This window comes from Vipera berus, assembly GCF_964194415.1.
Source record: "Vipera berus genome assembly, chromosome: 2".
Classification (NCBI taxonomy): domain Eukaryota; kingdom Metazoa; phylum Chordata; class Lepidosauria; order Squamata; family Viperidae; genus Vipera; species Vipera berus.
The window spans coordinates 257,218,673-257,507,030 of record NC_138203.1 but is presented as its reverse complement, the minus strand read 5'-3'; the positions used below and the strand labels follow the sequence as shown (position 1 = coordinate 257,507,030).

The 288,358-nt window shown below is 41.3% G+C and overlaps 1 protein-coding gene across 1 annotated transcript; it reads left to right on the top strand.

Annotated features, from left to right (window-relative positions):
- Window positions 1–89,588: 89,588 nt before the first annotated feature.
- Window positions 89,589–274,875, top strand: SYNPR (synaptoporin; the record flags this gene model as incomplete). Its single annotated transcript, XM_081319077.1, has 8 exons — window positions 89,589–89,697; window positions 90,638–90,855; window positions 91,012–91,077; window positions 250,728–250,852; window positions 267,908–268,103; window positions 272,650–272,841; window positions 273,596–273,761; window positions 274,848–274,875. The coding sequence occupies 8 exons, from the start codon at window positions 89,589–89,591 to the stop codon at window positions 274,862–274,864; spliced, it is 1,089 nt and encodes a 362-aa protein (XP_081175203.1). The 3' UTR covers window positions 274,865–274,875.
- Window positions 274,876–288,358: the final 13,483 nt, after the last annotated feature.

Below are 288,358 nucleotides of genomic sequence, written 5' to 3'. Positions count from 1 at the left end.
GAATAATAACAATAACAATAACAACAACAATAACAATAATAATAATAATAATAATAATAATAATAATAATAATAATAATAATAATAATAATAATAGACCTTGGAAGGGACATTGGAGGTCATCTAGTCCAACCCCCTGCTCAAGCAGGAGACCCTATTCCATTTCAGACAAATGCCTGTTCAGTCTCTTCTTAAAAACCTCCAGTGTTGGAGCATTTACCACCTCTGGAGGCAGGTTGTTCCACTGGTTACTTGTTCTAACTGTCAGGAAGTTTCTCCTTAGTTCTAGGTTGCTTCTCTCCTTGATTAGTTTCCATCTGTTGCTTCTTGTCCTGCCTTCAGGCGCTTTGGAGAATAGCTTGACTCCCTGTTCTTTATGGCAGCCCCTGAGATATTGGAGCACTGCTATCATGTCACCCCTCCTCATAGGGGAAAGTATACCTGCGCATTTGATTTTTATTGCCTAAATGTAGACAGCACAGTCACTGTGTGATGCTTAAAAGATAATAGTGAGGATGTCAGCATGAGAAATGAGTTCCAGAGACAACTGCCCATAATTATTCCTTTCTAACCTCTGCAGTGAGGACATACAAGGAAGTTCAGATATGAAAGGTGGAAAAACCATGTAGCTGAATGACTCCATAAATGTGTATGTCCACACCATCAATGGCCCTTGTGATCCTTGTAAGAGCACAGGGCTATTTTTCTCTCGACACCATTCAGAGTAAAAGGGCCCATTTGCTAGGTTTACCAAAGATCCTTCCTATGTTCCATTATCCTTACAGGTAGTCCATGATTTATAACCACAGTTGGGTCCAGAATCTCCACTGCTAAGCAAGGCTGTTAAATGAGTTGTGCACAATTTTACAACGTTTTTCGCCATGGGTTTTTAAGCAAATCTGACTTCCCCCATTGACTTTTTTGTTGGAAGCCAGTTGAGAAGATTGCAAATGGTGATCACATGACTCCAGCAGGATGCTTCAATTGTCATAAATATATGCTAAGCAACTAAATTTTAATTATGTGACCTTGGGGATGCTGGCAAGTCACCTTTCTTTGGTTAAAATTTGTTTTTTTGCTTTGTTAATCTTAAATCCAGCTTTGGTGCCAAAAAAATCTTTTTTTTCATTAGTAGTACTGTCCGTTTCAATGGGCTTTTTTCAGTACTGTTGTCTCTTGGGTTGTTTGCTAAATGAATGGATGTAAATTGAAGCCTCTTGTACTTGATAAGGGCCTTATTTGAGCCATTCATTTCCTTATTTTCTGAAACCTATTGATAATATATTAAAAATATATGTGAATGGTTAAGATACACAGCATAATATGCATGCATAGTTGAACAAAACTTTGAAATGTTTCTTAGGCATCAGGAAGTTTACATAGTAATTCCATAGTAGGTAATTCCAGGACACAAGCACTATTTTAGCCAAACATCCATTTCAAAAATTAAAGATATCTCCCTATGCGGTCACTATAGGTTTATTAAGATTTGATGGTGCATAATCAGAGAATTAGTGTATAGAGAGAATTCAACAACATTTTGCTAACTGGTAAGTTTCACAAATTCTTTTTGTGACACAGTGGTCACAGTGAGTAAAATTAAGATGCAAATAAGGTAAAGGCACTAATCTCAGGGTGAGGCTAAAATGTCCCCTTTTTTGTAGATTTTTATGGACACTGGGATTTTTATTTGGTTTTTTTAAAAAAAAAATGCATTAAGCCTGTTTTGGCACTTCCATGATAGTTTCTGGCTATTTTCTACTTCAAAATATTGGCAAACTGATATTTAGTCAGGGAAATCTCTAGATTACAAAAAGGAAGCTAGGGAGCTGTCTGAGATAATAGGGCTTAGATTGCTCAATTTTTATAAATAAGGTGACTTCCTTCCTGTGTTGATCTGCCATTTTATCAAAGTGCAATGTCGATCAGAGTAGTCATTCACTCAGTGGAAGGCAATTTCCTTTCCAGAAGTAAATATAAAGATCACACCTCATAAAAAGAAAAAAGAAATTTCAGCAGCCTTTTGCATAATAGAGAAATTATGCTGTTTCCATTCTTCCAAAAAAAAGAAGAAGGAGGAGGTAGGCAGGCAGGCACGGCATCTAAAATGCTACTTTTGCTCTTTCTGATTTAATAGGTGTTTTGTTCAAGCATACAGCAATTCAGCCAGACTGACTCTTCTCTGAGTGCAATGAAAAATATGAAGCCTTGTAGCTTTTTTAAAACAAGTGCATCTTTCTTTCTTCTCCCCATTTTTTTTTGTTCTTCAATTGGTTGTGGTGTTTATTAAATTGAAACAATCTGAGATTACCTCGACTTCATTTTTCAAGAACTCATTTTGCTGGAGTCTTAGGGAAATGCCAAGCTATTCAAAATAGGTAGCAGTGAAATAAGATAAGATAGATAAGATAACCTTTATTGCCATTTTTACTGTGGTACACATTAAAAATGAAATTCTGTTGCCTACTCTCAAAAGAAAATATATATCTACTCATACACGTACACAACACACATATACACATGTTATATACATACATATATATATATATATATCTACACATATATATGTAGATATATATACTGTATCTACAAATGTGTGTGTGTGTATATATCTACGAAAACATATATATATATATATATATATATATATATATATATATATATATATATATATATATATATATATACTGTATATATCACTGTCCATTTGAATACATAGAATACACATTGAATGCAACAGTGTTTAGATAAGTGGGTGTGAGAAGTCAGCCCCCCCAGAGAAGGAAATATTTTGAAGGATATTTAAAAAAGCAAATATATTTCTCCAAAGGAATAATAGAGAAAATCATAAGATAGGATTTAGAATTTAGAATGTACAGTCTCTTGGTTTCCAGTCTGGTACCTTAACCAATATTCAGTGCCAAACTGGTTCTCCATTTCAGTATAAAAAATACTGGATTGGCAAATGCTATACAGTAAATAGTTTTTCCTTCTGAAAACACTTGCTGTGTTGGCTAATTTGAACTTAAAACACCTTCCTATTATCAAGACTATATAGGAAGCCCTAATCATTATTCCATTCATTTCATTTCATTCATATCAAATTGGTTTATTGATAACAAATATCTATAAAAACTAATAGAGTTTTTTAAATTTTAAAGGAATTCACAAGTTGTTCTAGTGTCTCAGATGCTGAAAAGCAGCTGCTGATACAAACAACATTGGATCCAACAATGTTGTGACTATAAATATTGCTAATGGGTTACATCTGGTAGATGAAATTTGTTTCTTAACACAGAGTATGTTAAAAATTCATCTTCATCATGACAAATAATTTTTAAAACAAAAAGAAAAATAAACAAATTAGCAGAGCATGATGTCTTTTCACAGCTGTAAATTAAATACCACTTGAAAAGGAATTTTTTTTCCTGGCTGCCAATCTTCTCCCATAGCACTTGAAAAAACAAACTTTAGAAAAAAGTTCAAAGAAATTCTTTTTTATTTTTAAATGAATCTGCCCCATTCAGTGACTGGCAATGTCCAGCTGGAATCTGGGACATATTTTCTACCGACTCTTTCAAAAGTCAGATTAAAAGCGATGCATAGGAAGCTTGTGAATGCCATGGTTGTGTAGCCTTGCAAAAGCCCGCATAATGGGCTCACGCACTGAGGAAATAATTTAGGGTTTGGCTCCTGCTACAGTTCTAAAATACATTCATTGGAAGGTGAAGTGCATTTTTCTTCTTTCATGTTGGGCCTGGACCACCATGCAGATAGCTAATTTCAACAGTGGTATTATTTTATTAAAACATGCTGGGGGAAAGTGTGACATCTATTGCTAATAGAAGCCACCAGCTTAAATCCCTCTGAAATGTGTTAAGGAGTTATTCCACTGTGCAGACCCAAACAAGTCTGGGGTCAGCTTTTCCTATCTTTGCATGAGAGCAACCTTAGAGGTGATGCAGCAAACACACAAGGACCTCCTGGCGGTTGGTTTCTATCCCTTTCCTACATAAATATGCTAAATAAATAAAAATGTGCTCTTGCTTATATAATTGCAGTGCAATTTGCTTAACAATAAATTAACTTCCGTAGACTGTACCTGTGCCTGAAGATTGAAAGATTGCTGTTATTGTTCCTTTATACAATAAGGTAAAGGTAAAGGTTCCCCCGCACATGCATGCTAGTCGTTTCCAACTCTAGGGGCCGGTGCTCATCTCCGTTTCAAAGCCGAAGAGCCAGCGCTTGTCCGAGGACGACTCCCATGGTCATGTGGCTGGCATGACTAGACGCCAAAGGCGCATGGAATGCTGTTACCTTCCCACCTTAGTGGTCCCTATTTTTCTACTTGCATTTTTATTTCGAACTGCTAGGTTGGCAGAAGCTGGGACGAGTAACAGTCACTCACTCTGTTACGCGGCACTCAGGATTCGACCCGCCAAACTACTGACCTTCTGATCGACAAGCTCAGCATCCTAACCCACTGAGCCACCACGTCCCTTCTTTATACAATAGGCAGTAGCAAGAATAAATGAGGGTAAAACTACACCTTTATTACCTTGATAAACATGTCTGACTTGGTGTTGGAAGGATTCTGATAGAAAGGGTTGGAGAGACGGCACTGAGCATATAATCTTGGAAGTTCAGACAGCTTTATGCTGGCAAGGTTATGCCGATCACGCTCTAGCTCTTCATCAAGTCACCAAGAAATATATGCATGTGAGAAAGAAGGTTGATTTTATGCTTGTTGATTTAGTGAAAGTGTATGCTAGTGAATAGCCTTGACGTAATGATTTTTTTTCTTGTCAAATATAGAGTTGAAGGTTGGTTGCTGAATGGGAGAAAAGTGGTATAGGATGGAGGGTGAAGCATGAGTGAGAATAAATGAAACATTTAATGAATGTGTCAGGGAGAGGAAAGAATCAGGCAATCTCCTTGGTCATTCTACACATTGGTGGGCAAATGTTCTAGTTTAGTTACCTAGAGAGAACCAATGAAAACTAATTCCCAAAACTGTCCAAAAGAGAGTGAATAGGTGCAGAGGATGGAGAAGAAAGAAAATCATGTTTGTAATTTGCTGATGGGACCTCCAGAAAGAGATTGGTTAAAAAACTGAAAGAAAAAAAAGGTAACATAAGACAGAGTAGAAGCCATGATGGCTTGCTAAGCTAGAGTGGCATGGATAGGCATAATAAATAATGATGGGATCAGTTATTAGCTCTACAGGTAGTCCTTACAACAGTATGTTTAGTGACTGTTCAAAGTTCAAAGAGTGACTTATCACCAGTTTCCACACTTACGAATGTTGTAGCATCTCCATGGTCATGTGTTCAAAATTCAGACATCTGGCAACTGATTCATATTTACAGTAGTGGCCAAAATTGTGGAAACCTTTTGGGAAAAGTGTATTTTTGAGGTTTGATGGCTAATAACACCACTTTTTTGTGTGGAGTAGTAGCATAAAATTATATAACAACGGAAAGATAATTTAATCAAGAATGTAATACAACATAGTTTGTTCAATTATCTGTACTGTACTCTGTGAAAAGTTATAGCCAAATAACCAGAAAAAGGAAGCACAACTTGCTTAGATTGATACCAGGTAGCTGTCCTTCATCTGATTGTAGCCAATGAGCATGAGTGTTTAGAGAGCCAATCAGGTGTCAGATTGTTTTGGCAATGAGCCAATCAGATCACAGTAGGATTCAGTTATTGATGACATGTATTGAAGCTGAGGGGAGGACATTTGTCAGTGTGTTATGTGATCGCTATCAAGTTGGTTAGGTTTTTTTTGTGCTCTTTCATTTAGTGAGCTTGTAAAACATAATAAAATTAAAGTAATCGTGCAAAGAGTTGACTGATTGCCCAGAAAGCGATGTAAAACAATATTATTAAAGTGAACAAGGCTACAATTATAAAGAAATTAGAAGAAAAATTGGTGGAAACTTAACCAAAGGTGGCATTTCTACTGCACACTTTTCCCAAAAGGTTTCCACAATTTTGGCCACTACTGGTTGCAGTGTCCTGGGGTCACGTGGTCTCCTTTTGCAACCTTCTGACAAGCAAAGTCAATGGGGAAGCCAGATTCACTTGATAGCAATTTGACTAATTTAACAGCTACAGGGATTCACTTAACAGCCATGGCAAGAAAGGTTGCAAAATGGGGCAAACTCACTTAACAAGTGTTTCACTTAGCAGCAGAAATCTTGGGCTCAGTTGTGGTCGTAAGTCAAGGACTACCTGTATTTTGTTTTCTTTCCTACTCAGCCCAGATGAAGGATGCTGGAATCTGTAGCCTATAGGATAGCCACCCCGTTTTTTGAAAAAAATATACTTTCTAAATGGTGCTTCAGTGGCTAAACTGTCCAACTAACTATTGCAATTTTGCAGCATTGGATGCTCCTACCACTTCTTTTGACTTCTTTTCAACTCTTGTTTTATGCATATGTTATGTGCACACAAACACACACAACATATAGGGAACGGTTGCTGGAATTGGGTATGTGTAGTTTAACGAAGAGAAGGGTGAGGGGTGACATGATAGCAGTGTTCCACTATCTCAGGGGCTGCCACAAAGAAGAGGGAGTCAAGCTATTCTCCAAAGCACCTGAAGTCAGGACAAGAAGCAATGGATGGAAACTAGTCAAGGAGAGAAGCAACCTAGAACTAAGGAGAAACTTAACCAGCGGAACAACCTGCCTCCAAAAGCTGTGAATGCTCCAACACTGGAAGTTATTAAGAAAAGACTGGACAGTCCTTTGTCTGAAATGGTATAGGGTTTCCTGCGTGAGCAGGGGGTTGGACTAGATGACCTCCAAGGTCCCTTCCAACTTTTTTTTATTATTATTATTATTATTATTATTATTATTATTATTATTATTATTATTATTATTATTATTATTATTATTACACATAGATTGTTATATCTTTTAACTTTTCCTAATTATGTTAGAATCTGATATATCCTGTGCTTTTTAATTGGGTCCACCTCACCCTCCTGTTGGGGCTTGGGATTTTAGACAGAATTCTTTGGCTTAGACCAAGTGGCAACTGCATCCAGTCTTGGTCACCACGATGTAAAAAAGATGTTGAGACTCTAGAAAGAGTACAGAGAAGAGCAACAAATTGCTAGAATTGGGTATGTCTAGTTTAATGAAGAGAAGGGTGAGGGGGGACATGATAGCAGTGTTCCAATATCTCAGGGGCTGCCACAAAGAAGAGGGAGTCAAGCTATTCTCCAAAGCACCTGAAGGCAGGACAAGAAGCAACAGATGGAAACTAATCGAGGAGAGAAGCAACCTAGAACTAAGGAGAAACTTCCTGACAATTAGAAAAATTAATCAATAGAACAACCTGCCTCCAGAAGTTGTGAATGCTCCAACACAGGAAGTTTTTAAGAAGAGACTAGTCAGCCATTTGTCTGAATTGGTATAGGGCACAGGTCTGCAACCCGCGGCTCTGGAACCACATGCGGCTCTTTCAGCCGTCTCCTGTGGCTCCCAGTCCTCTGCCATGTGCAGAACAAAAAAAAAATGTGGGACTAAAAAAGTTCAACCAATCAATTCAAATATGCAGGGTAGGTGCATATCTTGCCTTGGCTCCACTCTTCAGTCAAACCCTGTTCTGCACATGCGCGCATGTACACACATGCGCACACATTTTTTACGGCTCCCAGTTTTTCCTTTTGTGAGGGAACCGGTTCCGAGTGGCTCTTTCACTGTTTCAGGTTGCTGACCCCTGGTATAGGGTTTCCTGCCTGAAAGGGGGGGGTTGGACTAGATGACCTCCAAGGTCCCTTTCAACATTATTATTATTATTATTATTATTATTATTATTATTATTATTATTATTATTATTATTATTATTATTATTATTTAACAACCAAGTACAAAGGGATGGGGAGTGTTCAAGCAAATATAGCCATGTCAGTTCCTAAGAAAGCTTCCAAAATCCATCACAAATCACAAATTCTATTGACCCAATCATAATATTATGCAGAAAAAAATCCGATTGATGATGAAGTCATTAGTCTCAATTCTAAACTGGAACAGGGAAAGAGTTACCAGATTATTAAATTAACTTTTATTTGCTACTGGTAATGCTTCAGGTCAGAAATGTAAAATATATATTGATTCCCCCGTTCTTTTAATATCAGACCCAGCTGTTAGCCAGATCAGTCTCCTTCCTTGGGCAAAAACACGCTAGCTCCTTAATAGAGGAAAAGCAAAAGGAAAGCAAACAAATCTCCCATTTCATACATCAAGCGGGAGGTTAACTTCCAACCATGTGCTAGATTTTAAAACAGTCAGTGGAAGATAAATTGGTTAGTATTTAGAGCAGGGGTGTCAAACTCAATTTCATTGAGGGCCGCATCAGCATTGCGCTTGCCCTCAGGGGGCCGGGTGGGTGTGGCCAGGGTGGGCGTGGCCTACTGGGTGGGTGTGGCTAGAGTGCCTATGGCCTACTGGGTGGGCGTGGCCAGCTCTACATCGTTGGCATCAAGGGTGCCTATGGGGGCCTGGGCAGGAGTGGGACAGATCTGAGGGTCTCTGGAAGGAGGAGGGTCTCTGGGCCAGGGCCAAGGCAGTGGGGGCCGTTCCCTCACTGTTTCCAGGATGGCTTCGCGGGCCACATGAAACCACTTCGCGGGCCACATCTGGCCCCCGGGCCTTGTGTTTGACATGTCTGATTTAGAGGAAATTCACCTTAGGAGACTCATCAAGAATATTATGCTGGGACTGATTATATGCTGAAGTAGGAAATAATCTTATAAAGCCTACACACAAATGCACACAAACATACGGATCATCTTTTAATATATTAATTTAATTCAACTTTAAGTAAAAGCCATCTGGCAACCTCTGTCCAAGGCTGTGCTGTTCAAATTAAAAAAAAAAGACTATAATGGCTTGTAATGAGCAGACAGGTGGTTGAGCAGGAAAAAAATACATATTCACTTAGGACTTATGATCTTTTTTTTAAAAAAATGTTTACTTTTCAGCAAGGGGTGATGTTACTGTAGATGTCCCTGTAAACATGCAGGTGCATCCATCCTCATTGGTTATTTCATCCTGAGTTCCCTGGAGCCCAAATTATGTGTTAATCACTGAAATACAGAATGTGGCATGTGGCATTGATAACATCATCCCATTATTTATAGAACGTTTCAGCTCTTATGGGTTTTAGAGTAGCTACAAAACATATCCCAAGTCTTGTCTTTAAGCTTTGCATTGCCAAGTGGGTAAACCCATATATTTAGTAATTCTACAGAGGTAAAATCCAGTTTTAGAATTTGCACATGGATATGAAAAATGGTGATTGCTTTGGATTCATTGGTGAAGTCCAAGAATTGAAAAAGCTGGATGATACAGTATATGATCACAGCCAGTTTGATGTATTGATTGAAGCACTAGGCCAGTGATGGCGAACCTTTTAGAGACCGAGTGCCCAAACTGCAACCCAAAACCCATTTATGTATTGTGAGGTGCTGGATGGGTGTGGCCCATTGGGTGGGTGTGGCCAATTGAGTAGGCGTGGCCCATTGGGTGGGCATGGCTGCAGTGGTAACGGCAGACTGGGTGGGACTAAAAAGTTCAATCAATCAATTCCAACATTGTGAGATCTGTTTTTTTCCCATAAGAGGTTGAAATTGATTGATTGAACCTTTTTTTTTTTTTTGCATATGGAGGCAGAGGCCTAAGTGAAAAGGTTTTATAAAGCCCATCTGAAGGCCTAGGATGGGGCAACAGCACGTGTGCTGTTCTCTTCTGTTGGCAATCACTCTCTCTCAGCCATTAAAAAAAAGAAGGCAAGGGCAAACCACTTCCTAAAATTATTGTATTTAAATATATATCTATATGTATATTTTTAGGGTTTTATTGTTTTAATTTTATAAGTTGCCCAGAGTCTTCTCATGGGGATGGGAAGCAATAAATTTTTAAAAAAACAAAGCAAAGTATAATACAATATACAATATACAATATACAATATACAATATACAATATACAATATACAATATACAATATACAATATACAATATACCATATACCATATACCATATACCATATACCATATACCATATACCATATACCATATACCATACACTACACTACACTACACTCCAATACACTCCAATACACTACACTACACTACACTACACTACACTACACTACACTACACTACACTACACTACACTACACTACACTACACAATACAATATAATACAACAATCTTACCAGGAAACCTGGAAGGATTTCTTCAGGGATTACCAGGAGTCAACATTAACTTGAAGTTACCCCCCCTGCCCCCCCCAAAAGATATGATAAAGGTAAAGGTAAAGGTTTCCCCGCACATGTGTGCTAGTCGTTTCCAACTCTAGGGGCCGGTGCTCATCCCCGTTTCAAAGCCGAAGAGCCAGCCTGGTCCGAGGACGTCTCTGTGGTCATGTGGCCGGCATGACTAGACGCCAAAGGCGCACGGAATGCTGTTACCTTCCCACTGTAGTGGTCCCTATTTTTCTACTTGCATTTTTACGTGCTTTCGAACTGCTAGGTTGGCAGAAGCTGGGACGAGTAACAGGTGCTCACTCTGCTACGTGGCACTTGGGTTCGACCTGCCAAACTGCCGACCTTCTGACTGACAAGGTCAGCATCCTAACCCACTGAGCCACTGCGTCCCTTAAAGATATGATAGTATCAGTCAAACAATCTGCCCTTTGGGTACTTTGTGACTGACCACATTCCCACAGAAGCAATTTTGTGAGTTTGCTCCTACCTTTGTCTCAAAATTCCAAATGGGCTTAGAAGCCCTAAATGCTTATGAATCTTGCATTATAGAATATCACCACCAGGCATGTTCCAGTTTTGGATGGGAAAGATGCACCGAGTAAATAATAATAAAATCTGTCCATCTGCATTTTGGATAATTGAGAGGACACCTTTTCTGCTGACTAGTCCATGTAGCTTTTTTATCACAGCCCAACAGGAAGAAAAGAAGTTGGCTTCAAGTTTTAATAATTCTATCTTAATGTCAGAGGTTATTCAGACAAGAAGAAGGACTTCAGAATGTAATATTATTTTCTTTTATAAAATTAAGCAATCTTTTTTTGTCTTGCTGAAACTGTGACTTATGAACACTTTTCATTTTTAATCAGGTTTTGTTTATAGTATCTCAACCCTTTGGGCAGATTGAATAATTAATTAGGGCTGAATAAAGATAACCTATGCAGTACAGTGCTCCAAATTAAAATTTCTTTGTCCATCTCTTGTAACACAGTCACAATTGCTGCTTGGAGCTATACTGGTATCTCAGTAGCAATAATTTTGATCGTTTGAACATAGATTCTGCCAAACAAAAGTATACAAGCTCCATTTTAAAGTAATCCAGATTTTACATGACATACAGTAGTTTAGTGTGTTGGCAAGTTAAGCAAAAATATCATGCCACAAAACCAGAGATGTGTTCTAACCTCCTGGCTCTCAAAATATTTTTTTTCAAACCCTTAATGATAAATTGACTTGTTGTGAACCAAATCCACATCATGTAACATATAAGGAAATCCAGTTTGGTCTAGTGATTAAGGCACCAGGCTAGAAACTGAGAGGCCATGAGTTCAAGTCCTGTCTTAACCATGAAAGCCAACTGGATGGCCTTGGGCCTGTTACTCTCTCTCTCAGCCCAACCTACCTCACAAGGTTGTTGTTGTGGAGAAAATAAGAGGAAGGCATTTTGGATATTTTCACCACCTTGAGTTATTTGTAAAAATAATACAGGGATAAATAATAAACAAATAAAAATAGATAAACTTTGAAGCCCACAAAGGCTTCAAAGTACTTTGAGAGAATGAAAATGTTGGATGGCTGTAGTCCATTGTGCTGTTCACTTTCCCACAACAAAAGACAAAGACATTTTATGATTGGCCATGCCTACTATGGCAGCCATTCAGTAACTAGCCAAGTATCTTTTATGTAGCTTTTTATGAACAGCTAAGTAGGCTAAGACTCCCATTTGTATGAACCTCCATGATTTTTCCCCCCTCAACATTCCAAATGTATTTTCAGACTTGGAGCAAAAATAGAGATTATAGGTGGTCCTCAATTTACAACTGGTTGCTTAGTGTCTGTTCAAAGTTCCAACAGGCTGACCTGGGGATACTTATGACCCAGATTGAACTTCCAATGGTTGACCCATCCCCATTTATGTCTGAAGTGTCTCACAGTAGGTGACCATGTTTTATGATGGTTTTGCTGAAAGCCAGAATTTATTTCCATTTTTTAGCAAAGCCACCTCCATAGAGAACCATGAGTTCACTTAATGACTGCAGCATTCACTTAACAATGCTGGCATTCAACTGTGCTTAACGACCACCACAAACAAGGCCATAAAATTGGGTTGGTCACATGTCTAACTTGCTTTATGACTGTCTTGAGTCATGAACGTAATAGGCAGGCTTCATTAAGGTTGTAACTCAAGGACCACCTGGTTAAGTAAAGCAGAAAAGGTTTTCTTTCTCAGAGAAAAAGTCCCCAAAGGCTATTCTTATTTGCAAATGGTGTCTGTTAATGTGTATTAATTTTCTAGAAATCATTTCCAGATAAAGAAAGCCTTTTCGGGACTTTTTTTATTTTGTGGAATGAATTCTTTATTTTGCTTATTACCAGCTTTATTGCTGGAGTAATGTGGACAAGATGCCGTCATGGTTCCACCTCTTTTAAATGCACATCAACATTATACAGGTCGTCCTCGACACATAACAGTTTGTTTAGTAAACATTTGAAGTTACAAAAACATTGGGGGGGAAAATGATTCGTATAACTGTGGAGAGAAAGGCCATAAAATAGGGCAAAACTCACTTAACAAATATCTCATTTAGCAACAGAAATGTTGGGCTCAGTGTGATCAAACAAATATACAAAATGAACAGGACTCACCTGTGACGCCATGTCTCCCCCCCACCTTTTTTTTTGAGCCTTCTCCCCTGAAGCTTCTTCAGAATATTTCCTGTTCCTAAACAAAATAACCAATTTTCAAATGAGCGGTTTATTCAAATCGGCTTCAAACTTGAAATTGCATAATTATTTATCTTTCAAACTGTTGCCCTACTATTTCTGGGTGTTTAAATGACAAAAGTATGTTGATGTGATTTTGCATTTTGGCTGAAATGAGAATGCAATATTAGTTGCTGATTTATTTACTTTTTTGAGACTATTTAAAATCAGGATGAATTTCTTACAAGTACTTTCAGAGTACATTTGCTCGTTTCCTTTTTGGCAAAGATTTTAACTCTTCTCTTCACATTATGTATCCTAGCAATAACGGGCAGCTTCAAATTGTCTACTATTATTATTGCCTTACAAAATATATTTAAGAAGTTATGTAAGAAGTAAACCTGATTGCATTTCACATGGTCAGATACCCTCAATTATGAAATGCTAATTAAAATCTACTGTGGCTTAATGCTTTTCATTAAATTTTCGTTACTGCTGCACAGAGTCAATCTGATTTAATAATCTACTTAAATATCATGTTAGAAGGGGTTTGAAACCCACTGCCTCATTTTCTCAATCTAGTTCAAGAATCGCCAGACTGATGCCTTCCAGATTACATAGAAGAACCTTCATCAGCCTCAAACAGCATGGATGGGATTATGAAAGAATGTTCCAATATATGTGGAGTGCACCAGGTACCTATCCTATTGTTTCTATCCATATGGAATCCTGCATTCATTACCGCCTGATGTTTCTGATGTCTGATTTGTAATGCCATTTGTGACAGCACTCTTTGAAGATTCATAAATTAAAGACTAGGCAGTGCACTTTTAACTGATAGGTTAAAATACACACACATACATATACATACATACATACATACATACATACATACATGCATACATACACAGTATCTGTAAACTGCTTAGCTGGGGCTGTAAAGCACTATGAAGTGATATATAAGTCTAAGTCTATATATATAATAAGTCTATATATATAATGGGACGCTGTGGCTCAGTGGGTTAGGACACTGAGCTAGTCGATCAGAAGGTTGGCAGTTTGGCGGGTTGAATCCCAAGTGCCGCGTAACAGAGTGAGCATCTGTTACTCGTCCCAGCTTCTGCCAACCTAGCAGTTTGAAAGCACGTAAAAATGCAAGTAGAAAAATAGGGACCACTACGGTGGGAAGGTAACAGCATTTCGTGCGCCTTTGGCATCTAGTCATGCTGGCCACATGACCACAGAGATGTCCTCGGACAAGCGCTGGCTCTTCGGCTTTGAAACGGAGATGAGCACTGGCCCCTAGAGTTGGAAACGAGAACCTTTACCTTATATATATATATATCTATATCTATGTAATTTTTTTGGATATATATATATATATATTAATGTCTTAAAAATATAAATCTATATTTTGAATATATTCATATTCAAAATCAAAAACACAGATCACCAAGACTAAAATTTATTTAAAACTTAGATTTCATCAGCATCTGCTGACATCATCAGAATTTAAGCCAGGATTAAGGAGCACTTTCTTATAGTCTCTGCAAAGCCAATCATTTAGCTAATGAGCCTCTTATGGGTCTGTTCGGCTACCTCCCATAATCAATTGCCCCATTCTTGTATTCGTCGGGCTTGTTGACAGCTGTTTGAATTTTGACGCTCTGCTTCTCTCCTCTTACCCCACCAATGTGGAATGTGCGTTTTGCCATGCATAATCATCTCGCTCCTTGTCTGACAGTTCTATATGTGATGCTGCCATTTTGGTTGTTTGTTTTTCCTTCTGTCATCGTCACTAGCCACATTGGTCACAAATCCTTCCTTGTTGCCCATTGGTGCGATTTGAAGATATTTTTTCATTAGTTTATATTTTTTTGTTTTTCTGTTAGATTCTTTGTTAGCACTTTAGTCTTTTCTCTGTTTATTGTCAACCCTGCCACTTCTCCGTTTTTTTCTATTTCTCCATAAATTTAGTACTTGTTTCCAGTGGGTCTTCCAATATGAAAACCAAATCATCTTCTAATGCTTGTAGTTTATATTTTTCATCTTTTATCTCCACACCTTTAATTTCTATTTTTTTTTATTCAGTACTTCCAATGTTAGTATAAATAGTAATGGAGATAGTGGGCATCCCTGTCTTGTGCCCTTTTTAATACTGAAGTTTTCTGTAAGGTCTCCATTTACAATTATTTTGGCTGCTTGTTTACAATAAATTGTTTTGATTACATTTATAAAGTTTTTCCCAAAGTCCATTTCTGCAAATTGCTGGAACATAAATTGCCCCGTTTACATTGTCAAACACTTTCTGTGCATCAAGGAATAGTAAAGCCATCTGTTTCCCTGAATGAATTTCATAGTACTCTAACACATCAAGAATCGTTCTTAAATTATTATTTTTTTGTCTTTTAGGTAGGAAACCATTTTGGTCTGTATGTATAAATTCGATGAAAAATTTGTTTAGTCTTGCTGCCATTATTGAGGTGAAGATTTTATAATTTACATTTAATAGTGATATTGGCCTATATTTTTTTATTTGTGTTAAATCAGTCTTCTTTGGGTATTAAAGTAATGTTGGCTTCAGTCCATGTATTTGGTATTTTAGCCTGCAGGAGTATTTCATTGCACAGTTTTTTCAGGATTGGACTTCATACATCTTATAATGATTTATAGAACTCTGCAGGTAATCCATCTGGGCCAGGAGTCTTATCCTTTTTTGCCTTTTTATAGCCTCTATAATCTCCATCATTGATATTTTTCCATTTAATATGTTTCGAATATTCTCTGTAATTTTGGGTAAGTCTCCTTTTTTTAAAATACTGCTGTATTTTTTCTTTTGGAATTTCCTCTGCCTTATAAAGTATCTCATAATAATCTTTAATAATTTTATTTATTGTATCATTTTGAAATTGTAATTCACCTTTTGGATCTTGCAGCTTGTTTATCAATTTTTTCTCTTTTTCTTTTTTCAGTCTACAGTATATGCTAACCATCTCCCCGGCTTCAAAGAAGTTCTGTTTAGCCTTCTTAATCTGTTGGGCCATTATTTCCATCTCAGCTAAATTTAATTTATGTTTTATTATCTCCATTTGTTTCTTAAGTATTTTCTTTTGTGGATCTATTTGTAATTCTGATTCTAACTTTCTGAATTCTTCCTTCAACTTTAACTGTTGTTCCTTTTCTTTATTCTCTTTAGCGATATGAGTTATAGCCAACCCACTGAAATATGCTTTAGCTGTATCCCACACATTTGAAGTGATGTTTCTTCTTTCTTGTTTATTTTGAAGAAAAAATCCATATCCTTTGTCATACCCTTTTCCAATCCACAGGTACTTCCCCGGTGCTCCAGAATTTATGAAAGATGTGGTGCAATGGTTCTGAGGTAACATCTGCCAGATCTTTCAGAACTCTGGGATGTAATCTGCCAAGTCCCAGTGATTTATATTCGTCAAGGTCGGATAGGTGTGCTCTTACCATTTTCTTGCTTATTTTAATTTTTGTTTCTAGTATGTCTTTTGCAGTGGTTTTTTTGGTATGTTGGGCTATAGTTTCTTTTTGTGTGAAGACTGATGCAAAGTATGAGTTAAGTAGCTCTGCTTTCTCCCTGTTTCCTGTTATTTCCTTGCCATCTTCTCTCTTTAGTGGGCCCACAGTTTCCTTGACTTGTTGTTCAGTAAAACAAACCATTAAATAAAATAATGTGCAGGATAGCCAGGATAATTAAAGAAATTATTTTCATGATGCTGCAAATGTATCAATGATATTTCCAAGCATGTTTTTCAAAGTCTATGTTTTTCAATAGACTAGACCAGACGATTATTATTTTTTTTAGTGAAGATTAGGCCATATGTATTGCTTTTGCTTGTATGGTTATTATTTGTGGAAACAAATGTAAATTGTAAACACTGAAATCAAATTAAGAAGTTGGCATCTAAAAATGTAATTAAAAGATGGCTAAGGAGACTAGCAGCTTCCAGGAAAGGCTGTTACTTGTGAAGAAGTGGGGGGGATGACATTGAATTTTGACATTGATAAGCCACTTTTAATAACTCCTTCCATAGTAATAATTTTGGTCAACCTCACTCATGCAGTGCAGAAACTGATTAGTGCAGACTTAGAACATAGAATAAGGAGGTTGGAAGGGACCTTAGAGGTTTATACCCTATACCATTCCAGACAAATGCTTGTCCAATCTCTTCTTAAAAACCTCCAGTGTTGGAGGACCCACAACTTCTTGGTGCAAGTTGTTCCACTGGTTAACTGTTCACACTGTCGTAAAATTTTGAAGACAGACAAAATTAGGGGTCTTCAAACATGGCCCTTTTATGACTTGTGGACTTCAACTCCCAGAATTCCTCAGCCAGGCATGCTGGCTGAGGAATTCTGGGAGTTGAAGTCTACAAGTCATTTAAGGACCAAGTTTGAAGACCCCTGGGCAAAAGTGATCCAATTCAGAGTTAGACTGAACTTTCTATCCAAATTTTTTATGCAACTTTCATGCACTTTTGCATCTTCACTTGGACCAGTCTTCTATTCTGACTAGGTGACCAATTCTAGCCCTATTGTCTTTGGCTGTTCAGATAATTAACTGGGCACAATTGAAACAGAACTCTTGTCAGGTGTGACAAAAGAAGGTGAAGCAATAGCTAGTTACATATATCAGGGAAGAAATTTGCTAGCCTTTCCTCCTCTTTGTGATCATCTCTTTATTGAATGCATCCATCTTACTCAAAAAGTTATCTTAGCAGAAAAGGTCTCCTGAACACAGTATTTTTCCCCAGTACTGGAATATATTGGGAATTTCCACACAGATAATACTTCCAACAATATAACAAAGGTTTAAAAAATATCTAAGGTAAAGGTAAAGGTTCCCCCGCACATGCGTGCTAGTCGTTTCCAACTCTAGGGGTCGGTGTTCATCTCTGTTTCAAAGCCAAAGAGCCAGCACTTGTCCGAGGACGTCTCTGTGGTCATGTGGCTGGCATGACTAGACGCCAAAGGCGCACGGAACGCTGTTACCTTCCCACCATAGTGGTCCCTATTTTTCTACTTGCATTTTTACGTGCTTTCAAACTGCTAGGTTGGCAGAATCTGGGACGAGTAACAGGCGCTCACTCTGTTACATGGCACTCGGGATTCAACCCGCCAAACTGCCGACCTTCTGATCGATAAGCTCAGCATCCTAACCCACTGAGCCACTGCGTCCCAATAATTAAAAAGTGAAAAGATGGCCATCCCACTTCCAAACAGTTGCATTATATGAAGAAAGAGTGTTGTGAGTGAAAACAAATTACTCAGCTCTTGTAGCTTCAGCCTGATCCCTCAAGAGATACACCTATTTCCTTGAGGCATGGGCATATAACACCAGGTACACCATACCTGGACAGCTAGATAGCCCAGATAATCATCACAGAGTCATTCAGAAAACTGCAACTCATTGTTGGCATCTAGGGACTGATGAAATATTTTCAGCCTAAATAAGAATCAGCCAACTGGAAGAATCCATGGTGAGATTCCTGATACTTGCTGCTCTTTGGGGCCGGAATGCATTCACTCAGCAAAAAAAAGAGTTTATGATCACCATCATTCCAAATTGTTTCACATCTTCCAAACAACGTTGTCAGATAAATAAAATTGGCAGTGCAGAATCATACCATAAGAAAGGTTATATGATCTTTGTTTCTCTTGAATTCTCTATGTCATTAATCACATGGACATGATTGAGGGAAATATTGTATCAAGGAAATAATGTGAGTATCAGTTTAGTCTAGTGTGAGGCTGTCCAACCTTGGCAACTTTAAGATTTGTGGACTTCAACTCCCAGAATTCCCCTGTCAGCCATGGTTGAACACCTCTGGTGAAGTCGTTAAAGCACCAGGTTAAAAACTGGGACTTCTAGTCCTGCCTTAGCCATGAAATCTGGCTGGGTGACTTCGGGTCACCAACTCTCTCTCAGTCCAACTCATTTCACAGGTTGTGTCCTGGGGAAAATAGAAGAAGGAAAGAGTAGAAAGGAAAGCATAGTAGTATTTTTGCTACCTTGGATTATTTATTAAAATAATAAAGATGGAGTAAATAAGTAAATAAATAAATACACACATACATATATATTCATAATAAAAAACAATGGCATTCATCAAAGCTTTTTAAAAGCTAAATATTTTGCCTCCTATCACTTTTTTAAAAATGCTATTTTGGAAACCTATCTCAAAAGTCCCTTGTCTTAACAAATAAATTTACTGAAATATACAATAATGCCCCAATTCTGCAAATATACATAATTGTTCAGAGCACATAATAATTTATGCTTTCTATAGTTTCCTTAGAATGAATTTGTGATGCAAAGAGCATTGTGTTAAACCCTTGCCTAGCAAAGGACAAAAATAATCTAAATGTTGCTATTTTTAATTCTTTTTGTTGCTTGATGACTCATTTAATAAAAGGTCTCCAATGTTAAATAATCTATTATTAGTGTTAATATTCTTTTGAAACTCTTTTCTTGAAAGAAATATAGAAACAAACTGGTAAAGCTATATTTGACAGAATTCAGAATGAATTCTTTTGTGTTAAGGGTTCAATGCTACTTGATTGTGTTAAGGGTTCAGTGCTACCTTCATTCCTCATCAAGTAGGAGACAAATTGCTAATCACTTCCTTACAGGGAACAAATATTTGAAATCTGATCAATTCTATTATAATACTTTCTGAAAATGAACCATTTCTGTCTCTGCAGCAGATCAATCTACCTCTCTCTTTTTTTTCTCTTCTTTATAGCACTACAGATTGATGATGTTCAAGTTGTCTCCATTGAGTAAAAGGTTCTACAGGTAGAGAACTAACATAATTGCTCAGACCAGACCTTGTGGGGACAATAAGCAGTTTTCACTTTCTTCCCAGATGAGAGTTGTAAGAAGAAACATTGGTAAAAGGAGTTGACGTTTCATATGCTTTAAGAAAGGATGAGGCAGGATGAATTTGATTGGACATGCAGGACAAATCCCAATGGATGGAACAAAAAAGTCTTTACCTTAGCTCTTATACATGCTTTTGTTTATTTCCCTTTAGAGCCAAATTTCAGACAAAGCACATAGACCTGATTTTTACCTTACAGTCTCCCATGTTTCTGTTTCAATATCTTCAACCTTGATAGATCAAGTGACAATGATGGGAAGCAATTGCTGAGATAGGGCTGAAAGGGACCTTAGAGGTTCTCTAGTCCAGTCCCCTGCTCAGTACAAGAGCTTTATACCATCCCAGTCCAATAGTTGTCCAGTCTACTTTTTAAACCTACAGCAATGAAGCACCCACAATCCTAGGAGGGAAACTATTCTATTGATTAAGTTACTTCCAGGTTGGTTCTCTCTTTAACAAGCCTCTACCCATTACTTCTCATCCTGCCCTCTGGTGCTTTAGAGAATAAGTCAATCCCCTCTTCTTTGTTAGAGCCCCTCAAGTACTAGAAGACAGTTGTCATGTCCCCACAATCCTTCTCTTTGGTAGGCTAGACATACTTAGCTCCCACAACTATTGGTCATACAATTTAGCCTCCAGATCCTTTATTATCTTTTTTGCTGTTCTCTGCACAATTTCCAGGGTCATGACATCATATTCGACCAGAACTGGATGCAGTATTCATGTGTGGTCTCACCAGTGTGGGGTAAAGCTGTACTACCACTTCTTGTTGTCTAGACACTATCCCTCTGTTGATGCACCCTAGGACTGGGGGGTGGGGAGATCTGGATTTTGTTTTTTTCTGAAAAAGGCATGAAATACCAGAGCTGGGAGATTTTTCCATGGATCTTTTAATATTGCATTTGATATACAGTTTGATCAAATGTGATGCTAACCCTATCCCTAATCCTAAACCAGCTATGGTCAATTTGCTCTGAACTAGAAAAAGCCTCTGCTACCCAGATTTTGTCACCATAAGGACCTCCTTATTCTAGGATAGTGTTTCCCATCCTTGACAACTTTAAGATGTGAGGACTTCATGCTGGATGGGGAATTCTGGGAGTCAGTCCACAGATCTTAAAGTTGTCAAGGATGAGAAATGCTGATCTAAGTTGTTGACCTGACAACAGTTTATAGGAATATTGGAATATTCTTTATTGGCCAAGTATGATTGGACACACAAGGAATTTGTCTCCAGTGCATAAGGTATCACTGTATGGACAAACAACAAAGTGATAATCATAGATCATAAATAATAAGATACAATGGGATATGATGAGGTACAATCATAAGATACAATCATAAAGATACATTCATGTTGATTCTGTGTTGAATCGCCTCTCTTTCCTGTTGTACTAACAGCTACCAGTAGTTCAGTTCTGAAGTCTTTGTAATGATATGTCAGTAAAGTTACGCACTATGATTATAGACCACAAAGATGCTGTTACATGCTGATGGACAGCATTGTTAAACATAGATATTAGCACTGACTCAACTATGCTCATTGCAACATGCTCAGAAGCTCATATGCATTTTGGTAATAGTCCCTTTCAACTTGATGGAAATGAAGTTCCTTTTAAAGATTATTCTCAAGAAAGAAGAACATTCAGTTACATTCCTAAGAGTGGAGTATCAATTCTGGCACTTATTTTGAGAATGCTGGGGGATAAGTGAGAATGTTTTTGTTTGATTCAATCTGTCCTTGGCTTTTCGAGTGTCAGCTGAAACTAAGAAAAGACACCAGGAGTATTTAATATTTTATAAGGTTAATCTGTTTTTTTTACACGTATAATTGTTTTGGTATTTCAATGTTTTATTATATTGTAAGCAGCAGCAGCAGTAGCCTAGAGATGAAGAACCTCATTTCCCACTCGGAAAGTTGAGAGTTCAATCCAAGGCAGCAACAGATGTCTCTAAGCAGTCCAGAGTCACCAAAAAAACATGAGATGGGCAGCATATAAATTTAAAAATACTAAATAAATAATAGTAGTAATAATAATAATAATAAATTCCTCCCTTTGGGCTTCTTCAGGTTAGGCAACCTGAGGGATCCAAGATGGTAAGAAAGGGTGTAATCAGAACCAACACAAGTACATTCTCTGCCACCTTCCAACAGTAGCATACATTCAAGAACAGTATTAAAGGGATTTGAGAACTTGAAAATACTGTAAGATGAAGAGAAGAAGAAGAAGAAGAAGAAGAAGAAGAAGAAGAAGAAGAAGAAGAAGAAGAAGAAGAAGAAGAAGAAGAAGAAGAAGAAAGAAGAAAGAAGAAAGAAGAAGAAAGAAGAAGCCACTTTCACAGAAAAATGGAACTCTTGGAAGATAAATATCAGCACAGTATCAGGTTGAAATTTTAAAGAAGAGGTGGAGGGTTGGAGGAATAATATTGCAGCTGGCAAATAAAAAAAAGCAAAATTAATGGATGAGCAGACTTTCCTGCAATTAAATTATTCAAGAATAAGCTCTTGGAGAAACAGAGCAAACATTATTTTGGGAGAATTAAGTGCTGGTGCATTTCCTGGCTAAGAAGATGTTCTTGGACTTATTCACAACGTAGGGAAGAATTGTCCAACAAGGCACTCATTTAAAAATGTTGAGTGAATTACAAATACTGTTAGATGAAAAGTGGTCTCTGCTTCCCAGCGGTATCTTCACCCCACCCCACCCCCAACAAAGAGGCACCTGATAGAATCACTGATGTGATAAATTCACAGCTTTCCACTGAAGTCTTTAAAGGCTTAGTAAGCATTTCCATCGATCACCAAGAAGTCATTATAGCTTCTCTCTAAAGGCAGATGGAAAGGACAGGCTTTCAAGGATTGAAGTTTGAGGCAGAACTAATTTGGGCAGAGAAAAAGAGAAGTTCCTATGGGAAATACCCTGTTTCTAAGATTAGGGAGTAGGCCTCAAGCACGGTACAAAGAGTCCTCAACTTATAACTGCAGCAGGGAGGGGAAAATTTGTTGTAAAGCAGTGTGGGCATTAAATGAGATATGACACGACTGTGCTGATTTTATAACCTTTTTTGCCATGGTTATTAAGCACATCACCCACAGTCATTAAGTGAGACATCACCATGTGACCATGATTTATGAGCTCCTGTTGGCTTCCCCATTGACTTTGCTTGTCGGAGGCCAGCTGGGACGGTCTCAAATTGTGATTGCGTGTCTGCAGGATGCTGCAACCCTTGTAACTGTGCAATGGTTGCTAAGCTGCCGAATCACGATCGTCTGGATGCAGGGATACAGCAAGAGTTGCAAGTCAAAGTCTGGTTGTAACTCACTTTTTCAATGCCATTGTAACTTCAAATGGTTGCTAAACAAATGGTTGGAAGTACAGGATATCTTTCAAAGCCCTTTTTCTGAGAGGAATAGTGAAATGGATGGCCTCGGATAGCCTTTTGCCACAAAAGCTAATTTTCTGCATGAGGAGTGGAACTAGACTTGAGCCTTACTCAGTGGAGCATTTTTTTTTAAAAGTCTGTTTTATTTCCGAGAGAAAATACCAAAAGACAAAAGTAGAGCAGTTTTGAAGAATTGCTGTTAAATGCCAGGGTCCAATAAAGGTCAAAATTCAGTCCATGGAAGAATAAGATTTTTACCCCTTCTCCCTTCAAAGCTAAGCTTCCTTATAATGATATGGCTTAAACAAAAAGGAGAGATTGGAAAGATTTTATGGAGGTCATTAACTAGCATCAAGGGAGTGATGGGTATTTCTACCTGCATTTCTCCCCATCTTCTCTGATTTGGAAAACAGACCAATTTATTAAATTGGATTGTCTTTCCTTTGCGATGGGTTCAAACGATTCCCTGTGTATCGACCAGGGCCACTCAGATTTCTCCTTTCACAGGTTATTATTATGTATTGGATATTGTTACTCCATCTACTGCAGGCCTGGAAAGATTTTTCAATTACTAGCTGTCATTATGTGATTTTATGAATGGCGCAAGAGGTTGCTAAGGGGTTTGACATAAGCAATCTCAAAGCCATGAAATGTTGTGCTATCTCACACAAGACTGTCATTTGTCCTGCAAGAATATAGATAATTGGTGAGTTTGGGGAATTGTCCCTTTAAATCTCATCTCACAAGAACACCCAAGCTTGCAATGACTTGATAATCTCATGATTGCATTAATTGAGTATGTATGTATGTATGTGTGTATGTATGTATGTATGTATGTATGTATGTATGTATGTATGTAAAAACCCAACTGGCTTTGTAAGGCAGGACTGAAACTCACAATCTATTGCATTCTAGCCTAATGCCTTAAGCACCACACCAAACTGCTCTCATTTATGCTTTATTTTTTCTTATACTCAGTTCCTTAATCCTTATCCTTATTCCTTAATTTGATCTTAGAATCGTTGGCTGTTTTATTAAGCAATAAAAGGTATCTGGGTATAAAAGTGATAGAGCTGAGCCCAAAACATTTATTTGTTTAATTGCATAAATCAAACGAGGGTGGAACCCATCTAGCTTAAGAGGAAAGAATATTCCATAAGGTAGGTGCCACAGCAGAGAAGACACGTCTCCTGGGACCCACCAAATGTAGCTCCCTAGGTGATGATACTTTCAGCATGACTCATTTGATAAACTACCACATTATTCAATAAATTGGATTGTGTACTGGGGTGGGTGTGTGATGACTCAGCGGTTAAAGACACTGAGCTTGTCAGCTGGAGAGCTGACAGGCCTGATTTGAGACCTGAGCTGCACACAACGGGGTGAGCTCCCATTACTTGTCCCAGCTCCTGCCCACCTATCAGTTTGAAAGCATGCAAATGAAACTAGATCAATAGGTACCACTTCAGTGGGAAGGTAACAGAGTTCTGTTCACCTTCAGTGTATAGCCATGCTGGCCACATGACCATGGAAATTGTCTTCGGACAATGCTGGTTCCCTGTGCCAAGTAACAAGATCAATGGAAATTAGTAAAAATTGAGGTTTTATTTCCTATCTGACAGCCCCAAAATGTAGATCAGACCAAGAAACCAACTTCATATTAAGATTAAAACTATTTTTATTCAGATGGACTATGGTCATATAATTTTACAACTCTAATCATGCTTTACCTACTCCTTTCTTACACTCATGTGGATAAGGGGGTTTGTGTCTGAAACATTTGTCCATACCTTTTTCATTGTTTTGGGTTTAAGCAATGTTTCCCTTCTCGTTGCTTTGGTAACAGATCTCTCTTCTCTCCATCAAAGCCTTCCTCTTTATTGCAATTTTATTTTCATTATCTTGGTATCATTATTCTGAGAAAAAAATATATATAACTGTAAAGACATTTGGAAGAAGTTGGGAGAGAAATATAATTTTGACACCTATTCTCGTGATAAATTTATTTTGTGAGATATTGCTTGTTTGAAAATTATACATAATTATTTTTAGTTCATTGGCAAATAAAGGTATTAGCACTTAGATCCACTTACCATTAACCAATCAAGATTTAAATAGTTGAGATATGGCCAGAAGAATCTGGATTATTATCTAAAACTGTAGAATAGTGAGTGCTTGTTTCAAATAAAGCACACCGGTACTTTGATTGTGATGGCAAAGTTAAAGTGTAGATGAGCCTCTGTTATCTAGATCTTCCAAACCTAATTTACCAATGTGCCTAAAACAACCACATTATTGGAGCATGTTATTGACACAGAGAATGCCAAAACAAACAAGAGTTTTTCAGAGCAAATTTCACTATGTTTCCGACAGACTGCAGGGCATAACAGAAAGAAATATGGATGGGAAGAACAAAATTCATAAATACTTTCAAAACCACCATGTAAGAAATGCATTGTTTTTGACATGGGAAGAGATAAAATCGAGAATTTACATGAAAATACCAGGGTGGATATTGACAATGGAGGCGTTCGTACACCCAAATTTAATTAATTATGAGAAACTTGTGACTTATAAAGATATTTTGAATATTGATGGGAAATTACAAACTAAACAAGAATTGGAAGAACAGGGCATTGAGCAATCATGGTGGCCTCATTTGCAAATGCAAATGAGATACGAGAAAGATGCAAAAATATATGGTTTTCACAAAGATCAGACAGCGTATGACCAGATACTATTGTCATCAGATGACAAATGAATTAAAAAGTTGTACAGTTTTCTGTTAAATATAAAGATGGAAGATGAACAAGTTAAAGAAACAATGATAACTTGGGCAAAACATTTTGGGCACAATGTAGAATTAGAAAAATGGCAAAACGTATGGGAAAGAAACTATAAAATAACAAGGGCAGCTACTTGCAAAGAAAATTTATATAACAATTTCTATAGATGGCACTTACCACCTGAAAGAATAGCAAAAATGTTTTAAAATATGTCTAGCAATTGTAGGAAATGTAGACAAAATCCAGGTACGTATTACCATTTTTGGTGGATATGCCCTAAAGCAAAGAACTTTTGGTCAAAAATACATAGGTGGTTAGAGAAGATGATAGGAGCACATGTAGACTACAAATGGAACTATTTCTTTTAGGTATCATTTCAGAAAATTATGATAAAGAATGTGTATACTTAATATTACATATATTAACAGCAGTGAGAATTACATTTGCTCAGTATTGGAAAAACGAGGAAATACCATCTGAACAAGATATAATTAAGAAAATCTTGGACTGTGCAGAAATGGATAGGCTCACATTGAAAATGAAAGGGAAACAAGATTCAGAATACTTCCAAACATGGGAAAATTTTTATAAATGGTTAGAAAAATGGAATAAGGGGCAGGAATGGAAATTACATTACTATTAATGTTAGATATGCAAACCCAGACGTTGCTTACTAAATACTAAGGACTGTTATTGTAAAAAAAAAACTAATAAAATATTTTTTTTCTAAAAAAGAAATATGGATAAAAACATTGACATTGGGAGTGATTGAACCATCTCCAGTGGTACTACTAGCACATGGTGTGAATCCAGTTTTGTGGATATCACCATTTGACAGCTGTCCAATGCTCTTACAGGTAGTCCTTGACTTACCATTTTTACAGACATTTTAAAGTTGCAATAGCATTGAAAAAAGCACCACTTATGATCATATTTCACATTGATGACCATTGCAGCATCCCCCAGGGTCACATGATCAAAATTCAGATGCTTGGCAACTGGGATGCATTTATGATGGTTGCAGTGCCCCGGGGGTCATGTGATCATCTTTGGCTGAATTCTGACAAGCAAAGTCAATGGGGAAGCTAGATTCACTTAAAAACTATGTTAACTTAAGTACTGCTAACTTAACAACTGCAATGATTCACTTAACAACTGTGCCAGGAAAGGTCGTAAAATGGGGCAAAACTCATTTAACAACTGCCTTGCTTAGCAATGGTAATTTTGGGCTCAGTTATGGCCGTGAGACATGGACTAGTTTAGATTAGATTAGATTAGATAACCTTTATTGTCATTTTTTCCTGTGGGCACAATGGCACACATTAAAAATGAAATTTAGTTGCTTCCTCTCAAAGTGTACACATACATAACACGCATTTAAAACATACTATATACAACATATGTATAGACCTACACCCTTACTTATAAGTACCATATAAATATTAATCACTGTCCATCTTGAATACATAGCAGAAGGAGGAAGCTTTAGAGTTCACTAAGTTAATACTGTCTGGAACAAAACTGTGACTGAATCTGGTTGTTCTGCTTCAGATACCAGAAGGTAACAAGGAAAACAGGTTGTGAAGAGGATGAGTAGTGTCCCAGACAATCTTGTGGACTCTGCTCAAGCAATATTTCCGTGCTACGTCCTGGATGGGAGGAACTGCCAATGATCTTTTCAGCCATCCTCACCACTCTCTGCACCGCTTTCTTGTCTGAAGCAGTGATGCTTCCAAACCAGACTGTGATGCTGTATGACAGGATGTTCTCCATCGTCCCTGGGTAGAAAGTGGTAAGGACAGGGGAAGGAAGATGTGCTTTTCTCATGCGACGCAGAAAATGCAGGCGCTGCTGTGCCCGCTTCACCAGTTTCTCACTGTTCAGCAACCAAGCCAGCCTACTCGTTAGCTTCACCAGTGTTTCGCTGTTGAGTGACCAAGCCAGCCTACTTGTTAACTGCACACCCAGGAATTTGATGCTGGTAACCATCTCCACAGGTGGACTACCTGTATAATCAACCTTAAACGTACCTTGAATAAGGTCCAATACCTCTCTAAGGTTATTGACAAATACCATCAGAGAAGAAGTCAAGGATAAAACAATCACAACAGCATTTATCACATTCCAAACGATATAGCGCTTCTTGGAGTGTACATATTGCCACTCTTCAGAGGCTTAGGGACAAGATACAGGTCGGGCGCACCAGACATGTGGAACCGCTTGCCGGTTGAGCTCCGGATGGCCCCCGACCTTCGCTCCTTCCGGCGCGATCTAAAAACGTATTTATTTGAGCAATCTGACCTGGTCTGATGGGTTAGGGTTGGGGTTTTAATATGTTTTTAATTATTGTTTTAAATTTTAAATTTGGGCATTATATTTATTTTTATTTATTTTTATTTTAATTCCATTTATATCCCGCCCTTCTCCGAAGACTCAGGGCGGCTTTACAAACTTAGCAGTAGCCTTCATTCTATGTATATGCCTGCTTATTAGGGCTTTCACACACCCCAAGCGGCATTATTACAAAGTCAGCTTATTGCCCCCAACAATCTGGGTCGTTTTTTAACTTTTGTATTCTGTTTTTTATATTTATTGCCCTGTACACCGCCCTGTCAGTATTCCAGCTGAGCTATTCAAAATCTTAAAAGACGATGCAGTAAAAGTGCTACACTCAATTTGCCAGCAAATTTGGAAAACTCAACAGTGGCCACAGGATTGGAAAAGATCAGTTTACATTCCAATTCCAAAGAAAGGCAGTGCCAAAGAATGTTCAAACTATCGCACCATTGCACTCATTTCTCATGCTAGTAAAGTTATGCTTAAAATTCTACAAGCTAGACTCCAGCAGTATGTGGAACGAGAACTACCAGAAGTACAGGCAGGATTTCGAAGAGGCAGAGGAACTAGAGATCAAATTGCTAACATACGCTGGATCATGGAGAAAACTAGAGAGTTCCAGAAAAACATCTACTTCTGCTTCATTGACTATGCTAAAGCCTTTGATTGTGTGGATCATAACAAACTCTGGCAAGTCCTTAAAGAGATGGGCATACCAGACCATCTTATTTGTCTCTTGAGAAATCTATATGCGGGCCAAGAAGCAACAGTGAGAACTGGACACGGAACCACTGATTGGTTCAAAATTGGGAAAGGAGTCCGGCAAGGCTGTATACTGTCGCCTTGCCTATTTAACTTATATGCAGAGCACATCATGAGAAAGGCAGGGCTAGATGAATCAAAAGTTGAAATTAAGATTGCCGGAAGAAACATCAACAACCTAAGATATGCAGATGATACCACTCTAATGGCAGAAAGTGAAGAAGAACTAAAGAGCCTCTTGTTGCGGGTGAAGAAGGAGAGTGCAAAACTTGGGTTGAAACTAAACATTAAGAAAACCAAGATCATGGCATCTGGCTCTCTCAATTCCTGGCAAATAGATGGGGAAGAAATGGAGGTAGTGACAGATTTTATTTTCCTGGGCTCCAAGATCACTGCAGATGGGGACTGTAGCCAAGAAATTAAAAGACGCTTGCTCCTTGGGAGGAAAGCCATGACAAATCTAGACAGCACACTAAAAAGCAGAGACATCACCCTGTCAACAAAAGTGCGTATAGTCAAGGCTATGGTCTTCCCAGTTGCAATGTATGGCAGTGAAAGCTGGACCATAAGAAAGGCTGAGCGCCAAAGAATTGAAGCCTTTGAACTATGGTGCTGGAGAAGACTCCTGCGAGTTCCTTGGACTGCAAGGCGATCAAACCGGTCAGTCCTAGAGGAGATCAACCCTGACTGCTCTTTAGAAGGCCAGATCCTGAAGCTAAAACTCAAATACTTTGGCCACCTAATGAGAAGGAAGGACTCACTGGAGAAGAGCCTAATGCTGGGAAAGATTGAGGGCAATAGAAGAAGGGGATGACAGAGAATGAGGTGGCTGGATGGAGTCATTGAAGCAGTAGGCGTGAGCTTAGATGGACTCCAGAAGATGGCAGAGGACAGGAAGGCCTGGAGGAACATTGTCCATAGGGTCGCAATGGGTCGGACACGACTTCGCAACTAACAACAACAACACCGCCCTGAGTCCTTCGGGAGAAGGGCGGTATAAAAATATAATAAATAAATAAATAAATAAATAAATAAATAAATAAATAAATAAATAAATAAATAAATAAATACTACCTGGAAAAGAAAACTGAGTTAAGCTTGCTCAGATTGGGAAGATCATTTGAGATATTTAGGAAAAACTTCCAAAGTCCAGCTATCACATTAGTATCAAATGAAAAGCTTACCAAGATATGGGGCTGTTTCAGGAATTTGGAGAATAAGAGACGGGGGGAAAAAACTGTCCTAGAATGAAGAAGTGGGAAGCAATGGTCCTTTTACAGCAACAGCAATAAACAGCACTTTGACATCCAGCTGTCAGGACCAAAAGCCACAGTGGGAAACCACAAATTGGTTTGATCCCTGCCTGCAGTTCAGCTTGACACCTGGCAGCAACCCTAACCTTCAACTCTGCTTGAAGCTTGTCAGCAATCCTGTGACTAAATTATTCCAACTTGTATAATACATGGTTTATCACACAGTCAGCCCGATGTTTTGACTGGATTTGGCATTTTTGTCTGCCTATATCGAGTCCTTTCCTAAAACCTGGGATAGGCATATGTGGATGTTGGATGGTGTTACCAGTGCTTTTTTTTGTAAAAAAAAAAGGGGGGGGCAGAACTCACACACATCATACTTGCCTTGCCTACCCTACAAGGTTCCATCCAAAAAAGGTGCCAGAACTCCGTTCTGGGTGTTCTATGAGGAAATAGCCCTGGGTGTTACTGATATTGTCATAGGGTGTAAGCTGCTCCAAGTAAAGCTGACTTTTGCCATTGATTGATAGGGAATTTTTCAGTGCCGATGCTGTTCAAAACAGTGCTCCAATTGTTTTGGGATTGCACCCAAGGCACCTATTACTATATTACTGAATCAGTCATTAGGAATTTTTAAAACATTAAGTTCCTTGCTATCTAAAGATAAGACTAATCAGACAATAGATTTTCTTTCATATCTGTTGGACACCTCAGATAATGTTTAGAGCAGGGGTGTCAAACTCAATTTCATTGAGGGCCGCATCAGCATTGTGGTTGCTCTCAGGGGGCCGGGTGGGTATGGCCTGGGTGGGCATGGCCTACTGGGTGGGCGTGGCTAGAGTGCGTATGGCCTACTGGGTGGGCGTGGCCAGCTCTACATCGTTCGCATCAAGGGTGCCTATGGGGGCCTGGGCAGGAGTGGGACAGATCTGAGGGTCTCTGGAAGGAGGAGGGTCTCTGGGCCAGGGCCAAGGCAGTGGGGGCCGTTCCCTCACTGTTTCCAGGATGGCTTCGCGGGCCACATGAAACCACTTTGTGGGCCGGATCCGGCCCCCGGGCCTTGTGTTTGACATGTCTGGTTTAGAGAATGCTGGTTATAACCTTCATTATTCTATAAACAGAAAATGATAGAAAAGATCCTTTCACGTAGTCTGTGATATGGTTTTGTTTTCCCAATGCCCATTTTGGTTTAATGTTCACATGTATGCTAATTTGTATTTTAGGAAAGAAATAAGGCGTGAAGACTTTAATGTGATGTCAAATTATTTTACAAAATTTCAAAAAATCTGGAATTCATCAATAAACAGATAGTCCTTGACTTAATGACCACATTGGAGCCTAGAATTTTGATAACAAATTGTTGCAGTTGCAATTCGAGGCACGACATAATTGAACTCAATTTTAAAAAAAATTAGAATGGTCATAAAGTGAATCAATGCAATTATATAAAGTGAATCATATGGATGTTAAGCAAATCACCTGATCGTTAAGTGTATCCATTCTTTGAAACTGGTGTTTTTTTGCTGGTGCCCTGAAACTGGTCATAAATACAAGTTGGTTGCCAAGCAACAAAAATACAATTAGATGACTATAGGGGACATGGGATGACAGTCATAATTCTGTGAACAGGTCACCAGGTTACAGGTCATAAATCAAGCACTACCTGTATAAGGACTTTGGATTTATTAAGTATAGGATTTAGCAAAGTCTATTTTATTATGGAAGAAATATAATATACCCTGATGACATATGTTTGCTCTTTCCTTATGAATTGGCTCTCTACTGATTTAATAAAAAAAATCCTCATCCAATTGATCATTTAACGCTTTATTTAAAGAGGAGGCTAATGTTTGCATTTACTGATACAATGTCTTTGTATATTTTTCTCTATTTTAATGTGTTTGTAATTTTTTCTTCTCTTTTTTGTATCTTACAACAATAATATATCTTTTTAAAAAATTGTATTTTGACTGAGTTAAGGTTTCTTTGCTGGGTTGAAATGATGATAAAATAGGGTAATCTAAATTCAGAGATGTCAGATGTACTGAATAAGCAGAACAACAGAGTTGGAAGGGACCTTAGAGGCCTTCTAGTCCAACCTTCTGCTCAAGCAGGAGACCCTATTCCATTTCAGACAAACAGCTATCCAGTCTCTTCTTTAAAAACTCCAGTTTTTTTTTAATACCCTCCACAACTTCTGGAGGCAAGCTGTTCCACTGGTTGATTGTCCTCACTGTTTGGAAGTCTCTCCTTAATTCCAGGTTGATTCTCTCCTTGATTAGTTTCCATCCATTGTTCTTTGTCTGGCCTTCAGGTGCTTACTTTAGAACAGGGGTGTCAAATTGCCAGCCCACAGGCCGGATGTGTCATCTGGAAGCCATGCCCACCCCATTGCCGGCAATGGCAAAACAGTCCCAATACATCTCGCGATGTCACGTGACGTCACGAGTTTGACATGCCTGGTTTAGAAAATAGGTTGTCCCTTCCTCTCTGTGACAGCCTGTCAAATATTGGAACACTGCTGTCATGTCACCCTCTGGTTCCTTCTCTTCACTAGACTAGCTAGCTATTCCTGCAACCATTCTTGATACGTTTTAGCCTCCAGACCCTTAATCATCTTTATTGCTCTTCTCTGCACTCTTCCCAGAATCCCAATATCTTTTTTTTATAGCCTGCTGATAAAAACTTAAAATACCAATTTGGTAAAAACAACAACAACAACAATACACCACTCAGTGTACTACTTACACAGCCACAGGTCATGTTTTGCTTAAATCTCAAAATGTCCTGTTAAAATGTAGGAGATAGAGTTATAAGATCGAGGGAAATTTGAACATCACCAGCCAATCCTCGGATATTCAGATTACAGCTTCCAGAATTTGTAGTCTGGAAAGTCAACAGCCATTGTTAGGACACTTGGATTTATACATATCCTGGGTTATTTGGCACATGGCAATAAAACTGACAATATACATATGTCACTAAAGGCAAGAAAACCATGAACAGCATGAAAGCTCCTGCTAAATATGTCTGATTAAATATTCCTCTGCTTCCAGAATGTTTATTGCATAATCCTATCTACCGTCTATGTAAAATTAAATCTTACTCCCAGGACATGCATTTTGGATGTCAGCTTTTTTGAAAGATAGGCCTGTGGGTAGCAGCGTACAACTGCTAAGCCAGAACCAAGTAAACCACATTGTGATTTAATGTGTGGTATGAACTCAGCTTCAGTGATTTGTTAACCATGATTGATGGCTTATTGCATTGTACAAATCTAATCAGTTGTGGATTAGTCAATAACTCACGGTTAAGCAAACTGCTTCAAAAGCACTATGTGTGAATCGAGTCCATCCATGTGTGAGTGCATGTGTGAAATCACAACATGTTTTAAATTATGAATTGTCTGGAGCAAATGCAGAGGGTTTTTTCCCCTCAGTTCCATTGATGAAAATTATCAGAATTCATTATCTAATGAAATTGACTGCTACTGACTACAGGTAGTCCTTGACTTATAACAGTTCATGCAGTGACTGTTTTGAAGCTACAACAGCATTGAAAAAAGTGAGTTGTGATCGTTTTTCACACTTAGGACCGTTGCGGCATCCCCATGGTTAGGTGATCAAAATTCGGATGCTTGGCAACTGGCTCGTATTTATGACGGTTGCAGTGTCACAGGGTCACGTGATTCCCTTTTGCTATCTTCTGAGAAGCAAAGTTAATGGGGAAATCAGATTCACTTAACAACCAGGTTACTAACTTAACAGCTGCACTGATTCACTCAACAACTGTGGAAAGAAAAGTCGTAAAATGGGGCAAAACTCACTTAAGAAATGTTTCCCTTAGCATCAGAAATTTTGGGCTCAATTGTGGTTGTAACTCAAGGACTACCTTAAGACTAGCCAAAAGACTATTTCTGTAGAACTCATGAGCGCTCCATATTTTCTAGCAACTCTTGCATCAAAACATCTCTATGCTCCCGAACTTCTCTTATTTTAAGAGCAAAAGCTGCTGGATAACACTTCAGCTCCCCTTCATGGGAACTGCTGAGACTTTTTCCATAATAACCTCAAGGAGACTATTATATAAGGCAGGGGTGTCAAACTGCTGGCCCGCAGGCCAGACGCGTCACACGGAAGCTGCGCCCACCCCATTGCCGGCAATGGCAAAAAGTCCCGATACCTTGCGCGACATCACATGATGTTGCGAGTTTGACATGCCTGATATAAGGGGTCCTTGGTGCTTTCTGAGCTTGGTTGTTTCCTTGCAGATGTTTAATAAAAATAGTAAAGTTGGAAGGGACCCTGCAGGTCATCTAGTCCAACCCCCTGCTCAGGCAGGAAACCCTATACCATTTCATACAAATGGTTGGCCAGTCTCTTCTTAAAAACTTCCAGTATTGGAGCATTCACAGCTTCTGGAGGCAAGTTGTTCCACGAATTAATTATTCTCACTGTCAGGAAATTTCTCCTTAGTTCTATCTAGGTTGCTTCTCTCTTTGGTTAGTTTCCATCCATTGCTTCGTGTCCTGCCTTCAGGTGCTTTGGAGAAGACCTTGACTCCCTCTTCTTTGTGGCAACCCCTGAGATATTGGAACACTGCTATCATGTCACCCCTCACCCTTCTCTTCATTAGAGTAGACATACCCAATTCCAGCAATTGTTCCTTATATGTTTTAGCTTCCAGTCCCCTAATCATCATTGTTGCTCTTCTCTGTATTCTTTTTAGAGTCTCAACATCTTTTTTACATCGTGGTGACCAAAACTGGATGCAGTATTCCAAGTGTGGCCTTACCAAGACATTGTAAAGTGGCATTAGTACTTCACGTGATCTTGATTCTATCCCTCTGTTAATGCAGCCTAGCACTGTGTTGGCTTTTTTGGCAGCTGCAGCACAGTGCTGGCTCATATTTAAGTGATTGTCCACTAGGACTCCGAGATCCCTCTCATAGTTGCTACTATTGAGCAAAGTACCACCTATACTAGGAGTGTCAAACTCGCAACGTTAAGTGACGTGTTGCAACGTATTGTGACTTTTTTGCCATTGATGGCAATGGGGTGGGTGCAGTTTCGCTATGATGCATCCAGCCCACAGGCCGGCAGTTTGACACCCCTGACCTATACTATACCAGTGCATTTGGTTTTTCTTGCCTAAATGTAGAACCTTTCTTTTTCACCATTGAATTTCATTTTGTTAGGTAGCGCCCAATGTTTAAGTCTGTCAAGATCTTTCTGCATCTTAAGCCTAATGTTTCATTACCTAAACTGGGTAACATCATCATTGCAAGTAATGAATGGGGTTTGCTTGCAATTTATATTCTAGTGGCCTGTCCGATCAGTGCTGGTCTTAGAGTTTCTTTGGTTGGGCAGTTTACTGTTAGCTTGTTTGATTGGGGTATTGTGTTAAGGTTTCAACAGATGAAACTCTTCAAAGAACTTCGAGGCATTGTTTACCTTAAAGAATCTTTATTTGAGTAGCATAGCATCGGCACTAACATAGTAGAAGCCAGAAACCTAATTCCCCTCCCCTAAGCACATAGTATCAAAGCACAATTCCCTCCTCCAATTAACAGTCATAAATCACATTCTCCAATTAGTTTAAAATGCAGGCTTCCCCTCCAGTTCTCCAGCCCACCAATTCTTATCATCTCTTATTTCAATAAACTTGGTTCTCACACTAGGTTCAGTATTGTTATGTCTAGCTAAACTCTCATGCACATTCCTCCCCCCAGCATCATCTAACTCTAACTCTAAGAGTAAAACATAAGAAGAAAATGATTGCATCTCCATCTGTTGTCAGAGCAAAAACATCTGATGTTAGCAGCGTTGACATATTGCTTACTTCTTGATTGTTGGTCTGGGTGTTAACCTTGATGTTAATCTATGCTCATATGGGTGTTGACTGCTGGTGGGGAGGTGTTTTGGTCTTTTTGTTCCCTTTTATGGGAACAAATAACCATTATAAAAACGGAGATATAAACCTAGGCAAAGAAGGAATAAAAGCAGCCAGCACAGCTGATAGTAGGTGCAACATGATTTCTCTGGTGCCAGTTCGCACCACTTCGGCAGAACTGGTAGCTATTTTTTTGTTGCCCAGGCCCAGAATGGACTTCTGGAAGTGGCATCCACACAGAGAGCCGGTTGTTCACATATTTGAATCCCACCACTGGGCAGAACTAATGGAATGGGCTGATGTAACTGGGGATAGGTTCCAGATCAGTGTCCTATACATTTCTGTGCATCATCCTTTAAGAACAATTCAGTGACGTTTTGAACAGTTTTAGAGCAGGATGATAAAGATGATTAACAGGTAAAGGTAAAGGTTCCCCCGCACATGCGTGCTAGTCGTTTCCAACTCTAGGGGCCGGTGCTCATCTCCGTTTCAAAGCCGAAGAGTCAGCGCTTGTCCAAGGACAACTCTGTGGTCATGTGTCCGGCATGACTAGACACCAAAGGCACACGGAATGCTGTTACCTTCCCACCATAGTGGTCCCTATTTTTCTACTTGCATTTTTACGTGCTTTCGAACTGCTAGGTTGGCAGAAGCTGGGATGAGTAACAGGCGCTCACTCTGCTATGCGGCACTCGGGATTCGCCCCGCCAAACTGCTGATCTTCTGATCGACAAGCTCAGTGTCCTAACCCACTGAGATGATTAGGGAACTAGAAATGAAGCCTTGTGACGGAAAGCTGAAGGATCTGAGTGTGTTTAGCAAAAAAATAATTGAGAAGGGGATATTCAGTTCTCTCATAGTGACTGGCCACCTATCAACCATTTGAAATTATGGTGGACTCAAAAGATGTTATTCGCAACCTATCTTTGAAGTTACAACTGCCACGTATTCACACCCCTGTGGTCAAGTGATCACATTTCAGGTATTGGACAACAAGCTGGCATTTGCTACCAGTGGCAGCATCCCGGAGACTATGATTTGTGACTGGCAAAAAAACACCCCTTCAAGAGAATGGATTCACTTAATGACCATATGGTTTGCTTAACAACTGTGATGGCTTGCTTTACAACCATCATAAAAATGGTCATAAATCGAGTCAGGTGATATGGTGACACCCCCCCCTTAAAGACCACAATGACTTACAACCAAAATTCTTTGTCCAATTTTAGTCATTAAGTGATGACTTTCCTGTAATAGAGCTATTCAAATAAGAGAAAGGGCGTAGAAGCTCATTCCAGAATACAGAACATGGAATAATGGATTTAAGTTACCGGAAGGCAGCTTCCAATTGAAAACAATATTTGGAAAACAGTTCCAATAATGAAGTAGTTTAACAATAAAACTAGTTATCCAGAGAGGTGATGATATACGGTATATATTACAGGCAAGTGGATTTAGTGGCTTCTGTAGAACCTCCAGACATTTGATTCTAGGATTCTGATTTTCTTTCTCATTACAGAAATTGTGCTTAGATGCCCAAATCTTATTTATAGCAATCTGTTGTCACTGTGTAACCTCAGTGAACTTTGAAGATGAACAAGTGTGTTAAACAGTGTTGTCACCTGTAGCATGTCATTTTAAAATAGAAGGCTTCCTGCATGTCTTTGCTAGGCTGTTTGGGATTAAATTGTAGCTTGATTGTGTGGGAGAGATAGAGGAAAGAAACATTCCACTGGGAAAAAGTCTGCTTTTGTCATTGTTTTGTGTGTAAAGACTTGGTTAAACAGCAGTTTCCTTCCTTTTCTGCGACATTCTGCCCAAGTATTTTATTATTCCTAGGGCTCCCCCTCCTGCCCTTTTAATATAATACTTCTAGAATCTATGGAAATTCTCAATCATCCAAATCATGGTTGTCCCAAAGGTGCTTTTTTTCCAAAAGGCAACTCAATTTCTTGTTTCGTTTTTGTTTTTATTTCAAACATTTTGCTTCTCATCCAAGAGAATTCTTTTAGAGGATTTTTCAAAACACCATCAGAACATCAGACTAATAGAGTTGGATGAGACCTTGGTGGGTCTTCAAGTCGAACTCCCTGCTCAAGCAGAAGGCTCTCTATCACAGGGGTCTTCAGACTTGGCCCTTTTATGACTTGTGGACTTCAACTCCCTCGCCCATATCAGTAAAGATGGGCGAGGAGGGAGAAGAATGCTGTTTCTTACTATCTATAAGGTACTTTATTTTTAATAGACTGTTGATAATCTATATCGCAAGTGTTACAATAGAAGGACAGTTTCTCTCATTAGCGGATGATGAAACACTGAAGAAAGAAGCAAGCTAAGACAATATGACAGATGTGCTTTTCTCTGGAGAATGTTACTAATGATTTAAGCACGGAAAAGTGAGGCTTACATAAAAACAAAACTGTAGAGGACACAACAATCGCTGCTTGCTAAAGGCAACCTAAGGAAGGATATTAAATCCTAGTTAGATTAACTGCCAAACCTTTTCTATTTCCTGAATATTTAAAAAGAAAAAATGGTCTCTTAGTTTCAGCAAAATCCCAAGATTTAATCAGTTTAGGTAACATGATCAGCAGTTGTATTGTGTAGTGCTCACAATCCAGAAGTGGGACAGAGAAAAATATGCCTCATCGTTACTTTGAAAGTAAGTGGAGATGTTATCCATTTCTGGTGTCCAGAAGAAGCCACCTGGCCTTTTTGGCGATGGGCCAGCAGGGCAGATAAGTCTAAGGAAATTGGTTAGCCAGGCATAAGCTCTCAAAGAAATCTCAAGGATTCCAAATGTGTAATTATGGTCATCGTCAGTCATTCAGTCATGCCTGACCCTTGGCTACTCTATGAATCAACACTCTCCATGCCCCTCTGTCTTGCGCCATCTCCTTCAGTTCCACCATGGTCAACCTGGTGTCATCCTTTATAGCAACCTTTCCGGCTTTGTGGACTGGCGGGCGGAGGGGGGGGAGAGGGGATGGTTCCACATGAATGAAGATGTGTGTGTGTATGCATGCTTGCCTGCAGCTTCCCTAGCCCAGTTCTGAATGGGCTTTGGCCCAGTAGTGGGTTACAGCCTGAGGGATGGGAACCCCGGCTTTATAGTGTCTAGCCAATGGGTACTACAGTGATCCCTTCTCCTTTTCCCGTTGATCACTCCCAGAATGATTGATTTTTCAATTGAGTCAGCTTGCACAACATGGCCAAAATATGATAAACTTTGTTTGGCGATCTTGGCTTCAAGTGATATTTTCGGTAAGGTTCAGTCTAGGCCAAGGGTGTGGAACCTTGGCTCTTTTATGACTTGTGGACTTCAACTCCCAGAATTCCTGAGCCAGCATGCCTGGTTCAGGAATTCTGGGAGTTGAACTCCACAAGTCATAAAAGAGCCAAGGTTCTCCACCCCTGGCCTAGGAATTCCTTGTTTGTTATTTTTGCATAATAGTATCTCCAGCACCACCATTCAAAAGGTGTCCACCCTTCTCTTATCTGCCATTTTCAGAATCCAAGTTTCACAGCCATAAGTAGCAACTGGAAAAATGATTGCGTTAACTAATCTGCATTTGGTTGGGAAATGCGCTGACCAAATAATTTTGCTCTGAATTAAACAACAGAGAATTTTATTTTATTTTATTTTATTCAAAGTTTTACATCAAAAGCTACTGCTCAAACTTTGCAAACCAAAGCATTCTTCTAAGGGGTTTATTTTTAAACTTGTCATATATGTCTGACAGTTATTGCTGCTTGTTTTTATATTTTAAAAACTTAGAAAAATGCTCCTGATGTAGTAAACAAGTATATCTAACTGTATCTAGCAGACAGAAAACCAACAGCTTGGGATATCTCTAAAGCAACACGGAGAAACAGCGACATCAATAATCCAAGAAAATATTGTGTCCATCAATTTTGACGGCAATTAGTATGCCTCATTCTATATTAGACCATAGCCAGAGATTCTATCCACAGACATAGTCACAGCCCGGAGTGTCTACAGACAGCTGTAGTGGGCACTAAACTGACAGTTATGACACTGAAGTTCTCAATAAGCTCTTCATTTCAGTTACAGTACGTCAGATAAAGTTATATTGCCTTTGGAACTGCGAAATATCCAATGAAGACACTTGAGTTCATTACCACAAATTTCAAGAATTACTTTTCAATATGAAACTAACCAACAGTTTGATCCAAACTGAAAACAGCACATCACAGCATATCACAGGAGGAATTTGTGCCAGTTCTTAATTAGCAAAATATCAGTTACAAAGAGCTGCATCAAAGCTGATGGCGGATTAGGGTGGGGTGGGGTGGAGGAGCTCGATAATCAGTAAGTGTGCTCTACAACAGGGGTCTTCAAACTTGGCCCTTTTATGACTTGTGGGCTTCAGCTCCCAGAATTCCTCAGCCAGCTTGCCTGGCTGAGGAATTCTGGGAGTTGAAGTCCACAAGTCATAAAAGGGCCAAGTTTGAAGACCCCTGCTCTGCAAGATGTATGCCGATTTGTTATGATCCCACCCTTCACCAATGAAATTGGAACTTCCATTCACACCAGAAAAATCTTTGGATTCAAAATTTGGATTCAAGTGAAACTAGACAAAGGATACACAGACACACACACACACATACTATTCTTGTTGATGGGTTGAAGGAAGTATAAAATACAAAGTGGAGTTAACAAGGGTTACTTGCCAGGATATAATACAGTAGCAACAGAACATTTTTAAAAGCCTCTCTAAGAAAACAAAACATAGGAAATGGTCATTGTTGTTAGTTGTGAAGTCATGTCCGACCTATCGCAACCCCATGGACAACGTTCCTCCAGGCCTTCCTGTCCTCTACCATCTTCTGGAGTCCATTTAAGCTCACGCCTACTGCGTGACTCCATCCAGACACCTCATTCTCTGTCGTCCCCTTCTTCTCTTGCCCTCAATCTTTCCCAGCATTAGGCTCTTCTCCAGTGAGTCCTTCCTTCTCATTAGGTGGCCAAAGTATTTGAGTTTCAGCTTCAGGATCTGGCCTTCTAAAGAGCAGTCAGGGTTGATCTCCTCTAGGACTGACCGTTTTAATCGCCTTGCAGTCCAAGGGACTCGCAGGAGTGTTCTCCAGGACCACAGTTCAAAGGCCTCAATTCTTTGGTGCTCAGCCTTTCTTATGGTCCAACTTTCACAGCCATACATTGCAACTGGGAAAACCATGGCCTTGACTATACACACTTTTGTTGGCAGGGTGATTTCTCTGCTTTTAGGAAATGGTAACTACTATGTAAATTAATACATTCTGGAGATAAAGAGTAGAAATAAGAGTTTGTCCCACTCATCATAACAGACTTTATGAAATTGATTGGGAGGCGATTGATAGGAGACATTATGCAAAATCAAGGTTGACTCAGTATTTCATCCTTCTGAGGTTGGTGAAATGAGGACCCAGATTGTTGGGGGCAATAGGTTGACTCTGTCAACTGCTTAGAGGGAGCTGTAAAGCACTGTGAATCAGTATATAAGCCTAAGTGCTGTTGCTATTGCGATCATTTCCTGAAGTTGTGAAGCTTTGAGTATTGTGGAGAGAAAGAGATATCTGGGCAGCTAGAGTTTTAGAAATTTTTCAATTTGGAGCTGTGTTCCAGGTTGCTTTTCAGGTTAGACTGTGCTTCTAAACAATAACAACAAAAACAATTCAAATTGATCATAAGGAATTCATAAATGATGTCTCTATAGTGGAGTTACTGTAATAACCAAAGAAAGGAATTGTGAAGTTAATAACAAATGTCAGCCCAATTAGTCATCTAAAATACACTGACTTTATAAAGGGCATTTGAGAATAGAAGTATTATCTGCAGAATTATTAATAAAGTCTAGCAGCATCTGAATGATTTTTCCTCCTTTTTTGACCATTTTTCTTATGCTTGTTGGAAAGTAGGCAGGACATCAATTAAAATAACAACAACAATAAAAACATGTAAGAGGAAGGGCAAAGAATTAAAAATTTGGTTCCTTGTTTTTCTCTCTGATTTTCTTTGTTTCATATGGCAGGCAATCAAAATTCATATGCTCACACAGTACAGAAATCATGGGAAAGTTTTCCATTGTAAGAGATCAGCTTTGCCTGATTTTATTTTATTTTTTGTTCTAGCCTTTTCTTTATTGTCATTGCCTGTCTGTTTGTTTATTGATTTAATTCAGCTTAGGCACTGTCCAATTCCAGACCAAATCTGGGCAGCCCACAATATAATACAAACATAATACAGAACAAAACTAGATGGGATCCTCTTCTCTATAAAAAAAAAACCATAGATTCAAACACATTTATTGTAGGGCTTTTCAGAATGCCAACAGGGTGGCATTCTGCCTCATGGATTTTGGGAAGAATCTTGTACTAAAGAGTAGGCCACCACAGCAGAGAAGGCGTGCTTCCTGGTTCCCTCATATTCATTAAAAAAGCAGGTTCATACTATCTCGCTTACCTTATCTAGACCAATTTATTACCAGTTTTTGGAATCAGTCAAGCTTCCTTCAGGCAAGCAAATCAAGATAAGGGCTGAAAATATTTGCAATGCCTGATTTGTAGTACTGGCTTGTTATCAGCAAAGTTCAGTCTTTATGACAAGGTGAATATTTACTATACAAGGAATGGAATGGGTTCCCCCCCTTGTGATGACATGGTATCTTCGAAGGCAAATGTGCTTTCAGCATCAAGCTTATCCAAACGAGGTGAGGTGAGAAGGCTTTTTTCTTCCATTTATGGAAGTCCTTTCCTGAAAAAGATAGGCTGGCACCCAGTTTCGCACCATTTTGGCAATGATGAAGATTTTTTTCCCCATTTTCCTATACTTTTTAAATGGTCTTCTATTTGTATTTTAATTCATAATGTTTTAGTCTTGAGGCTCCCTAATTCATTTTATTTTGCATTTTATTTGCATTTTATTTGCTTTTATTGTTTTTACTCAAAACTGTATTTTTTGTACTTTATTGTTAACTGCTCAGGGAGATTTTGCTATTGAGTGGTAGATTCCTTGCTACTCAACGTTATAGTGGTTTTCTGCACAACTGTCAGGTCAGCAGTCTTCCCCATGATTGAGATTCCTACTGAACCAGACTGAGAGACCATTTAAAGGCTCAGGAACCCTTTGCAGGTGTTATGGCTTAATTAGCTGATTAGAGTGGGACACTTTGAGCCTAGAATATTGCACCTTTTCACAATATTCTAATTTTCTGATATTGTGGATTTGGGGTTTTCATGAGCTATATGCCATAATCATCACAATTATGACAATTCACGGCTTGAACCATCTTGCTTTGCATGTAATGAGTCTATCTCATATATTAGTTTCCCCTTTTAAGTTGTAAGTGTTCATCACAACTTCCTCCACTGCTTCTCAATTTTGAACCACTTTTGATCTTTAGCAGGGCTTTTTTTGTCATAGAATGCCCAGAACGGAGTTCCGGCACCTTTTTGGATGCAACCTTGTAGGGTAGGCAAGGTGGGTTGTATGACATGTGTGAGTTCTGGCACCTTTTTATTTTACAAAAAAGCACCGATCTTTAGTATCCCCATTACCTTGTGTTGTTTTGTCCCTATGCTTCCTCTGCCTTCTTAATTATTATACTTAAGAATTCACTTCTTGTTTCTGTACATATATTGCAAGGAAAGCTATATGATTTGTACATGTTGTTCTTGTTGTTAGGACTGACGAGTTTGATTGCCTTGCAGTCCAAGGGACTCACAGGAGTCTTCTCCAACACCATAGTTCAAAGGCCTCAATTCTTGGCACTCAGCCTTTCTTATGGTCCAACTTTCACAGCCATACATTGCAACTGGGAAGACTGTAGCCTTGACTATACGCACTTTTGTTGGCAGGGTGATGTCTGTGCTTTTTAATGTGCTGTCTAGATTTGCCATGGCTTTCCTCCCCAGAAGCAATCGTCTTTTAATTTCTTGGCTGCAGTCCCTGTCTGCGGTGATCTTCGAGCCCAGGAAAATAAAATCTGTCACTACCTCCATTTCTTCCCCATCTATTTGCCAGGAATTGAGAGGACCAGATGCCATTATCTTGGTTTTCTTAATGTTGAGTTTCAACCCACTTTTGCACTCTCCACCTTCACCCGCATCAAGAGGCTGTTTAGTTCCTCTTCACTTTCTGTCATTAGAGTGGTATCATCTGCATATCTTAGGTGGTTGATATTTTTCCCGGCAATCTTAATTCCAACTTTTGATTCATCTAGCCCTGCCTTTCTCATGATATGCTCTGCATATAAGTTAAATAGGCAGGGCAACAGTATATAGCCTTGCCGGACTCCTTCCCCAATTTTGAACCAATTGGTGGTTCCGTGTCCAGTTCTCACTGTTGCTTCTTGACCCACGTATAGAGTTCTTTCTCAAGGGAAGAATTAAAAACTCTTATTACATGCAGAACCTTGACATAGGTCTCTTAGTCAAAAGAGAAAATCCATGAACAGCATCAAAGCATTTATTTAAATTCCTAATCAGCTTTCACTAAACTTCCATAATGACTTACGGTTTTACAAGAACACCCAGATTCTCAAACATGGTGGAATAAATTGTACCTTGCTTGCTAAACACTACAGAAATGAAACAGCAGGGCATAATGGGTTGATCAAAAACTAGGGGTGATATGATAATTATATTCCAGTACTTGAGGGGCTATCACAGAGAAGAGAGGGTCAACCGATTGTCTAAAACACCTGAGGGCAGGACAAGAAGTATAATGCATGGAAGATAATTAAAAAGAGAAATTCAATTAGAACTAAGGAGAAATTTCGTGACAGTGAAAACAATTAATTAGTGGAAAGAGTTGCCTCCAGAAGTTGTGGGTGCTCAATCACTGGAGGTCTTCAAGAATAGATTGGACAGTGAGAAAGCCTTTAGAGAAGGAGTGTGGGCTGGCAGAAAGTTTTGCCTCCTTTAAGCCAGAAACCAGAGTAGAAGGCCCAGGCTAGTAGTGAGTTGTCCCCACGACAAGTTGGTTGGGGCAAGGTGTCCCACAGCAAGGTGGAAGCAGCAAGATGGTCACAGACAGTTGTCCTAGATCCTCATGAAAACAAGTCTATGCAGTTGCAGCCCCCATTTTGTGTAATAGCTTGCCCCTGGATACCTTATAAGCCTTTCATCTCCTGGCTTTTAGAAAATCTGTTAAAATTTGGCTGTTCCACTATTTTGTTGAATAAGGAAATGGCCTTTAAGGAGCTTCTGGCACCAGGTTGCATGCGGATTTCATATTTAACTTCATAAATAAGAATATTTGACTCACATCTCTAGCTTAATCTTATGTATCTTCTCTCTGAACCTATTGTTTCATTCCAATATAAATGTATTCACGTATCCCAAGTGAGTTGCTTTACAATACAATTTTTGAAATAGGATGCCCTATCTTCCCTGTTTTTTGACCTGCAAAGATTTTTCCTTTTAGCTTTAAAGTAAAACATTTTGATTTTTGTTAGCCATGTCATTAAAGTTTCATCTGAAATCTCAACTGCTTAGACTTGGACTATGAAACAATGAAAGAAGTTAAAGAGTCTTTGAGCATATCCAATGTAAGATAAAAAATTCAGAGCAGTCTGATTATTTACTGATCCTGAAAGTTTGGATGTGATTTCTTTTTCTCCAACTATTGCAAATTTCTCATTCCGTTTAAGTCAGAGTGGACTTACCACCTTATTTCATTTGCCTAGGAATATTGTAATTCAAAAACCTCTGATAATTTCCTTTCTGGCTAGTGAATCTCAGTTTGGAAGGATTTTGAGTTTACTCCAGAACTTAGCCACGTATCTGTTGTGTAGTGAGTTCATTGCACAGGAATGAAGACGAGGCAAGTGAGTTCAGCAATGGTCATGTTTATTTGCTTGCAGGATCTGAACTGAGGAACTGAGCTGCAGCCTGCAGCAATTTATAGCCTGGCCCCTAGGTGGCAGCCAATAGGTTTAAAGCAACCCATTGCTGCCTAGGGGCAGCCAATAGCAGCACTGGAGACAGGGTGTCTGAGTTGCTGGGAGCCGTTAGCTAGCTCCAGCTTACCAAGTGGTGTTACAATTAAGCCCAATACATTACACCCCTCCCCTCTTAGAATGAACAAACATAGCAACAATAAGCGTGAAAATAACAAATTACAAGATTTAACAATAGTATGAATAGGTTTCCATTAACAATACAATAAGACAGTTAACAAAATTATAGCTCCATCATTGTTTTAGTACAGTCTCATAGTCAACAATTATCACAAGTACATACAACATTATAGTTCCTTTATTTTACTATATAATCTGCTAAATAAGCAGGATTGCGTGCCCTTGTGGAACATCTCAGGGGTTCAGTCACTTTCTGGTCTACCAACTTACCCACTGGGCCGGGCAAACCAGTGTCCTTTGATGCACTTGAGCCAGAAGAATTTGGTGCTCTCTGGCTGGTCTCTCCAGGTTGGCCCACCCCAGAGTCAGACTGTTCAGCAGTGTCACTGCACGTTTTTTTTGTTCGTCAGAAAGTTCATTTCTAACTGTACATTTTCCCCTGCTCTCTGCACCTGTTGTGATAACTTATCTGGTAACCATAGTGAATCCCATATGACCAGTTATGTTATGGTTTCAGTCTGTTTAGTGCGCATGTCTAGAAGAAGTTCACAGTGTTTATCTTTATTGTTCTACTTACTTTGCTGTTACTGACTGTTACGTTAGGATGTAGTGAGCTAGCTCTGTATAATATATATTTAGTAAAAGGTATTTAGTAAGATTATGCGTCGTGTTTTTCTTGCCTTCCTGCATGCACATCATGCATTCTCTGAAGCACGGTCCGTCGCCCTCTACAAAGGTGATTTTTACCTTGACAAGCAGAGTTGGCACAGCAGTTGTGAAAGTCAGGTTGGCTTGCTCCATCAGGGGATCCATGTTGCACTTCCGGACTCCCCTCCTCTACGGCCAACTCCTCATTGCTTGTGCTGTGAGAGTCTTCAGAGTCTATGCATGGGCTGGCTTGGTTGCCAGTTTGGGGACCTTGGGAGGGACTTATGACACAGTCCTCGCTTAGTGGCCATTCTGGAAACCGCTTTCTGAGTTGGTCAATGTGGCGTATGACAACTGGCCCTCCCTCCAGCCCCACTTCATAAGAGAGGGGACCAGGTGATTTAGTGATTTTTCCAGGAACCCACAGATTCCTATGCCCATAGTTTCTAGCCCACACCCCATCACCCACTTGCAGCCCCCTTGGGGTTTTTGGTCGAGAGGCTTCTTCTGCCACTCTATCTGGATGCAACCTGTCCAGTTTCGTGATCAGGCATCTCCCCCAACGTAGTTCTGCTGGGCTTTTCCCAGTAGCAGTGTAGGGCGTGGAATACTGGCAGAGTAAAAAATCTGCCAATCTGTGATGCCAGTCCCCAGTTACTATGCCTTTTAGTGACTCCTTTGTGGTCCTTACCATGCATTCAGCTTGACCATTAGAGGATGGGTGAAAAGGGGCAGACGTTGCATGTCTGATGAGATTTGCTCTCAGGAAAGCCTGAAATTCAGCAGCAGTGAATTGGGCCCCATTGTCTGATACTAAGACATCTGGCAACCCATGTGTGGCAAAGAGTTTTCTCAGCACCTGGATGGTCCTAGCAGTAGTCATGTTTGCACCCGGGATTACTTCAAGCCATTTAGAATGGCTGTCTACCACTATGAGGAAGAGCTGTCCATGAAAGGGCCCAGCGAAGTCTATGTGAATTCTAGACCAGGGAGTGTGCATTTCCTCCCACCTGTGAACTGGAGTGTGTGGCATTTCAGGCCTTGATTGCTGGCATGTATAACATCCATGCACCTGTGCCTTGATGGCCTTGTCTAGGCCTGGCCACCATAGGTAGCTTCTTGCTAAAGCTTTCATATGGACAATGCCTGGATGGCCTTCATGTCATGACTGTAAAATTCTATCTCTCAGTGAAGTGGGAACTATGACCCTGTTTCCCCATAGGATACAACCCTTGTTTGTTGATAGCTCATGTCTTCTAACAAAATAACTCTGGAATTCAGAGCCTGGGCTTTTATCTAACCACCCTGTGTGCACCCATGAAAGCACTCTATTAAGTGTTTTATCAGTAACTGTTTCTGCAGCTATGTCCCCTGTGTGGAGGGAAAATTCTGGCAAATCCTGAATGGACAGGATTCTGGCCACTGGGGCCAGATCTGGTTCAATTAGTGGCAGTGAGAGTCTGCTCAGGCCATCAGCATGGCCCATTTCTTTGCCAGGTTTGTGAACCAGTTTAAATGTGTAGGCTGATAGAAAAATAGACCATCTCAACATTCTTGGGGAAAGAATGTGGGGTGTTTGTCTGTTGTAAAGAGTCCCAGTAGTTGTTTGTGGTCTGTGAAGACCATGAAGTCCCTGCCATATAAATAGTCATGGAATTTTTAATTCCTGCTACAATGGCTAAGGCCTCTTTGTCAATCTGAGCATAGTTACGCTCAGCAGAGGACAGTGTCCTTGAATAAAATGCAATAGGAACTTGTGTTCCATTCTTCTCTAAATGGCTCAAGACTGCCCCCACCCCATAAGGGGATGCATCACATGCTAAACAGACTGTTTTAAACTCCAAAAAATGAGTGACAGTAGATTTAACTGACAAAAGTGCCTTTAGGTCTTGGAAACTTTTCTCATGAATGCTGGTCCATTTCCATGAAGCTTTTTTATCTAAGAGCCTGTGAAGTGGCTCTGCCAATGCAGTCTTGTTAGGCAGAAATGCATGGTAGAAGTTGAGGAGGCCCAAAAATGCTTGTAGCTCTCCTTTTGATTTAGGGCTAGGTGCCATTTGAGTGGCCTTCACTTTGGACTCAGCTGGGTGAATGTCGTTAGCATCAATGTGAAATCCTAAAAATTCAGTTGAAGAAACCCCAATACTGCATTTACTGTTTTTTTAATTTGAGGCCTGCTTCACGCAGCCTCTGTAGGATGGCTCTGAGCTTGCTGGCTAACACCTCTATGGATTCCCCTGCAATAAGCACATCATCAAAATAAGGGCAAACACCCTGAATGCCTTTAAGCGTGCGTTCCATGATTCCTTGAAAAATGCCTGGTGCAACACTAACCCCAAATTGTAAATGCTTCACTTTAAAAGCCCCCCTGTGAGTCACGATTGTCTGAGCAGCGGCTGTGGCCTCATCAACTGGCAGTTGCTGATAGGCCTGTGCCAAATCTAACTTTGTGAAAATGATACCCCCTTGCAAAGATGTGGTTCACCACTGGGACAGGGTATGTGTGCTGCTTAAGGGCTTTGTTAATTGTGCATTTGTAGTCTGCACATATTCTAATTTCTTTGTTGGCCTTAAGTGGTGTTACTATAGGAGTTTTCCACTCCCCACCATCAACTGGTTGCAAAATGCCCTGTTCTACAAGCTTATCTATTTCTGTGTCAATTTTATGTTTGAGGGCAAAGAGAACTGTTCGAGGCTTAATCCTAATGGGGACCACATTGGGGTGTAAGTTGAATGATATAGGCGGGCCTGTGTATGTTCCTAGGGTTGAATCAAATATATCTGCAAAGTCCTTGCAAACGGATGTTAGATTCGCGGCTTGTGTCCGGTTGATACCGGTTACTTGGATGCCTAATGCATCAAACCAATCGAGTCCAATTAGACTTGTTTTCTGGCCCCCTACTACTACGACATCCAGGTGCCCAAAAAATCCCTTAAATTTAACAGCCAAGATAGCTTCACCCTTGACTGTGACCTTAGCATTTTGAAAATCTGTTAAAATTATGTCAGACGGCCTTAGCTTGGCCCATTTTCTACTGTGACTGCACACAAAATTAAATGTGTCCAGAGAAATGATGGAAACGGCTGAGCCTGTGTCCAACTCCATTTTACAGGGGACGCCTTGTAGCTCCACCTGAATTTTAAATTTGGGTCTGAGAGGGTGTCTGGCTCCGGTACGACAGACACTCCTGCGGCTTACACAAAACCCCACACTGAACGGGCTGTTCTTCTTCCAATTGTCGCTTCGAAGGCCGGTCCTTCTGGTGAGCTCTGCACACTGCTGCGATGTGGCCGGTTTTGCCACAGGCCTGGCACGTGGCTGACCGGAACCTGCAGTCCGTGCATTGGTGGCAGTTGCCACACCCTTTACATCTAGGTAAGACATCTGCCTTGTAAGGAGTCTCTTGTTGCTTGCTGTTGCGGTCCTGTGTGTTGGACTGTCTGTGCAGTTTGTCAACTTCGGCATCTTCTTCATCTTCTGATTCCTTTGTGCATTCGGCGTCCTCGTAGTGGACTGTTTCTTCACATTGCATTGTTTTGGCGGTCCGGATTGTTCAGACAGCTCCACCAGCGGCTTCGTTTGCCATTACTTCATCCTGGGTTTCAGTGAATGACAGATTGGGTCTAGCAAAAAGTTTTTGCTACAGCTTTCGATTTCATAGGCCACAGATGAGCCGGTCTCAAAGTCGCTCTTCGGCGTCAGAAAATTTACACAGGCGTGCGGCCTGCCTCAAGGCCGTGATGTACTCTGATGCAGTCTCACCGGGCTGCTGTATTCATTGTTCGAAGGCGTAGTGGCAGGCAATCACCGACATCTTCGGTTGGAAATGTTCTCCGAGGTTCTTTAGATCAGCATAGGAGACTGATTCCAGCGGCATTGGCACAAACAGGTTTTCAGCCAGATTGAATATTGCTGGGTCTCACACACAGAGCAGCGTGGCAGCCTTCAGTCTATCTACTGCAACCTGGTTCACCCGGAGGTAGTTTTAGATCTGGGACAGGTATTATGGCCATCCTTCTGGTCGCTTGATTTCGAACTCTTGCAGCCTGCTGACCTGGGGCATTCTTCTGGTCTCTGCAGCTGGTTCCTGCACCTTCTGATCCTGCTTCTCTGATGTCCAGGGACTGATCCACTGAGTGCATGGTCGGTAGGGTGTCTGGTTAGCCAACCATAGGGCAGGGGGAAAATGCTTTTCCCGCCAGGCGTGCACTGCCTCTTCCCTAGTGACTTTCAGCTCTTTCGAAGAAGCAGGATCCCACCTTCATCGCCAGTGTTGTGTAGTGAGTTCGTTGCGCAGGAATGAAAACGAGGCGAGTGAGTTCAGCAATGGTCATGTTTATTTGCTTGCAGGATATGAACTGAGGAACTGAGGAACTGAGCTGCAGCCTGCAGCAATTTATAGCCTGCCGCCTAGGTGGCAGCCAACCCATTGCCACCTAGGGGCAGCCAATAGCAGCACTGGAGATGGGGTGTCTGAGTTGCTGGGAGCCGTTAGCTAGCTCCAGTTTACCACGTGGTGTTACAATTAAGCCCAATACATAACAGTATCCATGGAGCTTTCTTTTCTAGATTGGATCAGGTTATGATCACACATATTTATGGTGCTTCATTGGATTTCTATAAGGGATGCGGTGGCTCAGTGGGTTAGGACGCTGAGCTTGTCGATCAGAAGATTGGCAGTTTGGCGGGTCGAATCCCGAGTGCCGCATAACAGAGTGAGCGCCTGGTACTCATCCCAGCTTCTGCCAACCTAGCAGTTCGAAAGCACGTAAAAATGCAAGTAGAAAAATAGGGACCACTACGGTGGGAAGGTAAAAGCATTCCGTGTGCCTTTGGCATCTAGTCATGCTGGCCACATGACCACAGAGACGTCCTTGGACAAGCGCTGGCTCTTCGGCTTTGAAACGGAGATGAGCACCAGCCCCTAGAGTCAGAAACTACTAGCACGCATGTGCGGGGGAACCTTTACCTTTACCTTTATTGGATTTCTAAAGCTTTTCCTTCTAGACATGCCAGTTGCAGTAGTTCTCAGTTGCTGCTACTACAAAGAGGTTTTCATTCATTTGTCTTGAAATTTGGCGATGTCTCAGTTTCTTTTATAAAACATAACATAATATTCATCAGCACCTAGATTGTGGGAAATGAATGATTTAAATCTGTAGGCAAGTTATTTACAGTTAGTTCTTAGCACCAAAAGCATTTTGGGAGAAGAGAGCTTCAGACAGTAGATGAGTAGAAAGAGAAGACAAGGAAGAATACCACTATTTCATTTTTTACTCCAAGGTTGACAAGCTATGATCATTTCATTTTTAGAGTATAAAACAAGAATTACTTGTTCTGAAGGTTTTCCCCTGTCCAGTCGTGTCCAACTTTAAGGGGTGGTGCTCATCTCCATTTCCTAGTGGATGGAACCAGCATTTTAGAAGACGCTTCTATGGTCATGTGGTGGCAAGGCTATAAGCCAAAGCACACCTTCCCACCAAATTGGTATCTGTTTACCTACTTGCATTTGTATGCTTTGAACTACTAGGTTGGCAGGAGCTGAGGCAAGAATGAAAGCTCACCCCATTGCATACCCTCCTAGTGATATCTCTCCTCTAGTCTCCCCTTCCCTCCCTCCCTCCCTATCAGATAGCATCCTAGTTGTAAAGTCATGAGCTCTTTGGTGCAGGAAGGAAGACACGAGGCTGAGTACAAGATAACTCATTCTTTATTCTTGCTAGAACTGTACTGAAGCTTGGGCTGCAACCAGCCACAATATATAGTCTAGCCCCTAGGCAGCAGCCAATAGGTTTGAACCCACTCTTGTCGCCTGGGGCTAGCCAATTATAGGACAGGAGACAGCTAGTCTGGGTTACTGGGGAGCCGTTAGCCACTCCAGCAACGCACGTGGTGTAACACCACAAGCCCAGTACATAACACTAGTAATTCCTCTCATCTCCTTGGCTCTCCTCTCCTTTCCTCTCCTCTCCTCTCCTCTCCTCTCTTTTCCTCCCCTCTCCTCTCCTTTCCAAGACAGAAGTGCAATCTGACCATATTTAGCTACATTAGCTAAAAGGAATCCGGTAAATACATCTGGTTTAAGGGACTTTCATCACTATACATTCCTGAACAATCGTGTCAGCAAAAATCTTCAAAGCATTCATCCTGCTACACTGGGCTTAGAAAAACAAAAGAGCAAGATCAGCAAGACTAAAAGGTTTTTTTCAATTCCTAGAGGTCTCTGAAGAGGAGAAAATAAGAAGACCGTTAATCCTTGCTTTTCAAAAAGAAGACCTTTGTCCACTGATCAAAACCCAGAAATAGTTGAAATTCAATGAACATAGCATAGCTCTGGCACTTTTGTCAGTTGCCGATAAGGGCATCTTTATTCTGGTGGCATACTGGAGGGTTAGAAGCACTGCTTCCTATGTTACCAAGTCTCCACTGATATCCATAAGGAGAACAGGGAGGAGGTGGACAAGTGTCACAACATTGCAATGCAAAACATAGGGCATATACTTGTTTCTGATATCAGGCCAAGTTTGTTATGCAATGTGAGAACAGATGTGTCATCATTTTACCTAATATCTAGGTAAATCTCATGACGTCATTCTTCAATGATGTCAACCCCAATCAATCCAAAGAAGGAAACGTGAGCAACCATCTTTTGGGAAGAGTCCATATTTGGCTTCATGTGGACTACACTTTGAAATGGCAATGTGAATATAACATGTGAAGCCAGCTTGTATACAGGTGGTCCTTGGATTATGATAGTAATTGAGCTTGCAATTCTCAAGTTATGCCATTCTTAAGAGTCCTAAGTCATAATGGTAGCAAAGTGGCTCATCACCTGACCATGCCCCATGTCAAAGGTCATTGAGCAAATGCAGCAATTGTAAAGTAAATGTGATGATCATTGAGCAGAAGCCATGGTCATTAAGCAAAACCATTGTTTGCCCTGGGGCATGGTTTGCTTAAAAAAATGAAGTAAACACTGGTTTCTGGAAAAAGATATTGTAAACTGCAGTCACATGACCACAGGACACTGCAAATGGCTGTAAGTGTGGGCTGGTTGCCAAGTGCCCAAAAGGCAGTCACGTGACCCTGGAGGGTGGGGACCCAGATATAGGAACTTCAAATCTGGGTTGTAAGTTCCCTTTTGGGGGGGGGTCTGTCATAACTTCAAACTGATGCTAAGCAACTGGTTGTAAGTTGGGGATTACCTTTAGTCACTTTATGGTTCAATATATCATGCAAAGCCATAAAATTGTACTGGGAAACCCATGGTCTATTTACCCATTAAGTAGCACACTGTGTGAACAAAGCTTTGGTTAGCAATCTGCTCAATAAACCCAAATAAAAAAACTTATTTTTAGCCCATCTAAGGGCTGATAAAAAGATTCCTTAAAGCATGAAGGATTCTTTTTCTTTTGGCACCTCTCTGATCTAAATTGAAACCTACCCACCCAACCGCCCCACTTATTTAAAACTGTTTTCCACTACCCTAATTCCATAAATTGAAATGCTTTATGTTTTTCAATGCATATTTTCATTTTTATGCTGCTATGTATTATATGGGATTGTTTTACTAATTCACCTGAAAGATAAGACAGATTTCCAAAACAAATGAACATAGATAGATGTATATCAGCAAGCTGGCTGGGGAATTCTGGAGGATGAAGTCCACGGTATCTTAAAAGTTGGCAAGTTTGAGAAATTTTGACCTAAAGGGATCTTGGTTTTTATTTTATTAACTGATAATTTCAGTTATTTTATGTTGTGTTTAGTTTGTTTTTGGAATGTATGGTTTATATTTATATTTGGTTTATAGTTCTCTGCTTGGCTCAAAATATATAGTCCTGTGTTTTGGCATAAAACTAAATGCAGTTTTCCTTTACCAGTCTAAGAATAAGCCATTTAGCCCCACCACGTGGTCACGGCACAGAATGCAACAAAGAAGGAGATAGAGTAATAAGAATAAGACAGGTAGAAAATGAAAGTGGGTAGCTGGAGCAAAGCTTTTGACTGTTTAATGCTTTTGTAGAGTCAGTGAGAAGACAAAACTATTCAGTGGCATTATAAAATCACTGTTGTGGACCAAGATATTGCGCGACCGCACATTTTTGAGACAACAGGAAAGACACTTAATATATTCTAAATGTCATTCAGTTTCTTCATAATTCATCCTAGAAGACAGTTTTAAAAATTCTGTTAAAATAAATAAAAACAAATATGTGCATCTTCCCTTCTGCCTTCCTTATTCCAATATGCATAGGTGTTAGACTGGTAACATTTGTTCGTTTATTTGTTTACTTATCTTCTCATATTTCTGAACTATTCCATCTCCCTCTACCTAGTTATGTAATTTAAGTCCACCAATTAGATCCCAAGGACAAACAAGCGGAGAATGAAGCTAGCTTTAAGGATATGCTGACCTCAGGAATGGCTTTTTCAGTAGCAGAACTCATAATTAAACATTTTCACATGCAAAACAACTATTCCTCTTCCTTCTTTCCCATCCCATCCCAAACTATCAGTTGATTTCAGCAGCTTAACTTGGGAGAAGAATCCACTGTCAGAACTAGCGGTGGACTGACCTATTGGAAATCACTTGGAAATCTAATCATTACATGTTAGAGGTACAGTATATTTATTAGTTTTATTCGCTGAATACCTTTTGTCCCTATAACAGTAGCCTTTCTATTTCTTTTCGTGAAGGCTATGTGGGATCACACCAAATAATATCTAATTTAGTGTTCATTGTGTACTGCTGTCAGACAAACGTCAGTGGAAGCCTACAGCAAGATGTCAGCACAGGATCATTTCTATGGCAATGACATTTAGGAATGACCTTGGGTGGGGAGGGGAAGACGCTGCTTCGGAATAGCCAGAGAAGAGAGGCCATATCCCACAGCTACATAGTGGGTGGAGAAAGAAACTCAGAAGGAACCAGCCCCCCCCCCACTGCTGCCTCTTAAATTCTCAGGCTATAAGGAGATGGCAGGAGATTTGTATTTTCAGACCTGCAAGAGTCTGTTAATGTAGTCTTAAAATAAAGCAGAAGATGGTTATGTAGATCAGGGGCCCCCGACTTATAGATGGGGCCCCTACTGGTACATGGCCTAGTTGCAACTGGGCTGTGTAAATGGCTGGCTGGTGTGCATGCACATGCACAGCCCCACTCACATGAGTGTTGCATGCACTCAAGGCCCCACTCCCACTCACATGAGCATTGTGTGCAGTCAGGGCCTCAGTCTCATGAGGATCATGGGTGCTTGGAGGCTCGCTCTCACAACAGTTGCAGGCACTCGCGGTCCCACTCATGCTTGCATTGTGAGCACATGGCCCCACTGTCATGAGCACTTGGGGCCTCACTCGCATACGTGTTACCAGTGCTGTTGGCCACACGAGCAACAGGTGCTTGTGCCTATGCATACATGTACAGATGTACCTGCCCCTCCCACAAAACCATCCCCTCTTTCCCCCCTCCCTCCCTCCCTCTGGGCCACCAACCTGGAAAGGAACCTGGTCCCATAGAATGTAGGACTTTAAAGTCATAACAACACCTTGAATTGGACCCCAAAGCAAACCAAGACTTTCATATTCTCCAAGTGTTGGTCCTAAAAGGTCCATTGCTCTGTGATCAGAAGTAATAATATCCATCACGACTAATGACTAATATTGTGCTGGCACAAATACACACCCCAGTATAGCTATTTGGTGATCTGCAGCATAGTGCATGCTTTTTCAGAATATTATCCATGGAGATGGATATTGAATGATTAAAGAGTCCTCTGATATGGTGTCCAGATTCCATTATTAACTTGGGTCTTCTCTGCAACTATTTAGAAACAGAAATTTCTAGAAATTTGAACCTTGAACTTTTGTTCTACAGTACTTCACCAGAGAGTAACATCCCAACAGAAAGATTGCTACACATTTTAAAAATGGATTAATTTAGCAAACTTTGACCTGGCTAAGGCCTTGTCAGATGTTTGTAACTGATTCATGGTAACCCTGGGATCATAACAACAAAACATAGTTTTATAGATGGAAAGAATATTTATTTAGTCAATTTCTACAGCACTTTATCTCAATCAATGGCTCTGGGAGGCTTACAATTAAAAAAATATACCACAATTAAAACAATAACAGCATTTTAAAACATTAAAAAACAATTTAAAATATACAAATATAAAATATACAAATCCTAACAATAAAAAACAATTTAAAAATATGTATACAAATCCTAACAAACATATATTTTTCATCTAGACCTTCAAGCCATTTTTTTAAAAAAAATCTATGTAATTATTAATAATGTGATAAAAATGCTTACAGCTATTTTTGCTGCCATGGACCTGAGAATAGTTTACCCTTTGTGGCACCTCTCTAATGATTAGAATAAGTAAATTAGCTTCTCTCTGATGTACTCTTTGTTATGTACCTGTAAGAAAAAAATCTACCCCAAAATAGATGCTGCTATTTCAAGCAAATGTAGCAGCCCATTTGAAATGTGATTAGCTGCCACCCTGCTGATTGCATCTTCCACATAATTTTGGAGTGGGAGGAATGGTGTTGCTTAGGGGAAAAAAAAGTTATGAAACTGGACAACAAAGAAGAATTCTGAAACCTGTAGGTTTTAAAATGAGATTGGTAAATCAGAGATGAGCAGAAAGTCCCCAACATATACCTGACATAAGAAACCTGGTATCCTAAATCACTTGTTAGGCCTTGATTTGAACTCAGCACTACAGTCAAGGGTCAGCTTAAACAGAAAAAGACAACTGGTTGAAGGACATTCCAGATGGATTCCACCACAAACATAAAACATGCTTGAGGTCTTCCGTGAAATTTAACAACTTCCTTTTTCGTTTCTTAATTTTTTCGCAGACTGGTTATTCTATTTCGAATGAAACATTTCCTCTTTTCTTGAGGAAGCCTAAAAGACCTTGGATCCAGTGTTTCCACAAAACAACTAAATCTGTGAAGTGCTATTTTAACTTCCTGCAGTGTATTGGTATTACACCGGGCAGTTTGAAATGCCCCCAGGGGAAAATGCCCCCAGGGGGAGAGCATTCTCTGTGGGCGCGCCTGCCCTCTGGAATCAGCTCCCTGTTGAGCTCCGGATGGCTCCTGACCTTCGCTCTTTCCGCCGCGACCTGAAGACTTGGCTATTCGAACTTGCCGCCCTGGACTGAGGGACTGGGATTTTAGATTTAATATTTAATATTTTAAATTTTAGAATGTGTTTTATTGTTCAGGGCTACTTGTTTAATTTATTTTAATTTTTATATATTATGTGTTGTATATAGTGTTTTAATTGCCCTGTACACCGCCCCGAGTCCTTCGGGAGAGGGGCGGTATACAAATCCAAATAATAAATAAATAAATAAATAATAAATATTGTCTAAGGAAATTAAAATGACAGTTAAGCTAAACTACGTACCACATAGATGCTATGGGGATCGCAGAGTAACTCTATTGTTTTACTTTTCTCTATTTAAGGTGTTTCTCTTTTAAATCCAGTTTAGACAAATGTATGAAGGACTTGGCTATCGATGGCTAAGGGTCTTGGGTGTGTGTGTGTGTTTGTGAAATATTCAAAGTTTATCTTTTTTTCTGGATATGGAAGACAGTGAATTTGTGTATTAGAACAGTAGGTCCTAAAGACAGAATCTAACTGACAACCTAGGGCAGTAATGAAGAACTGGTTGAGCTCAGTCTGTCAAAAAAAATTAGAAAAAGCTTAATTTGACTCTGCTGGTATGTCACTCACATAGACACACACAAACACACACATACACACACACACACACACACACACACACACACACAATGAAAGGGAAAGAGTTCTCTGCCCCCATACACACACATATAGACTACCCTGAAAAGCAGCACTTCATGGTAGCCCTGAAGCTGGGCCTTCAACTTCAACCTACCACCACTGTTCCACTGCAAAAGGCCACCTCATGCTACTCTTCAAGGCATGCAAGCCTTGAACGGTGTGATTACATCACAGTCCAGCCCTCCCCAGGATCTATTTTCCTTCAGGTGGTGTTCTCTTTCTGTTGACAGGCCCCTGAAGCCTATCAGAGTCTGTTCCGGATCGCCTGAGGCCTGTGCTCTTGAAGAAGCTTCAGAGAATGCTCTTCTCTGCAGCTTCTGAAAAACCACAAAAGAGCACGGGCCCTTCCTCCATGATTTTCAGAGGCTCCGGGGGGGCATCCAAGAGCATGGTCCTCTCACACGAGTTTTGGAGGCCACATGAGAGCACACCCCCATTCTTGTTCAACCTCTGAAAATCGTGCAAGTGAAAGAACAGACGTGTTTTCAAGAATAGTTGATTTCAGGTATTAGTAAATGCTGGCATGTCACCCAACATGTCAGGGTGTGTCATCTTTGACATGGGTGTCATGGGCTTGCCATCACTGACCTAGAGTCTCACTTTCTGGAGATGGGCAGCTATAGAAATTGAATGACTGAATGATAAATAGCAATAGCACTTAGACTTATATACTGCTTCATAGTGCTTTACAGCCCTCTCTGAGCGGTTTCCCCTTCATGGATTACTGCCTTGTCGTGGCAAAGGGGCTTGCGTAATTCAATGAAGCTATGAGCTATGCCATGCAGGGCCACCCAAGACAGACAGATCATAGCAGAGAGTTCTGACAAAATGTGATCCACTGGAGAAGGAAATGGCAACCCATTCCAGTATCTTTGCCATGAAAACCCTATGGACAGTACCAAAAGGCAAAATGATATGACGCTGGAAGATGAGGCCCTCAGGTGGGAAGGCGTCCAATATGCTACTGGGGAAGAGCAGAGGGCTAATACTAGTAGTGCCAGAAAGAATGAAGCAACTGGGCCAAAGCCGAAAGGACGCTCCATTGTGGATGTGTCTGGTACTAAAAGGAAAGTCTGATGCTGTAAAGATTTTTTCTCCATAGGAACCTGAAATGTAAGATCCATGAATCAAGGCAAGCTGGACGTGGTCAAACAAGAGATGACAAGACTGAACATCAACATGTTAGGAATCAGCAAACTAAAATGGACAGGAATGGGTGAATTTAATTCAGATGACCATCAGGTATACTACTGCGGGTAAGAATCCCTCAAAAGAAATGGAGTAGCCTTCATAGTCAATAAAAGAGTAGGAAAAACAATACTGGGATACAATCCCCAAAATGACAGAATGATCTCAGTTCGAATCCAAGGCAAACCCTTCAATATCACAGTAGTTCAAGTTCAAGCCCCAATCACCAATTGACTGGTTCTATGAAGCCCTACAGCATCTTATAGAACTAACACCAAAACATGATGTCCTTATCATCATGGGGGATTGGAATGCTAAAGTAGGAAGCCAAAAGATAGCCAGAATAACAGGCAAGTTTGGCCTTGGAGTACAAAATGAAGCAGGGCACAGGCTGACAGAATTTTGTCAAGAGAATACATTGGTCATAGCAAACACTCTTTTTCAACAACCCAATAGACGGCTCTACACATGGACATCACCAGACGGTAAACACAGAAAACAGATTGACTATGTGCTCTGCAGCCAAAGATGGAGAAGCTCTATACAGTCAGTAAAAACAAGAGCAGGAGCTGACTGTGGCTCAGACCATGAGCTTCACGTTGCAAAAATTAGGCTTAAACTGAAGAAAGTAGGGAAAAGCACTAGGCCACTCAGGTATGAATTAAATCATATCCCTATTGAATATACAGTAGAGGTGACAAATAGATTTAAGGAATTAGATCTGATAGACCGAGTGCCTGAAGAACTATGGACAGAGGTTCGCAACATTGTACAAGAGGTAGCAACTAAAACCTTCACAAAGAAAAAGAAATGCAAGAAAGCAAAATGGCTGTATGAGAAAACTTTGCAAAGAGCTGAGGAAAGGAGGGAAGTGAAAGACAAGGGAGAAAAAGAAAGATACACCCAATTGAATGCAGAATTCCAGAGAATAGCTAGAAGAGATAAGAATACTTTCTTAAATGAACAGTGCAAAGAAATGGAAGAAAACAGTAGAATAGGGAGGACCAGAGATCTCTTCAAGAAAATTGGAGACATGAAGGGAACGTTTCATGCAAAAATGGGCATGATAAAGGACCAAAATGGCAGGGACCTAACAGAGGCAGAAGAGATTAAGAAGAGGTGGCAAAATTACACAGAAGAACTATACAAGAATGAGCTTAACGTCCCTGATAACCATGATGAGGTGGTCACTGACCTCGAGCCAGACATCCTAGAATGTGAAGTGAAGTGGGCCTTAGAAAAACTGAGCAACAACAAAGCTAGTGGAGGTGACAGTATTCCAGCTGAACTGTTCAAAATCTTAAAAGATGATGCAGTAAAAGTGCTACACTCAAATTTGGAAAACTCAACAGTGGCCACAGGATTGGAAAAGATCAGTTTACATTCCAATTCCAAAGAAAGGCAGTGCCAAAGAATGTTCAAACTATCGCACCATTGCACTCATTTCACATGCTAGTAAAGTTATGCTTAAAATCCTACAAGCTAGACTCCAGCAGTATGTGGATCGAGAACTACCAGAAGTACAGGCAGGATTTCAAAGAGGCAGAGGAACTAGAGATCAAATTGCCAACATACGCTGGATCATAGAGAAAGCTAGGGAGTTCCAGAAAAACATCTACTTCTGCTTCATTGAGTATGCTAAAGCCTTTGATTGTGTGGATCACAACAAACTGTGGCAAGTTCTTAAAGAGATGGGAGTACCAGACCATCTTATTTGTCTCTTGAGAAACCTATATGCGGGTCAACAAGCAACAGTGAGAACTGGAGAGGGAACCACTTATTAGTTCAAAATTGGGAAAGAAGTCCGGGAAGGCTGTATACTGTTGCCCTGCCTATTTAACTTATTTACAGAGCACATCATGAGAAAGGCAGGGCTAGATGAATCAAAAGTTGGAATTAAGATTGCCGAAAGAAATATTAATGACCTAAGTTATGCAGATCATACCACTCTGATGGCAGAAAGTGAAGAAGAACTAAAGAGCCTCTTGTTGCAGGTGAAGAAGGAGAGTGCAAAAGTTGGGTTGAAACCTAACATTAAGAAAACCAAGATCATGGCATCCAGCCCTCTCAATTCCTGGCAAATAGTTGGGGAAGAAATGGAGGTAGTGACAGATTTTATTTTCCTGGGCTCCAAGATCACTGCAGATGGGGACTGTAGCCAAGAAATTAAAAGACACTTGCTCCTGGGGAGGAAAGGAATGGCAAACCTAGACAGCACACTTAAAAGCAGAGACATCACCCTGTCAACAAAAGTGCGTATAGTCAAGGCTATGGTCTTCCAAGTTGCAATGTATGGCAGTGAAAGTTAGACCATAAAAAAGGCTGAGAGCCAAAGAATTGAGGCCTTTGAACTATGGTGCTGGAGAAGACTCCTGCGAGTCCCTTGGACTGCAAGGCGATCAAACCGGTCAGTCCTAGAGAAGATCAACCCTGACTGCTTTTTAGAAGGCCAGATCCTGAAGCTAAAACTCAAATACTTTGGCCACCTAATGAGAAGGAAGGACTCACTGGAGAAGAGCCTAATGCTGGGAAAGATTGAGGGCAATAGAAGAAGGGGACGACAGAGAATGAGGTGGCTGGATGGAGTCACTGAAGCAGTAGGTGTGAGCTTAAATGGACTCCAGAAGATGGTAGAGGACAGGAAGGCCTGGAGGAATGTTGTCCATAGGGTCGCAATGGGTTGGACACGACTTCGCAGCTAACAACAACTGAGTGGTTTACAGAGTCAGCATATTGCTCCCCAACGATCTGGATCATCATTTTATCGACCTTGGAAGGATGAAAGGCTGTGTCAACCTTGAGCCTGACAGGATTAAACTCCTGGCAGTGGACAGAGTTTGTCTTCTAACCACTGTGCCACCTGGCTCATTATAAATAAACCTGCCATTTCTTATACCTGATTTGTAATAAATAAAACAGTAAAATTGCTGGAGGGGAATACAGTTTGAATACATACAGTTCTTCTTGCTTCCCTCAGCTTCATTATTTTATTACTTCATCCACCTTCTTGAGGAGTTTCATCAAAATCTCTGAACCAGTCAAATAAATAGAGCATAAAAATTAAGTTTGGGCTTGAATTTTATCCATGACATTGATTCTGCTTCTTTTTCTCTCTTCTCTTACAGGGAAAAAAATGTCATTATAAAGAAAAAAATCACTGCTATTAATTGGGTTAAAATTTCCACTATCCACGACTTGCTTGAACATTTCTATCAGGTTGTGTTGGTCAACGTGGAAATAAATTAATGTATTTGAGACTGAAAAGAGTAACCCATCAAAATCTCATCAGCCAATTAGTAGCATCAACAGTTCACTTCTTTGTGTGCCATGACTAAATGACAGGATAGACAAAACCAGAACATTCTTAACCTTTGCAGATTTATTTATTTATTTATTTAACTTCTCTGCCACCCACCTCACCAAGGTGGCTCTAGGTAGCTTACAGTCATTCAATAAAAAAAACCTTGTAAAACAATAACATAATAAATAAAGACCATTGTCCAAGACGGAGACGAAGGGAGCAAAGTGGACATGGGGAAAAGGAGGGGCCTACCTAATTAATCACCTCCAGGATGTCAATCCCCCATTGGGGTCCCAGGCCAGTTGGCAAAGCAAGGTCTTCAAGCCATTTAGGAAGGTCAAAAGGGTGGAAGCAGATCTCACCTTGGGTGACACAATATTCTAGAGGACAGGCACCAGGGCAGAAATGGCTCTTTTCCTGGACCCCACCAGCTGAAAGTCCTTGACCAAAAAGGTCCACAACATGCTCCTTCTGTTGCCACATGTGGACCAGACTAATCCCATTGGGATAAGACAGTCCAGATAGTCTAGACCCATGCCATGAAGGGCTTTAAAGGTGATAACCACCTTGAATTGGACCCAGGAGCAAACTGGCTCATAGAACAACAATATAACACTCCGGGCCCCCAAGAATTGCCCACATGGCTGCATTCTGTACCAGCTGAAGCATCCAGATATTCTTCATGAATAGCTCCATGTAGAACACATTGCCATAGTCTAACTGTTAGATGACCAGGACTTGAGTGACTGAGTGCAGGGACTCCCAACCCAGGAAAGGATGCAACTGTTACACAACACAAAGTTGTACAAAGGCTCTTCTTTTCATGATTGCCAGCTGCTCATTGAGTCCTGAGTCCCTGAGAACCTCTGAGTTGCACATTGGCTCTGTCTGGGGTACTGCAATCCCATCTAGAACTAAATATGTTAAACTTCCAGAATCCAGAGGTCCCTGCACTCAAAGCCACTCAGTCTTACCAGAGTTCACTTGAAGTCTGTTGCCCCCCTCAAGCCCCCACACCTCAAGAGGGCAGTGACAGCATCACTTGAGTCACCCAGGAAGGAGATGTAAACTTGGGTATTATCAGCATACAGATGGTATATGGTCCCATGATGGAGGATGAGCTCACCCTGTGGCTTCATGTCGCTTTTAAAAAGGAGTGGAGAAAGTACCAAGCCTTGGTACTGGGCCCTCACTTCTATCAACACTGACTGTGCTGCCACCATGTGGTTGTTGGGAACTGCAACATATTATGATAATCTGTTATGTTAATCTGTTATGTTAATCTGTTCAGTCAATCCCTCCCATTTTGTGACGTAATTCCTCCTCCTTCTTAACCTTGAGTACTCTATCACTTCCTGGACACCATTACATGTGGTCTGCTCTCATGGTAGGACCATTACTGTCTTTGACCTTGAAATACCATCCATTTCATCATCTGCCACATCTTGTTGTCTGCTGTAAAGTCTCCTGCATGCAATAAAGATCCTCGTGGATGACAAAAAGGTATTTTATGAGTTCAGCTATCTGATACAGACTGTCAGCAGTGATTATATCTACTTATACAGGCCAGGCACAGGAGTCTCAGCAAGGGGATATATCACTATACACCAGTTGGAGTCAGAATACTGATCTTGGAGAAAAGAGCCAAACCAGCACAAAACTGTGTCACCCAACCCCAAATCCCACAGATGGCCCATATGGATACCATGGTAAATGGTACTGATGACCACTGAGAGGCCAAGGACAGCAAGGATGGGTGTAGTATGCAATCCCACTCTTGCCAAAGTTCACCAGGTGCAACTAATGCTGTTTCTGTTTCTGCGACACTCTGCAAAGACAATAAGGATGCAGAAATAATGATGTTTTGCTGATTTTACCATCACAAGGCAATAACAGCTCTAAGTCATGGCCAGTCGTTTTCCTCCAGTGGTGCACTAGGCACCTCTTAGCTCTTTTCAGAACCTGCAGCTCCTCTGTGAATCATGGGGAGTGTTGGGAGCAATGGGTCATAAGAGGCTGCAAAGGCACAATCCTTGTCCAAAGCCTCCCCCTGCCCTTAGGGTCCAGGATGTAAGCAGAGCTTCAGCGGGATCGTTCAGCAAGGCCCCTGGAATATCCCCTAGTTCTGTCTGAGACTCATTCAGGTCTATCAGTTGCTGGGGCAGGCTGCTTGAATGGGTGCAGCCACCTTGCAGAGGAGGGCAGCTGTTCTGTTCCCCCTCCCTTAAAGTACAAACAGCTGGACAAGCAGGTACAAAACAAAAGGGTTAATTCTTTATACTATAATATAATTGCTGTCCGATAAAGTCTTGGCAGCAAGCTACCCACAGTCAGCCAAAATAAGCTAGTTATCTCAAATGTTCGCTGACATAACTGCCAACAAGTAATTCCAAGAAAGTCCAGACAAACAAACCCAAAAGCAGAGATGAAGAAGCGTAGTCATGAAATCCAGACCAGGGTTCACACAGGTAGAGAAATCTGACAGACATGACCAGAAGCTGTGGTGAATTAATTGTTCGTCACAAAGTTCTGAGAGCAGCCACACCCCCTTTTGTACCTTGTGGGGTGTGGCTCAATGACTCAGCTACTCCCTGGCCCTCCTACTCATCCTATGTTGCTGCAAATGCTTGGCCCTGTGTCTTTCTTGAGGGTCTAGCCATGAGTCATCTTCACTAGACTGTATTTGCTGCAGCTGCTCGAGCTCCGTCCCAGCCTGGCTCCCAGCCTGGCTACTCCCAGGCTGCTCCTCTCAGCCTTCAGATGGAGATGGAGGCCTTGCCAGAGAGGAGGGTCCCGGAGAGGGAGGCCTTGCCAGTTCCTCCCCATCATCCTCAGAGTCCTCTTCCTCGGTTAGGACAGGTGCAAGGGTCGGGGCCACAACAGCGGCATAAGAGAATCTCAAGGACACCAGGATCTGACCATGAGAGAGGGGATAATTACAGATTCCCCACCAGATCACATGAAATGCATGTGAAACAGGCATGTGTAAATATATCTAGGTTGATGTAAATTTAGGATGATCTTTATATTAAACCAATATTCATAATAACTCAATGCAATCTGGGCAGCTTCACAATCCTTGTTCTTGTTTTTCTCTTGTCCTGTAGCTTTAAATCAAAAGATTTATTCTCTCAAATAATGTACTCTTCTTTTATTTGAAGAATATATCATCAACAGCAAATGGGTTAACAAATAATTTAATTTAATTTAATTTTAATTTAATAATATTTATATACCGCCCTTCTCCCTGAGGACTCAGGGCGGTTCACAGGGCAGAATAAAATACTAAATACAAACGTTAAAACAAGATTAAATAATTGCCCATATTAAAACAGTTGGAATCAAGTTCTAAAACACCAAGTTAAAATTAAAACACAAGACTAAAAACCCCACCAATCCCCATCAGGCTAGGCCGGCTTGAACAAACAGAAACGTCTTGAGATCGCGACGAAAGGAGCGAAGATCGGGCGCCATCCGGAGCTCTACCGGTAGCTGATTCCACAGCTCCGGAGCGCCCACAGAGAAGGATCTCCCCCTGGGGACCACCAATCGACATTCTCTGATCGGTGGCACCCTGAGGAGGCCCTCTCTGTGGGAACGCACAGGGCGCAGGGAGCTTGATGCCGGCAGCAGATGTTCCCTAAGGTACTCCGGCCCCATGCCATGAAGGGCTTTAAACACTGTTACCAGTACCTTGAATCTCACCCGGAAGACAACTGGCAACCAATGCAGCTCACGGAGCAACAGTGTAACGTGGGAGTATCGGGAGACTCCCAACACAACTCTCGCGGCTGCATTCTGTACCAGTTGGAGCTTCCGGGTGGTCCTCAAGGGCAGCCCCATGTAGAGAGCGTTGCAGTAGTCTAGACGAGAGGACACGAGCGCATGAGTGACCGTGCACAAATCATCCCGGCTAAGATAGGGCCGCAACTGGCGCACCAGGCGAACCTGGGCGAAGGCCCCCCTAGTCACAGCTCCTATATGGTCTTCCAGGGTGAGCCGTGAATCTAGGAGGACTCCCAAGTTGCGAGCCCTATCTACGGGGGGTAATAGTTCACCCCCCATAGCCAAAGGTGGAACATCCGAATAAACCCGGGATGAAGGTATGCAGAGCCACTCAGTCTTGTCGGGGTTGAGCTGGAGTCTGTTCCTCCCCATCCAGACCCGAACCGCCTCCAGGCAACGGGACATCACGTTGAGGGCATCACTGGGGTGGTTTGGGGTCGAAAGGAAAAGTTGGGTATCATCAGCGTACTGATGATACCCAACTCCAAAGCCACGAATGATCTCACCCAGCGGTTTCATGTAGATGTTGAACAGGAGAGGCGAGAGGACCGACCCCTGAGGAACTCCACAAATGAGAGACCTCGCGGTCGACCTCTGCCCTCCTGCCAACACCGACTGCGAACGTCCCCGGAGATAGGAGGAGAACCACTGTAAAACTGTGCCTCCCACTCCCAATCCCCTGAGACGCCGCAGCAAGATACCATGGTCGATGGTATCGAAAGCCGCCGAGAGGTCTAATAGGACTAGAACAGAGGAATATCCCCTGTCCCGAGCCCTCCAGAGATCATTCACCAGCGCGACCAATGCCGTCTCCGTGCTGTGCCCGGGCCTGAAACCCGATTGGTACGGGTCTAGATAATCCGCTTCATCCAGGACCAGAGGGAGCTGATGCGCCACCACACTCTCAACAACCTTCGCAAGAAAGCGAAGGTTGGAGACAGGACGAAAGTTGTTTAATACAGCTGGGTCCAAGGCAGGCTTCTTGAGGAGAGGCCTCACCACCGCCTCTTTCAAGACGGCGGGGAAGCAACCCTCACTCAGAGAAGCCGATATAACTGCCTGGAACCAGCTGCGTGTCCTCTCCCGGGCTGCATAGACCAGCCAGGAAGGGCACGGGTCCAATAAACACGTGGTGGTGCTCAGCCTCCCCATGATCCTGTCCACTTCCTCCGGAGTCACAGAATCAAACTCCTCCCAGATGATATCGACAAGACCGCCAGTGTCCTGATCGTCAGACTCTGCCCAGTCAGAGTCCAGACCGGTCCGAATCCGAGCGATTTTGTCCGACAGATGTTGGTTAAACTCCTCGGCACGACCCTGCAAGGGATCCTCCCTCACCTCCTGATTTAGGAGGGAGCGAGTCACCCTAAACAGGGCGGCCGGGCGATTATCTGCGGACGCGATAAGGGTGGCGAAGTGGTTAGACCTCGCCTCCCTTATCGCAGCGAGATAAGACCTAATGTAGGCTCTTAGTCGCAATCGGTCGGATTCGGATCGGCTGGACCTCCAACCGCTCTCTAGGCCCCGTCTCCGACGCTTCATCTCCCGAAGCTCCACAGAGAACCATGGAGCTCGACGGGATCTGCACCGGGTCAGGGGCCGCAAGGGTACAACTCGGTCAAGAGCCTCAGTGGCCATCCTTTCCCAGGCTTCCACTAAGGCATCTGCCGAGCTGTGAGCAAGGGAGGCAGGTGGGGACCCCAGCGCTGCCTGGAACCTCTGGGGATCCATTAAGCGTCTGGGGCGGTACCATTTAATTGGTTCCAAGCACCCACGGCGGGGGGTGGCAAAACGGAAGACCAGCCGCAGGAGATGATGATCGGTCCATGACAGGGGCATAATAATTGGGGAGCCCCCACCAAGATCATCTAACCACCGTCCAGATAAAAAAACTAGGTCAAGGGTGTGGCCTCCCTCATGAGTCGGTCCCGAAATTACTTGCGTCAGGTCCATGGCCGTCATGGAAGCCATGAACTCCCGAGCCAACTCAGATGATCCTCCCAGCGATGGTAGATTGAAGTCCCCCAAAACTATAAGTTTCGGGAACTCAACCACCAACCCAGAGAGGACATCGAGCAGCTCAGGCAGGGCTGCTGCTGCGTGACTAGGCGAAAGGTACACCAGCAGCAAGCCCAACTGCGCACCAGGGCCGCATCTCAAAAAGAGAGACTCACACCCGACTATCTGAGGAACAGTGGCCTCCCGCGGACACAAGGTCTCCCTCATAACAACAGCCACACCCCCACCCCTACCCTGAGCCCGAGGCCGGTGCAGCACCCGGAAATCTGGTGGGCAAAGGTCAACCAGAGGAATCCCTCCCTCTGGGCCCAACCAAGTCTCCGTGATGCAAGCCAGGTCCGCCTGCTCACCCTCGACCAGATCACGAACGAGAGGAGCCTTATTAGAGACAGACCTGGCATTCAAATACACCAGCCGGAGCTCAGGGGGCTGCACACCCTCACTCCCGGGACCTTGGGGTAGAGCCAGAGGGTCGGAGTGCCTCACCGCTTGTAAGCAGCGGAGAGGCCTTCCCTGAGATCGATACGGCCCTCTGCTCCTACATCTGCTGCCATTCCCTGATGTCGTGGGAATAGGTAGCCCCACGACCAGCCCTGGAGCCCCGGAGGTGACCGACCCCCGCTCCTCCCCCCTGCGATCTCCATCGGCCCTAGCCAGAACAGCGGTAGTTGGATAGCCCCCCTTATCCAAACAACCAAAAGAACCCTCCCGCCTCCCTAACCCCCTAAAAAATTTTGAAAGAAAAATAATCAGGGGCCTCTTATTAGGTCTACGTCGAAGGCCCCTACCCGTGCCCAGCCAACTCTCAGGGTCCCAATAAATGGGCCCTTCCTCGAGGTTATAATCGGCTGGCAAGGCGGGTCGCACCCAGGAGAGGGGAGCACCCCTGAGGGCGCACAAGTCCGTGGAAGAATATTTAAAGGAAGGCATAAATAGCAGTCCGGATCGCAGGCAGTCCATAGATAATAGTCCATAAGGAGGATCTATTCAGAGAGGGAGTCCCAGGCCTCCGTCCAGCCGCTGCCACTCAGCTGGATAAACCCCCCGGGCAGGCCTGCCACCGTCCTCTCACTACGGCCACAGAGCCAGTTCTCGGGGGGGATGGAAGTCTGGAGCAACCGCACTGGGTATGGCCTGCCCCATAGAGCTCTCACCTCTAGGGGCAGCAGATGTAAATTCGGCCATCCTCTCACAATGGCTAATACCCAGAGTTCTCTGTCCTTTGGGGTATAAGGGGCAATGCGCAATCGATTGTAAAAACAAAAACAGGCCATCATAGTCAATTCTGGTAAAAGCCAAGTCCCCCGTTGTCCCGTCATTCCTAGAGGTTGTAACTGACCACCAGTCCATAGGCCCTCAGTTCCATAATTATTGGGGCCTTCCAGACTGTGGTCAACAAAGATTGGCTCCCCCAGGTCCATTAAATTCCCCGCCGGTCTTCCAAAGTCCTTCAAAATGGCCCAAGTCCACAAGGCTCCACTGGGCTCCACCGGAATCCACCGGCTAGTCCAGGAACCTTCAGGGCCACCAGAAGCAGTGGGGGTGCCAACCCATCTGGGATATGCAGAACCAACCGGGGGGCCGGCAAACCGGCCATAACGCCATCGCTGAATCATCGAAGCCGCCGCCGCCATCCCCGTAGCCACCGTAGCCACCGGAACGCCACCAAGGCCGGGAACAATCCGGGGAAAGCCACCGCCTCCGCCGATGAAAAACGGGCCAAAAAGGCCCAGGGGGCAGCGGGGCAAACGGTTCGGTGAAAGCAGGCCAGACCACAATAGTCGATGGTAAAGTGGCCCGCAAACGGCCCGGGAACAACGCCGTCGCCGCCGCCGCCGCCGCCGCCATTAGGATATCCCAGAGCGTCGTTGATGCAAGCAAAAAGCAGGCAGAAGGCAGAGGCAGACCAATTAAAAGGAAAACGATAGAAAAGGCGGGCCACGCAGCTCGCAAACAGCTCCGTCGCCGCCGCAGCACCGCCGCCGCCAGCCGCCGGGAACTCCAAACGCTGCCGAAGAAGCCAAGACCGCCCGACATAGCCGGAAACTCCCGACGACCAGCTGAGCAGCTGAGCAGCTGAGCAGATAACAAAACCGGCAGCCCTGCGAAACGCTGGTAAAAAAAAAAAAAACCTAGACAATTGCAAAGTTCATCGCTGCCACCCTTCCCCCAACCCAGGGCATAAAGGAAAAAGCCCTGAGGGGCTCCTAAGGCGCCTATCTTCTCGGACCTGCAGAGCTCAACCTCACACGGCCGCCCGCACGTCCGCCATTTTCATTAATAATTGGACTAATGGATAACAAACAGTAAAAGGACCCAGATTGTTGGGGGCAATAAGCTGACTTTGTAATAATGCCACTTGGGGGGGTGGTGAAAGCCCTAATAAGCAGGCATATACATAGAATGAAGGCTATTGCTAAGCACATTGGTTTGTGCTTAAATTGTAAGCCGCCCTGAGTCTTCGGAGAAGGGCGGGATATAAATGGGATTGAAATAAAAAAATAAAAAAATAAAAAGGAGTACTAAAGGGAGAAATAAAAGATATTGCTCAGAAATATAGCTCTTGTATTTACCTCAGAAAATGGAGCTGTTAAGAGTAAAATTGCATACAACCCACAAAATCTCTTTAAAGTTTACCAACAAATTGGAATGGGTTTATGTGACAAAAGGGGAAAGCTATTAAATGCATGAAATGTTAGTGTACTATTTTGCTTAATTAAATTTTAATCATGTTTCCATTTAAGTTGAATTAAATCAAATTGCATTTTTCTGGTCTGTTACACTTCTCTGTCTTAGTCCTGCCATCTTTTGTAGAATGATCCTGTGGCATGTTATTCAAAGGTCCTTGGCTTACAAAAACCTCATATCTACTATACCTTTCTGATAATTTTAAAACTAAAAAGTCACAGGCTCCGAATGACACCAAGTTTTTCTATGTAAGAACTCAGATGTGAAATTGGTAATCTTCCAGAACTATCTGTAATATGTCTTTATTGACTCTGTACCAGAGATCTGGAAAGTTATCAGTAGTTATCCCAATACTTCAAAGCATATTCAGCTGAGGAAAAGTATTCAACAAAATTGTCCATTATTTTATTAATGCAAAATGGATGATACTAATTGAAGGATCTAAGCATTAGATATTTAAAAAGGACAAGGCAGTCAAAGAAATACAAGTAAATTTCCCACAATCCTGTTAATTCAAGTCACATGATAACCTGGAGTTATTATTAAATTGAAATAAAATAAACTCAATTTAAAATAAAGTAAATTCAACTAAAACAAAGATAATTGGGAAGTGAAGAAAAATATCTTACGAATATCCTGCTCCCCTTACTGCAGGGAAATACAATATAATTTAATAATCATTGCAACAGCCAAATCTATGCCTTTCCATGGCATCTGTATTTCATATTCACCTCCCTCCAATTCTAGAGAAATTCCTGAATATAATAATACGGTACAGAAAGTTTTGACATTTGATTAAATGCCAAATGTTCCTAAAAGGCCAGAAAGCAATTGCGGGATCATATTTCTACTGTATGAGACACCTGCCAGTTTTAACTCAAAGGCAACATTGATATTTCAAGAAAACTGCTTCATGTGGAAATATTTAACTTTTTCTTTACAAAGTTTTTTTTATCTCTAAAATAGGATACCCTGTACTGAAATCATTCTTGAGGTTTTCCTTGAACATGTGAAATAAAATTTCACAAGCATTTCTATTTGTCCTAATGTATAGATGAACAAATAACAGATACAGCTCAAAACACAGTTAGTATGCAATAAATATATTAGCATTCATTTCTGACTAAACAAATTAGGATGATGCTGATTTACCTTTTTCCTAATATTTAAGCTTTTGGCTCCTTTCAGATGTTTATGCATTCCTGAGTAGTTACTCCTAACAAAATGTCGATCTAGATTCTCAGTCATCCAGGCATAGGTGTTTTGAAGGTTGAATCACGTCAACTTTTTTTTGTTAGTTTGAGATGTTTCGTTGCTCATTCAAGCAGCTTCATCAGTCAGAGCAAGCTAGTTAAGCAGAGAAGGTACCAACTCCTGCCACACCAACCTCAGGGGTTTTCTCCCTAAAATGTGTTGCAATATGTCAATGTAAATAGATCTTCAAACATCTTCAAAGATGTTTGAAGGTTGAATCATGGCAACTGGACTAATTTTTGTTGTTAGTTTGAGATGCTTTGCTGCAAAGGCAAAAACATTTATTCCTAGTGAAGTCCAGTTTCTTGGGCCCTAAACTACAACCAGTTCCAGGTTCAGGTTATACACTTGTCAGTGCAAGTATATGCACAGGTAACACCCACTCACAATTCCTCCATATAATTTCCTGTAAAATCTACACAACTTCCCTGTATGTACATTCATACATCTTCCTTATACTTCCACAGCCACACATATGGACACTAACATGGTAGGAATTACTTAGATCTCTGTTTTATTTGTAGACAAGTTATGGACACAAAATGCCTCTCTTTGAAGTACTGAGGCAGTCATGGCCCCTAGAAAGTGTAGCAGAAATCATTTTTCTTGAAAGCCCATGTTGCAAAATATTTGCCGGCCTGACACTGTGATATTAAAGCTACTCCTAAAATTATTTCCCAACGTGCCAGTGCTACAGCATTAGAATATTTAGATAACAGTCCCTGGTATGTGCTTCATGTTAAATATTGTCCTGAAATCAACCATAATGCTATGTAATTGTTGATGAAAATAAGACTGGCCAAAATTCTCCCTCTTTTTGAACAGCTTAACACTACCGATATTAACATGCATCTCTGGTTTGGATTGTCCAAGTTATTACCTTTAAGGGAGAAATGATGTGCGTTATGATGCAAATTACACAGATTTGCTTAAATGCAAGAAAACATCCCACTAGTTGGAAGTAGAAGGCATTAAGAGCATTGAATGTTGCCAGGAGAGATACTCCCTTCTCTTCAACATCTTTTCAATTTCTGTATTGGTTGGGATTTTGTCCCTTCTAGTTTCTCAGTCAAGTAAACAACCAGCCTGAGGCCGAACTAGTTATAGACACATATCGTTTCCATACATGTCCTTGTTTCGTTGGAATTAGCAGCCTTTTTTTGAAGACAAGAACTCCATTTTGGGAGGGGGAGGAGGTGTTTTGCAGAATACAGATGTAGTCCATTTGAAGGCATGTTGCCTGCAAGCCAGCACTGGAATATTAAAAATAGCCCTTGCTGTCAGCATGGCTTTCTCTTATTTGTATTCCAAAGATCATTGTTTTGGCAGGCATAGGAAGCTGCTCCTGTGTTTGTATTTTGTTTCGCCTGTGGAAAATTTACAGTTCAAATAACTTTGCCAGGCTTCATCAAGCTAATCAGATAACAAATTGCTTGAACTACATTGAAGAGACTTCAAACAAGAGAGAAACGTGGCAAGATTGAGGATATTCAATTCAAAGCCCTATTCTAAGTCAGAATTTGTAAAAAAGAAAAATATTCATTATCATTGCTGCTTTCATATCATGCTTATGTATATTAAAAAAAATCTGTTGGTTCCCCCCCCCACATACACACACACTGTTAAAGTAATTGAGCTGTTAACACTGCAACACAACCACTTTCCTGGCTGTAACACAGAATGGAGCAGTTTCATCTGAGGGGTGGAAGAGAGACTTTTTTTTTTAATATTTCCCCAAATCAAAATTTTAAAAACGAAGAACATTCTACTGCTTGCATAATGCATTCTTCCACTATCCTATAAAGGTTTAATTTATCCTGCGTTCATCTGACTTTCAAAATTTGGAGCAATTATTTTCAAGATCAACATTTTTCATTAGGGTTATAAAGCTCTTTTTGAACATGCTTTGCAATTAAAGCAACCAGGTTCCTTGTCATAAGTGCTGACCTTGCCTTGAGTGATATTGAATTAAGGCCCTAGAGATATAGTGCATCAATTCTGCACACTGGAATTTATTGCTGAGAAATGTGTTCTGACTCAAACAATAATTTCAGATGCCTATATAAATGTTGACTTTAATTTCCATATATGTCTATTTTCCCCATATCGTGAGAAACACTGATTGAGTTACTGAATTAGGTTAGAGGCAAATCTGTGGCTCCATCTTTTGGGTAGCCCTTTATATAATAAAGAAGATGGGGGAGCAGCAGCAGGCATCTACAGAAAACATATTTCCTTCTCATTCCTTAACACTTTATTGCAACCTTGAATATTCATTAAATGTGTGCCTCTGATTATAGTGCCAATAATAATTTAATTATGCAATTCCATTTTGGAAACACCGATAAGAGCTACAGTCAAAACACTTGATTGCTAAATCATGTCTTGAAGGTAGCAGTTTGTTCGGAAATACATTTACTCGATATTTTTTTCAACAAGAAACTCTTCTACGTTCCACATTGTGCTGTATAATCTTTAATCCCAGGAGACACTTCTCATAAACCCCTTGAATATTTCATCTGAATGTTTTAATAGTTATTTAAATAAAGTTATTTAACACTCAGTATTTTTAACAAGAAAGCATAATTAGAAATAAAGATCTCGGTGACCTATCAAGGTCATAGCTGGATTGATTGATTGATTGATTGATTTTAGCTTTTAGCATGTTGTCCTTTCCTTTTTGGAATTATTCTTCTACCAGGCCATTAAGATGAATCTCTTGATCTGTAATGAAAGCTTTGGATAATCTCAAATTGGATTTTTTTTTCAATATCCTTACCTGTACAATAGTCACTTTTGAGGCACTTTAGATCAATTTAAATATTATCCTAAATAGGTTGTTAGCAATTTGGTTAACAGACTTAAAACAATTTAATATTACCTAGAGAGATTTAATTTTCCTCAGGATTGCTATGAGCAAAACAGGACTATGACCAGCCTAATAGTAAACAGAGGCAATCAGTCAATCAATCAATCAATCAATATTATCTGGCTTTGATATTTTAGGTAAGCAATTCCTCTCACTTCTCTCCTAGTTACAAGACTGGGACAGGGAGAAAAATTATAATTATTCTCTTTCCAGCTGATATTCTCATTAAAACAAACCTTGAAAAAGGCTACTGACATCAGAGGAGGTTCAATTTTTGTCGCACTTATAGCCATGAATGGGAGAATTAAATGTTTCCTCTCTATCAACTGCAGTTCCAAAAACCCTATAGAGAGAAGTATTATAAGGTAAAGGTAAAGTAAAGTTTCCCTCGCACATGCGTGCTAGTCGTTTCCGACTCTAGGGGCCGGTGCTTATCTCCGTTTCAAAGCCGAAGAGCCAGCGCTTGTCCGAGGACGTCTCCGTGGTCATGTGGCTGGCATGACTAGACGCCAAAGGCGCACGGAAACGATATGTGTCTATGGAAACGATATGTGTCTATAACTAGTTCGGCCTCAGGCTGGTTGTTTACTTGACTGAGAAACTAGAAGGGACAAAATCCCAACCAATACAGAAATTGAAAAGATGTTGAAGAAGTATTATAGCTACTTTTAAATATAAATTTGCCCCTCAGTATAACTGCCAATAACACATTTACTCCAACATTTATTTTTCTGTCAAATGATATGTAATACTAGATACCGAAGAGATAGTGAAGAGGCCAGCAATTTCCTCATTTTTGAAAAACACTGGGTTGTTTATTTATTGCATTTGTTATACATTTTTCATCTAAGAATTCACAGAAATATTTATAACAGTTCCTTTCTAACTTAACCCCCAACACATTTCAGTTATGAGGGTCTGAAAAATTGGCCCAGTGAAGTTCAAAGCTATGTGGTAACTTGAACTCATTTTTTTTTCTCCAGTCATCATCCAGAACTCAAACAACTCTTCCTAAGACTTTGGGAAGGACTTGATAGGTGGATAAAAAAGGTAAAGGTTTCCCCTGTTCAGTTGTGTTTGAACAGCTATGTCAGGATGCTTTTTGGTGATTATAGCTCGGCTTTCAACACTATTTTGCCAAGCACTCTCATCGAGAAGCTGACTGACTTGAAATTTTCCCCCTCCATCTGTGATTGGATTCACGACTTTCTTAGGGACTGGTTACAAACAGTGAGGGTCGGGTCTGCTTTGTCCACCCCCTTGAAGCTTTGCACCGGCTCACCACGGGGCTGCCTGCTTAGCCCTTACCTGTACTCTTTGTACACATATGACTGTGTATCATCTGACCCATCTACTGCAATAATTAAGTTCACAGATGATACGACTGTGGTGGGTCTTATTACAGGTAGGAATGAGACAGCATACAGGGTGGAGGTCCAAAAACTATCCATATGGTGTTGTAACAACAACTTGCACCTGAACATCGGCAAGACGAAAGAGTTGGTGCTAGACTTCTGGAGGAAAAAGGAGGAACCTGCCCCACTTTACATCGGAGAGGACTGTGTGGAGAGAGTTTCCTCCTTTAAATTTCTGGTAGTCTACCTCTGCAAAGATCAGACCTGGAAAGTTAATACAACCCAGGTGGCCAGAAAGGCCCAACAGAGACTTCACTTTCTCAGGGTCTTGCGGAAGAATAGGGTAGAACAACGGCTTATGACCCTCTTTCACCAGTCTACTATAGAGAGCGTCCTCTCATATGGTATTGTGGTTTGGTAGGCTGGTCTGACAGCCGCAGATAGGAAAGTATTACAGAGGGTGGTGAGCACAGCACAAGACATCGTGGGCTGTCCCCTGACACCACTGGATGACATCGCCAGGGCTCGCTGCCTTGGAAGAGTGAGGAAGATTCTCAGGGATGACTCACACCCTGGACGGTAACTCTTTACTCTCCTACCATCGGGTAGGAGATATAGGAGTATAGCCAGCTGTACCAATAGGCTGAAGAATAGCTTTTATCCATGGGCTGTTAGGCTTTTGAATGGGAAATAATTTTATAAACTTTATGCATAATTGACTTGCGAGGCTGGTGTGTTCTGCAATTAGCTCACATGGTGTATAAGATGGAGGGTTTGTTGTCACTGTAAGTTGAGGGTGGGGGCACGAAGGGAGGCTCAGCCAATCTCAATGTATACATGGTTGTACTTTGACAATAAAGGTTCATTCATTCATTCTGGGGGGCAGTGTTTATCTCCGTTTCTTGGCCAAGGGAGCTAGGGTCTTCTGAAAACATTTCTTTGGTCATGTGGCCAGCATGACTATATGCCGAGGTGCACAGAATACTGATATTTTCATCCCAAAGTGGTACCTATTTATCTACTCGCATTTTCATGCCCTCAGGTTTTAAACCCAGACTGTCAGCTTTCCAGCTGACAAGCTCAGCATCTTTAACCTCTGTCTGTCTGTCTGTCTCTGTCTGTCTGTCTGTCTGTCTAAAATGTGAAAAACTAGACAATAAAAACAACAAGAAACAAAAGAGTAGTCATAGCAGAATCACACACCAGGTGGAAACAAAAGAAAACTGCCTACACATAGAGAGATTATACAGAAAACTGGGCTGAAAGGCCATTAATGCAGTTTGAAGACAAACTGGGGAAAAATTAAGGATGAGTAAAAAAAAATTCAGCAGAAAAAAAAGTGAGCTTTGGAAGTCAAAAGAACTTGGGAAAGGGAGGGAGACATCTTCTGCATGGTAGTTTTATAACCTCTATATTCATAGTCAATTTACAGCTTTATTGCTGATTCTGGAGTAATTTCAGCAAGGGTATGTTCAAATTAATTTCTGTAAAATTAGATCGCAGCCAATATATCTTACTCCTCCCCTAGTCCATTTTAGGAATTAATAATTCCACAGTACTGCAATTATCGCACTCTTTAGAATTTTAAAGATTTAGGTAAGCAGGCCAATTATCTCTGTTAGTTTTATGAAAAGTTAATTTGACAACTGCTTACCAGTATCTGATGAGACTGCATTAGTTGCTTGTTTATTCCAATGCTTGTAAAAGCAACAAGAGAAAAATACCATCATGTAATATTAGAAAATGTACTGCTTCATAACAAATTAATTTCATACAAGTTGTTGTTGTTGTTAGCTGCGAAGTCATGTCCGACCCATCGCGACCCCATGGACAACGTTCCTCCAGGCCTTCCTGTCCTCTACCATCTTCTGGAGTCCATTTAAGATCACACCTATGATGCGGTTGCCTTGACGTGGGTTAGTGATTGGCTTAATTTAACTAATAAGAGAATACTTCATCTTGAGGGTTGGGATTTGGTATATGGATGGCATGCATACTTGCTTTACGATAAGAAGGTGGACAGGGCTTTTAAATCCCATATTCTTAGAAGTGCTTTATTGCGTGTCTGGAAAAAGTATTATTATAAGTTAAATTATAAAATACCGATTTGGGGAATTCCTGGACACGCGATAGAGGGCATATCTATGGGAGTGAGTTTGGATATGGTTTCTTATAAGGAACTACTTAGATTGCAAGGGAATGATTGGCAACTTAAATCATTAGATGAGTTAAGACAAGAAAACATAAGTTACTCTTGGTTTCAATATACCCAATTGAAAGCTAGGTGGAAGTTAGACCAAAAGGTTGGCATCACAATTACAGATCAAAATTTAGTAAAACAAATTAGAGATTTAAATTGTGCACATATAAAGAGGATATATAATGCTTTAATTGAATTGGATTCGGAAACGGAATTAGTTAAAGATTGTATGATAAAGTGGGCACAAAATATTCAGGAACCAATTTCGTTGGACACTTGGGAGATAATTTGGGTCAGAAATGTTAAATTTACTCAGGCTCAAAACTTAAGAGAAAATTTTTATAAAATGTTTTATAGATGGCATCTGGATCCCAAGAAGTTGTCTAACATGTATCCTAATTTACATTCTAAATGTTGGAGATGTGGTAGTTTAGAAGCCACCTATTTTCATATGTGGTGGACTTGTAGAAATATAAAAGCTTTTTGGATTAAAATTTGGTGGAATATTCAAAAGATTTTTAAGAGAAAGATAAAGTTTTCTCCGCAATTGTTTTTATTGGGTATTGTTGTAGATTGTGATGTTAAAGAAACTAATTTGATGTTGAATATGATAACAGCAGCACGGTTACTGGTGGGACAATATTGGAAGAAGGATAGTTTGCCAACTATAGAAGACTGGGTGTTTAAAGTTTTGAATCTTGCAGAAATGTCTAAGATTTCTGCTTACTTGAAAGATCATTCACAGGAAAGATATATTTCAGTTTGGAGGAGATGGATAGATTATATTCAGAACAAATATGGGACTAAAAAGTTCCATTTAGCTTATGAGTAGATTTTAGTGGGATATTGTTATTGGTACTTTGTATGTAGTTATGTTAAAGGGGAGTTAAAGCACATTATGAATTTGGTTAATTGTATATTATGCATAATTTTTATTTAGAATATGATTATTATAACTATAATCCTGTATTTAGCTCTGGGAAGTGGGGGGGGAAGTGGGCGGGTTTGGGGTGGGGGGGATTTGGGGATATATTGTAAAATTTTGTTTTTGTAAAACTCTTTAATAAAAAAATAAAAGATCACACCTACTGCTTCAGTGACTCCATCCAGCCACCTCATTCTCTGTCGTCCCCTTCTTCTATTGTACTCAATCTTTCCAAGCATTAGGCTCTTCTCCAGTGAGTCCTTCCTTCTCATTAGGTGGCCAAAGTATTTGAGTTTCAATTTCAGGATCTGGCCTTCTAAAGAGCAGTCAGGGTTGATCTCCTCTAGGACTGACCGGTTTGATCGCCTTGCAGTCCAAGGAACTCGCAGGAGTCTTCTCCAGCACCATAGTTCAAAGGCCTCAATTCTTTGGCACTCAGCCTTTTTTATGGTCCAACTACAAGTAACAAAGTGCAATTTGATGTTTATTAGATTTCCAATGAAACTGTCCTAGTATAAGAGATAAACATGACCTAATTCTTAAGTTCCCCAGTGTTGCTTTTTTGTGAATATGGTATATTCTGAACCCACTTGTCACATGCACTGTCTTGAGCTCCTGGAGAAAGAATGGGATACAAATAAAATCAAATTTCTTTAGGTTATTCATATCTGAAACTAATTAGACTCTAATATTTTATGTAACTTTAAAGATTTCCTAGAGTTGATCTTAACTCTTGATATATCATGTTTCTGTTTTATTTCCCACTCTAATTTATAAACCTGAACTTTTGGATGGTTTCTAATACAGACTGACCACACTTAACTTTTTCAAAATCACCAAAGTCAGCTGTGTGCCACCATCTACTTTGACTCAACCTCTTTATCAGGATCATTGCCTGTAGGGTGTGTGGATAGGTGGATGAACCAACAGGTTAAAAAAATGGTTGATCAAACCTTTTTTATTTGTTTGCGTGATGCATATGATAAATGCCAATAGGAGGGCAGGGATTTCTCTGCCCAATTTTGATTTAATTTTAACATTATTGCCAACTCCTGGATACTAAGAACCCCCTTTTTTAATGTACTGCTTGGAAAACAGCCATTGTGTTGCAGCCTTAATCTCAGTGAAAATGTATACAGCCAATAGAATAAAATCAAGAGAGAAAAAGAGAAAGAAAGAAAGAAAGAAAGAAAGAAAGAAAGAAAGAAAGGAAGGAAGGAAGGAAGGAAGGAAGGAAGGAAGGAAGGAAGGAAGGAAGGAAGGAAGGAAGGAGATGACTCTGCATTGGATAGTCAGCTAAACCACAAATTCAATTAATCTGCTTTGGTCAGGTTTAAGTGATGCCTGAATCAAAGTGATGTTCCTCTAAAGTAATCTGAATCTGAAGCGCCATTAACATGGTGTAAGTGATGCACAGAGAAACAATCAAGAAGACTCTTGAATTGTCACAATGGTTGTCAAGCTCTGTCACTCAAAGTTGGCAGCCTATTGTCCAACTACATTGCCTTGACTAAGTAAGCTGAACTTTTTCAAGACTGTTAAGAGTTTTCAATGCCCTTTGTCAGGTTTCTCTCTGGAACAGGAAAAGAAAAAAAAAATGGTGGGGCACTTGGTGAAGAAAATTGTACTTACATTAGATACTTAATAATTTAATAATTTAATCTATCGTATTACAATGCTAAAGTTTTTAAATGGTTTCTTTTTTACTGAATTGTTCATATTTTTTCATAATAATAATTCAGCAAGTGATAATATACCAATGAAATCCACTTTCACTTAAAACTTAAATTTAGCTTATATCTTGTTCTACTTTTCTGAACTTGCAACCTGCATAGGAATGAAATGGAAATGTTTTGTACATGTAAATAGAGAACTGTCTATGGTGCTGAATATGGTTATTTCATAAGAAAGGTTTATTCTAAGAATCTCAAAACAGCTAGTCTGCCTGTGGTTTGCCTGTCATGAGAATCAGTGTGAAAATGAAATCAAATATTTCTACCAATTGATACATAATCAGTAACAGACACCAAGAAAGGCTTTATAAAGAGAGAGATTGATTTTTCAATCAATTTCATGATATCCATCCATTTCCTATATTTGCTAGATCGGTTTATCTAAAGATCTCTCAGATTAGCAACATATGAATGCATGAGGCTGTATATGAGTTCACATGGATCATCTGCCTTTAAGACATCCACAATCATGAATTAGAAAAGAAGATTTATATAGATGTGGTTATTTGTAGAAATACTAGAAAAATGTCTATATTCAATTGTTATCTACTAAAATTACTAAGAAATGTACTAATTTAAGGTTGATAAAAGAGAATATTATTGGAAGAAGAGAAAATCAAGGAAAGCTACTATGTGGAGTATGGAATTATAGAAATTGTTATTGTTTGTAAATCTAAACCCAGACAACACGTAAAGGTAAAGGTAAAGGTTCCCCCGCACATGCGTGCTAGTCGTTTCCAACTCTAGGGGCCGGTGCTCATCTCCGTTTCAAAGCTGAAGAGCCAGCGCTTGTCTGAGGACGTCTCCGTGGTCATGTGGCCGGCATGACTAGATGCCAAAGGCGCATGGAACACTGTTACCTTCCCACCGTAGCGGTCCCTATTTTTCTACTTGCATTTTTACGTGCTTTCGAACTGCTAGGTTGGCAGAAGCTGGGACGAGTAACAGGTGCTCACTCTGTTACGCGGCACTCGGGATTTGACCCGCCAAACTGCTGACCTTCTGATCGACAAGCTCAGCATCCTAACCCACTGAGCCACCGCGTCCCTCCAGACAACACAGTTTACCAAATATTGATGATTATGTTACAAAAATTAATAAAATATATTACAAAAAAAGACATCCACACTCAATGCATATCTATTATAATAACTATTAGCTTACTTTTGTTGTTTTTGTCTGTGAGTTTTTGTTTTGTTTTGGTGCCCCGTTCAGAAAAAAAAAACATTTTATGGCATTATTCAGTCCATTTTTCTACTTGGAGAAAACCAGTATACTTGGAATTATAGTCTAAACTTCAAGACAAGGGAAAGTGGAAAAAGTGGGAAGCGCTGTAGAGGAAAGGAAGAAAATAGTGGAGAAATATAAGAGGATATTTCTAGTATCCTTTTGAGGTCACGGTCCTTCCAATAAGAGGTGGCTTCAGCTATCTGTCATATTTACCTACCAAAATTAATTAGGGCAGTAACAGTGGAGAATGATTGGAATATAATATAATGAAATAATATAATATTTTATCCAAAGTAAAAGAAAGCAAATTGTAGTTATCAACAAGTTTGTTATTACAACAGTGTCAGAGTTTTGACAAATGTGTTTATTTGAGCAGGAAGGAATATTCAAGCAGAGTGTGATATTTTTAAATCTTTGAAATCTGTTTTTTCAAACTGACAGATCAGTTTAAACCTAGATACTTTAAATGCTATAGAATGAATGATAGCTAAATTACTAGGGCCAAAACAATTCATCCCATAAGACTCCCAGAGACTTTGGCGTTGATCTTGCCTTTCTTTAATTTGAAGTGGAGGGCCATCTCCAATCCTTGTCACAACTCACAAAAGATCTGACAATACCTAGGAGTCCCCAGGGCCTTCTTTTGATCTTGGACAAAAACAGATTAACGAGGTTTCTCAAAATCAACATAAAATTTGTGCCTAGAACTGCAACAAAAATATCATCATGTTGGATTCAAATCAGATTTCCAATGTTTGACTGAAGTTGGGCCAAGTCATATATCATTATGAAAAAGACAAAGGAGTGCAGTAGTGCAAGAAGTAGTGCAGTAGTGCAAGAAGCACCTTGGACTGAGTCAATAAATGTCATTTTATTGATACATGGATGCATGCTTGAGGGAAATTTATATGCTACTGAATTGTTGAGATGTTTATCTATATTAATGCTCTGCTAGTATACTAATGGGACACGGTGGCTCAGTGGGTTAGGACGCTGAGCTTGTCGATCAGAAGGTCGGCAGTTTGGCGGGTCAAATCCCGAGTGCCGCGTAACAGAGTGAGTGCCTGTTACTTGTCCCAGCTTCTGCCAACCTAGCAGTTCGAAAGCACGTAAAAAATGCAAGTAGAAAAATAGGGACCACGACGGTGGGAAGGTAACAGCGTTCCGTGCGCCTTTGGCGTCTAGTCATGCCGGCCACATGACCACGGAGACGTCCTCGGACAAGCGCTGGCTCTTCAGCTTTGAAAAGGAGATGAGCACCGGCCCCTAGAGTCGGAAACGACTAGCACGCATGTACGGGGGAACCTTTACCTTTACCTTAGTATACTAATAAATACACCTACTTTTCATTTGATCCTATACCACTCATTAACTAAGAGGTGCACATTATTTCATTCTAGTTGGTGAAAATAAAATTCATCTAGTAACAACTACAGTGTATAACTGCTTTACTTTGGCAGCACATCCAAACACAAGGTAGTACAGGTAGTCGACTTACAACAGTTCATTTAGTGACCATTCAAAGTTACAACGGCACTGAAAACTGTGAATTATGAGAGTTTTTCATAGATGCGACCTTTGCAGCATCCCCATGGTCATGTGATCAAAAAATATATGCTTGGCAACTGGTTCATATTTATGACCTTTGCTATGTCCCAGGTTCAAGTGATCCCCTTTTGCGACCTTCTGGCAAGCAAAGTCAATGGGGAAGCCAGATTCACTTAACAATCAGGTTACTAATCTATCAATTGCAGTGATTCAATTAACTACTGTGGCAAGAAAGGTTGTAAAGTAGGGGAAAACTTAACAAATGCCTCAGTTAACAACAGAAATTTTGCGATCAATTGTGTTTATACATTGAGCACTACCTGTATATCTCACATATGGCTCCTACTTCCAATACACCCTATCCACCCACTTACCTAACTGTTGATATTTAGGTGGAGGCAGAAAAAAGTCTCTTTCCTTCTTCTTCTTATACCGAGCACATGGTGTTGACATGCTTATAGGCATATTGCCTGAAAATAAACCAATTCAAGCTGGTTTAAGATAACCAAATGGCTTTATTAAATTTGGTATAAGTTTGAGCCACTATGGAAGAGCCACAAATAAGGTTTTCTGTCATTCATTATAATGGGCACCATACTACTTCTTGCATATAAAATGAGAGGAAAAATGGAAATAAAAGTGAAAAATAATAGGAAAAACTGTCAAGACAGAACTAGATCTTCTGTTCTGGTGGTTCTGCTTACATTGTTGAAAATAAGAGAATTAGATACCATTGATTAACTTTCTTTATGTATATTTGTAGCTAATAGTGAGGCAGCTTCTGGTGTGTTTAATGATCACAGAGTAAAAATTCAAGAAGCTTGGGAAATAAATAGCAATTATTTTCAGTTGATTTTCGCCACACATTATTCCAGTATTAGTTATTGCTGATATATAACTTGAATGTGATATATATTATATATGTGGCAAGAAAATACAATTTCAATCTGTTTCTTCTAATAGTATTGTGACTCAGATATTTAATATATAGTGAATTTCAGATGCTATTTCTATCTTTGCCATGAGTTTTTAATTTTAAAAAATATTTTCAATATTTCTTTCTCTTCACTGAACATTTCTTCCAAGCATTACATTCTTTAAACTACACTTCAATTTAATATTGAAGGACCCAGATTGTTGGGGGCAATAAGCTGACTTTGTAATAATGCCGCTTGGGGGGTGTGTGTGTGAAAGCCCTAATAAGCAGGCATATACATAGGATGAAGGCTACTGCTAAGCACATTGGTTTGTGCTTAAATTGTAAGCCGCCCTGAGTCTTCGGAGAAGGGCGGGATATAAATGGGATTAAAATAAAAATAAAAATAAATAAAAATGAGGACCCAGATTGTTAGGGGCAATTAAGCTGACTTTGTAATAATGCCGCTTGGGGGTGTGTGAAAGCCCTAATAAGCAGGCATATACATAGAATGAAGGCTACTGCTAAGCTTGTAAGCCGCCCTGAGTCTTCGGAGAAGGGCAGGATATAAATGGAATTAAATATATATATATATACTTTGAAAGCTGCTGTATATGCCATCGGAAAAAATCAGGTGGTTTATATGAAGTACCATTTAATTCCCCAAAAGGTTAACCCAAATTAAAGAACTGTGCTCTGGAAAATATTTCTTTCTGCTTGCTTTTCTTTCTCTTTAATAATTTCATGTGGTATAAAGATCCATACTATCAGCAACCAAATCTGGCCTACAAAAATGACTTTTTTCAATTTCCCCAATGATTGACAAGAGTTATGACAGCTTGGAAGGCACATTGTGTTTTCAACTCCGTTATTACACACACATTTATAACAAGGCATACTATGAAAAATGGATGTAGAGCCATTTTTCCAGTTTTCTTCTACACATTAAGCCCTTATATTAGATTATGGTTTACGTTCTCAAACAGAATTAAATTTCACTAAGGATACAATAAAGTAGGAAGGAACAAGGCAGGGAAATAATGTAAGAAATCAGTTGATCAGCTCTGAATAATTCTTCAATACAGGTGCCTTTTTCATCTAAAGCATAAGAATTGATGACTATTTACCCTCGCTGAGACTCTTGAAAAACTTTTGCTTTGCAATTTAATGCATGCATTTTACTTGGTTTTATGAAAAGAGTTTAAAGTAGGGTTTCTGCAAGTGAGAAAGTCAATTTTGGAGCATTCTTTTCCTAAGCCAAATTCTCACTGTCCTTCTGTGGTTATCTCCATACATTTTTATTATAATCAACATTTGTTTTATTTCCATTGTATTTGTGCTGCTACATCACTTTGACCTGGTAGTAATTCTGTCCCATAATTGACTCTCCTGTATGCCAAATTATGGCCCAAAGCAAAACCTGAGAGACAAATCAATGTTCATCAGTTAACGCAAATTCAGTAGCTAACATTTGCAACTCTGGGTTTGGTGTCATCTCTTTCTGATGCTGAAGATGTGGCATTGTGTTTGATTCATACTTGGCATGATTTGTGCATTCCTAATCAAGGGGTATATAGAAATGATAAAGGAAGAAATTCTGATGTAGCTGATTAAACTCTCAGTGGCCTACTTTATGCATCAACGCTGGAAAAGAATGAAAGTGAGAGAAGGGGGAGGAAGAGATGTTAGGACCTAAGTGAATAAAAATGGGATCCTCTTATAATTTTCAAGATTGTGGGGGCAATATGCTGATTCTGTAAATTGCTTAGGTACAGCATTATGAAGCAGTATATAAGTCTAAGTGCTATTGCCAAACTAGTGTTTAGTTTGTTCCACAAGTTGAACTATTACTGAAATATATTGATAACTTGTGTCCTGTGCTGTATAATTCCATATCATCAATTTAGCAAAAGTACTATATATAAACCATTTTTAGGCGTGAATCTTTTGTTCTTGGTTGTTCCTTGATTATTAAGATTTCAATATCTTCTTGCTTAGACAAATTACTTTCACTTGACCATACAGGTCCCTAAGCTAACCTATAGTTACAATCTATAGATAATAGTTAGCTATGACTCAGGCTGAGTATGTATCAGTTTCTTTTATAAGTATAGATATTAATGTATTGAGGACCAATCTACCTTGTGAATGTAAGAAAGTTAGCATATTAGGCCACCTACAATATGGATGGAAGACAAAATGGTATTTTCTATCATATGTATATCTTTATATTTGGTTTTGTTACACTGTGGTTAATTGTATGGCATTACATTGATTTTGACTTTCAGCAACCATAGATAGATTTTCTCCATCACGAGCTATCCCTAACTTTGAGCTTTCCAGACCTCCAGTGATGCACCCATTGTAACTGGGTCCATCCACCTTTCTGCTGGTTGTGCTCTTCTCTGTCTTTTCATACTTCCTTCTCTCGAGACTAGGTCAATGCGTAATATGTCCCAAGTAGATAATTTGAGCTTGATCATTTGTACTTTACTAGACAATGGTAGACTAGTGGTAGCGTAATGGTTAGAATGCAGTATGGAGGCAAATTCTGCCTGCAGCCACGAGTTCAATCCTGACTGGCTCAAGGTTAACTCAGCCTTCCATCCTTCCGAAGTTGGTAAAATGAACACCCAGATTGTTTTGGGCAATATGCTTGCATTTGTAAACCACTCAAGGTGTGCTGTAAAGCACTATAGAGCAGTATACAAGTCTAAGGGCTATTGCTATTGCTAACTCTAGTTTGATTTGTTCGATGGTCTATTTGTTTTACTCTTCTTTTATATCCACTCTGCCTTTCCATGCTTGAGATATAGAGCAACAAAATTAACTCTTGTGCTTCTCCAGTGCCCACTCTATAGCTTATCTTACATTACAGTTAAAGTATAGAAGCGTACCAGCCAAACAGAAAAATTGATTTGAAAAGAAAATAGTGTATTTCCAAATTGTTTTATAATAACTCTTCAGTAAGTGCTTTCTGAAGGTTAAGGTAATTTGGTGCTGAGGATATCTAAATAATGGATGACCAGGTGTGACTGGATGGATATATAGACTGGAATGTGGAAGACTCTCAGTCTCACCAACAGTCTCATTAACTGGTGGAAATTATGTTGGATTTCAAACACAAAAGCAGAAGCAAAAACATGTTGGTCTAACTCAGGGGTGTCAAACTTGCAACATCACGTGATGTATCATGACATATCATGATTTTTCCCCGATTACTGGGAAAAATGGGGTGGGTGTGGTTTTGCCATGACGCATCCGGCCCACAGGCTGGCAGTTTGACATCCCTGGTCTAACTCATGGTGCTTAGCTTGCCTTAGCTGGCCATTTGTCACCTCTGGAAATATTATCCACTCAAGCCTGTCTCAGGTTTTGTAACCCCTGATAAGCCTGTCTGAATATTCTGTGCTTGCTTAAATTAAAGTCCATCCTCAAAGCTATGGAATCTAAGATATTCCTAGAAATCTCTAGAGAGCTTTCCAGGTGCAATAGCTAGCAATTCTATTAAGCTACTGTACAATGCTGCTGGAGAATTGTAAAGTAATAAGGGCTGTTGACACTGTCTCTCCAGCTGCCGAGCACATTCACCCTAGTTACAAAGAGCCCTGAACATTCCTTGCTTGACTAAGCAATTGTAGATGGCATAGCAAATCAGTAAAGATACAAATCCGATGTGAATTTGAACCAGCAGAAATCAGAATGGCTGGTTGTGTTCCAATGAACAGCAAAAAGTCTGATTTCTCCACCGTCATTCCATTCTTGCTGTACTACCCAACAGAAGGGGTGTTTGTTGTTTTTGTCTGTGCCTGTAAAAAGGTAAAGGTAAAGGTTCCCCCGCACATGTGTGCTAGTCGTTTTCGACTCTAGGGGCTGGTACTCATCTCCGTTTCAAAGCCGAAGAGCCAGCGCTTGTCCGAGGACGTCTCCGTGGTCATGTGGCTGGCATGACTAGACGCCAAAGGCGCACGGAACGCTGTTACCTTCCCACCGTAGTGGTCCCTATTTTTCTACTTGCATTTTGACGTGCTTTCGAACTGCTAGGTTGGCAGAAGCTGGGACGAGTAACAGGTGCTCACTCTGCTACTCGGCACTCGGGATTCGACCCGCCAAACTGCCGACCTTCTGATCGACAAGCTCAGCGTCCTAACCCACTGAGCCACCACGTCCCTGTATGTGCCTGTATGTGAGGGCTATTCAAGCCTCCCCCCCCCCAGACAGACAATGGAACAGATTGGCCTTCAGAAGTTGTGGGAGCTTCATCACTGGAAGCTTCCAAGAAGAGACTGGACTGCCCTCTGTCAGAAGTGGTGCACGGTCTCCTGCTTAAGCGCGGGGGGGGGGGGGTTGGGCTAGATGACCTCCCAGATCCCTTCCAACTCTTGTTATCCTGTTACCCTAAACGCTAGGCTTCTTAAAAGTTCACGAGGAAACTGAGCGTCAATTTTGAAAATTGCATTCAACAGGGGCAGCGCCAGGCCTGCCACCAGCTGGTGCTACCATAGGCAGGGGCGTTGCGCGGGAATAGTTATGGCGTGGTCGTGGCCAGGACCGCCTTGCTTTCTTTCTCGGTTTCTGCCTCCTCAAACCTCGGAGAAGCTGAGGGAAGGCGCTGGGATTGGCCGGGGCAGAAGCCGTCTAAAAGCCCGCCGTTACCTGCGCCTGTCCTCAGCTCGACCGAACCCCCCTCACGGCTGACAAGGCGCGAAGGCGGGCAAGACCGCCCCTCTCCTCTCTTTCTCTCCGCCCAGCGCGCTCGGCTCGGCTCGGCTCGGCTCGGGCGTGGATATTTCTCCGGCAACTCTGCTCGCCAACCAGCCGGGGCTTTTCGCCTCAGGCGACGAGCCTACCCTTCTTCTCCCGGACGCTCTTCGCAACTGGGCGCCGCAGCCACAGTCGCCCGTGCCTGGAGCGCAGCCGAAGTTTTGCGCGCCGAGAAAGCTGGGCAGGCATGGAAACCGTCGACGAGGTAAAGGAGCCCGAGGAGGAGGCGCGCGGGAAGGCTTAGCCACAGGCGCGCGAAGGTTGGGATCCCTTCCCCTCCCCTTCCCCTCCCCTCCCCGCTCCGGGCAGCCTCTGACTTTGCCCTGTTGTTGTTGTGTTTTGTTTTTTTTCTTCCTCCCAGCTGGCCTCCAAGGGCAGTTTCCGAGCGGTGAAGGAGCCCCTGGCTTTCCTCAGGCTGCTGGAGTGGGTAAGTCGGACAGCCTGGCCATAGGTGGACGAGTCAAGAGAGGCGAGGTGTGTGTGTGTGTGTGTGTGTGTGTGTGAGAGAGAGAGAGGGAGGGAGCGTTTGGGGGAGATGGCGCGGCGTGGATCCCTCTTTTCCGGCGACTCCGAGAGAAAAGGCTGAGAAGAGTAAACCACTGGTCGCCCTTCAGTGGTTTTGCGTTGGTTCTGTCCCCCCCCCGCCCGCCCCGTACTGAGAAAGGGTCATTTGTGAAGCCAGACCGTCGGCTGTGAGGCGATTGTGGGTGCGTTGCTTCGCTGGCGGAACACCTGCCTGAGCACCTGGCTCTCGGCTAAAAACCGGTCTTAAAGGAGCGCAGGTAGTCCTCGACTTACGACCACAACGGAGCCCAGGCATTTCTGTCGCTAAGCGAGAACCGCTGTGAAGTGAACCTTGGCCCGTGTTGTGACCCGTCTTGCCCCAGTTGTTTGAGCGAATCGTGGCAGTTAGTTATTAAGTAAACGCGTAACCCTGGGGACACTTGCAACCGTGGTAAACGTGGGTCAGTTGCCAAGGGTCCGGATTTTGATCAGATGACCACAGAGAGGCTGCGGCGGTCGTTAAGTGTGAAAAAAAAATGGTCACGAGTCACTGTTTTCAGCGCTCTTGTAACTCTGAATGGACATCAAACGGACTGTTGTAAATCGAGGACTACCTGTATAGAACGAGGTTGTTTTGCTGAGAGACAGAAAGTGGAGGAAAGCAAAGTGGTAATGCTTTTTTCCCCCCTCTTTCCTCTAAGATAAGAATTTGGAGGGGGTGGTGGGTGAGTGAGTTTTCTAAAGTATAAACACCTGACAGGGCACATGATCATCTTAGCAACTGGCTTTCAAAAGGAGGAGGAACAGGGCAAAACAATAACCGAGCAAAACAGGTTCAGGCATCCTGTTATGTCCCTATAATTTACCACAATTATCCCTTCCGAGAGACCTATTTACCACTCTGAATTGGTTTAATGTCTTCCCCTGGCAGCCTATAAAACAAACGGGGAAGAGCCGATCTGCTGTGAATTCCTCATTTGCCTCAACCAGCTGAATAGCATTTTATATCCTTGTTTCTGCGTGTTGATTTGATATATTTTCTCACTTCATCAAGGGAATGCAGCAGTTCAAATGCAAACAGAGATATTTCCCTGTGATGTTCCTCTTCACTATCCTCTTCTATTTAGCAAAGTAGTCTCTGGGCTTCAAGTGTAAATTAAGGTGGATAATTAGTACAATAATGTCAGTGCTTTCAGGAAGGTATCTGCAGGTCAAATGACATCAGTTGCAGCAAATTTGAAGGAGGAGGAAGAACTACGTATCTGCACGGAAAGTTCAGAGCATGTCAGGAAGGATTAATCACATTCCTTTTCACATTGAGCTAGGGAATTATGTAATATACACAGAGTATGTATGTTGACTGATTCACTAGGAACTTACGAGGCTAGTGATCTTTAAAGAGAAAAGTTTTTTTTTATTCCTACCTTTAAATATATTGGAAAAAGTATATTGGGACCGATTTTCCCAAGGCTTCTAAAATCAAAGAAAATATGTTGATGACCATCTTGACATTACTTTTTCTACTGCTTTGATCCCCTCCAAAAGAATTGTACTTTTTGTTTAAAGATTTGTGGTGGTGGATTTCATTAAAATGGTATTTGCGTAAGTTGTTTCTTCTAATGAAGGGTTCCATGATAGCAATTTGCCACTTGCTGGGAACGTCTTGAGGTCCAACAAAATACCCTTTGAAGGACATATAACATTGATGCTTCAAGATGAATTAATCTAAACACTGGCATTTGACACAGTAATTATCTCTGTTTCAAAGATACCACTAAGTCTGAGAGGTTGTTGGCATGTTTCCACTCAAAATAAAAAAGAGTACAGAGAAGGTTCAGCTGGAAGACTAAGTAAAATAAGTAGAAAAATGGGCTAGAAGGTCTTTCACAAATAATGATGCAATTGTTTTCGAAGTCTTGATTAATCCAGAAAACCCAGTTTTTTCTACCATTGTGTTAGATCTAATACACATGCTCTGGGTCCCATCTATTATAGCAGGGCTTCCTGATCCTTGGGCCATGGACCGGCACAAGGAACTGGTCGTGCAAGCAAGCGAAGCCCCATCCATGTACATGCAGGATCCAGGCAGTGTGTAAAACTACACTCTCTGGGTTTTGAAAACAACCGCCCTCCACGGAACCGATCACTTCTGCCCAAAAGTTTGGGGGCTGTTGTATTACAGGGTCTCATCATGACACCCACTCTCTAAAGCAGTGTTCCCCAACCTGTGGGCCGCAGCCCACTGCTGGACCATGGACTGCTGGCTACTGGGGCATGGGACAGGCTGGCCAGTGCATGCACACACATGTATGCACTCACCCCCACTCGTGCTAGTGCTATTAAAACAGGGTGCCGCACAGCAAAAACGGTGCACCGCACGGTGAAAATGGGGTAGCTCTAGCGCCCGCAGGGCAAAAATAGGGCGGTGCTAGCGAGTGTCATGAGGGCACTAGCACCGCCCTGTTTGTGTCACACATGCTCATGGTCCCATTTGTGTGTGCGCGCGTGCGCATGTGTGTAAGATGCTTCCCCCTTCCTTTCCCACCAACTGAGAAAGGTTGGAGACCACTGTTCTAAAGCATCATTTCCCTCAGAGATCAAACTTTCCCTGACCTCCTGGGTTTCCATAAGGCCTTGAAGACTGGTTTTGTTACCAAGTTTGGGGCCCTATTATGTGGTTGAACATGTATCTGTCAAGCACAGGAAATCAGGTATTTCAAACGAATACAGGTTGATTGCATGCTAACATTCTCTCTACAACAACCTGAATTAGTAATGGTCAGAGCAAATTGGCAGTAGATAAGAGCCCACAGAATTCAAGGTGGGCTGGACTTAGATCTCTTGTGGGTTGTGAAGGGACTCGAGACTGATGATGTGTTTGACCCCTCCCTCGGGCTTAGCCTTGGCATTTCCTACATCATCATGATTGTGCTTATTCTTGATTTATTTTAGCTGTTTTTATTCCTTGCATATGAGATGGGCAGCAATATATATCACATAAATAAATGTCTGCATAGCATGGTTCCAAACAGTATTTCAATATAAATTTTGGTAGAAATTTTGGTAGTGATGTTTCCTAGATTTTGTAGCACATTTAAGCTGGTTTTTAAATGTGATGCCCATTGTGCTCTCTCTCTCTCTCTCTCTCTCTCTCTCTCTCTCTCTCTCTCTGTGTGTGTGTGTGTGTGTGTGTGTGTGTTGAAGATTAGCGTGCCTATCCCCCCAATGGCCATGTTGCCTGAAGAATTCTGTGAATAGCTAAACTTTCTCCAGAATGACCTATTCTCAACCTGGTCTTTCAACAGTTATACCCATCACCCAAGTCTGAAACAGCAGAGAGATCAAATCCCAAGGCAGATCTGGCTTGTAAAAGTATATTACATTTCATAGAGTACATCCCTCACTGTTGTACTTGAAAGTAATCCTGAACACTGAGTTTTCCAAAAGATCCTCCCCCAACTGCTATTTACACCCATATAGTTATTTGTTTCTACTTCTCTGTGTGCCTCAAAGGGTACTTGTTCAATATGCGTTTACTAATGTCCTAAGTGCAGTGTTATTCAGTGTTCCTTCTGTTTCTATCCCAGATACAACAAATATTTAATTCTTGAGTCAAAATAGTCAACATCTGACTCCTAAGTTGCTGCTTGGCTAATATTTTAATGGTGAACAGTTTTAAAATATTTTAGTGAAAGAAATAAAGCAAAATGTGTTAGAATTTGGGCAGCTTTTTTAATTCTTGAAATTATTATAGCCATGTATAACCACCAGAACTATTGGTTCTTTTGGGAACATGCTTGCTAAAAATGATTAAAATCAATTATGTTTAACTTAAGAAATTTTGATATGGATTTATTCTTGGCCTTGAGCAAGGCAAAAAATTCTGAGTTGAGTAGTGGCACACTATGGCATGGAGACAGGTTACCTACATGAGGCTGGTTAGTGCCCTTAAGGCCCTTCCCCTGCTTTTTAATTAATTTTTAATGTTGAATTTTAATTATCCTTGATTCCATTTTAAAATTTTATATTTTATTTTCAGTTTTTATGTTTTTAACAATTTATTCGTACACAGCACAGAGTCCCTTTGTGAAGGAGGTAGGAGGTTTCTAAACGTAGATAATTTGGGACAAGATTTTTTCCCATAGTTGTGTTTATGCAAGTGCTTATCAAAGTCATCCATATGATAATTCAACCAGGAATGTCATGGTGCGCCCGTGGTCTCTAATCACATGAATGATATATGAATGAATAAGAATAATATAAATAGATATCACTCCAGTGGGACAGCTAGGGTGTTCTGAGTGAAGCGGTAACTGGTGCCACACCTACTTGTTAGCCGGCTGGTGCAAAGCTAGTTCGCCCCCTTTGGGACACTGTGAATAGCAATCTTAGGCTGCCAGAACTAATTTTTGGTAAAAAAAAAAAAGTATTGTAGACTTCCCTAGTTATGTATGCCATAAGCTATATGCCTTGTCGATCAGAAGGTCGGCAGTTTGGCGGGTTGAATCCCGAGTGCCGCGTAACAGAGTGAGCGCCTGTTACTCGTCCCAGCTTCTGCCAACCTAGCAGTTTGAAAGCACGTAAAAATGCAAGTAGAAAAATAGGGACCACTACGGTGGGAAGGTAACTGTTCCGTGCGCCTTTGGCGTCTAGTCATGCCGGCCACATGACCACGGAGACGTCCTCGGACAAGCGCTGGCTCTTTGGCTTTGAAACGGAGATGAGCACCGGCCCCTAGAGTTGGAAACGACTAGCACACATGTGCAAGGGAACCTTTACCTTTACCTTTACCTTTATATATATATATATATATATATATATATATATATATATATATATATATATATATATATATATATATATATCTCAAAAAAATAAAGGGAACACAAGATAAGACATCCTACTATTAAATACAGTACATTGTGTTGTTTAAGTGTTCCCTTTATTTTTTTGAGCAATATATATACATACACACACCGTATATACTTGAGTATAAGCCGACTCGAGTATAAGCCGAGACCCCTAATTTTACCCCCCAAAACTGGAAAAAGTTATTGACTCAAGTATAAGCCGAGGCTGGGATCCGCCGTTCTGCAAGCCTCCGCCGCCGGCAGAGGCTCAATCCGCCGTTCTGCAAGCCTCCGCTGCCCCATTCTCTCAATGGGAGGCTTGCTTCGGCTGCTTTTCTTTTGGCAGAGCCATCCACACTGGAGGTGGATGGGGGCAGGGCTGGTGCACGTTTTGCCTCTCTCGCCCGGTGGAGAAAAGGGGGCAGCGGGAGCCTCTGGGTGCCCAAGCCACGTCGGAGGGTCTCCAACCTGTGTGTGTGTGTGTGTGGTGGGGGGGAAAAATCAAATTGGATCTTTTTATTGTTGTATCGTACTTTTATTCGGTATTAGGTTTTTATGGATCAATTATGAACACCCGGGGTCCCTCTGCGACTTACGGGCGGAATATCTAACTTCAGAGCCGTCCTCTCCGGCTGCGGTGGCCTGGGGGAGGGCAGCGCGGGGCTCTAGGAGGTACTCAAGATAGTTGGGGGGGATCCAACCTGCCGCGGGGGGTGGGAGTGGGACTTTAGTCACGGACGGCGAGAGGAACCTTCGGAAGGGGAAGCAGGAACGAAGAGAAGATGAGGGTGGAGCGATCGGGGAGCCGGTAACTCAAGTTCCCCGAGTGGCTTTCAGCACTGGAGAAAATGCAAAATCGCTCGAGACCAAACTCGAAGGAATCAGCTGCCGGTGGGAGCGAGGCGATCCGTGCGGTCCCGTGACAGCCAGTTGGGCAAGCAACGCGAACAGCGGCAGGGCTTTATTTTTGCACCGTGGAGCTCCCCCTCCCCCTCCTCCCAAACTCCCCCTCTCTCCCCCTTCCCCCCACTTCCCAGAGCTGAATACAGGGTATTAACCGGCGGCGGAGGCTTGCAGAACAGCGGATCGAGCCTCTGCCGGCGGCAGAGGCTGGATCCGCGCTCCGCAAGCCTCTGCCGCCGGCGGAGGCTGGATCCGCGCTCCGCAAGCCTCTGCCGCCGGCTGGATCCGCGCTCCGCAAGCCTCTGCCGCCGGCGGAGGCTGGATCTGCGCTCCGCAAGCCTCTGCCGCCGGCGGAGGCTGAATCCGCGCTCCGCAAGCCTCTGCCGCCAGCTGGATCCGCGCTCCGCAAGCCTCTGCCGCTGGCGGAGGCTGGATCCGCGCTCCGCAAGCCTCTGCCTCCTCTTCTCCAAAAAGGCCTGTTGGAAAACTGCACAGAGCAGAAGCGGCAGCCAGGAGCCCACCATCTCTCCTCTGCCGCTCGCTCTCGCCGCTCCAGCCCTGGCGAGCCAAAGAGACGAAAGGCCCCGAGCGATAGGAAGGGGATCTCTGCCCTAGAGCGGGAGGGGGGAGGGAAAGGGGGGGAGGAAAGGCCCGATCGCTTTGTGTTGAGCTGGTTCAGCTCAGCCGGACTAGGCGGGGCTGCGGCTCCCAGCTGAGGCCGCTGCCGCCATCCAAGTCCGGCCGGCAAGAACTTTTTTTCTCCCCCCCCCGCAGCGACGAGTAAAGCGCGACTTACTTCCTCCTCCGTGCCCACGTCGCCTTCTCGCCCAACAATCCCAAGTAAGGGGCGGCCTCGGAAAGGGGCTCTAACTTTCCCCTACCGCTCGAACTTATCTTGGAGAGGAAGGCAAAATCGGGAGAGGGAAGAAGAGCGAGGACTGGAGCAGCGCTTGCCCGGCTTCTCTCCCCTGCAGGGAGCGGCGGGGTCGGTTCCGCCTCCGCCATGTTCTCTCTCGAGAGCCTTGTCCCACCCGCAAAGCGCCAGCGCCGCCGCCGCCGCCCCCTTCCTAGCCAGCCCTCAGCCGCTTCACAAGCACCCGTTGCCGGCCCAGTTCTATCAGACCCGCACGGCGCCACATGTACTCCGTTTACACGGCCCCCGTACTTCCCCCACACGTCCCTTCTCCCGCCTCCTTCCCATAACGGCCTCTACCTACCGGACGGCGCCTCAGCTCCTCGCGTCCGCCGCCGCCCCCTTCCTAGCCAGCCCTCAGCCGCTTCACAAGCACCCGTTGCCGGCCCAGTTCTATCAGACCCGCGCGGCGCCGCACGTACTCCGTTTACACGGCCCCCGTACTTCCCCCACACGTCCATCGTAGGGCAGCCAGGCAGCGGAAAGAAGCAGGCAGGCAGGGCGTGGAGGTCCGGAGACCTGCCGACGTTTGGGGAGGTTTGGGGAGGTGCGCGTGCACCTCCCCAAACCTCCCCAAACTTCGGCAGGTCTCCGGACGGCAGCAGCTTGGGAGAGGTGCGCGCGATCCCGGAAGCACCGAAGCCTCGGCCGCGCGCAAGTCCTTGGTAAGTTCTTTTTTTTTGTTCACTGGAGTATAAGCCGAAGTGGATTTTTTCAGCCCAAAAAGTGGGCTGAAAAATTCGGCTTATACTCAAGTATATACGGTAGTATATATATATATATATATATATATATATATATATATATATATATATATATATATATATATATATATATATATATATATATATATATATATATATATATATATATATATATATATATATATATATATATATATATATATATATATATATATATATATATATATATATATATATAATGAATCTCTGAAAAGCAATTGAAGAAGCAAACTAAAAATAGAAAAACTATTAGAGGTGCCAGTTAGGCAAAGGACTTTAATCACAGGAGAAGCATTTGGAATTACAATGATAGTCAACACTGCACTGATTATCTTGGGGCTCATCTGTAACTTTATATTCATCTTCCCCAACCTGGTGCTTTTGGGCTGTGCTGGAACTGCAACTCTAATTTCCCCACTGTTGCTGCCCCAGTGCTCTACTGTTGTAACTGTCCATAGAAACGTAGAATCACAAAGGGTGGAAAGGATGATTTAGTCCAAACTATTCCTGTTCAGCATCAGAATCTAAGTAAAAACACATTCGGGGCTGTCCAGTCTCTTCTTGACCAGTTACAGCAAAGGAAAATTCACTTTTTTCCAGTATTTGCTTTTACATTGAGCTATTGTTAATGTATGGGAAGTTTTCCCTAACGCTTGACAGAAATCTGTCTTGTAATTTTTAAATCAGTGGTGGGATTCAGCTGGTTCGCACCACTTCGGCAGAACTGGTAGCCAATTTTTTGTTGCCCAAGCCCAGAATGGATTTCCAGAAGTGGCATCAACACAGAGAACCGGTTGTTCACATATTTGAATCCCACCACTGACTTAAATCGATTTTCTTTATCATATACTTTGGAATGTACCTTCTGTTTTAAAGCCATTCAGGTATTTGAAAGGGACCATCATGTTCTTCCTATCACTTTTTTCCCCAATTCTAAACATACTCAGGGCAAAGGATGAGAATTTGGGCAAACTTTCCCAGTGGAGGACAGGGAAGCCTGGTGTGCTATGGTCCATGGGTTCACGAAGAGTTGGACATGATGTAGTGACTGAACAACAACAACACTATCTAAGGGGCTGCTGCAAAGAAGAGGGGGTCAACCTATTTTCTAAAGCAGGACAGGAAACAATGGATGGAAACTAATCAAGGAGAGATCAAACCTAGAACTAAGGAGAAATTTCCTGACAGAACAATTAATCACTGGAATTTCTTGCCTTCAGACGTTTTGGGTGTTTTTTAAGAAGAGATTGGACAACCATTTATTTGAAATGGTATATAGATTATAGAGTTTCCTGCTGGAGCAGGGGGTTGGACTAGATGACCTCCAAGGTCCCTTCCAACTCTGTTATTCTGTTATTCAGTTCCTCAATCTCCCTTCCTAAAATTTAATATCCAGTCTTCTAGCCATCCCTGTTCTCCTTTCTTGCAGTTTCTCTGCATTAGTCTTAAAATGGGTACTTAGAAATGGGTGTAGTACTTGAGATAGGATCTGACCACCATTGAATAGAGTGAAATAATAATTTCCTATAATTTCAGCTTGTATTTCTACTAATACAACCTCAAATTGCCTGGATTTTTTATTATCTGATGGTATACTGTTGACTCATATTGAGGTTGTGATAAACTTTAACTATAGGATCCTTTTCATAGCACTGTTATGAAGATGGACATTCTTCAGCATAGAGCTGTATGTTTCTAAGTGAAGAAATTTGCACTCTGTTGCATTCTGCCAATTTCAGTTCACTTCTCCAGATAATTTTGAATTCCTGTTTTCTGAGACTGAGGTCTCAAAAATGGGTGAATGAAAGAAGCACACAAAATGATCCACTGGAACACCAGGAAGAAGACATTAGAATATCTGTATTTACTTTTTGTCTAAAAAATAAGAAAGAAATTAAACTATACTGATGCTGAACATTATATGTATGCATATGTAGTGTATTCTAATGAAAATATGTTCATTCTGCAATAATAATAATAATAATAATAATAATAATAATAATAATAATAATAATAATAATAATAATAATAATAATATGATGATGATGATGATGATGATGATGATGATGATGATACTTTTAACACCATCAAACAACAACATCTGCCTATCCCAGGTTCTTGAGAAGGGCTTGACAGGTGTATAAAAATGGCAAATCCAGACTAAACTTCTGGCTGACTCTGTGACCAACCATAACAATAAATGATGCTGGGTGGTTAAGGTGCTGGCCTAGAAACCAGGAGACAGTGAGTTCTAGTCCTATCTTAGGCATGAAAGCTGGCTGGGGGACATTGGCCCAGTCACTCTGTCTCAGTGCAACCCACCTTACAGGGTTGTTGTGGGGAAAATAGGAGGAGGAAGGTTTATTAGGCACGTTTGCCACCTTAAGTTACTTAAAAGGTAAGTATCTGTTTTTAACTTTTGTATCTTTGTTTTTAATCACCCTGTAAACCGCCCTGAGTCCTTCGGGAAAGGGTGGTATATAAATGTAATAAAATAAATAAAATAAAAGGTAAAGGTTCCCCCGCACATGCGTGCTAGTCATTTCCGACTCTAGGGGCCGGTGCTCATCTCCGTTTCAAAGCCGAAGAGCCAGCGCTTGTCCGAGGACGTCTCTGTGGTCATGTGGCCGGCATGACTAGACGCCAAAGACGCATGGAACGCTATTACCTTCCCACCGTAGTGGTCCCCATTTTTCTACTTGCATTTTTATGTGCTTTCGAACTGCTAGGTTGGCAGAAGCTGAGACGAGTAACAGGCGCTCACTCTGTTACACGGCACTCGGGATTCAACCCGCCAAACTGCCGACCTTCTGATCGACAAGCTCAGCGTCCTAACCCACTGAGCCACCGCGTCCCTTGAGTTACTTATAAAGTAATAAAAGCAGAATAAAAAAATAATATATAAATAAATATTTTAAAATTTCATTTTGTTTATAGGCCTGTGTACCAAAAAAACTGTGGGCAGCTTCTAATTAAAAAAAAATCAACCTATTAAATGAAAATGCAATATAACAGAAGAGCAAAGTGCAAAGACGCAACAGCAGAACAATATGAGCATTAAGGCAACAATGTCTCCAAGTAACAGACATGCCTTCCAGCCCATTAAACCTGGCTACTACTTGCAGCCTGTTTATCAGAAAATAAGACACAATGTTTTCAATCAAGTTCAATTCTCCAAAAGTGTCCAAGTGTAGAATTTGTTCCTTTATTATTATTTCACAGTGACCCTTAAAAATCCAGTTTTCCTAATTTTTGAATGCTTTTTGATGATTTGAACAAAGCCTGACAGATGTGTAACTTCAGATTTCAGTAGCTGTCTTTGAAAAAAAAAAGATTAAGTAAAATGACAAAAGACACTAAGCCACACAGTACCTTGATTTCCTTAGTCTAGCTGAAAGATCTTTTTTTTAAAATAATAATAATAATAATAATAATAATAATAATAATAATAATAATAATAATAATAATAATAATAATAATAATCCCCTTCATGGATTACTGCCTTGTCGTGGTGAAGGGGCTTGTGTAATTCAATGAAGCTATGAGCTATGCCGTGCAGGGCCACCCAAGACGGAAAGGTCATAGCAGAGAGTTCTGACAAAACGTGATCCACTGGAGAAGGAAATGGCAACCCACTCCAGTATCTTTGCCATGAAAACCCTATGGACAGTACCAAAAGGCAAAACGATATGACGCTGGAAGATGAGCCCCTCAGGTCGGAAGGCGTCCAATATGCTACTGGGGAAGAGCAGAGGGCTAGTACTAGTAGCGCCAGAAAGAATGAAGCGACTGGGCCAAAGCCGAAAGGACGCTCAGCTGTGGATATGTCTGGTGATCCATGAATCAAGGCAAGCTGGACGTGGTCAAACAAGAGATGACAAGACTGAACATCGACATCTTAGGTATCAGCGAACTAAAATGGACAGGAATGGGTGAATTTAATTCAGATGACCATCAGGTATACTACTGCGGGCAAGAATCCCTCAGAAGAAATGGAGTAGCCTTCATAGTCAATAAAAGAGTAGGAAAAGCAATACTGGGATACAATCCTCAAAATGACAGAATGATCTCAGTTCGAATCCAAGGCAAACCATTCAATATCACAGTAGTCCAAGTCTATGCCCCAACCACCGGTGCTGAAGAGGATGAAATTGACCGGTTCTATGAAGCCCTACAGCACCTTATAGAACTAACACCAAAAAATGATGTCCTTATCATCATGGGGGATTGGAATGCTAAAGTAGGAAGCCAAAAGATAACCAGAATAACAGGCAAGTTTGGCCTTGGAGTACAAAATGAAGCAGGGCACAGGCTGATAGAATTTTGTCAAGAGAATACGATGGTCATAGCAAACACTCTTTTCCAACAACCCAAGAGACGGCTCTATACATGGACATCACCAGACGGTCAACATAGAAATCAGATTGACTATATGCTCTGCAGCCAAAGATGGAGAAGCTCTATACAGTCAGTAAAAACAAGACCAGGAGCTGACTGTGGCTCAGACCATGAGCTTCTTGTTGCAAAGTTTAGGCTTAAACTGAAGAAAGTAGGGAAAAGCACCAGGCCAGTCAGGTATGAATTAAATCATATCCCCGTTGAATATACAGTAGAGGTGACAAATAGATTTAAGGAATTAGATCTGATAGACAGAGTGCCTGAAGAACTATGGACAGAGGTTCGCAACATTGTACAAGAGGTAGCAACCAAAACCATCCCAAAGAAAAAGAAATGCAAGAAAGCAAAATGGCTGTCTGAGGAAGCTTTGCAAATAGCTGAGGAAAGGAGGGAAGCAAAAGGCAAGGGAGAAAAAGAAAGATATGCCCAATTGAATGCAGAATTCCAGAGAATAGCTAGAAGAGATAAGAATGCCTTCTTAAATGAACAGTGCAAAGAAATAGAAGAAAACAATAGAATAGGGAGGACCAGAGATCTTTTCAAGAAAATTGGAGAGATGAAGGGAACGTTCAATGCAAAAATGGGCATGATAAAGGACCAAAATGGCAGGGACCTAACAGAGGCAGAAGAGATTAAGAAGAGGTGGCAAAATTACACAGAAGAACTATACAAGAATGAGCTTAACGTCCCTGATAATCACAATGAGGTGGTCACTGACCTCGAGCCAGACATCCTAGAATGTGAAGTGAAGTGGGCCTTAGAAAAGCTGAGCAACAACAAAGCTAGTGGAGGTGACAGTATTCCAGCTGAGCTATTCAAAATCTTAAAAGACGATGCAGTAAAAGTGCTACACTCAATTTGCCAGCAAATTTGGAAAACTCAACAGTGGCCACAGGATTGGAAAAGATCAGTTTACATTCCAATTCCAAAGAAAGGCAGTGCCAAAGAATGTTCAAACTATCGCACCATTGCACTCATTTCTCATGCTAGTAAAGTTATGCTTAAAATCCTACAAGCTAGACTCCAGCAGTATGTGGATCGAGAACTACCAGAAGTACAGGCAGGATTTCGAAGAGGCAGAGGAACTAGAGATCAAATAGCCAACATACGCTGGATCATGGAGAAAGCTAGAGAGTTCCAGAAAAACATCTACTTCTGCTTCATTGACTATGCTAAAGCCTTTGATTGTGTGGATCATAACAAACTGTGGCAAGTTCTTAAAGAGATGGGAGTACCAGAACATCTTATTTGTCTCTTGAGAAACCTATATGCGGGCCAAGAAGCAACAGTGAGAACTGGACACGGAACCAGTGATTGGTTCCAAATTGGGAAAGGAGTCCGGCAAGGCTGTATACTGTCGCCTTGCCTATTTAACTTATATGCAGAGCACATCATGAGAAAGGCAGGGCTAGATGAATCAAAAGTTGGAATTAAGATTGCTGGAAGAAATATCAACAACCTAAGATATGCAGATGATACCACTCTAATGGCAGAAAGTGAAGAGGAACTGAAGAGTCTCTTGTTGCGAGTGAAGGAGAGTGCAAAAGTTGGGTTGAAACTAAACATTAAGAAAACCAAGATCATGGCATCCGGCCCTCTCAATTCCTGGCAAATAGATGGGGAAGAAATGGAAGTAGTGACAGATTTTATTTTCCTGGGCTCCAAGATCACTGCAGATGGGGACTGTAGTCAAGAAATTAAAAGACGCTTGCTCCTCGGGAGGAAAGCCATGGCAAATCTAGACAGCACACTAAAAAGCAGAGACATCACCCTGTCAACAAAAGTGCGTATAGTCAAGGCTATGGTCTTCCCAGTTGCAATGTATGGCAGTGAAAGTTGGACCATAAGAAAGGCTGAGCGCAAAAGAATTGAGGCCTTTGAACTCTGGTGCTGGAGAAGACTCCTGCGAGTCCCTTGGACTGCAAGGCGATCAAACCGGTCAGTCCTAGAGGAGATCAACCCTGACTGCTCTTTAGAAGGCCAGATCCTGAAGCTAAAACTCAAATACTTTGGCCACCTAATGAGGAGGAAGGACTCACTGGAGAAGAGCCTAATGCTGGGAAAGATTGAGGGCAATAGAAGAAGGGGACGACAGAGAATGAGGTGGCTGGATGGAGTCACTGAAGCAGTAGGCGTGAGCTTAAATGGACTCCAGAAGTTGGCAGAGGACAGGAAAGCCTGGAGGAACATTGTCCATAGGGTCGCGATGGGTCGGACACGACTTCGCAACTAACAACAACAAATAATAATAATAATAATAATAATAATAATAATAATAATAATAATAATAATAATCTGCTCTTTTCTGTCCTTTTAATTTTTATTTATTTTAATATGAATTTCCATTTATCCCAAGGCAGAAACCAAAAACTCTTTAATATACAGATAAGGTTAGCATACTGTATTTATCTTTCCATCTATAGATGAAACTTTGCATCACATTACGGCAATTATCAGATGATCAAACCTAACAGGCAACAACTGTCAGCATACATCAGAAAAAGTGATGGGAGTATTTGATTAAAATTGTACTGAAAAAACCCAAATATCCCAGTTCAATGAACTTTGTTGAAAGTAGACACTCTAGTTTAGACAAAAAATTGTTACTGCAAGGCAATCATTTAGTTCAGTTATGAGAGCCAGCTTGGTTTAGCAATTAAGCAGCAGTCTAAAAATCAGGAGACTTTGAGTTCTAGTTCTACCTTAGACATGAAAACCGGCTGCTGACTTTGGGCCAGTCAATCTCTCTCTCAGCCCACAACATACAGCTTGGGCAACAAGCTGATCAGTTGTTTCCTGCTGCAAACAATGGATCAATACTCAGTTGAATTGGGGGGGGGGAAGCAGACACTGCACTTGCAGCGCACTGCACTAGGAAGAAAAAAAATCATTTTGTGTAGTTTTACAAAGACATTTTCTTAATGATGATGATGATGATGATGATGATGGAAGGAACCTTGGAGATCATCTAGTCCAACCCCCTGCTCAGGCAGGAAACCCTATACTATTTCAGACAAATGACTGTCCAGACTTTTCTTAAAAACTTTCAGTGTTGGAGCATTCACCACTTCTGGAGGCAGGTTGTTCCACTGGTTAATTGTTCTAACTGTCAGGAAGTTTCTCCTTAGTTCTAGGTTGCTTCTCTCTTTGGTTAGTTTCCATCCATTGTTTTTGTCCTGCCTTCAGGTGCTTTGGAGAATAGCTTGACTCCCTCTTCCTTGTGGCAGCCTCTGAGAGATTGGAAATGACTGGACACTGATCAAAATGGAAAGGTATTCAGAAGCTACAGTTGGCTCAAAAGATGTCTGCTAGATTTTTAACCTCAGCAGATAAAACATAGCATCTATTTTAATCCCATTTCATTTTCATTGGCTGATTAGTTGCACTCACAATAAATTCAGTATAGTAGTTTAATATAGTCTTAAGTTTAAAAAACATGGAAACTTGTCTGCCTATAAATACTCTGCTGTATTACTCTGCTTAAAATCAGTGATCTGATTTTAAGCAGAGTAATACAGCAGAGTATTTATAGGCACACAAGTGACAAGCTCTTCTTAGTGGTACATGCTTATTTTGGGAATGTCCTTCAAAGAAAATATAAATGCTTTTCTTTTTCCACATAGTAGAAATGTGGCTTTTAAACCACATTAGGAAGTGTTTGGTGACAATCTCTTCTGTAAACTGATATGGTTTACTGCTGCTTCAATACTGTGATATATATATATATGTTTAAGTATTTGTCAAGGCTTTTTGAATGGACCTTGCTAATTAACTCTTTCATTCCTGTTTTGGCCCGGCTCAGGGCTTATCCACAGGAACTAGTCAACTTATGACAGCTCATTATTTGTGCAAATTATTCAAATTGCTAATAAAGAATTTGGGAGGCTAAGATGATCATTTCGAACTCATTTATGTTCTCATCAGTTAGTCATACCCTTTATCTGAGATTCGAACCCGGGCTGATTGTATATCAGGCAGTGTTTTAACCTCCTGAGCCACGGGGTTCTTTCTCTCTTATATTAGCTGGAAGGCAAGGCAAATGTATGTTTAAGTATTTGTCAAGGCTTTTTGAATGGACCTTGCTAATTAACTCTTTCATTCCTGTTTTGGCCCGGCTCAGGGCTTATCCACAGGAACTAGTCAACTTATGACAGCTCATTATTTGTGCAAATTATTCAAATTGCTAATAAAGAATTTGGGAGGCTAAGATGATCATTTCGAACTCATTTATGTTCTCATCAGTTAGTCATACCCTTTATCTGAGATTCGAACCCGGGCTGATTGTATATCAGGCAGTGTTTTAACCTCCTGAGCCACGGGGTTCTTTCTCTCTTATATTAGCTGGAAGGCAAGGCAAATGTATGTTTAAGTATTTGTCAAGGCTTTTTGAATGGACCTTGCTAATTAACTCTTTCATTCCTGTTTTGGCCCGGCTCAAACCCGGGCTGATTGTATATCAGGCAGTGTTTTAACCTCCTGAGCCACAGGGTTCTTTCTCTCTTATATTAGCTGGAAGGCAAGGCAAATGTATGTTTAAGTATTTGTCAAGGCTTTTTGAAAGAGTTAATTAGCAAGGTCCATTCAAAAAGCCTTGACAAATACTTAAACATACATTTGCCTTGCCTTCCAGCTAATATAAGAGAGAAAGAACCCCGTGGCTCAGGAGGTTAAAACACTGCCTGATATACAATCAGCCCGGGTTCGAATCTCAGATAAAGGGTATGACTAACTGATGAGAACATAAATGAGTTCGAAATGATCATCTTAGCCTCCCAAATTCTTTATTAGCAATTTGAATAATTTGCACAAATAATGAGCTGTCATAAGTTGACTAGTTCCTGTGGATAAGCCCTGAGCCGGGCCAAAACAGGAATGAAAGAGTTAATTAGCAAGGTCCATTCAAAAAGCCTTGACAAATACTTAAACATACATTTGCCTTGCCTTCCAGCTAATATAAGAGAGAAAGAACCCCGTGGCTCAGGAGGTTAAAACACTGCCTGATATACAATCAGCCCGGGTTCGAATCTCAGATAAAGGGTATGACTAACTGATGAGAACATAAATGAGTTCGAAATGATCATCTTAGCCTCCCAAATTCTTTATTAGCAATTTGAATAATTTGCATATATATATATATATATATATATATATATATATATATATATATATATATATATATATATATATATATATATATATATATATATATTAATTTATTATTTTATATAGGTTTTAATTCAGCACCATTAGCTAAATTGACTTGTAAAGGAAGAAAATGATTAGATAATTTACATAATAACTTTTAACAAATGGGATCAAAATTTAAATTTTCTTCTTACTGGTCTTTGCTGAATTAAATATTATATACATATCTGTTTTAGTTGACAAATTTACAGCATTGTACACTTAACAGCATCCACACTTGATCTATTAATAAAGCTCCTTATTTCAGACAGAGTATATCTCAAGTTTCCCATCCCATTCTGAATAAGTTAGATTAAACTCCTACAATTCTTAATAGATTTTGGGCCATGTGGGTTCTGAATTTTGAGGAATGCAATTCATTACATCTAGAAAGCACCAACTTAGAGAAATGCCTTATATAATCCATGGTGTAAACCAGGGGTCTTCAAACTTGGCCCTTTTATGACTTGTGGACTTCAACTCCCAGAATTCCTCAGCCAGCATGCCTGGGAGTTGTAGTCTACAAGTCATAAAAGGGCCAAGTTTGAAGACCCCTGGTGTAAACGATAAAATAAACACCACCATCACCACCATCCCGCAATCTTATTATTTAGTTTTAGTCTTCCAAGTGTATGAGTGGTGTGATGACCTAGAGGTGAAGTCACTTGCCTCACAATCGAAAGGTTGAGAATTCAAAACCTGGCAATGATAGATGTTTCTCTATCAGGAGACAAAGATGAAATATCTCCTGCGAACTCTGCAAAGGTGTCAGGAAGGGCATCCAGTCAGTAAATGGTCAGCTCCATTCAGTCACCCCAACTCCATCTTGAAGTAAGGGATTACAGGGTCATAAAAAGAAAAATAATCTTCCAATTGGATATTAATGAAAGTGGGAGAATACAGCCATTCCCATCCTTGCCACACGTCTCAGCTGAGGGCAATGAAACAAGTCAGGAGAAATCTAAAGTGCAAATTTAGGAAAAATCTCCTTGATTCCGACTGAACAGAAGTGAAGAATTATTTATTTACCAACTTATTTATTTCCACCATTATTATTTTTTATAAATAACTCAAAGTGACAAACATACCTAATACTCCTTCCTCCTCCTATTTTGCCCATAACAGCAAATTTGTTTATTGAAGACTTATCACTGGATTTTTGTTGAGAATTGTACATAAAGAACTTTTTCCCAGGAGGTGCTTTATTATGTAACAAATGTCATGACAAAATGAATCTTTTAGTGCTCTTATTATGAATTATAATGGATATTTTATCCCTTATTTCCCTCATTAAGAGATTAATCATTTCCAAAATTTTAATGGGGTCTGAGAAGAATGTTTCTTACTTCCATTTCAGCATTCTTCATACATGTTAAGTTATTAAACCAGACAGAAAGTAACTTAACCGGCTTTTGTGATGATGCCCTGCTTCAGCTAAACTTTATGAGGTTAATGTTTGTACTTTTAAGATTTTTTTTTGTTCCATCCTGTGAGAATAATACTGATTCAGCTAGCCACTAAATACCAAATTGTACCTCAGACAAATCATGTTACTAGTATTAGAAGATTTTGAGTCTTTTATACATAAAATCTCTATTATTTAAACATTTATCATTTTCAGCCAGTGCACAGATATTATGTATTTGATCAGTGGGCTTAAAGATTAATTAAATTATTAAAATAAGAGACATTTAAACATCCGTGTCTCAATATTGTACTGGCAATCATTTGATTTGAAGGAAAAAAAATGAATAAAAGGGGTTATTAGTTAGGGTAGGCTACCAAGAACAGATTAGTGGAAAATGTAGATAAAAAGTTAAAGTAGAGATTAAAGTAACGACCCCTGAATAGAACTAAAACCACTACCTATATTCATAAAATCAATGTGGTTGGAAGTAAGTAATGTCTAAATGTTGTAAGCTTGGCAAGATTCCCAAGGTGAGAGAGCAGAAGAATAAGCAGAGGAGAAATAATTGTGACCTACATAACATTCCTGGGAGGAAGAAATCTGTGCTACCAAGAATCCTAAATGAATTTGACCTTCACAGAACATATGTATGTGAATGAAACCCAAGATTTCATGTAAGTAAATAAACCTGGAGAGAGCCTGATCTATAACGTAATGTGGCTTTTGGTATATTACTGACTCTAATTTCATTAAGAACTAGCAACTGTAGAACTGTTGACCTGTATTTTTAAGTAGGGATTGATACTCTTCATACCAATGTTTTCCATCTCTTATAATCCCACGTAGAATATTTGCAAAGTAATTAAACAAGATTTTGCTTTTTAGAATAATTATGATTTTTTTTGTTTTCCTGAAAGAGATATGATGCTATCAGTGAATACTAGATTTTGTTTTAGTTCCAAAATCTGAGGCTGGAGTCCCTTAGTGCCAGTTACTGAGAAACAACAGTGAAAAAAGATTGTTGCTTTTATATCTTGTGTGAAAACTGTGAAGCCAACTAACACTGTGGAAACTGGATACTGACCAGATATATCTGTGATTGTGTTTCTAAGATATAGTGTCTTGGGGAATAGCAAAATAACTTAGTTTTACCGGTTGCTTCAATTGCTTTGTTTCAGGGTGAGAAATTGTGTAATCATCTTTTCTGAGTTGTATTAAATACCTTACCTAGTATAGCTTCTGATTTATTTTACGAATTTATTTTATGAAGAATGGCATATTCATGGACTGTATAACTGTCCCATCATCTATGAAAATCAGTTTTATTTAGGAATATATATCAATAGTTCTTCTCTTTACAAAAAATGTAGACTACTTCTCTGAAATTTGGCAGTTTCCTTTCAATGAAAGGGATTACTACGTGTTGCTACAAAATAGGGAACCCTACTGATAACCCATACAAGGATTTCAATATCAATTTTACATTACAATAACAATTCTCACCTGGAGCAGCCTGGTTCAGTGCTTCCTCTCTTATCACATCCTCAGACAATGGGTCAGGTTATAAGTGACCCATTGTCAAAATGGCTAAATTGACTTAGTTGATCTGAAAGAAGACAATATCTACATTTATTGCTTTCTGGATACCCTTTATGTATTTTATTTTTTGCATAAAACAGAAAAATGAATTTATGATTTATGGTTTTGATGATTAGACAGAATAGATGGAAAGAAGGGAGTAAGAGGTAAATTTATAATCGTACTTATAACTATTGTAAATAATATTGAAATCTACTTCTTTGTATTTTTTTCTATTCTATTTTTCTATTACTTTTTTTCTCCTTCCTTGCACATTTAGCTTTCTCTTTGATTTCTTTCTTTTTCTTACTTTATATTAATTTGTATTCATTTTTAATCTTCCTTTTTAAAATTATTAAATAATTATATTAAATAGGGGAAAAGTGCAGAGGAATATCTATAGGGCTGGTATGTGTAATATTCTAGGTATCTCACAGAGATGGGATGGATTCTCTTGGAATTATGTTCTGATTGGGAAGGTCCAATCAAGATGTCTGAAACATGGTCTTGCTGTGCTATATGGAAAGTGTTACATCTTGTTTTTCCTGAGGAAGTAGATAAAGTTCTTGCAACTACTAACTGGGTCTCTTAACTATTTATTGATCCATGTCCTGCCTTGTGGGTTATGGCCTCTTAAAGGCTGACATATGGTTGAGTCCTTACAGCGGCAAATTTCTCCTTGAATGAAGAGATGATTCTATCTACCTTGAGGAAAATAGCGTCAGGCATGAAAGACAAGAACTACACATGAAGTTCCAATTTAAACTGATTTATTATTACTTATGCCTAGGCATAGGAATTACTCAACTAACCATTAGCATTATTTTGGCGCTGGATGAAATTCAAGAGGTCTTGGTGGTCTTAGTCCATTTGTAACTACATAGAGACTCTACACTGATTCCTCTTTTGACCTTGCCCCCAAATTCTCCTTCTCTTACAGTAGTAGTAGTATCCTTCTCAAGAAACAATTTCTGAACCCATTAGGGGAATAATATTTATATAGTCTCCGACTTTTCCTTTTTGGGAAAGATTGTTGAGAAAGTAGTCAGATATCATCAGTATGCAGATGATATTCAGTAATAATATTGGGTTTTCATTGACCAAGAGGTTCTGGTAAGGTGTTGTTCCAGTGTATGGAGGTTATTGAGATATACTGGGACAAAGTGGCTTAAATTCAATCTTGACAAGACAGAGGGATTCTGGTTTCATGGTTTTTCTGGTGCTGAGGATTTTCCATCTTTACTTCTAAATGAGGCTTCCCTTCTGCAGACAGAACTGTTGTTCAACTGGTGTTTTTCTTCCAATAGCAAGTGGCAGCTATATCCAGGAAAACAGTTGCCCAAATGTGAATGGTACACCAATTATGCCTTTCCTATTGGAAGTTCTTGCAATGTATGGCAGTGAAAGTTGGACCATAAAAAAGGCTGAGCGCCAAAGAATTCAGGCCTTTGAACTGTGGTGCTGGAGAAGACTCTTGCGAGTCCCTTGGACTGCAAGGCGATCAAACCGGTCAGTCCTAGAGAAGATCAACCCTGACTGCTCTTTAGAAGGCCAGATCCTGAAGCTAAACCTCAAATACTTTGGCCACCTAATGAGAAGGAAGGACTCACTGGAGAAGAGCCTAATGCTGGGAAAGATTGAGGGCAATAGAAGAAGGGGACGACAGAGAATGAGGTGGCTGGATGGAGTCACTGAAGCAGTAGGCGTGAGCTTAAATGGACTCCAGAAGATGGTAGAGGACAGGAAGGCCTGGAGGAACGTTGTCCATAGGGTCGCGATGGGTTGGACACGACTTCGCAGCTAACAACAACAAATTGGAAGTTCCCTTCTCATAGCCACTTTTTTCTTAGTCACCATGTATATGGACTTGTGTAATGCAATCAACATGAATACCCTTTAAAACTATTCAGAAGCAACAGCTGGTTCAGTGACACAAGCAATTATGGCATAATATCGCTACTGTGTGAACTGCACTAATTTATTAGTGAGCTTCTGAGTATAATTCAGGGTACTGGTTTCTACTTAAAAAACAGTCTTGAGTGTTGTTGTTTTTTATGCACTCTGTCAACACAAATATGGGAGAACAGTACATGGCATAGGGCCTGATTCTTTTAGGGGCCACCTTTTCCATAATTTCTGCCTACTTTTAAGATCCAGCACATGAACTCATTCTCAGTTTTCAAGTGATGCCCTTGTGGATAGGTCAGATTTTATGTCTCCCTGTATTAAATTATGATAAGTCTCTTTATGATGTATGTTCTTCCTGTAACAATCATTTTTCACTTTTCTGACTTAATATATAGTTGTTTTTAATTCTGTACAGAAACAGTACTGAATTAGGCTGCCTTACAAATCGAAATTATATATGTGGTTTCTGAAGATGACCAGCAGCTTTTACTTCTGCTAGATTATCATATTATCAGGTGCATCACAATAAGGTAAAAAGTGGATAGGCAGCAGTTATTTTGAAGTAAAATATTTAGTTAGCAATTCAAAAGGCTCTCAAGCCCAAATCATTGGTGAATGATAGATAGATATTTGCAAACTAAGTACAAACCTTTCTGTCTACTCTCAGGGTCCTGCTGATTCAGTCCTTTCCAAGATACTTCTATAATAATGCCAGCTTACATTATTGCAAAGTATTACACTTCCCAATACTTCCTACGGAAACACCTGCTGCCAGCATCAACTTCCCTCCGTCCAGTGCGCTTCCACAGAGAGGGCCTCCTCAGGGTGCCACCGGTCAGAGAATGTCGACTGGTGGCCCCCAGGGGGAGGGCGTTCTCTGTGGGCACGCCAGACCTTTGGAACCGCTTACCGGTTGAGCTCCGGACGGCTCCTGACTTTCGCTCCTTCCGATGTGATCTAAAAACTTATTTATTTGAACAAGCCGGCCTGGTCTGATGGGTTTGGGGTTTTAACATTGATTTTAACTAATTTATTGTATTGGGCACAATTATTTAATGTTTTTTTAACTTTTGTATCTTGTATTTTTGATATTTATTGCCCTGTACACTGCCCTGAGTCCTTCGGGAGAAGGGCGGTATAAAAATCAAATAAATCTAAATCTAAATCTTTGGCCACTTAATCAGGAGAGAGGATTCACTGAAAACACCCTGATATTGGGAAAGATTGAGGGCAAAAGGAGAAGGGGAAGGCAGAGGATGAGATGGTCAGATAGTGTCAGTGACACATTTGGGCATGAGTTTGAGCAAACTCCAGTAGTGAATGAAGGACAGGGGAGCCTAGAGTTCATGGGGTCCATGGGGTCATGAAGAGTCGCCCACGACTTACCGACTGAACCAGAAAATACCACTTCCCATGTCAGGAAGTATATTTTAAGTGGGGGTTTTCCCCCCCCCTAGTCTCAGAAGAAGGAAAACAAATAATTAAATCTTTGAATTTTACCTGGACATATCTGGTTAGCTCAAGAATTTAGGGAATCCTACAAAATACACTGTTGCGATGAGTGTTATATTTTCTCGAATATATTTTTTAACCCAGCTAATAACATCCCCTCCATCTGATCTTCTTCTTTTGCCAATCCATTTAAAACTCACAAAATTAACTGCAATAATACTCTGCCTAGAGTTGATTTTTGTGAGATGGGAGGCTATATAAATGTGGTCAATCAATCAATCAATCAATCAATCATTTACACAAAATTTCCCAGGAATATTATCTTAGGAATGTAAAAGTGGTAGAACATTTCTAGATTACATTTTGGAAGAATTCTAGCACCTATCCTTAGTGAGAGATAAGCATAGTTACAGAGATCTATGAGAAAGAGATCTATGAGAAAGGGTAAATATATTTATACTGTTATAATTTTCCTAATAATTTTATTTTGCAGTGTACATCTGTGACAGAAGGTGGCAAATCTTGAAAAAGATAAGTAGGACCAGATCTGCTTAGGACTTGGATGAAAGACCACCAAAAACTTCCAGACTGTAGACTGGGAAGTTACAAAAACATGCCAGAAAAAGTCAGTGGCAAATCACCCCCTCATTGCTATGAAGGAAACAACATGGTGATGCCCACATAGTCACCAACAGACAAGTTCAGCTCAAGAGAATATTTAATGCAGGATTGTCACTTCCATATACATATACTATAAAACCCTGTAATTTCTGAATGTAGAAAGCTTTTGAATTAAGCTTTGCAGTACTTAGAAGTAACCATTCTCCTTAATGGAACATCATGTACATCTGTCGATTGCATACTACACTTCTATATATATATATTTGTTTCTTCAGTGCTCAATTACACACATCTGGTTTTGAAAACTAGTGTATGCATGAAGGATGTGCAACTCCAATTGATACTCATATTTGTTTATTTGTAGTTTCCGAGAGTCATATTGAAAAGTGAGATGGGAGGCATATAATTGTAATAAATAAATAAAAAGACAGCATAATAAAATATTAATAAGTAAATACATTATTAAATTATAATTTTGTAATAATATAATTAACTAAAGTGCTTGTTTGTTAGTCAAGGATCCAGTTTGGGACTACTGCTGTTAAGATTCCTGGATAAAACAAAATAGTGTGCTTTTTTGTGTGGGATAATGACATTACGCAGGGCTGGGGAAATGGATAATTCAATCAAAAATTTTAAGAAGCATTGGACTGAAGGGGAACATTTTTAATATTATGTACTGTTTTGATTGCTTCATTTTAAAAAGGTTATTTTTAGATCTGGAGAAGGGTTAGGGAAGGACAACCAGATGAGAAACAGTTAAAGCAAGGTAAAGCATTTTGACTTATTTTTTTAAAAAAATGAATAAAGGGTGAATTGATAGAAGCCGATATAATTATGAAGGTGTAGAGAAAGTCTATCACTTACACAAACAGATATGAACATGAGGTCATCCTGTTAACTGGTATAGATTTAAGAAAATATGAAATTAGCTACAATAACATGAGACAAGTACCAATGAAATGCTTTCTGTCAATGGACTGGACTATCAATCTGTTACTAATTATTATAGATACTACCAATAGGATCAGAGGCAACTAGAAGTTTTATAAGACCAGCATGACACTTCAAAACTCTCTTGGGCTTTGGTTTGAAAGGGTAAAACTGCAGCCATTTATCTAGAATGTTTTTTTTTACTTATTTTAAAGTGATACCTGTCCCATCCAGGTAAGGGAAGGCTGTCTTTATTCATGAACAGGTGGTAGCACCTGCTTAATGGAATAGGCATACCTAAATATTCAAAAATTAAGATTTTGTGCATTCAGTGCATGATATTCACCCCTTTGCAGCAGTAGTTTTTTTTAAAAAAAATTAACTGTGTCTGTACAATTTTGAAATAACTCCCCCATCAGCTGATCATATTTATAATCCCAGCACATATTTATATTAAAATGATCCTATGAACAGGAGAAAATGGAACAAAATTATAATCTAGCTGCACACATTATTAAAAAAATACAATATACAGGTAGTCATTGACTTACAATCATTCGTTTAATGACTGTTCAAAGTTACCACGACATTGAAAAAAGTGGCTTATGACCAGTCCTCATGCTTACAACTATTGCAATGTCCCCTCAGTTATGTAATCAAAATTTAGGTACTTGGCAGCCAGGATGTATTTAAGACCCTGGAGTTATGTGATCATCATTTGCAACTTTCCTACGGGGCTTCCAACAAGCAAAATCAACGGGAGAAGTTGGATTTGCTTAACAATCCTGTGATTCTGTTAATGTCTGCAGTGGTTTCCTTAATGAGTGCAGCAAGAAAGATCATGAAACTGGGTGTGACTTGCAAAATGACCAATTGCTTAGGGATGGAAGTTGTGGTCCCAACTATGGTCATATGTCAAAGACTCCCTGTACCTGGGAGAGTCAGTGTGGTATACTGATTAAGTGTCAAAACCCGTCCTGCAGCAAGCAGGGCAGTATGCTGAACACAGGAACGGGAGACAACCGATGCGATCTGCAAACACTTTATTCTTCAAGGCAGCAGCCACAACAGGGAACAAAGCCAGCGTTGGCCGCTACTTGCAGCCAACGCTACTATATACACACCCAAAAACCCCACCCATACTCCACCCAAACACGCCCCCGCCCTCCCACTCTCTATATCTTCCCCACCCCTCCCCTACAAGGCCTTTCGCCCGTCGGCCTGACAGGTAAGCCCCCTCCCGTGTGTTTCCGCCACCGTGCTCCTCCCCCTCACCCACTCCCTGCCGCGCCCAACTCCGTGCCCCCCTGTCGTTGTTCACGCCCGAGGCCCCCAGCCACCCGGTCACCGCAGCGGGGAAGGTCCCATCCCCTAATGGCAGCGCCGGCTCCCAATCCACACAGTCCCGTGCAGGCATGACGTCGGCCAGAGAAGGCGACTGCAACGGCGGAGCCTCTGTAACAATCCGCCGCGAGGCCGAGGCTCCCGAAGCCTCCCAGGCCGCTGGGACGCTGAGCCGGCCCGAGCCTCCACCGGGCAGGCCGCAGGCCAGGGAACCCTGCGCCGACGCGCCGCCGGGCGAGGGCAGCAGCCGCGGCGCGTCCGGAGGCGGTAGATGAGGCGGCGCGGGCCCCGGAGCCTCCGAAGCCGGGGAACCCTGCGCCGACGCGCCGCCGAGCGAAGCCAGCAGCCGCGGCGCGTCCGGAGGCGGCAGAAGAGGCGGCGCGGATCTCGGAGCCCTCCAAGCCGGGGAGCCGTGAGCTGACGCGCCGCCGGGCGAGGCCAGCAGCCGCGGCGCGTCCGGAGGCGGCGGGAGTGGCGGCGTGGATCCCGGGGCCTTCCGAGCCATTTTGGTGCCGGGTAGGATCGGCGGGAGGGAGGCAGGGTGTGCCGAGGGGGTGGAGGGACCCCCCTTTGAGTGTCGGGCTCCCGAGGCCCGACATGCTGCCCCCTCTACCAGGGGTCCACCTGGAATGCAAGGAGAGAGAGGTGAGCAGTCTGTAACATGACCAGCAATCCCCCCCTGGGTCCCCCCCGGCTTCCCCGGGTGTTTCCGGTGGAAAGCACGGAGAAGGCGTGGTGCGCACACATCCCCATCCCGTACCCAGGTGGCCTCCTCCATGGGGTACCCCTTCCAGAGCACCAAGTATTGCACCCGCCCCCTCCGTTTCCGGGAGTCCAGGATCTCCTGTATCTCATAGTGGTTGCCGTGTATAGGCCCCGGGCCGCCCTCCCCCACCGCCACAGAGGCGGTTGTAGCAGGCTTCAGCAGGCTACTGTGGAAGACGGGGTGTATCTTTCCAAGTAGGGGGGGTAGCCGAAGTCTGACGGTGACAGGATTTATTACCTGTATAACCCGGAAGGGCCCGAGGTATTTGGGCCCTAGCTTTCTACACGGCACCTGTAGCCGCAGGTATTTCGTGGAGAGGTAGACAAGATCACCTACTTTGGGAGGTGCAAACGGCCGTCTCTTCCTGTCCGCCTGCTCTTTGTATGACCCTGCAGCTCGCTCTAGCGCCTTCTTAGCTATCCCCCACACCCCCTCCAACCGGTGCATCCACTCCCCAGGTGTGCAGGAAGCCGGGGCCCCCTGGTCACATCCCGCGATAGGAACGAACTCGTAACCAGAGACCACTTTAAAGGGGGAGAACCCGGTACTGCTATGCACTGCGTTGTTGTAGGCTACTTCCGCGAGGGATAGCAGGTCTACCCATTCAGACTGTTGGTATGAAACATAACAACGCAGGTATCGCTCCACCGCCGCATTTGCACGTTCCGCGGCTCCATTTGTGCTTGGGTGGTACGCCGAGCTCAGGCCCTGTGTTGCTCCGATACAACGCACGAAGTCCCTCCAGAACCGGGCCGTGAACTGTACTCCACGGTCGGAGATGATACGTCGTGGCACCCCGTGGAGACGATAAATGTGTTGAACAAACAACCAGGCCAGCCGACGGGCTGAAGGCAATCCCTTGCACGGGATAAAGTGGGCTTGTTTCGAGAACAGGTCCACTACCGTCCACAAAACGTTATATCCCCTGCTTTCCGGTAGCTCGACCACAAAGTCCATGGCGATGTCCTGCCAAGGTCGTACGGGATCTGCCACCTGTTGTAGCAGGCCCGCCGGTTTCTTAGTAGAGGGCTTGGTGGTTGCGCAAATGCGGCACTTCTGCACATAGCTCTCGATGTCTCGTCTCATGGTCGGCCACCAGAACTGGCGGCGGGCCAGATGCAGGGTCTTCACGAACCCGTAATGACCCGCCTGCCTGGCATCATGGCATTGATAGAGCGCTTGGTCCCGTGCCGCCGCAGGCACATACAGCCTGGCCCCGTGCCAAGCTAAGCCATCCCGCAACGAGAGGGTGTCGGGGTGCGCCTGTGCCCATTCATCAGTCGCCAAAACCCCCTTACAGGTCCGCAGAAACCCGTCTGTCACAACATTGGCCTTGTGCTCCGTTTCCTCTACCGGGCGGGGCGGTGGTACCAGTGCCTGTACTACCTCCTCTTTTCGACAATCGTACTGTGGTAGCCGAGATAAGGCATCCGCCAGAAAATTTCTACCCCCGGGCACATACTTGAGGCGGAACCGGAAGCGGTGGAAATATTGGGCCCACCGTACGTGTTTCGGAGACAGACGGCGGGGTGTCTGCAGGGCTTCTAAGTTTTTATGGTCCGTCCAAACCTCGAACTCCTGACTAGCCCCCTCCAGAAGATGTCTCCAAGTCCCCAAGGCCCAGCGGACCGCGAAGGCTTCTTTCTCCCAGATAGCCCAAGCCCTCTCCGCGGTTGTTAGCTTCTTGGAGGCGTAAGCGCAGGGCCGTAATCCTCCCATTGCATGCCGTTGCAAAAGGACAGCTCCAACAGCCACATCGCTTGCGTCAGCCTGTACTACGTAGGGCAGGTCAGGGTTCGGGTGTTGTAGGACGGGCTCCTTAGCAAATTGCGCCTTGAGCGCCTCGAAAGCCCGCTGGCATGTAGTGGTCCATACAAGCTTCTGCCCTGGCCGCGGCAACATTGCCAACTGTTTAGTCCGTAGTAGATCCGTGAGCGGTAGGGCGATGGAAGCGAAGTGTGGAATAAATTGTCGATAAAAGTTAGCAAAGCCTAGAAAGCTCTGCAATTGTTTCCGGGTCCGTGGGGCCTGCCACTGTTGGATAGCCTCCACCTTCCCCGGGTCCATCTCCACCCCGTTGGAGGACACCCGATATCCCAAATAGTCCAGCCGGGGTTTGTGAAACTCACATTTAGAGAGCTTCACATATAACTGGGCGTCCCTCAGCTTGGTCAGCACACTCCGGACTAAGGCGACATGCTCCTCCAACGTTGACGAATATATGAGGATGTCGTCAAGATAAACTAGGACCCCCCGGTACAAATGGTCATGCAGGACTTGGTTGATCAACTGCATGAAGACCGCGGGGGCTCCTTGCAGTCCAAACGGCATTACCCTAAACTGAAAGCTCCCCAGCGGGCAGTTGAAAGCCGTCTTCCATTCGTCACCAGCTTTAATCCGAACACGGTAGTACGCCTCTCTGAGGTCTAACTTGGTGAACACCCGGCCCGTAGCCAAATGAGCTAAAAGGTCCTTCACCAAAGGGAGGGGGTACAAGTGCTCTACACATACCGCGTTGACCCCCCGATAATCAACACACAGTCTTAGAGTCCCATCTTTCTTCTCCCTGAACAAGACAGGGGCCGCCATCTTAGACCGAGCGGGCTGGATGAACCCCCTCCGCAGGTTCTTGTCAATGTATTGACGGAGCTCCTGCATCTCCCGGGGTGCCATTGCGTACATACGGGGTTTCGGCAGTTTTGCCCCCGGCTCCAGTTCAATAGCGCAGTCCGTCGGGCGGTGGGGTGGCAAAACATCGCACTCCTTCTCGTTGAACACATCTGCGAGATCGCTGTACTCCCGTGGCACCTGTGTCTCAAACTCAGTCCCCACCCCAGCGGCCCCCTCTGGCCCACCAATCCCCTCCGGACCCATGAAGGAATGCTTTGCAGGAGGCTGGGGCCCTGTCCCGAGACGGAGGTGTCGGCATCCCCCCTCCCACCAAACCGTGGGGCCCCACCTGTCCAACCACGTGAGCCCCAAGATAACCGCCTCCGTCATAGACGGCACCACGACAAACCGGAGAGTCTCCCAGTGTGTACCCAATTCCATTCTCACCGGTGCCGTTACATGCGTAATAGGTGCTCCACCCAAAAGGGACCCGTCTACCTGCTGAAATCGGATAGGTTTGGGGAGCCGTTGAAGGGGGATACCGGCCTCCCTTGCCATCACCAGGCTAATGAGGCAGCGCGTGCTGCCTGTATCAACCAAGGCCTTACACTCCCTCCTCTCACCCGTTCGTGGGCTTATCAACACCACAGGCAGCACAAAAGGGCACACCGGAGCGCTTACCATCGGGTCCTCTTCGTACTCGTGATCCTCAGACCCATCGGATGTGTCAGTCCGTCCGTCCGCCGGGCCCACTGGACGCACCGGTGTTGATGTTCGGGGTGTCTTGTCGGCCACCTGGTACGCCGTTCTGGAGCGTTCCGCAGCCCTCCTGGGGGTCGGGACCCGCGCCACCGGAGGGTTGGAACTTGGTCGTAGCGGAGGTAACGGGCAGTCCACCGCCCGATGGCCCGGTTGGTCACAGCGGAAACAGCGGATCGTTGGACGGGATGCTGGTAGGGGGCCGGGTTGTGTCGCCACCGGCTCGGGCTTCCGGCTCCCGGTCTTCGGCCCCTCCGGGGCCCTCCAGGTTCCAGGACCCACTACTGGCCTGCCCCGGGTGTCCTGCAACCCAATATCTAGCTCCACCGCCACCCGGAACCAATCCTGAAGCCGTGCAGGAACCCCCCGCACCACACATGCCCGTCGGAGAGCCCCATCCAGACCGGCCCGGAAGTGGTGCACCAACAAGCGCTCGGGCCACGAGCGTAACCTGCCCGCAACCCTTCGGAACTCGAGCACATACTCCTCTGCCGGTCGTCCTCGCTGCCTGATGGCTAACACTTCAGCCTCCGCGCGATGTAAGCGGGACACATCTTCAAAGCGGACGCGCAGAGCTTCCAAGAACAGCCCCACGTCCCCGAGTTCACGGGCGTGGTCACTGTAAAGGTCCGCTGCCCAGGTTGCAGCCTCTCCCTGAAGGCACGCGGTGACCGCCACCACCATCGCCCACTGTGATGGATAGGCATGGGCATACCCGTCCAGATGGTTAATCACCTGCCCTAGGAACATGGCCAGGCGGTCGGGATGCCCGTCATAGGTTGTGGTAAGCGGTGGGGGTCCCCACACCACACCCGGACCCCAATGTCCAACAGGTGGACGGGTCTGAGCCTGGGACACCCCCACCGATCTGGGTGCCGGACGGCCAGGGCCTCGATCAGGCGTTGGCCAGACATCACGCCCTCTTTGTGCTCGTGTGGATGGGGCCCGAACGCCACCCTCCCCAGGCACCTTGAACTTTGGGCTGGCCAGTCGGAAACGGGACGTTGCTGGCTGACTGGGAGCCCCCCCAAGAGACCACTGTCCCGTGTCATCGTCGGGGCCCATGGCCACCCAGGAACCGCCGTCACGAGCCCCGACTTCTCCGAACCTATCGCGCAGCATGTCCATGGTTTGGCTCCCGGGTGCGGTTGAATAACTGTAATCCTCTCCGTCTTCGTCAGTCAGCCGACGCTCCCTCCAGCCCAGTGGAGCCCCACTGGGCCGGCCCGTTCGTCCTTGCTCGACCCCTGTGCGCCCCAGGATCGAGCTCAGCCACCACTCCCCCCCCTGGGACTGGCTACCAGCACCCTGGGATTCCACCACGGGGTCTGCTGGTGGTACATCCCGCACTTTAGGCCTCACAGCAGGCTGGACGTCCTCCACGCCCCTCTCCGCAGGGGCTGTCGCCTCCGCCCCGGCCACGCCAGCCTCCTCCGATACAGTCTCCAAAGCAGCCCCTTGCGTGCCCTCTGCCATGGCGCATTAACGGAACACAGCAGAAGGGCAGTCAGGCCACGATGCTAAGGGGAAAACGCTGGCTTTCTGTCCAAACCCCGTCCTGCAGCAAGCAGGGCAGTATGCTGAACACAGGAACGGGAGACAACCGATGCGATCTGCAAACACTTTATTCTTCAAGGCAGCAGCCACAACAGGGAACAAAGCCAGCGTTGGCCGCTACTTGCAGCCAACGCTACTATATACACACCCAAAAACCCCACCCATACTCCACCCAAACACGCCCCCGCCCTCCCACTCTCTATATCTTCCCCACCCCTCCCCTACAAGGCCTTTCGCCCGTCGGCCTGACAGGTAAGCCCCCTCCCGTGTGTTTCCGCCACCGTGCTCCTCCCCCTCACCCACTCCCTGCCGCGCCCAACTCCGTGCCCCCCTGTCGTTGTTCACGCCCGAGGCCCCCAGCCACCCGGTCACCGCAGCGGGGAAGGTCCCATCCCCTAATGGCAGCGCCGGCTCCCAATCCACACAGTCCCGTGCAGGCATGACGTCGGCCAGAGAAGGCGACTGCAACGGCGGAGCCTCTGTAACAATCCGCCGCGAGGCCGAGGCTCCCGAAGCCTCCCAGGCCGCTGGGACGCTGAGCCGGCCCGAGCCTCCACCGGGCAGGCCGCAGGCCAGGGAACCCTGCGCCGACGCGCCGCCGGGCGAGGGCAGCAGCCGCGGCGCGTCCGGAGGCGGTAGATGAGGCGGCGCGGGCCCCGGAGCCTCCGAAGCCGGGGAACCCTGCGCCGACGCGCCGCCGAGCGAAGCCAGCAGCCGCGGCGCGTCCGGAGGCGGCAGAAGAGGCGGCGCGGATCTCGGAGCCCTCCAAGCCGGGGAGCCGTGAGCTGACGCGCCGCCGGGCGAGGCCAGCAGCCGCGGCGCGTCCGGAGGCGGCGGGAGTGGCGGCGTGGATCCCGGGGCCTTCCGAGCCATTTTGGTGCCGGGTAGGATCGGCGGGAGGGAGGCAGGGTGTGCCGAGGGGGTGGAGGGACCCCCCTTTGAGTGTCGGGCTCCCGAGGCCCGACATTAAGGTGTTTGCCATTGACTAAACAAATCCAGGTTCAGTTCTGTTTTATCCAACTATTCTTCCAGAGTTATTGCTGTGAAGGTGTCAACAATAAGAGCATTACTCCTTTTCTGGAGAAACAACAGGATATAAATTTAACCAACAAGTCTGATAAATAAACATTCTTTTCTTGGATATGCTGGAACACCTTTGATAGAATCATAGAAAAGTAGTTTTCTATTTTTTAAAAAAAAAATTCTTCCATTACATTGGGAAGAAACACAGTGGATGAATCAACATGCTGAATTATTACACAAAATTACTGGGGGGAAAAAGTCAATGGACATTTAACTTTTCTCAGGAGAGACGATTAATCTTATTTTCCTCTCTTTTAAATACCTTCTGGAGAAAAACATGAAAAAGCTTATCACCTAGGAAACATGTGGACCTTAATCACATAGTTCTGGCATACATTTAGACTTCCAGGCAGCAAAAAGGTTCTTGTTTAACTGGTCTTTTCAGTGGCACAAAAATAGAAGATTCTACTCATTCTAAACTTTTTTTTTTTGCAACTAGAAAAAATAGATAAAAAGTAGTCAAAAGAGTTCAGGTCTTAAATGTGAAGAAGTATTACTAAAGTTTTCCCTTTAAACTACTTTAAATTTCCCTTTAAATTAATTTACTAATGTTTTTCCTAGATAATATTTCCTAGTGTCACAGTTACACCATATAATGAAGAGGAAAGTCTAGTATTTCTCTTGACCCAAAATTGGTCTTTTAAGCTTCTTGGATAAGAAGTGAAATGTCTTTGAGCAAAAACAAAGAAAGACCAGTTGTTTTTTTGAAAAAGCACCTTTGGGACAACCATGACCTGGATGACTGAGAATCTAATAATAATAATAATAATAATAATAATAATAATAATAATAATAATAATAATAATAATAATAATAATAATAATAATGATGATGTACAGCTGTACCAGAAGATGCCAGAGTTGAAGAAAAAGAACTGAAAAAAATTACAAAATACCGGAACCTGGTCATCGAAACTGCGTGATTATGGATGAAACGCATAACAGTGATACCCATTGTCATCAGGGCACTGGGAACTATGTCCAAAAACTTTGCAAAATACATCAAGAAATCGCAGCTTCCTGCAAAAACTCCAGCAAAGCTACAAAAAACTGCGCTACTCGGAACATCTTACATTTTAAGCAGATACCTGGTTGATACCTAGGATGCTGGCAGCAACCCGTGTCAGCCATTAGTGCCAGTCAATTTGAGTGTTCAGTTGACTGAGTTTCATGTAGTAATAATAATAATAATAATAATAATAATAATAATAATAATAATAATAATAATAATAATGATGATGATGATGATGATGATGTTGGAAGGGCCTTTGAGGTCTTGTAGTCCAACCCCCTGCTCAGGCAGGAAACTCTATACCATTTCAGACAAATGGCTGTCCAGTCTCTTCTTTAAAACTTCCAGTGTTCGAGCCTTCACCACTACTGGAGGCAGGTTGTTCCACTGATTAATTGTTCTCACTGTCAGGAAGTTTCTCCTTAGTTCTAGGTTGCTTCTCTCTTTGGTTAGTTTCCATCCGTTGCTTCTTGTCCTGCCTTCAGGCACTTTGGAGAATAGCTTGACTCCCTCTTCTTTGTGGCAACCCCTGAGACATTGGAACACTGCTATCATGTCACCCCTCGTCCTAGGGGAAGGTATTTCCCTTGGTTTTTTTTTTAACTACTCAGGATATCAAATGGAAGCTGCTGAAAGACCTCAGCTATCTAAGCATGCCTTTACAAGGAAACTGGGCGAACAAGCTTCATCTCATGATCGACGCAATCTGTACCAATAGTAGAGGTACTTGGGGAAGAAGATGTGCAATGAAGAAATGGCAGAGTATCCTTCTAAGACTTGCATTTATTACTCAAATATAAGAAAAGTGGCCATTTTTTAGTTCTCCTAGAGAGGTAAGTGACTTTGCAAAACAGGTAATAGCATAAAGGATTTTTTGGTGAAGGGGAGACCAGGTGTATGTTCTATTGACTCTACCAATTTGTGAGAACTTTATTTAGAAATTACAGTTTGTTTTATATACTTTAAAAACAATAGAGATGCTGCTGTGTCAAAACAGAAGCTTTGAAGGTTCACTGCATCTTCAACAAACCACCAGAGCCTTGTCAAAAAAGAATTTATAGTTCCTAAAGTATAGTGTATTAAAACAGGACACAGGGAATATGAGCTTAGTGTATGTGATATAAGTCCATGACTTACAATCATTTGCTTAACAACTGTTTAAAGTTACGAAGGCACTTTAAAAAGTGACTTATGGATGGTCCCTGCACTTATAACCATTACAGCATCCCCATGGTTACATGATCAAAATTTTGGTGCTTGGCAACCAGCATGTTGCAACCACTGACAAGCTTCTCAGAGGGCTTCTGGCAAGCAAAGTCAATGGAGCGTATGAACAACTTAATAACCTTGCCACTTAGCAATGGAAGTTGTGGTCCCATTTGTGGTTTGTTAGCACTGAATGAAGAGGAATTGTCTTGAGCTGTATATAAACTATAGTCTATAGTTAATGCGTATATATGTGTATATGCCTTGGTGGAGCAGTGGGCTAATGCCTCCTTAAGTAACACCAGCTGCCTGCAATTAGTGCAGGTTCGCATCCCACCAGGCTCAAGGTTGACTCAGCCTTCCATCCTTCCGAGGTAGGTAAAATGAGGACCCAGATTGTTGGGGGCAATAAGCTGACTTTGTAATAATGCCGCTTGGGGTGTGTGTGAAAGCCCTAATAAGCAGGCATATACATAGAATGAAGGCTACTGCTAAGTTTGTAAAGCCGCCCTGAGTCTTCGGAGAAGGGCAGGATATAAATGGAATTAAAATAAAATAAAAAAAATAAATATGTATATGTATATGTATAAATAAGGTTAAAAGTTTACAATTTTGTGGGGCCATATTACTAGCTGTCCAGGGCCACACGTGGCCTGTGGGGCATGGGTTGGACACATCTGCTGTAGATGGTCTAGCAAGCCTGCTAAAATAAAATGCTTCCACTGGAAAACCTTTTCCCATAATAGGTCTCAACATTGCAATATTAAAAGCCAGCTTCAGAAGGAAGTTTCTGTTTCTGCTCAAGATTTTTTTAAAAAGGCAGGATATCAAACTTTTGACCACCATATTGGGTTTTTATTAAGTGCTGAGAAATTCAGTTACACATCATTAAATGTTTATTCATTTCACTACTCTCTGAAATTATGGTTTCTTGTTCAGCTTGATAATTGTTGTGATTCAGGGTCAGCCTGTGGGTTCGGCAGTTGGGTCGGACGATTCAGAGGAGGAGGAGGGGGGTGTTGGAGAGCTTGCTGAGAATAATATTGAGGCTCCACAGAGCCCTCAGTCAGGCCCCTCCCATCTGGTCACGACGCAGACCCAGGTGTGTGAGCCTGACAGCGTGGATGAAGATGACCCACAGCTGGCCCTGTTCAAGGACGCCCGACGCAGGAGGCAGTCAATCAGGAGTAAACAGAGGAAGGCAATGGGGCACCTCGGAAGGAGGCAGAGAGAAGCCACGCCCTGAACTGTTTAAAAGGGGAATGTGTGGGAGGGCTGGTTTGCTGAAGGCAACCGTTTGAATAGCTCCTGTTTCATGGTTTGTGTTTGCTCTCTTTGCTCTGTTTGCTGTTTTATGTTAATAAATTTGGCAGGCTTAGTTCCAGCCTCTTGCCTTCTTGTAAAGGGGTTGTCCCTGCCTTTTCTGCAGGGCCGGTAGCAGGCTGGTACAGAACAATAATATATGTGAAAATTCCTGAAAGCCATTGTATGGGCTACCATAAACATGTTTTCCCCTAATCTCTGTTTTCATGAAAACCTCCTTGAGATAAATGTTATATTATAAAAGGATGGCATTTTTCTGTCAACTAAAGTTTGATTTACCTTGCAATAACTATTCTATTTGTGAGATGCTTTTTATGAATAAGTTATGTTCACATGTAAAATTAATGGCCTTTTCCTGAGATGAATAAGTTTACTTAAGCATTTTTCAACAAAATGATACATGAAGCATACATGACTCATTCAGTGCAGCAAACCTATTTACTGTGGACACTCTCCTACCCACCTGCCTTTTCAGCCTTGTTTGCAGTAATAGGGGGATAATGTAGCAAATGCAATTGAGTTCTTTTAGAAGTTAAGGTATTTTGCCATTTAATATATTTTCTTGCTTCAGAGAAATTTAATGTAATGCATTTCCAGTTCAGGACTGTTTAAACAACTTTCTTCTCTGATATTAGTAACTGAAATCTATTCCAACAATGATTCAGTGGTACCTTGGTATTCATCATTAATTGGATCTGGGAGGTGCGAAGAATACCAAAAATGCTGAGTACCAAGCACATTTTTCCCATAAGGAATAATGTAGTAGGTCACCAGGCAGCCGACACTGACAAGTTCTAGCTTGGGTGTTGAGTAACAAACAAATGATGAGTAGCAGGGCAAAATGTTTTGCATCAAAATGTGTTGAGTACCAAATTTGATAAGTTTCAAAACAATTGAGTACCAAGGTATCACTGTATTCCCTTCTAAAGCTACTGTAAGTTGAAAGCAATGAGAGAAATCTAGGTTGATGTAAAAGATGGCAGAGCTCTTTTTGTATTTCAACAATTATGTAGAAAATGGAAATTCTTTTATAACTTATAAGGCCGTACAGAGAGTGGTGAGGATGGCTGAAAAGATCATTGGCAGTTCCCTCCCTTCCATCCAGGACATAGCACATAAGCGTTGCTTGAGCAGGGTCCACAAGATTGTCTGGGACACTACACATCCTCTTCACGACCTGTTTTCCTTGTTACCTTCTGGGAGAAGTTTCCGTGGTATCTGAAACAGAACATCCAGATTCAGCCACAGTTTCGTTCCATACAGTGTTAACCTTGTGAAATCTAAAGCTTCCTCCTTCCGTTATGTATTCAGGATGGACAGTGATTAATATTTATATGGTACTTATATGTAAGGGTGTAGGTCTATACATATGTTGTATATAGTAGGTTTCAATGTGTGTTATGTATGAGTACACTTTGAGAGCAAGCAACTAAATTTCATTTGTAATGTAAAAAATGACAATAAAGGTTATCTAAAAATCAAATTATATCATATATCATATTATATTATATAAAAGTTCCTATGAAAAAGTAATAATTGGAATTCTTTCTCTTAATATGATTATCTTCAAAATATATTCTAAAAGATTGCAGATTTTTCATTTCTTAAAAAAACAAATATATAAAATTGTATCCATATTTTAAGATGGACAATAAGGCTTGATTAATTGATTGATGTGCCATCAAGTCATTGTTGACTTTTAGCAACTAAAATTTTCTCCTTGAGAAAATTTCCCAACCTTGTCTCATGTGCGCTTATCACCACTTTAACTAAGTCCATCCATCCACCTTGCTGCTGAACATTTTCTTCTCTTTCTTTCCGTTTTTCCCAGCACCAGAGTCTTCTCTAGAGAGCTAAGTCTTCACATAATGTTTCTCAAGTGCCTTGAGTGAGAACTGTGGGTTGACTGGTTTGTTTTCTTGGCTGTCCAAGATATTCTCAGGAGCGTTCTCCAACACCAAAGTCTTCAATACTTTTCCTATCATGCTTCTTCAAACTCCAACTTTTGCTTCCATGGAGTATCACAGGAATAACGTGGCTTGAACGAGTCTGATCTTTGAAATGTAGATAGATCATAGCATCTGAGTATCTTTTCTAAGGCCTTCATAGGTACTTTAACAAGTGCTCTGCAGGGTATTTTTTTTACTACTTCTTTACTGTTGATAGTTTTATTTATTTATTTTATTATCCCACCTGTGTTATTTTTACAAATAATTCGAGGTGGCAAACATATCCAATACATCCTCCTCCTCCTATTTTCCCCACAACAACAATCCTGTGAAGTTAGTTAGCCTGAGACTGGCTCATAGTTGCCCAGCTGGCATTCATGGGTAAAGTGGGACTAGAAATCAACCTCTCCTCATTTCTAGGCTAAGAGCCTTAACCACGAGACCAGACTCACTCACTACTAGACCAAACTGGCTTAGTGCTTGATGCTAAAAGACAGATGCTGTCCACAATTTCAACATCTTCATTGTCAATTCTAAGGCTGATTGTTATATGTTTTGTCATTGGTTTTGTCTTCTTTATATTTAATTTTTGTCCAATTTTTTCATTGTGCTCCCTGACTTAATATTAGAGCTTGCATGTCTTTTACTTTTTTGGCTACCAGAGAAATGTTATCAACATAATGCAGGTCATTGATGTTTCTCCAATTTTAAACCACACTTTGGCAGTTACCAAGATGAGGCTGAAAAGTGGAAATAAATTCTGATTTTTTTAAAAAAAATATTTAAAAATAGTTTTGTTGTAATCCGTACTTTCTGGCAAATTTCTTCAGATTTAGTAATACACATCAACATTTTCTGATGGGCAATCTTTCTGTGTTCCTGTAGTTTACATTTGAAAGTGATACTTTGCAAAGAAAAAGCAATAATTGATTGCACCTGTCATTCCAAATGCAGACATCCTAAAGGTAGGCATCTTATGTTACCCACCCTAACTCTAACGTAATTACAGATAATCTATTCTCCGTTGTTTTATTCTTTCTCTGTAATTCAGAACCAAAATATCTGGTGCTGCTGGAAAATATACAGCTGCAGGAAATACGTTTGAGAAAGTTATCTCATCTGTGTGTTTGCTATAAATAATAACAAATGGCTAAGCAGTAATCAGGAACTGCTTCTTGATGGCAATTTGGTGCTGTTTCAGTTAGCTTTTTCAAAACTACCCGTAAGGTACTAAGGATAGGGTTAAAAAAAGAGAAAACAACAATACTTTGGGTTGTTCTCCAACAGCCTGTTTCTGCAAAATATAACCCCCCTCTCCTTCCCTGAGGCAGGATGCCTTAGCTTGTCTAGAATGACAGAAGCAATTCTGACTTGTATGATTTCCTGTGCTTTGGAGAAGCTGTGCTCCTATTCCGACACTGCAATCAGTATTTCTGTACAAGTGCAGGAGAAAGGCCTTAGCACAGTAGAATAATAATGAATTTATTTTCAGGGTTCAGAAAAGGTTAATGCTGATAATGGTCTAGCAGCATTTGCTTTCAGAACCGATATAGTTGCGGAATGTTGAAGAATTACAGTGTGCAGCATTGAGAGATTCTTGGAAGCAGTTGGAATGTAGATGATAACATTTCATTCTTCCATAAAATCTTTTATCAAGCACAAGGGTTAAAAACTTAAGGCAAAGGATTTAAAGAAATGATTTGCGGGTCATCAACATGGTTGTCCCAATTCCTGGCAAATAGATGGGGAAGAAATGGAGGTAGTGACAGATTTTATTTTCCTGGGCTCCAAGATCACCACAGATGGGGACTGCAGCCAAGAAATTAAAAGACATTTGCTCCTGGGGAGGAAAGCTATGGCAAATCTAGACAGCATACTTAAAAGCAGAGACATCACCCTGCCAACAAAAAGTGTATAGTCAAGGCCATGTTTTTCCCAGTTGCATGGCTGTGAAAGCTGGACCATAAAAAAGGCTGAGCGCCAAAGAATTGAGGCCTTTGAACTATGGTGCTGGAGAAGACTCCTGCGAGTCCCTTGGACTGCAAGGCGATCAAACCGGTCAGTCCTAGAGATCAACCCTGACTGCTCTTTAGAAGGCCAGATCCTGAAGCTAAAACTCAAATACTTTGGCCACCTAATGAGAAGGAAGGACTCACTGGAGAAGAGCCTAATGCTGGGAAAGGTTGAGGGCAAGAGAAGAAGGGGACGACAGAGAATGAGGTGGCTGGATGGAGTCACTGAAGCAGTAGGCATGATCTTAAATGGACTCCAGAAGATGGTAGAGGACAGGAAGACCCGGAGGAACGTTGTCCATGGGGTCGCGATGGGTCGGACATGACTTCACAACTAACAACAACAACAACGGTTCACATTCTTAGATGGGCTGAAATGCAAACAGGGTCTATCCAAGAAAAGGTGATGTTAGATTTCACTATGGGTAGCAGATAGTCCTCAAATTTCAACCATTCATTTAGTGACCATTCAAAATTAAATGGCACTTTAAAAAAGTGAAATCAAGTGAGAAAAATCTGGAAATAATTTTAAGTGTTTACTACATATGAAAGTCAGTGAAAACCAAGGTGTGTAGAGTTGTTTCCTTTTTCAAGTAATATGGTATAGGACTGTTGTATCTGATCTACAGAAATCCAGAAGATGCTAGATGTCAGCAACAAGATATTGGAAACCCTACATCAGGCATGTCAAACTGCCGGCCTGTGGGCCGGATGCATCATACTGAAACCATGCCCACCCCATTGCCGGCAATGGGGCAAAAGTCATGATACATTGTGCGATGTCAAGTGACGTCACGGGTTTGACATGCCTGCCCTACGTGTCGCTACCGTCCACAGATTTTTGCAGCTTGGTTCTGGTAGCTTTGTTGGATGACATAGCTGAAGTTGTGGAAGATTATGCCATATTAAAGTAAAATGGGAATCCTATCTTAAAGATTTATTTAGTAAATAAATCTTTCTTTCTTTCTTTCTTTCTTTCTTTCTTTCTTTCTTTCTTTCTTTCTTTCTTTCTTTCTTTCTTTCTTTCTTTCTTTCTTTCTTTCTTTCTTTCTTTCTTTCTTTCTTTCTTTCTTTCTTTCTTTCTTTCTTTCTTTCTTTCCTCAGAAGTGGGAGTCTAATCTAACCTGGAAGCCTAGCCAGAGAGTTATAGAAGCTCTAGCCTTTTCCCCTTAGCAGCATTCCCAATGGAAATTACACTGATTAGGCTGTGATTAGGAGCTACTGTTTATTGCAAGTCTGGAATGAAATCATGTACCAGAGGAGGATGGTGAGAAGAGGACAGTGGTGGCCTGGTCATCCTGAGGAGATGGATCCTCACATTAGATAAAGTTCAGTGATGGGTGTTCCTGCAGGATAGAAGGTCCAATCAGAAGTCTATCATTTTGACGACTGTGGCCAGAGTTGCAGCTGTAGGACAACTGGTAACTAATTCCTCATTCTAGAACACAGGTCTGCAACCCGCGGCTCTGGAGCCGCATGCAGCTCTTTCAGCCGTCTCCTGCGGCTCCCAGTCCTCTGCCATGTGCAGTCCCAAAAAAAAAGTGGGACTAAAAAATTTCAACCAATCAATTCAAATATGCAGGGTAGGTGCATATCTCGCCTTGCCTCCACTCTTCAGTCAAACCCTGTTGTGCGCATGTACGTGCATGCGCACATATTTTTTGCGGCTCCCAGTTTTTCCTTTTGTGAGGGAACCAGTTCCGAGTGGCTCTTTCACTGTTTCAGGTTGCTGACCCCTGTCCTAGAAGAAAAGGAGCTGGGATAGTGGGAGCAAGTTCACATGTAGAGTTTGATTCGTCCAAGCCGTAGGGGTGCCTGAGTGATGGTTTCCTGCATTTACAGCTCAGAGTCTTCCTATTGTGTTTACTCTGGAAGCTTTTTCAATCTTTCAGCTTTAGGTTTGTCTGCCCATTTATTTTGGATGGACTGTCTGCCAATAAAGACTTTGGCAAGTACTTGAGCAGAAGCAGCTTGGGAACATTATTGTTTGATGTTGGTTTTAGGATATTTGGCCATTGCTAGGGTAGGAGGGTTGATTTAGCTTATAGCAATAGCACCTAGACATACATACCACTTCACAGTGCTTTACAGCCCTCTCTAACCAGTTTACAGCATCAGCATATTGCCCCCAACAGTCTGGATCCTCATATTTTACCGACCTCAGAAGGGTGGGAGGCTAAGTCAACCTTGAGCCCCATCAGGATCAAACTCCTGGCAATGTGAGCAGAATTAGCCCACAATACTGCATTCTAATCACTGGGCCACCACAGCTCGTTAATCACTAGATTAATCGTCTAGCTAAATATTCCTGGTGTGGGGGGGGAGAGAGATGGTGAAGAGAATGATGAAGAGAAAACAGGCTGTAATGTCCTGGTTGTAGTGGGCAGAGGAAGTATGGTATCTTGTTGCTCATAGAGAATGCTTGAAATTGATCCCACCTTCCATGCCCAGATGGCCATTGTCCAAAACCTTGATGGCCCTGCCCTCTGGGTACTTGTGCTAAATGCCAGATCAATCTGTAATAAAACTTTATGCATTATTCTGGATATTCCTTTAGTCTAGATGGCTGACTTGGAAGATAGGTAGGACCAGCATCTGAGCATTTCTCTCAGAAATGTGGTATCAGGCATAGGGCAGGAGTGGTGTAGCAGTTGTTATCCAGAAAATCTTAATACATTTGAAACACTGCACTGTAAATGTGAGACCCTTCAGTTAGAAGTAGGCTCCAAAGAGCAAAATTCCCGCTTCTCAGCTCTTTAAAATAAGCCAGGTCAAAAAAAATAATAATAACTATAGGAACTCTACATTATTGTTATATAATATAAAGGCTCAGATTGGTGCAGGGAACTGTGATAAGACAGCTGGGGAATAAACTTTGCAACTTTCATAATTGACCAGTGCTGGACAGGTGATGGCCAAATATTTTCAGGTTAGCTGTGAGAAGTGAAAAATGTCCTTCTGCTTAGGATTCACTACAGAGATGGCTGTAAAAAAAGAATTAGCGTATGATTTGTTTGAGACACACAACAACATCAGTTACATAGAGTACTAATTTGCATTTATGTAGGTATTTTGCATTGTGAGCGCAGACTAAATGGAAACATATTTTAAATTTGAGCTCAGACTGTGGAACTGATTATGTATTGTGATGTTTGTATACTTTTTAAAGGGGTTTTTTTATGCTTCTGCTAGCTAGGAGTTCTGATTATTGTTGAGTTTGCAATGATCTCTTAATAACCTTGAAATTATTTCTGCTTTTATTATGTTTGATTATAATATCCTTGCAGAGACATAATAGGCCCAAAGATGTTGACAGATTTTATTTTCCTGGGCTCCAAGATCACCACAGATGGGGACTGTAGCCAAGAAATTAAAAGACGCTTTCTCCTGGGGAGGAAAGCCATGGCAAATCTAGACAGTACACTAAAAAGCAGAGACATCACCCTGCCACAAAGGTGCATATAGTCAAGGCTATGGTCCTCCCAGTTGCAATGTATGGCAGTGAAAGTTGGACCATAAGAAAGACTGAGTGCCAAAGAATTGAGGCCTTTGAGCTAAGGTGCTGGAGAAGACTCCTGCGACTGATCAAACCAGTCAGTCCTAGAGGAGATCAACCCTGACTGCTCTTTAGAAGGCCAGATCCTGAAGTTGAAACTCAAAGACTTTGGCCACCTAATGAGAAGGAAGGACTCACTGGAGAAGAGCCTAATGCTGGGAAAGGGTGAGGGCAAGAGAAGAAGGGGACGGCAGAGAATGAGGTGGTTAGATGGAGTCACTGAAGCAGTAGGCGTGAGCTTAAATGGACTCCAGAAAATGGTAGAGGACAGGAAGGCCTGGAGGAACGTTGTCCATGGGGTCGCGATGGGTCGGACATGACTTTGCAGCTAACAACAACAATATATATAGCAGCAGTCCCCAACCTTTTTGGCTTTGTGGACCTTTTGGTGGCAGCAGTGAGGGGGAGGAAGGAAAGGGGAGGAGGGAGAAGAGGGCATGCATGAAGAAAGCTTTGTGTGGTAGCCTGATGCTTGCATGGTCCAGTTCCCAATGAGCTATGGACCAGTACTGGTCCATGGTCCGGTGGTTGAGGACTCCTGCTATATAGGGTACGCAAGAAGCTATAATGTTTTCATTGTGCATCATGTATGTTGTGTATTTACTAGTTGTTATATTAAGTTTAGCAGAAGTTACAGGGCTGAGGTAAAACCGCGGCAGCTTTTGACAGCTGTCAAAAGCTGGCGGACGAAACCGCGCAAGCGCCGACATTTGACAGTTCAACACGCGCTATAGATGACAGCTCCGAGCTGTCAAACCCGGACGGCCCCGATTGGCGGCGACCACGGCGCGGGAACAGACTCACCCCCTGATTGGTCAATCCGCCGGCAGCTGTCAGTATAAATAGATGTCATGTTCCCTTGTTCTTTGCCTGGTTCGGAATAAAAGTTAAACCGTTAACTTGCTGTCTCGCCTGCTTCTTAGTTAAAGCACTGGCGACGAGGGTGGGATGCCTGCTTGCCTAAGCTGAAGTCACTACCTAAGGGGAGAAGAGATTTTTCCCCTTAGCTGAGCTGGTCACTTGCTGAAGTCACTGGAAGCTGAACTTCCATTCAACGCAAGCAGCGGCACCCACAATTACAGACAGCATGACGAACCACGGCCACATCCGAGAATTCGATACTCGCCACGAAACCGCGCAAGCGCCGACATTTGACAGTTCAACACGCGCTATAGATGACAGCTCCGAGCTGTCAAACCCGGACGGCCCCGATTGGCGGCGACCACGGCGCGGGAACAGACTCACCCCCTGATTGGTCAATCCGCCGGCAGCTGTCAGTATAAATAGATGTCATGTTCCCTTGTTCTTTGCCTGGTTCGGAATAAAAGTTAAACCGTTAACTTGCTGTCTCGCCTGCTTCTTAGTTAAAGCACTGGCGACGAGGGTGGGATGCCTGCTTGCCTAAGCTGAAGTCACTACCTAAGGGGAGAAGAGATTTTTCCCCTTAGCTGAGCTGGTCACTTGCTGAAGTCACTGGAAGCTGAACTTCCATTCAACGCAAGCAGCGGCACCCACAATTACAGACAGCATGACGAACCACGGCCACATCCGAGAATTCGATACTCGCCACCCAGAAGGCTGGGAATCGCATCTGGGCCAGGTAGAAGGGAACCTGGTAGTCAAGAAGATCACGGATGACCGGGCCAAGGCAGCAGCCCTCCTCTGGCTCAGCGGCCCCGCCGTTTATGATGCCGCCGTGGGGATCTTCACCCCGGAGCCGGTCGCCACTATCTCCTATGCAGACCTCACTGAGGGGCTGAGTAAATACTTCATGCCCCTCAAGTCAGAACTCTACTGGAGAGTGAACTTCGCTCGGAAAATCCAGCTTCCTGACGAACCGGTAAATGACTTTATAACCCGGGTCAGGCATGCTGCACGTCGGTGCCGGTTCCCGGATTTAGAAGACCGAATCCGGGACCAGATTGTCATAGGGCTCAAGGACGAACGGCTGAGGAAAAAGCTGATCGCCAAGCCTGAAATGACAATGACCGATGTAGCCAGAGAAGTCATCGCATACGAAGACTGCCACGGAGACGACCGACGGCCACCGGACAGCGGACCAAGGGGGTCCGTGCACCAGGAAGACGGCAGGTTGAGCGGTTCCGAGGACGACGACGGCCCCACAGACATAGACGCGGTGCAACGACGGTTCGAGAAACTGAGGCTGCAACGCAACTACAGGGGGGCGCCTGCCAACAACCAGAGGGGCCCAAACTTCCCGACAAACAGGGCGAAGTGTGCCAGCTGCGGCGGAAGCCACCCTAGAGCTACGTGCCGGTTCCGCAGTGCCAAATGCCATGGGTGCGGGAAGACAGGCCACCTCAAAGCCGTGTGCCGCAGCCGGAGCCGGGAAAACCTGCACGACCTGGAGGTGACAGCCGAAGGTATGGCCCCACATACACTCAGAGACAGGCACAGTCTCAGGCCCCTAGTGCTTAATGTAAGGGGGAGGGCGGAGAAACATACGGTCCACAGCACTCTTAAACCCAAAATCAAGGTGGACGTCCGGATTCAGGGAATTCCCTGTGAGATGGAAGTGGACTCTGGGTCCTCCGTCTCACTAATCTCATGGCAAACGTACAGGGACATTTGTAACCGAAGTAGGAAAAGGCCCGCCCTTAGACCCACCAAACTCCGCCTAGCTGACTTCCAGAAAACGCCCATTAAACTCCGGGGAAAAGCTTCCGTCCCCGTAGTGTTCAAGAAATTTAAAGGATCCCTTCCTATTCTTGTGACCCAAGAAAACAGAATCAGCCTGCTAGGATTAGATTGGTTCGAGGCACTAGGAATAGCGTTGACAGGTGTCAACGCCATTCAGCTGTCAAAATTGGAATCCGTCTGCCTTCAATTCGCGGACGTTTTTGACAGCTCATTAGGGAAATACACGGGACCGCCCGTATCACTTAAACTGAACCCAAATGTGATGCCTGTCAGAATCAAGGCCAGAAGGGTTCCCTTCGCCTTGAGGGAAAAAATAGAAGCGGAGCTTGACAGATTAACAAACTTAGGGGTCCTCGAACCGGTAGAAGGGGCCGAGTGGGAGACACCCATAGTGACCCCAGTTAAGCCAAACGGCCAAATAAGATTATGTGCCGACTATAAGGCGACCCTCAACCTCGCATTAAACGCACATGCCTACCCGGTCCCGGCTGTCAAAGACATCCTCGCGGCCATTAAGTCAGGCGCCATATTTGCCAAGTTAGACTTGGCGCAGGCGTATTTACAGCTGCCTGTCACCCCTGACACCGCTTTGGCTCAAACAATAGTCACCCACAAGGGAGCATTCAAAATTAACCGCCTTCAATTTGGCATCTCTGCAACCCCGGGAATCTTCCAGGAAATCATGGAGAAAACACTTAAGGGAATTCCCGGGGTCTGCCCATATTTTGACGACGTCCTAATTGCAGGGGAATCAGAAAATGACCTGGCTGACAAACTAACTAAGGTGCTCCTAAGGTTCAGGAAGGCTGGACTCAAATTAAAAAGAGACAAATGCTCCATCGGGGTGCCCTCAACAGAATTCTTAGGTTTTAAAATAGACGCTAAGGGAATTCACCCCACAGACACTAAAATTAAAGCTATTAAAACAGCACCAACCCCCAAAAACAAACAAGAACTTCAGGCTTTCTTAGGGTTAGTTAACTTTTATCACACCTTCCTACCGCATAAAGCCTCCATTGCAGAACCCTTACATAGATTATTAGACAAGGGCAAACCCTGGACGTGGACCCCTGAGCATGATAAAAGTTTTAACCTCCTAAAAAACTTACTCTCCAGCAGCACAACGGTAGCCCTGTTTAACGATCAGCTGCCATTATGTCTAGCCTGCGATGCCTCCCCGTACGGCATCGGAGCAGTCCTAAGCCATTTAACTAAAGAAGGAATACAGACCCCTGTAGCGTTCTATTCCAGAACGTTGTCAAAACCTGAGCGTAATTACGCTCAAATTGATAAAGAGGCTTTAGCTATAGTGGCTAGCGTAAAAAAATTTCATGATTACCTGTATGGCCGACCATTTACTATTTTTACGGATCATAAGCCCCTGTTAGGACTTTTTACAGTGGGCAGGCTAACACCACAAATATTATCTCCCCGCATCCTGAGATGGTCTACCTTTCTATCAGCCTATTCATATAAATTAGAATACAGGCCAGGGAAAACCATGGGCCATGCGGATGGCCTGAGCAGATTGCCCCAGCCAATAGTGGACCCAGACCCAGCACCAGCTGGAAGAATACTAGCTATCTCAGAGCTGCCAGAATGCCCATTATCTGTCAAAGATATCTCCGCAGCTACAGTGGCAGACAAAATCCTAGGCAGAGTCCTTGGCTATGTCACGACGGGCTGGCAATATTCACCCCGAGACCCACAATTCCAACCTTACATCTTAAGACAAAAGGAATTATCCACCCATCAAGGATGTCTCTTATGGGGCAGCAGGGTAATCATCCCAGACAAACACAGACTCAAAGTGCTAGAGAGCCTACATGAAGGGCACCCGGGCACCGTCAAAATGAAGGCTCTGGCCAGAAGCTATGTCTGGTGGCCTGGTTTAGACAAACACATTGAAGCACACGTAGCTGGCTGCTATTCCTGCCAGCTAGTTAGAGCTGCCCAGCCACAGGCTCCCATACATAGATGGGAAACTACAAAGACACCCTGGTCTCGCATTCATATAGATTATGCAGGTCCATTCCAGGGACAATCATTCCTAATTGTCGTCGACAGCTTTTCAAAATGGCTAGAGGTAGCGCCAGTAGCCAGCACAACTTCCTCAGCCACGATACAAGTTTTAAGGGGATTATTCGCCACACACGGGCTCCCTGATGTTATAGTTTCCGATAACGGCCCCCAATTTACCTCCTACGAATTCCAGAGTTTCACAACGGCGACTCTATTAGGCACACCACTACGGCTCCCTTCCACCCATCGACGAACGGCTTGGCAGAGGTGATGGTAAAATCAACCAAGGAGGCACTGCGCAAGATCATCTCCGGCAACTGGCACCAAAGACTGGCACAATTTCTTCTGTCCCAACACACCACGCCTTGCACAACTACCGGGAAGTCCCCAGCAGAACTTCACTGGGGCAAAAGATTAACCACCAGACTAGACCGTCTCCACCCAGACAGATCCCCTCCAGACCCAGAACCACCCCTCCAACATAGAACTCTCAACACAGGGCAAGCTGTCTGGGCCAGGAACTACGGGGGAGGGAACAAATGGTCACAAGGGGTAGTCATCGAACAAACAGGCTCCTTGTCATACATCATTGACATTGGACAAAATATACATATCCGCAGACACATTGACCAACTCCGCCAACGCAGTCCTCAAAACATAGGGGGAAGGGGGGACGACGGAATGCTAACAGAAGCACCGCCGCACAGACTGGCACGACAAAGCTCCCCCGACCGGAACATACCAGTTCAACACCCCGCACCAATCAATGCGGAACCAGCAGAGCCAAACCCCCCACCCCCGGAGCCAACCCGAGAAGCCCCAGGGGAAACAGAACATCCAGCCGAAACAACTCCCCGGCACTCCGAGAGACTAAAGAAACCTCCCACCTACCTGAAAGACTACGAATGGGGAAACCCAAAAAAGAAACAGTTGGGGTAAAAGCAACTCAATCAGAGGGAGGGGGAAGGGGTGTTGTGTATTTACTAGTTGTTATATTAAGTTTAGCAGAAGTTACAGGGCTGAGGTAAAACCGCGGCAGCTTTTGACAGCTGTCAAAAGCTGCCGGACGAAACCGCGCAAGCGCCGACATTTGACAGTTCAACACGCGCTACAGATGACAGCTCCGAGCTGTCAAACCCGGATGGCCCCGATTGGCGGCGACCACGGCGCGGGAACAGACTCACCCCTGATTGGTCAATCCGCCGGCAGCTGTCAGTATAAATAGATGTCATGTTCCCTTGTTCTTTGCCTGGTTCGGAATAAAAGTTAAACCGTTAACTTGCTGTCTCGCCTGCTTCTTAGTTAAAGCAATGTACATAACCCTCCAGTTGTTAGGGCACCAGGCTAGAAGCCAGGAAATGGTGAGTTCTAGTCTGACCTTAGGCACAAAGCCAACAAAGTGATTTTGGGGCAGTCACACATTCTCAGTCAAACTCACCTTACAGGTTGGTTGTTGTGGAAAAATAGGAGGAAGAAAAAGTATTATGTGTATTCACCATTTCAAGTCATTTATAAAAATAATAAAGGCAGGATATAAAATAAATGTCAGTAACAGATGAGGCAAGGTTATTTAAGGGAAGAGCTGTAATTGTTGGAAGAGTTGTAACATTATGAAATACTATATTTCGTTTCCCCAAAATATTTAACTTAACACCCTTCATTTCACTGGGAAAAACTTTGCTGCAGCCTGGGATCCTGCTGTCATGGCTGAATTTGTGCCAAAGCACAATGATTTCTTTCATAAGAATGGTTGATCATTGAGCTAAATTCAAGACACTGGTACTTACTCAGAAGATCTGAAGTGTGTTCTTTTCTATCTTGGATTTTGTACATAGGTACACACAATTTTTGCATGTTCTGAGGCTTTTTGGTTGTAAGCTAACCATAAAGACTAAGACATTTAAAATATCCACCAAATATCCACCAAATAAATCCAGGGCTGTAGTTTATACTGAGATCTTGAAATAAACTTCATTGCCAAGAACAAACGTACCCAGTTATTCATCAAGAGATGGATGGATGGATGGATGGATGGATGGGTGGGTGGGTGGATGGATGGATGGGTGAATGGGTGGATGGGTGATAGAGAGAGTACGGATAGAGAGTTTTTTCTGGTAAGTGTAGAGCACTGTCATCTAGTGAGTCTAAATTATGGGATAGTTAAGACAGACATAAAGATACAGAACATATATTTAAATCACTATATATATGTTTACCTTCAAATACACATTTTGAAAGTTGCTTAGGAAAAAGTCATAGAAGAGGAATAACAAAATTACAGGTTTGGAAGGAACCTTGGAGATCTTCTAATCCAATTTTCTGCTCAGGCAGGAGATCTTATTGTATTATGAACAAACGGCTTAGAAATGGTGATGGAGCACCCACAATTTCTGGAGCCAAGCTGTTCCACTGACTAATTGTTCTCATTGATAGAATATTTGTCCTTTATTCTTGGATCTCTCTTTCATAAGCTTTCATCCATTACTTATTCTCCAGATGCTTTCGAGAATAGCTCAATAAGTTGGCTATAACAACATATTGTAACTTTATGTTCAGAATTATTCTGAAAAGCATTTGGAGAAGAACAAACAGATAGCATGAGCTTCCTGAAGGCATTTGAGGATCTTTGTGGTGGACTGGTCCAATCAGCCCTTTCTAAGTGTAGCACCACATAACTGCCGTCTTGCCTGGCTATCAGTTCAGAAAATTCTGGTGTACTGCATAAAAGCTTATGCCAGAGTTTATGTATTTAATCACCTAAAAGTGAGTTATACTAGGCACAGAGGCCCTTGTTGATAAGTTGATGGGCAGACTTGAATTTGATTTTGCTTGTTTTCCTTAAGAAACCTTAAGACTTGGGTGTTTGTGCTGTGTCATACAAGCAGAGTCATTCCTCTGGAAGCCATATCATCATCTTTGTCAACAATACATTCTTAAATGAGGACAACGATGAGAAATACAAAAGAGAAATGTTAATTGAAGATGGTTAGCTTTTTTCAGTAGGAATGACAGGGAGTGTGCTCCTGATTATGAAATGCTTGATAGCAGATGTGAAGCACTTTGGAGAAGGATTACCAGATGGTTAAATGATTAACTTGTTTCCATGGAGATCATAGAAATAAAGTTTCAGAGATTTAATGGACACATTAAATCCATCATATAGAAATCTGTGAATTAGTACATATGTGCCAGGTTTGTTTGTGTGTCATTAAAAAAAATGCTAACTTGTTTGACATGCCGTGGATAGCTTCTATAACAATCTTGTCACAAACCTTTGCTGTCCCTTCTAGAGGCATAACACATTTTTAAAGAGGGAGGGGAATTATTTTGGTAAAATAGTGCAGAGTGCGGCAGCATGGGCAGTTTTTGAGGCCCCCAAGGATGGCCCGAGTAACAATGAGCTGCACTGACTACTACTTCTGGGTGCTATTCAAGCTGTTGGTAATCACCTTGAAAGCCTTTCATGGCATGGCTCCAGCCTACTTGAGGGTCCATCTCATCCCACTGGAATTGGGCCGTCCCATCTGTGCCTGCAGGGGAGGCATGCTGCGGGCTCTGTTGCTCGAGTATTCCAGGTGGTAGGGCCCAGAAGAAGGGCCTTCTCTGTTATTGCACATGCTCTTTGCCCCCAGAGTGAGGTCTGCTCCAATCCTCTCAAGCTTTCATAAGACCTTAAAGATCTGCCTGTGCCACTTGACTTGGGGCTCCAATGGTGATGGGGTGTGTGTGTGGGGGGGGGGGTTGAGAGATGGATTAATAAACAGAGCAACCACTTTCTTCCACCCATCTTCTTCCCTCCCTCATCTTTTACTTAGGCTCGTGTATGTATATTTTTATAGTATTTTATTTGTATCGTTTATATATGTTGTATAGTTTTAGCTTTTTCACATTGTAAGCTGCCTAGGGTTACCCTGTGGTGACCCTGTAATACATTTGATAAATATAATAATAATAAAAAAGTAAACCTGGAGCCATATGAATTGTTCAGTTGTAAAGGTGGTATGGGGTGCTCAGTGTGTTGTGCTAACAGCTAACAACTTGTATTTGTTCTTAAATTATTTTTCTCTTTATTGTATTTGTAAACCTTAGTGCTTTGATTTATATATGTTTTGCAATTCAGTATAATTTTACATTTTGATTTTGTAGTTGTGCAAGCTGTCTTTAAATAAACAGGTAGAATAAACTGTATAAGCAGACAAATGTCACACCTGTTAAATGTCAATGTTTTTATTTTTTGCTCTCTGTGTTTTGAATACAAAAACACTTGTGTAAGGGTCATAACTAAAATATTAAGATATCAACATATACTGTGGCTCTTGTATTTTCTGCTTCAAAACATGCGACCTAAGTTAGAGGCAAAATGACTTTGTGTTCCAATATTTTTCTAACTTGAAATAAATAACAAAATGCAGAATCATAAAAATAGTTGACATTAAATTGATATATTTTCCTTGCAACTTTTTTTTTTAAAAAAAACTGCATTAAATTAATTATAAAAAGAGATTTTGATATTTATAATACAATTAGTTTTAACCTCTGGAGCCATCTACTTACTAATACAGTAAATTGGTTCATGGGTTTGGCATTTTATGGATTCCACAGTTAGATTTTACCCAAATAATTTTCAATATTAAATATGATATCATGGAGGGTGGCCATGTGGGATGGCTTGTTTGTGAGCTAAGCAGGGGAAAAGCACAGAAATTCCAAAGAGCAGGCAAAGGAGAGCCATTTGATGACCCTGAAGAGAGAGGAAACAGATAATTGAAACCCGCTGTTTCTGCTGCTTTTCCTTTGAGTGAAGAAAGGTAACATATGGGCACAATGAAATGGCATTGTCTGTGATGCATAGTATTAGTATCTCCGAATAGGGCAGGTTAGAATCCCATTGATAGAGATGGCTATACTTCAGAGTTGGTGGGATAGCCATAGGAAGGTCATCGTATATTATTAACACACACCACATTCTCCCTGCTGGATTATCTGTTGTTGTTTTTTTTTTCCTATCTCCTTTGATTTATTTGGTAGTTTTGAATAATGTTTGCTTTCCCTCCAGGAAATCATGGCATGTTCCTGGCTGGTGAAAGTGTTTTCGCTTGACGTACATTCATATTGGATATTCAGTACAGGAGTTTTGTATTTCATTAATTTGCAAAAAGTTTGTAGCTTTTTTTTCACAAGTGGAGGCAAATATTTTTATTTTATTTTATTTATTTTATCATATTATTTCTTTTAAATTTGCACCAATATATATAGAAAATAATAGGGATGCGGTGGCTCAGTGGGTTAGGACGCTGAGCTTGTCAATCAGAAGGCCGGCAGTTTGGCGGGTCGAATCCCGAGTGCCACGTAGCAGAGTGAGCGCCTGTTACTCGTCCCAGCTTCTGCCAACCTAGCAATTCGAAAGCATGTAAAAAATGCAAGTAGAAAAATAGGGACCACTACGGTGGGAAGGTAACAGTGTTCCGTGCGCCTTTGGCGTCTAGTCATGCCGGCCACATGACCATGGAGACGTCCTCGGACAAACGCTGGCTCTTCGGCTTTGAAACGGAGATGAGCACCAGCCCCTAGAGTTGGAAACGACTAGCACACATGTGCGGGGGAACCTTTACCTTTACCTTTATATAGAAAATGTCTTCCCCGCTTATCTGTTGTTGTTTTTTTTATTCTGATGAAGTCTTTGAGGAGGTTTCTTATCTGCCATTTCTTACTTACATAGAGCAACAATGTATCAGATTACAGACAAAGAAATGTGGGTGACATTTGAAAAAGAGACCACTTGGTAACATGCAAAGCTTAGTAGAAAGGACTCAAGATTGGGCAAAAGTGGACATCAAGCACCATATTGTTTATTTCCTTTCTCCTTGAATGTCCGACCTAATAAGGTAAAGGTAAAGGTTCCCCCACACATGCGTGCTAGTTGTTTCCAACTCTAGGGGCCGGTGCTCATCTCCGTTTCAAAGCCAAATAGCCAGCGATTGTCCGAGGACGTCTCCGTGGTCATGTGGCCGGCATGACTAGACGCCAAAGGCGCACGGAACGCTGTTACCTTCCCACCGTAGTGGTCCCTATTTTTCTACTTGCATTTTTACGAGCTTTCGAACTGCTAGGTTGGCAGAAGCTGGGACGAGTAACAGGCACTCACTCTGTTACGCGGCACTCGGGATTCGACCCGCCAAACTGCCAACCTTCTGATTGACAAGCTCAGCGTCCTAACCCACTGAGATTACAGACAAAGAGATGTGGGTGACATTTGAAAAAGAGACCACTTGGTAACATGCAAAGCTTAGTAGAAAGGACTCAAGATTGGGCAAAAGTGGACATCAAGCACCATATTGTTTATTTCCTTTCTCCTCGAATGTCCCACCTAATACCCTCCATCATATCATCATCAGCCCATCACAATTAGCATCATGCTGAATTCACACTTCAAAGTGTATTTACCTGTTAGGGCCTATAACATTGTATTAGGAAATCTCCATTCCCCTTCAAAATTTTAAGATAGAGTAGTTTTTTGTTTAGCATTTTCTTTTTGAATACAAATATAAACATTTTTGCCATGAAGTTAGAGTTTTCCTAGTTTAGAGAAAGAATGCAATTTTCCCTGCAAGAGATGAGTTTAATGACTCATTAAAGTTGGCCTTTAGTTTTACACATGAACTAATTATAGTTTAATGTTTATAGTTTGAAAATATTTGGGGAAATTAAATAGCTGTGTTATTTTATGTTTATACTAAATCTTGATATAATAATTATCCTTTAACTTATTCTGCAACTTGGAGATGATGTTGATTTTAAAAATCTTTGGTTTTCTTAAAATTCATTTTTAAATTATTTTTTAATATTCCTCTATGACCTAAAGGAAATCCTCATTTGGCTTATGCAACATCAGAGTCATGTCATCTGCAAAGATACACAGTCTATTATCCTAGTGTACTGTAGCTGCCATTGATGTGTGAATTATTCTGGTAATTTCAGTAACAGAGACTCTAGTAACATAATATTAAACAGAAAAGGCAGTGGGCCACCCTTGATGTAATTATAGTTGTGAGTCCAAATCATGGATCCTTACAACTACATTTGATTTAAGCAAAGTTTCTGGGATATATAAATTTAAATTTATATAAATTTAGCTCCAAATTTTTATTTGTTTTTCCAATGTCTTAAGCAAAAATGGCCATTCAAGGCTATTGAACCCTTATAGATATGTAAAGAAAATAAAGCTGTGCTTTTTTAAAATTTTCACTCCACTGTATAGAATTAAGAAGGAATCTAACAAGATATCCAATCTATTTGCTCTTGATACATTCCATATCGATAGCGCTATTGAACCGAATCACTCACTGAACTTAAATCTATTGGTAGTTCATTTTCACCTTAATTGGCTTCTGTTTGTTGCTACTTCAAAGTGTTAGTTTTGACTTTTACAGCTACCCATGATATGGAACTCAGATTCTTAAGGATTGCTGATTCTTAAAGATCGTTTCTCCCAAATAAACTTATTCATTTCTTCAGATGAAACCTTCTTTGAATGCTTTTTGCATAGCAAATTTAGAAGGAGGCTACGCAAACAACAACCTTCTCCATTACAGTATTTTTTTCCTCTTTGGGTGGCTTGTCCAGTACTTACATTGTTAGTTTTTCAGTGCCAAGATCATTTTAGAGAACACTTTTTAGGGGGTTATTTATTGGTATATTAGTTCAGCTGTTACATATGGAGATTCCCAGTCTCTAGTCTACATTATGTTTGTATTAATGTTTAGTCCTTTGTGACCATGCTCTTATTTATTCCTAACATTAATGCTGCTTTCCTTGCTTTGGATTTTATCTATGGTATTAGTATCTTTGGTGTTTGGTAATACATATTCCTTTTATTCTAAAATATATTTATTTGATGCTCTATTTTTATCTTATAAAAAGGTTCATAATCAATTAAATGGACAGGAAAATCAACTTAATATTAGATCAATAGGCCTGAATGTGTACATAGATTTAATATAATCATAATCATAATAGTAAAGTTGGAAGGGACCTTTGAGGTCATCTAGTCCAACCCCCTGCTCAGGCAGGAAACCCTATACCATTTCAGACAAATGGCTGTCCCGGTCTCTTCTTAAAAACTTCCAGTATTGGAGCATTCACAGCTTCTGGAGGCAGGTTGTTCCACTGGTTAATTGTTCTAACTGTCAGGAAGTGTGGCCTTACCAAGGGATTGTAAAGTGGTATTAACACTTCATGTGATTTTGATTTTATCCTTCTGTTAGTGCAGCCTAGCACTGTGTTGGCTTTTTTGGCAGCTGCAACACACTGCTGGCTCATATTTAAGCGATATGTTTATCTAAGCAACGCCTAGTTAATTCTCATGGCAATAATTTAATGTCCATTAGCTGCTTAATCTCTATTAACATGGAAGCACCATACCATGACCCAAGGATTGTTATTTCCCAGCAAATGCAGCATACAACAAACAGTGTGACCTGGATTGAGGGAGTGATGATTGGGAGTATGTGGGCGTGAAATGTGATTTTAAAAAACTACTGGTTTTGACCTTTGTTTGCAAAAAGAGCAGCGTACGAAGGAGATGTGGTGAAGCAGGTTACATTTCAAGTCTGAGCTCTGAAAGAGCAGAGAAGGAATCAAATCAAATTTATAGGGCAGGAAAAATGCATGTGAGAAGAAGAGCATACTGACAAATCTTGAAGTTGACAAATTGCAGGAGAACCCCAGATATCTGTGTGAAATTTCTATCCTACAGAGAATGAACAGGATAAGTTTAATTAAATTGAATATTATCAGGTGCAAGCAAACAGAACAACCCCATGAATAGGTAAAGGTAAAGGTTCCCCCACACATGCGTGCTAGTCGTTTCCGACTCTAGGGGCCGGTGCTCATCTCTGTTTCAAAGCCGAAGAGCCAGCCCTTGTCCAAGGACATCTCTGTGGTCATGTGACCGGCATGACTGGATGCCAAAGGCGCACGGAACGCTGTTACCTTCCCACCGTAGTGGTCCCTATTTTTCTACTTGCATTTTTACGTGCTTTCAAACTGCTAGGTTGGCAGAAGCTGGGATGAGTAACAGGCGCTCACTCTGTTACGTGGCACTTGGGATTCGACCCGCGAAACTGCCAACCTTCTGATCAACAAGCTCAGCATCCTAACCCACTGAGCCACCGCGTCCCTACAGTTTAATTAAATTGAATATTGTCAGGTGCAAGCAAACAGAACAACCCATGAATAGGCCAAAGCAATTCTTTATTGTCGAACAAGAATCTCACCAGACCTTCCTTTGAGAAATGACAGATGAGAGATTTGATCTCAAATGTTTCCTCTTCCGAATTGACAACAGGCCGGAATGTCTCTTTACTCTCCCTAGAGGAGCCCTCTGTCCTTCAGTTGGTGATTCTGCCACAAATTTCCAATTTTTATAAAATTTAGTCGAATGAATGAATTGAAACCTGCTTTCACTTTTATTCATCCTCTTCTTAGTAGCTATGAAACTACAGGGTCTTATAAAACAATGAAAGTCAAACTGTTTCTTTTCTTAGGCTGTGCAGGCTTTCCATGTGTTAAAACAGCACCACCCCAACCTTTTTGGCACCAGGGACCAGTTCCATGGAGAAAGGGTTTTCCACGGACCGGAGGGGGCGTGGTTTTGCAGACTGGCTGCATCCCGCAGATGGGGCTTCGCTTGTTTGCGCGGACCGGTTGCTGGCATGCCGTGAACTGATGCTGGTCCACAGACTAAGGGTTGGGGAACCCGTATTAAAATACATACCAGCTAAAACATAACTTGCATGTTATCTTTATTTATTTCTATTACATTTAAGGCTAAAACGGGATTTTCTTTTTCTATTCCATAGAACACTTACCTGGCTTTGGCTTCAATTCCTTGCACTACCTCTTTTTTTTTTTCCCTTTCTCAGCTCCGTCACCAAATGACCTGGTGGCATTAATGTTTTATATGTATTGTGGTGGAGTATTTATGCAAGTGTGACCTTTTCTTGAAAAGGTTTACTTGTCAAACATCAGACTCTAATTTCAATGTTTAAGCTAAAAATGTTGCTTTAAGTGTAGTACTAAATCATCACTTGTCGGAGATAATTGAAGCTTTTTGTCCCGAGGCATACTTCTGCAGATACATTACCACTTTTCATAAGCAGATTGTGCAAAAAAAGAAAATAGTGGGGTGGAGTGCTGGGGGGTATCACATAAAAATCTTGAGTTATAAGGTATGTCAAGTAATACAAAATGATTGTAGGCTGAATCCAAGGGAGGGGTCATCAGTCTGGAGTCCCTATCCCCATCTAAGTCCAGCCCTCCTTGAATTCCATTGACTCTTTTCTACCACCAATTTGCCTTGACCGTTAGTAGTTCAGATTCCTGCAGAGAGATAGCATGGAATAAACTTGTACCCCTTTGAACCACCCTGGTTCCTGATATCTTGCACCTGACAAAGAGTCTTTAAACAAGTGAAAGGAACATGAAGAAGAAACCAGTCATTGCCTTTTTCCTGAGTCATGTCCATAAAACACTGAAGTCTTAATAAAGATAGTATTTTCCATCACTGATACCCAAGAGGGACAACCTCATCAGATAATAATGAACGTTGCAAAAGCGAAGAAAACAATTTATTGTGCTCGCCTAAGGGAAAGATGACCCAGAATTAAGGGCAATTCCTTTATCTTCCTCACAAACAAAAGATTATATTGATATGGAATAACAGATGTGAAATAACACATCTGTCACAATTACATTATCAGTGAATCTAATAAAATCACTTCATTTGAAAGGCAAATTAGTTTGGGGTATATACAGTGGTTTCTTATAAGCGATCACCCATCCTGTCGGAGATATATTTTGGTTTTCCCCAAGCACCAATATTCTGACAAAATGAAAACAATCTTTGTTGACACAATAAATGGTTAAAATTAAAAAAAATCTAGATTTCTTCCCAAACACAATCTGAGTTCAATACAATAAAAATTGGCCAAATTTATCTTCCTTGACCAGATATTGTAGATTTCAATTCCCACCCAGCAGAACCCATTGATATATTAAATTCTTCCCCTTTATATATAAAGTTTTACTTTCCAACAGGTCAAGTATGCGTCTTCCAATTGCTTTCCCAAGGCAACATATTCCATTGATCAACAGATCTCATTATTCAGGAGGGAATTTTGAAGTTCATCAGGTTGTGATGAATAAGGTAATGGATGAAGTGTTGGAGAAACATGGATGGAGAGACAGGAATCATAACTAATGTCAAAAGAAGGCAGGGAACTGTGTAGTGACTTGCAAATGTTCTCAGTTTTATTGAAGAATGATTATGAATACATGAGCCAGTGTGCAGAAATATTTTTAAGCACTCTGATATATGAGGCTTAGGTAAAATCTCTTTAAAATTTTTCATCTTAAAATGTGGGTATATTAGCAAAACAAGAGTTACTCTTAATCATAGGGCTGCAAGGTACTCGAGATTCTTTATCAGGCTGGTACTTATTTGAATAAGAACCTAGTGACATCTGGTGGCAGACCACATATTGCCTCATAAAAGATGGTTCAGCCAATTATATATACAGTGGCTTGACCTATTTTTGTTAATAGATTCCTCTTTCAACCTTATTTTTGTGAAAATCATCTTGTTTCTCTAATGAGCCTAAGTGAGCTGGTTAATATCAGATGTCTTCGTTTTTGTCAAAACAGCTAGAAATTAATCTGTCTTAAAAATGGCCTTTTCTGTTCTTTTTGTTTTATTTTTTACAAACAGCAACATCCAAACTCAATGATCTTTTTGTTACAAATAGGGGACTGTATGTGTTTTATGCGCTTAAATGAATGTATTTGTATATTTAAGAGGAGTATTTCCTCCAATGCTTCAGTTTTGGAGAATTAGGTACAATGTATGAATTGCAAGTATGTATTTTCTTTATAACAAGAGTGTGTTAAGGAATTATTTCACTTAAAAATGTGTCTGCTGCAGTTTTCATCCCAGCTGTTTGGGAATGCAACACACTTTTTGGTGCTCTACTGCAGAACAATGGCATACAAATTCTTGTTTTGAAGCTCACAACTATCTTGCTGAGTACAAATGCTTTAAAAAAGCAAATGTAACACAGCTAATTCTCAACTTACAACTATTTGTTTAGTGACCATTCAAAGTTACAACAGTATTAAAAATAAAGTGACTTATGACCTCTTTTCACACTAACAACCAGTGCAGCATCCCCATGGTCACGTGATAAATATTTGGATGCTTGGCAACTAGCACGTATTTGTGACAGTTGCACTGTCTCAGGGTTTTGTGACTTTCTGAGAAGCAAAGTCAATGGGGAAGCCAAATTCACTTAACAGTCAGGTTAACTGCAGTGATTCACTTGACACGGTCACAAGAAAGGTCGCAAAATGGGGCAAAAGTCACTTAACTGAAGCTTAGCAACTGAAATTTTGGGCTCAATTGTGGTCACGTTCTGCTGCACGTGGTTTGGATTGCTAATACTCATTACTCTCCAAGACTCTCTTTCTCTATCCGAGACTGAACTTTTTCATTTTAATCAAATGTAATCTTGAGATATGTTGTTGTTTTTCTAAGCCTAAATGCAATCGTTTCTACTACCTAAAGCAGAGGTCCCCAACCTTTTGGGTACCAGAGACCGGTTCCGTGGAGAGAAGTTTTTCCATGGACCGAAGAGTGTGTGTTTTTGTGTGCTGCCTGCATATTGCAGATGGGGCTTTGCTTGTTTGTACGGCATGGTTGCTGGCATGCTGCAGCCCACTACTGGTCCACGGTCCGGGAGTTGGGGACCCCTGACGTAGAGAATGCAGCAATGTGTGTTACCATGGTAGATATATGCTATGTTATAATAATAATTCGTACTGGTTATAAGTGTATTGGCAAACCAGTGACTATTGATAAATATAAAATATATTTTTCTCTTTTTCTTTTGTTTCATGGCACATAATCATTCATAATCAATCATACTGCTTGATTAACCTGAGGGTGTCAAGGATACCTACATTTTCTTTCATATGTATTATTTCCCAAATTCTCCTTCCTTCCTTCCTTCCTTCCTTCCTTCCTTCCTTCCTTCCTGCCTGCCTGCCTGCCTGCCTGCCTGCCTTATTTATTTCTTGCTTTTATGACTTTTATAAATAACTCCAGGTGGTGAACATACCCATACTCCTTTCTTCTCAAATTTTCTACAAAACAACCCTGTAAGATGGATTGGGCTGAGAGATCATGACTGACCCTTAATCACCCAGCCAGTTTTCATGCCTACAGTGGGACTAGAACTCATTGTCTCCTAGTTTCTAGCCTACTTTTAACTACTACAGCAAAACTGGCTCCTGTACTCCTATTCTATAAAAGGTAAAGGTTCCCCCGCACATGCGTGCTAGTCGTTTCCAACTCTAGGGGCCGGTGCTCAACTCCGTTTCAAAGCCGAAGAGCCAGCGCTTGTCCGAGGACATCTCTGTGGTCATGTGGCCGGCATGACTAGATGCCAAAGGCGCACGGAACGCTGTTACCTTCCCACCGTAGTGGTCCCTATTTTTCTACTTGCATTTTTACGTGCTTTCGAACTGCTAGGTTGGCAGAAGTTGGGACGAGTAACAGGCGCTCACTCTGTTACACGGCACTCGTGATTCGACCCACCAAACTGCCGACCTTCTGATACTTATGCCTTTTTTTCCTACCCAGATGCAGATTTTTACATTTCTCCCTATTAAATCACATCCTATACACTTCAATTCAGTGTTGAAGCCTACTTAGAAAATTTTGAATCTTCTGGTTTTTCATTAGCTCCCATTCCTTTACCTTTGGTGTCACCTGTTTCCTCATCTAACTCACTGGCAAAAATATAGAGCTGTGCATTCCATGACCACTGAGTAGTAAAGAGAAAAGTTTATGCAGCAACAATTGTTGGATCTGCGAATGGCAGCATTGGGATTGTTACCAAGCCATGGTGACACAATGGCAGCAATTCAGTTCTGACCGGCTCAAGGTTGACTCAGCCTTCCATTCTTCCGAGGTCAGTCATATGAGGACCCATATTGTTGGGGGCAATAGGTTGACTCTCTAAATTGACCAGAGAGTGCTGTAAAGCACTGCAAAGCAGTATATAAATCTAAGTCCTATTGCTATTGCTACCGGCAATATTGTATAGAACAGTATGGCAATTTCTTATTAGTTTAATGTATGCTTTTTCTTTACATTCTTGCATATACAGAGGCACTTACTCCCCTATATGGTGTTTTAAAACTCTGAATAATCAGTTCCTCATACCAGATTGTCCTGAAATAAATTCTGATTTATTAACTCACTTTCCTTGTATGTGACTTGTCCATTAAGAAGTAATGGATGATGGCCTCCTCACTCTCATAGGTTATGTATTTTTCTGCTGACTCTGTTTCAGGACTTAATAAACTAATCTAAGGATAAAAGATTGCAGTATGAAGACAAGAACACTGCTTTCCCCAAATCCCCAAAACAAAGAACATTATAGGTTTGTGATATTTTGAAATTATCGAAAACAAGAAGTAGTAAAATATATTCTGAATTGCTGTTTGCGTCTTAATTGGAATAGAGTTTTCAAAAGCAAAACAATAATGACTTTTACTCAAGAAGCTACATTTTTGTCACAACCTTATTTTTGAAATGAAATAAATATATTAATTATGTCCAGGCTTTAAATCCTTTGCCTTTTTAAAGTGCTAAAGTGCTAAAGTGCTAAAAAATATGTGTTAACAAGTTTACAAACCCTACCTAACAATTCATTTTTAATTTGCCCTAAAGAAATGTGTAAACAAAATGAAATATATTCTACAAATTTCCTATAACTACTTTTTTCAAATAGTTTACTGTCTTGAATTGATTTCCACATTTTTGAACTTCATTGTACATAAGAAATTTGTAGCACATGCACAGATTCTCTTACAAACGTACAGTAGAGCTGCAGATGAATTTTCAGAGAAAAGCAATGTAGCAGAATTGAAAAAGCAATGTTTCTCATAACAAAGTGTTCACAGTTGAATAGATTTTATCTTCTTTAAAAAAAAACTTTAAATGCAGAAAACCTAATAAAAAGCAATTGTTAAGCAATTTAAATGATAACTCTTTGGGCCTGCTCCAAGAATAATTACGGTAATATGGGATGGTTTTAAAACAAATTCAAGGCTGAGGGATATTAGCATGCTAATTTATAAGCACAGATGTACACTTAGAGAAGATAACAATTAAAATTTAACTTTCACTTGAGGAAAGTGAATTAATTTGCTATTTTACTCCGTCCAATAAATTATTTTGAATCTTAGTCCCAGATTATCCCATTAAAGTTCCCTTCAGATAAATAAATTAATTTTTCGCTTGTTCTAAATCAGATTTGTATTCATTTATTCTTTATTTATTCTCCCCATTAATTGTATTTTCCTCTTAAAATGGCCTCATGGTTTGAACCAAAGCGAAGTATGAGATACACTATTATCCAAGGACCTCCCAAAAGACACTAGCAGCAGAAGGAGATTTATTTATTTTTAACTGAAGAGCATTTTAAAAGCGTTCACTCCAGGGTAAATATAGGCTACAAAAATAGGTGATCACAGAGAACTCAGAGAACAGGGTTGGATTTTACTGGGGAACTAAATAATGGAAGTAAAAAAAAATGGCAGTAAAGGGGAAAGGAGCAGTCGCGAGGGAAATAACTTTTGATGAGGAAATAGCTTTTAAAACAATAAACAGTGTTGAGGGAATGACAACGAATACATGAAAAACACCCGCAAGGTATCAGTGCAGGAATAACAGGGAATGGGAATTAGCAATGAAGAAAGTTAAGAGTGCCTCTTGGGGAAACATCATTCAAGTGATGAAACAGGATAGAAGAAGTAGGGGAAGAACAGCAACCTCTGGGGCCTGTAAGGAATAGAATACACACTTTAGTCTACTGAAAAGAGAGCTAATCTGTACTCAGTAAGACCTCTTCTTTGTCACAGATGGAATGTGTGCTTTGGATAAATGAGCCAGAGGGCAGGATATTGGTACATATGTCTTATTTTTGGAGTCAGAAGTTCAAAAAGAAAGAAAGGGAGAGTGAAAAGCCACCCTGTGTATACCAGATAGATTTGGGGAGAGAAAGAAAGCTATGTAACCAGCCTGCAGATAAAGATGGATAATAAATAGGTCTGGACTGGAACAGTAGAGGAAGGGTGGGGGCTGATGTAGAGGTAGTCCTTGACTTACTACCTCGTGTTTAATAACAGTTCAAGTTGTGATGGCACTTAAAAGTAACTTATGGCCTGGGCTCACACTTACAACCATCATATTTCTGCAGTCACACAATCAAAATTTGAACACTTGGCAACTGGCCTGGGTTTGTGATGGTGGCAGTGACCCGGGGCCACATGATTGCCATTTATAACCTTCTCTGGGGATTTTCAACCAGCAAAGTAATGGGGGAAGCCAGAATCACGTAACAAGGAGCCTTGGTGGAGCAGTGGGCTAATGTCTCCTTAAGTAACACCAGCTGCCTGCAATTAGTGCAGGTTCGAGTCCCACCAGGCTCAAGGTTGACTCAGCCTTCCATCCTTCCGAGGTAGGTAAAATGAGGACCCAGATTGTTGGGGGCAATTAAGCTGACTTTGTAATAATGCCGCTTGGGGGGAGGGCGAAAGCCCTAATAAGCAGGCATATACATAGAATGAAGGCTATTGCTAAGCACATTGATTTGTGCTTCTAAGATTGTAAGCCGCCCTGAGTCTTTGGAGAAGGGCGGGATATAAATGGGATTAAAAAAACAACAACCATGTGGGTCACTTAGTTATTGTGGTGATTTGAGTAACTGTGGCAAAAAAGGTCATAAATTCAACTATGACTCACTTAACAACCGCATCAGTTAGCAATGGACGTTTCAGTCTCAGTTCTGGTCGTTAGTTGAGCACTACCTCTCTCTCTCTGCAATCCCCTCTCCTAGTTATCAAGGCCTAGTGGGAGACAATTTCCAGAATTTCATGGAATATGGGAAAAGAAGCTAGGGGACCCTATTCTGAGATGCTGTTTGGGTCTGTCCAGTTTCCATTTCCCTTAGTTGTTCTGCCATTGGGGATTACTTCTCAAATCCAAGTCCAAGCTAGATAATTCAGCTGCTCCAGGGATCTAGGGAGACCACTTCTATAATCTACACTGGAAAGACAACTGGAAGGCCCAGGAGCTTCTTGGAGCAATCTTTTATTTTGAATAGAATAGAGCTAGAAGGGACCATGGAGGTCTTCTAGTCCAGCCCCCCATTCAAGCAGGAGATCCTATACCATTTCAGACAAGTGACTGTCTAGTCTCTTAAAAATCTCCATTGACGGGGCACCCATGATTTCTGAAGGCAAGCTGTTCCACTGGTTGATTGTCCTCACTGTTAGGAAGTTCCTCCTTAATTCCAGGTTGCTTCTCTCTTTGATCAGTTTCCAACTATTGTTTCTTGTCCTGCCCTCTGGTGCTTTGGAGAATAATTTGACGCCCTCTTCTTTGTGGCAGCCTCTCAAATACTGGAATGCTGCTATCATGTCACCCCTATTTCTTCTTTTCTTTAGACTAGTCAGACCCAAGTCCTGCAGCCGTTCTTCATATGTTTTAGTCTCTCATCTTAGCTGCTCTTCTCTGATTTTTTTCCAAACTCTCAACTTCTTTTTTGTAGTATGGTGACCAAAATTGGTTGCAGTATTCCAGGTGTGGTTTTACTAAGGTTTTATAAAGCAGTACTAATACTTTGCATGATCTTGATTCTATGCCTCTGTTTATACAACCCAGGACTGTATTAGCTTTTTTAGCTGCTGCTTCACATTGCTGGTTCATAGTCAAGTAGTGATCATCCACTAGGACTTCAAGGTCCCTCTCACAGTTACTGTTTTTAAGCCAGGTCTCACCTAATCTGTACTTGTGTCTTTGATTTTTCCTGCCTAAATGTAAAATTTTGCTTTTCTCCACATTAAAGTTCATTTTGTTGGCTTTTTTTGTTCACGTTTGTCAAGATCTTTTTGGATCTTAAGCTTATCTTCTGGCTATTCCTGTCAGTTTAATGTCATCTGCAAATTTGATGAGTCCCCTTCTATTCCCTCATCTAAGTCATTTATGAACTTATTTATTTGATTTTAGTTTTGTTTTCAGCTAGCTTTCATAAATTTCATAATGGTCCTGCCCCTCTGATCCTTGGTGCAAAGACTAGAAGCCATTGCTAGCCCTGTGACACTGAGTTTGATTATTATATTACTGTCTTGCATGGAAAACTTTGTTTTGATTGTACAGTTTCATTTGATGTAATTTTTTAGGAAAATGAAAAAGAAGGGAACTTGTTCCTATTCATTTTCCAAAGGCATATATTGACCATTGATTTCTCTACACTGTTAATCATTTTGTAAATCTCTCCACTGGCTTTAGATTTTATTAACTGGCTGTGTAGATTATTATTCACTATTCAATTATAGTTGATATCTGCACTGATCATGGGTGCTTAATACCAAAACATATTGTGCTTCTGAAATGTTACAAATATCACAAGGTAGAAGCAATGATAACAGCTCTGTTCTTTTGCTTGAGTGAATTATATACCTATAAATACTATAGAGTAATGAAATCTTCATCTAGCAAAGCCTGTGTTATTTTTTAATACAACAAAATAACTGCAGGGGTCTTCTTCCTTCTCTTCGTCTAGTGCAGCGGTCTCCAAACTTGGCAAATTTAAGTCTTGTGGACTACAACTCCCAGTGTTCCCCAGCCAGCATGGGTCTAAAAATTAAACTAGAATGACCAGACTATGCCAAGGTGCTACATGTTATCCCACACATAATAGTTGTCAACATCTGGGTGGAGTTTAAATTTGTTTCACAAAGGAGGGCTACATTTGTCAACCAGCTGAATAACTGTTTCTGCATATTGACACACATCTCTAATCACAGCCTCTTGTCACAATCTGGTTCTCAGCATCTTTCAGCCAGCTGTGCTAAACCGATGGCTTTGGGCAGGCAGGCAGCTTTGTAACTTGCTATCACAGCATCAACAGAACACATTTTTCTTGCACCTGCAAGTAATACAACAATAGATTTTTTTTTCCTTGTGTGACCCCATAAAAAAACCTGGTGAGTTAACGTACAGTAGTTGCTAATTCATTCAGTGGGAAATAGGATATAAATTGTATAAAGGGGCATAAATGGTATAAGGGGTTTAAAGGGATCCCACAATTTAAAGAAAAAGCTATCCTGTGAAATTCTTAGTTCAAATAGGTCTTTTAATCCACCCAAATCCTCCAGCTCTGTTTCTTTCCTTTAGCATTCTTCAGAATCAATTAAATACTTGACAACTCCACTAACTATTCACTTCATGTCAATGCTTATGTTTTTTAGAAATATATCTAAAATAAAAACTGATTTACTTTGAATACAATTGGACTATATACAAGATTATTTAAACTGAATTGATGTAACATTACAATATAGTAGGACATAAAGAACACATTTGGGGCAAAAGAAAAAACAGGTAGTTCTCTTTTTAGACTTTGATTTCTGAAGTATAGTATCACCATTTTTATTATAAACTCTTTACCAGCCACTCTAAGCCAATTCCTTATTAGAGTCATTAGATCTCTCATAATTTATTAGTCCATTTTGCATAGTTTCAATACATATTTTAAATCTTCTGATGTTTTGAAACAGGAGCATTTCTATATTAATTTCTGGATGGCTGGATATTAATTCTGTAGTAAATAGCCACTGCAGGCACTTTCATATTTTAAATTTTGTTTATCAAAACATGTAATAATAACACTTCTATCTTGCACAGGTGGAAAATCACATGGTTGAAAGGATTAAAGAAATAGTTGTCATTTTTATGATGCCACTGTTTGCTGAAGCAAAATAAAAATTACAAATATAAGTTTAAACGATAGTTTTGTATTATCTACTAAGCTGCAACTAAGTGCCCAGTTTACTAGGACATGCCGTAAGAGATCTATGACAACTCACCATAGCCAATTCACCACAACCAACTCACTGTGGGACAATTCTCCGGGGCCAACTCACTGCAGAACAACTTGTTGTGGGACAAGAGTTACACTAATATCAAAGAAATGGTGGAATAGAATCATTAAAGAAAGGATGCCAAAAGAGGGACAATATGAAACGTGAATGACAAAAATTAAAATAATGTTTTAATTATTTTAAATAATGAAATTGAATTGTTGAATTGTCCCATGGCGAGTTGTCCTTGGTGAGTTGGCCACAACAAATTGGCCGTGGAAAGTTGACCATGGCAAGCTGGCGGGGGGGATTTGGCTGTAGGCAAGTTGTCCCATTCCGTGCTGTAAGACCTGTTTAGTTGAGACTTGCACATAGATACTGCAGTGTTATGTATCCAGTTGCAGGCATCTGCATAGCAACAGCCACTAGGGGGCGTTGGCCTGGATGGTTTTGGCGGGAAACCTAGTTTTGGCGGGAAACCTAGGGCCAACCCCATTGGCTGGCCGCCTCCCTGGCCGGGTATATAAGGAGGCCAGGCAGCCCTTGTTCCTCAGTACGCACCCCCCCACAATAAAGAGCTGAACACGTACTCCGGCTGGCGTCTCTTCCTTGCGTCGGACCCACTACATTACATGCAGCATCATTGGTAAGGACTGTTAGATGTTTTGAGAGCCTGGGACAAAATGTGACTCTGTCTCTGCTGGTTTATCCTTTTCACTGCCTGTTGACTTTCCCTTTCACATTTTCATATGATGACAACAGTAAAAACATTGAATCAACTAAGGAAGGATGTGTGAATATTTACCAGAGACAAAAATAAGATGTTCAACCCATCCAGTACCTAAATAATCAGGTGGCATTGAAATTAAATCTATAAATGAATAGAGTTATGCTGTAAATGTGTTAGAAAATGATGTATATTTCATTATTAATCTGCCTGGAGAAGAATTACAAGAATTATAAAAGACTACAGACAGCAGAATAAAGAACATCTTTTCCTTCAGGATCTTGGTTGTGAATTTGAATTTAAGTCTTAATTTGTATATTTAAGAGACGGTCATATTTCCAACCTATATTCTTTTCTACCTAACTCAAAGAAGTTAGGCATTTAAAAGTGAGATATTTAAAAATGAAATAAACCAAGAAAAGCTGCTACTGATTCATTTGGATCAAGCAGACCAGATAATAGTCTTCTTGCAGAAATCAACAGTTATAAAGTCCCCGAACTAATGTCATATGATCATTATGGATGGAATAAATCTTAGCTAGAAAAGCATGCAATAAAATCTAAGTTATGATTTTATGTACATATTTCCTAATTTATGCTAATGCAATCGGCAATTGAGGAGATAGAAATATTCCATGTGAAACTCCTGCCTAAATATTTTCTGTTTATTCTCTGTTTATGCAAAACATGCAGATAAGGAAACACGTCTGTGATATATTTATTTTTGTTGCCTTTTATAACTTCCACATGATATTTTGTTCCTTGTGGGAAATTAGAACTTGCAAAAATATAAGCAGAAAATGTGAAAATGAATACATTATATACATAGAGACACATACATGCTTATTTGTTTATTGTGGGTGATACAATAAACGTCTTCTGCTACGCAAAACTGCAGATCTCTAAGGCTCTTTGGTTCCAGAGGGTGAGTTCATGATCATTTCAACAGGGGGACCTAACATGAATTTGGCAGTAAAGTTCTGTGACAAAGAGCCTTGGTGGAGCAGTGGGCTAATGCCTCCTTAAGTAACACCAGCTGCCTGCAATTAGTGCAGGTTCGAGTCCCACCAGGCTCAAGGTTGACTCAGCCTTCCATCCTTCCGAGGTAGGTAAAATGAGGACCCAGATTGTTGGGGGCAATTAAGCTGATGAGGACCCAGATTGTTGGGGGCAATTAAGCTGACTTTGTAATAATGCCGCTTGGGGGGGGGCGAAAGCCCTAATAAGCAGGCATATACATAGAATGAAGGCTATTGCTAAGCACATTGATTTGTGCTTTAGATTGTAAGCCGCCCTGAGTCTTCGGAGAAGGGCGGGATATAAATGGGATTAAAAAAAAGTGGAAAAAATTGAGGAAGAGAGAGTTAAGCTCCCGAGATAAAGCTATGATAGAAATCTAACTATTAAAACCATCACCCAAATTTTCTCTTTAGGTGAACAGCTAACCTGGGAGCCTAAGAAGGAAACAGCAAGAAAAAAATTCTTTGTACCACCGGTACATTAAGAAACCAAAATGAGTAGGAATCAGCACGATTGTCTTCATTTCATCCTCATAATGAGAATGGAGAAATCACTTGTTCATATAGGAGAGGATGAAGATTGATTAGAGCACAATAACAGAAGTGCCCATATCTCATGGGCTGTCACACAGAAGAGGGAGTCAAGCTATTCTCCAAAGCACCTGAAGGCAGGACAAGAAGCAACGGATGGAAACTAAGCCAAGGAGAGGAGCAACAGTTAGAACAATTAATCAGTGGAACAACCTTCCTCCAGAAGCGGTGAGTGCTCCAACAGTGGAAGCTTTTAAGAAGAGACTGGACAGCCATTTGTCTGAAATGCTCTAGGGTTTCCTGCCTGACTAGATGACCTCCAAGGTCCCTTCCAACTTTATTATTATTACTACTACTACCATAAAGTTGAAAATCAAGCAGGAGCATGAAAATGACAACGGGCCTTGGTGGAGCAGTCGGCTAATGCCTCCTTAAGTAACACCAGCTGCCTGCAATTAGTGCAGGTTCGAGTCCCACCAGGCTCAAGGTTGATTCAGCCTTCCCTCCTTCCGAGGTAGGTAAAATGAGGACCCAGATTGTTGGGGGCAATAAGCTGACTTTGTAATAATGCCGCTTGGGGGGGGGCGAAAGCCCTAATAAGCAGGCATATACATAGAATGAAGGCTACTGCTAAGCTTGTAAGCTGCCCTGAGTCTTCGGAGAAGGGCGGGATATAAATGAGATTAAAAAAAACCAAAGGAAAAACCAAACCAAGAGTCATGAAAAATATCTTGCACTATTGGAACTCAGAAATTGTTTTGGAACCCTCACAGAAGAAACAAGTTCTAAGATTTTAGGTGGGGGTGGGGGGGAGAGAAACATCTTACAATAGAACTCAGAGCAGTGGAAATTTGAGGATGGCAAAAAGAAAAAAAATATGGTGGTTCCTACCCCGAGGAACAAAGATACACTAATCAGACCCTTCCGATTGTGAAATATATTGTCTTTCGTTGATCAGGGAGTTTCTCACCATGAATTCTGAAAATCTTTGAAGGTGTGGTGGAATGTAGTCTGGAGTCCCAAGATAGAGGGACTGCTTCCCAGATTGGCAAGGCGGCAGCAGAACTTGGAAAGTCTGGTAGGCAGAAAGAGGGCTAAGACAGCCGGTCCCTAGAACAGGGCTTTTCAACCAGTGGTACGGGTACCACCTATGGTACATTGGCACCTGGCATGTGGTACACGACCATCCTAGAAAAGTGGTAGCAGGGGAGGGGAATGAGCTGAACCAGTGGCAGCACCGCACAAGACTGAGCGAGAGATGGCTGGAGCTGCAGGGCTGTAAGGGCTGAGTGAAAGTGCCAGGATCAGTGCCAGACTCCAGCTGGAGCTCAGCGCTGATCCTGGTGCTTCTGCTGAGCCCAGAAGAAGCACTGATCAGCTGGAATGCTGCAACACCAGGCAGGCAAGCAGGCAGGCAGGCAGGTGTCTTGCTTGGCTGTGGCTTTGGGGGCACTTTTTTCAGTGCCATTGTAATTTCAAACAGTCACTAACTAAACTGTTGTAAGTCGAGGACTACCTGTATTTCATCACTTTTTTCCTTTTTTGGGGATGTGGGGTCAAGTTTTTTTCACCTTGCTAGGCGACTGGTGGTACTCGGATGTTTCCATATCTTAAAAGTGGTACAATGGGTGAAAAGGTTGAAAAGCCCTGCGCTAGAAATTCACAGAATATATCTCTAGTTATGCAGATAATTGTTTTAGTCTGGCAAGGTTATGAAAATGAAATCTGGGAGGATATGAGATAAAAAGCTTAAAATGGTGATCTCAGATAAAGACTTACACACTGTGGAAGGAAATGAGAATCTTGCTGTAATGAAGACAGTTAGAACACCTAATGAGAAAGTCAGAAAATTTGGCTTCTAACATTCATAGTCTTCAGTATTAGGCATTAAGCCCTTTTGAGGCTTAATAGGAACCACTTAAATTACTGGAACGATCTTTATTGCTTGTAGGATAATGTAACAGGACATTGAAATCATGCTAAAGATCTATTTAAATCTAGCATAATTAAAGCAGAGTTATTCTGTCTCTTTTTTTGCATTTCCCCATCCTCTGGACTGAGGAATCTTTTCTGCAGTGATCTTACTCTTCTGTGTTAGATATTCTATCACATTAGGATAGGAGAAGAGTTACGAAGAGGTTGACTTTTAGTGCAGGAAGACAAATATGACTTAATAAAAGTAAAGGTAAAGGTTTCCCCTATGTAGTCATGTTTGACTCCAGGGAGCGTTGCTCAATTTCATTTCTAAGCCGAGGGAGCCAGCATTGTCTGGAGATGTTACCTCAGTCATGGGGCCAGCATGATTATATGCCACAGCGCAGAGATGCGACAAAACACGGAATGGTATTACCTTCCCACCAGAGTGGTACCTATTTATGTACACGCATTTTCATGCTTTCAAGCTGCTAGGTGGATAGGAGCAGGGTCAAGAATGGTGTTGTGATTCAGCATCAGCCTGTGATACCGGCAGCTGAGTCTGATGATTCTGAAGAGGAGGAGAAGGAGGGGTTTGGAGAGCCTTTAGTGTCAGAGGGAGACTCTGATGCACTACAGGACTCTCAGCCTGGCCCCTCCCATCATGTTCCTCATCAGACTCAGCTGTGTGAGCACGAGGTATTGGATGTAGATGATTCATAGCTGGATCTATTCAGGGACGCTAGGAGCAGGAGGCAATCCAGCAGAGCAGAACAGAGAAAGGCAATGAGGCAACTCAGTGAGAGGAGGAGAAGGCAATGAGAAGCCATGCCTTGGGACTGCTGATAAAAGGGGAAGGTGTGGGAGGTGCTGGTTGCTAAAGGCAACCGTTTGAAGATCTTCTGCTAGAGTCCTGGTTTGTTATTCCTGTTTAACTCTTGTTTGAACTTTTGGTTTAACTCTTGTTTGAACTTTTGATTACTTTGTAAATAAATTTGGTTGGGTTTTTCCAGCCTGATGACTATAAAAAGGGGTTGTTCCTGACATTCAAACAGGGCCAGTCGTAGGCTGGAACAGAACAAATGGGAGCTCGCCTGTCGTGCGGCCCTCTGGTCTCCATCCCGGGCTGTCAGCTCTCCAACTGACAAACTCAGCTTCGTAACCACTGAGCCATCACGCCCCATTCCATGACTTAATTACACGTAGCTAAAACCTCATTGAATGATGCCTGTAAATAAAGTTCAGCAAACTAGGTTAAAACCTCTGTACACATTGTACTGAAAATATTAACTTTTGCTGGGAAATAAAAGTGAATGGACTTGGCAATTTATTTATTATAATTGTTTTTTATCCTGCCTTTATTATTTTTTTATAAGTAACTCAAGGCAAAGAATATACCTTATATTCCTTCCTCCTACTTTCCCCAAAACAACAACCCTGTGAGGTGAATTGGGCAGAGGGAAACATACTGGCCAAATATCCCCCCAGCTGGCTTTTATGCCTAAAGTGGAACCAGAACTCATAGTCTCTGGGTTTTTAGCCTGGAGCATTAACCACTAGACTAGACCAGTATATTATATAATATAATAATATACTATAATAATATAAGGTATACCTGGGGTTAAAATAAGTGAAATAAGTAACAAAGGAAATTGTTTATGTCTGCCAATAAAGAAGAAAATTTGTAGCTCAGGGTTGACATATTTGTAGCTCCTCATCCACACTTGCATACATTGGGAATGGAAATATACTGGAAATTAAAAATGGATGGTTCTTTCCATATCCAAAATCATAAAGATACATGAAAGAAGAAAGAAGAAGCACCAATTTTACAAAGCATGGCCACCCCATAGTTGCAATACAATCCTTAAAAATGCAGATTTGGCTTAAGGAGTCGCAGGTGGGAATGTCATGCGTGTTTTTGCATGCTGTGAAGCATTCTTCACCTTTGAATAAGAATTGCATAAGAATAAGAACTCTCACAAAAATATTGCAAAGATATATCAATTTACTTGATTAAATCTCTAAGTCCAGATGAATTTTTTGCATTGCAAAGCATTGAAAAGATTTGGTTCACCCAAATCTTATCTTCAGGAATCCTGAAGAATATTACTGAACTCTATTCTTCCTTCGTGCCCTTTTCCCTGTGGCTTCATAGATTCTTTGTATATATATATATATATAGAGAGAGAGAGAGAGAGAGCCACTTTCCCCTTATGTCACCTGATTTAGTATTGCCTTTAGCCCCTTACAATTTTCTTAATTTCTCTAATTTATTTCTATTTCTGTTTGCTTACTGGCCCTTCTGAGTAGCATCCACATTGTTTTGCTTTAAAGTCAGCTGAAAATAAATGTCAGTTTGCTTATCTAGGTATTTATATTTTAAATCTTCCAAGGTCAGTCTGCCTTTTTGACATGAGCTATTAACTAATGTTCAGAGTGTGATTTCAAAGATGAACTTCAGAAAACTGTAGAAAATAAGCCCATTTTATGGTTTCCAGGTCTATCTGAAACCTAATATAGGAAGAAACCATCGTATACATAACGAGATTTTCAATATTGTTCCCCTCCCTCCATTTGAATGGTCTGCCCATGGTGACTGATGGACCCACTCAGGTTCCAGAGACAGCTAGAGGAAGAAGTCCTGTGGGCTCTGCTATACAGTCATAGAATGACAAGGTGGCCACAGCCGTGGACAGGATTGCATCTGTGCAGTTCTCTTGACCCATCACTCCTGACACTTCCTGTGGTTCACGGAGGAGTTCAGGGCATTGAAAAGAACCAAGAGACAGCTAGAGCATCACTGAAGGAAGACAAAGAATGAATCACGGGTCAGAGCTGATATCAGGACCTCCCTAATAGTGGTAAGAGTTCTAGAGTTTCACTATTCCTCCACACTTTTATTGTGTTTCTGTGCCAGCCTGTGATCCTGGCAGCTGAGTCTGGGGAATCAGAGGAGGAGGAGGGGCCTGGGGAGCCATCAAAGTCGGAGGAAGGCTCTGATGAGTTACAAGACTTACAAAGTGAGGAAGACCCTGGCCCCTCCACTTGTGGTCAAGCTGAAAGCCAGCTGTGCTGGGAGGATGAGTCAGACTGGGAGGCAGCACAGCTGGAAGACCTCAGAGACTCACGTAAATGTAGACAGGTCACATGAGTAAATCAGAGGGAGGCAATGGGTCGACTCCAGGGGAGAAGGAGAAAGCAGTGAAAAGCCACACCTTGGGGGCTGCGTAACAAAAAGGGAATGTGTGGGCAGGGCTGGTTGCTGCAGGCAACCGTTTGCAAAGAACTTCTGTGTCCAGAGATGATGGTCTGTTTATGTTACCAGTGAGTTATTTTCCTGTTGGCTCGTGCTCTGTTTTGTTTGTGGACAAGGTCTGTAACTTCAATAAAAGGGGTTTATTTATCCAGTCTACTGTTAAATTAGGGGTTGCCTTGTGGAGTAGCAAGGACATAGTAGGCTGGGACAGAACAACTTTTAGAACCACAGAGTACCACCTGGATGCTCTGTTTAAAGTCACCCAGTCCCTCCTTGGGAAGGAGGGCTCAGATGAACATTTACAGGGCTTTGAAGAGGAATGTATTGAGCAGCCAATGGACAAAATTGCTTGAATTCATTCTCAGTTGAGATCCAAGCATTGAGCGGGTCCTTTAGAGATGTCCACAGAGTGGACTTACCCAGTTATCTGGAAGTTCTTTGACCCTGTTGGACCTGGCTGTCAGTGCAACTAGTTGTTTATTAGATCCTTGCCCCTGCCAGTTGGTTAAAAGCCTCCAGGAGGGTAACTTGCAGTTGGGTCCAACAGTAATTGGACCGCTGCAGGAGCGGTTATTCCTGGGACCATTTAAGGAAGCCTTGGTCCGTCCCTTTCTTGTAAAACTTTCACTTGATCTGACTTGCCTGGACAATTTCCATTTCCATTCCCCATATTTAGAGAAGGTGGTGGAAAAAGTGGTTCTACTGTAGCTTCAGGGGATCCTGGCTGAAACAGATTATCTGGACCCCTTTCAGTTCAGGCTGGGTATGGGACAGAGACAGCAATGGTTACACTTCTCTGGCAAGAGCAGGATGGAGGTTGTGCATCTATTCTTGCTATTCTTGATGTTTTGATATCTACTAATACCATTGACTGTGGTATCCTTTTGGGCCAGTTGCAGGAGCTGGAACTGGACAGCACAGTCTTGCACTGGTTCAGCTTCTTGTTTCAAGGCTGGTCCCAATTGGTGTTGATAGGGAGAGAGAGGTCTAGTCCATGGGCTCTCCTTTGTGGCATTCTGCAGGGCTTCATGTTCTCTCCCCTCCTTTTTTAACATCTACATGAAAATCAACAGTTTCTTGTAGATGGTAAAAAGGAGCAGAGCATGCGATGAGCTAACATTAATTTACCAATGATACCCATCTCTATCCCTGGTGATCTAAGATTCTAAATCAGGGGTCTTCAAACATGGCCCTTTTATGACTTGTGGACTTCAACTCCCAGAATTCCTCAGCCAGCATGCCTGGCTGAGGAATTCTGGGAGTTGAGCCCACAAGTCATAAAAGGGCCATGTTTGAAGACCCCTGTTCTAAGTGATGCTATAACTGCCCTCTAGCAATGGAAGCTGTGGGGGTTTAGATGGGGGACAACAGCCATCAGCTGAACCCTGGTAAGATCGATTGGCAGTGGGTTCAACGGGTCTCAGGATCTGAGGGTTTATCATCCTTTGTTCTTGATGGGGTTGCACTATCCCAGACGGACCCAGTACACAACTTGGGGTTTTCTTAGACTTTCTACTCCTGCTCAAAATAGGTGATGGTCATTGTAGGGAAGCCATTGCAGGAAAGTCATGTTGTACTCCAGTTCCCCCTTTCCTGCATTGTGAAGCCCTGTGTGTAATCTCTCATGCTCCGGTGCTTTGCTGTACATAGTGCTAGCCTTGAAGAGTATTTGGTTAGCTACAACTGGTGCAAAATGCAGCAGCGTAGACAGTTCTGGAGGCCCTCAGGTGGCACATGAGACCCTGGTGTTGCATGAGCTGCACTGAACACCTTTTTGCTTCTGGGTCTAGTTCAGGGGTAGGCAACTTTGGCTCTTTTATGACTCGTGGACTTCAACTCCCAGAATCCCTGAGCCAGCATGGTTACCTACCCCTGGTCTAGTTCAAGCTGTTGGTCATTATCTTTAAAGCCCTTTAAGGAGTGGAACCAGTGTATCTGAGGAAGTGGCTCATCCTGACAGAACTAGTCCAACCCACTGATTCAAGCAGAAAGGACCCACTTCAGATCACATTGGCCAAAGAATTTTGGCCAGCAGGGTCCAGGAAAAGAGCCATTTCCACTGTGACCTCTGCCCTCTGGGCTATTTTCCTATTGGAGGTGAGGTTGACTCCCAAATTCCTGGCCTTCCCTATGAGCCTAAAAACATGGTTCTGCCACTTGGCCGGAGTCTTGCTGCATTGAGGGTGGCTGGCCGAGTAGGAAAGATCACCACTTCCAGGTCTCCCATAATCTTATTTGTTTTAGCTTTTCTATTCAGTTTTTTCCCCAATTTTAATTGTTTCGTAGCACTTTTTTTATTCTTGATTATATTGTAAGATGCCCAGAGCCACTGTATCAATGAAATTTGATGAATAAACAGTTTAATAAATAAATAATAATGTTCAAGACAGTTGCCCAATTCCAGGAACAGACACAGGTCCTTTAAAGCAGGGCTTTTCAACCTTTTCACCCATTGTACCACTTTTAGGATATGGCAATATCCAACTACTACCAGTCGCCTAGCAAGGTGTCAAAAACTTGATGACCAAAAAAAAAAAAGGAAAAAATTGATGAAGTACAGGTAGTCCTCGACTTACAACAGTTCGCTTAGTGACTGTTCGAAGTTACAATGCTACTGAAAAAAGTGCCCCCCAAGCCACAGCCGAGCAAGACACCTGCCTGCCCGCTTGGCGGTGCTCTTCCTCCTGTCCGAGGTTTTCATTGTTGTGAGCATTTCTGTTGAGGATTGGCAGGTGTGGTGGGATGGGGGGTGTTTGGTTTTTATTTTCCCCCCCTCTTCTGGGTGGTTGCAGCAGGTTTTGGTCACTTCACATGACCCTGGGACATTGATACCGTCATAAATATGAATCAGTTGCCAAGCATCTCAATGTAAATTACAAGACCCTGGAGATGTTGCAACTTTCCAGATGATCAGTGCTTCTTCTGGGCTCAGAAGCACCAGGATCAGCGCCGAGCTCCGGCTGGAGCCTGGCACTGTTCCTGGAGCTTCCGCTGAGCCCTGACAGCCCCGAAGAAGTGCTGATGCTGGCGTTTCCGCTGAGCCCTCACAGCCCTGCAGCTCCAGCCATCTCTCTCTCAGGCTTGTGTGGTACTGCCACTGGTTCAATTCATTCCCCTCCCCCACTACCACTTTTCTAGGATGGTCGCGTACCACCTGCCAGGTGCCAGTGTACCACAGGTGGTATCCGTACCACTGGTTGAAAAGCCCTGCTTTAAAGAGTTGTGGGCAGATGCTCTGTGTTGGTTGGCTGGCTGGTTTACAAATCTTTGTGTCCCGATTGAATGTACAAATTTTGAGTACCTTGCATTAAAAAAAACTCTTTTGAAATAGAATCATAAGTACTGTACAACCCTAATATGTACACAAGTGAACATTTTCTTGCCTTCTAAGCCTTTATACTTTGGTGAATCTATTTTAGTGCATTAAAGTGTGAACTAGCATGCTCTCTTGGTGGTGTTATCTTGTCGTCTAAGTTCATCTGGGAACCTGTTACAATTGAAATGAAACACCACATCTTAAAATTAATGAATTTCTAACTGCAGGCCAGTGAAAATAACTGCTAGGGATACAATTAGGCAGCAAATGGCTACATTCTACTGTGCTTCCTTTCACCGCTTTTGGAAATGCATGGTTTGTGCCTGATGAGATGAGAGAGAGAATGGTATGAAATTCACACTAAATATTCCCCTCTTTTTCTCCCCTTCCCCCCTTTTAATGAAAGGCAACTATGGCAGATTGCAATTTTGGAAAAAAGAATGGTAGAAAGATGATCTACTGCATTCCTGTTTTCACCATGTTTGCACTCAAAAATCCCTCTTATGACACTGCCCTCATAGATTAAATGGATTTTTCTTCCCCAATATTACTCCAAGGTTTGTTAACTAAACTTATGATAGCTGCCATATTCATGGACTATATTAAGCCTGCAGTTTATCAATCTGTTGTAGGTTGATAGCAAATATTGCCGTTTTCAAAATTAATTAAAATACTTACCTGGATGGCTGCAAATGGAAAAGCAGTTTGGGGAAACAGAGTCATGGATTGAGATGGGCAACCATAGAAATTGAATGAATAAATAAATAAATAAAATAAATAAATAAATAAATAAATAAATAAATATTTATTTATTTATTGAGTGTACAAAAAGATGGAGAAAATGAAACCACTTATCCTTGCTGAAATTACTTTTTATTTTATTTTGATAAAAAATCCCAAGCTTTGTTGCCCTGAACTGAATGGTGGAGGATGGGAGAACTTAACGTTAACGACCAGATGCCTGCAAGAAATATAAATCTTTTCATCCTCCACCATTCAGTCAGAACCAAAGAAGCTTCTTGGATGAGAAGCAAAACATCTTCAAAGAAAAACAAAGTCCAGCCGCCTTTTGAAAAAGCATTTTTGGGGACTGCTTTCCTACAGTTTTTGAAAACATGGTTAATATGGGGGGCTAATTGCAGAGGATTATTTGAATTCTCATAGGAAGAGATCAGCTCCATCTAGTTAATACGGGAAATACTGCAGTTAGAGACGGTTGTATACTGCAGAACATCTTTTGATGCTGATGCCGATTTGTAGATACAATAAATGTACAGAAGAGTTTTAGGTTTTTTTTCCCTTTGTGCTGATGTTGATCAGAATTATCTCATGCTGAAACTCAGTTGTAACATCCTGGATTTCTTAAGTTCTAGAAGACAGTGTTTCATCCTGAATTTGCATTTCTTTACAGTACTTATTCTCTCCTTTCTTCTTTATTTTTAAAATAATTCTATTTGGGCTATGAAAAAAAAAAGACTGATCCAAGATCCTTAATATATTTTGTGGTTGATGGGGATCAATAGAGGCTGAAAGCTACTGAGAGAATAGAGAAGCCTGCTGCAACCAAAGCTGATATGATAAAGTTTGTCTGCTCCAGAAGGCAAAAAGCTTTGCGTATATATGTCTGCTGCAGCTGGATACATTGGCCTTGTTATCTGATGCCATATAGTGGGGATGTCGAATGCATACTGCACTCACACAATTAAACTGTGGCTTGTGACAAAAGTATAAGATTGCAAGTCTCTCTAAGACCCACGTTAGTAGGAAAGACAGAAGGCTACTTCAACTGATATATTGCATGCATCGAAAAACCTGGAAAGTTTTAAGTAATAAATAGGAAGTTGGGCACCAATGAAATACAACAAGCACTGCTAAAGATTTAGGCCCTGGTAGGGCTACCAGATCTGTTCTGCAAAAATCCAGACAACCAACTAGATAGAAGATAACTTCTGAACTTTGCTGTTGCAATCATAATTTAGTAAAGTTCTTGTGTATTAACTGCAGAATTTTTAAATAATTAACTGAAAGTTTCTTAAATGGCTATGAATGTTAAGTAATCCTTGGCTTATAACTACAAAATCCTTGACTTATAATGGACCAAAATTTTCATTGCAAAGCAAGGCAGTTATTAATTGGGTCACACCTGATTTCACGACCTTTTTTTGCCAAGATTGTAAAATGAATCATTGCCGTTGTTAAGTGAATCGGGTGGTTATTAAGCGAATCCATCTTTCCCCCATTGACTTTGTTTGTTGGAAGCTGACTAGGAAAGTCACAAATGGCCATCACATGACTCTGGGATGCTGTATGCATCATAAATACATGCCGGTTGCCAAGTGCCCAGGTTTTAACAATGTGACTGTGATTGTGCTATGACAATCTTTAAGTTGTAAGTCACATTTTTCAGTCTGTTGTTACCTTTGAACAGTCACTAAATGAATGATCGTGAAGTGAGGATCACCTATAATTAGATGAGCTGTTACGTTATTGTTGTGTCTGTAAATAGTTGCAAACATGTAAATAGCAGGTTGCAAAAGTAGGTTCTTGAAGCGGGAGATTCTGGTGCAACCATTGGTTAAAGTTGCAAAGAAGCGGGAAAATAGCGATTGATGATTGGTTACAGTTTAAACAGTTCTACTATAAAAGCTTGAAACATTTGACAGTTGACGGTTGACTTATGTGTATTCAATAAACTCTTTCATTGCGAACCACTCTGAGTCATTGTCTACCTGAACCAAACAACTGGCGACGAAGGTGGGATAGACGGCAGACCAGAAAAGGTTCGGCGGAACAGCTGCGCTAAGGCGGCAAATTTGAAAAAAAAAAAAATAGTCACAGTCAACCACAGCGGCCGCGGCGGAATTCAACAATCTTCCGAATGGCGCAAATCGGGTCCTTAAAAGAATTCGACCCAAGTTTCCCTGAGGACTGGGAAGAATATGTAGGCCAGGTTGAAGGATTCCTGCTTGTTAACGGGATAACGGATGACCGGAAAAAGGCGGCAGCGTTACTGACAATTTGCGGCACACCAGTATATCGGATCGCTGTAGGACTTTGTCAACCACAGCCTGTCTCAAGTGTCCCGTATGCCGATCTGTTAGCTAAACTAAAAGTACATTTCACGCCAAGGAGATCCGAACTCTTTTGGTGTCGTATTTTCGAAAAGAGAAACCAGAGACCGGACGAATCAATTCAAAAATTCGTTGCTGCAGTCAGAGAAGCCGCAGTACGATGCAAGTATGACAACTTGGAAATCAGAATTCGGGACCGAGTAGTACTGGGCTTGCGAGACGAGCATCTACAAAATAGAATAATCGCCAAGCCCACCGGCGATTTGCAAGAAGTATTGGACGAACTATTAACGTACGAATCCACCAGGTACCGCGACCCCCCCCGTAGTAGCATGGCTGCGTCTGCCGAAATCAATCAAGAAGGCCTTGTGGACTGCGGGGTGGTGGACCAGCAATGGAAAGAGGACATCGCCGAAGTCACCAGACGGTTCGGAAAAATGGCGCCAATACCATCCCGAAGCGACGGGCCTGAACCGAACCGCCGAGTCCAACCCGCAACACCACAACGACAAGTATCGGCGACCCAACGACAATGGAGAGACACCGCATCGAGACCGCGCGACAACGACAACCGGTGTGGCAGCTGTGGGGGCAACCATCCCCGCGCAACTTGCAGATTTCGTACCGCAAAATGTAGATCATGTGGGAAGACCGGCCATATCCAAGCCATCTGCAGGGGTCGTGCATGCGACAATCGCCTACATGAAGTCGACGTTTGGGCCGAAGGTAAGGTAACCCCTTACTATAGTGGCAAAGAGACCCCTAGACCGTGGGCTAAATTTCTGAACCGTGGGGAGGTGGCGCGAGTTAATCATAGTAGGAAGGGAAAGATTAATAATTTTCCGGAAGGAAAATTAAAAATCATTGTCCAATTGCAAGGGGTTCCTTGTAAAATGGAAATAGATTCAGGGGCCTCAGTGTCCATAATATCCAGTGAAACCCTGAAAAAGATTGAACAATTAAGTGGCAGAAGAATTCCACTTAGTTCAACCAAAATCCAATTGACCGACTTCCAAAGAACCCCAATAAAAATAAAGGGGAAAATTACCCTTAGTGTTAAATTTAAGGGGTTTAAGGGAGCTTTAGATTTAATAGTTACCGAAGGCCAGAGGACTAGTCTGATAGGCCTTAACTGGTTTCCTGCCCTGGGCATTTGGATAGGGGGAATTATTATTAAAAATAAGTTATTAAAAATAAGACCCTCGAATCAGTCTGCGATGAATTCGCAGACGTATTCGATGGGTCTTTAGGTAAATACAAAGGGCCCCCAATTAAATTTAATCTAGACCCGTCGGTTAAACCCATCAGGCTTAAGGCCCGAAGGGTGCCTTTCGCCCTTAAGCAAAAAATCGAGGCCGAGCTCGATAAGCTTGTAGGCCAAGGCGTCCTAGAACCGGTCGAGGGTGGTCTGTGGGAAACGCCGATCGTCACACCCCTTAAACCTAATGGGGATGTGAGGATCTGCGCTGACTACAAGGCCACCCTGAACCTCGGAATGAAAAAACATGCTTACCCGGTCCCGACGGTGAAGCAGGTCCTCGCCACGATACAGGACGGCGCCATATTTGCCAAGTTAGACTTGGCGCAGGCGTACTTGCAATTAACTGTTTCTGAAGAGGCTGCTGAAGCTCAGACGATAGTTACCCACAAGGGGGCGTTCCGAGTCCACAGACTGCAATTTGGTATTGCAGCAGCTCCAGGCATCTTCCAAGAAGTGATGGAGAGGACCTTAAAGGGCATACCTGGTGTATGCCCTTATTTTGATGATGTCCTGATAGCTGGAAGAAATGAAGAAATATTAGCAGAGCGTCTGGAACAGGTATTGGAAAGGTTTAGGAGGGCTGGAGTGAAATTAAAAAAGGAAAAATGTTGTATTGGGGTTAAATCCACTGAATTTCTAGGATTTAGGATAGACAAAAATGGAATTCATCCTACCCCTGATAAAATCAAGGCAATTAAATTGGCACCAGAACCAAAAAACAAGGCTGAATTACAAGCCTTCCTTGGCTTAGTTAATTTTTACCACACATTTGTGCCACACAAAGCTGCCATTGCAGAACCTCTTCATAGACTTTTAGATAAAAAAAACCCGTGGCAGTGGCTTAACAAACATAGAGTTAGTTTCCAAACATTAAAAGACATTCTTTCTAGCCAATCAACCGTAACCCATTTTATTGAAAATAAACCAATTTATTTAGCTTGCGATGCTTCACCTTATGGTGTGGGGGCTGTTATCAGCCACTTAGACAGTCATGGTGTTCAAAAACCAATCGCATATTATTCCAGGACGCTTACTAAAGCAGAGCGGAATTATGCACAGATTGATAGGGAAGCATTAGCAATCGTGGCAGGAGTAAAAAAGTTCCATGATTACCTTTATGGTAGGAACTTTACCATACTCACTGACCATAAACCATTATTGGGACTGTTTACCACTGATAAACAGACACCCCAAATAATGTCGCCCAGAATGCTGAGGTGGTCAATTTTCCTCTCAGCATATTCATTCTCCCTTCAACACAGACCGGGCAAGGAAATGGGACATGCAGACGCCCTTAGCAGACTCCCATTAAATAACACTGAGGAAGACCCTGCCCCTGTGGGACAAATAATGTCTTTACAGGACATTCCTGATTGCCCCTTAACCGCTAAAGATATAGCTGTGGCAACAAATAATGACCATATCCTAAAAAGGATTATGGCCTGGGTCCTTAGTGGGTGGCCAAGTACTAACCCAGATGCCAAGTACATTCCATATTTTAGAAGAAAGGATGAACTGTCATCCCATTTGGGATGTATTCTTTGGGGAAACCGTGTTGTCATTCCTGAAATCCACAGACCTACAATTTTATTAGAACTACACGAGGGTCACCCTGGAATAGTACGTATGAAGGCATTGGCTAGGAGTCACTTATGGTGGCCAGGACTTGACAAGGACATTGAAGAATGTGTTTCTAATTGCTATTTGTGTCAACGTTCTAGACCTGAGCTACAACACACTCGTACTCATAAGTGGGAGTTAGCCAGGAATCCTTGGTCCAGGATTCATATTGATTTTGCTGGACCTTTCCAAGGGTTAACCTTTCTAGTAGTAGTGGACAGTTTCTCTAGATGGCTAGAGGTAGTACCCGTCAGTTCAATGACTTCTGGTAAAACAATACAAGTTTTAAGGGGCCTCTTTGCCACTCATGGGTTACCTGATGTAATTGTGTCAGATAATGGGCCCCAATTCACCTCTGTTGAATTCCAGGATTTCCTCAGGGCCAACTTGATTAAACACACGACATCAGCACCCTTCCACCCGTCCACCAACGGCTTGGCTGAACGAAACGTGAGGACCACTAAAGATGCATTAAAGAGAATCATCCGTGGCGATTGGCACCAAAGGCTGGCAGAATTCTTGCTGACCCAACATACGACCCCGTGCACGGCTACCGGGAAAAGCCCAGCTGAAATGAGGTGGGGAAAAAGATTAACCACCAAACTGGACAGGTTACATCCTGACAGACTACCAGCAAGTGCGGAACCGGACATTCCAATCAGATCATTCAAAATTGGGGACCTAGTCTGGGCCAGGAATTATGCACAAGGGGACAAATGGGTCCCAGGGGTGGTCACTGAGATATTAGGACCTTTGTCTTACACTATTGAGGGGGAAGGGAATTGGGTGAGCAAAAGACATATAGATCAGCTAAGGAAGAGAACTATTGGTTGCATGCCAGTTGATGGGGATCATAGTATACACGGGGAGAACATTGCATCAGGGCTCATTGATAACAACCTGCCAGTTAGTGGGGAAGCAGAAATGCAAACCAGTCCGTCCACAGCTAACCAACAACAACACAGTCAAATTGACTGGGAGCTGCCCCCTTTGAGCAGGCCAGCAATAGCTGAACGTCAAACACAACAACAACCGCAACTTGTTAGCAGAGAGGCATCTGAGCCAATTAGTCAAGAGTCCAGGTCCACCAGTGTAGGCCAGCCAAGCAGACAATCTGGAAGAAATGACTTAGGTATCCAAAGCAATAGATATCCTTCAAGGGTCCATAGGCCACCCAAATACTTAAGAGACTATGTCAATAAATAACAACAACTGGGGGGTAAGGGGTGTTGTGTCTGTAAATAGTTGCAAACATGTAAATAGCAGGTTGCAAAAGTAGGTTCTTGAAGCGGGAGATTCTGGTGCAACCATTGGTTAAAGTTGCAAAGAAGCGGGAAAATAGCGATTGATGATTGGTTACAGTTTAAACAGTTCTACTATAAAAGCTTGAAACATTTGACAGTTGACGGTTGACTTATGTGTATTCAATAAACTCTTTCATTGCGAACCACTCTGAGTCATTGTCTACCTGAACCAAACAGTTATAGCTGTATCTCTCTGTGTAAATTATATTCTTACATTGACTGTGGTTGAAACTGAAAGAAGACCATGCAAGTAATGTGTTGTTTCATGGAATATCTTCATTCCTTTTATCAGGATGCTAAGCTGTCTGAATGAATTCTACAAGTTCGGCATTAGGCTTTTGGTTCAGAGGGAGAGGGAGACAAGGGAACACCTTGTTATAGCTTATTTTCTCTGTTTTGATTGGGAACTTTCTCCTAAAAGGCTTGATTTCAAGGCCTGATATTTATTCTGTATCATCTCTTGAAGGGATCACGTGATTCATTCACTCATACACAAGGCATTGTTCCCGCTGCTTAGGACAAATGGCATAGTTTTAATTTGCTGCAGATGTCTGTAATGGTGCATCCAGACATTGAAAACCTTCCAAACTAGGAAAACTTCTGCTATTGAAACTAGCATGCCACAGTTCGGAGCTGGAAATCAGCTCAGTCCATAATTGCAGACTTGGTCATCAAGTAAAAAGCTCTAAATTTCAATTTGAGGTACATTGTGCAGATGTTTGGTCATTAGGACACTTTATTTTCTGCTGCTCACATGCTGTTTGCTCCTGCGTCATTTGCAAACACTTTAAGTAACAAGAGTACACATGATTATGTATAATTTATCTAAAAGTATAATGCCTGGCTGACTCCAAACCATGCTTTCTCCCAAATAATTGTGATGGTATCACCTGGTTTGCTGTTTTGTTGGCTAAAGAAATACATGCAGGACTACATTATAAAATAAATATAAAGTTCTTATTGCTGGCTTGAAATGAACGTTGGTCAGTCCTTTTCAAAGTAGACCTCACTTACCAACCAAGTCCACTGCTAAGTGACACAATTGTAAGGTGAAATATCACATGACCTTGACCACATCAGTCCTGGCTGCAGTTTTCCAAAAAGCAAAATCTTTTCCCAAAGGTTCAACCATGACCCGGATGATTGAGAACCTCCATAGACAGATGGAGCAGAAACAAAATAATATTAATTAGAAGTTAGAGTTATGCCATTTTTTTAAAGCGCTGTGGTGGCACATTGGTTAGAATGCAGTATTGCAGGCTAATTCTGCGGACTGCTGGCAATTCAGTTTTCACTGAAGGTTGTTGACTCAGCCTTCCATCCTTCCGAGGTCAGTAAAATGAGGACCCAGATTGTTGGGGGCAATACTCTTAGAGACTGCTGTGAAGCACTAAGTGTTATTACTATTTTTCCCATTCTGTTGGAATTTTAGAAATAACTGAATGGTTGTACTACTGGCAATTAACATCTAGCCTGCAAATGTCATCTTAACACTGAAAGTAAGCAACAGAATGCATAACTGTTACTGTCCAGTTGGAATAGATTATTAGCTTGTTTAATAATCTAGTAATAAAACATCTCAGATTTCCCACATCCAATTTCAATCCTGTTTTATGTTTTTCCTTCTGATGTTTCTGCTGTAAGAGACAAGGATTTTGTTTTGTGTGTGTGTGTGTGTGTTTGTGTGTACATGCATGGACTCTTATACCTGGATATTTCTGTTTTTGAGAGTGGTATTTGCTGATGAGGCATTCATATTATCAGGGAGATTTATCTTATTTTACAGACAACTTTAATCGGTAGCTATTTAATTAATATTGACATATGAGAAAAGCATACAGCTTTGGGGAGGGGGAACATACACAGAGATAAAATTCATGACTTAAACAAAAGGAATGAACAGTGTCTTTGATCTCACTGCAGCAAAAGAAAGATTCTGTAATAAAATTGTTAATTTTCACAATGTCACAAAGCTGTTTATGAATTGAGATAATCTGGATTGATTTCTTCTGTGATCCATGATGTATCCTTGTGTGTGTGTATGTATATTCCTAAAGACACACATTCATGCACATATACCAGTGGGGCACATGCACACATTTATAGGCCAGGGATGGGTGAATCATTAGGAATTGGTTTCAGCTGGAGTTCACAATTCCGGTTATGACAAGTTGGGGAAACTAAGTTTCACACAGGATTTTGCCCTGTGTTCATAGTCTTTCTGTCTACTCTTAGACAGAAAAGTAGCATTTTAATTGCGAGATGTCTTCCTTTGAGCTAAATGAGCTATGTTTGTTAAATGCAGATTGACACTTTAGCTGTTACCATATACCAGCAGAGGGCATATATGCTTTGGAAATAGACTACTCCATAGAGGTATAGTCTTAGTAACAGATGTTGTACACATCTGATTTTGGAAGTTCCTTTGACCTAGCTACAGAAGAAATTTGGGTTTAGAAACCCATAAAATAAATTACACCAGATTCTTCAGATATTTCTTCAGGTACAAATGAATAAATGTCAGTATTGCAATATAGTTTGCACCTGTTTTGCAAATTTCACATTTATATAACCGATGAAGACTAGTGAAACTTGAAACATGAGCCTTAGAGGCGGGAAGAAAAAGTTCCTGAAGATATCATGCAAGTTATTAGAAACAAATTGCTTGAAAGCAATGAATGAACTGTTCATGCCACTGCAGACTGTATCAGTTGTAGCTTCTAAATACATTTCAAGGAGAGTCCAAGGGTTCATTGCTTTCTGCCCTGGTAATTGAAGTCTTAGTCACAACATCAAGGTGCTGGTGATGACCTATAAAGCCCTAAATGGCATGGGTCCGGGTTATCTTAGGGAGCACCTGCTGCCAGCATCAATCTCCCATCGTCCTGTGCGCTCCCACAGGGAGGGCCTCCTTAGGGTGCCGCCGGTCAGTGAGTGACGGCGGGTGATCCCCAGGGGGAGGGCGTTCTCTGTGGGCGCCCCTGCCCTGTGGAACGACCTGCCTGTGGAACTCCGGACCGCCCCCGACCTTCGTTCGTTTCGCCGGGACCTAAAAACCTGGTTGTTTTGATTTATCTGGCCTGGACTGAGGGGTTTTAAATTTTTAAATTTTAAATTCAAATTTTAAATTTGGGCTATTGTTATTTAATCCTATTTTAATTTTAACGTTATCTTAATTTTTGTACTGTTTTAACTGTTTTTAGTTTGCCCTGTAAACCGCCCTGAGTCCTTCGGGAATAGGGCGGTATAGAAATCTAATAAATAATAATAATAATAATAATAATAATAATAATAATAATAATAATAATAACAATAATAATAATAATAATAACAACAACAACAACAACAACAACAACAACAACAACATTTGTGCAAGAATGCAAAATACAGGAAATTCTGAAACATACAGGTGCCTATCTGTGAACTAATCATCACCCAATGCAAATTAACCTGAAAATTTTATTAGCCGGTCCAAAATTCAAGTGGAAACTAGCCTCTAATTGTAATTATTCTTAATAGAGTGTCATTGTTCTTTCTTTATTGGCCACCCAACTTCAATGGACTCTGGATAAAGCAGGTTTTACCATAATTTTCTTTTGGAAGAATGTAATTTAGTAATTCCAGCCTAGGGGCTTTCAGTGCACTTGAATGGTTGCTTTTACTGTTGTTGCTGCCTCCTCCTCCTTTCTTTGATTAATTTGTTGAACTGGACCATTTTTAGTGGCTGAGTTACCCTTTTGCTTTGTCTTACGCTCATTATACATATTTTGAACTTGAGATTTATTAATTTATCTATCTAAATTATGTACCATCCATCTTGTCCAGGAGACAGCTCTGGCCAGACTACGAACATTAAAACTCGACACAACAAAATAACAATATTAATAAATATTGTTAAAAAGTGGGGAAGAGAGGAAAACAAAGTACATGAGGAGAGGCGGGTAATCCAGGGACCAACTTCAGAATGGTACGTGCTCATTGGGGACTCAAGCCAGCTGGCAGAACCAGGTTTTAAAGTCCTTATAGAAGATCAAAGGGTGGGTGCAGTTCTCACCTGGGGAGGGAGGGTTATGATGTTTCAAAGGGTGGGAGCCATAGCAGAAAAAGCTCCTATCCTGGATCTGGTCAACCAAAATTCCTTGACTGACGGAGTCTACAGCACGCCCCCTTTGCCGGCACGGATGGGGCAGACCAATGACATTGGGGTGACATGGTTTTTCATATAACCTGGACCTATGCCATAAAGGGTTTTAAAGGTGGTAGCCAACATCATGAATTGCACCCTGGGGTATAACATGGGCCACTCTAGGGGCCCCAAGAACTGTCCATGCCACTGCATTCTGTACCAGTTGTAGCTTTTGAATACATTTCAAGGGTAGTCCAATTTAGAGCACACTGCAATAATCTAAGCATAAGTGACCAGTGACTGAGTGAGTGCATGGACTCCCAATCCAAGAGGGGACGCAAGATGGAGTTGTGCAAAGGCTCTCCTAGCCGCTACTGTCACTGCTTCTTGAGCAGGATTCGTAGGTTGGCTCTCTTACTCCCTATCAACGCCAATCGGGACCATCCTTGAAGAAAGGAGCCAAACCAGTGTAGGGCTTTACCATCCTGCCCCAAATCTTGCAACCAGCCAACAAGGATACTATGGTCAACTGCTGCAGAGAGGTCAAGGAGATCAAGGATGGTTCCACCATCCTCATCTCCCTCTCTCCAGGGATTAACAAGTGCGACCAATACTGTTTTTGTCCTATAACCGGGCCTGAGTCCTGACTGGAAGGGTTCCAGATGATCCATTTTATCCAGACCTTCTTGAATTGCCAAGCAACCACCTTCTCTACCACCTCCCCTAAAAAAGGAAGATTGGAAACTGGGTGAAAATTGTCCAGGCTGGTGGGATCAAGATATTGTTTTGAGATGGACTAGCACCATCCATGTTAGTTACATCTGGGAAGGTATCTGAGCCTCTTTGTCCAACAGCTGTTTAACAAATTCCTCTACATGGCCCTGAAGATGACCACTCTAGCCTCCCCCCCTTGTTCTAGGACAAATGGGGTGATTCTGAATAGGGCCGCCAGGCAGCATTCTGTGGGGTGCAATAAGGGTGGAGAAATAATGGTGTTTCATCACTTTTATCACCACCAGATAGGCCTTCATAGCAGGTGTGAGTTGTGTCAGTTGGAGTCATCCTTTGTCTTCCTCCAGTGATGCTCTAGATGTCCCTTAAACTTCCTCCGTGAACCTATTCTGCCTCATTAAGTATAAGATAAAGAAAGTCTCATCTTCTCCGGTAGAAAAAGATGTTTCTAGTCCCCTTTTCCATAGAAGCAGAAGTGCTGATGCTGAACTCTCAAGATGAAGTTGCTTTTGCAGCTGAGATTCATGATATTCAGCTGGAAAAAAACCTGTTATGACTTCTGATTCAAGACAGGCTGAGGTTGAAGGCCAAGGAACAGGCTCTTCTCCTGCTGATGACTAAGTTGCAATCAGTGTGTAATCTTATGAAGTCTAATCATGGCAAATTATGTTCTGAGATAGAATCAAATCATTGGAAAATGTGCATAGATATTGGCTCTACTGGGTGGCATGGGGAGATGGCAGCCATCCCTAAAGGTATTTGTAACTGGCCATCAAGACAGAGTAGCAAATTCTGAGCATTTTATTACAATTTTTTATAAAATTGTCTCTCCAAAGTATGCCCTTCTTGATTCCAACTCAATAAAAAAAAATCCTGGCTAGATCAATCTATTCTAGGCCTGCTTCTTCCCCCCCCCCCATTTGATTTCATCTGAAGTATTTAATTATGTATGTACGTATTAATAAAGGAGAATATTTGTACCTCAGGGTTGACATGAAGGGTCTTTGGTGCTCTCTGAGTTTGCTTGTTTTCTTGCAGGTATTTCATTACCCAAACTAGCTAGTAAGGAGTGCAGTTTGCTGGCAGTTTATATTCTGGTGTCTTGCCCTGTCAGTGTTGGTGGGGGTGGGTCTTAGAGATTCTTTGATTGGGCTGTATACTGTTGGCTCTTTGGCAGTTTCTTGATTAGGGTATTGTTTACTTTTTTTTTAATCCCATTTATATCCCGCCCTTCTCCGAAGACTCAGGGCGGCTTACAATTTAAAGCACAAATCAATGTGCTTAGCAATACTTGACTGTTGGTCTGGTGTTAATCTTGGAGTTAATTTATGCCAGGGGTGTCAAACTGCCACCCCACTGGCCAGTTGCATCATGCGGAGGCCGCGCCCACCCCAGCTCTGGCCATGGGGGAAAAGTTGCGACGACACATCACGTGACACAGTGAGTTTGACACCCACGATCTATGCTGATCTGGGTGTTGATTGCTGGTGGAGAGGTGCCTGGGTCTCTTTGTTCTTTTTTGGGCTGGGTGATAGTCTCTTTTGCATAGTCTCTAGATGTTGTTAATGTCTGTGTGTCTATTGATGGCTGATCTGTCAGAGTGCCTGGCGTTTTTGGACTTGGCTTGGTCTAGGATGGTCACATTTTCCCAATTGAAATTATGGTTAAATCTGTCTGTATGCTGTGAAATTAAAAAAAAAATCACCATGTCTTCTGTCTGATAGTCGGTGTTCATGGATGCATTCTGCCAGTCTTCTGCCTGTTTGTCCTACTGTTTGGCTGTCTTGGAAGAGTGCTATAAACCAGGACTGGCTCTGTGATACTTCTTCCTTCCCCTCCACTTTCCCAAGTCAGAAGTCCTTTCCTTTCCTTTCCTTTCCTTTCCTTTCCTTTCCTTTCCTTTCCTTTCCTTTCCTTTCCTTTCCTTTCCTTTCCTTTCCTTTCCTCTCCTCTCCTCTCCTCTCCTCTCCTTTCCTTTCCTCTCCTCTCCTCTCCTCTCCTCTCCTCTCCTCTCCTCTCCTCTCCTCTCCTCTCCTTTCCTTTCCTTTCCTTTCCTTTCCTTTCCTTTCCTTTCCTCTCCTCTCCTCTCCTCTCCTCTCCTCTCCTCTCCTCTCCTCTCCTCTCCTCTCCTCTCCTAGATTCATACCTTTCTTTTCTGTCCTGGGAAGTTACAGATGTATAAATGATGCCATTTGCTTACTTTAGTAAGTCTTAAATCAGCACAAACGTTGATGATTAACACTGCTATTTGTACTGCAGTTAAATAATAATAATAATAATAATAATAATAATAATAATAATAATAATAATAATAATAATAATAATAATAATAATAATAGGTTGGAAGGGACCTTGGAGGTCATCTAGTCCAACTCCCTGCTCAGGCAGGAAACCCTATACCATTTCAGGCAAATGGCTGTCCAGTCTCTTCTTAAAAACCTCCAGTGTTGGAGCATTCACCACTTCTGGAGGCAGGTTGTTCCGTTGGTTAATTGTTCTAACGGTCAGAAAGTTTCTCCTTAGTTCTAGGTTGCTTCTCTCCTTGATTAGTTTCCATCCGTTGCTTCTTGTCTTGTTTTCAGGCACTTTGGAGAATAGCTTGACTCCCTCTTCTTTGTGGCAGCCCCTGAGATATTGGAACACTGCTATCATGTCACCCCCTCGTTCTTCTCTTCATTAAGCTACACATACAGTTACTATAATAATGTATTTTATGTAATTTTATTGCATTTTAAAAGGTTTGTAATAATTACAGATCTGTGTATTTTATTGTTGTGTTTTCTGGATAAAAGGCCATAATAAAATTGCTGTGGTTTTATGTTTGATGTTCTAAAGAAATCAAAGAAATCAATCAATCTCTGGTAGTATGCTAATGTTTGACTTTTTTGCTCTAACTCTGCATTGTATGTTAGTTTTTGTTTGCTTTTAACAAACATTTCTCTGTTCAAGTTTGATGTTTTCCCCCAAATTTCTTCTGCTTACTCCCTTGAGCTATGTGATAATACTATGCACCGTAGTACAGCATCAAAAGGACTGGTGGCGTTTTAAGCTTTTGCCAAATTTAAGTAGACAGCTAATTATTTGTTGAAAGTTTCCTGCCCTGTGCCATTTTAGTCCCTTAGGGTAGCAGCTACAGTGATTTAAAATAGTTTCAAAATCCTGCTTGTGTTAACAAAAATATTTTCATTCTATAATTTATATCAGGTGATTCAATATGAAAGGGTAAATTACACTGAAACCATTTTGGTTTTTATAGAAACAGAGAAATTAATTGGCTTTACTTCTCAAATGTACTTTCCTAAGTGTACTTATGTATACAATTAAAAGAGAATGAAAATGAAACAATTCTTTGCCAACAGACTAAAATTAGGGCGTCTGGGAATAGCTACACTCTAAATCAGACATGTCAAACACAAGGCCCGGGGGGCGGATGCGGCCCGCGAAGTGGTTTCATGTGGCCCGCGAAGCCATCCTGGAAACAGTGAGGGAACGGCCCCCACTGCCTTGGCCCTGGCCCAGAGACCCTCCTTCTGCCAGAGACCCTCAGATCTGTCCCACTCCTGCCCAGGCCCCCATAGGCACCCTTGATGCGAACGATGTGGAGGTGGCCACGCCCACCCAGTAGGCCATACGCACTCTAGCCACGCCCACCCAGTAGGCCACGCCCACCCTGGCCATACCCACCCGGCCCCCTGAGGGCAACTGCAATGCTGATGCGGCCCTCAATGAAATTGAGTTTGACACCCCTGCTCTAAAACGACTGAGGGTTTCCCCCCCCCCTTAGATAATGCAGTTAAGCGGTTTCATATGAAGAACAGTTGAAGGAGCTAGTTAATGTCTCGCCCAGGGCTTTTCAACCTTTTCACCCATTGTACCACTTTTAGGATATGGCAACATCCGAGTACCACCAGTCGCCTAGCAAGGTGTCAAAAACCTGATGACCCAAAAAATAAAAAAAGGAAAAAATTGATGAAGTACAGGTAGTCCTCGACTTACAACAGTTTGCTTGGTGACTGTTCGAAGTTACAATGGCGCCAAAAAAAGTGCCCCCCAAGCCAAGACACCTGCCTGCCTGCCTGCCCGACAGTGCTCATCTATCCAAGGTTTTCATTGTTGTGAGCATTTCTGTTGAGGATTGGCAGCGGGGGTGGGGTGGGGGTGTTTGGTTTTTATTCCCCCCCCCCTCTGCTGGGTGGTTGCAGCAGATTTTGGTCACTTCACATGACCCTGGGACACAGTGACCGTCATAAATATGAATCAGTTGCCAAGCATCTGAATGTAAATCACAAGACCCTGGAGATGCAGCAACATTCCAGCTGATCGGCGCTTCTTCTGGGCTCAGCAGAGGCGCCAGGATCAGTGCCGAGCTCCAGCTGGAGCCTGGCGCTGATCCTGGCACTTCTGCTGAGCCCTGACAGCCGTGAAGAAACACTGATCCTGGCGCTTCTGCTGAGCCCTGACAGCCCTACAGCTCCAGCCATCTCTCGCTCAGGGTTGTGCGGTGGTGCCACCGGTTCAGCTCATTCCCCTCCCCCGCTACCACTTTTCTAGGATGGCTGCGTACCACCTACCAGGTGCCAATGTAGCACAGGTGGTACCCATATCATTGGTTGAAAAGCCCTGGTCTAGCCTAATGAAGAGAAGGATTGGAGAGATACGATAACTATCTATAACTATCCTTTAAGGCAGGGGACAGGGATAGATACAGAGAGGCCAGGGCAAATCTCAGAAGAGGCATTAGGATGGCAAAACAACAATACAAACAAAAGGTGGAGAACCATTTAGCGAACAACGATCCGAGGCAAGTATGGCAGGGACTGCAGCACTTAACCAACTATAAGGGCAGCACGAGGAGCATGGCGAACACCGATGCCTCGTTGGCTGCAGAGCTGAATATCTTCTTCGCCCGCTATGAGGTTAAAAGACCAGACCCCGTAGCCTTTGCTGGCCGGCCTTCTGACTCTCAGCCACTCACCCTGTGTGAACACCAAGTGAGAGCTGTATTGAAGGCTGTGAATCCCAGCAAAGCCGCAGGCCCAGATGGGGTGCTGGGGATAGTGGTCAGGAATTGTGCCGATCAATTAGCAGGGGTCCTGACAAGGATTTTTAACATCTCCTTGCAAACGGCATGTGTACCATCATGCTTGAAAGCAGCTACCATTGTCCCAGTCCCCAAGAAAACTGCAGTTGAGTGCCTGAATGACTACAGACCTATTGCATTAACGTCTGTAGTCATGAAATGCTTCAAAAGATTGGTTCTCCAACATCTTAGGACATGCCTCCCACTGGACTTTGATAAACATCAATTTGCCTACAGGGGAAATAGGTCGACAGACGATGCCATAGCTAGTGCTTTACACGCTGTAGCAAGTCATCTCGAGAAACCTGGAAGTTACATCAGGATGCTTTTTGTTGACTACAGCTCAGCTTTCAATACCATTTTGCCGAGCATTCTCATCGAGAAGCTGACTGACTTGAAATTCTCCCCTGCCATCTGCGATTCGATTCAAGACTTTCTTAGGGATCGGTTACAAACAGTGAGGGTTGGGTCTGCTTTGTCCACCCCCTGAAGCTTTGCACCGGCACGCCACAGGGCTCTGTGCTTAGCCCCTACCTGTACTCTTTATACACTTATGATTGTGTATCATCTAACCCATCCACTGCGATAATCAAGTTCGCAGATGATACAACTGTGGTGGGTCTTATTACAGGTGGGGATGAGACAGCATATAGGGCGGAGGTACAAAAACTATCCATATGGTGTAGTAACAACAACTTGCACCTAAACATCGTCAAGACGAAAGAGATGGTGTTAGACTTCCGGAGAAAAAAGGAGGAACCTGCCTCACTTTACATCGGGGAGGACTGTGTAGAGAGAGTTTCCTCCTTTAAATTTCTGGGAGTCTACCTCTGTGAAGATCTGACCTGGAAAGTTAACACAACCCAGGTGGCTAGAAAGGCCCAACAGAGGCTTCACTTTCTTAGGGTCTTGCGGAAGAACAGGGTAGAACAACGGCTAATGACCCTCTTTTACCGGTCTACTATAGAGAGTGTCCTCTCGTATGGTATTGTGGTTTGGTATGCTGGTCTGACAGCCGCGGACAGGAAAGTATTACAGAGGGTAGTGAGCACAGCACAAGACATTGTGGGCTGTTCCCTGACACCACTGGATGACATCGCCAGGGCTCGTTGCCTTGGAAGAGTGAGGAAGATTCTCAGGCATGACTCACACCCTGGACGGTATCTCTTTACTCTCCTACCATCCGGTAGGAGATACAGGAATATAGCCAGCCATACCAACAGGCTGAAAAATAGCTTTTATCCGTGGGCTGTTAGGCTTTTAAATGGGACATAATCTTATGCAGAATTGACTTGGGAGGCCGGTGTGTGGTGTAGTTGGTTCACATGGTGTGGTGGGATGGAGGGTTTGTTGTCACTGTGTGTTGGGGGGAGAGAGCAAGGGGGGAGGCTCAGCTAATCTCAATGTACACATGTTGTACTTTGACAATAAAGGTTGTTTATTATTATTGTTAGGCATATGGTGTTAGCCTACAATGTTGGGTTGAGAATATATTAACCATAATGCTATGTCTTTAAGTTGTTAATTGGCCAATGGGTGTGTAAGTGTTCTCATGGCCATAAGAGGAAGCTAGGAACGTAGCTTCTCTCTCTCTCTGAATTCACTGATCTCTACTATTACTGTTTTTGCTCTGCTGTTGGTTTACTACTGTTGTAAACCTGAACTGTGTATTGACCTCTGGACCGGTAAGAAGACTTTGTAGTTTGGATTACTCCTTGGACTGTTGCTATTGTTTATGACCTGGACTGTTTATTTTTGACTGTGCATTTTTGTTCTTACACCACCTCAAAAGTAAAATACTTTTTGCTTTTTATAACTCAGTGTATTCTTGTGTGACTTTACTGCTCTCAGTACCATTCCTTGTCTGTGCAAGGAATGTAACGTAACTAGTAATGATAATGCATCTCCTGTAAATATAAAAGATGAAGAGGAGATAGGGGAGATAAAAGATGAATCAGAGGAAGGAAAGGAGACAGAAACTCAAAGCCCTGTAATTCCCTGGCGTTCAATGCGTATCAGACGTCCACCTGATCGCTATGAAGCAAGTGTAATATGTCAAGTTAGTGTAGAGCCATCTAACTATGATGAGATCAGGATGTATCCTGAAAAAGAACAAGCATCATGGAAAGCTGCAATGAACAGGGAGTTGAAGTCTTTGCAGAATCTTAAGGTTTATCAGAAAGCAAAATTGCCACCTGGTGAGCAAGCTATAGGTTGTAAATGGATATATAAAATAAAGAAGGGAGTAGATGGAACTATAACCCATAAGGCACGTTTGGTTGCACAAGGTTTTGCCCAAACTACTGAGGATTATGACGAGGTGTTTGCACCCAGTCTAAGGGCGACTACTTTAAGAGCAGCTTTAGTATGGGCGGCTAAAAACCAATATATGGTTAACCATGTAGATGTTGAAACTGCATATCTACATGCTCCATTGCAACATACTATTTATTTAAGAATACCACCAGGATTGACCAGTGATAGAAACCATGATTGTTGGGAATTAAAGAAAAGCCTCTATGGATTGAAACAATCAGGCTATGAGTGGAACAAATGTATAGTTAATGAGTTAAGTGCATTAGGTTTTGTAGCCAGTAATGCTGATCCTTGTTTGTTTAGAAGAGAACACAACGGAGCATTATCTTTTCTTTTATTATTCACAGATGATATTGCAATAATAACAAAAACTGAGTTAGAAGCACAAACTATCATTTCAAGATTGCAAAATAAATTCACAATTAGAAATCTTGGGAAAATTAGCCACTATTTGGGGTTAGATATTGTGAAAACGAATAGGGGTTTTAAGATGTCACAAGCCAGTAAAATATCTCAGTTATTAAAGAGATACAATATGGAAATGTGTAAACCAGCTAAAACTCCGATGGCTATGGATTTTAAGGACACTAATGTTGAGAGTCCTGTATTTGATAAGATTATGTACCAATCTTTGATAGGAAGTCTTATGTATCTTAGTAATTGGACTAGACCTGATATATCTTACTGTGTAAATCAATTGGCTAGGTACAACAATAATCCAACTGTTAGACACTGGCAATCAGCTAAACGAGTATTAAGGTATTTGAAGCAGACTATTCACTACTCGTTATATCTAGAGCCAAATCATGAGTTAATCCTTACTGCATATGCAGATGCGAGTTTTGCCTGTGATACAAACACTCGTAAATCTACTTCAGGGTTGGCTATAATGTTGGGTGATTCTTTAATTGGATGGAAGTCTATTAGACAAAAACACATAAGCTTATCTACAATGGAGGCTGAATTTTCATGTCTATCAGTGTTATGTACAGAACTGCTAGTGTACAAACAATTATTGTTAGATATGGGTTTAAATGTAAATGATCCATTTATTGTGTATGAGGACAATCAAGCTGCAATAAAGATGGCTAATAATGCTGCAGTAAGAACAAGATCTAAACATACTGATCTTCGTTATTTAAATGTCAGACAATGTGTCAAAGATAAATTAATACAGTTAGAGTATTGTCCATCTGATGTAAATATTGCAGACCATTTTACGAAGGTACAAAGTGCTGTGAAACACAATGCTAATTGTGAAAGAATGTGCATAAGATTGTAAGAGTTATATATTATTCTACCCAAAGGGGAGAATGTTAGGCATATGGTGTTAGCCTACAATGTTGGGTTGAAAATATATTAACCATAATGCTATGTCTTTAAGTTGTTAATTGGCCAATGGGTGTGTAAGTGTTCTCATGGCCATAAGAGGAAGCTAGGAACGTAGCTTCTCTCTCTCTCTGAATTCACTGATCTCTACTATTACTGTTTTTGCTCTGCTGTTGGTTTACTACTGTTGTAAACCTGAACTGTGTATTGACCTCTGGACCGGTAAGAAGACTTTGTAGTTTGGATTACTCCTTGGACTGTTGCTATTGTTTATGACCTGGACTGTTTATTTTTGACTGTGCATTTTTGTTCTTACACCACCTCAAAAGTAAAATACTTTTTGCTTTTTATAACTCAGTGTATTCTTGTGTGACTTTACTGCTCTCAGTACCATTCCTTGTCTGTGCAACTCTTTGGTAGCACAAGGAGACCTCTGCACAAACAAATTCCTTAACAATTATTATTATTATTATTATTATTATTATTATTATTATTATTATTATTATTATTATTATTATTATTATTATCTTCCAGTACTTGAGGGGCTGTCACAGAGTAGAAGGGATTGACTTGTTACCTAGAAATAATGAGAAATTTTCTGACAGTGAGAACAATTAATCAGTGGAATACCTTGCAGGGTTGTAAGTGCTCCATCTCTGGAGGTTTTCAAAAATAGATTGGATAACCATTTGTCCGGGATGGTATAAGATTTCCTGCCTTTAGCAGGGAGGGTGGGGGTGTGTGTGTGGACTAGAAGACCTCTGATATCTCTTCCAGCCCTATGATTCTAGTTCAACAAAGAAAGAAAAGTGTTCTTCCATTTTAAATGCATTTAGTACAGCCTTGACTTTTTTAAAACATATTTCAAAAAGCAAAGAAGTGAATACACTACTTAAATAGTTTCACATAAAATGAAAAATTCCAGAAAGTAGCTGCTTTAATCTGTTGCAGGGGGGGAAAAATGAGAAGAGAGTTATGAAACCTTAAAGTTCTATGGGTTTGGCAGAATTTTTCAAGGACAAGAAATCTCCAGCATATAATTGGTTACTTTCCTTAGCCTTTGCTGAATAAAACTATAATTTTGTCTAGGGGTTAAGCACCAGGCTAGAAAGCCAGAAACAGCGAGTTCTAGTCCTCTCATAGCCATGAAAGCCTGCATTATTTATTTATTTAATTCTATGCCACCCCGCTCGCCAAGGGGCAACTTTAGGTGGCTTACAACCAAGTAAAAACAAGATGAAACATTAAAATAATAAATATTGACATTAACATTGATTAAAATATGTTTAACATATTTCAAAGTTTATTCAGAAGCTGGTATGAGTATCACTAAGAGTATGTTCTGTGAGACTGAAAATTCCAGTCTTCAAATATTAGCATAATTTGGGCAATAACAAGAGCAGAATCCATGAGGACCTTAATCCTTCAGTATGTTTAAAAGCTATGCTTATATCAACGCTAGTACCATGTAAAGTTGTAGTATTTATAGTCATGTTTAAAAAAAAACCATTGTAAGAAGGTACTTGTAATTTCACCTGTATGGAAATGTATTTAATCTATGTCCGCTATAACAAGAGCTCCTCAGAGGTTAATTAATTTACAAGACTGACAAAACAGTTTTTTTTATCCTGAATAGGGTAATAATAAATAATAGCTTTGCAAAGTTGTAAAATAATGTACTGAGCAATACCTATGTTAATCAGTTAATTGAGTGGCCAGGAACAAACAAATGAAACATCACACTATTCACAGAAATAATGAACATCAATTTAAAGCTTGTAGACTATAAATAGTCCACTGGCCTTAAAGAGAGCTGGTAGGTAGATGATAGGTAAATATACATATATTGATGTGCTAAATATTTACGTGCTAAGTAAACATACATTTGCATATGCACTCTAGATTCTTAGCTTTACTTAAATAATTTGTTCATTCTAAGGAATCCAGTTCTTCTTACTCACATGATGGTGGATTCAGTTTGACAAAGGTCTTGAGCCCTTCTCATAGCCAATCATAAAATAGGGTCTAGTCCAGGGGTAGGCAACCTCGGCTCTTTTATGACTCATGGACTTCAACTCCCAGAATTCCTGAGTCTGTGCTGACTCAGGAATTCTGGGAGTTGAAGTCCATGAGTCATAAAAGAACCGAGGTTGCCTACCCCTGTCACATGGATGCCTCAACATATGAAGGTCATGACTTAACAGAAATTTCAAGCTCCATTATAGTCGTAAGTCAAGAACTACCTATACCAGCCTTAAATGTATGGAAGAGAAATGTAGGTGAAAAGTTTTCAAAACTGTTCCAAGTGGCTTTATGGAAAAGCTTGTCAAGCTGCACAAGAGACTCAGTCCACATTTCTAATATGTGTGATGTACTTAATCATGGTGTATTGCCTAAACAACAAATGATAAGATTGATGCAACGTACTGAAATAGTGTGCTTATTATTTTTTTTCAAGCTGAAGATATACTTAAATGGCATCTCCAAGGCCACACTCTCACAGATAGGTAAGCCCAAGACCAAAAAAAAAAATTAAATGTACAATTAAATTCAATCAAAATTAAGTTCAGTTAGCTAAATGCAATCACATTAAACATCTCAATGTGGGAGCAGCCATTAGAGATACTCTAAGGGCCACAACTGAGACATTCAGAAACTATATGTGTGTACCATAACCTCAAATTATATACATTTGGTTTAATGATCAGGAGCCAAAACTAAATAAAGTTTTGTAATGTGTGAATCAATCATTCACAGCCACAGTGGGTTTTAAGCCATTCAGAATTGTGCACAATTCCACAAGATGTCAAAATGTCATGGCAGCCAAATCCACACTTTTCGAAGTGCATTAATATCACACAGATCTACAAAATATTGGATCCTCACATCACAATTACCCTTGTGCAAATTTTGACACATAGCCCCATAGTACTGTTCTCCAAGCCTGTTCCACAAAGATTGGCATTCTGGGCAAAATGGCTTCTGTGCAGGGACCTTCACGCACAAAGTATTTTAGAAGACCCTTAAAATAATAACACCAAACTTGTGGGACTTGATGAGCACTCACTCCTCCGAAAGATTGACAAAGTCCAGGGGTAGACAACCTTGGCTCTTTTATGACTCGTGGACTTCAACTCCCAGAATTCCTGAACCAGCATGGCTGGCTCAGGAATTCTGGGAATTGAAGTCCACAAGTCATAAAAAAAAGCCCAGGTTGCCTACTCCTGACGTAGTCCTACTTCATTGTCCACTTGCAGGTCCCAAGCTAGCTTAGCTTTTGATCCATCTACTTGGCATGATGTTTATTAAAATTATAAATGGAGAACAGGATATGAAAGCTGGCAAATAATTATTTATTGTGTCCATAAAAATCTGACCATGTCAACGTGTGTGCCATTACAGAACCGCAATGATTAAAAATCAGATTTAACATTTGTATAAGGCAATCCCCTTTAACCTTCACATTATTATTGGCTTGCTTAGTTTAGTGAGCCATCCTATTCTGTTCTCACATGCTCGATCCCACTTCCAGTGGACACTGGTGGGCAGTCAAGTGTTTTTTTTTTCAAAGTAATTGGGTACATTTACACATCCCCTGAATTAAACAGCTTGGTAGATGTAGTTGCCATAGCAAAGGAGTTGAGTGTTCCCTCGAGGCGAGCAATAATTATGGTGATTATAATGTGCTGGGAGGTGGCATGTTCTTTTCCTTTCTTTCTGGAGTAGCTATTGCGAGTCTTTTTATTCTGGTCCAAAGTACAATGTGAATGACATATTAATTGTATCTGAGGAGAAGCAAAGGCTGCTCTCTTACCAGAAAAATCACTGTGAAACAAAGCTCCAAAGGCGCGACAAAGAACCAGCATAATGCTTCAGTGATAGCAAGAATAAAGGCATGCTGGGAAGGGCAAGCCACAAAATGTATGTCAGTTTCAGTAGGATATATTCAAGGTAGTGCAGGTAACTGGAAAACATTGACTCTTCTTTTGAAGGTTTTGGTCTCTGTGCCACAAATCTCTGTTCAATTTCAAGTTTGCAGGGATCCATTTAATGCATTACTAGAATCTTGAGAGTTCTCTGCTGGACTGGGAGCAAAAGACAAACACAGGTGCAAAGTAGACGACCCACTGCAAGGAAGCACTGAACCATCCAAATGAGGACTGTCTTGTATCAGGCAAAAGGGTTTCACAACATAGCATTAAAAAGTTGCATCACCCTCTCCATTCCACTGAGGTGCCTAAGATGGTAGAGAGACTTCAAGCAAGGCCTCTTCTGACAACCAAGTTAGATTAGATTATATATTATGTCTTCATTTTATTTTCCTGGGCTCCAAGATCACCGCAAATGGGGACTGCAGCCAAAAAATTAAAAGACGCTTGCTCCTGGGGAGGAAAGCTATGGCAAATCTAGACAGCACACTAAAAAGCAGAGACATCACCCTGCCAACAAAAGTGTGTATAGTCAAGGCTACGGTCTTCCCAGTTGCAATGTATGGCTGTGAAAGTTGCACCATAAGAAAGGCTGAGTGCCAAATTATTGAGGCCTTTGAACTATGGTGCTGGAGAAGACTTCTGCGAGTCCCTTTCGACTGCAAGATGATCAAACTGGTCAGTCCTAGATGAGATCAACCCTGACTGCTCTTTAGGCCATATCCTGAAGTTGAAACTCAAATACTTTGGCCACCTAATGAGAAGGAAGGACTCACTGGAGAAGAGCCTAATGCTGGGAAAGATTGAGGGCAAGAGAAGAAGGGGACGACAGAGAATGAGGTGGCTGGATGGAGTCACTGAAGTAGTAGGCGTGAGCTTAAATGGACTCCAGAAGATGGTAGAGGACAGGAAGGCCTGGAGGAACGTTGTCCATGGGGTTGCGATGGGTCAGACACGACTTCGCAACTAACAACAACAACATATTCATTGGGCATGGTTATTACGTTAGTTTGGCATGAGGTATTCTTGATAGATCCATGCTGGCTTTTTGCTACACTATGTATTTTTTTTCTAAGTGCTCATGCTCTGTTTAATAATTTGCAAGTTTGCCAAGTATTTTTGATTGATTTATTATCTGTATTATTTTAATTGTACCCTGGAGTTCTGTCTATAGATATTGAATATAAATTATATATATATATATATATATATACCGTATATACTTGAGTATAAAAAATCCACTTCGGCTTATACTCCAGTGAACAAAAAAAAGAACTGTCCCTTCGTTCGGGCCAGGCTGCTGAGAGAAGGGAGCGGCAGAGCCTTGCAGAGCTGGTAGAGGTGGCGGCAGTCCAGCGTTGTTTCTCCCCCTCGTGCGTGCGTGTGTGTGTCAGACCCACGGGAATGGCTGGTAGGGAAGCGGCATTCCGGCATTCCCCCCCTTCCTGTGTGTCGAGCCCACGGGGCTTGGCACACAGAGAAACGCAAATGCCGGACTGCCGCCACCTTTACTAGCCATTCCTGCGGGTCTCACACACACACCCACACACACACACACACACACACACGCCGCCGGGCTCGGCTCCTCGGCAGGAGGGGCAGCCCCCGCCGTGCCCCCCTCCCCTCCCGGCCCGCAGCGCCGCGCCGCCGCCGCCGCTTCCTCCGGGCAAGTCGGGGGGGGCTTGCGGGGCGAAGGCACGGGCCGGGGGGCAGGCAGGGCGGGAGGGCGGCCGCGCAGCTCAGCGCCGCCCCGAAGCCACAGCCAGCCGCCGCCGCCCGCGTCCCGGCGGAGAGAGCCTGCCCTGCGGAGCGCGCTTGCTCACTCGCCCTCTGCCTCGCCCGGGACCAGCGGCGGCGCTGCAGTCCGACGCGGGGCGGAGCTTAGTCGCGCAGCAGCCCAGCCAGCCAGCCCGTGCCCCCCTCCCCTCCCGTCCCGCAGCGCTGCGCCGCCGCTTCCTCCGGGCAAGTCGGGGGGGGCTTGCGGGGCGAAGGCACCGGCCGGGGGGCAGGCAGGGCGGGAGGGCAGCCGCGCAGCTCAGCGCCGCCCCGAAGCCACAGCCAGCCGCCGCCGCCCACGTCCCGGTGGAGAGAGCCTGCCCTGCGGAGCGCGCTCGCTCGCCCCGAAGCCACAGCCAGCCGCCGCCCGCGTCCCGGCGGAGAGAGCCTGCCCTGCGGAGCGCGCTCGCTCGCCCCGAAGCCACAGCCAGCCGCCGCCGCCCGCGTCCCGACGGAGAGAGCCTGCCCTGCGGAGCGCGCTCGCTCGCTCGCCCGCTGCCTCGCCCAGGACCAGCGGCGGTGCTGCAGTCCGGCGCCGGGCAGAGCTCAGTCGCGCAGCAGCCCAGCCAGCCAGCCAGCCCGCCGGCGGGCGGACAGGTGGAGAGAAGCCCAGCCCGGAGGGGAGGGGGCGGAGTCGCCGGGGGCACAGCCCGGGGCCCACGTGGGGACACACCGGTCCGGCCGCAACGAGCCGAGCCCGACGTCCACCCCCCCGAGCCGGACTGATCTCTGCCGAAGCTGGGGGGGGCAACCCGGGTGGCCGCAAATGGGCAGCCGGGCTTCCTTGCCAGGGAAGCCCCCAGGGCGCCCCCAGAGAGGGCGGGCGGGCAGGGGGGGTCTTCAACTCTCAGGGGGCTGCAGCCTCCTTCAGAAACCAGCCCCCACCTCAACGGAAAGAGGCCTTTTGCCCCCGAAAGGCCTTGGTCACTGAATTACAGAAAACAAAGAAACCTGTAGCTGCCCTACAGTGGAGTGGGGGGAATGAGGAGGGGAAGAGACAGATAGCGCTCCCCACTATGAAAGTCACCACGCTTTCAGTCCAGAAATAATTAAGGCACAGCAGAAATCCAATTCCTTTGAATGGAAATGAGGTTGTTTCTCCCCCTCGTGCGTGTGTGTGTGTGTGTGTGTGTGTGTGTGTGTGTGTGTGTGTCAGACCCGCAGGAATGGCTAGTAAAGGTGGCGGCAGTCCGGCATTTGCGTTTCTCTGTGTGTCAAGCCCCGTGGGCTCGACACACAGGAAGGGGGGGAATGCCGGAATGCCGCTTCCCTACCAGCCATTCCCGTGGGTCTGACACACACACGCACACACGAGGGGGAGAAACAACGCTGGACTGCCGCCACCTCTGCCAGCCCTGCAAGCCTCTGCAGCCCCGGGGCGGCAGAGGCTTGCAGGGCTGGCAGAGGTGGCGGCAGTCCAGCGTTGTTTCTCCCCCTCGTGCGTGCGTGTGTGTGTGTGTGTGTGTGTGTCAGACCCGCAGGAATGGCTAGTAAAGGTGGCGGCAGTCCGGCATTTGCGTTTCTCTGTGTGTCAAGCCCCGTGGGCTCGACACACAGGAAGGGGGGGAATGCCGGAATGCCGCTTCCCTACCAGCCATTCCCGTGGGTCTGACACACACACGCACGCACGAGGGGGAGAAACAACGCTGGACTGCCGCCACCTCTGCCAGCCCTGCAAGCGGCAGAGGCTTGCAGGGCTGGCAGAGGTGGCAGCAGTCCAGCGTTGTTTCTCCCCCTCGTGCGTGTGTGTGTGTGTGTGTGTGTGTCAGACCCGCAGGAATGGCTAGTAAAGGTCCGGCATTTGCGTTTCTCTGTGTGTCAAGCCCTGTGGGCTCGACACACAGGAAGGGGGGGAATGCCGGAATGCCGCTTCCCTACCAGCCATTCCCGTGGGTCTGACACACACACGCACACACGAGGGGGTGAAACAACGCTGGACTGCCGCCACCTCTGCCAGCCCTGCAAGCCTCTGCCGCTTGCAGGGCTGGCAGAGGTGGCGGCAGTCCAGCGTTGTTTCTCCCCCTCGTGCGTATGTGTGTGTGTGTGTGTGTGTGTGTGTGTCAGACCCGCAGGAATGGCTAGTAAAGGTGGCGGCAGTCCGGCATTTGCGTTTCTCTGTGTGTCAAGCCCCGTGGGCCCGACACACAGGGGGGGGGATGCCGCTTCCTTACCAGCCATTCCCGTGGGTCTGACACACGCACGCATGCATGAGGGGGGGAAACGCCGGACTGCCGCCACCTCTACCAGCCGTTCCCGCAGGTCTCACACACACACACACACACACACACGCACGAGGGAAACCACGCTTGACTGCCGCCTCCCTAGCAGACCTTCCCTGCGGGATGTGCTGCCAGGAAGCCTGGCAGCCTGATGAGCGGACCCTGCGAACCGCGGCCGAGCCAGCTCCGGGATGCTGCCAGAGTCAACGAGCGGCTCGTCGTGGCACAGAATATAGATATGTTGCTAAGAAGGGGCCAAGCTTATACTTATACTCGGCTTATACTCGAGTCAATAACTTTTTACAGTTTTGGGGGGTAAAATTAGGGGGTCTCGGCTTATACTCGAGTCGGCTTATACTCAAGTATATACGGTGTGTGTATGTGTGTGTGTGTGTGTATATATATATATATATATATATATATATATATATATATATATATATATATATATATATATATATATATATATATATAACTTTTATATACGAACCCATCTTTTAGCCAGCTCCCAATAGAAATTTTAAAAAGCATATAAAATGTTAAAAATTATAGAACCCAGCCAGGTAAAACATAAAACATTAAAAAGGCAATAAGAAAAACAGGTGCCAATCTGTGCTAATGTGCCATTATGTAATCTTCTCTTTCCCCCATAGGATCAGTTTAAAGTCCCTCCATATCAGCTTTGCCATGTGCTTTACAAACACATTATTCCAGTTCTTGTGAGATGCAGCCCCTCTCTTATTTGGAGTCTTTTCATCTCAGAACCATTTCTTATCATCAAAAGGTCAAAATGACCAGCAAGATAAAAATGGAGGAAAAGAATAACTCTGTGTGTGTGTGTGTGTGTGTGTGTGTGTGTGTGTACACGCGCGAGCGCAAGCGCACCTTCAAGTCATAACTGATTCCTGGTATCTACATGGATATGTCAGTCAGAAGCTGCTCCAGCTGCATCAGTGGAATGCCAGCTTCAGGAGACACCAAGCCATGACTCACCTCAGACTGATGAAACACAGGCCACATCAGTGATGAAATACAGCCTGGATTCAGCAAATGGAGCAGAGAGCAGAACAAAGATGCTTAATGAGGTGTCTTGTCAAGCAAGTGTTTCTGCCTTAACTAAAAACAGCTGGCTGCAGGCTTATTTAAGAGGCAGTTCTGTCCAATATTTCCTTGGTGGAAACAACTGTCAGATGTATTGTTCATTTAAGAAACCTGAAACTCTGATAGGGTTTGATTGACATTGGGCTATTCTTCTGCATGTTCTTGAGGAAAATGAATCTACTCAGGCATGCTTTATGACCAGAGACTCTGATTTATGTTCCCTTCCTTGTCTGATCAGCCTCAAGTAAATTGCTTGCCATTACCTAGCAACTATGTGTTTGTGTATGTATCTCTGTGTTTGAAATCTGAAAAAAGAGGACGATGATCTTGCAATCTTCTAGGCCAGGGGTCTTCAGACTTGGCCCTTTTATGACTTGTGGACTTCAACTCCCAGAATTCCTCAGCCAGCAGGCTTGGCTGAGGAATTCTGGGAGTTGAAGTCCACAAGTCATAAAAGGGCCAAGTTTGAAGATCCCTGTTCTAGGCCATGTTTTCAGAAGTAGCTTGCCACTCCTTCTTCTTAGGGCTGAGAGAGAATGACTGGTATAAATTTTCTCGGCAGGCTTCTAACCTTAAGGCAGGACTATAATACAGGGGTCCATGCTCCTGGTCCAGAACCTTAATCAGTAGGCCAAACATGATAAAAAGATCTCCAGACATATCATCTATGTAGCAGGTTGTTCCCTCTCAGCATTTCTTTCTCCCTCCCCTGGCCACATTCTTTGACAGAAAGTAGTGAGGAAAACCTAAACAAATTAGTAATGACATTTTTGGGGGCTGTGGAAAATAATATACCTCCCTATTTTGGAAACTAATTTCTTGCTTGTGATGTGAGAGGAAACTGGAAACAAGGATCCCAGCTGCTGGATGTGAAGAGTACTATAGCATACTATATAGCAACAGTCCCCAAATTTTCTGGCTCTGCGGTCCGGCAACTGTGGTGGCGGGGAGAGGAGAGGGGATGGTTTCATGTCCATGGGTGCCCCTTGCACAAATGCAGATTTGCACACTTGTGTACTCACCCGCTGCTTGTGTGGCCTGGTTCCCAACAGGCCACAGACCAGTACTGGGCACTGAGGGTTGGTGGCGAACCTATGTACTCAAAACCCTCTCTGTGGGCACTCACACCGTCGCCCCAGCCCCACCTCCTCCTGTGGCCCCCTCCTCACCAGCAGCTCCCCCGGAGGAGAGTCACCCCTGAGCACAGCCCACGTGGAGCAGCACAGCCAAGGACATGGCAGCTGGGCAGCGGGGATGAGACTCCGCCCTCGTGCCCTGTCGTGCACAGATGATGCTGTGGGGCACTGGCAGAGGGCATGGCCACCATGGCACTGCTGAGCCACCTGGGCAATCTGTGGAGGTAGTGGGTGGCCCTGTGGACAGGCGGGGGCGGAGTGGGTGGGACGGAGCAGAGCGGGAGTGGAGTGGGGGCAGGCGGGGCCATTATGGGGGCACTCGGTCTCTAAAAGGTTCGCCATCACTGCTCCAAAGCATGGCTAGCTGAGGAATTCTGGGAGCTGAAGTCCACAAGTCTTAAAGTTGCCAAGTTTGGAGAGCCCCTGATATAGTTCTCTCTCTCATATAAGGACACATAATATCTTTCCCTGTTGTCGCACGTAGAGATTCTTCAACTAATTAGCCAGCTGAAAAGTGAGAAAGTCCCCAGTTGTGAAGAAAAGTACTGATTGGTGGCTGTGTGTGTTGGTCTCTCTTCATTCATACCAACTTTACATTCCAAATGCCAGATGACTGTAATTGTAAATAGGTTTGAATTACACATAAAGCCAGGCTGTGTACAGTTTGCCTACTTATTTGATTTATTTCATTTATGTCCATTACAATCAAGAAGACTCTTGGCTTAAGGTAATTTTGGCTTGATGTCATGTAAGAACCATTGGATTACTTAAAAAGGGAAATTATAAATCCATCATTGATAAGTGATTCCTCCATCTTGAGCATCCATTCAAAAAATTATTGCTGTATTTATGCATTTCTCCACTTCTCTGCTTAGTCTGCTGTTGGAATTGCAAATTATTGTTGAAGGAAAAAAAACATGGTGTCTAGACATGATGTCTTTCTGGCCATATAGAGTCCTGCATTGAATAACATTTGAATTTTTTTTTAATCGTTTCTATTCACTTTCTGATTGGAGTGCATTGCTAATAAGCTTTTTGAAAGCTGAAGAAATCAGACCTAATCAATAATCTCTGGATCTTGGTTTCTATGCTTCACATCTTGAAGCCATAATGATTTTTCTGTTCTCTTCATTCAAGACCAGGGCTTTTTTTCTCATAGAACACTCAGAACGGAGTTCCGGCACCTTTTTTGGATGGAACCTTGTAGGGTAGGCAAGGCAGGTTGTATGACATGTATGAGTTCCGGCACCTTTTTCTTTTACAAAAAAAACACTGTACAAGACATTTATTTTCTTTTAGTGGCCACCAGAGGGCAGCAGCAGTTCAGGAAGATTGTCTTTTCCTAAGCAGCCTTGTGATTTTTTTTTAAAAGAGTTTGAAATACAAGTTACCATAGCGGGTTATTTTTTGTTTTCTTGCTTGCTTCCTTGTATTTGGTTTAATAACTACTCAGTGATCTGATGGAAAATTGTAGCAAAATTGTAGCAACATTGATTACACAGTAGAATGAACAACTTTTTCCTACTTAGGCAGCAGTTCAAAACAAGTTAAGGATACAGGCATTTTTATTTAGCTAATGAATTTGAACCTTAGGAATCCACCTTCCATTTACAGTGACCTGTTCTCCCTGGATTTTTTTTCCAAAACACTGTCCAAAGCAGTGTGCGAATTGTAAGGAAAATTGGGAGGTAGGTAATAAAGTTGGACATTTTCAGTGGGAACTTCAGCAGAATCTCAGTTCTTTCTATGCATTGAAGGAGTTCTTGGTAAGAGAGAATATTTGTAGCCCACGGCTGAACTGAGGAGGTGTGCTGGTATTTATTTAGTCTAAGAGAGGCATGTCAAACTGCTGGCCGGCGGGCCGGATGCATCACGCCGAAATCGCACCCTCCCCATTGCCGGCAATGGGGAAAAAGTCATGATACGTTGCACAATGTCACATGACGTCGCGAGTTTGACATGCCTGGTCTAAGGTGAGCATCCATAATCATTAGACATGCCATTCTTCAGCTGTTTTCTATTTTCTGTCTGCCTGTATAGCTTACTAGAGGTTTGTATCTGACCCTGGAGGTGAGCAGGACATGCTGTTGCAGGCATTCGTGCAGAAAGAATAGTTGTTCCCTGCTGGAGGTGTGTCGACAGGGGTAAATATCTCCCATTTGCCTGCTTTCTGGCACTGATGATATTACCTAGCTGGGTAATGAAACAGCTGCAGGCAAACAACCTAGATGGGAAGGAGAGGGGGGCGATGTGGTGGATTACAGTGAAATGGCAGTATCCCAGGAAGGAGGGACCACATTCCAATAAGCTGCACAGCCCAGAGCTGGATAGGAGACAGAGAAATCCGAGAGCACTAAAGATTTAGTCTGGCAAGATTCTGTCTATTGGATGAAAGCAAATAAAGAACTAATTTTTGACTGGATTCTTGGGCTAAGCCTGACACCAGCTCAGAGGGCACCAAGAATTCCACATGAGGGGATTCTATTCATAGTGAGGTCCATGATATTTCTATATTTTTATTTTTATTTTTCATTAGATGACTGTATTTTTAACCTATTTCCCTGAAAGGTGGCAAACGAGGATGCTGACCTTTCTCTGATAGAGTTCACCCCAAAGCTACTTTCCCTATGAACCCAGAAGGACAACCCAACTGCTTGCTTTTACGATTTTTGTGACCTTTATCATTACAAACAATCCACCTCTTCGTCTCATTTTTTATGTGTAATAATACACATATTAAGATAAATTGAATAGTTTACTTCTTCTATCCCTAAAACGTTTCATTATTTAATCCCTGGCAATCATGCATTCCCTGCTATTAGAATGACCAAAGGCAGGGTGGCTATAGCACATTGGCATGGGACAATCGCCCGGGTACAGTTATGCCTCTGCGAATCACCCACAACGGGCATGGGGCTAGTAATGGATTACTAAATGAAATCTCAATATTCATATATTTAGCCCCAATGCTAATATTTAGAAGTGTAACAACTGCCCCTCATATTCATGGATATTCATGGTGCATTTTTAAAAAATATTTCTATTATTTCGGTCTGCTGCAAGCATTGTCTTTCTCACCAGCAAAGGATGTACAATATTCAAATATTGCAAAAAGGCATGTTTTGGTTAATTGCAGGTATATTTCATAACCAGGCTAACATTGTGAGTGCTTAAGCCTCCCATTGTACTCGAGGGAAAGAAATTAAAAAGGGACATTTGTGGTTTATTTTTAAAAAAGGTAAATAAACCAGAGAAGTAACTAAACTGATTCTATACAATAATCACATTGATTTTAACAGGATTTGCAGTTAATTCTTAATATTACTATCACTGCAACTGGTAATTATAAGAATTCCATAAATATATCTTTTAGGGTTCCATATACCTTTTAACAATACAATGGTGGTATGAATATGAAAATATGTTATTTCCTAAATGGACTACTGATGGAAGCCAATTGTCAGAGGCAGCTGCTTATGGCCTAACTGTTCAAGTATATCAGCATTTACCCATTTAGTGTTGTGATTTGAGATCCCAGAAATCAATCATAATCATAATCATGATCATGATCATGATCATGATCATGATCATGATGGAGCCGTGACCAGGGGGGCTTTTGCCCAGGTTCGCCTGGTGCACCATTGCGTCCCTATCTGGACCAAGATGCCCTACGCACAGTCACCCATGCGCTCGTGACCTCCCGGCTAGACTACTGCAACGCTCTCTACATGGGGCTGCCCTTGAGGACCACTTGAAGGCTTCAACTGGGGCAGAATGAAGCCACACGAGTTGTGATGGGAGTTTCCCGATACTCCCGTGTAACACCTCTTCTCCGTGAGCTGCATTGGCTTCCAGTTGCCCTCCGGGTGAGATTCAAGGTGCTGGTAATGACCTATAAAGCCCTAAATGGCTTGGGTCCGGATTATCTAAGGGAACACCTGCTGCCGGCATCAACTTCCCATCGTCCTGTGCGCTCCCACAGGGAGGGCCTTCTCAGGATACCACCAGTTAAGGAATGCCGGCAGGTTATTCCAAGGGGAAGAGCGTTCTCTGTGGGTGCGTCGGCCCTATGGAACCAACTTCCCACGGAACTTAGGACTGCCCCCGACCTTTGTTCATTTCGCCGGGACCTGAAAACTTGGCTCTTTGAGCTGTCTGGCCCAGACTGAGGGGTTTTAATTTTAATTGGGTTTTAGTTTTAAATTTCGGGGACTTAAATTAATTAATTGTTTTAACTGATTTTAATTTTTGTATGTTATCCTTTTAATTTTCCCTGTAAACCACCCTGAGTCCTACGGGAATAGGGCAGTATATAAATTTAATAAAATAAATAAATAAATAAATAAATAAATAAATAAATAAATAAATAAATAAATAAATAATGAAGAAGAAGAAGAGGAAGAGGAAGAGGAAGAAGAAGAAGAAGAAGAAGAAGAAGAAGAAGAAGAAGAAGAAGAAGAAGAAGAAGAAGAAGAAGAAGAAGAAGAAGAAGAAGAAGAAGAAGAAGAAGTTGGAAGGAACACTGGAGGTTATCTAGTCTAACCCACTGCTCAAGCAGGAAACCCTATACCATTTCAGACAAATGGCTGTCCCGGTCTCTTCTTAAAAACTTTCAGTGTTGGAGCATTCACAGCTTGTGGAGGCAGGTTGTTCCACTGATTAATTTAATTTTCCCTGTAAACCGCCCTGAGTCCTACGGGAATAGGGCAGTATATAAATTTAATAAAATAAATAAATAAATAAATAAATAATGAAGAAGAAGAAGAAGAGGAAGAAGAAGAAGAAGAAGAAGAAGAAGAAGAAGAAGAAGAAGAAGAAGAAGAAGAAGAAGAAGAAGAAGAAGAAGAAGAAGAAGAAGAAGAAGAAGAAGAAGAAGAAGTTGGAAGGAACACTGGAGGTTATCTAGTCTAACCCACTGCTCAAGCAGGAAACCCTATACCATTTCAGACAAATGGCTGTCCCGGTCTCTTCTTAAAAACTTTCAGTGTTGGAGCATTCACAGCTTGTGGAGGCAGGTTGTTCCACTGATTAATTGTTCTGTCAGGAGATTTATCCTTAGTTCTAGGTTGCTTCTCTCCTTGGTTAGTTTCCATCCGTTGCTTCTTCTCCTGCCTTCAGGCACTTTGGAGAATAGCTTGACTCCCTCTTCTATGTGGCAACCACTGAGATATTGGAACACTGCTATCATGTCCCCCCTCATCCTTTCTTCATTAAACTAGACATACCCAATTCCAGCAGCCGTTCCTTATATGTTTTAGCCTCCAGTCCCCTAATCGTCTTTGTTGCTCTTCTCTGTACTCTTTCTAGAGTGTCAACATCTTTTTTACATCATAGTGACCAAAACTGGATGTAGTATTCCAAGTGTGGCCTTACCAAGGTGTTGTAAACTGGTATTAACACTTCACATGATCTTGATTCTATCCCTCTGTTAATGCAGCCTAGCACTGTGTTGGCTTTTGTGGCAGCTGCAGCACACTGCTGGCTCATATTTAAGTGATTGTCCACTAGGACTCCGAGATCCCTCTCACAGTTTCTACTATTGAGCAAGGTACCACCTACTGTATCTATGCATTTGGTTTTTCTTGCCTAAATGTAGAACCTTACTTTTTTCACCATTGAATTTCATTTTGATAGTGTCCAATGTTCAAGTCTATCAAGATCCTTCTGTATCTTACTTCTGTATTTCTCCAACCATTGTCCTAACATCCCTGGATAATACTGAATTCTTTTTGCTGGTAATGGAAGTGAATGGAGTGTTGGAAAAGATGACAGATGTCTGGAATAAAAACTTCACATCCTCCCAAGCAGAAATTTTTATGCTGATTGTCTGCCAGTCAGCTACAGCTTTTTACAACTTATAGAAAGCTGAAACTCAGCATTCTGTTGTTTCTCAATTCAATGTTGGCTGTGTTTGGTTCTTTCTGGTGAAGAGTATGCCTATTACTATAAAATAGATTTTTATGCTTGGTGTAACTCTTGAGAGTTCCTCAAGTTTGCAAACCCCTACCTATTGCCTTTTTTGTGGCCTCATTTTTTCCCTTATTCACCATCTGAATTTGCAATTAGAGGGAGCAATGTAAGTTAATTCATATCTCACAAAACAGGTAAGGTTTAAATTAAAGGAATATGCCTCTGCATATTTTATATTTTGCAACTCAAGTAGTGCTTGGATTAGGCCTGCACTCATGGATATTACAAGAAAGAATGTCACTCATGCAATCAGTGATTGGATCCAAGCAATATTGGTTGAATATAGGGAAAAGCCAGAGGGAAATGGTTTTCAGACCTCAGTGAGTAATGAATAAACAGTTACTCAGAAAAATAGAACGGTGAGGTATGAAAGTACAGCTGTGTATATAAGAGTCTAGGTTATTTCTTAGTAGTGAGTAAGGTGTGCTGAACAGCATTCTAACATTCTCAAACTTCAATGCTATTTTGATAATAGATCAGAGCTAGGAAGCATACGTATTTATAACAATCTTCCTAGAATGCCATGACATGCTTGTTGCCAACAAATTGTATCCATGGATTTTCATTCATTGGTCAGTCATTCAATATGTGTTAAGGTGTGGCATGTGTCCATGTATGCACAATGATAGTAGCTACCTTCAATTCAATTCAGTTGATTGCAGTCAAATAGCAGCTACAGATGATAAACAAAAAAAAAGGTTTAAGACTTGTGGGTATACTTGTGGCTGGGAATGTTGAGAGATGAGAGCAGCAGGAGCTTAAGGCAGGGAAAGACTGTTCTAAGATGCTGGCTTTTCTTTACTCCGTTGTGTTTTATTCTGAAGAAAATTGAAATGACAGATATAAATCTAATTGCATGGAAATTTTATTCCTAAGTATTTTGAATCTTGCATTTAGAATCATTGCTATTTTCTTCTAGGCCTGCATGTAATTGTACAAATTTCATCTTTTGAGCCCTGATGGCACAGTGGTCCAAGTGCAGTATTTACCTGCAGAATTGCAAGCAAAACTCTGCCCACACCCTCGAGTATGATCCTGACAGGGCTCAAGGTTGGCTCAACTTTCCACCCTTCCGAGGTCAATCAAATGAGGACCCAAATTGTTGGGGGCAATATACAAATAATACTTCTACTTTGTAAACCACCCAAAGCATGCTTCTAAAGCGCTGTGGGGCAGTATGTGAGTCTAAATGCTATTGCTATTTTTTTGCAGACAACTTACCCTGATGTATTTTGACAGCTAGACTCATATAAGCCTAAATGCTATTGCTATTCATCTTCTCAAACTTCCCAAACTTTGTGCAACTACACATAAAAGGTTTCCAAAGTGATCATGAGTACAAAAGCTTCAAAGAGAAAAGAAGCATTAGATTTATATACAGTGTGTTACAGCCTTTCCCACCCCCACTCCACCTGATACTTTGGTAGATTATAGGTCAGGGGCCTTCAAACTTGACCCTTTTATGACTTGTGGACTTCAACTCCCAGAATTTCTCAGCCAGCCTGCCTGGCTGAGGAATTCTGGGAGTTGAAGTCTACAAGTTATAAAAGGGCCGCGTTTGAAGACCCCTGTCGTAGGTAATCCTGCTGAAACCTAAGAAAACATGCAAAATATTGCCCTTGGAGAAATGAAGTTTTAAACTGGATAGCACGAGAGGGTGTTTGTTCCATTTGGCATGTCAAAATCCTGCCTCTGAAATGCTCATTAAAAATGTGTGAGTCCTGGCAACATTGCAAACCGCAGCAGGGAACCATGAAATGACGCACAGTTCCAAGGTATCATCCCTTAGACATAAATGGGTATCTGTTCATTAAGCAACATGCTAGTTTCAGAAGGAGAGAAAAATGCTTCCTGATGTGTTTTAGTTTTAATTAATCTTGGAAGCTCTGAAAATAATTAAAACAAAAAGAAATACTTATCAGTTTTGCCATAGGGAGTATTTAAGCAAAGACTTTCTGGCATTTTGTGACTGAAGGTAAGCAGACTGCAAAGTCTTTTTTAAAAAAATCTTTGCAAGTTTGAATATAAGGCAGCAAAATTCCAGTACAGGTAGTCCTCAACCTATGGCCACAGGTGAGAGTACAATTTCTGTCACTAAGCAAGGTGGTTGTTAAGTGAGTCACGCCTGATTTTGCAAGCTTTTTGCCACTGTTGAGTGCATCACTGCAGTTCTTAAGTGAATCGTGCAGTCATTAACTGAACCTGGCTTTCTTCAATGACTTTACTTGTCGGAAACCAAGTTTGCTGATGGCGATCACATGACCCAGGGAGCTGGCAACTTTTGTAGATACTTGCTGGTTGTCAAGTGCCTGTCACATGACTGTCATGAGGCTGCGATGGTCGTTCATTGCAAATAGCGGTTGTAAATAACTTTTCTCAATGCTGTTGTAACTTTGAATGATCACTAAATGAATGGTTGTAAGTCAGGGACTACTCTAGCGCCTGGCAATTCAGTAGGGTAATTGCCTAAAACAGGATTCTTCAAACTTGGCCCTTTTATGACTTGTGAACCAACTCCCAGAATTCCTCAGCCAGGCTGGCTGAGGAATTCTGGGAGTTGAAGTCCACAAGTCATAAAAGGGCCAAGTTTGAACACCCCTGGCCTAAAGTAAAGTTTTCCAAAAATAAAATAAAATAAAATAAAATAAAATAAAATAAAATAAAATAAAATAAAATAAAATAAAATAAAATAAAATAATAAAATAAAATAAAATAAAATAAAATAAAATAAAATAAAATAAAATAATAAAATAAAATAAAATAAAATAAAATAAAATAAAATAAAATAAAATAAAATAAAATAATAAAATAAAATAAAATAAAATAAAATAATAAAATAAAATAAAATAAAACAAAATAATAAAATAAAATAAAATAAACCTAATATACATATAAAAGTCAATGTTAACCCTTTTGTTATATTTTAAGTAGCAAAGTGTAATTGTGTGGGCCTATCAATCTAGTTCAACTATAGATTTGTGGAGTGAGCCAAATATTAGACTTCTACCAAAAGTCTAATATTTATATATATATATAAAACCATGGCAGATTTAGAAATCTCAGGTTGCTTAGGATTTGGTAGATCCAGAAGTATGGTGTGAACATGAGAAACTGAGACTATTGAAAATGTTTCAGAAGGGATATAAGTGAGCATTTAAAGTAAATAAACTAATTTTAAGCAGCTTCCCTATTATGGTAGTTGACAGCAGTTGAAGCTTGTTGTGGGTTTTTGTTTTCTTTCTTTCTTTCTTTTTCTTTTTGAAGGCAAAATGAGTTGGTGTCAGGACAGAGATACATGAAATTATGTAAAACGTGGGTAGAAAGAAATTTTCTCCCTTCCTTCTGCACTGGGAGAAAGCAAACAGAATAGCGGAGGATTTAAGACAGTTAAATGAAATGCTTCACACAATATTTAAACAGTAGAATCTGCTTTACTATCAACTTTGGCCACAAAGCTATAAATCAGTACTTATAGTCTTTGATCTCAGTTGTACTCCATAATCTGCATCAAGGTTCAAGAGGTCCGAGGCTGGGGAAATCACAAAGCCAGATGCAAGATATGCAGCTTCAAAGTAAGACAGTTGTGATTTTTTTTTTAATCCAGCTAAGCAGCTTTGACTTGCTACGGCCAATTCCTGAAAAGCCTCAGCTGTTGGAAAGCTTTTCCCTGCCAGTCACCACTTCTTTAGACGCCTAATTTCTGGCTTTTCTCCACTGCTACCAATGTTGCTGAGAGCAGGTGAACATCATCTCGGTCGGAGACTTCTTCACCATCAGAATTAAGAATAGAGAAGTCTGTGGTCAGTTTTTTTTTCCCCTGCTGGTACTGGAACTTGTTCTGTAATTTCTGAGTTGCCAGTTCCTTAGCCTGGCTGGGCTCTCATCTAAAGAAGATGAAGTGGTCCAGCTGGTACCTTGACAATTTCTGAGGAAAACATCTCATTTATGCTTTCCATCATCATAGCTGATCAGTGTAAGAGATAGGATGCAGGACTATCTGATGTTATCTAACAGGATGTTTTATTCTGTTCTTGTAGTCCTAGTGGACAATCACTTAAATATGAGCAAGCAGTGTGCTGCAGCTGCCAAAAAAGCCAACACAGTACTAGGCTGCATTAACAGAGGGAGAGAATCCGGTATTAATACCAGTTTACAACGCCTTGGTAAGGCCACACTTGGAATACTGCATCCAGTTTTGGTCACCACGATGTAAAAAAGATGTCGAGACTCTAGAAAGAGTACAGAGAAGAGCAACAAAGACGATCAGGGGACTGGAGGCTAAAACATATAAGGAACGTTTGCTGGAATTGGGTATGTCTAGTTTAATGAAGAGAAGGACAAGAGGGGACATGATAGCAGTATTCCAATATCTCAGGGGCTTCAAGAAAGAAGAGGGAGTCAAGCTATTCTCCAAAGTGCCTGAAGGCCAGACAAGAAGCAATGGATGGAAACTAATCAAGGAGAGAAGCAACCTAGAACTAAGGAGAAACTTCCTGACAGTTAGAACAATTAACTAGTGGAACAACCTGCCTCCAGAAGCTGTGAATGCTCCAACATTGGAAGTTTGTAAAAAGAAACTGGACAGCCATTTGTCTGAAATGGTATAGGGTTTCCTGCCTGAACAGTGGGTTAGACTAGATGACCTCCAGAGTCCCTTCCAACTTCTTCTTCTTCATCAGCATCAGCATCACCATATTATTATTATTATTATTATTATTATTATTATTATTATTATTATTATTATTATTATTATTATTATTATTATTATTATTATTATTATTCCACAACATCCAGAGGTAATGTACAAGCAGAAAACAATGTTCCCTCTGAAACCAAGCAATTGCCTTTTTCCAATTCAGACTATTGCCTGTCTCGTTAAAAGTCTAAATCTGGGGTGTCCAATCTTGGCAACCTTAAGACTTGTGGACGTCAACTGCCAGGATTCCCTAGCCTCCATGACTGGCTGGAGAACTCTGGGAGTTGAAGTCCACAAGTCTTAAAGTTGCAAGATTGGACACCTCTGGTCTAAACTATTTCTTTCCAAGCCCAACGTAAGAATAATTGGGATCAAATTTTATGCATGAGATGCTTTATTTTCTACTACAGAGTTGCGGCTGTCATCCTCAGAAAAGCCCTTAGCTTTTTATGATGCCTCTTCATGTATGTTGTATCCCTATTCCATGTAACAAGCTTCCAGCTGTGTCTGGAATTGAAGTTTCTGTAAGGTGTTCAAAGACGGCCATTCAACTCAAGTGTTGGGGGGGGGATAATTGAAACTGGAACAAGATCGCTACTTTGTTCTTACAAATTTGATGAACAAATCAAAGTTTCCTGGTGCTGCTTTATTCATGGTTATTTTAAAATCCCATTATGTTCAGAGAGATCTATTGTGTGGATTCATAGCAGCTTCCACCAGGTAGCAATTGGAGATCTTTTCTTTTTGAAGAAGAGCATACATTTACCCAGGCAGATATCCGTTAAATAATTAAGTGTTCCACTGGTACTTCATTGTATGATCACAGCAGTCATTGAAAGTGACTGAAAATTATAGCTAGAGCTGTCTGGTTCCTATTTTAAAATTTTAGTAGAATAATCTGTAGATTAATCTGGATTGGATAAATAAAACTGCTCTTCTTCCTACATTCTATAATTTAAATCAATGCATGCAACATTTCCAGAAGCTAGCCACACTTTCTAGGAATATTTGCAAGCATACTTGGCCCTTTTTATTTCTTTGGTTTTGAACTATTGACTAACAATGTTTTGAGATTTTGTAATATAAAACACTATAAAAGATGTATGACCGTGGACAAGACTTTCTACCTCTTCATTGTGTTTTATAAATGAACTGCACTTGAAATTAAGGAAATACATTTTGGAATCTATGGTATGCTATGGCTTTAATATCAGTTCTTTACATAATAGTATGAAGGGACACGGTGGCTTGGTGGGTTAGGACGCTGAGCTTGTCGATCAGAAGGTCGGCAGTTTGGCGGGTCGAATCCCGGGTGCCGTGTAACAGAGTGAGCGCCTGTTACTCGTCCCAGCTTCTGCCAACCTAGCAGTTCGAAAGCACGTAAAAATGCAAGTAGAAAAATAGGGACCACTACGGTGGGAAGGTAAAAGCATTCCGTGTGCCTTTGGCATCTAGTCATGCCGGCCACATGACCACGGAGACGTCCTTGGACGTCCTCGGCTTTGAAATGGAGATGAGCACCGGCCCCTAGAGTTGGAAACGACTAGCACGCATGTGCGGGGGAACCTTTACCTTTTACCTTTTACATAATAGTATATTTGAACCCTTAAATGCAAGAAAGGTTGGAGAAAACAAAATTAGTTTGTTGGAAGGCTGTCTATTTAACTGATCATAAAGCTATCTTTTCAGTGTGCTTTGAAACAAATACATTATTGCTCTAATGTTATAGAGTCAGAGGAATCTCTTTTATGGACTTTGAAGCCAAATTTCTGAAAGAATAAAACTGAGTTAGAAAGAACAATAGTAACAGAGTTGCCTGATCTGTTGAGATGGTCAGCAAATGAATTTGATAAATAAATTAACAATAAATAAATTGTAATAAAGGCACCTCGTTCAGTCTCTCCTCCACTCACTCCGTCTCTTTCAAAGGCCTCTTGCTTGCTCGCTCACTTACTGCCCCATCGCTTCCAAACACCATTTGCTCATTCACTTACTCACTTACTGCCCCGTCGCTTCCAAACACCATTTGCTCATTCACACACTCACTTACTGCACCATTGCTTCCAAACTCTTCCAAAAGCCACTTGCTCGCTCACTCACTTACTGCATTTGGAAGCGATGGGGCAGTAAGTGAACAAGTGCTGGTGCCAGAGGCCATCAGCTGTTTGGCACTGGAGACCACTGCCACGAGGAACACGGGTCTGGGTCGGGGTTCAGAGCAGCTCCGGGTGGGGGCTCAGCACGGGCTGCGGCATGGCAACTGCGGGGAGGGGAATCCCCACGGTGGCTATGGGGAGGGGAATGCCCACGGCATGTGGCTCCGAGCCGCAGGGGCGGGGGTGCAAAGGACGGGCAGTGACACCGCAGCAAGACACCGGCATCGCTCCCAGTGACAGCACCTCTGAGTTCTGGCACCTTTTTTTTTTAAGAAAAAAAGCACTGCATGGAAGCATAATCTTTTTGACATCTACATGGAACATTGTCTGAAATTCATTCTGTGCTTCTATATTTCACTTGGTTAAAGAAACTGTTAGCTTCTTAGAATGAAAATTAGCTTTTGTTTCTAGTACAATCCATATAAACTGTTATTTCTATTTTATAGTTGATGAGAGATGCCCTCCTCACCACCCCAAAAAGTGGAAATATATTCCAAGAATAATTAGGAAGAGATATTCCTTGGCTCTTCTACCTCTGAAGAGCTAAATAATCCTCCAAATATAATTGTTCTTATTGTAACTATGATCTTATTAATCAAATGTAGGCTGCACCTGCAAATCATTTCAGTGTATATATGAAAATTAGATTAAGAGAGCTGATAGAAATAGAAGCCAAATGGGATGATGTTTTCTTTAGCACCAGTTCTTACTTACAGTCCCCTGACAGTGTTAGAGATGAGGAAACAATTCTGTGAGGCCCCAATATTACCTATAGTGGAAATACATGGGAACCAAGATCACTCTGCTTACAAGAAACCCAACTGAACAATTCACAAAAGTGCTTAAACATGGCTTTCCTGTCTCTCCTTGTGCTATGTTGTAGAGCTGAGATTGTGAAAAGCCATATTTTCAGGTCTCTCAAATACCGTATTTTCCGGCGTATAAGGCGACTTTTTAACCCATGAAAATCTTCTCAAAAGTCAGGGGTCGTCTTATATGCCGGGTGCTGAAACTTTAGAGACAGGGCTGGCTGGAAAACCTGGAGCGGATCTCCCATTTAGTCTGCGCAGGGAAAGCGGGACCAATTGGAGAAGAAGCTGCAGTCTGTGATTTTTTACAGGCTGGGGTCTGGGCATCTTTCCTTCTAAAGTTGAAGAGCAGCTGTCTGCTCTATCCCAACTTGAAAGGCAGGTGGAGAATGCAGCAGTCAGAGCAGCTGCTTAGCTCTAAGGACACATTTGACTCAGGAACTGGGTGGGCGGGCTGGAAAACCTGGAGCAGATCTCCCATTTGGTCTTTTTTTTAACCCCATTTATATCCCGCCCTTCTCCGAAGACTCAGGGCGGCTTACAATTTAAAGCACGAATCAATATGCTTAGCAATAGCCTTCATTCTATGTATATGCCTGCTTATTAGGGCTTTCACACACACACCCACAAGCAGCATTATTACAAAGTCAGCTTATTGCCCCCAACAATCTGGGTCCTCATTTTACCTACCTCGGAAGGATGGAAGGCTGAGTCAACCTTGAGCCTGGTGGGATGCGAACCTGCACTAATTGCAGGCAGCTGGTGTTACTTAAGGCTCTGCGCAGGGAAAGCTTTAGAGTGAATTAGGAAAAGTGAAAAAGTGAATTAGGAAAATAGGGAACGGTTGCTGGAATTGGGTATGTGTAGCTTAACGAAGAGAAGGGTGACGGGTGACATGATAGCAGTGATCCAATATCTCAGGGGCTGCCACAAAGAAGAGGGAGCCAAGCTATTCTCCAAAGCACTTGAAAGCAGGACAAGAAGCAATGGATGGAAACTAGTCAAGGAGAGAAGCAACCTAGAACTAAAGAGAAACTTCCTGACAGTTAGAACAATTAACCAGTGGAACAACCTGCCTCCAGAAGTGGTGAATGCTCCAACACTGGAAGTTTTTAAGAAGAGACTGGACAGCCATTTGTCTGAAATGGTATAGGGTTTCCTGCCTTAGCAGGGGGTTGGACTAGATGACCTCCAAGGCCCCTTCCAACGTATTATTATTATTATTATTATTATTATTATTATTATTATTATTATTATTATTAATCCACTTGCACTGTTTTATGTTTACATGTTTGATGACAAACAGCCTTATGTTTATAAGTGACAGTTTTCCTACTAAGTACCTGCATGTCATAAGCATTTGAATTAAAATTACCATATTAAAATCAAATCTGATGTTTTTTAATTTTTATTTGGTGTGCGTTGGAAGAGGGGTAGTCTTATACGGTGAGTATAGCCCAAACCCTATAATTTAACAGGAAATGTAGGGGGTCGTCTTATACGCCCAGTCGTCTTATATGCCGGAAAATACGGTAGTTTCAAAATATTGGTCCCTCTTCCAGTGAAATCGAATTTATATGAAAGAAAGAACTCACATTTGTACCCAATCTTGTTCAATGTTATGTCTTCCATTGGGGAAAGGACTCATCCACATTCTTTGTTTGATAAGTTTTTATTTTCAAATTCTGAATACAGCTTACTTCTTTTTACTCAGACAACAGAAAGTTCACTGACAGTGCAGTCTAGCTACAGGAACAATAGAATTTTTTCTTTTTCCAGCAATTGAATGTCATTCATTTTAGAATAGAATAGAATAGAATAGAATAGAATAGAATAGAATAGAATAGAATAGAATAGAATAGAATAGAATAGAATAGAATAGAATAGAATAGAATCTGGAAAGGACCTTGGAGGTCTTTTAATCCTGCTCAAGCAGGAGGACCTATACCATTTCAGACAGGTGATTGTCCAGTCTCTTTTTAGAAACGTCCAACGATGGAGCGAACGGCCATGATTTCTGGAGGCAAGCTGTTCCACTGGTTGATTGTCCTCACTGTCAGGAAGTTTCTCCTTAATTCCAGGTGGCTTCTCTGTTTGATCAGCTTCCAACCGTTGTTTTTCATCCTTTCCTCTGGTGCTTTGGTCACCATTTTGGTCACCAAGATGTGATGCAACTGATTGTGATTTGGGAGCTGCCCTCCCTCTACTCCAGACTTTTAATTCTCTCACTGAAGCCTAGATGTGGCAAAAGCCAACCATTGTTCTTAGTGTGGTCGTTCAACAGTATTAGATACAGCCTCCCTGGGGCTTCAGTCATCTGATTCATTTTTTTAAAAAAGCATGGCATTTATTAAGTTTATTCTGAGATTGTGCTTGGATTCCTTTGGCTTTGATATAAAATAAGACTGGAAAATATATGCTTTCATTAAAAGAAATCATCTGTTTCTCCACAATCAAATCCTCTGGATTTACTTAGTGGGGTGAAGAGGGAAAAGAGTGTATTGAACTGTTTTTGATTCAGTAAAGTCATACAGATTTTCAAAATATATTAGGTTTTTAGATGCCATAATCTTAAAACACTTGGTGGTTTACAGAAATAAAGCTAATATGTTAATATAAGTTAAAATAGAAAAGCAATTTAAAAATCCATTAAAATCACAACAGTATGCCAGTAACAATTAGCAATTCCATTTTTTTTATATTACTTAATAAAAAGCATTCCAGAACAGCTCCATTTTCACCAAATTCTGGAAAGCCAGCAGGGCAAGCCAAACTTTCTATGGAAGTCTGTTCCATCAAAGAGGGCCAACATGGAGACGGATCTCTTCCTAGCCTTGTTTACCCCCATTTTGCTAGAGTGGGGGGGACCATCAATATTTTTTCTCATATACAGTTTGTCCTCTACTTATAACAGTTCGTTTAGTAACCATTCAAAGTTACAACATTGAAAAAAGTGACTTATGACCATTTTTCACACTTATGACCTTTGAAGCATACCCGTGATCATGTGATCAAAATTCAGATGCTTGGCAACTGGTTCATACTAATGACCGTTGCTGTGTCCCAAAGTCATATGATCACCTTTTGATAAGCGAAATCAATGGGGAAGCCAGATTCACTTAACAGCCATAGTACTAACTTATCAACTGCAGTGATTCACTTAACCACTGTGGTAAGAAATGTCACAAAATGTGACTTAACAAATGTCTTACTTAACAACAGAAAGTTTGGGCTCAATTGTGATTGTAAGTCCAGGACTTGCTTGTAGCTTGTTTCAGATGAGCTGATTGTGGATTTATTTATTTATTTTATTTATCGTAGGGCACGTTCATATCATACATTCATATCTCGACACTCAGCTTCTTCAAAACTCATTGAATTTGGCATTTAACATGTTTTGAAGCAGAAATCTTGTTCCAGGACTCATCTTTTTCCCAGTAGTCGATGCACAAAGAAGAATTTGCCGATGTCGGTTACCTCATGACTCACTATTTCTTCTGGCCAAAATGGCAGGTCACATGGTAAATCATGTGGTTTTCTCAGTACTTGTTGGTTTTAGTATTGTTGCATCTTCCAGAATGAATTACTGAAGGGTGCCCAGATACCACTATATTCCAGTAAAAAGGAACACAAGGGTAAAATACAAATAGAATCTAAAATCTTAACAGGAAGATTACAAACATGTGTCTCAGTTGCAAATATAATTTCTTATTTCATTTGTCACAGCCAGGAAATCAGCAAAATCTCCATTATAGGCTCTTTTTTTGACACTCTGTCACTATGGATTGTTTTTCAGCCCCATAGTAACAAGTCGGTATTTTGTCCCATTTATAAAGGGCATCTGCACATTGATTGAATGTGATGAAAGAAATGGTCTTGAAGGTATCATGGCATCAAGCCATATGGGACTTTACAGATTAAAACCAGCACTTTAAATTGTGCATAGAAATTTCCTGGGTAGGAAACTAGGCCACCTTCATGAAATAATATATTTTTCTGGTTTGGCATGAAACCATGATAAGCATGTAAACATTGCTTTTCAAGGGACTGAAACTTTGAAAGGGACTGATATAATTACTTAATATAGCACTTAAAACTCACACTAATTTTCTCCATAGGTCCACACTGCAGACTAAGAAATCATATGAATGGTGTAGATAAGTAGGGCCACATATGTACAGTAAAACATAATTAAAATTATGAATTTTTCCTGATGCTGGCATCTATACCCATGCAGTCAGAACTACAACACACTTGAAAGTCACAATTTTACAGGTGTTATCTTCCTAATTTGGTTCCTACCAACCTCAGTCTTTTGTCTATTCCAACTTCCCTTCTCTTCAAAGCATATATTTATGGTCATGGTATGTGTCTAGAATGGAATGGAATAGAATAGAATAGAATAGAATAGAATAGAATAGAATAGAATAGAATAGAATAGAATAGAATAGAATAGAATAGAATAGAATAGAATAGAATAGAATAGAATAGAATAGAATCTGGAAGGCCTGGGCCTGGGCAACAAAAAATTAGCTACCAGTTCTGTCAAAGTGCTGCAAACTGGCTGAATCCCACCACTGATCTGCTGGTAATGAATTCCACACAAAATATTTATTGTGGAAGAAGTGCTTTCTTTGTTCCTAAATCTTCTTTCACATAGCTTATTTTATGACTCTACTTTTCCAGTAGGAACTGAGTTCTGGTCATCAGCTTTGTTTTCTGATCTAAAGTGTTAGAACATATTGTAATGGATATGAAACCCCCCCCCCCAATCATTTTGCTTGCCATCTTCTGAACTTTTTCCAGTTCTATTATATCCTTCTTCCAGTGAGATGGAGCAGAAAAGAAAGAAAACCAGTCAAGAACGAAGAAAATCTATATTATGAATTCTACATAGTGCTCGCATTTTATGTGGTGTATCTTTAGTTTGGCCACAACGGTTGTCCACCCTGCTATGGCTTCTTGAGGACAAGAGTTTCCTGTGAGCTTCTGATCCCATGAAGACCATCATGCAGGTTTTCCCCCTGCTGGCCCTCCACATTCTCCCCAGGGGTTCAGCAGAAGGATGTGAGCCAATGCTGCTTTCAGACTTAATAGAAGTGCAGGAGACTTTGTGTGTTCCATAAATCAAAGACTGATAATGTGAACAGACAGATCCAAGTTAGTGCATTTCCAGAGTAATCAGTCTTGCCTTTCTCTTCTGCGACTTTACTGACAGCAGCTATGTTCATACCAGAAAAGCAGTCAGTATTTTCTCTCAAAGGAGGAAAGTATTTAGTTCCTGTCCACAGACTACCGTGTAGTTATTGTCTAATAATGTGAGACCAATTCTCTCCCCCACCACCCCACCATCACCTCTCCCCAGCAAATAAGACCGTGGCTGTTGCCTGATTGGTATATCACCTCTCTTTCTCAGAGCACTGATGCTTCTTACCCTCCTTCTAGCTGCTTCATAAAATCGGTGACAAGGAGCGACACTGTATTGAGGAGCTTTTGGGGTGCTTTTATTTTTAGCATGAGCCAATCCTTTTCTCCTTTCGGATGAAGGAAGTTGGATTGTAAAACCGTTTGTAAATGTGTATGGTGATATTTGCTCCGGTAAGTTAATATTGTTCCTCCAGCAGCTGTAACTGTAAAATGTATTTTCTAAGGTGTTCTTTGATCATTGTAAAGTATTGTAGGGTACTTCTGTTGCATTTGTGTGGATTTGTGTTAACTGCCTCCTTTGTTAAGGTTTCCTTGATTCTTATGACAATATCTACTACTTTTCTCTCTCTCTCTCTCTCTCTCTCTCTCTCTCTCTCTCTCTCTCTCTCTCTCTCTCTCTCTCTCTCTGTGTGTGTGTGTGTGTGTGTGTGTGTGTGTGTTTGTGTGTGTGTGTGTAGATAAATAATTGAGTGAACTTATCCTGCAGTTAGGAAATTGCGGAAAGAAATAATATAAAATTGATCTAATGGGACACTGTCCATATATATTTACATATTACACTCTCCTGGTCCCCAAATCTTTTATTTTGGGGTGGTTTTTAAAATGCAGTTCCTTGAAAGATAGGACAAGAAAAATGGGTAATATAGAGGTTGTTTCTTATTTGTTTTATTTAACATATCTTGTCTCCTTTTAACAAAATTGTTAGTCTGACATGTGATGTGTATGTAGCTACAAAGGCTTTATTCTCCAAAGCAGAGGCTTATTTTGTTCTTAACTTTTAAAAATATTAACCTTGCCCTGTTAAAGGCATTCTTTGTTTTATGTAATGTTTAAAAAATAAATCTATGCAAAATAGCTAAAATAAATGACATAAAATAGCACAGGATGCACAATTTATTTTAAAATAGGAAAGTAATATTGTATACAATTATGAAATAATACAGTAACTCAGAGAAGACTTATGTATTTTGGCAGGAGCAAAGATACCTACCAGAATTTTTGAGCTTGCCTTATTCAATTAAGAAATGTACTGTATACGTGCTTTTTAGTCTTGTTAGAAGTTGCAAAGTTTGAAAATTATGAAAGGTCCACTAATAGCCTATAGCAATTATGGGCTTTTATATCTCAGAAATGCATTAAATTTGAATGTTCAGTGGTCAACCAATATCTAGCAAATAATTCTTTGTCTTGTTCAATATAAGTGGACAAATATAAAAATAATAGGCAAGGCTGATGTTCTAATTTCCTGAGGAAACTATTTTGAAGTAGGCAGGATAAAAGCTGCTGTTTAAAGCTGTTCAGTTGCATTTTTTCAAAATCTTTTAAAAATTATTTCTTTCCCACTTAAACCCAAACAAATTTGCTGGTCCAAATATATAGGCATAAAGTTAATTTAAGGGGAAGCATATAGTAATAAGAAAACCTAAACATGGTTATTTAATTGTCTAATGATAAACAAAGTTATTAATATTTTAGTAATTTATTTAATAACCCAAAGTATAAATATGCTGCATATTTTAGTGAATTCATGTGAAAGCTTTGATCAAAAATCAAAGTGTAAACAATTTAGCATTTTTAAAGTATTAGCTATAGAGGATTTATGTCAAGAATCTCAAACAGAATGCAAGTACATAGAAAGGAATGGTCTATGAACTGGTTCATCTCAGAATGCTCACTTTGTGTGAATGTGCCTTACCTTTCAGTCATGGAATGAACAGACAAATCTCTGGGAATAAGAAAGAAAAATTGTTGTATGTAGAAGATAGAAAGAAAGATAGAAGATGGAGATCTTTAATGCCCTAATATGACCTATAAACTGGTCTACTTATGAGAAATAGGTGCACCCCTCAAAGATAATAAGCATATTTTCATAGGGAAAAGGGAAAATAATTTCAAAACCCCTGTTTGCTAATTTGGAAATTTATTTAGAATCCCCCCCTTCTACTTTTTTTATTGGTAAGCTTGAAAAATGTTAGATCTGAGCTGGGTGCATTCAACAAAGTAAACCCAGGGAAAAGATTTGCCACAGAATTTTTACAGTGACTGGATTGTACCTCCATTTGCTGTAATTTTGGTACAATGTTCAATTCTCAAAAAAGAAAAAGAAAAAAAGAAAAAGGCAGTTAATGTAATCAATTGTTTTACTAATTGACTAACACCCTTGCTGACATCTGCCCTCCCCCTCCGCCACGTGACTGCATTTTTTAGGCACTCAGAAACTGACCCTCATTTATGGTCATTTGGAATCACAATTTATGACATTTTTGCAGTTTACTTCCGGTTTCTGGCAAAATAAATAAATAAATAAACCATAACAAACAATGGCTTCAGACAATAATCCCAGCATTCACTTTAATCATTGCAGCGTTCATTTAATCACTGCTGCAAAAAAACCTTGTAAAATTGGGTATGGTCACATGGAGACTTACTTTATGATTGTCGTGACATCTGACTGAAATTGCAAGCTCAACTGCAGTCACAAGTCAAGGATTGGGTATGTCTAGTTTAACGAAGAGAAGGACAAGGGGTGACATGATAGCAGTGTTCCAATTTCTCAGGGGCCACCACAAAGAAGAGGGAGTCAAGCTATTCTCCAAAGCGCCTGAAGGCAGGACAAGAAGCAACAGAGGGAAACTAATCAAGGAGAGAAGCAACCTAGAACTAAGGAGAAACTTCCTGACACTCAGAACAATTAACCAGTGGAACAACCTGCCTCCAGAAGTTGTGAATGCTCCAACACTGGAAGTTTTTAAGAAGAGACTGGACAGCCATTTGCCTGAAATGGTCTAGGGTTTCCTGCCTGAGCAGGGGGTTGGACTAGAAGACTTCCAAGATCCCTTCCAACTTATTATTATTATTACTACCTGTATATATGTGGTGGATTGCGGGATGAGATGTTAGGGACATGATAGACTGCATTCAGTTGGCACCTCTCATATGCTCTGAATCAAAACACCTGTGTTTTGGGCTCTATTGAGAACTACCAACTCTTGATTTTTAAAAATACTATATTTTATTGGAACAAATAAAGAATTGGGAAGAAATAGGAAAACAGAGCCTCACGGTTTATGAAACTGCAACATTTCCTGTTTGCTCCTGCACTTATATGAACTTGCTACTTATATCTTGGTAAATGAGGGGGGGTGGGGACTTGAAAATCCAGGATATCACACCCAAAAAAGGTTCAAACCAAGCATCACTCTGTTTTTATGTTTTAAAGATAGGGATAGTAGGAGTTACTCATGGTTCAAAAGTAACTAATAGCTGTGTAGAACAGATTGCCTAGTAACTGCTAGAACCAAATCTAGCTCTTTCTGCATAAAAAATACTGTCTAGTGTGTTGTGTGAATGCGGCCAACATTTGTGGCTATTGGAGAGCTAGAAAGGAAGCACCAGAGCGTAGTCTGTCAGTGTAAAGCTTGAAATAGAAGGACCGGTGTCTCAATAATGTGCTGGGAAGAACTCCACAAATGTATGAGTTTGAGATGATTATCAAGCACACTAAGTGAAAATGATGGCTCTAGTTCAGGACTTTTCAACCAGTGGTACGGGTACCACCTATGGTACATTGGCACCGGGCAGGTGGTACGCGACCATCCTAGAAAAGTGATAGTGGGGGAGGAGAATGAGTTGAACTGGTGGCAGCACCGCACAAGCCTGAGCAAGAGATGGCTGGAGCTGTAGGGCTGTCAGGGCTCAGCAGAAGCGCCAGGATCAGTGCTTCTTTGGGGCTGTCAGGGCTCAGCGGAAGCGCCAGGATCAGCGCCAGACTCCAGCTGGAGCTCGACACTGATTCTGGCACTTCTGAGCCCAGAAGAAGTGCCGATCAGCTGGAATGTTGCAGCATCTCCAGGGTCTTGTGATTTACATTCAGATGCTTGGCAACTGATTCATATTTATGATGGTCACAGTGTCCCAGGGTCATGTGAAGTGACCAAAACCTACTGCAAACACTCAGCAGATGGGGAGAATAAAAACCAAACACCCCCCCTACCCCACCCCCACTTCTAATCCTCAGCAGAAATGCTCACAACAATGAAAACCTCAGACAGAAGGAAGAGCGCTGCCAGCAAGCAGGCAGGTGTCTTGCTCGGCTGTGGCTTGGGGGGCACTTTTTTCAGTGCCATTGTAACTTTGAACAGTCACTAAGTGAAGTGTAGTAAGTCGAGGACTATCTGTACTTCATCACTTTTTTCCTTTTTTGGTCATCAAGTTTTTGACACGTTGCTAGGCGACTGGTGGTACTCGGATGTTGCCATATCCTCAAAGTGGTACAATGGGCAAAAAGGTTGAAAAGCCCTGTTCTAGTTCTTTCTGTAGTGAGATTGCCCAGTTGAACTATATATCCATATTCCAATGAAGTTAATTCTAGATTTTGAATGAAATGGGAATGTATTCTCTGCTTTCAGGGAAGAATGCTTATGGGCAGTGCTATTTTTTATATAAGCACTGTTGCTATTAAAAACTTTCATCTTTACACCACAGAAAAAGAGTTTGATATTTTCTTTTTTTTCTTTTTTCTTTTTTTATTTTTTATAAAGTTTATTTTAAATATTTACAGACACATACACACTAAGTATATACATTTCAAATTAAGAAAGAAAAGGAAAAGGACAAACAAACACTTAACAAACATACATATAAACTAACTGGGGATTGAAATCCCCTGTGCAGTTATACATAATTACATCCCGGTAAATCCTAAATCTTATTTAACGTTGTCTATTTCGACTATTAAATATTATCATAAAGATTACTATGAAGTGTCATATTAACTATTGTAGATTTGTTCTAATTTTTAACCAATCATACCATCATTCCCAGTTGGTGTAATACATAGATTCTTGTTTCTGTTTTAACATATAGGTTAGTTTATCCATTTCAGCACAATTCAGAATCTTATTAATTAACATTTGGTCCGTTGGAATATTTATATCCTTCCACTGTTGAGCGAAGGTTATTCTCGCTGCTGTTGTAACATGTACAAAGAGATACCAATCTTGTCTATTAATTTATACCAAGTAGGTAAGAGTCTGGAAGCAGAGGGAAGATGACACCAGTTATTTGTTTTAACCAGTTTTGGACCTTCTCCCAATATTTCTTACTCTGAGGGCAAGTCCACCACTGGTGGAAAAAAGTACCCTTGGTCAGTCTACATTTCCAACATTTATCAGAGGCGTCTGGAAACATTTTGGCTATTCTAGCTGGCGGCAAATACCATCTATAAATCATTTTAAAATAGTTCTCTTTGAATGCCGAAGATAATGTTATTTTCATCGTTCTGGCCCATATTGTCTGCCATTCCTCTAGTTGGATCGACCTCCCTATGTTTCTCCCCCAGGCTATCATTGTATCTTTCACGATCTCATCATCTATATATCTAGCTAGGAGGAGATTGTACATTCCAGAAATAAATTTTAGTCCGGGGCCTTCCAAACTTTTATCGAAGGGTTGACTAGTTTGGGAGATGCCATATTCCTGTTTATCCTTAGAAAACCTAGTTTGGATTTGAATGTATGACCACCAGTCTATATCTATACCTTGTATCTGTAATTGTTCTCTAGATTTCAGATTCCCTTCTTCATCCACCAAAGTCTTGTAGGACCAGTTTCTTTTCAGGTTGTGAACAGTCGGCTGGGTTGTTATCTCCAATGGAACCACCCATTTGGGAATCTTATACATTCGTTTTTTAACTTTTTGCCAAATTCTGATCAAAATTCTCCTAATGTAGTGGTTAGTAAAGTACTTGGATGGAGTTTTTTGATATGACCATAAAGTTGAGTGCCATCCTTGGTTAAGGTCAAAGCCTTCAATAGTTAATATGCGTTTCCTCGACAGGGATACCCAATCTTTAATCCAGAGGAGTGCAGAAGCTTGATAGTATAACTCCCAGTTTGGAAGTCCCAAGCCCCCCCTTGTTTTGTGCTCCTGGAGCATTTTTTTCTTTATTCGTGGTTTTTTACCCCGCCAAACAAATTTCCCTATTACTTGATCCAATTTCCTAAAAAAATTGTTGTCTAAATTTACGGGGGCTGTTTGAAATAAAAAAATCCAATGTGGGAGGATATGTGCCTTGATTTTGATATTTTCCAGCACTCATTCACTCGAAAGGATTGGGAGATGAAAGTTAATTAAACATTACACTCATTTACATTACTGATTGGGAAAGAGCATTAGTACTGATTGGGAAGGAGCAATGTAGGAAAGCAGACCAAGAAAATTAAATGGAACAGCCCGCAATAGTGAGTTATTTAATCAATATTTTATATTATCTGTAGAATAGTGACACAATTATAGCTTCTAATGGCATTATTATACAATCATTTCTATAAAATCTTGAGGTGGAGAATGTTTTCAGTGATGTTACTATTACTTTATACCTTCCAGAGAGTATGGACTTCTCGTGCAGCATTCAGCAAATATAATGCCTTGTATGATAATCCATCTTTTGTTCTGCATTAACATCAAATACACAGAATCCTCATATGTACTAATGTCATCCTTTAGCTTGGTTAACACATCATGCTAGACCAGGGGTAGGCAACCTTGGCTCTTTTATGACACATGGACTTCAACTATGCTGGCTCAGGAATTCTGGGAGTTGAAGTCCATGAGTCATAAAAGAGCCAAGGTTGCCTACCTCTGTGCTAGACCATATTGTGATGTATTAGTTTTTAGGTGCAATGGATGAATGGAACTAGCTGCTAAACTATGGTTTGTTTTAGAGTAGTATGCTGTGATTTGAAGGCATGGTTTATTGTTGACATTTGGACTGGATCCAATTCCATCCCCACTCTCCTTTTCATGAAACACTGCCAAACTTATAAATTTATTTTTTTGTTCATCAGGGAAGCTGTATTTTGTTTTTTTGTTTTTGTTTTTCATCTTTTAGACATAACTGAATCTCTTTTCCTATGAAAAAATTGTTCAAATATATTGATGGACTAGAAGAAACGAAGTGAGAATATTTTCAGCTTGCTACCATATATAATGAGTCAGCCTTATCATACATGTCCTGACTACATTTAATACGTTATAGAAGCACAGGTCATAGTAGTCACTTCTAGTACGTAACTGAAGAAAAATTACATCTTCTCCAACAAATCTAAGATTATGTGTTGATTTGTAGTGGAATTTTATGCATTTTTATGTAATGGTATTTTGACTATTGCTTAACATCTCATGTTTTCAAACAAGACCGTAAAAGAATGAAGGGGGGGGGAGGAATTGAAGTGATTCTTCCCACTTTCCTTTATATAATTCAGTAGTCAGGAAGCTCAAAAGAGACTTGGGTTTTGTAAACTAGGGAAATGGGGATTCACACATTGCCTTGAGTCAAGGCAAAACTCAAAGAGAAGTTGGTTTGCTTACTGGGGTCACAGTGGGGGAACAGGAAGTGGTATTGGGGGGTGGGGTCTGAGGGCCACAGTGGCTATGGCCACATCATGAAAATAACCAGATTGATATCATTCAGACAAGACTGTAGTTTCTCAAATGAAAACATTAAGATAAATCTCTTTTTTTCTACAAAACTTTAATAAGAAAGAAGAAAGTTAAAAAGGGAAGAGGAAAGGAAACAAGGAAGAAGCAAACTTCTTCCTTCGCAATAAGAAAAGATAAAAAGTTATAGAAAAGTGTAACTTCCAACTTTCTTCAGCAGATACAAGCATACCATTGAATAAGTCTTTCAACTAGTGCATACTTTAGCACACCGTATTTCTATAATCATAAACCATTCTAGTCATCAAATTCAAATGTTAGAATTTTTTATTTTCAAGCAAATAGTGATTTCCAAGGAGAAACAAAGTTAGACAAAGTCTTTTCTTTAATCAGAGTGCTTCATTTCACCATCTCTGCCAATCCCATTAGCTTCACCATCCATTCTTCCATTGTAGGAATCTCTGACTCCTTCCATCTCTATATAGTCTTGCTGCTGTTATCATGCATTAAGAACAAAGTTCCTTGCATTTTTTTCCATTCCATATTCAAATGGTTTTTTTGCCTACTTAATCATATATTCTTTGACATAACATGTTTTAATGTTTTAATCAATTGAGTTTTATGGTTTTAAAACAATTGTGAATGTCTTTTAATTTTTGATTGGGAGATGCCCAGAATGGGTTAGGAGATGGGAGGCCAAAAAAATAAAAATAAAACAAATATTCATCTTCTGTGTTCATTTTCAATAATAGTTTGGTTTTAATTACCACTGACCTGCAGTTAGGTATTTGTGGACTGATTCCTTGTCACATTTTTATTATTGTGGTTATTTTTAGTCTGGGCTGATCCATTTAGTTTTATGTTTTTAACTGTTGAAATTGTATAATTGGAAAGTGCAACCTCTTTTGGAGTGGGCAGCCGTAATAAATTTAATAAATAATAGTAATTGAACTGTAATTTACAAAACATGACAGAGTGCAATGTATTAATTTCTTTTTTCAAATATTTTTATTAGCGATTGCAGTAAAAGCAAAGCTATATAAACTACAAAAATAATATAAAAAAGAAAAAAGAAAGAAAAAAGAAGTTTTTTCCCCCTTTAGCCCAACAAGTACATACAATTTAAGTAAATTTACTACCCTCTTTTAAGTTACAAAATAAACTCTTCGACCCATATGTCATCTCTTAACTAAAAAAAATCCAAAATCCTTGTCATTCATTCCTTATCTACAAAGTCCAGAAAGAATTGTCAAGTACAATTAATTATTAACATTGATTAAATAAGCGAACCTTGTATTCCTTCCCTGTTCTTTTAATGATCTTAATTCTTAACCCCTTCAAGGAGAGTCTGACAACTTGATCTGATTTCTTGCCATCTTTTTTTTTTCAATCCTTTCCCAGGAGATTTCTCAGAACATTAGCAAGTCTGTTTTGTAAATGCAGGAAGAGAAAATCATTTTTTTGTCACTTTACGTGAAGTTCTACAAAGCTTTAGCAGACTCTTTTACACTTCCAGTAAAAATATAAAATAAAAATCATCTCTCCTTTCTGGTTAACTTACCGTATTTAAAACATTTACATCGCTGCCCATGTTATAAAAAAAAAACTCTTGGAGGTTCCCAATCAAAAACTGAAGCAACACAAGCACCATATTAATACTATAAAAACCAAACACATTAAAAACAAAAACCTGGCATCAAGTCAAGTTTCTGATATTCAGACACTCCTCACAGCACTTGGGGGGAAAGCCAGCTGCTCAGTGGAAGCCTATGAGGGTAGAGACCTGCCAACATCCAGAGACAGTGACAGAGTTTGTGCAGAATATCTCCTGAGCCAACAAGGAGAATGCACAGAAGAAGTGGTACTGAGAGTAGTCAGATTTTACACAGCAACCACACTGATACACCGAGGCGTGTAAAAAGGAAAAAACTTTACTTTTAGGAGTAGCACAAGTCAAGAATAAACAGTCCAGGTCATACATGGGTACAGAGAAGATATCAACAGTCCAATGCAAAGTCGTCTTACCAGTCCAAAAGTCAAAAACACAGTTCTTCAGGTTTAGCAAACAGTAGCAAAACCACAATCAACAATAATCAGCAAGCAATGTAAAAGAGTAACTAACACACACAACAGAGAGAAGCTATGTCTCTAGCTCCCTCTTATGGCCGTTGAAAGAACACAGCATTGGCCAATCATTACACATTTAAAGGGATACAATACATTACAAATCATGGCTTATATATTACCAACCCAACCAGTTAGGCTGTAATCATATGACTAACATTCTCCCCTTTGGGTAGGACAATATCTTATTTTTATAATCGTAGACCATAACCTTCACAACTAGCTTTGTGCTTAATAGCACCCTGAACTTTTGTGAAATGATCTGCAATGTTAACATCGGTTGCACAGTATTCCAACCGTATTAGTTTCTCTTTTATACACTGTCTAGCGTTCGAGTATCGTAGATCAGTATGCTCAGACCGTGTTCTGATGGCTGCATTTGTTGCCATCTTAATTGCAGACTGGTTGTCTTCATACACAAGGAATGGACTTTCTACAGTTAATCCCATGTTCCATAGGGGAGGAGATGCTATAGAAAAAGCACCCTTCCTAGCTGCCATAAGTAGGTAATATTTAAGGTAAGGGACATAGGAGTGTGCCCACACTATCTGACCTGGTAGGATGGGTAGATGTCCTTAGGGAAAGATGGTCTTTCAGTTAACCTGGCCCTGTGTCACGTAGGGTTTTAAAGGTGATAACCTGCACCTTGAATTGCACCTGGAAAAAAATTGGAAGGGAGTGCAGGTTGCACAACAGAGGTGTTATATGAACAAACCTAGGGGCATCCATCACTGCATGCACTGCAGCATTCTGGAACAGCTGAAGCTTCCAGGTGGTTTTCAAGGGCAGCCTCATGGAGAGTGCATTGCAGTAATCCAAGTGGGAGGTGACCAAGGCATGAGAGACTGTGAACTAGGCCTCTCGTCCCAGTAAAGGTCACAATCTGTGCAAGCCCCCCTCCCCCACCTGTTCCTTGAGCAGGAGCTGTGAGTCCATGAAGACTCACAAACTGCACCGCAGTTCAGTTCAGAGAAGGCCACCCCATCCAGGGCCAAAGATGGCATTTCATTGGGTCCTGGGGACCAAACACCCATAGCAACTCTGTCTTGCCAGGGTTGAGTTGAAGCTGATTAAGTTCTTGGTTCGGTTAGGCATTGACGAGGCAAAGCGGTGAAACAGCAAGCATGTTTAATAACTCACAACAGAAGCAGCCCTAGTGGCTGCTGAACAGCTATATATACAGTTTGCCTCTAGGCAGCAACCAATAGGTTTAAAGTAACAGTTCCCGCCCAAAACATAATTAACAGCTTGGGAGACAGTCTGGATTGCAGTAACAGAAACCGTTAAGCCAGACATGTCAAACACAACCCACGAAGTGGTTTCATGTGGCCCGCAAAGCCATCCTGGAAACAGTGAGGGAACGGCCCCCACTGCCTTGGCCCTGGCCCAGAGACCCTCCTCCTGCCAGAGACCCTCAGATCTGTCCCACTCCTGCCCAGGCCCCCATAGGCACCCTTGATGCAAATGATTTAGAGCTGGCCACGCCCACCCAGTAGGCCACACCTACTCTAGCCACGCCCACCCTGGCCATACCCACCCAGCCCCTTGAGGGCAACCGCAATGCTGATGCGGCCCTCGATGAAATTGAGTTTGACACCCCTACATTAAGCAATCTTTCAGTTAAGTACAGCAATTAAGGTCACACATTGTGCAACTGATTTCAGCAGTTGAGGCCAATACATTACAGTTTCATTTCTCTAAGCTGCTCAGTTTAATAGTTGTATATCTCCTTTACCCATTGAAGCATCATCCTGTTTCATTTGAAAGTCCAGTAGGGATTCCAAATCTCATGAAATGATTACTGGCAGAATATTTAATAAAATTGGATGCATGTACCTTGTAACCAGTGATTAGAATGCAGCTTGCCACACCTCTTAGCTTCTCTTCCAGCAGAAAGTTCTCTACGATTATTGTTTATCTTTGTTCTTCTCATGGACAGGTGAACTGAAAGCATTGGGCTGCAGAAATCTATTATTTGTGGTTTCCAAAAAGCTTTTACAGGATGTATTGGGGTATTTATGGAAGTAATTATTCTTTAGTAGGTGTGCTTGTGTATGTATGTCTGGAGGGAAGGAGTGATAAAGAGACAGAGAGAAACAGAACAAAGTCTGGCAGCCATTAAAGGAGTTAATTGCAGAAAGATCCTAAAAAGGAGGCAGGGAATTGTCAATCTGCCCGCTATCTAAATGTACTAGAATTGTAAATCCCAGAATTCCCAATAGGTGGTGAGCAACTTGATTGTGTGACTTCAAGGGAATATAAAGGATGGATCTGTTTAGATGGGCTTGTAATTGCTATAAATTTTCTATCGGTGTTAATGTTAAACTCCGTGGTACTATCCTACTTGAGTGAAAGGCTATGAATGTTGTCGTATTTATGTCAGTTTTCAAAAGCAGAGAAGGCGTCTGTCCTGAGTAGCAATATGCAAAGCCCTCTCATCACTGAACTGTTCTGAGAGAAGCTCGCACTCTCCACTAGCTTTGTCTTCTCAGAGCCTTTTCAGTTTGCTCCACAGGGGTGCTTTTCAAGTGATAAGAATAAAAAATTAATGTAGATTCTTCAGGAAAGATCTTGAAGAGCATATTAGAAGCATATCAGATTCCGCTGGTTTGCTGCTCTACCCCCATCTAAGTGGAATTTGTGTGGATTCCTTTTCTTGTAACATAATAGTTCTTTGAGCAGTAATCCTAAAAATATTTTACTGAAAATAAAATGGAATAGCAGTTCCTCGCCTCCCATCCTCTTCCAGCATTTTACTACAGCAATCTGATAGCTATAAGATCATTGTTTATAAATTTTGCCCTGTGAACTGCCCTGAGTCCTTCGGGAATAGGGCGGTATGCAAATTGAATTAATAAATAAATAAATAATATGAGGCGGGGTTTTGCTGAATTAATTAATGTAGTGGTTTAAATTTCTTCTGCAACTTCTTTCCGTTTGATGGAAAAGAAATTGCTTCCAAAATGTTTTTTCAAGGGAAGGCCAAAGAAGAAAAAATATATAGCTAAATGCTCATGGAAGAGATGTGCCATTCTTACATTTATTTTGGTCATGAGAGGGCTGAGGAATGTGTGAAATGTCTTGTCTAATTTTCTTACATCAGTGTGCACTTTACTGGGTTTTTGATCCTTGAGCAACTATGATGATTAAAGGCCTGCTGATTAAAACATATGAAGAACAGTTGCAGGAACTAGGTTTGGCTGGTCTGGAGAAAAGAAGAACAAGGGGTGATAGGATAGCAGTATTCTAGTACTTGAGGGGCTGCCAGAAAGAAGAGGGGGGTCAACATATTTTTCAAAGTACCAGAAGGCAAGGCAAGAAACAATGGATGGAAACTAATCAAGGAGAGAAGCAACCTGGAATTAAGGAGAAACCTCCTAACAGTGTGGACAATTAACCGGTAGAACAGCTTGCCTTAGAAGTTGTGGGTGCTTCATCATTGGAGGTTTTGAAGAAGAGACTGGACAGCCACTTGTCTCAAATTGTATAGGGTCTTCTGCTGGAGCAGGGGTTGGACTAGAAGACCTCCAAGGTCCCTTCCAACTCTATTCTGATTGATTATGAGGAATTATCTTTCATGGGGTTGGAAAATAGAAGCTATGCTAATCTCCAATTTCTTATTACAGGTATAGAAAAGTATCGGAGAGAGAGATGGTGGATCAGAAAGATGATACCAAATTTATTTCACAGAGGGATAAAAATAAGAAAAAGCATAATGAAAATTGCATCAAACACTCAAAGGCAATTCCTTCATAAAAACTAATGGGAAATTATTAACATAGGCTATAACATCACTGGCATAATATGATTATAGTCATATTGAAGTTTGTTAATTCAAAATTAATGTGGATTAATTGAAGATTGTGAATGAGCAGTTTAGATAATAGTGTGATGGAAACACTGCCACAATAAATATGTTATATCATCAGCTGCAATTATGAAATATTTTTCTCCTTTATTTGTTTCTGTACTTCATTTATAGTCTCAACTACTGATAATGGAGCCGTCACATTTTCTTGCTAAAATCCTATATTTTCCAATGATTTTTGTTCTCTGTATTTTCTAATGCATAGCAAGTGGCAGCATTAGGCTTAGCTTTTCTTTGTCTGGGAACAGAGATGTCCACAGGTGTGGTTTTAAAAAAAACAACCAGGATGGAGGCTGCAATTGTGTAATTAAAGCTCTGACTACTGTTTTTGTGCATCATGCCACACTCGCGGAACTTTGATTGGTATGATTGCAATTGCCCTCTTGACTTTTTCTTTTTTTTTTTTAATATTTTATTTATTTCTTATAATTACAAATCTTTAGTGCTTAGTAAATAATGTGTTTTCTGGGTCCACATATTTAACATTAATAATAATGCAACTTCCGTTCCTATTCTTTACTCCATTTTTCTAGCCATTTATAAAAATTATCCCACGTTTGAAAGTATTCTGTATCTTGTTTCCCTTTCATTTTCAACGTAAGCCTATCCCTTTCCACACAGTCCAAAATTTTCTTAATTATATCTTCTTCAGTTAGTGTTTCTTCATTTTTCCAATACTGTGCAAACGTCATTCTCATTGCTGTTAGTACAGGTAATATTAAATAAACACATTCTTTATCATAGTTTTCTGAGATTGTACCTAAAACACAGGTCTGCAACCCGCGGCTCCGGAGCCGCATGTGGCTCTTTCAGCCGTCTCCTGCGGCTCCCAGTCCTCTGCCATGTGCAGTCCCCCCCCCCAAAAAAAAGGTGGGACTAAAAAAGTTCAACCTATCAATTCAAATATGCAGGATAGGTGCATATCTCGCCTTGGCTCCACTCTTCAGTCAAACCCTGTTCTGCGCATGCGCGCATGTACGCGCATGTGCATACATTTTTTGCGGCTCCCAGTTTTTCCTTTTGTGAGGGAACCGGTTCCGAGTGGCTCTTTCACTGTTTCAGGTTGCTGACCCCTGACCTAAAAGAAATCATTCCGGTTTAAAGTCTACACGTTTTCTTAACATTTTCTCCAACCACATATGTATTTTTGACCAGATTTTTTTTTCCTTTAGCGAATATCCATCAAAGGTGGCAATACGTGCCTGGCTTTTTCTTTTTCTTTTTTAATCATGGCCTGCAGATCCCATCCTTGGAAACTAAGCAAGATCAGGGCTTTTTAGTAATTGAACATAAATCACTAGGGATTTCAAGTTTGTAAACTTCACTGAAAATTTTTAAAAAGTGTGCTTTGAAGTCTGAAAGAAAGGAAGATTGCCTGATCTATTGACAGAGTGGGACAGCAGGCACATCCCTTTCCCAGAGGTTAGTTAATCATGGAAGTTAGAGGGTCCAAAAGCCCAAACTTGGCTGTGGAGATCTGAATTTTTTACCTACAAGTTATTCTTCTATATTCTTTTATGGAAAAACCTGTTCTTTATCATTATATACATTACTAGTGTTAAATAGCGGGTTCTTTGGCACAGGAATGAAGACGCGAAGCTGAGTACAAGGTAACTCATAGTTTATTTCATGCAGAAACTGTACTGGAGAAAAGGCTGCAACTAGCCGCAATATACAGTATAGTCTAGCCCCTAGGCGGCTGCCAATAGGTTTGAATCAAACATTGGCGCCTGGAGATAGCCAATTGCAGCACAGGAGACTTGTAGTCTGGGTTGCTGGAGAGCGGTTAGCTGTTGTGAAAAGTCCCAACAGAGGTTTGTGGTCAGTGTATACCATGAAATCCCTGCCATATAAATAGTCCGGTTTATGCCAGTAATCTGAATACCTACGGCATCAAACCAATCGAGTCCAATGAGACTCATTCTCTGGCCCCCTACTACTATTCCTTTCTTTCTCCAGCAACCCACGTGGTATTCTTTAAGAGCCCAGTACATAACACCTAGAACTGAATAGTCTTGAATAAAATTAACCTTGAAGACTACATATATTACTTCCATCTCTGGAAGATGTGGAAACTAATATAGTCTGGAGAAGATCAATAATTTATGGCAGCTAAGTAGCATCAGATATTTTGTCTTTGATTCTCTACCGTCTATTAATTAAATCTCGATTAGTAGCATATTTGATGTAAGAATGCCTCCACAAAACTGAACTCGTCGTGACGTTATTCCAAACTCAGTTATCTAACCATTTAGATTCCTAGAGTATTTTAAGAAGAATCCAAGGTTGATATAATATTCATGTGAAAGCATTTATTTTTCACATATTGCATTGTAAATATTCAGCAAGTTCCTTAGGTCATATTGATTATGAAAGCATCATATTGGCAGTGGCACAAATGAAATTATTTTACCACCAGGGTATTTCTAAGCATTGAAAATTGTAGTGCTAACCTGCTGCAGTGATGTAAAACCTGTTGAATGATCTCAAAACAAAGTCAGCCATTTTGACTGTCAGTACTACTGCATATAGTTCTTACAGTAGGTGCAGGCAACAATATCTCAACCCCAAGTCATTTATGACAGTTGCAGTGTCCCAGGGTCATGTGATCCCCTTTTGCAAACTTCTGACTAAGTCAATGGGGAAGCCAGATTCACTTAATAACCGTGTTACTAACTTAACAACTGCAGTGATTCACTTAACAATTGTGGCAAGAAAAGTCATAAAATGGGACAAAACTAATTTAACAACCATCTTGCTTAGCAATGGAAATTTTGGACTCAGTTGCGGTCATACATTGAGGACAACCTGTAGATTAATAGGAAGAGTGGATTATAAAGCATTGCAGAACTTGTAGGATCTGGCCACCAACTTAATCACAATCTGAGTTGGCTCTGATTGTGAATTTGCCAAAAAAGATATCACCTTTCCAAGCTTGATGCAAGAAAAAGAAATTTTATCCACTGCTCACATGAAAAAAAATCAGCAAATATTGCAATCCTTTAGATTAGAATACAATTGGGTTCTATTTTCTTTCTATTAAAATAGAATGAGGGAGAAGATCAGTATTCCATTATGTGGTTAAATTAAATGGTGTGTTGGAGAGCGAGGATAGTTTTTTTTTTAACTAATCAGTGATTATTGAAGTAGATAACAATGTTCTTCAAAAAGAAAGATGGAAATTGTCTCTCTGGAATTAAACGATTATACTAGTAAAATTATTAGAAAATGATGGTTGCTCTCTTAAAAATACTTACAATGCTAGTGCCATCATCCATCAGTTTAAATTTGATGTTAAGTGGTTTTCATCTTACAACATGAAGTACTAAATTATAGCCTCTGCTGTTAAAGGAGATTTGCAAAAAGTCTTAAAGGGGAGGGGAAAAAACAGGTTGCCAGGTCTTTTTGTTTGCCTGCCTTATGTAACCTACAAATTGCCTTTTTAAAGCTTAAACTTCACACAGACTAGTGGCTTTAGGTTACCTTCCTGGTATAAGTTCAAGGGATCTTAAGCTCCCAAAATAAACAGATAATTATACATAACAATGTTCTTGGACTGTAGCACAGCATAATGCATACTGCAACTGAATGTTCCTACTGAGCTATTTTGTTTGGAAAATATGTTAGGAAAAAAGAAAAATCAGAAGTATTATTCTTAGAACTGTTAATACAAGGACTTATTTGTACCTGGACTTGAAAAGAAATGTGTCATCGTTTCAATCTATTTTAGTGCTATTTACATGGCTTGGCATTATTTCTCCAGGAGTTCAGCAGGAAACCCACCAAGCTTACTTACTGTGATATGTTTACCAACTTGAGTTTTATTTATATATAAAAACAGACATCATCTTCTTCTTCCTCCTCCTCCTCCTTCTCTTTCTTCTTCTTCTTCTTCTTCTTCTTCTTCTTCTTCTTCTTCCTCCTCCTCCTCCTCCTTCTCCTTCTTCTTTCCTTTCTTCTTCTTTTCTTTCTTCTTTTTCCTCCTCCTCCTCCTCCTCCTCCCTGGGACTGAACCTGGGACCTTTTTAATGCAAAGTATGCCCCCATGCTACTAAAACCTTTTTCCTATCTTCGGTGTATAAAGTCCAATAGATGGTTAATCTGGGGTTGATGTTTGCTATGTGCTTAACAGCCTGTTTTGTTTTGTAGAGATTGTTACTAGGCCATTTTAGTTTGGACTGCCTGTTAATTTAATACCAAGAGTCCACTGGAGTTGGGCAAAATAAATTTACATAAATGTTAAGTACTAAATCACACATTAATGCTGCATAAGACCATCCCTTAACCTAAGCCAATGTGTTTCAAGCTTGGCAACTTTAAGATATGTGGACTTCAGTTCTCAGAATTCCCCAGCCAGACATCTTAAAGTTGCCAAGTTTGAAAAACACTGATCTAGATCAATCTTCTCCAATCTGATGCCCCTCAGATGTGTTGGACCAGTTTCCATAATTCTTCTTCCTCATAATCATTGTACGTGGGAAATGAAATCAGATACATATAAAAGACACCAGACTGGGAAATTTTAAGAATACTTAATATCAGTTGCTGTAATGATAGTTGAGCATCACTTTCCTGTAAAATATCGGAAGCTACTGATGACATGAGAAGGATCTAGAATACCTTCCATTTCCATATCAATCTTAGTACAGTTCCTAGAATATATTTTAGGAGGCACAGTGACAGTGGACATTATCACTAACAGGAAACAGGGCATATAATGGACTTCTGTAAGGTAAAGCATTTTTAATATCATTGGAGATGTGAGGGAAGAGTTATGCAGTAGCAGTTCCCTTTTTACTAAACTTATTTCCTGTAACCAAAGCCTAAACCACTCAGTTTTTATCGTTGAAGTTGATAATCTCCTAAAATACTTATTTGTTTCTTCAGCATCTGTGAGCATGCTGCTGGCAAATAGACACTAATCCCAATAAATTTAGAACTGAGACTCTTTCTGCTACTCATTAGCATATTAATTTCAGCAATATGGTTGGGTTTTGTCCCAAGAGGCAAGATGCGTGTGCCCACAGAAATCCTCCCTCACACTGATCTTGACAAAGATGGTTCTTTCCCACTGCTATTAGCCAAAGTGATCTTCATTATTCAGCAAGGGGAGGTGAAGCTAAGTACAGCTAAAATAGCTGGGAGGGAATTTGCTTCCCAGCTGCATCAAACTCACAGGGTGGGTTGACTAAAATGGTCTCTGCTATAGCAATGTCAAGGCTATGATGGCCTTATTGCTTCATCCCCTTGGGGCATCTCAAGCATGGGAAGGATGCAACAGCCCAGACCCAATTTTGATAAAATGAGGAGAATACTTCTGCCTGATATTTCTGGGCTTCATTACAACAGGTCTCCTGGAGTCTCTTCTGCACCATCATTGGCTTAAACCCTCCTTACTGTTCCCTCTTAAGGGCCATAAATATGTGGTGACCTTCATAATATTCTTGGTTTTCCTTTCTTTTTTGACTCACTATAGACTTATGTTCCTATAAGGTCCAAAAAGGTTTCACAGTTTCAGCCATCAGGCAAATGAACTGATCCTCATGCAGCCCTTATGATCATTTGAGTTTTGAGACCTCTGATTTAAAATAAAGAAACAACTTCGATTATAGCAAAGGAATAGTGATCCATTTATATTCTTCTCTTCAGCCTCTTCTTTTATTTCTTTTTCTGTAGTCAGAATAATGCTTATTAGCAAAAAAAAAACCTCAATTCAATTATATACTGTAAATGTATTGCTAACTTGATTAATGACTACGTTCAGTGCACATGGTTGGCAATTAAGGAGCCCCAGTTTGCAGTATTAATATCTTCTCTGAGAAAAGTTTTCTGGATACCTACAATGTTTAGTGTCTATGGAGATTCTCAGTCATCCAAGTCATAGTTGTCCCAATGCTACTTTTCAAAAGGCAACTAGACTTTTTTGGAAAGTCCAGTGCCTTTTGAAAAGCACCTTTAGGACTACAATGCATAGATACTTTAACTGAAATATTTTAAATAGAAAGTATGTAACTTAACACTAAAATAATTTTCATTCAGCAGCAACTTATCTATTTTTAATTACCTTTTTTGGTAACCGTTGAAGAATTCTGATGATCTTGTACCTTTTCAGGTTTACTACCAACAAATTTAACGAGAGATGCAAGTTAAACATCATGACTTAGTTTGGTCCACTCTGTATAGAATATGTCTGTGTTTGGTATGTTTATATATATTTCTAGACAGGGTGCATTTTTGGTCTTCTTAAAACAAAGCAATAAAAATTACATCAAAATAATTACTTGAATTTTATATAGCATATAGTTGTTTCTTTATACAAAACAAAACTTTCTGAATGTTTAAATGTTCTTATTAAGATCAACCCTTCTTTCATTAATCATTAACCTGCTTACTCAAAACCTTAATATAGACTTAAAGAAACAATCATACATTGACTAAATGTTGGTCTTTTTAGCTTGATGTTATTTACACTGATAGGTTTTTAATAGGATCTCAGCAAAATATTTAAATACTTTTCTGCAAAGCATTGAACTTACTTTATGACATCATTTCATTAATAATATTGCAGACAAATATAGGATAGTCTCCCATTTCACATTCTCACATACAGGCTCAGGGAGCAAAAATATTAGAAGTTGTGGATATTTTCTGCATGAAACTGCATGATTTTAACAAGCAAATAAATCTATAAAGTTTGAACCATGGTATGTTCTCATAAAACACTTATGTGCTTCAATTGTGGCCTACTATACAAAAATGCCAAATCAGTTCTAGCATCCCATTAGTGGCTTAATAAAACCCTACTGATTTTGTTATTTCTATTGTTTCTACAAAAAATAAAAATTGTCATGCCATCAAAATGCTACATAGCATAAATCACATTGAATGCTGACCAGAGGAGGCTATGAGGGATAGTTTCTAAATTTGATAAATAAATAAGGTAAATTTGGAAGTTTGATAATGGAGCCAATAATTTTATCAAGTTACAAAACAGTCCCTTGAATCTCTTTTGAAGACAGATGGACAAAATGTTAAATGCAATTCTTGGTCACCAAAAGGATACCCACAATGTTAACACAGATCAATAAGAAATCTCTTGTCATTGGATATCGTGGGGTCATTTTTATTTTTTTTAAAAATATGGAGTGAAATAGCCTGATTATGTACAAATACCATGATACCTTGAAGAAAGAAACAGCAAAGGTAGCTAGGGGACTTATGAGTTGCTGCAAGAGCAGAGGTTATAATTAGCATTCATGTTTGTGACTTTGTGTACTTTTGCGATCCTCACATACCCCGGCGTAGTTGGTAGAGCACGAGAATTGGTGAGAAAAGATCATGGAGGTAAAATAAAAGTCTTTATCATGCTCCTAATTATGTCCTTGCAGCAATATGGCTCAGTTGTTCCCCTTACTGAGGCTCCCTTTGTATTTTAACAAGTAATGGATTAGAAGTTTGTGCAACTTGAGCAAGTGTTCATTTTACAGATGAAAATTTGCATTTCCTAATCTTTGCGGCAATTGAAATTAGTGGGAAACCATTATCATTGGAATAAGAACACTTCTTATAAAAGAGAATATTTGTAGCTCAGGGCTGAAAAGTGGGATCCTTGATACTCTCTGAGCTTGGTGGTTTTCTAGCAGACATTTCAATATCAGACTAGGCAACATCAGGGGTAGAAGAAAAGAGGGTTTGCTCTTATTTTTTTATATACAAGTAGCTTACCTTGTCAGTGGTCTTGATGATTAACACAATAACACTTTTTATATACATCACGTTGAATGTAAAAAAATAATAATTTACATTTGTTTTAGTTCTGATTCATCAGCTGTTTATGTAAGCTAGGAGGGAAAGAGGAGGAAGAGGAAGAGCATGAACAAAAAAATCCTGGACTAATGGAGGAATTAAAATAAAGATGCATGTCATAAATCAGACCTCATCATATGGGTTTGTCTAGTCTTATTAATATACGCAAGTTGTTGGCATGTTGTGATTTTAGAGTAGAGAAATATGCATGCATGAATGTGCAGTCATATTACTGGGGTTATTATTGTACTAGCCAAGTATGATCATGGCTAGTACAATAATTTCAGGGGCCCAATGAAGCATACTATAAACTTGTTATTGAAGCAAAAGTTTAGGAGATGAACTATGATAACTAAAAGATTAGTAAGTTGTTGCAGGTGTGTGTAAAAGCTATACATTTTTATAAAATTGCAAGGAATTATTTCCAAGAGATTCTGGATGAAAGAAATCTTGAGGACATGAATGGCAGAAAGATTTTGTGATGTTGCTTTCCCTGCTTTTCAGAAAGCATATTTTTTTTCTAGGCGTCATTGAACAAATAAGGCAGTATTAATCACTGTTAATACTATTAGGGTTTTCAGCAAAAATGCATTTAAAGAAAAAACTCTATGTTTCTGTTAATATATTTAGCAATGAACTAATAAAAATCCATTCTTCATATCTAGAACCATTAGGCAGCTGTATTATAATATCCCAGTTCAGAGGTCTCCAACCTTTTCGGGCTTGAGGACCAGAGGGAAGGAGAGTAGCTTCAAAACTGGTGTGCGTGCATGCACACATGGGGCCACACACACTGGCGCGGCACTAGCGGCCCCGTTCATGCATGTGGCATGCACCCCCACAGCAGCTAGCGGCCCGTTCACGCATGTGCAAATGGGCCACACAAACCACCTGGGCTAGTGTTGCATGTGCGAATGGGCTGCGGACACCTGCACCTCACTAGCATTCCCATTTGTGCAAACAGGGCCGCGGGCGCTAGCGTGAGTGGAGGGGAAATGCATGCCTACACATGCGCGCACCGGCCAGTGATTTCCATGGCCCACTGGCCAATAGCCCATGGCCTGATCCTGGGCCACAGACCATAGATTGAGGACCCCTACCCCAGTTAATGCACAGTAACCACTTTAGATATTCACACTGAAAACATTAATTCAGACATTTACTTTTGCTAAGTCCATTTTGTCCAGAATGGTAGCTGGGAACAACTTTTGAGCTAAGATAAAATCAACATTATATTTCTGATGTTCTCAAATTATTTATAATTTACCCTTCAGCAGAAATTGTCCAGACAGTTTAGAACAATTTAAAATGGGGGGGAAACCTGTCAAAATGAAAATTATAGTTAAAGTAGTGAACAAAGCATCATAAACATACTCTTGGCTGAATTGTAGAGAAATGCACAGCCAATAAAAGCTAATCTTTCTAACATGAAAGAAATTTACTTTCTTCAAAACCTATCTATAAATTTCAGCCCTCTTGTGTTTCCAGTAGATTCTATAAAAATTCCATTGCAACATAAGAATTAATGTTAAGATATTTATTTATTGGATTTATATAACTGCCTACATAACCCTGGGTGGCTTACAATAGCAATATAAACAGTAAGAAACTCAAACCTACCCAGAAATCCCAGGAACCCACAAAAGTAGCACATCCCTGTTCATCCTGTATTGGTATATGGGGATGATCTTGGGAGACAGGAAGAAGAGCCTCAGACTAACCGCTGGTCAGATAAGAGGCAGCTGACCTTCTGCAGAAGGAATAGGAGTGTGGCAAACATCTCCTTCCTAGTTTCTTGGATTGCAAAGGTGAGAGGTGTACTTTCAGAGCTGCAAGATTCTCTTAACGTAAGCTTACAATAAAGTATGTCTGGGAATACTTCTTGTCTTGACTACCTCACAAGGCTAACACATCTCTTTATTGGGCTCCAGTAAAGGAGAATACATCACATGACGTGATCAAGTTTGACACCTGTGGCCTAGGAGAATAAAAATGCTTAGACCTGGTAGCACTGAAGAAGTTACCTAATTGGTGAATGAAACATTTGCAAGAAAACAATCAGGCACCAAGGACTTTATAGTTGAACTCTGGGCTACAAATATTCTCTTCTTAAAAATGCTTAGGTCAATCCCCAGAAAAGGCAAATTTGGGATCAAATGTGCCCTTTTGTGAGGAGGCATCATTGAATGGACCTACTCTTGAGAAGCTACTCACCATGCCTCTGAATAATGGCAGGGCAGTTCGAGTAGGAGTTTCAAGGATGAGCTTTAGATGCAGGAAAGGGTGTCCTTTCAGAGGTTCAAGCTGAATAGCTGAGCACCTCCAAATTAATTCGGGGTGAATATGAACCAGATAGTTTTATGCATTCATTTTTAATTAAAACTTTGGGAGTTTTATTCAGCAAACAAAATGTGCATGTTAGCTTCCATTTCCCATCTCCAAAAAAGCAATGGTTTTTACCTAATTATTTATGTCATGTATTGGGCCTTTTAAATAAGGGACGCGGTGGCTCAGTGGGTTAGGACACTGAGCTTGTCGATCAGAAGGTCGGCAGTTTGGCGGGTCGAATCCCAAATGCCGTGTAACAGAGTGAGCGCCTGTTACTCATCCCAGCTTCTGCCAACCTAGCAGTTCGAAAGCACATAAAAATGCAAGTAGAAAAATAGGGACCACTACGGTGGGAAGGTAACAGTGTTCTGTGCGCCTTTGGCGTCTAGTCATGCCGGCCACATGACCACGAAGACGTCCTCAGACAAGCGCTGGCTCTTCGGCTTTGAAACGGAGATGAGCACCGGCCCCTAGATTTAGAAACGACAACACGCATGTGCGGGGGAACCTTTACCTATTGGGCCTTTTACTTGAACTTTTTTCACATGTCTTTGAATGCTGCTTGAGATTACCTAATTAGGGTGTCTGTGTAATGGTCGCCGGCTGCCCAGACATGCAGTCTCCAGGACGATCATTGGTTGGCTCTAGGGCAGGAATATGTTCCTTCAAACCTAGTGGCCGCCACCTAGTGGCCAACCATATAAGTAGCTGCGTAGAAGTCTCTGTTCTCAGTTCTGTTCCTGTTCTACAATAAAGCAATGTTCCTGTTTGAACCCTCTCAGTCCAAATTCTGTGACTGAAAGAGAATGATAGGAAAGGCCTTTTCCTATGCAAGAGAGAAATAACTTGAAAAAAGAAAGATGACAGATTCCCAAGTTCCTGTAAAAATAGAGATTCTAAAGATGGAGTTTGGATAGAATGCAAGGTTTGATGTGGAATCTGTGTTGCAGTTTTGGTACGTGTAATCTTGGGTCTTTTTAGCTTTGTGCGACTGTAATTTGCAGTGCTTCCTTGAATACAGAACTGAATAGAGCTGAAAAGTAGAATTGAGTAGACTTTAATCCTGAGGGACGCAGTATAATACATCCTGCAAGTGTGTCAAGAACAGTATAGATGCATAAAAGATCAAACAAAAGGATAATTGTAACATAAGAATGTTGTTATAAATACATGGAAAATGTAAAGATATGCTATGATGCCCATTTGTTTTCTACTGCTTTCACTGAGCTTGTAGGTGGAAGAAAGGAGAAGCAGAGGACAAGCAGCAGCAAGATAGATGGCTCAGTTAAAATGGTGATAGGTGCACCATTGGAAGGGCTGAAGGATCAGGTTAGGGGCAAATTGTCAAAGAGAAAATGCATATGGTCACTAAGAGTCAACACCAACTTGACAGCACATCATCAATCCTGTAAAAGACATGACTTAAAAGGAATGAGCAGTATCCTTGATCTCACTGCAGCCAAAGAAGGTTATTTATTTATTTATTTATTTATTTATTTATTTATTTATTTATTTATTTATTTATTTATTTTTATTACATTTATATACCGCCCTTTCCCGAAGGACTCAGGGCGGTTTACAGGGCATTTAAAAGAAAGTCAATACAAACGTTAAAACAAATTAAAAAAGAGTAAATAAAACCCTGAGAAAAATAAAAAAACCCAGTTAAAATTAAAATTAAAAAATTCTCAGCCTGGGCCAGAGAGCTCAAAGAGCCAGGTCTTCAGGTCCCGGCGGAATGAACGGAGGTCGGGGGCAGTCCTAAGCTCCGCGGGCAGCTGGTTCCACAGGGCAGGCGCACCCACTGAGAAGGCCCTACCCCTGGGTGTTACCCGCCGGCAATCTTTAACCGGCGGCACCCTGAGAAGACCCTCCCTGTGGGAGCGCACTGGACGAAGGGAGCTTGATGCTGGCAGCAGGTGTTCCCTCAAATAATAAAATTATTCTGTAATAAAATTGGCCCATCAAGTTGATGTTGACTCTTAGGAAGCACACAAATTTTCTCCAGGATTATCTGTCCCCAGCCTGTCTTTCAAGCCTTCCAATAGGGCCCACATTACTGCTGCAATTGTGGCCATCTACATGCCATTAGTACAGGAAATTCTAGTTAAGGTGGATTAGATGCTGTTAGTACATTTAATCATGGTAGATTATAGTCCCGTTAATAGAAAAGGATATTAAAGTGCTGGGGTAGCCCTAGTAAGGGCAACACATATCAGATGTTATATTTTGGCTGCAAAATTAGAGTATTATTTAATGACTTTCTTTTATCATTCTTATCTAACATTTCTGGAGTTATATAATCCATAACCTTGCTAACTTTGTTTGCTCTTTTGCATTATTTTGGATGAGAGTGCAGTGATTCCTGTAGTTCTACGTGCCAAAGAAGACACTTTCTTGCCTCTGTCTCCAAATGAGGATTATGACATCTCTATTGCCAAGAATTTCAATAGATGCCTTCCATCTTAGTTTGAATCAATTACTACTGTCTGTCCATTGACATCCTTTAACATACCAATCTGAAGTCAGAAGCTCCTTCTGAGTTTGGAAATTTTGTTTGGACATTTTTTCTTGTTTTTCTGTTTCTGCTTCTATCTTCAATGTCTTTGCAATGTAATACTGCTTCTTGACTCTTGTAACAAATCTCTGAGATTCTTTGTTAATGTTCCTTCTTGAGGTATTTATTTCTCTTGGCTTTGGCTTCTCTTTTCTTCTTGACAATTTCTACTATTTGCTTTTAAACCCAGTTTAGTTTATTCTGTTTCAAGAAAAGAAAATACATTAGGATTCCTTGTAAAACAAAAACAACATGACAATATATCAATAAATAAATCTAATTATGACTCTTTTTCTGCTGGTTAATGGTTGTATTCCATTTTTAGGCACAAAACAGAATTTCCAAACAATTGCATATAGAATGTGCTATAAACTTTAGAACTGCTTTCAGAAAGATGATGGTAGATAAGGCTTATATTATATGCAGGAAAAAAAGGTCTGCTAAAATCCATTCATCAACAGACTTTGTTTTAGAAAGTGGTTTGTGTGAACAGGCAATTTTACTTTATTTGAAATAATGTTCTGCATTTCTTTTTTAAAGTAATGAGACTAATAGTGTATAACAAAATTACTTTTCCTAGTTTACTGCAATATTAAATGACTCACTCTGAAGTAGTTTGTAAAAACATGTCTCCTATCTGCTGATTAAAAACAAATGTCCGTGGTGTCTGATTTCCCATATATGGCATTTGATACTTTAAAAAAAAAAACCAATATGCAATATTACAGGAGTTAACATGCTTAAGAAGGGAATTTAATGAGATTTAGCCACGATGATCAGCAGGTACACTAAATGAAGGCTGAAACTAGCTAAGAAAATAATTTGACAAAATCAGCCTGGGCTTTTTTGGTGGGGGAGGGGGGCTTTTGTTAACTAGCATAAACCTTCAGAAAAGATTATATAACTAAAAAAAATACAGAAGTAAGTATCTTTCTGCCATTAAATCTGCTTTAGCATTACTATTACATGCAAGCTCCTGTTCACAATTACTGGTAATGTAAGACAGTAATTGACATTAATCCTATTTGACACCTCCAGATGCGATGAAACTGCAAATTGGAAATCTCAAACTGATCTGCAAGACCAAATCATAATCTTCTGATATAAAATTGGCATAACATAAAAGACAGCGAGAAAAGTAAGTCTAAACTACAGTAAGAACGCTAGCTCTCCACAACAATAAGACTCTTTAGCCTGGTGTCCCCTTTGACCAGCCGGAAGGTAGATTAATACCTATGTATGCATAAGTAAAGGATAGGCTCCCACAGGTACAAGGTGGAAAGACCCTTAGAAAAGGGAGAAATCGCTTAATATACAATTCAAACATAATGGGTTTGGAATGTGTTCTTCAATTGGCTAGCATAATTTAAGTCAAGTATCTAGAGAGCATGGCCAGCAACTATATATGGACCGTCTTCACAGCATCACATAATATTCTTTTTATGTATAAATATTTTATTAGAATTTTTTAACATAACATAAATCATTCAGTAATTTGTAAACAGTATGTTGTCTGGATAACATTTATAAGACAGTCCTTAACAATTAATTTCTATGATCTATATTCCATATGTTAATTTCATTTGATTTCCCCTTTCCCCAAAGTATCTTTCTTTGCAAAACATTAGATTAAGACAATTCTCATTATTTTAATTAACAACAGTTAAGTATATAGTTTCAATAATCCTATTTGTCATTTTAGTTGCCTTATCATAAATCCTGTTACTGTGTTTATTTCAGCTTATTTCTCCCCCCAAATTCTAAATATTCCTACAAGTGACAATCTTTTCAACATTTAACTATATTTACATTGGTGGATTTAATTTTGTTTTTTCCATATAAACCCTCTCATGCTTTTATATTTCTTAATAAGTAAAAAAGTAGAAAGAGGGGGGGGAAAGAGAGAGACAAAAAAGAAGAAAAAAAGAAAAAGAAAAAGAAAGAAAAGGGAAACAAGAAAAAGAGACAAGAGCACTGAGATACAAAAAATAACATAAAACTTAAAATATGTATCCATCCTAATTTAATGTATATTTATTCCCTCAATTTCTTATTCTTTTTGACCATAGCTAAGAATGTATTTAATCTATTTAAACTTTAAGCATTCCATTCAATAGTTCTAATCATCTAATCCTTTAACTCTCATTCAAAGCACATTTTTATGCTTTTCTTATTGTCACATTTAAATAACTAAAACATTTGCTTTTGTTTAAATCATTTCAACTTTTTTCAGAAGGAAAAAAAACATATATTAGTTAAGAGAGAAAAAAATTGGTCCCTCTAAGAGTAGTATATTTCAAAGTTTTTCCATTTCTTTAGCCATATTCAAACAAATGTTTCTTTTTAAGGTATTCTTTCTGATAAACTCCATCTTCTATTTTCTGAATTTCCATTTCAGTTTTTTTTCTCTGGTCGTTGCCTTTCTTAATCAATATGTTTTGCTGCATCATTTGTTTCCCTGTAAGGAATTTTTTCTCATTCTTTTCCTTATCTTCAAAGTTGCTTAGATGTGTTGAAATATTTCCCGTTTGGATTAAATCATATTTTTATTTTATTTTATATGGTTCCATCTTCAAGTCTCTATCCTCAGAATTATGTTTAGTCATCTCTACTGTATTTTCCTGGGAAATTTCTTGGAGTGAAATTAAGTTGAAAATAAATTGATTCATGCTCTCAAGGTTATTCTGCATTTTCTTGTAGTTGAAAATCATTGTCCTTTGAAATTTTTGCCGCTTATCATATGTTCCCTTTTGTGAAGTGATCATTTTATACGGTTCCATCTTTAAATCTCTATCCTCAGAATTTTGTTCAGTCATCCCTACTGTATTTTCCTGGGAAATTTTTTGGAGTGAAATTAAGTTGGAAATAAGTTGATTCATGCTCTCGAAGTTATTCTGAATTTCTATGTAGTTTAAAATCATTGTCCTTTGAAATTGTTGTCACTTATCATATGTTTCCTTTTATGAAGTATTCATTGCTTCAGCTTTGTTACTCTCACTTTGTTTACACAGCTACATTTTCTAAAAACTTTGAGGGTCAGAGAAAAAAATCCTCACCCACCAGCAGGTGTCAGCATTTGCTCATTTTTCAGGTCTTTCTAGTGTTTTTTCTCTCTCTAAAGGGTAAGTTTTGCCGCTAACCAAAAGGGAGGCAGCAGAGTCTCCCTCCCCCTTTCCTTCTTCAGAGATCTCTTATTTTGGGGACTTTCTTCTTCAGGAAAATAGGTGCGATAGAGAAAATCAATATTCTTACCCAGATTCAAGCATGCTGTTTAAAATCCGCTTAGTTTGAAAGCTTATGGCTTCCGTTGTTTTTAGCTATGGCTGGACATGAAGTTAGCCAGCCTTTCCTTCTGTTGGTTTCTGGGAGGCTTGTCCTGGACTGTTCGGAGAGACCGCCATCTCTCCTAAGTGCCTGGGATTTCCTTCCTTCATTCCACCCCTTCAGGGTGGGTTCTGGCCCCTTAGGGTCCCTAACAGAAAGGCATTCTGAATCTTCCAACTGCTCCACTGAAAAACAGGAACCGGAAGCCAGCATCACATAATATTCTTAGCATGATCCTGTTAATGTCCAATTGAATATTCAGGAGGTATAGGGGGTTTTTTATATTAAAATGATTTTGCAGTTTACAAAGTGCAACTTTGGGGGTAATTTCTGTCTCTGGCCAGTCCGAGCCAGTTCTTATTAGAATTTCACATTCTTGCTTGTCACCTCAAAGAAAGTAGAAATAATAATTAATCAAAGGCGCTCCTTATTACTGAAAACAGTACTCTCTTACTCCCATTAAGAACCTGTCCACTTCCTCCTCTGAGAGTTACTGTTGCTTCTGTTGTCATAACTATGTACAAGTGCTGAATTCTCTTTGGTGAATCATTATCTTTTCACAGCTTTTTGCAGTCTTTGCATTTGCAACATGTGGTGGCTATTCTGGAGGATTGCGGCTCAGCGTGGACTGCGCAAACAGGACACAGAGCGACCTCAGCATTGACATAGCCTTTGCCTATCCCTTCAGGTAAGATATTGTTATCCTTTGACACTGACATGTCAAAGTTTAAATTGTAGGAGGCAGCAGAAAGGGCTGCCATAGACTATTTACATTGAAGGACTCCTGTATTTAGGCTGAAAAAGTTTGGACAGCCAATAGAAGGCAGCAAAAAGATAACAAAATGTTAATTTTGGTGCCATCTAATGGTTAGCTAGATTTTTGTCATACAGGTATGGTAACCCTATAGTGACTATTTCCTGAAATTTCAGAAATAAGTATGGTTATATTTAGATAAATTGATGTTTTGTGATTGGCCATGTCCATCAGGGCAGCCATTTTTAGACAATCCACAGTATGTTTTCACAATTCAGTCTGTGCCCATTGGGCAAGAAAATTATCTACCACTTGGTTTAGCATTACACACAAAAGCAATTAAATCCACTTTCCTGCTCAATCCATTTGAAAGGACTATTTTAAAAAAAAATCAGAAGCTTGGCTTTATAAAGTCTCAAACTAAATTCTAGAACATTTTTTTTACTCTAATGTGACTACTGATATATATTGTAGGCCTAGTTCATAGGAGAATCCCAAGTGAGAATTGTGCCAAAGCAATAAATACAGTATTTTAAACCCACTGGTTTTAACACATAGTACCTCTATTGGCAGTTTCAACATAAAATGGGGCAGGGTAGATATTCTAAGAATAATCATAAACTCTCCTCCATGTTTCAAACTATAATGAAACACCTGAAGAGAAAAGGCCCAATCCTTACAATAGAATTAATAGCTATCTGTTTATTGGCACATATATTCCATTCATAGAACTGCTTGTTTAAAGACTATTACCAACTTGGCATAAAAAACCTCTTTCTATAAGTTATCATTTGCTGTTTTGCTTTTAAATTCTGCTTATGTTTTTATTGGATAGTAATGATATTCACTAATTGTATCTGAGCAGCTAGCAAACTCATGAATTTTTAGTAAGGATATTTATGATAGGCTTATTGTCTGCAAATTCATAGTGGGCTTTTATTACAGATTTTCTTTTCCTGCTGGTTTTTCTATTCTCTGCAGACTTTTATAGCTCACTTTTTTGAAATTCATGAAAAAGGCTCAGAAAATTGAGTTATGCAAATGTGTAATTTGATGCCCTTCCAAGCAGGTTATTTTCATGAATGTGTTTTACAAAAGAAAGTCTTTGGAGGAATGAAAGCTCTTCTACTATTTTTGGGAGAATTTTTTTTTAAAAAAGGTTGAACATTAGCCATATATTTTCTGATTCAGATGTGCATAGCACAGCTTAGTAAGCCAAGGCAAGTAGAGAATCCCCACACATTGCAAAGTAGGTTTTTTTTCTTTTTAATATGCAGCTTTGCACAACCTTAATTCTGTGTTCCTTTACTTTCCATACTGCAAGTGAAGATTGTCCTGAGTTTTCTTTATGTCCAAACCAAGAAGCCATGATTTAATCTAACTAACATGTTCCTTAAATTGGTTTCAGGACATTATAAAGTGTTTCGAGATTTTGTGTGTGTTTTTTTCTTATTGTGAGAACAGTCACTTCCTGCTGCCTGCATGCTATGGTTAATTAGCTCAAAACAGTAACTGTGAGAGGGACCTTGGATGATCACTTAACCATGAGCCAGCAGTGTGCAGCAGCTGCCAAAAAAGCTAATACAATCCTGGGTTGTATAAACAGGCATAGAATCAAGATCACACGAAGTATTAGTGCCACTTTATAATACTCTAGTAAGAACACAGCTGCAATACTGCAGCCAATTTTGGTCACCATATCACAAAAGATGCTAAGACTTTGGAAAAAGTTCAGAGAAGAGCAATTAAATGATCCAAGGCCTGGAGACTAAAACATATGAAGAACAGCTGCAGGACCTGGGTTTGGCTAGTCTAAAGAAAAGAAGAAATAGGGGTGACATGATAGCAGTATTCCAGTATTTGAGGGGCTGCCACAAAGAAGAGGAGGTCAAATTACTTCCAAAGCACCAGAGGGCAGGACAAGAAACAATGGTTGTAAACTAATTAAGGAGAGAAGCAACCTGGAATTAAGGAGAAACTTCCTAACAATGAGGTCAATTAATCAGTGGAACAGCTTGCCTTCAGAAATTGTGGGCGCTCCATCACTGGAGGTGATGCCTGGGAAAGGGTGGCCACCGAGGCACTCGACCGTGTGGTACCCTTGCGACCCCTGACCCGGCGCAGATCCCTTTGGGCTCCATGGTTTTCTGTGGAGCTCCGGGAGATGAAGCGTCGGAGACGGGGTCTAGAGAGCGGTTGGAGGTCCAGCCAATCCGAATCTGACTGATTGCAGTTAAGAACCTTCATAAGGTCTTATCTTGCGGCGATGAGGACGGCGAAGGCTAATTACTTCTCTGCCCTCATCACATCCACAGATAATCGCCCGGCTGCCCTGTTTAGGGTGACTCGCTCCCTTCTTAACCAGGAGGTGAGGGAGGATCCCTTGCAGGGTCGGGCCGAGGAGTTTAGTCATCATCTGACGGACAAAATCGCTCAGATCTGGGCCGGTTTGGACTCTGACTGGGCAGAGTCTGATGTGGAGGAATCGGACAGTCTTGAGCATGTTATCTGGACTGGGTTCGATCCTGTTTCCCCTGATGATGTGGACAGGATTATGGGGAGGCTGAGCTCCACCACCTGTTTATTGGACCCATGTCCCTCCTGGCTGATTTATGCGGCTCGGGAGGAGACACGAAGCTGGTTCCACGCAGTAATAACTGCCTCTTTGAGAGAGGGTGTTTTCCCCGCCACCTTGAAAGAGGCAGTGGTGAGGCCCCTTCTCAAGAAGCCTGCCCTGGACCCAGTGATTTTGAATAACTATCGTCTGGTCTCCAACCTTCGCTTTCTGGCGAAGGTTGTTGAGAGTGTGGTGGCACATCAGCTTCCTCTGTTCCTGGAGGAAACTGATTATCTTGACCCGTATCAATCGGGCTTCAGGCCCAGGCACAGCATGGAGCCGGCATTGGTCGCGCTGGTGAATGATCTCTGGTGGGCTTGGGACAGGGGTTGCTCCTCTGTCCTAGTCCTATTAGATCTCTCAGCAGCTTTTGATACCATCGACCATGGTATCCTACTGCGGCGTCTCAGGGGGTTGGGAGTGGGAGGCACTGTTTTACAGTGGTTCTCCTCCTATCTCCTGGGCCGCTTGCAGTCGGTGTTGACGGGAGGGCAGAGATCCACCCCGAGGCCTCTTGTTTGTGGAGTTCCTCAGGGGTCGGTTCTCTCGCCCCTCCTGTTCAACATCTATATGAAGCCGCTGGGCAAGATCATTCGTGGTTTCGGGGTGGGGTATCATCAGTACGCTGATGATACCCAACTTTTTTTCTCCACCCCGAACCAACCCAGTGATGCCCTCGCCATTATGTCCCATTGCCTGGAGGCAGTCCGGGTCTGGATGGGGAGAAACAGGCTTCGTCTCAATCCTGCCAAGACTGAGTGGCTGTGCATACCGGCATCTCGGGTTAACCAATTTATTCCATCGTTAATGATGGGGGGTGAGGTGTTACCCCCCATTGATAGGGCTCGCAACTTGGGCGTCCTCCTGGATTCATGGCTCAATTTTGAAGATCACATAGGAGCCGTGACCAGAGGGGCTTTTGCCCAGGTTCGCCTGGTGTGCCAGTTGCGACCCTATCTGGACTGAGATGCCCTACGCACAGTCACTCATGCGCTCGTGACCTCCCGGTTAGACTACTGCAACACTGTCTACATGGGACTGCCCTTTAGGACCACTTGGAGGCTTCAGCTGGTGCAGAATGCGGCCGCGCGAGTTGTGATGGGGGTTTCCCGATACTCCCATGTAACACCTCTACTCCGTGAGCTGCATTGTTTTCCGGTTGTCCTCCGGGTGAGATTCAAGGTGCTGGTGATGACCTATAAAGCCCTAAATGGCTTGGGTCTGGGATATTTGAGGGAACACCTGCTGCCGGCATCAAGCTCCCTTCGTCCTGTGCGCTCCCACAGGGAGGGCCTTCTCAGGGTGCCGCCGGTAAAAGATTGCCGACGGATAACACCCAGGGGGAGGGCCTTCTCTGTGGGTGCGCCAGCCCTTTGGAACCAGCTACCTGTGGAGCTTAGGACTGCCCCCGACCTTCGTTCATTTCGCTAGGACCTGAAGACCTGGCTCTTTGAGCTTTCCGGCCCAGGCTGAGTTTTTAATTGGGGTTTTTATATTTTTTCAGGGATCAAATTTAATTATTTTTGAAATGTTTTTTTAAATTTTTGTATTGTATTGATGTTTTTAAACACCTTGTAAACTGCCCTGAGTCCTATGGGAAAAGGGCGGTATATAAATTTAATAAACTTAAACTTAAACTTTAAGAAGAAACTGGACAGTTACTTATCTGAAATGGTATAGGTTCTCCTGCTTAAGTAGGGGGCTGGACTAGAAGACCTCCAAGGTCCCTTCCAGCTCTATTCTATTATCTATTCTATTTAACTCAGCAGGAGAAGGGAGAAATAAAGGTAACTTTCAAAAAGATGAACATTCATGGAATTTGCACACACATTGCATCTATATGTAAAAGGAATATACAGACATTATGAACACTGGCTAAACTGCATACAAAATGTGACTATTAAAAGAAAAATATGTATATGCTGAAAAATATGTATGTTTTTTATGAAATCGACTTTTAAAACTCAGATTAATACAGAGGCAGGCTAAACTGAACTTAAATCTGGAAAAAATGATAGATTTTTGATGCTGAGTTTGTTAAGCTAAAATGTGAATGATTCAATTGGCCATTCTATGGCCATCTATAGTTTAATGGAGTGTGCAGTTTTGAAGAAAAAAAAACTTCTATATAAATTCACTTGAAAACATGCTGCTTGTTGTGAAATACAGTAAATAATTATAGCCACAATGTGTCGATTTCATTAATGAATATCCCAGCAAAAGGCAAGTCTTTCTTTCTTCACCAGGATATGTTTATCAGGAAAGACAAAGCCAGTCCAATATTATCATTATTTCCACAAACCCATATTCTATCGCCCAAAGAAACAAAGAGATAAGCTTTTCTTGAAATAGCTAGTTATGTACTTCAAACATGGAAATAGCTCTCCCTGCAGAAGAAAATTCTTCTTTAATCTGATGAAATCAACATCATTTTTGCACTGAAAGCTCCAACCCTTTTGTAGGTATGTGTGATGTCACAGTGCACATACAAAATGGATAACACTTGTAGTACAGTGACACGGATGTTGCAGACAACTCTGTTAAAGGCAAAGCAGATATTTAGGGGGGGGGGGGAAATGAGAGTTCTGCAATCAACATCCCAAACCTATTAAACTTCTCAGCCTAGAAAAAAAGGCACAAAGAGTCACCTATATTAACAAAGAATAGTACTCCCTCTCTTCTGACACAACTAACAAAATGTTCTCATCAGGATACAGATTCACATTTTAAATTGTGATCATAAGCGTAGGATTGTTGTGTTTGATTGGTTGGTTGCTTCATTGACATTTGGCAAGAGAGGTCAACCCTCATAAAACATTAAGATTTTTATGGATCAGTATTAAATTATGACAAGCTTTGCAAATTCCTATCATTTTGCTACCTAACAAGGATGCTTATAGCCTTGCTTTTGCTTTCTAATATTAGATCATATTGAATAGGAAAGGGCAACTGAGCTCTTGAAAATGCTAAAGGAAGAGTAATGTAGATTCAGAAGGCTCATTCTTACAGATTCTGCATGGCAGGATGCAATATTCATCTCTTCCCTCAATTCACTTTCAATCTCAGCTTGACAATTTGAAATAGAACTGCTTAAGGCAAACACATTCACAAAAGCACCCAAATTAAATTTTTAAAAATGGCATTGTTGGGCCCATGAGGCGACATGGAATTGTGGAATACAATCATGAAAGCATTGACCTATTCCTTGCTGGTCATCCTGGTGGGACTTTTTAATATAATTAGTCAGCAATGCTTTAGATCTCCAAGTCTAATGATGCATTATTGAGCACAGATTGCACGGTTATTGAGCTAAACAGAAAATTGAGAACTATAGGAAAAGGTATAAGTAATAAGAATGGAAAATGGATTCCTATCTACAGTTCTTGAGTAGAACAACAAATTAATGGGATCCAGTAAATCTTCTCTGGATTTTACTCAAGCAAAACATTTTGTGTCACTGACATCTATGGAATATTTTTATTACCAAGTACATAGATGGCCCACTTAAATCCCTCATATTCCTCTAGGGCTTTTGTAACAAGGAAGAGATACTTTGAAAAGCCTTTCACATAATTAAAGGATTATCTTCTCTGTTTCTCTTAAATGCTGTTCCTAAATTGGAATGGGGAAACAATGATACACTTTTTATTCTTTCTCCTCCTCTGGCATCACTGGCCTGTTTATGTTATTTATGGGATGCAGTGGCTCAGTGGGTTAGGATGCTGAGCCTGTTAATCAGAATGTCGGCAGTTTGGTGGGTCAAATCCTGAATGCCGCGTAACAGAGTGAGCACCTGTTACTCGTCCCAGCTTCTGCCAACCTAGCAGTTCGAAAGCACATAAAAATGCAAGTAGAAAAATAGGGACCACTATGGTGGGAAGGTAACAGTGCGCCTTTGGCATCTAGTCATGCCGGCCACATGACCACGGAGACGTCCTCAGACAAGCGCTGGCTCTTCGGCTTTGAAACGGAGATTCAAACGTTTCCCTAGAGTTGGAAATGACTAGCACACATGTACGGGGGAACCTTTACTTTTACCTTTACCTTAGGAAAGCAGCCAAATATGTAAGATTATTTTTCCCATTTCTTTGATATGTTGTTGTTGTTGTTGTTAGTTGCGAAGTCGTGTCCGACCCATCGCGACCCTATGGACAATGTTCCTCCGGGCTTTCCTGTCCTCTGCCAACTTCTGGAGTCCATTTAAGCTCACGCCTACTGCTTCAGTGACTCCATCCAGCCACCTCATTCTCTGTCGTCCCCTTCTTCTATTGCCCTCAATCTTTCCCAGCATTAGGCTCTTCTCCAGTGAGTCCTTCCTCCTCATTAGGTGGCCAAAGTATTTGAGTTTTAGCTTCAGGATCTGGCCTTCTAAAGAGCAGTCAGGGTTGATCTCCTCTAGGACTGACCGGTTTGATCGCCTTGCAGTCCAAGGGACTCGCAGGAGTCTTCTCCAGCACCAGAGTTCAAAGGCCTCAATTCTTTTGCGCTCAGCCTTTCTTATGGTCCAACTTTCACTGCCATACATTGCAACTGGGAAGACCATAGCCTTGACTATACGCACTTTTGTTGACAGGGTGATGTCTCTGCTTTTTAGTGTGCTGTCTAGATTTGCCATGGCTTTCCTCCCGAGGAGCAAGCGTCTTTTAATTTCTTGACTACAGTCCCCATCTGCAGTGATCTTGGAGCCCAGGAAAATAAAATCTGTCACTACTTCCATTTCTTCGCCATCTATTTGCCAGGAATTGAGAGGGCCGGATGCCATGATCTTGGTTTTCTTAATGTTTAGTTTCAACCCAACTTTTGCACTCTCCTTCTTCACTCGCAACAAGAGACTCTTCAGTTCCTCTTCACTTTCTGCCATTAGAGTGGTATCATCTGCATATCTTAGGTTGTTGATATTTCTTCCAGCAATCTTAATTCCAACTTTTGATTCATCTAGCCCTGCCTTTCTCATGATGTGCTCTGCATATAAGTTAAATAGGCAAGGCGACAGTATACAGCCTTGCCGGACTCCTTTCCCAATTTGGAACCAATCAGTGGTTCCGTGTCCAGTTCTCACTGTTGCTTCTTGGCCCGCATATAGGTTTCTCAAGAGACAAATAAGATGTTCTGGTACTCCCATCTCTTTAAGAACTTGCCACAGTTTGTTATGATCCACACAATCAAAGGCTTTAGCATAGTCAATGAAGCAGAAGTAGATGTTTTTCTGGAACTCTCTAGCTTTCTCCATGATCCAGCGTATGTTGGCTATTTGATCTCTAGTTCCTCTGCCTCTTCGAAATCCTGCCTGTACTTCTGGTAGTTCTCGATCCACATACTGCTGGAGTCTAGCTTGTAGGATTTTAAGCATAACTTTACTAGCATGAGAAATGAGTGCAATGGTGCGATAGTTTGAACATTCTTTGGCACTGCCTTTCTTTGGAATTGGAATGTAAACTGATCTTTTCCAATCCTGTGGCCACTGTTGAGTTTTCCAAATTTGCTGGCAAATTGAGTGTAGCACTTTTACTGCATCGTCTTTTAAGATTTTGAATAGCTCAGCTGGAATACTGTCACCTCCACTAGCTTTGTTGTTGCTCAGCTTTTCTAAGGCCCACTTCACTTCACATTCTAGGATGTCTGGCTCGAGGTCAGTGACCACCTCATTGTGATTATCAGGGACGTTAAGCTCATTCTTGTATAGTTCTTCTGTGTAATTTTGCCACCTCTTCTTAATCTCTTCTGCCTCTGTTAGGTCCCTGCCATTTTGGTCCTTTATCATGCCCATTTTTGCATTGAACGTTCCCTTCATCTCTCCAATTTTCTTGAAAAGATCTCTGGTCCTCCCTATTCTACTGTATTGTTTTCTTCTATTTCTTTGCACTGTTCATTTAAGAAGGCATTCTTATCTCTTCGAGCTATTCTCTGGAATTCTGCATTCAATTGGGCATATCTTTCTTTTTCTCCCTTGCCTTTTGCTTCCCTCCTTTCCTCAGCTATTTGCAAAGCTTCCTCAGACAGCCATTTTGCTTTCTTGCATTTCTTTTTTTTGGGATGGTTTTGGTTGCTACCTCTTGTACAATGTTACGAACCTCTGTCCATAGTTCTTCAGGCACTCTGTCTATCAGATCTAATTCCTTAAATCTATTTGTCACCTCTACTGTATATTCAACGGGGATATGATTTCATTCATACCTGACTGGCCTGGTGCTTTTCCCTACTTTCTTCAGTTTAAGCCTAAACTTTGCAACAAGAAGCTCATGGTCTGAGCCACAGTCAGCTCCTGGTCTTGTTTTTACTGACTGTATAGAGCTTCTCCATCTTTGGCTGCAGAGCATATAGTCAATCTGATTTCTATGTTGACCGTCTGGTGATGTCCATGTATAGAGCCGTCTCTTGGGTTGTTGGAAAAGAGTGTTTGCTATGACCATCGTATTCTCTTGACAAAATTCTATCAGCCTGTGCCCTGCTTCATTTTGTACTCCAAGGCCAAACTTGCCTGTTATTCTGGTTATCTTTTGGCTTCCTACTTTAGCATTCCAATCCCCCATGATGATAAGGACATCATTTTTTGGTGTTAGTTCTATAAGGTGCTGTAGGGCTTCATAGAACCGGTCAATTTCATCCTCTTCAGCACCGGTGGTTGGGGCATAGACTTGGACTACTGTGATATTGAATGGTTTGCCTTGGATTCGAACTGAGATACAACTGATATACAACTTCAGCAATTAATTGACTAACTCATAGGACCTAACAATATCAGCATTGCTTGGCCCAACTCCATTTTTTGTTATTTGAAAAATGAAGGGTCAGCAACATCAATAATTTGGCAAATAGACTGCTCTCCAAGGAAACTTTGTTTTAACATTGATAAAACAGTGCATCCAACCATGCATAGCAGAACAGTTTTGAAACCTGGTTTGAAATCTCTCTCTTTAGAGATTCATGATACCTTGAAAACAGGTAAATGTGAGGCTGATCCCTGCTGTCTCTGACTTCCAAGCATTCTTCTGGAAGGCTGATTCCAGGCTGAAGGCAAGGGTGCATGAACTGACACCCTTGATGTTTTAATCATAGCAAATAGGAGGAGGGCGAATCTGCAAACTTCTCCACTGATTTCCAAACCTTTAGGCTTTGAAGGGAATGATTGAAGAAGGCTAATGCGACCTTAATAAATCAATAAAGACATTTATCCGGAAGAAAGTATTCAATTGTATTGTTTTAAAATGTAGGAGGACATAACTAGACCTAAGCAGTTATTTCATATCTTACTGCAAGGGTGAGGAATACTTGGCTCTCCCGATGTAATTGAATGAACTTCCATCAGCAGATACTGGTAAGGAGCACATATAATTGAAATAAAGGTTTAGGTAAAATCTTAGTGCTGAGTTTGACTCATGAAGTCTACCAGTATTTTTTTCCTGGCAACTACCTAGAAGTGATTTACCATTGCCTTCTTTCTGGATGCATTTTTAATCTCAAATTTTCACTTACACTCCTGGGTACTTCCTACAATTCTGTTTAGCTTTTTCAAGGTCAGCCAAAGTGACTTAGTTCTGCATGAGAACTAAGATACATCATTTTTCCATATGGTAGAATGAATTGGTATTAACATATTTTCTTCCTTGTTGCAACTTGAGGGAATGAGAGGGTTTGGGATCCTGGAAATGTTCCTGGGATACCCTTTCCACTCTTCCACAGCAGTTGGTCATATCAAGATATCGCAGAGCATATCTGTGCCATTTTGTGAAATATTCACATTGAGTATTAGTTTTGCATTATTATTTGTTGTCATAATAGGATCTGTGGTGGCACAGTGGTTAGAATGCAGTATTGCAGGCTGACTTTGCCCATTGCCAGGGAGTTCGATCCTGAGCAGCTCAAGGTTGACTCAGCCTTCCATTCTTTCGAGGTTGGTAAAATGGAGACTCAGATTGTTGGGGGGGCAATATGCTGACTCTGCAAACCCCTCAGAGAGTGCAGTAAAGCACAATGGAGTGGTATATAAGTCTAAGTGCTATTGCTATAATATCTAAACAGGTGTTTGCTTCTGATAACTAGTCTTTGGCCACCTAATTGGGCAGAGCTCATATTCCGCTGTAGTCTATGAAAAAGCTTACTGATGAGAACTCACATCTTTTTTAGCTGAGCTCAAGTAGGCTAATTTTATAGGGGAAATGGACTTTCTCCTTCTGCACACAGAATAAAGTCCAAACATATCCACAGTTGCAGAGAAATTTATTGATATGAAGTATCATCTCCACACACACACACACACACACCCCAAATATCCATCTATAGCTGGTCCACCCACCGGGGACTTGCCACTTTTACTCAAGAAAAACGAAGGGTCAACCATTAGTACTATATCTATAAGTAGAAGTAGAAACAGGGGAATACATGAGCTTATGCAAAACATAACCATGATGGATGCATTTAGATCAGGGGTCTCCAAACTTGGCTGCTTTAAGACTTGTGGACTTCAACTCCCAGAATTCCTCAGCCAGCATGGCTGGCTGAGGATTTCTAGGAATTGAAGTCCACAAGTCTTCAAGCTGCCAAGTTTGAACACCCCTGATTTAGACTAACTTTAGTCAATTCATGTTTTCTGCTATAAAATGAAAAGTTTTTAATTCCTGAAAACATGGGTAATTTTGATAGCTTTCAATCAGGAAGACTCTGCTAACACAGCCTACCTGACAGCCAGTAGGAAAAATCTTCTGAAGAAAACAGGGCATACCTGATTCTGTAATACATCCAGAAGGATAATGAGAGGGGAATTTTGAAGAATAGTTCATCGCTGCTATGAATGCTGCCAAATTGCTGGCTCTATCTTGTCATTCTGTGGGAAAAATAGGGTGGCACAGAGGGGGCATTAAGTTACATGTCACCCTGCAATTTAAAACAGGAAGGTTGCTATTGGACAATACCAGAAGATGTAGTGAAGTGCAATGTAATTTTATGACTATTTGAAGTAAATTGCACTTTGTTCAAGGAGAAGTAGTCATCCAATCATTATTTTTAAAATTGACGCCTAAGAGACATAACATGCTAAATACATTATTTTTAAATTCTGCTAAAAAACCAGAGGGGAAAATGCAATAGAACTATAAATAGCAACCTTAGGTGCAGCTGCCTGGTAAAGCTGTGGGAAAAGGAGAGGATGAGTTGGAATTCATTGATTGCCAGATGGTCTGGCAACATTTTCAGATCAAACAGATGTGACCAAATAGCCTTCCCCAGATATGTGCCTTCCAGGTGAGTTAGGCTTTCCCCCCTTATAATTTCCAGCTAATGTGGTATTTGCCCTGCTGTCTGAGGATTATGGAAATTCTCCAATTACCTCAGAAGGGAAGCGCTTCAGGTTGAAGAGGAACTTGGTACAGCATCAACAGCTGCTTACATTACTCTCCATGCATAATTAGCTTGTAAAGCTTTCTATTACCTCTTAGAACTCATAAACCTGATTGGAGACACAACTTGCTATAAATTATGAACAATGGGATTAAGCATGGTTCAGTGCTCTGTTTGAGCTAATTAGTAAGGCAGAAGACTAGCAGAGCACAACACCAACTAAACCCCAACTAGCAATCAGAAGATATGAAAACTCCTTAATCTCATAGGACAGTGATGGCGAACCTTTTAGAGACCAAGTGCCCCAAAACTGCCCCCACCCCCGTCCCGCCCCTGATCTGCTCCACCCCACTCGTCGGCAGGGCCACCCACCACCTCCACGGCCTGCTGCAGTAGATCACCAGGCGGCCCAGCAGTGCCATGACAGCCATGCCTTCTGCCCAGACCCCGCAGCAGCATCTGCGTGTGACGGTGCACGAGGGTGGAGTTTTCTCCCTGCTGCCTGGCTGCTCCGCATGGGCGGTGCCCAGGGGCGACTCTCCTCCATGAGGCTGCTGGTGAGGAGGGGGCTGTGGGGGGAGGCGAGGCTGGGGCGATAGCCCGCATGTCCACAGAGAGGGCTTTGAATGCTGCCACTGGCACACATGCCACAGGTTTGCCATCACTTTCATAGGACGTGGATAGAGTCAACCATAGCTTTAACTGGGAAATTCTAAGCATCATAGGTTGAAGTATATCCAAAAATGCTAGGGAATTCTTGGAAGCTTGGCATTCAGACAAATCAGCCATCAACAGACATAAAGAAAAGCCACAATAAAAAAGCTAAGAAAGAAGCAAAAAGACCGGAACACGTTCTCTCCGGCAGACAACCAACATCCAGATAAGCAGAGATTAACATCAGACAAACAAGCAAGCAGAAAGCAATACAGATAGTCCTCGACTTACGACCACAACTGAGCCTGAAATTTCTGTTGCTAAGTGAAACGTTTCTTAAGTGAATTTTGCTCCATTTTACAACCTTTCCTGCCAGAGTTGTTAAGTGAATCACTGCAATTGTTAAATTAATAACCCAGTTGTTAAGTGAATCTGGCTTCCCTATTGACTTCACTGGTTGGAAGGTCACAAAAGGTAATCACATGATCCTGGGACACTGCAACCGTCATAAATATGAACCAGTTGTCAGTTTCTGCCCACAAAATAAAATTAGGGAAGTGACTTTATCCAGGTCCTGTCTCTTAAAGTACTTCATCTTCATGGATTACGGAGATAATTCCCTGTTCTTTGGAACAAAATTCCTCCTGAGATTAGAGTTTATCTTTTTTTTATTTTTTGGAAAGCTTTCAAAACCTAGCTTTTCAGGGATCCTTGGAACAGATTGCTGGTGAGAGGGATCATCCCACTGTGCATTAGGCGTTGTAGCAGTTGATCTGTTTTGTTGTGTATAATGGTTTCTTTTTAATGGTGCATTGCTTGCTTTTGTTAGGTTGAGTGGCATATATATTATAGTAAACTAAATTCAGTCACTTCTCTCAAACATTTTTCAGCTTTTCTGAATAACGCTATGTGTCAATTTACACATTTGCTGCCTTCAGCTCAGTAGCTGCTGCAGAGAATAAAACAGTGAATTGGACCAACTCAAAATAGCAGCCTAATAACCAACTCAAATTCATAAGGTGGTTGGATTGACAGCTGTTTGAAATTTCACGTGGATCTAAATAGCGAGGTAACAGCAAAAAAAAAGCTTCACAGGGTTGCATATGGAGGAAGCAGTGCTATTTAACAAGCCTTTATGTCAGCAGAAAATTATATATTCAGAGCAGCAATTTCCTGTGACCTTTAGAATGACACAGTACTTACTCTTGGTGCTAAAAATGTTCCCCAGATGATTCAGGGCTACTATTGCTTCAGCTCCTTTTTGGTAATTTGTGTCGCCAAAGTGCTGGATGACTCTCTCTTTTATCCTTCATCTGCTCCTTCATTTCTAAGACTTCAGTGGTTAAAAAAAAACAAGGATCTTCATGGACTTACAATTTGCATAGAGAAGGAGGAAGACAGGACAATAGTAATAGCAGCCATCAAAGTAATTCCAGTGGTGCTACCTTTAATTGCAGCTCTGTGTTGCCTATGTGGTTGCAAAGAGTCAACAATGAGTTGGTGGTACATGATCCCTCCATCAATCATCTCTGCCCTTCATTTCTTCAGTTGCCATGGCACCCTCAAGATGATTGGCAACAAAGCACAGCAGTGAAAAGCAACAAATGAGGTAGCAAATAAAACAATTCCCTAAATCAGTCAAAAAGCTATCTGTGCAAATAATCTATTTTTAATAACATTAGGGAATAAATAGGGACATTGTTTGATAGGATATAAAAGGCACATAGAGTTCTGAATATACTCACATACATGCACATAATATACATATACAAATATACACACATAAAGATATGTGTGTAGGTATGTGTATACACGCACACAAATAAACACACACACACTATATTTAGAGATATAGAGAGTCCTGAGAACTAAATGGATTTAAACTGAAATATGAGATGGATACAGGGAATAAATACCTTTAGTGCATTGTATTTGTGGCTGATTTGGTGAGTCTTGTTCTGCTGAACTCTTCTGTTTCTTGCTTTTATGGAGAAATAATGGTAAGTTAGTGAAATCTTCCGGCTAGATAGATTCATACATTATACTAAGCCATAAAGAGTTTTGTTTAATTCTGCTACAGTACAGTGGTTCTGAGAACAGTACTACACAATTCCTGTCCCATTGGGTCGCTGTTTCAGAGATACATCTTTACCATATTCCTGAATATATCATTTTATGCTGACATAAAAGCTTGTTAAATAAGACTTCACAACAGCAGAGCTTCTAATGCGCTGTCTTCACTGGAAAGGTTCTTAAAAATTCAGGGAGACTTTCGGAGACATGTCTGTCTTAAAAACAGTGCATGTGGAACTGCATAGCATGCTCAAGCATCAGGAGTTGACCGCAAAAAATGTTTCATGATGTTTTGTATTACATCATAAAGTGTTTTATGATCGTTTTATATCACAAAAAGTTTTATAACATTTTCCAAATTTCAATTCCAGAGGAATCATAAGGTTCTGGATTTTGGATATTCTGTAAGTTAGTCCATTTGAGGTACTTTGGTTCAAAGTACTTTGGTACTCTACCGCAGGGGTGTCGAACTGCCGGCCCGTGGGCTGGATGCGTCATGCCGAAACCACACCCACCCCATTGCCGGCAATAGGGAAAAAAATGTGATACGACACATCACGTGATGTTGCGAGTTTGACACCCCTGCTCTACAGTGCACCATTTTGCCTAGTTAAAGGTTACAGACACAAAAATTTTAGTAGTATATAGAGGGTGTCTTTGAATCTAAGTCTTAATGAAATATTATCTGTAGAAGTCTTGCTTACTGTAGAAGTGTAAACAATCCTAAATTGCCTCAAAAAATTTCAAAAGCTTGCAGGGTCTGGTGAGTGATCTCCACAAGCAACAGCAGTGCTGCCATGCACAGCAACATACACAAATTGCATACTTCCTTATATTGTCCAATGCAAGTACATAAATCACAGCATTTTTGCCTAGTGAAGTCTAAGTATAAAACAGAGCACAAATGCAACACAGAGACAAATATGTTTGGCTCAGAAGCCTTTGAGACTACCACACAAATAACAGATAGTACACTCTATTATATCAGAGTGCAAGATGTGATATGATGGATTTAAGATACAGAAAAGCAGTTTCTAATGGAATGTTTGAAAAAGCAATCGTAGTAGCTTGACAGGGAAACACGTTATCCAGGTATTGGAAGTGTTTAAGTATCACCTAGGAACCTATTTGTTTCTGTCTGTTTTACAAAATTTATAACCCAACCCGATCCTGACTACTTTGGGATAATAATAATAATAATAATAATAATAATAATAATAATAATAATAATAATAATAATAATAATAATAATAGATGATGTTGGAAGGGACCGTAGTGGTCATCTAGTCCAACCCCCTCCTCAGGCAGGAAACCCTATACCATTTCAGACAAATGGCTGTCCAGTCTCTTTTTAAAAACTTCCAGTGTTGGAACATTCGCAACTTCTGGAACCAGGTTGTTCCACTGATTAATTGTTCTAGCTGTTTGGAAATTTCTCCTTAGTTCTAGGTTGCTTCTTTCTTTGGTTTCTTTCCATTAGTTGCTTCTTGTCCTGCCTTCAGGTGCTTTGGAGAATAGGTTGACCCCCTCTTTATTGCAACTCCTCAAATATTGGACTGGTATCATGTCACCCCTAGTCCTTCCCTTCATTAAACTAGACCAAACTTTGGCATTGTTTAGTTCTCCTTTTCCTTTTATTGCAGAATGGGGCCCAATGTGTACAGTATGTAAGATTGGGTATGATTGTGCATTCCAATTTATCCAATCCATGATCCAATGAGCCACATACAGCCAAAGACATGTGGAGGATACAAGATATTTGGCAATGTTTGTGTTTTGAAAGCTTCTTAGCCGTTGGTTGGCTACATTCAACTTTGGAAAGAGGTGCAGTCTTTGAAGTTGCCTTTAAAATGTTGTACTGTAGTTGGCTAAACAGCCGGCTCTACTGTGTGTGTGCAAGTAGCATATACTGATTCACAGAATTTTTGAATAAAACTTCATAGGGCACCATTCTATCAAGGACATTTGAAGTGCATGTGGAATCCACCTCAATACCATAGAAAGTGTATGCAAACAATGGATGGAAACTAATTAAGAAGCAACTTGGAATTAAGGAGAAACTTCCTAACAGTGAAGACAATTAACCAGTGGAAGAGCTTGCCTCCAAAAATCGTGGGCGCTCCATCACTGGAGGTTTTTAAGAAGAGACTGGACAGCCATTTGTCTAAAATGGTATAGGGGCTCCTACTTAAGCAGCAGGTTGGAGTAGAAGACCTCCAAGATCCCTTCCAGCTCTATTCTGATTGATTGATTTCCAGAGGACTAACTTGCATTCTGATTCCAACTCACTTTCTTCTTGTTCTCAATGTCAGGTTGTACCAGGTGAATTTTGATGCTCCCACCTGTGAAGGCAGACGAGAAAAACTTTCACTAATAGGCGACTTTTCCTCGTCTGCGGAATTCTTTGTGACGATTGCCGTCTTTGCCTTCCTCTATTCCTTGGCAGCCACAGTAGTTTACATTTTCTTCCAGAACAAATACCGCGAAAACAACAGAGGTCCTTTGATTGTAAGTATGCATTCAGCCACTACTAATACCTTTGTCCTTGTAATTGATGCATCAGTCTAAGTTATCTCTTCCATTGGGTTAGTTTGAATTCTATTGTCATCTATAGGTTTTTCTATTTCCTACTTAGATTTCACACTCTTTGGATAGTGTTATTTAGAGGGTTATTTGGTGTTATTTGGAGGCTGTTATTGAGAATCATACAGAAATAGTTTGAAGGCAAACAAAGTTTGCCCAATGATGTTGACAAGATAAATTGGGCAGATATTGTTTTTTTTTAAAAAAAATATATCTGAGAACTGTTATTAAGTGATAATTGTGTCTATACAGACAGCAGTTCATGTAGCTACACTGATTTTATAGACCTTTGTTATGAACATTTAAGAAGAGTAAATATTCCTATTTATCCCTTTCTACAGATATTACAAATACTATGACAGACTATGAGAGATACAACATCTTACCTTTTTAAAATCTCCATCCACGACTTTATAGATCCTGCGGAGACATTATTATTTTTTTTCTACACAATTGAAATGCTGCTTTTTTCAAAGATTTACTGAATTTTAAAAAAATGTGGTACTGATTTCCTTAGATTACAATCTGCTTTGTCCCACTCAGGAAAATCTGAGAATTAGTTCCTATAAAAATATGTATGTTAAATATCTTTGGCTTTTAAAAAGCATGTAAAAATTTTTAGGTTGTAACAGTAAAAAACAAAATCCACAACTGGGTAACTCTTTCATTAGGATCAGTCCAAATGGTATCAAGAAATATGAAAGCTTTGCCTAAAAGCAAGTCTTAATAACAGACCTCATTACAGAAATCTGAAAGAAGAGAAGGAATATTGTCAAAATGGATATGACTGTATTTATTACAGAATTGCTTAATCTCAAACACATTTGGATATATTTATAAGTGTTATAGTATAGAAAATGTGTGCTGACATTTTTGGTTTAGGCAACAAAGAATAATTTATATAACTATGACCTACAACATTGTAAATGCATGCAGACACCTATGAATAAGAGAGCTTAAATATCTTAAAATTAATCTGAAGTGTTGTGTGGTTGGTATTATGGGTCTGCAGATGTACATTGGCTCTCCAATTACTATCCAAAAGGGGCAATGAGTATATATAACTATATATAAAAACTTCATTCAAACCAGCTCTGTAGTACCATCTTCAGGATCTTTAATTTTAAAAGTCATTTGTTGCAAGTTTATTTGAACCTTCAACGGACAGCATTAATTCCTCATAAACTTATATCCTTCTATTTAATATGTGAAAGGCATTTCTATGTCATGCACAGCAACTAACCTCAAACCAATATTCCCATGTTCTTCTGCTCTTCGCCATTGCGGTGAGGCAATACCATTCTACTCAGGAAAAATAATTCTGTTGTGACAGAATTTTAACATCACTGCATTTTCATCCCTTTGTCATCATTTCTAATCCACAAATAGAAAACCATCAGTAGCAGTAAACTAGAAACGTTGTAATGGTGACATTTTCTTTGCCTGCAATCCACAAAAAATAATTGGATGAGTTATCCTGCCTTGTAAAAACCAGCTTTATATTTTTGTAGTCTCTGGGGGAAGCCTGCACTGATAATCAGCACTATAAATGGGAGGTTATTTCGGCAATTCACCCAGCTCTAAGAAACTGAAGAGTAAGTCATATCATAAATGGGAACATGTACTTAAACCCTCCCCCCGCCCCCCCCCCCAAAAAAAAGGGATCTGGTCTTCAGGCCTCAACTGAAGTTGTCCTTCATCCTGCAAATCTGGGCCACATTTTTTAGTGTCCAGACAAAAACCCAAATCAACATTTGCCCTCCACTTTTTCCTGCACACACAGAAAGATAATACTACTGATTGCAACAAGGTGATTTTCATCTGAATGCTTTCTTGGATGAAAGAAAGCCTACATGCAAATGCACTTAATTGGCCTTCATGCTCCACTCCAAAATGCAAAGAGGTCTCTACAGTTTTGATTCCACATCCTCCAGAAACATTAGCATAACACTTCCTGCAGCCCTTGGGGATTTTTCTTAGGAAAAAAATAATAATAATGACCTGCCAGTTTTGGGGGTGGGGGAGGGGGGAGGCTGTTTTTGTCTTTCACGGAATGTGGGAACATTGAGTAAATTAAATTTAGGATAAAATTAAATTTTGAATCCAGTAAAATACAATATTTTATATGTTTGCGTACTCTGGATTACATAACCCTGATATCTGAGGATTGGCGCAGTGTTTCTGGCTGGTGAATTCTGGGAATTGAGTTCCACATGTCTTAAAATTACTAATGTTGAGAAACTCTGAGGAATAAGTAAGTTGGGTAACAACACCTACTTGGGATACTTGTTGGATACTTCATCCCAGTCCAACGAATTGCTCCTTTCATGGTTCAGAATAGAGGGATCACCTGATGTCTTACTTTCCAGGCCTGTGTGGCTGCCATTAATTAGGTGTTGTTAATGAGGAACATTATAAGGTTAAAACAGAAATGAACAAAAGTCACTCCCTTTGGGTGTGTCCATGTTAATTATCCACAGTATTTCCTGTGCCATTGGAAAGTTCTGTGTCCTTCTGTTTTGCCCATCTGTTTTGCCATTTAACTATTTCTGATGTGCAATAATTAAAAATCAAGCTATATTTTATTGCTAACTTAACTGACTGGCATGTGTCCTTGCTCTAATCTGGATATAGGGGTTAACTGAGAGTATATTGGGTGCAAACTCATTATCCATGGTAATTTTCCAAGAGATTTTTTTTTCTATTTGGAACTTAATGGAATCTCAGAATGAAATCATGTAACGAAGCTCAGGACTTTGCCTCTCTACCATCTGCCTAACAGCAGGATAATTCTCTGAAAATTGGGGGGAACAGGGATAGAAGCAAATTTAGTGTGACTTGAGAAGCTGGCAAAAAAAAAAGATAAAATTTGAAAGCAGCCTGGACATGGCTGGACCATGCCGAGAAAGAAAATCCATTAAAATTTACCATTAAAAGTGGTAAAATATGTATATTTTGCACAACATTAAAGTAGGCAATAGGATCCTACTGGCATCTCTGTCCCCCTAGCTAATTCCATTGGAGGCTAATCTTATAGCTGCTATCCAGCTGTTCCAAATCTCTTTTCCACATAGGATTGGGAGGGAAATGCTTTGATGAAATGGAATGGAAAGGAGCTTATCAGTCTCGGGAGAAAGCAACTTGCAATGTTTCTCTTGTGTGACTGCAGGTGGAGGTTCACATCTCATAAGTTGGCCTTAGAAGTTTTTGTCAACTTATGGCTCTCTAGAGGTCTTGGCCAAAGCATCTTGAGAATGCCAAGAGCTGTATACTTATCAGAACTAGTACCAGACTGGAGAAGGTGCTCCACATAGTAACCTAAGGGAGTCACTGTCTATCAAATTCAGTCTTCTCTTAGCAAGCCGAACTGGATACAAGGAACTCAAGGACACAAAACTTCTGATCAGTAGATTTATTGCAGAAAAGCTAAATAAGTATCCAGTATCTGCTGGGTATCTCCTTGTAATTTCTGTAGCAATCAATATATTATCCATTGCAGCTTGCTGGGCCTGTCGCAACTTCACTTTTTAGCCTGGCCATTTCAGGGTGACTCAGGAAGGCCTTCATGTCTGCCTGTGGCACAAGGCTATGCCAATCCCTTACTTTGTCCTGTTACCATCTCTTACAAAGTGGACATGAGGTTGGATTTGAGAGGCAATTGTCAATTTCCTTGACTTTCGAGTGTTCATCCCCACTTGCGCGAGCAGTGAGCCCATGCAGGCTTGCCCTCTTCTTGCGTGGAACTATCCCCTCCCCCATATCGGTCCACGAAGCTGAAATGGTTGTGGAAGTCCATTCTATATCATGCAAGGCATATACCAAAAGAGGAAAAGGCAAAAGAAATGAGGCAGACCCAGAAGAAGATGGAAAGACATCTTCTTTCCATGTACAGCAGCATCAAATAACAGTGGTTGAGACTGCCAGAAGTACAAGAACCAGAACTTGTTTCTCCCTCAACACTTGAAGTGGTAAAAGAGGAAGTAAAGCAGAAGAAGTCTGTTGGGTATCATATGCAAGGTCTATTTATAGTCAGATTGAAGCTCAAATTCTTGTATCTCTTTCCCCCACCCATCTCATGCGCAGGCTAGAAGCCAATCTTTTTTGAGTGGGAGAAGTTGTTTCCACCCATTGGTTGATCTTCTAAGGGACTGTTTGTTTATAACCATCTGACAAATAACACCTGTTTTTTCTGAAGATTGTTGGGCTGAGAATTGAACTAGGTCCACGTTCTGGCTCATTCCATCCAGCATGTATTGTGCTTCCACTTCAGGAGCACATGTATGATTTTCATAAGTAGGAAAATACGAATGTGTGTACACTTTTGGACATGGGATTTATGCGTTCTGAGAGTATGCTATCAAGTGGAACTGTCCTTCTGGCCTTTGTATTCATTCACATTGTACCAATGTCCTACCATGCTTTTCTCCGCCTGTCAAACATGAACCTGCAATGTTCAATTTGGGTTTTGTAGGACTTCGTTGTGACAGTGGTGTTCTCCTTCATGTGGCTTGTGGGTTCTTCTGCTTGGGCTAAAGGACTATCTGATGTAAAGGTTGCCACTGACCCAAATGAAGTACTCTTACTGATGTCAGCTTGCAAACAACAGTCCAACAAGTGCTTGCCTGTGTACAGCCCTGTTATGTCAAGTCTTAATACTTCAGTTGTGAGTATTCCTTTTATTTTGTAAAAAAAAAAGAAAAAGAAGGGTCTGAAATAAAATGATTGGTGTCCTACCAAATCACTCAGCATTTGTCTTTTCTCCCTCTTCAGTTGGAATCCACCATGAATTTCATATTTAACCTAATTCATTGATTCTTCAAAGGATAATAAGATAATAATGGCATGAGCAGCTATAAATAGACATAGTGTAAGCAAGTAGGACCGTTTTAAAAGATAATAATTGAACATTCTGGTTATATTTAACAATCAAAGTGTATTTATCCTAATGGCATGAATATGAAATAGATTTCTCCAGATATTATACAGAATCTGGAGGGAAAAAGGCCTTTTAATCATCTGAGTCTGTTAATAGCTAACATTTATTATGGCACTGCAAAAAATTACTTTGGGGAAAAAAAATAAATGATTGATTGCCTTTGGTAACAACATCGCAAAGCCACAGATCCAACATCAAAGAATAAAACTCTCCTCTCAATTAGTTTCTTGCAGTCCACCTACTAAATGAAAGCTGGAAACCGTTTTCAGTTGATTATTGTTCATTTATATTTCCTACCTCTATTATGTGGGTGACAGATTAATATTTGTTTTAACCACATCTTTGGAAGGTTTTCTGGAATTGATAAGTTGTCTTTGGATTTTTTTTTTGAAAGAAACATCTCAATTATGTGAATAATCAAAAGAGAGAGAGAAAAAAAAACCTAAATGAAATTTTATGTCTTGCTCTGCTTTTTCTGTAGGTCTTTGGATTCTTGAACTTTGTTCTCTGGGCAGGAAATATCTGGTTTGTTTTTAAGGAGACTGGTTGGCATTCTTCGGGTTCAAGGTATCCTCAAGACACCCTCGAGAAACAATCCGGCAGCTATAATCAAGGTGGCTACAATCAAGATAGCTATGGGTCGAGTGGTGGGTATAACCAACAGGAAGGCAATTTTGGGCAACAAACTAATTATGGCCAAGTTGATGAATTTGGCCAGCAACCACAGAGCTTTAACCAGAGTGGCCCAACTTCATTTACTAATCAAATGTAGCAACCGCAGAGCCCTTAACGTTGATCATATGTAGACAGCTCAAGCATGGTGATGATAGACAGCATATTTTTCAGTGTTTGTAGATTCATGTGATGATGAGTTTCAACTGATCCAAGGTCTGTGAATATGAACTGCTGGAGATGGGTTGTGGCTCTTGTTTGTTTGTGAATGATGAAGTTCCCCCACAGTGGATGATGATGATGATGATGATGATGATGATGATGATGATGATGATGATGATAATGGATTCATCACAGTGGTGAAATGAAGTAACTAATTGTTATATGTATGGTAGAAATACCCTTACAGTAGCTTTGTAGATGTATGGTAAGAATGTTTTGTAGCCTTCAGTCTGTAGGTTAAAATATGCATAATATAATTAAATTAACTTTAGCTTTTCTTCTGCATTTTGATGAGGCAAAATAAGTTTCCTATGATTTCTGAAGATTACTCTATATAGTTTTAGATTAGATTAGATAACCTTTATGGTCATTTGTTCCTGTGGACACAATGGCACATATTAAAAATGAAATTTAGTTGTTTCCTCTCAAAGTGTACACATACATATATAGCCCAAAGCATGCATATCTCCTATATTTTCTTCATTGCTATCTGACTGCTAGTTTATATAATTCAATATTTTTTACTGATTGAAGTATTTATTTGATATTCTTCTTTATTAGAATGTTAGTAATCTAAGTGCATGAAACCACATACTTTTCACAACAGAATATTATGACTGTGAACATGGAACTTTTCTCCATTTATATTTAATTGTTTTGCTAATACAACATTTTAGATAATGTATATATGACTAATTAATTTATTCTGTAGAGTTGGATCAATTACCCAAAATCTTGAATTGTGTATCTAACAAAAATATTTTTCCTTGAAAGGAAATTTTGAAATATATAACTGTTCAATTGTTTTCTGCATAATTAAGTTCAGTATTTGTTCCTAGAGCCATATTTATGTTGAAGTTGTGTGATTCAATGGATATAATATATGGACCAAGTAACTGTGTTTACATCTTTACAAAGGTATTTATTTATTTATTTATTTATTTATTTATTTATTTATTTATTTAGGATAACAGAGGTGCAGATATTGACACAACTACACTCTACAGCTATTGCAAAACATTACAAAAAAGTTTGTCCTATCTTGTCATCACTGGAGGAAAGTTTTTCTTTCTCAACTTCTATTCAGATCAGACATTCTGCTGACTGTTGAAATTGGTGCTACCTTTAAATAAAAAATATATCAAAAGTAGGATTTTAACAGTGAAAAAGAAACAGCCATCTCTTAGCAGGGAGCATGATTAACTACTTACATGTAGTTGCTCTCCAACTACATGTAATAATTTCAAGGGGAAATGTTCTTTTCAACAATTGAATGAAAGAGATCGGAATCAATGGGAAGAGGACAGAATCAAACTTTTGCTAAATCTTACTAAGCTTTATCTTCTCTTTATTCCAGCTACAGACAGATCCCAGGTACATAGCGTGAACTTCCCACTGTTAAAAATATAACTGTCATAAGGCAGACTGAACTTTGCCTTCGTTGGTTTGAGATGGGTCCTTGACTGTTTTTGAAGGAAACTATCTTACAAATTGAACAAAACATTTGTTAGCTAACCAGTCTAGATGTCACTTGCATATAAAGTGAAAGCAAACCCCACTCCTTTCTAGCACTGGTGATTTTACCTAGCTGGCTAATGAAACATCTGCAGGAAAACAACCAAGCTCAGGTAGCATTAAGGACCCACAGTCTAGATGTGTATCGCTGTTGAGTGATTGTGCATCTATTGTAAGGAATAGGGGGAGGGTAAGAACTGGGTCTTTGCCTTGCCATACCTTTATCAGACTGAACAGCTTATACCTGGAGTGAGAGACAATTAAGAACTGCCAATTTTGCATACAGGCTGGAGTCTGTACACAAACAAGGCTCATTTTTTTCTTCTTATTCTATCTGCAGCCTAAAGGAGAACATACCATAAAACCGGAACATCTGCATTTCTAAACAAAAGTGTTTCTGTCGATAATATCATTGTATGAGCTGTAAATGTTCAAAGCATCATTTAGCATAAAGCAGCATAGTCAGTTGTATGATTGTTGTAACCAATGTACGGCTGCTCCGTGAATACGTTAATATTGTGGTATAATTATTTGATCTCAATAAATAAAGTGTATTGCATACAAAGCTTGTCTGAAGGTTATAGTGCTGTTACAAAAATCTAAACTAAAGCAACATTCAAGTCCATACTCACAGAGTGACAGTGAATGTATTCTGTTTCAATCAGCAGATAAAATAGGACCTCAAAATTGGCAAGCACATTTTTTAAAAAAATATTAGGCCTTGCTAAAAATTAGGGTTAAACCAGTGTCTTTTGTTGGATGGGAGATTCAGGCAGACTGAAGTATAGTAACAATGCAGGAAAAACAAGAAGAGAAACCATTTGATAATGAGCAGGTTGAAAAACTAGATGACAAAGAACATTGTTTTATATAAGGTATTTGACATTCATTGGTTGGGTATTGTTATAGTTATTTCTAAAAGTTTTATTTCTAGGAGGAGATGTATCTATATATGTATTTCCCTTTATTATTTTTACAAATAACTCAAGCTGGTGAACATATCCAACATACCTTCCTCCTCCTATTTTCCTCACAACAACAATCTGGTGATGTGTTTTGCGCTGACAGAGTGAGTGACTGATCCAAAGTCACTCAACTGGCTTTCATGCCTACGCAGGACTAGAACTCACGGTCTCCCAGTTTGTAGCATGGTGCCTTAAACACCAGATCAAACTGGCTCTCTTATAACTTGTTATTTTCCAGAGGCTTTTGATAATAATATCCATAAGCTCTTCTGGTTGGGTTTATAGAGTTGTAGTCCAAAACATCTGAATGGCGCATGTTGCTGTTTTCTGTTGTAAAAAATAGCATATTATAGGAGGGAGAAGGAAAGCATAATTTTTCATTCATTTAGGGCAGGAGTATCAAACGCACAATGTCACATGATGTGTCACGACATATCATGACTTTTTTGCCATTGCCTGCAATGGGGTGGGCGCAGTTTTGCTATGATGCATCCGACCCGCGGGCCGGCAGTTTGACAACCCTGATTTAGGGCATTAGAAGGACATGGGAAAGCCCTTCAGAATCAGACCAATGGAGTCAATGTGATCACTGTCTGAGTATACATAGAACAGGTGTCAACGCTGCTAACATTGGATGTTTTTGCATTGACAACAGATGGAAATGTAGCCATTTTTTACTTTTCGCTTTTAGACTTAGATGATGCTGGGGAGAGGGGGATGTGAATGAGAGTCCAACTAGACATAACAACACTGAGCTTAGCGTGAGAATCAAGGTTATTGAAATCAGAGCTGATAAAGAATTGGTGGGCTGGAGAGCTGGGAGGAAGCCCACGTTTCAAGCTAATTGGGGAGTGTGATTTATGACTGTAAATTGGAGGAGGGAATTGTGCTTTGATATTATGTGTACAGGGGAGGGGAATTCAGTTTTTGGCTTCGATTATGTAAGTGCTGATATTATGCTACTCAAATAAAGATCTTTTAAGGTAAACAATGCCTCGAGTTTTATCTGTTGGAACCATGACAATAGGGGTGTCAAACTGCCAGCCCGCGGGCTGGATGCATCATAGCGAAACTGCACCCACCCCATTGTCGGCAATGGCAAAAAAAAAGTCACGATACATTGCAACACGCCACATAACATTGCGAGTTTCACACCCCTGACATAGAATCACATTGGTGCATGGAGAGAGTCAGCCTGGACAAGTGATTCTGATCTCAGCCCAAATTTGAAAACTGTCCTCAGAACCTCACTGAGTGACTTTGAACCAGTCATTATCCGTGCAGTCCCAGGGCGTTTTTTGTGAGGATCACATGAAAGGGAGCCACTTTGGAAGAAAAGCAGCTTGTATGTCTATGAATAAATAAAGCTAAACCTATCCAAGTCTCGCAATCAAGGCACAACAGTTGTATAAAAAAGATATAAAATTCCTGTTCTCAAACATTCCCATAATACATTCTAGCTCACATTTACCGTAAAATGTGTTCAAAATCTACAAAATCTCATCTATGGGATTGCTCAGCCCAACCTGTCTCACAGGTGTGTGTTGTGGGGATAAAAATAAAAGGCAACCACTATGTAAGCTGCATTCAGTTTCTGGAGAAAAAGTGAATTATAGATCAAACAATCAAGCCTGAGAATGAATTTCCCGAAGAGAAATGAAATGCTCAATGCCCTCCCATATCTATGCTGTTATCTGGCCAAGAAGCTGAACAAAGGAATGAAAATAGCTCAACAAAATATGTTTTTGTGTGGTTTTTTTTAAAAAAGCTGTAGTCTAAGATCTTTTGAAATTTTTGATATAGAATTTAAGACAGTTTATTATTGTTTAAGGCAAAAGGGAGCTCCAGTTCTTTGCTCCACACATTCTTTAAAAGTTACAAAGTGGTATATTTATTGCAAGCATTTATAAAAACTAAGGGTAGAGGTTTTAGTGACCACTTATATAAATTAGATGTTTCTGAAGCATCTGTTCCAAATCAAAATGTCACCAGATACTGGAATTGTAAATGCAGCCAGTGGGTGGCAAAGGAAAAATTATGTTTATCTTTTAAGATAAAAACTTATGAAAACTCATCTTTATCATCCCATTAATCTTCCATACAACAGTTTTTTTTAAATCAATTTTAAGGTCTGGCTTTATCCAGAGTGTCCAATTTTGAATCAATATAATTGTAATTGCAGAAATGTCTACTATCTTTTAAACTCCAGACATTCCATTTAACTATAGGTGTAATGCAGGACCATATTTAGACATGGTAAGGCTCTAGGCCAGTATTTCTCAACCTTGGCAATTTTAAGCTGCGTGGACTTCAATTCCCAGAGTTCCCCAGCCAGCATGCCTAAAGTTGCCAAGATTCAAAAACACTGCGCTATTTGGCAAGTACCAAAGATTACAGTGTAATAATAGAATTTGGCAAGAACAGACATATGATGGCTTGGGGAAGGGCCAAAGAGAAGGTGTGAATCTGTTAGGGTTGGATCAAGCTAAATTAGCCTTAAGACAAAGAATTTTAGAGCTAGAAGGTGAAACAGAAAATGCTGCCCTCCTCTAATGATCTTTTTGGATATATTCTGGGAGAAGAAAGAACTGCAGCCGAGGCAATGATCACATAAGGGACATCTCAGCCCACAGAAGAAGTGTGGATATAAAAAAAGCATCTGAGAAGGATCCCTCCTTAGTTCCCTGGAAAGTAAAGGCAAGAGTGGAAGTGGGCAGAGATGTACTTTCAGACGTGCAAGATTCTGTTATTATAACCTTACAATGAAGGTCACGTTAGCACTCATGGTATTGATGTCTTGTCTGAATGGCCTTAAAGAACTGACACCTCCCATGAAATATACTTATAAACAGTGCTTTTTTTGTAAAAGAAAAAGGTGCCAGAACTCACACATGTCATACAACCCGCCTTGCCTACCCTACAAGGTTCCATCCAAAAAAGGTGCCGGAACTCCGTTCTGAGCGTTCTATGAGGAAAAAAGCCCTGCTTATAAATAAATTTTAGCTCTCAAACCAACTTCCAGTCTGCACCAAATGTGGACTCCTAAATTCAGGAGAACTTTAACTCTAGTCCATTTAAATGCCCTTGCCACAGCTGTTTTGGAAATACAAGAGAATTCCTGCTGAAGCACAGTGTTGTCCTTGCAGTGTGAGTGTGTCAGAAACCACAGCCCATGTTCTTTATGGCCAGTTCTGTAGGTACACTTAATTAAAATTCCCAGAGGAATTCCAATAGTTTCTACTTTACATCATCTGTTAGATAATCTTAATTCCATTAAATGGAAGACCATGTTGAACAACATTTCTCTATGGATGCCTTGACCTTCTGGAATATATCTCCCATCACCACCACCACCCTAGATCACGCCAGCTCTTCTTGCAAGATCAGTTTTCGAAAAATGATTGAAACATGACTTTTCAGTAGAAGTATTGAAAATAAATAAAACAAGTATTGCTGAAAAGCAATTCAATCTTCCCTTTTCGTAATTTCCATACAACGTTCTCTCAATACCTTAAACAATTTTTACATGGATTTAGTTTGCCCTATGGTAAATTATTATTTTCCTGATGACCCTAACATAGCTCTCATTAATTTGCAATCATCTCTTTTTAGCAAAGAACTCGGTATTTCTTTTCTTATCACCCCATGCTTGCTGCACAGTGTGTAAACTTGGCAGATTATTGCTCCACGTTTCTACCTCTGTATCGCTTTTCTCTGGCATTTTAAGTAAACATTTCCCCTCATTTGTGATATATTTTTATATATTCAACTTCCCCTTTCCACCTAATACACTGATTTTTCACTACTTTATTGGATATTCTGAATATTTTATATCTTCATTGATTTTCCTACAAAAATGCCGCTAGGCAAAACATTTTAATAAAGCTGCTTGTTTAAATCCAGTCACTTGCTAAAAATAATCAAAATAAAGTACCTCACTAGTTTGTTACAGGAGGCAATCATTTCCCTTTTCAAAGCAAGCAATTTCTTCTGAAGCCATTTATACCTCAAATATATTAACCTTAAAAAGGTCACAGAAGCATGTGATGCTATTTATTAGAAAACATAAAGCGTGTTTCTGAACATGGTGCAAGAAAATAATCTCATACCATAATTTTCTTCATGCGTAGCTAATAGAAATTGGTTCTTTTATCCAACTTCTCAAGATTGCATTTCCACTCTCAACCAGCAGGGGGATCTGCAGGGGTGGGTCAAGAAAATCAATTTAGCAGCCACAACGGTATAACATAATATTTAAAATATGACTTTACATACTACCAGGGATTCAATCACAAGCTGCTATTGTCCCATAAACTAAGCATCTCTCTTAGTCCTCTTTTTCAAAAATACATTTTATCTTTTCCACCTTTCTAAAGTTTGATTTTATTTACCTCTTGTAAGATTGGTTTATCTTTGTAGTAGAGGAAGGACTGATGTTTTGCCACTATATAGCCAGGAGGTAGCAATTTAAGTTGTTTTTTTAATTTCTTTCTCTACAAAGACAAAGCAAGTTGTTAAACACCTACCTTTCTCACATACCAATATTAGGGTGAAGGCTTGGGTGTCATATATGTGGTAGTATTGGTAAAAAGCCACTTCTGCCCAATCAAGAAGTAGGACCAGGGTGCAAAGACCCACAGGATTTGGGGGAGAGACCTTCAGACTTCCATCCAAAGAGCTCAGCCTTTTCACTACACCAGGCTCAAGGTTGACTCAGCCTTCCATCCTTCCGAGGTAGGTAAAATGAGGACCCAGATTGTTGGGGGCAATTAAGCTGACTTTGTAATAATGCCGCTGGGGTGTGTGTGAAAGCCCTAATAAGCAGGCATATACATAGAATGAAGGCTACTGCTAAGCTTGTAAGCCGCCCTGAGTCTTCGGAGAAGGGCGGGATATAAATGGAATTAAAAATAATTAAAATAAAAAATACTCTATGTATCTAATTAATAATTTCTCCTGTTCTACAATAGCTAAAGAAACCAAATAGTTTAATTACACAAAGAACCAAGCTGCATTTTACTTCTTCCTCAAAAAGTTCCAAATGAACCTGCTAATATTCAATGTTGAAATGCTTTAATGGTTGAGTAGAAAGGCTGTAATTGTTATGGTCCTAACTCAAGACTCAGATTCTGAATGTGATGCCAAAGAAGCTGCTCCAGCTCAGCCTGCGGAATGTCCACCTCAGAAGAGACAAGACCAGGAATCACAGGTTTTTCAAACACAGTCACCACCTGAACAGTTGGGGCTGTTGAGGAAGAGGATGTAAGACAAAGGGGGACAAATATTTTTTCCAAGAGGCCACATGAGGAACTGGGTCTATTGTGGAAGGTTGAACAAATCATTCCCAGCTGTGCCCGCTGGTCTGCAAGTTCATGCTTCCACTGAGGTGGCGGTGGGTGGCCGAGCTTGGTCCCCTCAGACAATGACAGTTGTTGCCACCTCCTCAGGCTGCTCCAGGCAAGGGATAGTGCTGTGCAGGTTCAGAAAAGCATTTTCTCTCTTCATCCTCCCATGGCTGGCAACTGACTATAGGAGTGCACAGCAGCTGAGCAGAACTGGACCCTACTCGGGTTCTCCTGCCCCCTGCAGCACACTTATTTACATTTTATTTCTAATTTCCAATTGACATCACATAGGTCAGGCAGGGACACCCAGAGGGCTAAAGGTGGCCCGCAGATCATAAAATGCCCATATAAGGCCTTTTAACTGAATTCCCAATAGTTCCAGCAGAGAAAAGACTAGAACAGGAAATGTCTATTAGTGTCCTCACCAAGCAAGGGAGTAAATCTCCTTGTATTGTATTGGGCTTGCTTGTTAAGGGAACACCACGTGGTAATTGCTGGAAGGCTGTTTGAGCCAGGAAGCTAACTAACGGCTCCCAGCTCCTCAGATAAACTGTCTCCAGTGCTGCTATTGGTTGCCCCTAGGGCAGCAATAGGTTACTTCAAACCTATTGGCCGCCGCCTAGGGTATAAATTGCTGCATCTACAGCCCTGTTCTCTAGTTCAGATCCTGCAAGCAATAAACCATGATCTTTGCTGAACTCACTCGCCTCGTCTTCATTCCTGTGCAATGAACACAGTACACAACACTGGCAACGAAGGTAGGATCCTGCTTCTCCATCGGAGCTGAAAGTCACTAGGGGAGAGGCATCGCATACCTGGTGGTAAAAGCAATTTCCCTCCCCTACGGTTGGCTAGCTCAGCCACACTAGTGACCACGCGCTCAGAGGACCAGTCTAAGCAATGGAGAGGCAGGATTAGAAGATGCTGAGAACCAGCCCCACAGACCAGCAGAATGCCTAAGGTCGGAAGGCTGTGGGAATTTAACATCAAGCAAACAGAAGAATGGCCCTCATACCTGTCCCAGGTTGAGAACTACCTTCGAGAGAACCAGGTCGCCGAGGACGGACTGAAGGCCGCCATGCTACTCTGTGTGTGCAGCCCAGCAACGTTCGATTTAGCTGAGAACCTGTTCGCGCCAAAGCCGTTGGAGCCCGTCTCCTTCGCAGAATTGAAAAAGAAGCTTGGAGAACATTTCCAACCAAAGATGTTGGTGATTGCATGGTGCCACACCTTCGAGCAGAGAATACAGCAACCGGAGGAGACCACATCCGAATACATCGCAGCCTTGAGGCAGGCCACACGCCTGTGCAAATTCTCAGATGTCGAAGAGAGTCTTCGAGACCGGCTTGTCTGTGGCCTCCGCAACCGAGAGCTACAGCAGAAACTATTTGCCAGAGAGGTCCTATCATTTTTGGATGCACAGAAGGAAGTCATGGCGGATGAAGCTGCTGGAGGAGCCGTCCGAGCTATCCAGCCCACCAAAACAGTGCAACGCGAAGAAGCCGTCCACCACGAGGACGCAGAACACACAGAAGGCCCCGAAGAAGACACTGAGATCGACAAGTTGCAAAGACAACCTGGCCAACAGCACCGCAGCAGCAAGCAACGAGGCTACTTACAAGGCAGATCCCTTGCCTAGATGTCCAGGTTGTGGTGGCCGCCACCAACGCTTGGACTGTAGGTTCCAGACAACCACGTGCCGGGCCTGCAGAAAGACCAGCCACATCGCATCCATCTGCAGAGGTCGCCAGAGGGACCTGCCAGCGAATCGCCAGTCAGAAGTTAACCGACCAGGAGAGGTGCTGGGGCCCCGGGGCCGTACAGCGTGGGGTTTTGCTCAAGCCACAGAAGTGTATGCTGTACCAGGGCCCACCACCCCATTAAGGCCAAGTATAGACTTCAGGTGGAGCTGCAAGGGGTCCCCTGTAAGATGGAGCTGGACACAGGCTCCACCGTTTCCATTATTTCCCTTGAAACATTTAATTTCATATGTAGTCACAGTAAGAGATGGGCTAAGTTGAGGCCCTCTGACATCATTCTAACTGATTTTCAGAATGCCAGAGTCGCAGTCAAGGGTGAATCCACCTTGACCGTTAAATTTAAGGGATTTTCAGGGCACCTGGATGTTGTCGTAGTAGGGGGCCAGAGAACGAGCCTGATTGGACTCGATTGGTTTGATGTGCTAGGCATCCAAGTAACCGGAATCAACCAGACACAAGTCACAGACCTAGTGATAGTATAAGAGGAATTCGCAGATGTGTTTGATTCAGCCTTGGGAACATACACGGGCCCGCCAATAACATTCAAACTAGACCCGAAGGTAGTGCCAGTCAGGATTAAGCCTCGTAGGGTCCCATTTGCCCTCAAGCACAAAATAGACACGGAATTAGATAAACTTGTGGAACAGGGTGTTTTGCAATCAGTAGATGGTGGAGAGTGGGAAACTCCTATTGTAACACCACTCAAAGCCAACGGGAAAGTCAGAATCTGTGCAGACTATAAATGCACAATTAATCGGGCCCTCAAACAACATGCATACCCAGTCCTAGTAGTAAGCCACATCCTGGCATCCTTGCAGGGTGGCACCATTTTTGCAAAATTAGATTTGGCTCAGGCCTATCAGCAACTGCCTGTTGATGAGGCCACGGCTGTGGCACTAACCATTGTAACCCACAGGGGGGCGTTTAAACTAAAGCATCTGCAATTTGGGGTCAGTGTAGCCCCGGGAATTTTTCAGGGCATCATGGAACACACACTCAAGGGCATTCCAGGGGTTTGCCCCTATTTTGATGACGTGCTTATTGCCAGAGAATCCACTGAGGTGTTAGCCAGGAGGCTCAGAGCTGTCCTGCAAAGGCTGTGAGAAGCAGGCCTCAAACTCAAACAGAACAAGTGCAGTATTGGGGTCCCCTCAACTGAATTTTTGGGGTTTCGCATTGATGCTGATGGCATCCACCCTGCTGAATCTAAAGTAAAAGCCATTAAGATGGCACCTAGCCCTAAAACAAAGGGCTACAAGCATTCTTGGGCCTCCTCAACTTCTACCACGTGTTCCTTCCTAACAAGGCCACAGAGCCACTCCACAGGCTCCTATATAAAAATGCTTCTTGGAAGTGGACTAGCATTCACGAAAAAAGTTTTCAGGATCTGAAGGCACTTCTGTCAGTCAGTTCCACTATCACTCATTACAAGGAGTCTAAACCAGTTTGCTTAGCATTTGACGCATCCCCATACGGGGTGGGTGCAGTCTTGAGTCACTTAGAGAAAGATGGAACTCAAGTTGCAATTGCTTTTTATTCAAGGACACTGCAGAGCGTAATTACAGTCAAATTGACAAAGAGGCATTGGCCATTGTAGCTGGAGTTAAAAAATTCCACGACTACTTATACAGCAGGGACTTCATGGTCTTCACAGACCACAAACCACTATTGGGGTTTTTCACTACAGACAGACAAGACACCCCACATATTATCCCCTAGAATGCTGAGATGGTCTATTTTTTTATCGGCTTATACATTTCAGCTGATTCACAAACCCAGCAAAGAGATGGGCCATGCAGATGGCCTGAGCAGGCTTCCACTGCCACAAATCAAACCAGATATGGCCCCAGCAGCCCGTGTTTTGTCAATTCAGGACTTTCCAGAGTTTCCCCTCCACACAGGGGACATAGCTGCAGAAATGGTAGCTGACAGAACACTAAGTAGAGTGCTTTCTTGGGTACACACAGGGTGGCTGGATAAAAGCCCAGGACCTGAATTTCAGAGTTATTTTACAAGAAGACATGAGCTATCAGCTCACAAGGGTTGTATTCTCTGGGGGAACAGGGTCATAGTTCCTACCTCACTAAGAGACAGGGTTTTACAATCACTGCATGAAGGCCATCCGGGTATTGTTCGTATGAAAGCTTTAGCTAGAAGCTACTTATGGTGGCCAGGATTGGATAAGGCCATTGAGGCCCAGGTGCATGGCTGTTATACATGCCAGCAATCAAGGCCTGAAATGCCACACGCGCCAGTTCACAGGTGGGAGGAGACTCACACTCCCTGGTTTAGAATTCACATAGACTTCGCTGGGCCCTTTCAGGGACAACTCTTCCTCATAGTGGTCGACAGCCACTCTAAATGGCTAGAAGTAATACCAGTTGCAAACATGACTATTACTAGGACCATCCAGGTGCTTAGGAAACTCTTTGTCATGCACGGGCTGCCAGACGTCGTAGTGTCTGACAACGGAGCCCAATTTACTGCAGCAGAATTTCAGGCGTTCCTGAGAGCGAACCTCATTAGGCATGCAACGTCGGCCCTGTTTCACCCTTCTACTAATGGTCAAGCTGAATGCATGGTTCGCACCACAAAAGAGTAACTGAAGCATATAGTGACTGGGGACTGGCACCACAGACTGGCAGATTTTTTGCTTTGCCAACATTCCACGCCATTCACGGTTACAGGAAAAAGCCCAGGAGAGCTGCGCTGGGGGAGGCGACTGATCACAAAACTGGACAGGTTGCATCCAGACTGGGTGGCAGCAGAAGCCTCTCGCCCAAAACCCCTGAGGGGGCTGCAAGTGGGCGACGGGGTGTGGGTCAGGAACTATGGGCATGGGAATTTGTGCGTGCCAGGAAAAATCACTAAGGTGTCAGGCCCTCTCTCTTATGAAGTGGGCCTAGAGGGTGGGCGAGTTGTCCAGTGCCACATCGATCAGCTTAGGAAGCGCTTTCCAGAACGGCCACAAAGTGAGGACTTCGTCATAAGTCCTTACCAGGGGCCGCAAACTGGCAGCCAGGCCAATCCATGTATAGACTCCAAGGGCTTAAACAGCCGAAGCAATGGGGAGTTGGCCATAGAGGAGGGAAGCCCGGAAGTGCAACATGGGTCCCCTGATGGAGAAAGCCAACCTGAGTTATATAGCCGCTGTGCTAGCTCTGCTGAACAAACTGACTCTGGGGTAGGCCAACCTGGAAGGGCCAGCCAGAGAGCACCGAGCCATCCTGAACCGCTTAAACTGAGAGACCCTGGTCTACCCAGCCTGGTGAGCAAGCTGGTAGGCCAGGAAGTGCAATAATAATAAAGTTGGAAAGGACCTTGGAGGTCATATAGTCCAACCCCCTGTTCAGGCAGGAAACTCTATACCATTTCAGACAAATGGCTGTCCAGTCTCTTCTTAAAAAGACTGGACCTCTGGACTGGCTGGCAACCCTAATCTGGGTTTTGGAACCCTGGACTGGCTTCGGATGATTCTTCTGCTTACTCTTAGTTCAAAACTAACCCCTGTAAGGAAGCCTCTCTTGTTTACATCCCTTTGCTTCATTACTAACCCTTGAAGTAAAACTGATAATCTCCTAATAAACCATGTCTGTTTGTGTAACTGAAACCTGAAGCAAGACAGTAATTGGGATTCAGAGAGTTACCTCAGATTACTATCCCCACTATTTTAAAATCATGTTTTGAGTATTTAAGCCCTTACAACATGATTTCTCTTTTTAAGGTGGGGACAAAAGACATACAGTAGATACCATTGAAGGCTTCATATTTTTTTTGTCCATTAAAAGCAAAGGCCAAGCATTCTATTCCTTTCCATAAACTTACATATTCCTATCAAGCACAACCACATGGCCTCCCCATAGCCGACATGTGCACATAGAGTTGTCTCACAATTCCTGAACACATAAGTGGCAAGACACACCTTTAGCAAATAATCTAATGTAATAAGAAGAAGGTATGACCTTGAGGAACAGGAGGAAGAGCTGCTACCAAGACAATGGTCAGATAAAAGAATCCTGAATCCAGGGCAGAACTGTAACCTGAGAAAACATCAGACATCGTTCTCTAGTTCTCATGGAGACAAAGGGCGGGGGGGAGTACAATTTCGCCTGCTAGCTTTGGTTTTCTAGTCTGGTCTACTTTGATTGGGTTCACATACACTTGCTACACCTTTCATAAGTATTTAACCAGTTGGTTGGCATATGCCCTGACTATATTATATCACAAATGACAGCTCTTAGTCTCATAAATTTCAAGAGTGAATTCAAGAGCCTGCAGCTGCTCCCAAAAAAGTCAGTGAAATCCTAGGCCAGGGGTAGGCAACTTTGGCTCTTTTATGACTCGTGGACTTCAACTCCCAGAAATCCTGAGCCAGCATGGCTCAGCTTGGAAACCTCTCCCTTTCCCCTCAGCATGGCTGGCTCAGGAATTCTGGGAGTTGAAGTCCACGAGTCATAAAGGAGCCAAGGTTGTCTACCCCTGGCCTAGGCTATATTAACAGAGGGATAAGAATAAAGATCATGTGAGGTGTTAGTACCACTTTATACAGTTAGTCCTCAGCCTATGAACACAACAGAGCCCAAAATGTTTGCTGCTAAATGAGACATTTGTTAAGTGAATTTTGCGACATTTTATGACTTTTCCTGCCACAGTTGTTAAGTGAATCACTGCAGTTAACTTAGTAATGCAGTTGTTAAGTGAATTGGGCTTCTCCGTTGACTTAGTTTGTCAAAAGGTCACAAAAAGTGATGACATGACCACCAGG